Source organism: Leopardus geoffroyi, chromosome B4 (assembly GCF_018350155.1).
Source record: "Leopardus geoffroyi isolate Oge1 chromosome B4, O.geoffroyi_Oge1_pat1.0, whole genome shotgun sequence".
In the NCBI taxonomy this organism is placed as follows: domain Eukaryota; kingdom Metazoa; phylum Chordata; class Mammalia; order Carnivora; family Felidae; genus Leopardus; species Leopardus geoffroyi.
This window is the reverse complement of record NC_059341.1, coordinates 71,232,636-71,520,993: the sequence shown is the minus strand read 5'-3', so window position 1 is coordinate 71,520,993 and position 288,358 is coordinate 71,232,636. Positions and strand designations below refer to the sequence as shown.

Sequence of the window (288,358 nt, the reverse complement as noted above, 5' to 3'; positions counted from 1 at the left end):
TTTTCAGAAAGGTAATAGGTCACAGATGATGACATGAATCCGCATGAACTATTTTCTTATAAAAAGAGTTCATGACCCTTCAAGATAAGTGATTTTATCATGGAAATAAGGAATAGTACAGGAGATCCTATTTCAAAAATAAATTTTCGTCTGTTTTGACATTTAAATGGAACAACATTTTTCTGATAATAGATTTTTTTTAAGATAGAAGCCAATATATAGCATGATTACAGATGTTCAAATTAATGTGAAGAATGTGTTCCAAAGAAGAGAGATGTTTGAAAGAGATAAAGTTATTTTCATCTCTTTTAGAAACATCACAAATAGTTGTAAGAAATCTGTTTCTTAGGTTTTCCTAGGACCGTGTGACCTTGGGCTAACCTGTCACTGTACTTTGTTACTGCCAAAGAAATTCAGATTAATATTCAGTGAGAAAAAGATTCTTGGAAACTTTAGAATAAAATGTATGCTTATACTTTGTCAGCGGGTGTTGCTGTATAGGTCAACTTGTGACCGTCTGTCTTTTCATAACAGCCACGTGTCAAGATCTTAACCATGGACCACTATTTTCACTACTTAGAGATTTGGCTGCTGCTTATGATTTTACCTTTTCACTCATGACTCTCTAACCGTTTCTTTTATGTTAACCTCCTCTTTTGTAATAGCTTTCCTGGAAATTGGTGGATCTGTTCCACTTGTTCCTTGTTTCCCACAGCTATGCTTAGTTATATCACTAAGCTTTAATTGCTTCCTACCTGACACATGGACAATATATTTCTGCTCCTGGGCTGTCTGGAAATTCAACCATCTTCTCTTCCCACAAGCCAAACCCAGCTTTAATGACAGTTTGGCTGCATACCAATGTCTTGCTTTTAGTTATTCTTGCCTGGTTATTTATTATAAAGAATGTACCACATATAGTTCATTAGAAAAATGTTATTAGGGTGCCTGGGTGGTTTAGTCAATTAGGCATCCGGTCTTGATTTCAGCTCAGGTCATGATCTCACGGTTGGTGAGATCAAGTCCCGAGTCAGGCTTAGCACTGATAGTGTGGAGCCTCCTTAAGATTCTCTCTTCCTTTCTCTTTTCCTCTCCCCGACTTGTGCATGCTCTCTCTCTCTCTCTCTCTCTCAAAATAAATAAATAAACTTAAAAAAAGAAATGTTACCAGTTGTAGTGAGCCAAAATAATAAATTTTAAAATGTGACAGTGAAGAATTTGATTGTTTATTGCTTAAAGCTAGATGGGGCGCCTGGGTGGCTCAGTCAGTTAAGCTTCCGACTTCAGCTCAGTTCATGATCTCACAGTTCTTGGGTTCGAGCCCTGTGTCAGGCTCTGTGCTGACGGCTCAGAGCCTGGAGACTGTTTCAGGTTCTGTGTCTCCCTCTTTCTCTGCCCCTCCCCTGCTCACGCTCTGTCTCTCTCTGTCTCTCTGTCTCTCAAAAATAAAATAAAAACATAAAAGAAATTTTTTTTAAAAAGCTAGAAAAAAATAGCATCATAATTAGTAAGTTAGAGTCACACAATGGAATTGGTGGGGTTTGTGACAGGACTATTACATAGCAAAAGCAAAGTTTTCGTTTTCATAGTGCTTTTCAGATTTCTATAGAAGCCAGTCTGATCCACACAATTCTATGAGTTCGATATTTTTATGAACTTAATTTACAATCAATGAGTATAAGTCTTAGGGAGTGTAATGACTTGTTCTAGGAAATGTACCTAGGAAGTTGCACAGAGGGTCTCAAACTCTGGTACTTGATTTTTTCAATGACAGCATGTGTGCCTTTGGAGTTAACAAATAAGATATGTTATAAGAGGAGAAAAAGGGAGGAGAAGATTAGGTCTCACCTAATTCCCAATTTTTTTCTTCCTTTTTGTTTGGCCAGAAAATATCTTACTATTTTAAATATTTGCCAGAATGTATTCATTTGGGGGTAGGGTGGAGGGTGGTTTCAGGCTTTTCTATCTACCTTCATTAGAATGGATTAATTTATTATAGTTCTTACTTCTGTTTAGCCATTTCAGAAGAACTCAAGTTTGTTGGCAGTTGAGAACTGAGAAAGTCCATTTTAATAGGAAACAGAGATTTTCCTTGGAGAGGGTTATGGAGCTGTGACCGGGAAGTTGGGGAGGGAGGAGGCTGTGCGAGTTGAAAGGATATGAAAAAGAACCCCAGACAAATTTAGCCCATTCTCTTCTGTGCTGGGGACCCGAGAACAAATCTGGGTGGAAGTAAGGCAAGACTAGGCTTAGTAAGATGATACTCTGATTCAGTTTTCTTTCCTGCCTCATTCATCTTACCCTGGTCCTACTAGGAAAGCTGTTGTCAAAAGATAGGGTTTCATGGTGGAGTACTTCTGTTCGTGTCAGTTAGAACAATCTGTTGTGGTTGAGATTGACAGGGGTGAACTGAGGTGGGTGGGGAGCAGAGGCAGAAGCTGCCACTTGTGCTTTGTTGTATCATTAATGGGAAACAGACAGTCCAAACACCTCTTGTAAATGCTCACATTTACCTCCATCAGACACTATAGGCACTATTATGGCATCCTTTATTCTGTCTTTATACTATGAATATGCAGGCCCTTTCAAAGAAGGCACCAGAATTTTTACAATATGTTTGATTCTATGTAAAGTTATCTGAATAGAAATTAGTGAGCTCCTCCTTAGGATCGGGTTACATGCCAATGCACATATTTGCCTTTCACAGATCCCTTCAGAGTGACCCAAAGGGCAGCTGGGCATTTTATATGGGAAGAGAGAATTGACAAGAATGGCCACATGTCTGGTGAATGAATTTTACCTAAATTGAAATACAACGAAGGAGCTACAGAGTCTATTTCAATTTAATAATTTCATATTCTTTAAAACACGAACATTTATTTAAAAGCCTGAGCTATACCTTTCCGAGTAGAATAACCTTTCCACACAAGTTCTTCCTCATTTACCAAGTTCTTTTTCCCTACTTAGAAGATTTTCATTCCGTAATGACTCATATTTATTTGATGAGAGGATTACATAAACTGTGGAGATAAACTAAAGAATAAGGAGTATAATCTTTTGTCAAAAAATGTCTTTAAAATATTTTTAGAAATATTTGGACATTTTAAATAAATATCCCAATTTTTCATGGTTGATTTCTCTAATTTTGTGATGAACTAGCTTATTAATCAGTAGGCTATAAATTAGGAGATGAGCCAGTGACTGCTCATGTGAGATCGTAATCTGTAGACAAATAGCTGAAATGATTTGTTTGTGTGAATTAAACATATATTTTACCATTTAAAAAATTTTCCCGTCTTGATTATAAATTCTGCTTTCAGGGAATTGACTAGACTCTATATATTAAGTTTACAGATGGTTATTTTCATATAACATTTGATTCTGAATCTGAGGACATATTTGGACTTTAAAATTCAGTAGCAGTTTACGGCAAGGTGAAGAGCACCTGTTCTGATCCAAGACAAGTGTTTGACAAATGCAAAAACTCAACTTTTTTTTTTTCCCTCAAAAGGCAAGCTGACTTAAATACTTTCCTAGTACTTAGAAATGGCATGATTTTCAATCATCTCAATAAGAACTCTGTGCTTTCTGGGTCACCTGGGTGGCTCAGTGGGTTAGGTGTCCGACTTCAGCCCAGGTCATGATCTCATGGCCTGTGAGTTCAAGCCCCGCATCAGGCTCTGTGCTGACAGCTCCGACCCTGCAGCCTGCTTCAGAGTCTGTGTCTCCCTCTCTCTGCTCTTTTTCTGCTCCCACTTTCTCTCTCTCTCTCTCTCTTTCTCTCAAAAATAAACATAAAAAAATCTTAAAAAAAAGAACTCTACATAATTATAATTACTGACTTGCATATTCATCTGTAGTTTAATTTAGGGCAAAGTGATTATCAGGGAAGGGCCTTAGGCTATTAGGTAGAGATGATAATCACGTTCTTATTTCACTTGTTGAAAGGGCTAACTGTGAAGTGCTTCCATGAAGAACATATCCCAGGTTCTGTGTTGTGTATGATGTTGATGCCCTGGTGATTAGCTCGTTTAACTCTGAAGGGTTTGAGAGAAAATAATAAAAAGCTTATTAACCTTGTCACTTACCTTCTAAACTCTGAAAGTTCCGATTAACCTTGAAAGGAAAAAAGGAGATCCTAAATTTTCAAAAGATAAGCAAATGGAAATTAAACTTGTAGGTATTTCCTCTTTTGAATATTGTTTTTTATTTTAAGGATTGTGATACAACTCATTATGCATTTCAAATAATTTAAAATGTTTCAGAGGCACCGGGCACTCAGTTGGTTAAACTTCTGACTCTTGATTTCGGCTCAGGTCATGATCTCACAGTTTGTGGGATGTGCCCCACATCTGGCCTCTGCACTCACAACTGAGATCCTGCTTGGGATTCTCTATTTCCTTGGCTCTCTGCCCTCCCCCGTTCACAAGCACGTGTATGCTCTCTCTTTCTTTCAAAAATAAATAAATAAACGTTTAAAAAAATCTTTCAGTGGAAGGTGGTGTTGGAAGCAATTAAAAAAAATATTTTTCATGTTTATTTATTTTTGAGAGAGAGAGAGAGGGAGAAGGGGAGGGGCAGAGAGAGAGGGAGACACCGAATCCAAAGCAGGCTTCAGGCTCCAAGCTGTCAGCACAGAGCCTGACGCTGGCTTGAACTCACAAACTGTGAGATCATGACCGGAGTGGAACTCGGACACTCAACCGATTGAGCCACCCAGGCGCCCCTAATTTTAATTAATTCAGATTAAAGCAAATTAATTAAATCAGAATATCTGATAATGTACTAGCGTATATTAAATTTATATTTGGACTGTAAATGTTTGTTAATAAGCAAATTTGCAGTAACATAGTGGATGATATTCAACCAACTTACGACGTAAAATGTTTCTTCAAAGGTTTAACACAGCAATTCTAGATATGCAAATTATTTTGCTAAATAAAAATATTGCCTATGTTAAAAACTTGTATAGTGTCTATTTAGCAATATATTCAAGCAGTTCTACCTCATATACATAAGCAGTAAATTTGCATTCCTTTAAATTTTTCTGAAAGTTTGTTTTGAAACTGTATTTCAGTCTGGACACCCCTTGGGTCCATGAAGGAAAGATGTGAAATGATCAGAGGAAGGATCCAAAGAGGCAGAAACTTAATGATTAGAAAGCCAGAAGAGATTATTGTCCAGGTTGTCAAGGGAGTAACTTAGAGAATCAGTGCGTGTTAACAGTATTAATGCAGCAGAAAGGTCCAGTAAAATAAAGGCTGGAAAGATTATACTGCATTTGGCAATTTGGAATTCATCGGTGACCTTTCTAAAAGCAGTTTGTGTGTAATAGTATGGTTGAAAATCACACTGTTGAGGCTGATAGACAAAATGGGAAGTGAGAAATTAAATAGGTCAGGATTAATTTCTTATCCTGAATGGTTAAAGGATTGGTTTAGTTTGAATGGTTAAGGAAGGCAGTAGAGTAGCAAAGGAAATTACAGTTTTGAGGAAAAGAGGCAATTGAACGTGTTTGTATGTAGTGGGGAAAAGCCCATTGTCAGGAGAGAAGGTAAAAAAGGGAGAAGAGAGGTGAACAATAAATACTTATTGAATACATGAATTCCTTTATCTTATTAGTGCAAATGAAGTTACACAAAGAATAAGCTTCTTCTTTGAACTCTGTTTAAAGTTCAAAATCAGGACAGGATAAAAAGAATTTCTAGGAGTTACAAAGTTATATTTGTGTCTAAAGTTTATTGATGATGTAATCCAACTATTTTAAAAAATCTCCTTCCATTTTTGTTTTTTCTTATCATATCTCATCTAACTGGGAAGTATTTCCTACTTCCCATTCTGGGGAAGAGTTTGGGGAAGATTAATACTGATTCTTTTTTTTTTTTTTTCAACGTTTATTTATTTTTGGGACAGAGAGAGACAGAGCATGAACGGGGGAGGGGCAGAGAGAGAGGGAGACACAGAATCGGAAACAGGCTCCAGGCTCTGAGCCATCAGCCCAGAGCCCGACGCGGCGCTCGAACTCACGGACCGCGAGATCGTGACCTGGCTGAAGTCGGACGCTTAACCGACTGCGCCACCCAGGCGCCCCAAAGATTAATACTGATTCTTAAATGTTTGCTAAAATTCACCAATTGCTACTTTTGACTAGATTTCTCTTCGTGGGAGCATTTTTATTATTCTTCAATTCATTTAATAGATACAGAAATGTATATTTAAAAAAAAGGACTATTCAAATTTCCCTTTTTTTCTGTGTTTCCAAGTTGTTTTTTTCTAGAAATGTGTCACTTTCACTTAAAATTTCAAATTAATAGTCATAAATTTTTTTTCAGTAATTTTTATTATCTTCAAATAGGAGCTATAAATCATTCCTGATATTGATAATTTGTGTGTTTTTTTTTTTTAACTTTTTTCTTGGGTCCGTCTTATCAGAGATTTCTAAATTTTATTAGTCTTTTCAAAGAACACGTTTTTGGCTTCGTTGATTTTTTTCTATTATAAGTTTGTTTGTATTTCATTGATTTCTATTCTTTAGTATTTCCTTTCTTCTACTTTCTTTGAATTTAATTTGTTATTCTTTTCCTAATTTCCTAAAATAACTACTTAAATAATCTATTTCAGTTTTTATTCCTTTTTTTGTATATCAGCATTTAAAGACATACATTTTTCTTTAAGCACGGTTCTACTTGCATCCCACAAATTTTGATATACCATATTTTCATTATTAGCTTAAAATATTTTTAAATTTCTATCTTTTTCTTTAACCCATGAACTATTTAAAAAGTGTTTTCTTAAGTTTCAAAATATTTGTGGCTTTTAAAGATGATAGTTTTGATAATGATTTCTAGCTTAATCCTACTGTAGTATAGAACTTCTATGAACTTAGTATTTGTTGAGATTTGCTTTGTTATTTAGCATATTGTCAGTTTTGGTAAACGATTTATGTATACTTAAAAATAATGTGTATCTTGAAGTTTGGGGTGCAAGGTTTTACATATGTCGATTAGGTCAATGTTGATAATTGTGTTCTGTCCACGCTGTGTGTATGTTCTTGTTCTGTCAGTTGCTGAGAGCAGTGTGTTAAAATCTTCCATCCTAATTACGTATTTGTGTGTTTATCAAATTTTAGTTTTTTCCAAATTTTGCTTTATACATATAACTTTTTTTACATTTATTTATTTTTGAGGGACAGAGAGAGACAATGCGTGAGCAGGGGAGGGGCAGAGAGAGAGAGACACATACAGAATCTGAAGCAGACTCCAGGCTCTGAGCTGTCAGCACAGAGCCTGACGCAGGGCTCGAACTCATGGACCACGAGATCATGACCTGAGCCGAAGTCGGACGCTTAACCAACTGAGCCACCCAGGCACCCCTCGCTTTATACATTTAAGGCTATATAACTCTGTGCCTACAAATTTGAATTTTACATCTTCCTGGTGGATTGACACTTCTAATGAAATGTTTTTCTTTACCTTTAGTAATTCTTCTGCCTTAAAGTTTATTCCATATGAAATAGCCTTAAAAGTATAGATAGATGAGTATATTGTCTTCTCATAGTTAAAGTTTGCCCCTTATGTCTCTGTCTATTTAAAACAAAAAAAAAAAGTTTGGGGCCTTTATGTCTTGATGTGTGTCTTGTGAACATATAGTTGTTATTTATTCTAATAATCTTTGAGTTTTAATTGAGGTATTTAGTTCTTCTACATTAAGGTAGTTATTGTTATATTTAGCTTAAATCTTTAAAAAATTTTCTTTGTGTTTTATTTTCCCTTCTTATTTTCTTTAGGGTTAATTGAGTGATTTCTATCATTCCATTTTTTAAATTTATCTAAGTGGGTAAGAAATAGAAGGACAGGACATTTTACTCATTTAATACTTTATATACTTTTATGGGATCACTTTTGCTTGTCTTTATATTTTTAAATAGATACTGTGAAAATAAAACTGTCTATTTTGCTCACAGTTTCTGAAAAAATATTTGGACAATTTATCACAGAATTTTCTATTGACTTTAGGTGAAATGAGTGGAAGGTTGTTATTTGGATCACAATTCAGAAGGATTGTTTCAAGATAGGTAGAGAGTTATGACAGAAGTAAAATATGCATATTTAACCTTTGATTTAAATTGAAGGGGACAGGAGATTATGATTAAGTTTGATATTGCCAATGAGTCATTAATATCTAGGTTCCTTTTACAGGGAAATGGTAAATCAATAGGGAAAATGATAAAAAAAAATAAGTTAAAATAGCTACTGTGTTATTTCCAAAGTAAATAATTATGGTAATATGCATATAACTACCTCAACAGTTTAAAGGTCAACTCCTCCTTTAAATACTTCAGAGATTAGTAGGTGATTAATTCACTCATTCACTGAGACACTATATCATACTGGTTAAGGATTGGGGTCTACAGTTAGAATAACCAACTCAAATGCTGACCCTAATCTTTACTTGATGGTGACCTCTGGAAATCTATTATCCAACACTTCAGAGAGTTCTCACTCATAAATGGGAATTTTGGTTCCTACCTCCTAGAATTTTTGTGGAGGCTAAATGAGTTAAAGTAAGGAAAGTGTTTAGGATAGTACCTGGCTCTTAGTATGGATACAACAACGTTAAGTATATTTAAAACTATTATAAATATAATCATTATGTAAAGTTAAATATTATATTGATATGTTTCCTTATTTATAAATGGAGATGAGGAAACAGAACATGAGTTGGGTGAGGTAGGGTAGAGTCAAGGGCGTATGAAGGTGAGGATGCAGGAGAATGAACTGAGATCGGTGTTTAACAACCTTTTGAATTTCTCAACCAGTGAAATGTGTGTATACACTTACATACATACACATAGATGTTGTATTGGGGATCTGCAACACCACTCTTAGATGTGATTTACTAGAAGGACTCACAGACCTCAGATTCAATCATCAGCAGAAAAAGGTGCATAGCGTGGAGACTGGAAGAGACAAGACTCAAGCTTTCCATTATGCATCTCCCATTTAAGTTGCACAGACAGTAGGCAGTGCTTAATGCTCCCAGCAATGACATGTGACAACACATGTGGCCAACCAGGAAGCACACTGGATCCTTCATGTCTGGGTTGGTATCGGGGTTAGTCAAATAGCCATGGCATGCTCCTGTGACTGACCTTAGGTAGTCAGTTTCTAGTCAGTTCTAGAAGTCAAACTCATACAGGATGGCTGAGGGTCCCAAGCAAATGAAAATAGGCATTTACCATAAATCACATTTTTAGTAGACAGTATCTGGCATGGCCCAAGGCCCAGCTATACAAAATTGTTTGGTTAGGCAGGATATTCCCAGGGTTTACAGGTTATTTCCCGGGAGCCAAAGGAGAACCTTTGGAATGTGTAGGGTTTGGACAAACTAGGACTAAGTTAATCTTTACTGCACACACAAATATACACATACATATGCAAATACATATGTATATACAAATACACACATGTATTTAAGGTTTTGGTGAGGGTGAGTATAGGAGAAAAATTATTGAATTATCCCCTTGACAATTTTGCAGGTTAAGCCATTAACAACTATATTCTACTACCCTCATCATTTTGTAAAAAAATGACCATTTTAACAGCAAAAAAAGTCAGAAGGACTTAATTGCAAAATAAGAAAGTTCTTATCATGAAAAGACACTTCTACACACATATGTACACACAGAGAATAGAAATATTATTAAAATGTATAAATTTGTAACATAAAACCTTATTTTATAGCATTCCTGTATATAATTATTTCCATGAGCAACTGTCAATTTGGGAATCTAAATTTTATTATATACCATGAAGTAGATCTTTCTGTAGCTTTCCATTCATAGCTTTTCCTATACTTTCTTATTTTTCACAGATTAACGTAAAAATACTATTTCACATAGGAATGTCGAGCCAAATAGAAAAAAATATATTTGAAATGTTCTGGGAAAACTGAGAAAGCCTGAGCAATGATTGGCCCATGGTTGTGGTTCCAGCTGGTGTGACTGGTCAATGAGGGCTGCATGAAGGGGGCTCAAGCGTTCTCACACTGAGAACTGTGGGCTTGGATGGACAGCAGCTGCCTCAAAAGCAACAGTCCAGGATTTATCTGAGAAAAGTGTTTTGAATCAAAACAATACCAGATCACAGAAAAGTATTTTGGAAAACACTGGGCTAAATGACCTTTTAGGGTTCTACTGCAAAATACCTGATTTGGGGGAACACAAATTTAAAAAAAATAGACATTGCTTTTAAGAGATTTGTGATATATCTTCCAAAACAAAACTAGTAGGAATGAAGGAATACAAAGGAATTAAATGCCAAATGAATAACTTACGACGTAGAGGTGAGGAGATTTTAGAATGATGGAAAGTCTGAGGGAAGACGTGGAATTTGATCTGGGCCATAAAGAACTAATAGTAGAAGGAGAGAGAGAGGCTTTCTAGGTGGAAAAGCATAAGCAGAGGCACAGCCTAATCATAGGTCATGCCCATGATGGCTGTACCAGGCTAAGTGGAAAGGATCTTATGAAAGAGTGAAAACAATTTTTTTAGATGCTTATTTAAGGGAGAGGCAGAGAGAGGGAGAGAGAGAATCCCAAGGATGTTTCATGCTATTAGTGCAGAGCCCAACGCAGGGCTCTCTCATGTACCGTGAGATCATGACCTGAACCAAAACCAAGAATTGGACTCTTAGGGGCACCAGGGTGGCTCCATCAGTTGAGCGGTGACTTTGGCTCAGGTCATGATCTCACCGCTCGTGAATTTGAGCCCTGCATCCGGCTCTGTGCTGGCAGCTCGGAGCCTGGAGCCTGCTTCGGCTTCTGTGTCTCCCTTTCGCTCTGCCCCTAACCCACTCGCATTCTGTCTCTGTCTCTCTCAAAAATAAATAAACATTAAAAAATAATTAAAAAAAAAAAGAATCGGACTCTTAACTGACAGCCACCCAGGTGCCCCAGTGAAAACAATTTCACTTCACAGGGAAGGACTAAATTAGGGAGGTCTAGAAAGTTAGGCTGCAGAGTTAGACTATGAGTTGTGGCGAACAACATGTATAGGTTTTTGAGGAGGAGAGTGACTTAATTTCTTTAGCAGATCTATATTGGGCACTACTTTATGCCAGACACCATATATAGTACTTACAAAGGAGTGAATATGTCAGATATAATTTGTGCTGTTAAATCCCAAATAACTGGCTCTCTAGGGGGAAAAGTAAGTCCTGATTCATAGCATTCACTGGTATCTATAATATAAATACACCTATCAGAGCCAGTTTCAAGTTATCAACATGACATCAGGGGATTCAGAGTTGAGAAGAGGCAGGCTCGTAATGTGCTCTTGGTAGCTGGTGGGAGCCAGCTCCTGCACACCACCGGATAATTTCAGCTCTCTTGAATCTTAAAAGTGATATTTCTGTAAGATTCATCTCGCAGTAGTGCTAAGGATGCCTTGGCCAAGGGAGGAGAGACGAGCCCTAGTCTGTTTCCTGGATCCAGACAGAGAGTGCAATGGACGGTATGCAGGAGTGGTAGCAGTGAGAATGGGAAGGAGTGTGGATAATGGAATCATTTTAAAGAAAGTAATGGTGGGGGTCCCTGGGTGGCTCAGTGGGTTAAGTGTCTGACTTCAGCTCAGGTCATGATCCCTTGGTTTGTGGGTTCAAGCCCTGTGGCGGACTCTGCTGTCAGCACGGAGCCTGCTTGGGATTCTCTCTCTTCCTCTCTCTCTGCCTCTCCCCCACTGGCACTCTCTTCCCTATCTTAAAATAAATGAATAAAAACTTAAAAAAAAAAAAGAAAGAAAGTAATGTTGGCATTTGGAAACACAACAGTGGGTGATGAAGGGAAAGCCAAAGATTGATTTCAGAGCACTGAATTCAGTAGACTGGGAGGACTATTATTAGAAAAGGAATGGTTGGCATATTAACTATCCTAACCCTGCACTCCTGTGCCCTTTCACTCTGGCAGCTGGGGCTCCTTCACTTCTTTTTTTGGCTGAATTCTATCCCAGGCTTTGGGACTAACACTGGCCTCTGCTAAGAAAGTTCTTAAAAACTTTATGAGAGGCAGCTGTGTGATAAAATGAACTGAATCCTGGGTTCAGGAGCTGAAGGTGTGATTTCAAATCTTGGGTCAACTATTTGCAGGCAATGTGACCTTGGACAGTTTGCTTCCAGCCTTTAGCTTCCAGTTTCCACATGTGTACACTTAGGATCATTATGATTAACATTTCACTTTCACATATACTATCTCACTTAATCTTCAAAATAAACCTGAACAGAAGACCATTCAGGTTTTATAAATGCCCCATATTACTCATGAGGAAAATGCAAGTCCGAGAACTTTGAAGACTTCCCTAGGACTTATAGCTAACAATAGAAACAGGAATTGAGGTGTTTTGAATGGAAATATTAACAATGGTTGAATTTTTAAAAATCTTAACTATGTACCAGGGATTTTATATGTGCTAAATGTTTCATTTACATTACCTCTATTAATCTCACCATCACACTGTAAGCTACTACCCCTATTTAATGGATCTGAGGTTTAGAATTTAGGCAAATTGCCCACATTAGAGAGCTGTTTGGTAGTGAAACCCATATTTTTTCCATGACGCACTAGTTCTCTTCTCTTTTAAGGGATGGTATATCAGATGTTGTAATAAAAGTATTTGGTAAACTTAACTCCACTTTGGGTTCCTTCTTGTTACTGTTTTGATATTATCTACCTTTTTTTTTTTTTTTTGGAAAGCGAGAGAGAGTTTGCGTGAGAGTGAGAGTGAGCGTGAGCAAGGGAAAGGCATAGAGATGGGGGCAGAGGGAGGGGGGAGAGAATCCCAAGTGGCCTCTGTGCTAACAGCACAGAGCATGAGGTGGGGCTTGATGTCACAACCATGAGATCATGACCTAAGCTGAAATCAAGAGTTGGATGCTTAACTGACTGAGCCACTTAGGTGCCCAGGTATTATCTATCTTTAAATTAAATAATCAATTCTTCAATTTCATTTGAAATTAAACATTTACAAATACTAAAAATATGTAAATAGTGCAAGTAGAGTTCAATCTATTTATCATATTTTAATAAAGCCATGGCTTTACTGCTCTAAACGAATGTATAAGATTATATTTTTTATAAAATATTTTTAATCAAATTATTTTAATTAGAAGAATGAATGCACAGTTAGGTATTAAAATGAATATTGAATTGAGGGGCACCTGATGGCTCAGTCAGTTAAGGGTCCGATTTTAGCTCAGGTCATGATCTCACGGTTCATGAGTTCAAGCTCTTCGTTGGGCTCTGTGCTGACAGCTCAGAGCCTGGAGCCTGCTTCGGATTCTGTGTCTCCCTCTCTCTCTGCCCCTCCCCGCTCACACTCTGTTTCTCTTTCAAAAATAAATAAGCATATTTTTTTAAAAAAATTTAATATTAAATTGATAATGTAGTCATAATTTTAGGGGTATGATTTTTTTGCATTTTAAATATATATTGTAGTTAGAATTTCACATTTCATAAGAGATTATTTTTGTATTTCTAGGAGCTATGAAGGGCACAGTAATTTTAAAAAATTTGGAAAACTGTTTCCAAAAATCAAGAAATAAATTTAAATGACACAATTAGTAGATAGATTCAATTCCTTTCAAACAGAGTATTTCTAGGCAGTGCCTGAGGAAAATGCCATCTGACCAAAGGCCATTCAAACTGCCAGGATGTAAGAATAAACCTAAACTATGTCAGGAAACTCTATTTAAGTTGTTTAATTATCAGCTTTTCCTACGATTCCAATTAAATATAAATCCAAGAAGTACGCACAATTGTGTGTGTACAACTATGTCTATTTGTAAAATTGTAAAAGACTGGAAGTAAACAAATAGGCCAGGTAATTCTTGGGATAGTGGATAAAATTGCTCTATGAAATAATGACAAATTTATAATGTATCCTCGAAAATTTAACCTATATAAGCTGTTATACCAATGCCTTTACTTAGAAATATTTGTTTTCACTGTGCAAGTGAAATAGCAAAGGATCTACCTGTCCAGTTAATAAAAGCTTATGATGGATAAGTAGAAATGTGCTTAAATACAGCCTAGTTTACTTCCTACATATCTCCTGCAAAATATTGTTAGAAGAAGCCATTCCAATGTATTTGCAAATTTTTCTGTGTGTTTGATTAAATTGAAGAGAAAGATAGTGATCTTCCAATGGTTTTTTTGTTATGGATCTTGACTTCAGAATAAAGCTGCAACTGTTTACCAGGTCTGCTCTTACTTCTCAGCCAACATTAGATGTTCTTCTGACTTTTCCATCAATAAATAATCCTCTAATTTACTTGATGGAATAGATCCATATAATGCCTTTCTAAAAATCACACAAATAACATAAAAAAACCCACAACGGATTATATAAATCATACAGAACACTATCATTAAAACTAATCTAATTGTTCCATTTCCCAGAATTCCTTTTGAGATTATTTAAATCTAAGCCAAATATTCTTCAGATCCTAAAGCTAATGTCAAAATTGTTGTCTTAGTTCTAAAATGTTTCCTTAAATAATATTTTATCAAGAATTTAAACAAAAGAACCCATGAAACTTAACAAAATTTTCTCATTCTACCCATATCTCAGTTTGGATTCCCCAGGAACTCAGAAGAGATTACTATGTGGGATATTTATTAGAGAGTACTCTTGGGATCAACACTGAAGAAGGAATGTGACAAAAGCAGGATTAGAACAGAGAAGGAAGTTGAGCTGTGATGTGGTCCAAATGAAGCCCTCAGCCAAGCCTTGGGGAGCATCCAGGGAGGGCTTTTAAATTACCCTGAGTTCAAGGAAGGGGTTTGTGTCCCATACTAATTAATCACTGGATATGGACTGGCCTGTGAAGGAGAAGTGAGCTTAGGGGAGGCAATTTTCTTAAGCCAAGGTATTCCACCTAAAGAGAGCTGTTTCAGACCATATTTCCAGTGACTTTGTTCTTATTTATTTTGATTTGATTTCATTACAGCTTTTTTTCTTCCTTGATGTTCATTAAGAGTGAAGATAACCCAAGCATGTGGCCTATTATTTAAACTCATGGCAGGTGTGAATTGGAGTTCTTCACTGACCATAGCAGATTTAGTATAGCTTTTCCCCAATAACACATATCTATTGTCATAGTTAGGTTGGCATTTAAGAAATGAAGAGAAAATAAAGATGGGAATATAAAATACCAATTTATACAGTTTACTTTACCACCATAAAATTCTAGACTCCCATGCAATGATAAAGAATGGAATATAATAAGACATAGAAGCATTTTTTTTTTCAACGTTTATTTATTTTTGGGACAGAGAGAGACAGAGCATGAACGGGGGAGGGGCAGAGAGAGAGGGAGACACAGAATGGGAAACAGGCTCCAGGCTCCGAGCCATCAGCCCAGAGCCCGACGCGGGGCTCGAACTCACGGACCGTGAGATTGTGACCTGGCTGAAGTCGGACGCCCAACCGACTGCGCCACCCAGGCGACCCATAGAAGCATTTTTCACAAGAAAATGCTTTTCTTTTAATGTTTTATTTTATTTTTGAGAGAGAGAGAGAGACAGCATGAGTGGGGGAAGAGCAGAGAGAGAGGGAGACACGGAATCCGAAGCAGGCTTCAGGTTCCGAGCTGTCAGCACAGAGCCCAATGCGGGGCTCAAACCCACAGACTGTGAGATCATGACCTGAGCCGAAGTCGGACGCTCAACAGACTGAGCCACCCAGGCGCTCCATCTTTTTTTATAATTTATTTTTTATTTTTAAAAAATATTTATTTAGAGAGAGAGACAGAGCATGCGTGGGGGAGGGGCAGAGGGAGAGGAAGACAGAGAATCCCAAGTAGGCTCCTCACTGTCAGCATGGAGCCCAACGTGGGGCTCGAACTCATGAACCATGAGATCATGACCTGAGACGGAATCAAGAGTTGGACACTTAATCAACTGAGCCACCCAGGCACCCCTCACAAGATACACTCTTTTTTTTTTTTTTTTTTAATGTTTCTTTTTAAGAGACAGGGAGGAAGAGAGTGAGCCAGCGAGCACACACAAGCAGAGAAGGGGCAAAGAGTGGGGAGTACAGAGGATCTGAAGCAGGTTTGGTTGGTGCTAACAACAGAGAACCTGATGTGGGGCTCAGACTCTTGAACCGAGAGATCATGACCTGAGCCGAAGTAGGATGCTTAACTGACTGAGCCACCCAGGTGCTCCATAAGATAAACTCTATAACAGGATGTCAAGTGAGATTTTTCCTGTTTTTCTTGAATTTTTCCTATCAAAAGCTAAGAAGAAAAAATCCTAAAACTTCTATAACCTATATTCAAGGAGCTTCCAGAAGTTGGGGTTAGCCACTTTCCTGCAGATCTTACTAAATTAGATAGCTGACCCTATCATCAATAACCACTTTCACCTCCTCTTCCAGCAGATAAAGTAAAAATGGGCCAAAGAGAAAACAAGAGTTAGTCTTTTGGGGAGAGTAGTGTCCATGAAGGGAGGCTGAGAGGAAGGGGCTATTTCCAGTCCTCAGTGTCAAGGAGTGTTCAAGGTTAAGGATTTAGCAAGAAGAGGAGCCTGGAACATTTTCTCCCAGTCGTAAATCGGCTCATTGACAGTTTTGTTGATTTGTCTCTAGAATACCTTAGCGGGGAAAGGGAGAATTAAAAAGAGACGTAGAGCTACTGGGGGCATGAGACTCTCACTCTCAGTTATTGGTCTGGCAACAAATTGCTCACAGAAAAGAGCAGGTCTTGGCCTGTGTTGCTGATCTCTCCCCTGGAGCAAGAGCCTCAGCTACAAGAGGCTGCAGACAGCCTTCCTTTGGTGGGGGTTGGGGAGTGAAGAGAGAGGACTAATGGAGCTGATTTCCTGCTTCAGGGAACTGTTCAATAGTAAGGAGCCTGAGGAGCCAGCATTTGGATGCTTGCCACATGGAGATCATGGACAGTCAGCGTAAGACAGCTAGAGAGCGGTATCTCTAAAGAGAGAACTGTTTATGGGCTATCGTGTAAGGGTTCAAAAAACCAGGCACTTTAAATGTTGTTACACCTTCCTTGATTCTGCAGGTTGAACTAGTGTGGGTTCCCCTCTGGTGATACAAGTACATCCAGGAGAATCTACTGACTCAGGATGGTCTCCTATTTTGTTGGTTCCTGCTTTGCCATACAACGCTGAATTTATAGTTGAAGATTCTGTTTTCAGCTACTGGATTGCAGCTGATTGCCTGACTTTATATAACACTCTTCCTTATTAATTGTATGATCGTGGGCAAGTTAATGAATATTTCTGTGCCCATTAGTTTATCTGCTATTTGGGGATAACAAAATGCTATGGTATCGGGTTATTGTGAGGTTTAAGAGCACATAGTTCATATAAATCATTCAGCACAGAGCCTGGGATATTATATTACATGTCCTCAATAAGTGCATATTATAAATGAATGGGGCCATGGCTTGTCATTTCACTGTTTGATAATGGTACTCTGTTATGAATCTGCAGCCCACATGGTTGGGACTGTGTTGACATCCTGCCCAACCTTTGCAAGGAATTAAGCCTTTTGTCTGGATTCTTAGCTGTTGGTGAAGGTCTGGATATAAATGAGATGCCTGATATGGCCATTTTCTTGGCTTAAATTAACGAGTACCAAAAAACAGCATACTTAACACCATTTGAGGGGGGGAGTGCTTCTAAAAATACATATCTTAATACTTAACCTATAGAAATTCTGATTCAGTAGATCTGGGTTGGAGCTCAGGAGGTCATTTGTAGATCACACTTCCATTCTGGCCTAGAGTACTATTGTAGAAATCTGTTTGAGGGACTCACTCATCATCCAGAATCCACTTGGATATTGATGTTGGCTTAGAACTAACAAATATTTATTTAGCATCTACTATATGCCAGGCACTTTTATAAACATTGGCAATATAATGGTGAATAAGATACTGTCTCTATTCCCAAGTAGTCTCCAGTATAATGGGAGAGACTAGCAAGCAAGATGGCACCCATTAAGAACATAACATATTTGTCCCTCTACTAAGAATCCTATTTCTTCCTTTTTTGTCCAGTTAACTCATACTTGTACTTATCAAATTCTAATCCGTAACTTCCCTGACTAATTCAGATACCCATATTTTATTCTCTCAAAGCACAATGTGCCTCTCTTTTGTAGTGGTTATTCTTACTGTAATTTTTCTTTTTCTTTTTTTTCTTTTTTTTTTTTAATTTTTTTTCCAACGTTTATTTATTTTTGGGACAGAGAGAGACAGAGCATGAACGGGGGAGGGGCAGAGAGAGAGGGAGACACAGAATCGGAAACAGGCTCCAGGCTCTGAGCCATCAGCCCAGAGCCTGACGCGAGGCTCGAACTCCCGGACCGCGAGATCGTGACCTGGCTGAAGTTGGACGCTTAACCGACTGCGCCACCCAGGCGCCCCTTCTTTTTCGTGGTGCTTATTTATCTGTTTTCTACATCAGACTGCTACTTTGCACAGCATTTGTCTGTATCTGCTTACCTTTATATTTCTAAGAAGCTAGCATTTAATAATTATTTATTGATTTAATGAATAAATGACTGGGGGAAATTCTGTGATAGGAATGAATAAAGGAGAAAACAGAAACCACAGGGAAGGTATCACAATTAGTCTTAGAAAGTCAGAGAAGCTTCAACAAAGAAAGTGCTACTAAACTGCATTCTGAAGAATGAACAAAAGTGAACCATGTGAATATGTGTGTGTTAAAGTGATCTAGTAGGTAGGATGGTCTATAGGACAGAGGCTTAAATATTTGGCATGAGCATATATAGTAACTGAAGCCACAGGAGTTTAAGAATATTACTTAGGGAGAGTACATAGTATGATAGGTAAAAACAGCAGCAACAACAACAACAACAAACCAAAGGCCAAGGACAGACTTCCCAGATGATCAAAAATATCATCATACTGCAAGTTAATGGATTTTTTATTTTAATGTAGCCTATTCTAACAGGAAACTCTCAGTGTGCCAAAACTTTTAATGAGGAGTAGTCTTTACTGACATTCTTACTTATTTAATATGAAATACATTTGAAAATTTGATCAATATATTTACATATTAAAAGGTGGAGTCCGTTTCCAGGAAGCCAGAAAACAAAAGATTTATTTTTTTAATGTTTATTTATTTATTTTGAGAGAGAGAGAGAGACAGAGAGCAGGTGAGAAGGAGGCGGCAGGGCAGGGGCGGGGGGGAGACAGAGAATCCCGAGCAGGCTCCACACTGTCAGCGCAGAACCCAATACCGAGCTCGATCTCACAAACTGTGAGAACATGATCTGAGCCAAAGTCAAGAGTTGGACACTTAACTGAGCCACACAGGTGCACCCAAAAGATTTTAATAATTGTTGGTTTAGGCTTTGCCTCCTGTGGAGCCGGGCAAGATGTCCTTTAGGTATTTTCCCTCCTTTCTCTGCTGAGAAAAGGCGAGGTGATCTTAACAGTTGATATCAGACTTATAAGCATGGACTATATAGATTGCTGGAATAGCATGTGGAAAAGAATTTTTATTTAAATTTTAGTCCAGTAAAAGTTAAGGAATGACTCACCCAATGCAGGTGGCTATCTACTCCACACCGTTCCATCCCACTGAGACTCCCTAATTTCCCCCAGAGATGGGGTGAGAACACTTTGGCTGGGGAGCACACTTGAACCTAGGCCTAAGACTCCATGTAAGCAAGTAAAACATAGGCCCTTGTGGGCTCTGGAAATCAGGAGACCAGAGGATTCTTTCTGCCAAACACTCTGTCACAGTTTCCCTAAAAGTGAACTGTTCGGTGGTGTCAACATTATATATCGACATACTTTTGTGTGAATTGAAACTCCATGGTAAGTACCTGCTATGGTACTGGACATTTTTTCGGATATTCAGGGATCACGGTCCAGTTGTGCAGACAGTCCATGTGTAACCAAAATGTGCTTTACACTAGAGAACGCATACAAGACACTCTGAGCTCAATCTACCTCTGTAGAATTGCTTTGGATGGCCTTCCTAGTGTTTAAAAAAAATCTTAAGTTGATTGGCTTCATTTAAAAACAGGGTTTTCACATGAAAATTTCTGGATTTTCTGAAAAAAAAAATCAGAAAACCTGGCAATTCTAGGTGGAAGCACTACCACAAAACAAAAATAACCAGGAGGCTCTGCTTCCTGCTAGATGAGGAAGGCTTCAAATGCCCATCACTCACATAATATACCTGTCTAGCATCTATAGGCTTCTGAGTTTGTAATACTTTCTGTGTCCTTCATTTGCCATAAATGCTAGCCTCCGTGCTGTCCCCAGGTTGCAGCATTTAAGCCCTTTTAAGCAGCAAGTCTAAGGGTCCAATGTATCCCTCTCTAAGGCTCCAGTTCCTCCCTAGCATAGTTCCAGGATCCTGTAGTTGTAAAAGTATCCTGGGATGCCTCCTTGCAGACCAGGTTTTCTCAGGTGACTAATTTGTTACACACTTGAGTAGGATAGCTTTTTAAAAAATCCCTCAAAACCAAAAGGCTTTTAATTATATGCTTCAGACCATGACACTGCTAGGTGAACATTTATATACCTAAGGGACAAAATGTACATGATTAGCCACAGAATAAGGAAGATCTATCTCTTGATTTATCCTTTGACTAGAATAATGGGGCCTGTGGACTGACATTTTCATTACTGTGGGAGACCATTCAAATGAGTCTTCACAAAATAAAGTTACCAGTTTATTGTCTTGTGGGTAATGCCACTAACAGGAATTCCTTGCTACATGTAAGGAATTCCTTGCTACAAGTAAGAAGACTAGTGCAATACAGTAAGGAACATATTACAAAGATAGGAGCCTAGTCGTGGAAATTTAGGCAACAAAGTTTAATATATTCAATGAGTCAATTAACATTACAATAGTGAATGTTTCCCCAATAGTTACAACATTTAAACATTAAAACTTAGGAAATCTTGCCTGAAAATGATATAGCATTGGAAGTTCTTGTATAATTTAAAGTATCTGTACTCCAACCATTTGCCATAACCCAGTTTTTCATGGTTAGGCAGGGCACACTTTTTTTCCACCGTCATAAAGTACCAGCATCAAGGGATACAGGTCCTTTTAGTTCTTGTTTCATAATATAGTATTATACAATAGAGCTGAAAGAATCTTTAAAGATCATCTAGTACAACCACAGTATTTCATTTTTGCACATTAAACCCTTGACAGATGTTTTTAGACTTAGTTGTATTCAGCTAGTTTCCATTATGTTGCTAGGCTTTGATCTAGAAGATTTCTTATCTATGGTCTACATAAAATGAATTAAAAACCACTCCCTTTCATCTCCTGAGAGCAATATGTGTGAATCCTTTGCTTAGCCCTGCTTCTTTTTAGACGGTGTTCCTCTCACTGGTTCCTGGTAAGGATTCTTTTTTTTTCTTGATGAACCAGTTCCTTTATCTGTTTCTACAAAAGGGCCCAGCAGATGTCACTTCACATTTGTCAAGCCTAAACCACATAATCTTTTTAGCATGGGATATTTTACAATATCTTCCTGGGGCTTTCTCTTTACCATCTTTAATTAATCCCCCAAATTGCAAAGAAATTGAACTACATGATCAAGAAACACTGGACAAACTTTGGGAAGAGAACACAAACTCTGTATCTCATTTCCAGAGACTGGGGGCATACAGTGAATGATTTGGGGCAGTTCAATCAGTTTTCTGAATTAATTATATAATTTCAGACAGTAGGGCAGCCATGTTTAAAATTTAACTACAAAATTTTAAGATTGAGATATTTAAGTTGCTATCTTAATGTTACTGTAGGAGAGTATAAATATGATTGTAAGACGGTTAATATTTCTGTAAGGCAGTACTTAATAGTGTACCGTATGTAAGACACTCTCTGTTGTGGTGGCATTAAAGGAGAGGAGCTGAAAATAATTTCTCTTGCCTTTGGACATAGTTCCATTCTTTTATTATTCAGTGTTTAATCGAATCCTTATTAGAGCAGTTTAAAACATGTAGTTAATACTTTAATTGTTCCCTGGGAGAATGTGTAATAATTAAAAAATCGATTTCATAGAAAGCCACAATAGTTTGAAAGAATTCTGTCATTTAAACTTTAAAATTGGTTCTGCTTTAAAAATTATGGTAATCTGTTCCAAATAGCGTATGGACTTCTTCAAATGATTGTGCTGTTGTTTTTCAAACAAAAGCTTCAAAGCTAATGTCTTCGTCAAATAAACAGTGCATTGGTTGTGACTTTGAAATAAGAAATTAATCATCTATTTTCTCTATAATTACTGTATATGTAATACATTTTCACTCTATGGCTAACTTACCATTTCTGTATACAAAATGTTAAAGGAAACTTAGAAAAATCTTATTTCTGAAGTTACTTTAAACTTGACTTTATAGGAATAACACATGAGCACAACCTGTATCAAGTGCTAACAACCTACGGTTATCCAATATAAATCTGAACTGGATACTGTTGAAAGAAGGTATAAAGGCTGAATTCCTAGAAAAATCTGCTTGGCTCTCTGTATTTTAGTTCAGGTGGTTGTTACTGCTTTCATAATAAATTATGGCCATTCCGTATCAAGCCTTAGCTGAAAGTAAAATTTCCTAATCGGGTTATTAATTACTAAATATAAGGAGTTAAAAGGAAATGCTGACAACCCATAATGTAATCATTGCAGAACTATTGGTCCTGGTATAATTAAAGGCTAGTTTAATCCAACAATTCTATAAAATTTACTTAGCTTAATTTCAAGAGTGTGTTTATAGTGTGGTTTGTTTGATTAGAAAGGCTTTCTTTGTTTTGCTGTAGTGCATTTTAAATCCCTCTCCCAGGAATGTATATTATTACCGCTGTGCAAGATGTCAGAATGTACGGCAAAGTTTGTTAAAACCCCCAGATTCAGAAAACTTGAGATATCTGCAAGTGTTTTGACTACTGAGATTTACTGAATGAAGATTTTCATATGATCTCTTCTTTTCTATAGTGGCACAGACATTACCAAATAAGGCTTTTCTGAAATTTATGAATGATATTTTCTATAAACAGATTATCCCGTGTTTTCTTGTGCAACTTAAGTTTAGTCAACTGCTATTAATTAGATCAACTTATTTATTTATTATTTCCATTATGATATTATCCAAATAATTTTGATAAGTTAATAACACTTAACATGTTTGAGAGGATACAAATGTTCGTATACATATGAAACACAAAATTATTCAGAATTCAGTTTGTATGGATTGTTTACCTGATTATTCAACCTCTCGGGACTTTTCTAATTCAGCTAAAATTAGATGAATCCTCTAGATCAGCATAGCCACACACTTCTGCTTAGTTCGGCTCTCACCTTCCTGTCAAACATTCAGCATTAACAAAGAGCATGTAACAGAAATTTTTTGTGAATGCATGGGGTCTAATCTACCAGGAGAATGAGTATTTGGACTAGTATAGTTACGAGTGGAAGTGGTCTGTCTGGTCCTAAAAGGTTCCAAGTCCCTCATGGACTTTCAGGATCATCACAAATGAACTTCTTCTAGAGAGGTGAGGATTTACCTCATTTTTGAGGACGTGTTCTGGTGGTCAGTGTCCAGTAGAATGAAGTCCCTGGACTTGACCTAACCATTGCTCTGAACCTGAAACCTGGAGGCAAGGAGAGTTCTCATGAGTCTTAGGAAGGCTACCGAAATAACTAACCTATCAGACTTTACTTTCTCGGGGCAGTCTCTGATATTCTTTCCAGGTTTTAATAGTTACATTGGCCCATGTTTGATATTAATCATTTTATATTATAAACTGTTTTTTAAATTTTTTAATGTTTATTTATTTTTGAGAAAGAGAGAGAGAGTGTGTGAGCAGGGAAGGGGCAGAGAGAGAGGGAGACACAGAATCCAAAGCAGGCTCCAGGCTCTGAACTGTCAGCACAGAGCCCAACGTGGGGCTTGAACTCACAAACTGTAAGATCATGACCTGAGCTGAAGTCAGATGCTTAACTGCCTGAGCCACCCAAAGGCCCCTATTATAAACTCTTTATAGCCATATCATATGTGTACAATGATACAGACAGGACATATTTTTATGTTAATCAGAAGACAATCTATGTAAGGGGCACTTGTACCCCAATGTTTATAGCAGCACTCTCAACAATAGCCAAATTATGGAAAGAGCCTAAATGTCCATCAACTGATGAATGGATAAAGAAATTGTGGTTTATATACACAATGGAGTACTACGTGGCAATGAGAAAGAATGAAATATGGCCCTTTGTAGCAACGTGGATGTAGCAACTGTTATGCTAAGTGAAATAAGCCATACAGAGAAAGACACATACCATATGGTTTCACTCTTATGTGGATCCTGAGAAACTTAACAGAAACCCATGGGGGAGGGGAAGGAAAAAAAAAAGAGGTTAGAGTGGGAGAGAGCCAAAGCATAAGAGACTCTTAAAAACTGAGAACAAACTGAGGGTTGATGGGGGGTGGGAGGGAGGGGAGGGTGGGTGATGAGTATTGAGGAGGGCACCTTTTGGGATGAGCACTGGGTGTTGTATGGAAACCAATTTGACAATAAATTTCAAAAAAAAAAAAAAAAGACCATCTATGTAAACATACTATAAGAATATTCACTTAGAGGCAAGATGCCTCTGGATAAAAATGTCAGACTACTGGGTAAAAATGTCAGACTAGCCTAAGAATTAAGTAGTTTTTAAAATTATTGTTGTTGGGGCGCCTGGGTGGCGCAGTCGGTTAAGCGTCCGACTTCAGCCAGGTCACGATCTCGCGGTCCGTGAGTTCGAGCCCCGCGTCGGGCTCTGGGCTGATGGCTCAGAGCCTGGAGCCTGTTTCCGATTCTGTGTCTCCCTCTCTCTCTGCCCCTCCCCCGTTCATGCTCTGTTCATGCTCTGTCTCTCTCTGTCCCAAAAATAAATAAACGTTGAAAAAAAAAATTAAAAAAAAAAAATAAAATTATTGTTGTTAAAAATGTATGTGTCATTTTTATTGTGTATGCATGTGAGAGAGAGATCAGAAAGGAGAAAGAATGAGAGGGCAAAAGAATATATGCTGACTAAATTTATACATATAGAATCCATATTATAACTTGAAAGGACGTATGTGACCTTCTCATCCAAACTTTTCATTTTATAAGAGAGTAGGGGCGCCTGGGTGGCTCAGTCGGTTAAACATCCGACTTTGGGTCAGGTCATGGTCTTGCGGTCTGTGGGTTTGAGCCCCGCGTCGGGCTCTGTGCTGACAGCTCAGAGCCTGGAGCCTGTTTCAGATTCTATGTCTCCCTCTTCCTCTGCCCCTCCCCTGTTCATGCTCTCTCTCTCTCTCTCTGTCTCAAAAATAAATAAATGTTACAAAAAAATTTAAAAAAAAAAAGAGAGCAACAAGCTCCAGAGTGTTTTGTGATCTATTTTGTCTTTTATTCTTGTGGATTCATCAATTTGGGGAGATTTCAGCCACTATGAGAGTAGAAATGACAAAAGAAGAATAAACAAAGCAAAGTGGGGAGCTTCAAGTAATTACCTCTGAATGACTCTTGCAGTTCAGTAATAAATGCTTGTACATTTGTATTAACATGGTCTGTATTTAACATACTTGTCTCACCTTTCTCTCCGGATAGTAAGCTTATGTAGCGTGGAGGTAAGGCCCGTGAACCTACTCTGTGCAGTGCCACAACGTTCCCAGCCAAACAATGATTCTAGAGTGAGGGAGAAATGCAGACCTGTTAGGACACCAAAAACCAAGAGTCTGCCTTTTGTGACACGCTTCCTCTTCGAAGCTCCAGTTCTTCCTTCGTTTACTTTCTTTCCACCGTTTTCAAATTTTCTGTCAAAACCCTGCTCGTCTTTCTTTCTTTTTTTTTTTTTTTTTAAATTTTTTTCTCAACGTTTTTATTTATTTTTGGGACAGAGAGAGACAGAGCATGAATGGGGGAGGGGCAGAAAGAGGGAGACACAGAATCGGAAACAGGCTCCAGGCTCTGAGCCCAGAGCCTGACGCGGGGCTCGAACTCACGGACCGCGAGATCGTGACCTGGCTGAAGTCGGACGCTTAACCGACTGCGCCACCCAGGCGCCCCCCTGCTCGTCTTTCAATGTACGGTACTAATGCCACTTCTCCTGTAATGCCTGTCCAAATACGCCTGATAGGTTTTAATCTTTCCTTTGTCTATATTCTCGATTTCTGCCTTGTGTTGATTTTGTTATGTCCATGTCTCTCTCATCTATTAAGTCACAGAGTTGACTCTGGAACTAATGGGCCATTCAAAGACAGGGCTCTGGGGAGGTGGAGTATTAGGTAGAGTGCAGACCCCTTAAGTGTTTTGTTAACTAGAGGGCTCAGCTTTTGTGTTATATATTGAGGAGAACGAGTACAATTTCTTTGATGTTAAGAAACTGTTGAACTGCCAAAAATCAAAGTTTAAAGAGTACTACCAACATATTTAGTTATCAAAGGGATTATTTTGTTAACTTCCATACTGTGGCAAACCTGGAATGAACAGTTTTCCAGTAAACGAATAAATCAGTGTGCACCCAATGAGATAAGTTCAAAGGACGTTATTGCATTTTAGCTTAACACACAGTAAATACACTCAGTATTACTGCTGGAGTATCCGTCCTTCTCAAATGTTAAACTGGGAGAGTGACATGCCCTCAAATGCTGAGGAGTGGCTGCGGAGAAGAGAAGCGGCGCCCTGGAATTGATTTATGAAGAAGGGTGGTGAGATTTTATGGAGTGGAAACTAACAGATGGTTCACAGTTTTTTTTCCTTCCCACAATTACCCCTCCCTGAGCTACTTCTGGAATATACATTCTGTACTGGCACAAAGGCCAAAGCTCCTTGGAAGATCTGCTGGAGTCATATGTAAATAGCACTTGGGATGCCAACACAATGATGGCTCTCAGCGTCGCCGTCTCCAGAGTCATAGTTGTGGGCATTGTGGGCGATGAGGTTTTTTTTTTTAATTCTTCGTACAAAACTGTCTCCCCACACATGATTTCTCAGAGGCTTGGGGAGTCACAGGTGTGACTTAAGCTTCTTGTCTAGACATCAAGTATGAAAACATTAGTCAACCCTCCCTAAATTCACCTAAGTCAATCATGAGTTGGTTTTCCCCAAATCCACTGGCTAAACCTCAGTCACTAATATTTTTGATTCTTTTAGAAACTGGGAATGGTTTTTTAAAAACCATCGTTTTAAAAACCAGGTATCTTTTTAAAAAAACTTATTGATATTTCAATCCTCTTAACCATTTCCCTGAAATAAAACAGAGATTATAAAATATGATTTTTACTCCTTAAAAATACTTGATTTAATTTAATTTTATTAAAATGTGAAGCAAATTTCTGAACACGCATGACTTTTGAGCCTAGAACTTGAATCTGAAAGGACCTTAGCAGTCATCTAATCCAAACATCTTCCAGTGCAGGAATCATAAATGATAATATAATACTCATTTTGGCATTTTTGTTGGAAAATTCTATTTTCAGGGAGCCAGGTACCTCACAAGACAGTTTATTATTGACTGTTATTGTAAAAAAGGTTTTCTTTATATCAAGCCACAATTTGCCTATAGGAGTGAGGCTACCACAACTAATTCTTGTTCTACCTTGTGGGAACCTACAGAATTCTATCTCTCTTCCAGAAAAATTCTTTAAATATGTGGAGATATATTATTATGCCCCTCTTAAGACTTTTCTTTTCTACATTAAGCAGCCATACTTCAAAAACACTTTTCATATTAGATGGATTCCTGGATCTTCTCAACTCTAATTACATTTGCCAGGAACATTTCCCAGTTTGTCAATATCCCTCCTGAATTTATGATAAATTATGATAAATACTCTTTAATTTTTTTTATTTGAGTAGAGTTGACACAAATTGTTACATTAATTTCAGGTACACAACATAGTGATTGAACCTCTCTATAAATTGTACTACATTCACCACAAATGTAGCTACCATCTGTCACTATACACTATTATAATATTATTGACTGTATTTCCTATGCTGTGTTTTTATTCCCATAACTTATTCATTCCATAACTGGAAGCCTGTACCTCCCACTCCACTTCACCCATTTTGCCCAATGTCCCAGCCCCTTCCCTCTGACAACCATCAGTTTGTTTTCTGTATTAATAGGTCTGATTCTACTTTTCATTTGTTCATTCGTTTTGTTCTTTAGATTCCACACATGAGGGGTTCCTGGGTGGCTCAGTCAGTTAAGCATCCGACTTTGGCCCAGGTCATGATCTCACCACTGGTGAATTTGAGCTTTACGTTGGGCTCTGTGCTGACCGTTCAGAGCCTGGAGCCTGCTTTGGATTCTGTCTCCACCTTTCTCTGTTCCTCCTCTACTCATGCATGCTCTCTCTCTCTCTCTCTCTCTCTCTCTCTCTCAAATATAAACATTAAAAAAATTAGATTCCACATATAAGTGAAATCATATGGTATTTGTCTTCCTCAGTCTGACTTATTTCACTTAGTATAATACCCTCTAGGTCAGTCCATGTTGTCACAAATGGCCCAAATCTTATCCTTTTTAACAGTTGTGTAATATTCCAGTGTGTGTGTGTGTGTGTGTGTGTGTGTGTGTGTGTGTACCACATCCACCCTATCCATTCATCTATGGATGGGCATTTGGGTTTGCTTCTGCATCTCAGCTATTGTAAATGATGCTGCAGTAAACATAAGGGTACATACATCTTTTCGAATTAGTGTTTTTGTTTTCTCTGGGTAAATATCCAGTAGTGGATTTTTTGGATCATATGATATTTCTATTTTTAATGATAAATGCTTTTTATAATGGATTTTTGATAAGATCAGATATTTCAAGGGATCCAATACTTCAGCTTTAAAACGTAAAAATTTAAGTAACTTATAAACAAGGATTATTAACCAGTGAATATTTTCACTGATATTCTGCACCATACTTTTATAGGCAAAAACTGTTAACCCGTGATTCTTTTGCTCTGATACAGAATAATGAATTATTTTCAACTTATTCTAAGTAAATCTACCATTGTCCCTCTCACAAACCTGCTAATATTTTACTGTGTGCCTTTGCACATGTTCTTTCCACTGCCTTTTTTCTCACCTCATCAAAGAAGCTTCACTACTTAAGCTTCTTGTCCCCTTGAATGAGAAAGTCCTCAAATTGAATTATGTTCTCTTTCCATCTAATTCAGTAGGCCTGAAAAAGAAAACAGCATTCTCCTTGTCACCATCAATAAAAACACTTTTATTCAACATAGTGACAGCAATCAGACAACAAAAAGAAATAAGAGGCATCTACATCCATAAGGAAGAAGTAAAACTTTCACTGTTTGCAGATGACATGATACTATGTATAGAAAACCTAATGACTCCACCAAAAAACTACTAGAACTGATAAATGAATTCAGTAAAGTCACAGAACACTTCTCCTTTTTTGAGGTTTACACCATTTCCTTATATTATAGACTTGCTATTATTAGTAACACCATCTGTTGATTTCTAGGACCATCTCTCCTTAAATAATGATTTAAGCATTTAGATCACAATGTATTTTTCCAATCTACTCATATTCACAGATTATATCCCATCTTTTCTTATGTTGAAATCTCACCAACTCCAGTGACTTCCATGTCCATTTTCCCCGTCTAGCTGCACAAAGCCTAAAACACTTGTTTGGATTCAGCTGGAATTTGCCTCTTCTATATTTCACACTGATTAGCTTCTGAGGCTTCTCCAAAACTTTACACAGGTCTGTTGCATTCCTACTTTCACCTCTAAATCTTAAATTCTAAAAATAATGTTTCTGACCCCAAGTGCCTTATCTTTTTTGATATTGAGACCTACTGCACCTGCTTTGAATACTCACTGATCCACAAATCCTTGACTTCCCTTAATTCTCTCATTTCATCAGCCCTTTCATTGCTTCTTTCTCTTTTCAGTCTGGCTTCTATCACTAGCTATTTGGTGTGACATTTACAACTTTTCTAATATCCCTTGCCCGTTGGATCAGAAGCCAGTCATTCATAGTCAAAGCCTAATTCTATATATCTGTACTGTTTGACTTTAACTATGTTATTCTTTCATTCAGTTAGTGTGGATTGAGAAGATACGATGTGGGCCAGCAACTGGGCTGAGTGGTAGCTATTGGAAGAGGAATTAGATTCAGTTTTTGCCTCTGGGAAGGTTACAAACTAGTAAGGAAAATAGCCCACAAACCCATAATTTTCTACCCATGAAATGTACTAGAATGTAGATAGGTTCAAAGTTCAATTAGGGTAGAGAGGAAGAAATAAGAAATAATTCGGGAGATTAGAGGAGGTCTTCAGAGAAAAAAAAAGTGTGTGTTTTCCAGCGTATTGAGTGATGAAGTGATGAGATATAGTTTGTTGCATACTGGGAAAGGTTGAGCAGGTGGGGAGAAGAGGAAAGGACATGCCAAGCAGGTTGAACATCATGAACAAGAAATGTGAAGTTGTGGAAATGAAGGGCAGGTTACAACCTAGGTGATGATAATTAAAAGGGGAGATAATAAGAGAGAATAATAGGATAGAATTGAAAAATATTGTTAAGGTTTTGTTCTTAGTAGTTTAAAATTTGTTTTGCTCACAAGAATTCCATAGATGAGCTGTATGAACAATAATATCCCATCAGTTAGTTATCTTCCATGAAAAAGGGTCTTTGTGATCATATAAATTGGGAAAGTCTATAATGCTATGACCCTTGTTAAATATTCACATTTCACGTTCACATATTAAAAGTTCTGAAATTCCTGTAAAAATAAGCTATTTAATGTGTTTAACCGGGTGTCTTCTAATTCAGGTAGATGTGATTTCTCCTTTGTCTGAACTCTTCCTATTAAAATGGTATCCATTTGTGTTGGGTAAACTCTTGGCATCTGAGGATTTTCAAGGAGACTTAAAAATCCGTGACACATAATATTTTGCTGAGATATCATTTTGAATTATGAGTGTTTCAAAGCTAGTGTGTGGATGTGAGTCAGAGACAGGAAGAAAGTCTAGACAAAACGCAGAGTGTATACACCTTTATGCAACAGTGCTGGTTTCTGTGATCCCTTATTTCATTTAATTGTCAAAACAGTCCTGCAGTGCTTGTGTTGTTGTATCATCCATTTTAGCTATGAAATCACTGATGAGATTGTATGCTGGTATTTGGGAATTGCAAACATCTTTGGACAAACGTGTCATGATCTTAAAATCTATACTTATTTTGTCTCTTATGCTGGATTACATGCTTCTTATGGTCAAGGGCTGTATTTGATGGCTCTATACTTTTACTGCCCTCAGCACTTGGGACAAACTTGATGAACTCTATAGGTTCTCAATCAGTGTCTGAAAATGAATGAATTATGAAGTTTGAAAGTCTAGAGAGGAGAAGTTATATAGGATATATCAATTGATTAACTTAACTAGAGAGGAAATATCTAAGAGGAAAGTAATATATAGTGAAAAAAGTAGGAGAGCCAGAGAAAATGCAAAGTGAGCCTCAGGTAACATAATTATGAATTTAAATTTAATGAAGTATATCCAAGATCCACTGGAAGTTTTATAGGAGAACTGTAACAAGAGAACACATATAGTTGTATTTTACTGAATTGGAAAGATATTCAGAGAAAGATATTCAATAATGAATGGCCCAGTGGAAGTTGCCCAGAGTCCATGTAAGGGATTTAAGTAAAGATTTAATGAAAATATCAAATTAAAAAACAAGCAAACAAACTTGTGTAAAAAATGATTGCTGAGGCGCCTGGGTGGCTCAGTGGATTAAGCGTCCGACTTTGGCTCAGGTCATCATCTGTGAGTTTGAGCCCCTGGTTGGACTCTGTGCCAACAGGTCAGAGCCTGGAGCCTGCTTCAGATCCTGTGTCTCCCTCTCTTGGCCCCTCCCCTGCTCATACTCTGTCTCTGTCTCTGTCTCTCTCTCAAAAATAAATAATAAACATTAAAAATATTTAAAACTGATTGCTAAACTGCAATGTGTATTAGTTTCCTAGGACCACCAAAACCAAGTACCACAAACTAAGTGGCTTAAACAACAGAAGTTTATTGTGTCACAGTTCTGGAGCCTGTGAGCTCCAGTTCTAGGTGTGAGCAGGGTTGGTTCCTTTGGAGGACTGTGAGGGGAAGAGCTGTTCCAGGTCTCTCTCCTGGAACAGCTAGCAGATGGCTGTCTTCTCCCTAATCTCTTTAAATCATCTTCCCTCTACCTGCATTTCTATAACCAAATTTCCTCTTTTTATGAGGACACCAGTGGAATTTTGGATTCGGGCCAATCTTAATGACCTCATTTTAACTTGATTACTCCTTAACTCTTAACTCTTTGTAAAGATCAAGTCTCCAATGAGGTCACATCCTGAAGTACTGGGGGTTAGAACTTCAATATATGAATTTTAGGGGGACACAATTCAATCCATAACACAGTATCAATATCAACCTTAGATAAAAATAGTGCAAATTGAAAGATCGATTCATTTAACACTTATTTATTGAATTCCACTTATATACCAGGCATCAAACTAAGTAAAGATAAATCTTCAAGGTACTTTAAGTCTTTTGTATGAGATAAATAAATAGTAACTAATTACAGCACAACATGTTCAGAGTTATAATCATGATTATAATTTATTAAGTGTTAGTTAAGACAAGAAAGGAGAGAGAGGTGAAAAGAATGAGGAAAAGCATCAGTGAGGAGATAACTTTTAGGTTAAGTCTTAGATGATGTATAGAAGATAAAATTGGAAAGCAAATTCTAGCAGAGGGAACAATAAGGGTTGTTTTGAGTAATGTTAAGTTTCTTTGATGTGAGCTGCATGTTGAAAATAAAAAATGAAAGTCATAAGAGTTAGGAAGACAGCCTATCCAGGTCATGCAAATGAGAACCATTGAATCATTTGAAGTAGAAAAGTGACAAATAAGGATTACCCTAAAGGCTGTTTCAAGGATGGGTTAGAAAGGAATAAAACAGGAACCAGGGGGATTCCCAGTTAGAAAACATTGTACTTGTCAGATGAGAGGCCATGAGGGCATTAATGAAGACTGTAGCAGGTGGAGAACAAGGTATGGAAAGGGAGAAGTTAATATGGTATAGTTGACCAGATTTAGCAAGCAAAAGTGTATAATTAAGTGGTCATTTAGGATGACTCCTAGATTTCCAAATTGAGTGACTGAGTAGGTAAGTTGGTGTTAAATAAGATAGGGGATGTGAGAACAAAGATTTGGAAATAAAGATAAGTAATCCACTTTTGGACATGTAGAGTCACAGTGCTTGTGAGACATCCAAATGGAAGTGTTTAGTAGAGAGTAAGAAATATATGTTAAGTAGCTCAGAGGGATATGTGGAGTAGAGGTTAAGATTTGGCAGTCATGAGCTTACATATTCATTCACTAATATGAGAAATGTGAAATATAGATACACCTGTAGGCTTTCAAAATGCTTTGGCTGAGAAGGGAAGGAAAAAAGTCTTGGCTACAGGAAGGTGTGGTGCTGTAAGAGTTAAGATGGAAGAGATTTAATTATACATTTGGGCTGACCAAAAAGGGTGAGTGGGGAAATGTGTATCTGATGAGGCAATGTCTAAGGGGACATGAGGACATTGGGGCCCAGATCAGGAAAAAGGAGTTTTACTTTTGATTTCCTCTTAGCCAAATTCTATATTTATGATACAGATAATTATGAAAATATAGAAAAGGGACAATGAAAAGCTTGGCCAGGATGATGTCCCCATGGGTGGCTGTGGCTATCTCCTTGGAGTACTGGATGTTGAATTCCCAGACTGATACGGTTATTATAGTCCCCAATGGTGACAAATGCCTTGAATCTTATCTGCTGACCAGGACAGGGTGTTTTTAAAACCTCATCCTTGAGAGAAGTTCTCAGAAAAAAAGTCAACAATCTCAGACTCCCTGATGGGCAGAGGGATGCATCTACTCTTTTATTTTAGGTTCTGCTCAATTATCTGCTTTTCTCTATGCTTTGTGTGTTCTCTCTCTCTCCCAAAATTTACCTTTCGTTACCTATCTTACTCATGGTTCAAAATGGTTGTTCTAACCCTTGGGTCCACCTGAACTTTGAGCTGCACAGCTCATCACCACCTGGCATTTTCTTCCATGTCTATTATTTTTAGCTTTCCAAGATGCATTTGATTGGTTTGGCTATCTTCTTTCTATGTAGAGTCTTTAAAAAATTCTTATTTATTTATTTTGAGGAAAGAGTGCATGCATGAGTTGGGGAGGGACAGGCAGAGAGAAAGAGAGAGGGGGAGAGAGAGAGAGAGAGAGAGAGAGAATCCCAAGCTGACTCTGCACTGTCAGCACAGAGCCGAATGGGTTCGATCCCACGAACTGGGAGATCATGACCTGAGCCTAAATCTGATGCTTAACTGACTGAGCCACCCAGGTTCCTTTCTGTGTAGACTCTTTATACCAAGTCATAATATAGACTTCTGATAGACTTCATCCTATATTACCTTAGATTTAATTGTTGACTCCTATCTAGTCATTTATAGGTAGGGAGGTGAAGCATAGAATCTACTGTTCACTCAGCAAAAGCTGTGAGCAGAGTATCCTCCCAGAAGAGAGTCTGAATAGAGTGAGGCATTCCAGAGCACTGTTGTTTTATTTTTTTAAGCATAATATGCTTTAGTTCATCCATTTTACTCCATGAGCAGTGTTATTTTTAATTAAGGACTTTCACTAATACTTATATTAACAAACTTTGATTGCATTTCATATTACATTTTCAGACTTGGTGCTTGTGGTATATAACTTCTAATTCCTCTTATAAAAATATGCTGAACAGACTGAATTAAAATAATCATATTCATAAAATCTCTGTGTAAGTCAAAGCCATAAATGTGTAAGATTTTATTACTGCAAAATAGTCATGTAGCATTGTAGACAGTAACAACAATTCAAGCAGCCTAGTATATATTTATAGTTGGCATTGCATGTTGGGTCTCTTTCTGCCCCACTTAACTTTGGGATTAAGATTTGAACCTGATCTCCTTGTGCTTGAGTTTATCTACCTCACTTCAAGAAAACAAATGATTTCTGTCTAAAGTTAATTAAAATTTACATGCAGTAAATTTACTAAATTGCTTCCAGATCTGTACCTTTTTTTAAAAAAGAAGCAGACTAGAAAGAAATATTAGTTCTTTAAAAAGAATCTTTGTGTTTGTTTAAATGTACATTTTCTCTAGCTACATATGTTTATTTAATTCTTTCTATGGCTGAAAATGGTGCCTAGAGAAACTTGAAAGAATGAGAATGGACATTGCTTTTTCAGTCAGCTTATAGGAATGCAAATTTATTTGTAAAAACTGGTAAAAACACAACTATCTGGGAAAATTTTTGCCATGACCAAAAAGAGAAAGGGCAAATATAATTCATCTCCTGTTTCAATATGGATTTCTTGGTGGTGGCTGCCTTAGGGTTGTGTTGAGAAAAATTCTGAGAGTGGATGAAGTGGGTTAAAAGGAGCTATTCAGTTAATGATCTCTGCTTTGTGCATGGAATGGGAAGCTGTGCTGTGCAGTTTCCATCTGATTGTTAATGCCATATCAGAAATAGGTGAGTAACATTTCTACTAAAAATAAGCATGTTTGCAACAACATTTATAATAGGAAACAAGAATGTATGTGTATATGTTTCTCTGATCCACTTAGATATCGGCTATCCAATAAGTTGCTAGAGGCATTTGATGTGAGAAAAACACCGCTCTCATATCTCCTGCCTTCACTCCTGGGGGATACTTGGACATGAGACCAATAGGGCCTTGCTCTACTCCTTTCCCAAGTGTAGGGGTCAAAATAGGACTTCCAATAGCATATCAAGACTCCAAATTTGATATGACCCTAAATACAAAGGAAAAATACCTTTTCTAGCTAAGGGAAGTAGAATGATAGATGGTATGGAATGGGTCTTAATGTTTATGTACTATCAGCTCTGGGGTAAGAATTTGAAAATAGGAAGTTGAATAAGGAAAATCAACACTGTCCTGTATAAGAAATAAATAGGAGGGTCACCTGAGTGGCTCATTTGGTTAAGCAACTACCCTTGATTTCAGTTCAGGTCATGATCTCACAGTTCGTGGGATTGAGTCCTGTGTTGGGTTCTGTGCTGACAGTACAGAGTCTGCTTGGGATTCTCTCTCTCCCCCACTCCCTCTGCCCCCCCCCCAAAATAAATACATAAACTAAAAAAAAAAAAAAAAGAAAAAGAAAAGAAATAGGCATGTGATGATTGGGATAGTAGAAAAGAGAATATGGGATTGTGGAAAGAGAGAGACCAGGTAGCATGTCAGGGCCCTGCAGCTTAAAACTTTTACATTAGGATACTAAATACTAAAAATTTTATAAAATAAGTTACTTTTATTACATGTGATTCAATCTGATATAATCTAGTCTAGTCCCTAATACACTTAATTTTTAAAATGTGAGGCAACAATCCACTGAATTGATTATATGACCCACAAGTGGTCAAACTCACAGTTTGAGAAACACTGATTTAAATAGTAAGGGCCTAGCATGGTGGTGTAGGCTGACTATAGCCCATATGTCTCACTAATTGCATATTGTGTGTGTGTGTGTGTGTGTGTGTGTGTGTGTGTGTTTATTTTCCTTTTTTTCCTCTTATGTTTTGCCCTAAGGGTGGGCCCAATTCACAGAAAAGCATGTCAACAGTGGATACATGAAAGACTAAAACTTCAATAGAAAGGCCATCTCTACCTGGGCACCTGGGTGGCTCAGTCAGTTGAAGGTCTGACTCTTGATATCAGCTCAGGTCATGATCTCATGGTTCAAGAGACTGAGTCCCGCATTGGGCTCTGTACTGACAGTGCAGAGCCTGCTTGGGATCCCCTCTCTCCCCCTTTCTCTCTGCCCCTCCCCCCACTTGTACTCTTTCCTTCTCCCTCTCTCAAAATAAATAAACATTTAAAAATTAAAAAAAAAAAGCCCATATCTACTAGTAGAGAAAGCAGCAGGGGAGCCTCTTGAGACTGGAGACTGAAGAGAGATTCTCAGAGCAAAGAGAACCAGAAAAGAGGATCACTTAATTTTGTGTATAAACTTGCAAGTGTCTCAGAATCACTTATTACTGTGGATAGCTCAAACAGAGAATGTGTTTTAAAAATTGAACTGACAGAATTTATACTATGAACCTAACTATGTTGATTGCTTGCTAAATAAAAAAGCAAGACAGAATTTATAGTATGAACCTAACTATGTTGATTGCTTGCTAAATAGAATCAGTATGCTCCAGAGGATGATAACAGGAACTAAAGTCTACATAACATTCACAATGTCCAATATACATTTAGAAATTATTCAGCACTTAATAAAGAAAACGTGGACAATTATCAAGGGAAAATAATTAGCAGATGGTAAGATATTGGAATTATTAGGCAAAGACTTTAAGAAGCTATTATATATATGTTTTATAAGGAAAGAAAAATATACTTGAGATGAATAAAAATTTAGAATTTTCCAATAATCACTTTATACATCAATTGTCTAAAGATACCAATTAAGACATCTCTGAAAGAGATCGTCAGAGTGGATCAAATAACACAACCTAGATATATGTTGTCTGTAAGAAACCCTCTCTAAATAAAGATACATAAAGATTAAAAGTAAAGAAGGGAATAAAAAAGTAAAGAATAAAGAAAAATATACCATGTTAACATCAGTCAAAGAAAAGTAGGAATCACTAAATTAATTTCAGACAGAGCCCACTTCAAAGCAAGAAGGTTATCAGGGATAAAAAGGGGAATTACATAAGAATTAAGAGATCAAGTCTCCAAGAAGACATAACAGTCCTTGGTATGTATGTGCTTAACAACATAGCATCAAAATTCATTAGGCAAAAACTGATGGAACTGCAAGGAGAAATAGATGAATCCACTATTATAGTTGGAGACTTTAACACCTCTCTATCAGAAATGGACATGCCCACCAAGCAGAAAATTACCAAGAACATAGTTGATTTCACAATGCAATCAATCAACTGAATATTACTGACATCTGTAGACTACTTAATCCAATAACAGCAGAATATACATTCTTTTTTCTTTTCAAGGTCACACGAAACACTTGCCAAGATAGACCATATTGTGGGCCATGAAAAATACTTCACAAATTTCAAAGAATAAAAATCATGCAATTTCTGCTCAATGAAGTTAACAAAGAAATCAAAAAGAGTTAAATCCCCAAATACATGGAGATTAAACAGCACACTACTAAATAACACATGAATCAAAGAAGAAATCTTAAGAGAAATAAAAAAAATATTTTGGACTACTTTGAAATGAAAGCACAACCTATAAAAATTTGTGGGATACAGTGAAAGCAGTGCCCAGTGGGAAATTTATAGCATTAAATGCATATGTTAGAAAAGAAAAAAAGATCTAATATCAATAATCTAAATTTCCACCTTAGGAAACTAGAAAAAGAAGAGCAAAAAGTAAGTAGAGAAGAAATAAGAATTAGAGAAGAAATTGATGACATTGAAAACAGAAAATCAATAGAAAAAAAAATCAATGAAACCAAAAGTTGGTTCTTTAAGAAAGATTGATAAAATTGATAAACCTCTTGCCAAACTAAGAAAAAGGAGAGAAGACACCAATTACTAATACCAAAGTCAAAGAAAGGACATCACTACAGTGTGCAAGGACATTAAAAGGATAAGAAGGGGTACTTTGAACAGCTCTAAGACCACAAATTCAATAACCTAGATGAAACAGACCAATTTTTTGAAAGACACAATCTTCTGAAATTTACAAAAGAAGAAACATACAATCTGAATAGGCCTATATTCTTAACCACCAGTTAAGATGGTGGAGTAGTATGGGGACCCTGGACTTGCCTTGTCCCTGAATGCAACTAGATGAACATCAAATCATTGTGAGCACCAAGGAAATTGATTTGAAGATTAAGAGAACAATCTGAACAATTAGAGGGAGAGAATGTGGCAGGTACAAAGTGCAGAGATGTTAATTGGGGGAGAGAAAAGCCATGGTGCTGTGGAGGGGAAGGAGCCCTGTTTGTAGAGAGAGGACAGAAAGAGGAGAGAAGGGGAGAGAGAGAGAGCAGTGCATTGGGTTCATACACAAAAAAACACTCAACTGAAACCACTGACTGAGGAATCAAGAGGAACTGACTATTGCAAGTTTTTACAAACAGTAGAACTCAAATTCTGAGGTTTTAGAAGTTGGCACCATTTGCTGGAGTTGAACCAGGTGGGTGGGAATACTTCTGGGGAGGAGGGTGGAAGAGTGGACAGTGGACAGGATGGTGTAGGGATTCCCTGGGTTGCACTTGGAGACAAGGTTCCCCTTCCTGGAGTGAATTTGGAAGAGGGCATATTGCCTCTCCAAGGATAAAAGATCTGGAAGGCACCATTGAGCAGCTATTTAACAGGAAGGGACAGACATGTGTACAGAGGGCAGATAACCTGGTCACAGCTTTTTGTTGTGCTATACCATAAACTCCAAGCACCTATTTGGCCATGCTACTGCTTTTCTGGGACAAAATGGCACCAGATCAGCACAGAAAGTCTCTCCTCCAGAGGAGAGGAGGTGGTCCATGCCTTGCCAGGTCCTTTAAGATACGGAATTTTGAATCCCAGCTGCCCACCAGAGATAAAACACAGAACTGTGGGGCTGGGTGTACCGATGGCTCAGGCACAGACAAGCTGAGGGCAGGGATCTGATGGAAGCCTGGAACACAAGAGGGGAGATTGTTCACTTTTTTGTGAGAGCTTCCTGAATAGTGATGGTCATGAGCTCCCCTCTCCAGGGATTAGAGAGTGGGGTGATGGTATCTTCCCCCAACCCACCAGGACAGTTGGCCTTCAATGTCCCCATTGGAGGCTGGAGCCACTCACACCAAACCCTGTCCCCCTGTGCCCTGCAGGGGCATCTTTACTAGGGCATGTCTGACTGTGAGCCAGCACACTGGGCCAGTGCATTGGGCCTCTCCCCAAGAGGACCAACACAGGCACCCTGCATGCACCAAGTCTACTGATCTTAGAGTTCTCCAAAGTTTCAGCTTCTGTTCTGATGGAAATACACCAGACTTCCTTCCTTCTCTTTCTTTCTTTTTCTTTCTTTCTTTCTTTCTTTCTTTCTTTCTTTCTTTCTTTCTTTCTTCTTTCCTTCTTTTTTCCTTTTTTCTTTTTCCCTTGGAATCAGGCTTATAGTTTTTTTCTGTCTGTTTGGGTGTTGTTGTTGTTCCTTTTTCCTTTTTTCTTTTTTTGGCTCAGGTGTTTAAAAAATTTTTTTTTAACCAGGCTTATTTTAAAAGACAAATCAGAGCACACCTAGTTAAAGCTCCAAACTCTTCCCAATGCAAGCAAGGAGAACTTACCTGTGGGAAAGAGCAGCCAAAACACAACAGCAGAGTGCACACAGCATACACCAGAAACACTTCCTGAAGTAGCAGACCCTGGACAGTGTATGACCCCTTCTTAATATAGCATGACTCTCAAGAGCAGGAAACATAACAAGCTTTCATAACATGCAAAAGACAGAAACTTAGACAAAATGACAAGTTGGAGGAATTCTCCCCAAAAGGAAGATTAAGAAGAAATCACAGCCAAGGATTTACTCAAAACATATATAAGCAATATATCTGAACAAGAATTTAGGACAACAGTCATAATAATACTAGCTGGGCTTGAAAAAAGTATAGGACACACCAGAGAAATCCTTGCTGCAGAGATAAAAGACCTAAAACTAGTGAGGCTGAAATAAAATCTGCTATAACTGAGATGCAAAACTGACTGGATGTAATCACAACAAGGATGGAAGAAGCAGAGGAATGAATAGATGATATAGAAGATAAAATTATGGAAAATAATAATCTCAAAAAAAGGGAAAGAAAATTATTAGGTCGTGACTATAGACTTAAAGAACTCAGTGATTCCATAAAATTCAATGAGTCCCAGAATAAGAAGAAGGGGAAAAAGAAGAAGAAGGTTATTTGCAGAAATTAACCTTGCAAATTAATCAGAATTTGCAAATTCCCTGATTTGGGGAAGGAAAAAGGCATTCAAGTCCAAAAGGCACAGAGCACGCCCCTGAAAATCAATGAAAACAGATCAACACCAATACATATAGTGAAAACTTGCAAAATACAAAGATAAAGAGAGGATTCTGAAAGCAGCAAGGGACAAAAGGTCCTTATCCTAACACATAAGGTTAGCAGCAGACCTGTCCACAGAAACTTGGCAGGCCAGAAGGGAATGATATGATATATTCAATGTGCCAGATGGGAAAAATATGCAGCCAAGAATACTTTCTTCAGCAAGGCTGTCCTTTTGAATAGGCCTATATCCATTAAATAAATCAAATCAATACTTAAGAGCCTTCCAAAAGAGAAAGCACCAGGCCCAGATAGGTACACTAGTGAATTCTACTAAACATTTAAGGATGAAATTATGCTAGTTCTCTATAATCTCTTTCAGAGGAGAGAAGCAGAGAGAGTACTTCCTAACTCATTCTATGAGGCCAGAATTACCCTAATACCAAAACAGACAATGATATTACAAAAGAATAAAACTACAGACCAATATCTCTCACAAACATACGTCCCAAAATCCTCAATAACATATTAGCAAATTAAATGAAACAAAATGTAAAAAGAATTATATGCCACAACCATGTGGGATTTATCCCAGGTATTCAAGGATGTTTCAACATTCAAAAATACATTAATTTAATCCATCATAACAACAGATTAAAAGGTAAAATCACATAATTATTTGAATAGATGTAGAAAAAATATTTAGCAAAAATCCAACAATCGTTCAAGATAAACATTATTAGCAAAATAGAAATAGAATGGAACTTCCTCTACTTGAAGAAGAATATCTATGAAAAACCTAAAGCCAATACTATACTTAATAGTGAGATACTCAAAGCCAAGATCAGGAACAAAGCATGAATTTCCCCTAATACCATATCGTATTTCCATATTATATTGGAACTCCTAGTAAATATAATAAGATACAAAACAGAAATAAAAATATTCAGATTGGAAAGGAATAAATAAAACTGTTTTTGTTTGCAGATGACATGATCATCTATGTAGAAAATCCAAAAGAATTGACAAAAAACAGACAAACAAAAAACTTTTGGAACTAATGAACAATTATAGCAAAGTTGTAGGATACAAGGTTGATGTACAAAAGTCAATTACTTTCCTATATACCAGCAATTAACAAGTGGAATTTGAGCTTAAAAACACATTACGTTTACATTAGTGTCCTCCCAAACGAATTATTTAAGTATAAATCTAGCAAAATGTGTACAATATCTATATGAGAAAATCTACAAAAGTCTAATGAAAGATATCAAACAACCAAATAAATGGAGAGATATTCCATGTTTATGGAAAGGAAGACCAAACATTGTCAAGATGTCAGTTCTGGCCAATTTGATTTAGACATTCAACATATACCCAATAAAAATACCAGCAAGCTATTGTGTGGATATATACAAATTGATTCTAAAATTTATATATAAAGGCAAAAATATCAGAATATCCAATTCAATATTGAAGGATAAGAACAAAGCTGGAGGACTTATTCTGTCCAACTTCAACACTTACTATGATGCTATAATAACCAAGATAGGACAGTAAATGCAAAAGGATAAACAAGTAGATAAATGGAACTGAAGAGAGAACACATAGATCACCATCAATATAGCCAACTGATATTTGGCAAAGGAGAAAAGGCAATCAAATAGAGCAAAGGTCGTCTTTTCAACAATGATGCTGGAACAACTGGACATCCACATAGAAAAAAATGAATCTAGACACAAACTTTGTACCCTCACAAAAATTAATTCAAAATATATCATAAATATAAATGTAAAATACGAAACTATAAATTTTGTAGAACATAACATAGAAGAAAATCTTCTGTGGGTACGGTGATGGCTTCTTAGATACAGCACCAAAGAGATGATTCTTGAAAGAAATAACTGATAAGTTGGACTTCATTAAAATTAAAACTTCAGCTTTTCAGAAGACAATTATCAAGGGAGTTATAAAACAGTCCACAGACTAAGAGAAGATTTGCAAAAGACAAATCTGATAAAGACAGTAACATTATCCAAAATATACAAAGAACTCTTAAAACTCAACAATAAGAAAACAAACAACCCAATTTAAAAATGGGCAAGAGAGCTGAATAGATATTACCAAAGAAGATATATGGATGGCAAGTAAGCATATGAAAGGATCTTCAACATCATATGTCATTTAAGAATTGCAAATGAAAACAAGAATGAGATACTATGCATCTATTAGAATGGTGAACTTCCAACACACAGATGCCAGAAATGCCGACAAGAATGTAGAGCAACAGGATCACTCATTTCTGATGGGAATGCAAAATGGTCCTACTTTGTAAGATGGCATTTTCTTATAGTACTAAACATATTCTTACCATACAATCCAGCAGTTGTACTCTTTGGTATTTACTTAAAGTAGTTGAAACTTATGCACACAAAATATACATGTGGATGTTTATAGCATCTTTACTCATAATTGCAAAAACTTGAAAACAAGATGTTCTTCAGCAGGTGAATGGATAAACTGTACATCAAGACAATAGAATATTATGTAGTGCTAAAAAGAAATCACCTATCAAGCCATGAAAAACATGGAGGAAACATCAACACATATTACTAAGTGAAAGAACTCAATCTGAAAAGATTACATACTGTATGATTCCAACTATATGACATTCTGGAAAAGATAAAACTGTGGAGAAAGTAAGTCTTTCATGAATAGACACCCAAAAATCCTCAACAAAATGTTAGGAAATTAAATCCAGCAATACTTAAAAAATTGAACAAGACATTACAATCAAATAGAACTTATTCCACGAATGCAAGTTTGACTAACATTAAAAAAATCAATCACTAAAATTCACCATATGAAAAAAGGAAAAATATATGATCCTTTTAATATATGCAAAAGAAGCCTTTGAAAATATTCAATATATATTTATGTTAGTCTCAGCAAACTAGGAATGGTAAGGAGCTTTCTCAAATGAATGAAGAGTATCAACAAAAAAAGCCTACAGCTAGATTATATTTAATGGTGAAAGATTGAATTGTTTTTCCTGGCACAAGGAGCAAACCAATATTACTTGCCTTTACCACTTTTATTCAATATTGAACAAAGGTGCTAACCATTGAAAACAAGGAAGAATAAAGAAATAAAAAGCATAAAAAGCATAAAATAAAATGTAAAATTGTATTTGCAGATGCTTTGATTACTTTTGTAGAAAATCCAAGAAAATGTACAAAATGTTTTCTAGAAGTAACAAATGAATTTAGCAATGTCACAGAATACAAGGTTCATCTACAAAAGTCAACTGTACTCTTATATACTTGCAGCAAACAATTGAAAAACAAAATAAAAAAAAATCTATTCTGAGTAGCACCACCTCCTGCAAAAAAAAACAAAAACAAAAACAAAATATCTTGGAATAAATGTAAGAGAAAATATCTAAGACATCTACACTGAAAACTGCAAACATTTTTGAGGAATTAAAGAAATGCTACACAAATGGAGAGATATAGTGAAAACTGAATATTCTTAAGATGGCCAGTATTCTTAAAGATTCCCAAATTGATCAGTAGAATCAATGCAATCCCCATCAAAATTTCAGCATGCTATTTAGTAGAAATTGACAAACTTTTCTTAAAGCTTCCATGGAAATGCAAAGGATCTAATATAAACAGAGCAATAATAATAAATAAAAGCACAAAGTTGGATGATTTACCCTACTAAATTTCAAGACTTACTATTGAGTTATAGTTTGCTATTGGTGCTAAAATGGACATACAGATCAGTAGAACTAAACAAAGTGTCTAGAAATAGAGAGATACAAATACAATTAGTGAATTTCTTTGATTTCTTTTAATTTTAAGTTTATTTATTTATTTTGAGAGAGAGTGCAAGGGGAGGAGGGAGGGAGAGAGAATCCCACCTCACAGACTTTGAGATCATGACCTGAGCTTATATCAAGAGTCAGACACTTAACCAACTGAGCCACCCAGGCACCCCTACAATCAATGGATTTATGACAAAGATACCAAGGTAATCCAAAGGGGAAAGTCCTTTCAACAAATGGTGCTGGATTGTCTGAAGGGGAAAAAATAATAAAAAAGAATCAACCTTACTTTATATCATACATAAGCATTACTTCAAAGACAGTCTAAAAATGAAATCTAAGATGGTAAAATTTCTAGAGGAAAACATAGAAAATATGGGTTAGACAAACCTTTCTTAATTAGAACACAAGAACACGAAAGGAGAACTGTAGATCAATTTGCCTGATGAACATGGATGCAAAAATCCTCAACAAGATATTAGCCAACCGGCTCCAACAATACATTAAAAAAATTATTCACCACGACCAAGTGGGATTTATACCTGGGAGGAAGGGCTGGTTCAATATCTGCAAAACAATTAACGTGTTTCATCATACCAATAAAGAAAGGACAAGAACCATATGATCCTCTCAGTAGATGCAGAGAAAGCATTTGACAAAATACAGCATCCTTTCTTGATAAAAACCCTCAAGAAAGTAAGGATACAAGGATCATACCTCGGGATCAAAAAAGCCATATATGAACGACCCAATGCTAATATCATCCTCAATGGGGAAAAACTGAGAGCTTTCCCCCTCAGGTCAGGAACAAGACAGGGATGTCCACTCTTGCCACTGTTATTCAACATAGTATTGGAAGTCTTAGCCTCTGCAATCAGACAACACAAAGAAATAAAAGGAATCCAAATCGACCAGGAGGAGGTCAAACTTTCACTCTTTACAGGTGACATGATACTCTACATGGAAAACCTAAAAGATTCCACCAAAAAACTGCTAGAACTGGTTCATGAATTCAGCAAAGTTTCAGGATATAGAATCAATGCACAGAAATTGGTTGCATTCCTCTACACCAACAATGAAGCAACAGAAAGAGAAATCAAGGAATTGATCCCATTTACAGTTGCACCAAAAACCATAAAATACCTAGGAATAAATCTAACCAAAGACGTAAACATTCTATACGCTGAAAACTATAGAAAGCTTATGAAAGAAATTGAAGAAGACACACACACAAAAAAAAAAAAAAAAAAATGGAAAAAGATTCCATGCTCCTGGATAGGAAGAACAAATATTGTTAAAATGTCAATACTACCCAAAGCAACCTACGATTCAATGCAATCCCTATCAAAATAACACCAGCATTCTTCACAGAGCTAGAACAAATAATCCTAAAATTTGTATGGAACCAGAAAAGACCCCGAATAGCCAAAGCAATCTGGAAAAAGAAAACCAAAGCAGGAGGCATCACAATCCCAGACTTCAAGCTGTACTACAAAGCTGTAACCATCAAGACGGTATGGTACTGGCACAAGAACAGACACTCAGATCGAGGGAACAGAATAGAGAACCCAGAAATGGACCCACAAACGTATGGCCAACTAATCTTTGACAAAGCAGGAAAGAATATCCAAGGGAATAAAGACAGTCTCTTCAGCAAGTGGTGCAGGGAAAACTGGACAGCGACATGCAGAACAATGAACCTGGACCACTTTCTTACACCATACACACAAAAATAAACTCAAAATGGATGAGAGACCTCAATGTAAGACAGGGAGCCATCAAAATCCTCCAGGAGAAAGCAGGCAAAAACCTCTTTGACCTTGGCTGCAGCAACTTCTTACTCAACACGTCTCTGAAGGCAAGGGAAACAAAAGCAAAAATGAACTCCTGGGACCTCATCAAAATAAAAAGCTTCTGCACAGTGAAGGAAACAATCAGCAAAATTAAAAGGCAACCGACGGAATGGGAGAAGATATTTGCAAATGACCTATCAGATAAAGGGTTAGTATTAAAAGTCTATAGAGAACTAATCAAACTCAACACCCAAAAAACAAATAATCCAGTGAAGAAATGGGCAAAAGGCATGAATAGACACTTCTCCAAAGAAGACATCCAGATGGCCAACCAACACATGAAAAAATGCTCCACATCACTCATCATCAGGGAAATACAAATCAAAACCACAATGAGATACCACCTCACACCTGTCAGAATGGCTAACATTAATAACTCAGGTAACAATGGATGTTGGCAAGGATGTGGAGAAAGAGGATCTCTTTTTGCACTGCTGGTGGGAATGCAAGCTGGTGAAGCCACTCTGGAAAAACAGTATGGAGGTTCTTCAAAAAACCAAAAATAGAACCACCCTACAACCCAGCAATTGAACTACTAGGTATTTATCCAAGGGATACAGGTATTCTGTTTTGAAGGGGCACATGCACTCCCATGTTTATAGCAGCACTATCAACAGTAGCCAAAGTATGGAAAGAGCCCAAATGTCCATCAATGGATGAATGGATAAAGAAGGTGTGGTATATATATATACAATGGAGTATTACTTGGCTATCAAAAAGAATGAAATCTTGCCATTTGCAACTAGATGGCTGGAATGGAGGGTATTATGCTAAGTGAAATTAGTCAGAGAAAGACAAAAGTTATATGACTTCATTCATATGAGGACTTTAAGAGACAAAACAGATGAACATAAGGGAAGGGAAGCAAAAATAATATAAAAACAGGGAGGGGGATGAAACAGAAGAGACTCTTAAATATGGAGAACAAACAGAGAGTTACTGGAGGGGTTGTGGGAGGGGGGATGGGCTAAATGGGTAAGGGGCACTAAGGAATCTACTCCTGAAATCATTGTTGCACTATATGCTAACTAACTTAGGTGTAAATTAAAAAATAAATTAAACAATAAAAAAAGTTGTTAGTCATCACAGAAATGCAAGTTAAAACCACAATGAGATATGACAACCAACATATTGGAGTCTAATATTTTATTTTATTATTATTTTTTTGAGAGAACATGCATGCACAAGTGAGAGGGGAAGGGGCAATAAGAACATACGAAAACATACAACCACATTGATGAATTATGAAATTATTAGGCTGAGTGAAAAAAAGTTGGACAAGTAGAGTACATACCCTCTGAGGCTGTTCGTATAAAGTCCTAAAAACGCAAAGTCATCTGCAGAGACAGAAAAATCAATGCTTGCCTTGGGACAGAATGGAGAGAGGGATGTATCAGAAAGAAGCAAACGGAAACTTCAGGAGGTGATGGAAATGTTTTTCTTCTTGATTGTGGTGCAGGTTCACAGGTGTATACTTACGTCAAAACTGATCAAATTATAAAATTTAAAATAAATTAAGTTTATTTACCTCACTTATACCTTGAAATGGTTATAAAATAAAACAATATGAATGGACATTCCTATTGTTCCACACCAAGCAAAAGCAAAATCTGCTTTCTGTTTGAAATGAAATCGAACTTGATGCTAAAAATATTAATTTGACTTTCCTCTCCTAAAAAATGTTTATTTCCTCCCCAATATAATTATATAATTATATATATAATAATTATCTTGTACATTAATTTAATTGTAGGCCTCCTGGGAGGTAAGAACCATAACATTTGCATTTCTATCTCCCACTGGCCTTGCAAAATGACAGTAATGGGCTCTTAATGCCTTTTTATAAAAACATTTTTATTAGACTATAAAATTGTTGGGCAGATTATCCCATCTTTTCTGTTTAAGTTCTGTTGAAGATTGCTTAAAATACTGAAAATGCCTAAAACACACACTAAGATGAAGAAAGAATGGAGAATTACCCAGAAACATATCAATAAAACAAAAATATATCTCTACTAAGAAGACCAAGAGTAGACTCTCAGGACATGAACTTATAAAAGCCTTTCAACTGAAACACATGCACACACACACACACACATACACAGACACACACACACAGACACACACCACTTTTATCTTTGCAATAAATGAAAAAGAGAATCATAAATTGGAGACCCCTCACACTATATTTAAAAGAAGGCTGCAATTAACTTTAGAACAAGTTACTTTATCCAGACTAACTGAAGGGTAAAAGCTTTGAAAAAACTCAGCTGTTCCAGCCAGTACTTTCCTGCATTTAAGTAATGGGACGTGCTTAGAGATGCTCTATTTCCTGCCCTACATCAAGAAAACCTCTGTTATGCCACTACCTGAAACCCTGACCCTTCCCCCTCCAGCACATTTACTAAGTTTGAATTACAGTTGAGGATCTCTTAGCCACTTGAAAAATTTCCCTAATTCTTTTGTTGTTAGATTTTGGCTGATAATTTGCATTCAGAAATACAAAACACCTATAACAGAATCGTTTCCTTTTAATGCCTACTCTGGAGAAATGTTCCCAGTTTGTTGATTTTTAACTCCTCTGGATGGCAATGGACAGGCTCAATCTACTTGGTTTGTCTCAAAACAGAGGGTATTTGTTTATAGTTTTATGGTACACAGTACATCAGACACTTCAAATTCCAAAGTGTTGTTATAATTTTTAAATAATACATTACTGAAATTTAGCCTTAGTGTAGAACATTCCAGTCCTCCACAAACATTTATGAGGTCCATTTTTTCCTGCTTATTAAACAGCAGTCTTCCTGGCAATACATAGTACTACTGTGAATCCTAGCCAAATAAACTACTGTCATATGAAATTGGTTAAATTTAGTGCATATTTCATGCAAGGTTGCAAACCAATTTAATATGCACTTTCTGTAAATAAGATCACTTAATGTTATCATGTGAAACTTTGGTCATCTTGAATTTTTGAGTAGATTTGTAGATTTGTTAAAGTAGTGTGCATTTTCATTCATTAGCTCTAGTGATAGGATACACAGAGGCTTTTTTGCAGCTGTGGAAAGGATTACCAATGGTTTTCCCTGCCAATAGTTACCACTCTGAAAGAGCATGAAATACTGTAGTTCATTGCTTTGTGTGAACACAGTCATGTTATACTGAGCTGCCTTGTAAAGAACTGTGATCTTTGAACTTTGGGAGTTGCTCAGGCTCTCCTAGAAATGAAAGAGCAGTTAAGTGGGAAAGTTTTAAAATCAGCACTGCAAAATAGTTTTTCTAAAATAATTACACTGAAAGAGTAAAAAGGGAGGAGAGATATCCTTCCCATTCAGTTCTCATTCTTCGGAGACTCAAAGAATGAGATTATAAAATTAAAAACTTAATCTTTCCATCAAACTAAGCAATCTAGTTTGGAGTAACAGAGCTCTTGCTGATACTTTCTACTTTCTTGGCTCCCCTCATTCATGTAGAAGGTATGAGAAAAGACAAATAAATATGCTTGTGGATTTGCTCCCACGCAGCTTCTGTGAAACGGACCAGAGAACTCTTGCCTCTCTAGTGAGGTCTCCTAGGTGTCCACATCATCTCCTGAAGTCATACACTTTATATTCCTGGAGCCTGGAGTTCCAGGGTCACACTGAAATTCAGCCTAGTTACTAGAGAAGGTTCTGATCTGCCAGTGGGAAAATACTGCCTCCTTTAGAATACTCATAGACTTCAAGCCTGGGGCAGAAATTTGTCCCTTAAATCCATCTCATTTGTTCCAAAGAGCAGTTGGACTGTTACTCAATCAAGCAGTTTGAAACTATTTTACCCCATTCCTCACCTCCTTCTCTTTTATGTTCCTCATTTTTGTATTCATTTATTTCATTTAAACGCCACTTTTATTTTTTTTCTTTGAAGTCATTTTCATGACTATTTATAGAACAAAGATTTCTGAGTTGGAAGGGACAGTAACGATCATCTAATCCAATATTCTCATTTTATAGTGGAAGAAATGAGGGTCCAAGACATGAACATGAAGTAACTCACCTATTATTGCTACATAGTTGCAGAGCCCGGGACTAGATCTCTGAATCTCCAACTTGTAGTTTAATGTTCTTTCTGTCATATACTGCTTATTCTCAAGACACATTACCACCCCACCTCTATACACACACACACACACACACACACACACACACACACACAAACACACACACTTTTTGGTTATTTGAACTACTTCTTTACATAGGCAGTCTTATGTGGTGTAATTGAAAGGCATCAGTAATATTGCTTGAAGCAACATTTCCTCACTGCTGGCCAGGATGCAGGGAATTTCCACCATTAGATCATCAAAAGAGAGGTCTACTGTTACTTATGAATGGACACTGGGTCCAACACAAAAATTTGCCCTATTTGAAACTCCTACAATGATTTTGGCTAATGGGTATTTTACCCCTTGAAACTAACCCTTTGGCATTCCTTAATCCCGATTCATCTCATCAGGATACAAGGAAAATTGCAGTCACGCTTTCTTAGGATACTAGTTGCCAGTTTAGAAGAATGCACAAGGGAATTTTTTATATTATACTTCCCAAGTATGTAGATTGCACAATGGTTCCAACAAAGAGGTATTTATGGGATATATATTAATGGTTTAAAAGTAATTGGAAGGAAGGAAGGAAGGAAGGAAGGAAGGAAGGAAGGAAGGAAGGAAGGAAGGAAGGAAGGAAAGATAAAAAAGATGAAAAAGGAAGGAAAAAAGAAAGACAATGTAAGAAGGAAGAACAAGAGAATGAGAAACCAAGCCACTGAAAGCCTGAATATCATAAAATGTTATAGGTTTGAGTTTTTCCTAACTTGTTATATAGCCAAGGCGACAAGTCCTATATGCAGAAAAAGCCATATATGATTTATTCAAACTGATAAAGGAAATCAGAATTGGAATGGAGTTTCATTAGATTATCAAATGAGACTCTCCTTAATCCATAGGGATAAAGGAACTGAAATAGGAATTTTTCTAAAATAAAAATAACCATATAGAGTGAGTAGAGAATTTATGAGCCTTAACCATTGTTACAGGGTGCCTTTATCTGGTACATAAGTGTCTTCTGGTCATAAATGGGCTTATGATTCCTCATTATTCCACCTCTTTTGGACAGGTTGAATGACAAGTACAGATTCCTTTTAGAGAAGTGCTTAGGTAGGATGAAGTCCAGTGAGGGTGGCTTTGTCAATGCAACTACTTTAAGATTGGCTTCCTTTCCCCTAAACTATACTGAGATAGACTGTTCATTTTTTTAAAAATACCTCATGATTGATCAATCTTCAACCTGATAATTTTTTTTTGATTAACAGAATTTAATGTAGTGTTTCTCAAACTTCAAAACATGGTACAATCACTGAGGGATCTTGTTAAAATACAAATTGTATTATAACACAGTGTGTCTGTGTTGGAAACCCTAAATTCTGCATTTATTTTTTTCTTTTTTCTTCTTTCTTCCTTCCTTCCTTCCTTCCTTCCTTCCTTCCTTCCTTCCTTCCTTCCTTCCTTCCTTCCTTCCTTTCCTTCTTTCTTTCTTTCTTTCTTTCTTTCTTTCTTTCTTTCTTTCTTTCTTTCTTTCTTTCTTTCTTTCTTTGTTTCTTTCTTTCTTTCTTGATTCTGCATTTCTAAAAGCTCCCAGTTATGTCAGTATAGCTGTCCATAGATCACTCTTTGAGTAACAATAAATTAATACATGTAATCAGGTTACCCTTACCTCTTGTAGGCCTGGGGGCCAGTTTATCTATTTGAAGGATGTGTAAATATCACTTTCTTTTGGGACTAGATATAAGGAATATGAGGTTGATCTATTATCACTCACATAATTCTTCCCTGGTGCTTCGCAATCACCACCAAAGTTAAAGGTCAAAGACGGTCCAAAGAGAAAGGTCATTGGCTATGACTGGAGATAGGCTCAATAGCTTATGGACAATGAAAGTTTGATGAAAATGTAAAATTAGCAAGTCTAGAATTACATTAATGCTCACATGAGGTGCATACTACCTACATTTTGAGTGTTGAAGAAATAGATAACACATGAAGAGACCACTCTAACAAGGTAAATAAAAGTTTAGTAGCTAAGGAACCAAGTTTGTTGGCATTAACTGCTGTTTTTTTCTGTCTTCTCAAGATTGTAGGCCAACTGGAAGATCTAAAACTCCATTGAACATAGATAATTCTGACTTTACGAAGCTGGAAAAATAAAGTAAGCATGCCCAAACACCCTCTTCTGTCCATCACCATTTTTCCCTTGAAATCTCTAGTAATTTTTGCTCAGCCAGAGAAACCAGAAGAAGCTGAAATCCATGGCCAAAGGAACATTCTGATAAAATACATCTCTGGCTTATAGTAAAGAGTGTAGAAATATTTATTGTAGATTAGATCAATGTCATTTTATGACACAGCAAGTATCAGAAATATGCACTCATGGGTATGAGAGATAAATGAATCATATATGAAATGTTAAAAATTCATATTAGATCTGTAAGTACATTGTATTTGATGGATCAGGTGATGAAGGAGTGAAGAAATTTTTTTAATTTTATTTTTTATTTTTAAAAATTTACATCCAAATTAGTTGGCATATAGTGCAACAATGATTTCAGGAGTAGATTCCTTAGTGCCCCTTACCCATTTAGCCCATCCCTCCTCCCACAACCCCTCCAGTAACCCTCAGTTTGTTCTCCATATTTAAGAGTCTCTTCTGTTTTGTCCCCCTCCCTGTTTTAATATTATTTTCATTTCCCTTCCATTATGTTCATCTGTTTTGTCTCTTATGAGTGAAGTCATATGATTTTTGTCTTTCTCTGACTAATTTCACTTAGCATAATACCCTCCAGTTCCATCCATGTAGTTGCAAATGGCAAGATTTCATTCTTTTTGATTGCCGAGTAATACTCCATTGTATATATATACCACACCTTCTTTATCCATTCATCCATTGATGGACACTTGGGCTCTTTCCATACTATGGCTATTGTTGATAGTGCTGCTATAAACATGGGGGTGCATGTGTCCCTTCGAAACAGCACACCTGTATCCGTGGATAAATGCCTAGTAGTGCAGTTGTGGGGTTGTAGGGTTCTATTTTTAGTTTTTTGAGGAACCTCCCTACTGTTTTCCAGAATGGCTTCACCAGCTTGCATTGCCACCAACAATGCAAAAGAGATCCTCTTTCTCTGCATCCTTGCCAACATCTGTTTTGTCTGAGTTGTTAATTTTAGCCATTCTGACAGGTGTGAGGTGGTATCTCATTGTGGTTTTGATTTGTATTTCCCTGATAATGAGTGATGTGGAGCATTTTTTCATGTGTCGGGTGGCCATCTGGATGTCTTCTTTGGAGAAGTGTCTATTCATGTCGTTTGCCCGTATCCTCACTGGGTTATTTGTTATTTGGGGTGTTAAGTTTGATAAGTTCTTTATAGATTTTGGATACTAACCCTTTATCTGATATGTCATTTGCAAATATCTTCTCCCATTCCGTCGGTTGCCTTTTAATTTTGCTGATTGTTTCCTTCACTGTGCAGAAGCTTTTTATTTTGATGAGGTCCCAGGAGTTCATTTTTGCTTTTGTTTCCCTTGCCTTCAGAGACGTGTTGAGTAAGAAGTTGCTGCGGCCAAGGTCAAAGAGGTTTTTGCCTGCTTTCTCCTAGAGAATTTTGATGGCTCCCTGTCTTACATTGAGGTCTTTCACCCATTTTGAGTTTATTTTTGTGTATGGTGTAAGAAAGTGGTCCAGGTTCATTGTTCTGCATGTCGCTGTCCAGTTTTCCCTGCACCACTTGCTGAAGAGCCTGTCTTTATTCCCTTGGATATCCTTTCCTGCTTTGTCAAAGATTAGTTGGCCATACATTTGTGGGTCCATTTCTGAGTTCTCTCTTCTGTTCCACTGATCTGAATGTCTGTTCTTGTGCCAGTACCATACCGTCTTGATGGTTACAGCTTTGTAGTGTAGCTTGAAGTCTGGGATTGTGATGCCTCCTGCTTTGGTTTTCTTTTTCCAGATTGCTTTGGCTATTCGGGGTCTTTTCTGGTTCCATACAAATTTTAGGATTATTTGTACTAGCTCTGTGAAGAATGCTGGTGTTATTTTGATAGGGATTGCATTGAATCGTAGGTTGCTTTGGGTAGTATTGACATTTTAACAATATTTGTTCTTCCTATCCAGGAGCATGGAATCTTTTTCCATTTTTTTTTTTTTTTTTTGTGTGTGTGTGTCTTCTTCAATTTCTTTCATAAGCTTTCTATAGTTTTCAGCATATAGAATGTTTACGTCTTTGGTTAGATTTATTCCTAGGTATTTTATGGTTTTTGGTGCAACTGTAAATGGGGTCAAATCCTTGATTTCTCTTTCTGTTGCTTCATTGTTGGTATAGAGGAATGCAACCAATTTCTGTGCATTGATTCTATATCCTGAAACTTTGCTGAATTCATGAACCAGTTCTAGCAGTTTTTTGGTGGAATAGCAGTCTTTTGGGTTTTCCATGTAGAGTATCATGTCACCTGTAAAGAGTGAAAGTTTGACCTCCTCCTGGTCGATTTGGATGCCTTTTATTTCTTTGTGTTGTCTGATTGCAGAGGCTAAGACTTCCAATACTATGTTGAATAACAGTGGCAAGAGTGGACATCCCTGTCTTCTTCCCGACCTGAGGGGGAATGCTCTCAATTTTTTCCCATTGAGGATGATATTAGCGTTGGGTCATTCATATATGGCTCTTTTGATCTCGAGGTATGATCCTTGTATCCTTACTTTCTTGAGGGTTTTTATCAAGAAAGGATGCTGTATTTTGTCAAATGCTTTCTCTGCATGTATTGAGAGGATCATATGGGTCTTGTCCTGTCTTTTATTGATATGATGAAACACGTTAATTGTTTTGCAGATATTGAACCAGCCCTTCCTCCCAGGTATAAATCCCACTTGGTCGTGGTGAATAATTTTTTTAATGTATTGTTGGAGCCAGTTGGCTAATATCTTGTTGAGGATTTTTGCATCCATGTTCATCAGGGAAATTGGTCTATAGTTCTTCTTTTTAGTGGGGTCTCTGGTTTTGGAATCAAGTTAATGCTGGCTTCATAAAAAGAGTTTGGAAGTTTTCCTTCTGTTTCTATTTTTTGGAACAGCTTCAAGAGAATAGGTGTTAACTCTTCCTTAAATGTTTGGAAACCCCTGGAAAGCCATCTGGCCCTGGACTCTTGTTTTTTGGGACATTTTTGATTACTAATTCGATTTCCTTACTGGTTATGGGTCTCTTCAAATTTTCTGTTTCCTCCTGTTTCAGTTTTGGTAGTGTATATGTTTCTAGGAATTTGATCACTTCTTCCTGATCGCCCATTTTGTTGGCGTATAATTGTTCATAATATTCTCTTATTATTGTTTTTATTTCTGTTGTGTTGGTTGTGATCTCTTCTCTTTCATGCTTGATTTTATTTATTTGGGTCCTTTCCTGTTTCTTTTTGATCAAACTGGCTAGTGGTTTATCAATAGTGTTAATTCTTTCAAAGAACCAGCTTCTGGTTTCATTGGTCTGTTGAAGAAATATTTTCGAAAGTGTACCATGAGCCTCTACCTCATACTTTCCTGGGATCTAGAGCTACAATAGTGCATGCATTTCAGGAGCTGTCTAGTGAGATAGTCCGTCTCGAGATCAAAATAGGGAAAGAATTAGTTTACCAGAATTGATGATATCTCCTCTTGATTAGTAGGTCATGGTGATGACTTTCACTGAACAGAGTACACTGGGAGAAAATCACATGGAGGAAGGATTCATTCAGATTTGGAGATGTTAAGTAATTCAGACATGGGTGATTTCAAACATTTATAGGTCTGGAGCTCAAGTGAAAAGACTGTGTTAAAACTGTAGATTTGGGGATCACACATCTGTTGATGCAACTGAAATCATAAAAAGAGAAGCTACCCCCCACGTAGAGTATAAGGTTGAGAATTAATGAAGATTGATGGCTGAAACCCAGAATACCTTCATTAATGGGATATTCAGAGACGAATGTGCATTTTATTTGTAGAGTCAAAATTTTTTTTACCTGTTGAATCACAAAACATTGTGATTATATATTGTACATATATATTACATATATGTTATTCTCACACTCCTTGCTCCCCCATACTTTGATTTTTTAAAAACGAATATGCTATTAAATTAGCACCAAACAGCTCCATTTCTGTCAATATATACACCAGCAGAAGGAGCACAAACAACAATATCAAAGTTATAAGGGCTAGACAGGGTGAACCTAGTTGTCTCCCACTCCAGATTAGTGACATGTGTGGGCTGCTCTCCCATTAGCCTTCACAACATTTCCGTAGCAGGTGTCAAAGTAGCAAGCTGACATTCTTTACTCAAGCACAGGGGCTTACTCATTCTTCTTTCATTTTCTATTGGTGCTTTTGTGTCTTCAGAAACTTAACATAAATATTTTAAGGACATAAAGCATTTGTAAGATGTTACCAGCTCTTATTTATTGACCAACAGCAACAAAGTTAAGTGTAATAAGAATGCCTATCAGTTAAGAGCAACAATGCTGTTTGTAAGAAGTGTTAATGACTGAAATAAACTGAGCTAGTATTAGGTTCTTGTGGGCATTTTGTTTACAATAATTCAGAAAAAGATCATGGAGAAGTGGGGGGTAGATTAAAAGAGATAGCAATAAATAAAGGTACACTGTGGTCAACTACCAACTAATATTTGATTATACCCCGAGAGTTAAAATAAATTTTATTTTTCTCATATTTTAGAAATACTTTAAGTGTGTGTTTGCTCTGCAGATTTAGTACAGTGGTAGAGGGCGGGTCTCTGCTATTGTCGTGGAAGCATGCCAAGAAAACAGGATGTTATTTTAAGATTAGAAAGACATCTTATTAACTCATTTCACTTCCAAATTGGGAAGAATACACTGTAGCCTCTCACTCTGACGTATTGAGGATTATTGCCATGCACAGAATTATGACCATTCACATCAGTTTGGCATATCTTAGGACAACTTAGAGCAAAATGCATTCTTTCAAACTGGAAGCAAAAGTGAATAGTGTCCACTGAGTAAGTCCATGTCCCGTATTTAATCTAAAAACTAAAGTACAAATCAATTCTGGATCCAAGGAGGAATGATCATAGTAGATTCACAATATTTCTGTAGCTGCGTGGCACTTCACCATCTTTGGTAGTAGCACAGCCAGTGTGAAAGTTTTCCCCGCCACTGTGACAGCTGAGCCTGTGTACCTGAAGCAAAGAGCAAAAGACTAAAAGGAAAGAGAAATGACTTGCTCACAAATGCACTGTTTAAAAGCTTGAGGGTTAAGACACAATTGTACCCAAGCTGTCATGGGACCATATGGACAATGGCACACAGAACAATGCTCTGCGTTTGCTATGACATAGCCAGGGTGACACTTATGTCATATTTTTAAAAAATTGGCATAAGTTTTCCTTTTATATCTCAGGATACCTAGTATAACCAGAAGATTTTATCTTAAAAGAAATTTTTTTCAGAGGATTTATAATTACCAAATAATTGTTTCAAAAATTACTTAGTCGTTTCTTCCCTGTCAAGTGGGTCATCATTTACTACTTTGAAACAGATCGAAAAATGGGTATTGTTTTGAAATAAAAAAATTTTCTGCACAAATAAATCAATATTATCTAAAATGGTTTCAACATGTATACTTTAATTCTGTATTGTGGAAGATAAATTGTAAATCTAAATAAGTAATGGTAGTATCTTTAGCACTGACCTTGAAGTACTTTCTCAGAGTATTTTGTTACTTTTTAAAATTGGGTGGATTTGGAGGAGTTTGGGTGGCTCAGTGGGTTAAGCGTCTGACTCTTGATCTCGGTACAGGTCATGATCCCACGGTTTGTAAGTTCAAGACCTGCATTGGGCTTGGTGCTGACAGCGCGAAGCCTGCTTGGAATTCTGCACCCCCTGGCCCCCACTTGTGCGCTCTCTAAATAAATAATAAATAAATAAATAAATAAATAAATAAATAAATACTTAAAACTAATGAAATGGGGCAGATTTTTTTCTGCAGTTACATAGTCTGGCTAAGCCCAACTGATTCTGCCCATTTTACTACACTGCCCAGAGCCCCTTGATGAGGCAGCACCTGTTCTGCCATAAGCTGGTGTGAGTAGCATTCTGGGTCCATGCGATCCATGTTTTAAAGAAGATACAATTTGGCCTATTAAAAAGAAAGCTTTTTATATTTGATGTTATGTCTGTGTAAAGGGAAGATCTTTATCCACTCCCTTCTGGAATTCTGGGAGTTTATTTTACAAATGTCCTATGTGAACAAATGAAGTAGACATCCTCCATCACCCATAACTTGACTGTTTGTCTATTCTTTTACAAATCTACTCCATATCGTGTGGTACTTTTTAGGAAGATCATCAGCTTGGTAATTAGTGGCTGCACTGAAAGCTTTTGAGAGGCTACAACACACAAGGGAGCTTATGATGATAACTACAAGCAGGATAATTCCCAAAGTTTTTAATGCACTTTAGAGCCATATTCCCCAAGACCCAAACCAATCAAAGAAAGACCCCATTGAAGGAAGTCACCCTTTCGAGCCAAGTGGCTTCCTTAGTGATTTTACACAGATGATTTTCAGCCTCTCCAGAAGTGTTAATCTGGATACAGCAGGTGGTGTTAGCCACAGCAGACTCCTCATTTTTCAGCTAAAAGATAATCAAAGGCTATTCTAGTAACAAGGGCTTTGGCCAGAGTCTAAGGATTTTTATGGGGCAGCTATTGCTCTAGCAGCAGATTCTGCGGTTTAAGGAATTAAGAAGTTCCTATCTTAGCCTCATTTACAGTTATCCCTAGCCAGGGGAGCAGGGACCTGCCGAAAGGACTGTATCCTGAATCATGAAAGCCTCCTTGGTAGGTTTTTTTCTAACTCAACATTGTCAATTCATGGGAGTCAACTAATGAGATCTCTTATTTTGCATGTGAAAAGTTAGAGGCACTGTTAGATTTTTCTCCTAGCATGAAATAAAAGGTTGTTCTAATTCCAGAGTTTCCCCCCTCCCTGTGCCCACCCTCCCATCCCACCTTAGCAATGGCCTGAGAGATGAAGGTGAGGATGTTATCTTTCCAGGCCAATTTGAGAATAAAAGAAACGTAGGAGAAAGGGTTTCGTGTTTAAAGTATGAAGTCTAGGTTCGTGGTCTTGGAAGGAAGCAGTCTATTGTCCATAGCCTATGTCAGCTATTTCTTCTCTTTCTTGTCAATTTGAATCGGAAGTGTCCAGCATCTACACAGGCAGGCCAGGTGTGAGGTGGAGCCTTCTTTGGCTGTGAGTTGTGTATCCAAGCTTTTGTCATTTAATGAAAGAAAACAGTAGAAACCTACATGTCCATAATCCAGGGGAAATCCTGTAAGGAAAACTGAGATTCACAGTCTTCTTGATTCTGCCTTTGTGTTACCCTTCTGGACATGGCAAATATTACCCACCTTCTGATCTGTCTCGGTCTCCCAAGAAGGGACAACTGAATGACCCTTTTCTCATTTCCCTTTCATTTTGATATCTTTTTACCTTCATGTTGATATTCTGTTTATATGTTCCAGGTTATATTTTAAAAGGGATTTTTGCCTAAATCGGACAACTAATCTGTTAAGAACAATATATGAGGTGTCTATAAGCATCTTATTTTTGCTATTTGTGCCAGTGTGTAATTTAATTACAAGAAATGTCACTCAAATATGAAGGACTATGGGTCAAAGCACATTCTGCATTTTGCATCCATTTGTACATATCTACCAAACCAAATCCTTGTTTCTCATCAAATATTCTCAACCATACTACCAGCATTTATAACTATCTGAAATTATCTCATATACTTTTTGGTATATTATTTATCTCCTATCATGAATATGTAAATTCCAGGAGAGTAGGGACTTCTAATGGTCTTATCCACTGCTGTACCCCAAGGGACTATATCTCCAGCACCTGACACAGACAGGATACCTAGTAAATATCAGTTGAATGGATAAATAAGCAAGTGAATAAATGAATGAATCAATGAATCAAAGAATGAATGATCTACATCTGGAGCCTGGAAAATATCCGTATCTTCCTTAGAAACATTTCATTTTGCAATTGGGAAAATGAAGTCTGAGGGAGGTAAAATAGTTCATAGCAAGCTACTTGGGATACAAATAGTACAGTTGGGCCTAAAATATGGTCTCTTAATTCCTGGTCTAGTGTACTTTTAAATGCAATTCTATTTGATTATGAATGGCAGTAATTTTTGATTTGGAGATGGTAGAAATTCCTTCTTACACTGTTGGTCCAATTTGAGATCCTAAGTAGAACACATTATAGTAATTAGAAATGACTGTGCCTGAATATAAGTATATGGAGAAATAGTGAATAAAAATACAAATATGAGGGGCGCCTGGGTGACTCAGTTGATTAAGCATCTGACTTCAGCTCAGGTCATGACCTCATGGTTTGTGAGTTTGAGCCCACGTCCAGCTCTGTGGTGACAGCTCAGAGCCTAGAGCCTGCTTCAGATTCTGTGTCTCCCTCTCTCTGCCCGTCTCCTGTTCTCTCTCTCTCTCTCTCTCAAAAAATAAACATAAATTTTTTTTAAATAAAATTGGAATGTACAGCTTAATAACAACTATGCGCAACACACCTATGTCAATTAATGTGAACCAATGGATGTAAATGGTTATAAATTGAAATAGATTTGATTTTTACTATAAAACTAAAATTAATAAAAGATTATTCTTATTTTAACTCTTAGAAATTCTGACATTGGAGTTTCAAAAGTTCATGATCTCTTCTGCGTCCCCTTCCTCCCTGACCTGGTGACATTCTGAAAATCAATCTACCTTAGACCTGTATTCCTTCTATCAACATTCTTTCTTCTTTTTTGAGAATGTTAGCTCCTGGGGTGGTTTAAATGTTACTTGGGATTATTTGTTATTTATTCAAAGACGTTGCATCACAATATAAAGCTTCACATACAAATTTTCTTCTACTGTGTTCTAATAAATCAGTCTCTGGCCTCTTTGAAATCACATCTTTATTTCTTCCACCTTTTCTATGCCGATGTCCTCTCAATGCAGAAATCTATTTCTCTTATACATTTAAAAATTTTTATTACTTTTACCTAAAATTTTTTTTAATGTTTATTCATTTTGGGGAGACAGAGAGAGACAGAGCACGAGCAGGGGCAGAGAGAGAAGGAGACACAGAATCCGAAGCAGGCTCCTGGCTCTGAGGTGTCAGCGCAGAGCCCAACATGGGGCTAGAACCCACGAACCATGAGATCATGACCTAGCTGAAGTTGGACGCTTAACCGACTAAGCCACCCAGGCACCCGTGCTCTTATATATTTTTAAAGATTCATTTGTGTTTTTGTAGGACTGAATCATTAAAAACATTATTTTATAGATAGCTTACAATTACTAATGATGGGCAAGCTGGAAGGAAAAGACTCCTGAATCATTTAGGTATAAATCTTTTCACAGGATAGTGGCAGAGTGAGAGAACCTTCCCTGGAAGCAGTGTTCTATTTCTGAGCCTACTTCCAGACTTACATCAGCTAACATTTCTTTACTTTGTATCTTTATTACATAGTTCATTAACAGATCTTTTTAATAGATTCCAAACTGGTTGGACACCTAGTATAATATTGTGGTGCCTAGGTTAATGTTCAAGAAGAAATACACAGGAAAATATCAGTTGTATACATTTTATTTGATTTTCACTTTTTGAATATTTAGCAAAGTCAGTATTTTGAAAATAAATCCTTAAAAGATTTTCTGTTCTGACAGGACAAAGTCCAAATTCTTCCAATGCCTTTCCAAATTTACCTGCTGTATGTGTTTGCTTCTGCTGCTAATGTTTCCACCCTGGGGCATCATTTGCCTTAAATCAGCATGTCTCATGGTCTTTCAGCTCTCCCTGACACTGCCCATGCTATTTTCTCTGCTGAAAATCCTCTTTGACTATGTCTGTCTGAGCCACACTTTTAATACTCAATTAAAATATCACCTCAATAATACCATTATTTTATAATTTCTTTCTTTCTATTCCTTACAGAATATTTATGACTTCCTTTCCTTTACCATATAGTATTTTGTATTTACCTCTGATCACATTGTGTAGTGATTGAAAAAATATATGTCTACCCTAGTAGTAGATTTAATAAACCTGTTAGAATCAGAAACTGAGATTTGTTTCTCTTTTTCCAGAGTCTAGACCAATACTTGACACACAGTGTGATCTCAGTAATTATTCAGTGAGCAATGGGCACATTAGGGAATTCATTAGCAATGAGTTAAATGATTTATTATTTGTATTAATTTGCTAAATTAGAAAAACATGTAAATACAGCAATTTTACCCCATATGACCTAAATAGCCTTATTTAGGAAAACAATAAAAAACATTTGAAGCATATGAAATGCCAGGAAAAAATTGACTTTGTTTCAACTTTGTGCATTTAAGCATAATAAACATATGTTATGATTTAGCAGCTTAGAAGGAGGTGAAAAATTAGATAGTACACAACCATCTGTTCTTACCTGAAACCTTGGAAAATTGTTAGAACTCAACTGTCCTCAAAAGCTTTAGTATTGTTTTTATAGTAAGCATAAAGGTCAAGGGCAGTTGATCTTGGTTTACTTGACATCATACAGACTTTTCAAGCATATCTGTTGGTAGATTCAAAATTGGAAGATGAATGAGATTTTGCAACAGTTAATTTAATGAGAGTGTCTGTTTTGCTTCAGTGAACTTTTCTTCACTCAATACCTCTCTGCCTCTTTCACTCCATTTCCCACTGCCTATATAGATGAATTTTTTTCTTTCACATATGGGCTCAATATGGAAAGAATAATTTTTTTTCCTGATATAAGTAACAGATGAAAGGCAATAATGGTAGCTTCTATTTACTGATCACTTAATATACACTAAGTGTGTGTCAAGAGAATATTATATTAAATGTCATTTACTTTTTTATTTTTTTTTTATTATTATTATTTTAAAAATTTTTTTTTTCAACGTTTATTTATTTTTGGGACAGAGAGAGACAGAGCATGAACGGGGGAGGGGCAGAGAGAGAGGGAGACACAGAATCAGAAACAGGCTCCAGGCTCTGAGCCATCAGCCCAGAGCCCCACACGGGGCTCGAACTCACGGACCGCGAGATCGTGACCTGGCTGAAGTCGGACGCTTAACCGACTGCGCCACCCAGGCGCCCCAAATGTCATTTACTTTTTTAAATACCCTTCTAAGAAAGGTATTATCCCAGCTTCACAAACTGAAACTCAGAGATGCTAATGAATCTGTGGGGAGGTACATTGTATAGGCAATGAAATGACTGGTTGAACTTTTTAATTTTTTTCAACTACAGAAGGATTCTTTAAAAGTTGCTCACAGTTTTCTCTGTTGAGAGGTGGAATTGTCAATTGACTGGTGGAAGAGACTTTGATTTGGTGGTGGAGGTTGTGGGAATCACAGAAGTGGAGATTAAGTTACATAAATGTAGGACAAATACTGACCTAAAGTTCTTGGAGAAAACCATGACACGATCATGAATTTGAAAGCAAATGCTTCAGATGAGATGCTAGAGCTTCTATTTAGTAATAGGTATTTGGAAATTTTTAGCAGGATCATTCAACCCTGAAGACACAGAATCTCTCGTCCCCCCAACCAAGTCTGGTTTCAAGTTGCTGAATGTCTAAAAGCATTGATTATTCTTAGAAGGTGTGTGTGTGTGTGTGTGAGAGAGAGAGAGAGAGAGAGAGAACATTGCTGTGAGATGGTCATGAGACTCGACATAGCAGAAAAAGGTCAGACTTGATTGCTTCATCGTACTATAGGAAAAGCTAACAAAACAACCAGGCTACACATTGCACAACACTAACTTGACTTCATTTTTGGCATCCCACAAAGGGTGTTATTTAAGCCTAATTTAGCTGGTTTTGGAAATGTGCTAGGTTGACCACTGTTATTTATTTGGTTGTCTGGGCCATTGCAGCCAAACCACACTTGACAGGTGCAAGGGGATGTTTTCTCCCTGAGGGAATGTCATTTTCCCTTGGTGGCTTTGAGTGAAGAGGAGGCAAAGGCAGGTATGGAAGCTGGATGTGGAGCTATGTGGAGGTAGAAATTTGAAATCTTCCTCCTTTCTCTAGTACTGTGGGTTTCTATTCTGGGAACTGAAGGTGACATTTGACATCTAGTGTTTCCTTGGTGGCTGGAAGTAAAAGGTCTGTTGGCCTCACCACTCCTAGTGCTGTGGCATACTTCTGCTGCTCCAGGTATCCAAAGTTTCAGCAGGGACTTAGCTGTGACTACCCTCAAGTGGGAACAAGATGGTATGAATACTTTGCCAACAATCTGGTAATAATCTGCGCAGGTTTGCAGCAGGGGAAACTCCCAAGTGAGGGGCAAACGTGAATTTGCAGAGCATGTGTTACTTAGTATGGATGTTTTATATTGTATCAATTTAGCTAATCTAAAACATTTCCCAGAATATCCTTCTCTGTATGGTTCTAGGTTACAATCGACCAAGGAGAAATTTATGTGAGATTTGGGAGGCATAAGGAAAGCAGCAGTAACTATGAGCTGAACCTTGGTGAAGACTTCCAGACATCGGTGAAGCTTGTATGTGCTGTGGCTAATGTGATGGCCTGGTTTGCTGGGGTCTCCAGCTTCCCCCATATCTTCCTTCACCTTCTTTAGAGTCCTGGGCTAGGCAGATGTGCAGCTCTGTGGATAATGGGGATGGGCCCCTTCTTCAGGCCACCTATATCTCAAATTCGGAGAGGTGAGAGACAGATGTGGGGTCTAGTTTTTATTCATGGCTTTCATTTTGTCCTTTCAGGTACCAGTTTGTCCTCAGAAATCCCCTCTTCATGCTCATACCTCCAGAACCTTGACTTCTAGTGACTTCAGGCCCACTACCAATGGTCTTCTATAAACTTTTTCATTGGCTCCCAAAATTTCATAAGGCCTAATCCCTATGATAAATTACTTATTACAATTATTTATAGTGTTTCTATTTCCCTGATCACATTTAACTGATACTGTTGGGGAAACCTGAAGACTAGAAAAGGCAGCTGGGTTGCACATGTATTCAGTAAAAATGTTTGGGGATGGTATGACTGTCTGTAATTAGAAAGAATGACCAATAAATTTATGAATCATGTTTCTATTATTGTTCCCTCTGAAGGGTAATCATTTATCATCTTAAATAGGACTGTATATTCTATGTGTCAGTAATAAACATCCAATGATAAACCAGGGACATGAACCAATGACATTATAGCATAATTCTCAAGTTCACATTCAGATGTTATAATGTAGATAGTCATGAATCACTCTAAAGATTTTAGTGTAAATCCATAGATTTCTTATGGATTCAATGTTTTGAACACATTCTTTGTACTGGACATTGTGTCAAATGCTAGGAACTTAGCTGTAGGTTAAAAAAAGACAAATCCCCTGCCCCTAAGATGTTCACTACCTGGAGTTTGTGACTTCTCACAACCCTTTTAACTTGCCAGCATGGCCAATCCATCACGATGACTGGCAGCTGAAAGTCAGACTCAGAATGTGACACCTGTTGAGGTCATTTTCCCAGGCCTCTCTCTGGTTCTCAACTCCCAGGATTTCAAATCCTTGGCTCTACCCTCTTGGATTCCAAACCTGCTTCTGCTCCTTCCATCTATTTGAGGACCTTTGATTTTCATTGAGTTTTCCTCCTTCCTTGCCTTGGACACCTTCTGAAGCCTTTCCCAGTTCTGGCATAAGAAATCCAAGGGACATGTCAGCCGTAGACTCTCTCCTTGCTGAGGAAGTGGGATTTAGGTAAGTGAGGAGGCAGAGGTGAAATATAGAATTGTAATGTAGTGAAACAAGTGCTATACTGTTCATGTACAAAGTGTTGCACATTCATAGATGGTGATGTAATCAGTACTGTAAAGAGTGCCCTCCATCAACTTCCTGCCCCTATAGCTACATATCTATATCTGCACTCTGTTATTTTTCCATTCATCCTACAAATATTTATTATGCAATCACCCTGAGCCACCCACACTTGTTGTTTTCCCTCCATCTTACAGATGCCTCTTCTGCTGTTTCAGGCTACCACCCACGCTTTGGAGAAGCAATATATAGCAGTGATTAAGCAAGTAGAGTTGATCTGCCTGGGTTCAAATCTTGACTCACCCTGCTCTATGCTTTAGTTTCTTCATCCATAAAATGAGGATAATCACAACACCTAACCACGTAGGAGTGTTGTTAAGGTTAATGCAAATAATGCACCAAAGCCCTACCCCAGTGCCTGGAATAGATAGGTGAATACTCACTCTGTGTACCTTATTATCATTAATGATCTCATCTTTTCATCTGCTCTCAGACCAGTTTTCCATTTTGCCATGTTTTCAATCTTTTTTTTTTTTAACTACTGGTTTCTCCTATGTTGTATGGCCTACAAATATGTGCACGTGTTTTATACATCATTAAACATCCTAATTCTCGAGAGGATGATTCTACCCTGATTATTCTCCTTTTCTTTATAATTAGAATCAGAAATATTGGCATTCACTATTTTTTATTTCTTTTCATCCAATTCACCTTCCAGACCTCCTAATCATGCTGCTGCCCCTGACTACTAACCCTATTAATTTCCAAGTCCAAAGATCATGTTGGTCCTCATTTATTGGACTACAGCATTCCTGAGATTTTTTTTCCTCTTTGGCCTTGGAAACCTACTCTTTCTGGTTCTTCTTCCACATTTTGAACCACCTCTTCTCAGTCACTTTTGCAGATTCCTGCCATTCATATATTGTTGGTTATAGAGTTCTGCCATTTCTAAGTTCTTAACATATCTTGTATCTTTTCCTTCTACTCTTCATAACACAGTTGCCTTAGCTCAGATCTTTATTATATCTTATTCAAATCATTGAAGTAGTCTTTAAGCTGGTCATGCTACTTAGTTTATTGCCCCCACTCCCTATTTCCTCTACAATAGTGATTTTTCCAAAATGCAAATGTAATTAATTTTGCATTTCCCAGGCCAAAGCAATATGGAGATAAAAATGGGCACAATTTCAATATCTAAATAATATTTTTCCTCCCCAAAACTCATAGCCCAGTCTAATCATAAGAAAAACCCCAGAGAATTACAAATGAAAGGGAATCCTACAATCTCCCTTGCCAGTCCTCCTTAAAATTGTCAAGGTCATTGAAAATAAGGGAAGTTTGAGGAAATGTCACAGCCAAGAGGAGCCTAAAAGGAGACACGACAGCTAAATGTAATGTAGTTTCCTGGATGGAATCCTAGAGAAGAAAAGGGGCTCTAGGTAAATACTAAGGATATCTGCATAACCTATAGTTGTTAGTTAATAATCACATATCAATATTGCTTCATTAATTGCAAACAAATGTACCATGCTAATGTAAGATGTTAATAATTGGGGAAACTGCAGGGGGTCAGCATGTGGGACATCTGTTCTATCTGCTCAGTTTGTCTGTAAATCTAAACTGCTCAAAGAATGAAGTTTAATAAAACTTAATTGATTATTTATTTATTTTTTACTGTCCCCTGATCAAGGAACTTCTAGATTTCTCAAATTCTTCTCCAGATATGGGAACCTGGAGGCCAGTGATATTTCATGTGTGTTCTAAAGAAGTTTTGTGGGGTTGGGGCATTTTTTTTGGTCCACTATTTTTCTTCTCTCTTGTTCTTCCTCCTGAAGCAACAAGAGAATAATGCCTTCTGGAAGGTCTGGAGTCTTTACCAGGGCACTGATGCCAATGCTGGTGTCCAATAGTTAAGATGCCAATGTCCTTGCAAAGCAGCCAGTACCTTTCTTCCTGCCAAATCTACTGACTACACTGCTGTTGATTTGATGGTACTGTCTTGGGATCTGAGTCTCATGGGAATCTTGTGAAATAGTCCTTTTAGTTTCTTGCTGGTGACTGCAGTTCTTTCTTCTTGGGGCTCAGGCATCAATCCTTAGGGGCTGGAATGAAGGATAATCAGAGTGACTGATACCGCACTGCTATGTTTCAAACCACCTCTCTTCTATCACTGACTCTGAGTCCTAGGAACTCTTGCTTCTTAGAGATTGACTTATTTCCCAGGATATTTCTTGACTACCCATGAAAACAGATTACTGAGGGCCTGGGCCACCAGCCCTCAAAACCTGTCCAGACATGTCTGAATCTGAGGGTGAAAACAGCACAAGCTCAGGTTACATAAATATGATCATGTTGTTGTGCTGTTTAGAATTCCTTCATGGCTTCTTTTTGTCATTTAACATGGTCTTACAAGGCACTCTCATATCCTGCTTTAGTATATCTTTCCGGGCTCAGCCAGAGACAAAACCATCCTCAAACTTTCTAGTTCAGCCACATTGAGTTATTTTAAGCACCCACATTTCATGAATTCATCAAACTTCTCATGTCTTTCATGTCTCCATGCTTTACTGTGACGTTCAAATTGGGTTAGCCACTCATGCCTCACCACCACCCCAAAGTATCATACTGTCTTTGTATATTATCATCACTTCCATACTCCATTATATTAGTTATTATTGATGTTTAACAAGTTACCCTAAAAGCTAGTGCCTTAACACAATAAACATTTATTATATTACACCTTCTGTAGGTCAGAAATCCATGCATGGCTTAACTAGGTCCTTTATTTCAGGGACTTTTACAAGGTTGCTGATCAAAGCAGTGGTCTCATATGAAGGTTCAATTGCAAGAGGGTCCACTTCAAACCTCACTGACATTGCTGTTGGCAGGTTCCATTTCATAAAGGCTGATATCCTAAGGTCCTCAGTTCCTCATTAGCTATTGACCACAGGCCTCCTTCAGTTCCTTATTATGCGGACTTCATAGGGTACCTCACAACATGGTAGCTGGTTTCCATCAGAGGGAGGAAGACAATACAGCATGAGCAAGAGACAAACCAGGGTCTTTGCAATCTAAATGCACAGGATTACTTTACTCCTATTACTTAAAAGTGATAAGACGCATCATTTTTGGTATACTCTATTTGTCAGGCTCAGCCCACATCCAAACGGAGCAGATTATACAAGAACATAAGCAGGAGGCTGGGATCACTGAGGGCATTTTGTGGTTGCCCCGTGGAGGACTAAATCCCCACTGTTAATCGGTTCACATGTTAAGACAGATGACACCACACATGCACCAAGATGGTGTATAAATATTTATTACTCACATAATAGGTCTTTCTGAAGAAAGTAGGGCAGGCACAAAAGCCAGTCTGGAATGTCTTGAGAGAAGAGAGAAGCCAGTGGCTTTGGTTTTTATTGGGGTGGAAGGTGGGACATCATTGAGGCTTCCCACAGGAACAGATTTAAGGTGGTATGAACTTTTCCATGAATCATGCATGGCTTCTTATATTCTTTCCCTGATATAGAGCAAAAGGGAAAGGGGAAGGTTAAGGCATGAAAGCTGTCAGGAGTCAGATATCAAAAATGAAGTTGGAGTCATTCTTATCACAAGGGTCTACTTTAGAGGCTGCCTACTATATCCTTTATAATATAATTGTTTATTTACTTGGTTGCCTTTTATAAAATAAAGAATATATTTTATCTTTATGTTTTTAGTACCTAGTGCAGTGCCTGACATATCATGGTCACTCAGTAAATGTTGGTTGAATGAGTGATTAAATCAGTGAATAGATTCTCCCCACTTTCTTGATCATTATTTATCCCCTGTTGTAGATCTAGTGATCTACACTTTCAAGTGATCTGAGCTTTCAAGATTCAACTCAAAAATGATCTCCTCTATGGTAACTGTCTTGATCTATTCCCCCTCCTCTCTGATAGAACTGACCATTCTCTTGTTTGTGGTCAACTGCACTGGGTACATATTTTTGTCATAGAACTGACAACAGTAACATTTATTTCTTTACAGTCTGCTTTACAAGTCTGATCACTGAGGGTACAAACTTGTATTGTCATGAACATTTGTACCCCCGGTATCTAGTATGGTGTCACACACAGATGTTCAGTTAATGTCTCACAGAGGATTCAATCAATTCCTCTATGGAAAAAGGAGTAAGAGAAAGCTAAATATAGGAGGAGTGTTTAATCTGGATCTTAAAGAATAAAGAAAAGCTTTACAGGAGAGGATACAGGGATGAGGATGCTTTGGAGACAGATGTATTCTAAATACAATAAGTAACAGAACCAAAGACAATGAATTACAAAAAAATCATGGTGCATTCAAGTAATAGCAAGATTCAGCTGGTTGGAGATGAGGCTAAAAAGTCAGGTTCACATGCAGGTTGTGAAACTTTGTAGGCTATGTTGAGGACGGTAGACTTTCTCTTTAAAATAATGGGAAGTGGGGTACCTGGGTAGCTCAGTTGGTTAAGCATCCGACTTCGACTCAGGTTATGATCTCATGGTTTGTGAGTTCGAACCCCACATCTGGCTCTCTGCTGTCAGTACAGAACCTGCTTCAGATCCTCTGTCCCCATCTCTCCCTCTGCCCCTTTCCCAATCACTCTCTCTCTCTCTCTCTCAAAAAAAAAATTAAGGGGTGCCTGGGTGGCGCAGTCGGTTAAGCGTCCTACTTCAGCCAGGTCACGATCTCGCGGTCCGGGAGTTCGAGCCCCGCGTCAGGCTCTGGGCTGATGGCTCAGAGCCTGGAGCCTGTTTCCGATTCTGTGTCTCCCTCTCTCTCTGCCCCTCCCCCATTCATGCTCTGTCTCTCTCTGTCCCAAAAATAAATAAATGTTGAAAAAAAAATTAAAAAATTAAAATTAAATGAAATAATGGGGAATAATTTAAGATTTTTTTCTTTGAAAACTTGGGTGCTAAGTAAATCTATTCTAGAAAAACAATTCTGATAGCAGAGTAGAATGGACTTGACTAGGGAGTAGACTGGAATCAGTCAAGGATGAGAAAGGGGTGCTTTCATTGGGATAACATAAACTCTACCTGGAAGAAATCACAATGCAGATAGAAGGTAAACATTAGCATTCTGAATGCTGCTGAGAGGGATCCAGAGCTCTGAGATTTGGAAGCTATGGAAACCTGAGAAAACTCCACTGAAGGGATTGTGAAGATATGTAGAAAACAGAGGTAAAGACAATGGATGAATCAACCAAAGAAAGAATTATCAATTATCTTGGTAATTAATCAGTTGATAATCTGATAATAACTGTAGCCCACTTGCAGTTTGGGGTATATATATTTTAATAGAAGACTAATGAAAGAAAAAAAAGAGAAAAGAAAATCTATCATGTCTAAAGCATCACAATGGATACAAAAAATAGCTTTTCCTGTCTTTTTGGGAGTAACTTTATAGAAGTATATTATTTCCCCAATACTACCTTTTTTTTTATTCTAAAGGAATTGGTACAAATTTCTCATGTGAAGTCCCAAGACTATTTTCTAACAGAGAATTTCATAGCCTAAGCTTTGCATTCAAAGAACATTGTAGTTGTTGCATGCTAGACTATCTCCATGGGTAATTCTGAGAAAGAAGAATAGACCTGTTTCAAGGTCTTTGGTGCTCCTAGCTTAGGTTAGAATCTGAAGGCATACTGGTTAGAATCCATACTCTTATGTACAGTAATGCTCACCCTTGGCTACTGAGGCAGAAAATGGGCCACAGGACAAAAAGATGCCCATTAGCTCTATTTTAAAATTTCTATAGCCCTTCTAAAGAGCAGCCTCTGAATTTTGCATGGAATTTGTTCCAAGGATTTTTAGAATTTCAGAGGTGGCAATAATCTCAGATTTCACCAAACATTTTAGGAGGACTGCTCACATAATACCAGTTGTAATTTTACTATTGGATGATTAATAAAAATGCAAAGTAACTAAATGCTTTTCTGAATTTTATAAGCCTTTTCTTTAAGTGTATTTATTTTGAGAGAGAGAGAGAGAGACTGTGTGAGCAGGGGAGGCACAGAGAGAGAAGGAGAGAGAATCCCAAGCAGGCTCCATGCTCAGCTCTGGAGCCCAACACGGGACGCTATCCCATGACTGTGAGATCATGACCATGAGATCATGACCTGAGCGGAGATCAAGAATCGGACGCTTAACCAACTGAGTCACACAGGCATCCCTGAATTTAATAAGCCATTTAAATGAACTTATATTTTACTAACAGCAATAGTATCTGCACACATTTGAAGACATTATATTTATATTTGCAGATTATATCTGCACACATTTGAAGACATATATTACATGTATTTGTGCAATAACAATATTTATTCAATTATACATTTGATTTATCTGATCCTTTTTAGCAACTTCATGGCACTGAAGGATTTTTGACCTATAGGTTAGAAACTGATTTGGTCCAACTTCCTCATTTTACAAGTGAGGGAACAATTGGTTAGCAATAGGTCATTTACATGAATTGCTCAAGGTTACATACACAGAGTTCTGCCAGTACCAGAGAGCCTAGGTCTCCTGACCTTTAGGCCAATTAATACAATCCCAAAATAACCAAAAGCATTAGATCTGTTAACACAAAATTAAATGATAATCCTCATGCTAAATGGTGTGATGTGTCTATCAATGCCATGCTTCAGAAGGTACTCTCAGACTTTGAACTTTCTGGAATTTTGGCATATCATATTAGGCCTTACATTGCTGCTGAAAGTAAAAAATCATTTTCCTGGTGGTCATTATTTGAAGCAAACAATATGGAGAGTTTAAGCTCTATGTGTGCTAGGTTCTCTTTGCTTACCTGCACACCCAAGCACCTGGTACCATGGTTCAGTTTCTTTCACATTAGTGTTTCTCTTTGAGAGCTGGAAAGATGGAAGAAGGAAAATAAAAGCCAGGAAAGTGTGGCATGCAGGAAGAGGAACTCAGGAAGGGTCAGAAGGGTAGACATTTGCGATGCTGAACCTGTGTGTGGATGGCTCTGTTCCACTGATCCAGCTGAAAGAGTATATTTGAAGTGGCATAATAATTAGGCTCAAAAATTTACCCTCGGTGTGCCCTTCAAAGAAAAATTTTGGGTTGAACCTTGGGGCAATATATTTCAATGATTTTTAGACTTCTATAGGATACAGATGCAGTTGAGAAATCTCAAGAGAGCTAGTTTTCTTCCCTTTGAGAGCTAATACCACATATTTTCTGATTAATCAGACTGTTGGTGAAAGCAACCTCCTTTAAATTTCATGTCAGTTACTTATTCTTTATGATTAAGTGATTACTTTCAGAACTACAGAATTAGGCCTTTTTTGTGAACTTACATATTTCTTAAAACTATTATAAGATACAGTATCTGTAGACAGAAATTTTAAGTTATCATACATAAGATTCCAGTTTGGCATGTTGCTTGTTTCAATAATAAAAACCAGCAGAAAGACAATCACATTGTAGAATTAAAATGTTGATAGTTGTCACCTTTTTCATTAAATATAGCAAATATTTTTCTTTCCTTGATTTGTGGATGAGTCTTACAATTAATATGAGTTTGATTCAGATGAAATAAAAGTTTGGATGCTATTCGTTTAGAACAAAGTTAACATACAATCTTATATACAACAGACACTCTGTATTGTCCATCAAAAAGACCTTAAATATTTTTAAGGGAGATGGATTTAAACAAACAGCCATTTGCTGACACTTAAGATAAGCCCTTTAGAAGTATATGAGAGAGTGTAATGTTAGGTTCTGGCACGAAGCCAGAATGTTTTATTTTCTTACCAACATTTTATTTTCCTGAACTCTAAAAGAAGTGACAGGTTATTTTGTCTGTAATGGTGGTTATTTTCAACTTCAAAAACCTTTCTGTGATCTTAAAACCTTATAATTTGTTCACAGTTACAAGTTAATACAGGCACTAAGCAGCATCTGTATGTAATTTTAGCAGAGAGATAGAGTGGGAACTTTTAGTCCTTCCAAACTTATTTTATTAGACATGCATTGTCTAGAATAAGTCTGCCGCAAGTGTGGTATCCACCAAGTTAGCTTAACTACAGTCTGTTGTTGAAAGGGGAGACATTTATGCATCTTTTGGGGTCTTAGTGGCATCTCACATCAGTCTTGTTCTCTGTTGTAAGGAAAACTGGCAAGGAAGAGAGGAAGGAAGGAGATACTTGTACAAAATCTCTGTGTGTCAGGCTCTGTACTGCTTTCTCATGTTATATCATTTGACTTTGAAGAAAACCTCACCTTTAGATTTCTACAAAGAAGATACTCTAATAGTTATTCCTTTGCTGGGTGTTGCCATAATATTCCCCTTCCTTGGCAGTGACTGGCCCACTTCAGCTTTTTTTCCTTTCACGCTCTCTTTCAGGAATTTCCCGGCAGCATGACTGGAGCTTTCGAGAGATGTGGCATTTGATACAAACCAGTCTGAGGAGAGTAAAAATAAGTATGTGGGCAGGGCTTTTCCTCAGAACTCTTCACATCACACAGAGACTAGTACTGCCTTCGTGTAAGAAATAAATCCGATGGATATGTACTTTTGAAATGAGTGGTAGAAAATAAAAAAAGAAGGGGGGGGCATTCCTTGAAAAAAGAGTTAATTCAACTTTTTGCTGATCTCTTAATGATTAAAAACATGTATGGAGTTAGGAGGTATTAGACTTTGTAATGAAGAGGGATGCCTCATTTCACCTACCACTCATTTCAAAAGTTGGAGAGGGGCGCCTGGGTGGCTCAGTCGGTTAAGCGCCTGACTGACTCTTGATCTCTGCTCAGGTCATGATCTCACGGTTCTGGGTTTGAGCCCGCATCCGGGCTCTGCCCTGGTAGTGCAGAGCCTCCTTCGGATTCTCTCTCTCTGCTCCTCCCACCTCTCTCAAAATAAATAAATAAACTTAAAAAAAAAAGTTGGAGAGAGTCTATCATTTATGTGATATTAGCATAACTGTAGGCAATGTCAACATAAAGATTATAAGGTGGAGACAAATAATGGGAATTTTACACATTTCCAAAACTGTCTGGCTTATTATATCCAGTCTTTATATTTGCAATTGTGCCTAACTGTGGAAAAAAGTGATAAAAGCAAGTCTCACCTGGTACATTATTACACAAATGGATTAGGTACAACTTTAGATGCACTATCTTCTTTGTAGAAATCTACAGGTGTGTCTATCACTGAAAAACAAAACCAGGGACTCTGCTTGTTATTTTCCATGCAAGGTTCTTGCCGACTGGCAACAGGGACAGAGACTGGGGTGCTTTGTGGTGGCAGCAGAAGGCTGGCAGTGAAAAATATAATAATGCCTCTGTTATCTGTTTCCAATTCTTGCAGCATAGAGCTGGAATCCAGAAAATTTGCCGCCTTGAATAATTCAACTTTCAAATCTGTTGGTGTTTCATGACAGTTTTGATTTGCTTTTCTTTAACATTCTATACTTTGCTTAGTTTTCAACCATGAGTTTCCCCCCACCCCTGCTTTAAATTCTTTGATTTTAAGAATCAGTGTGGTGATCTCCTTTAGAAATATTAAACAAGACCATCTAGTCAGAAACAGGATACACCAAGAAATGTAGATGAGAAAAATGAAGAACAACTTCTAACACAAGGAGAAGTCAGCCTGAATTTTACAGAGCTTTATAATTTGATAATGACTCTCTTATCCCATTTTAATGTTCTAGGGAGAGTTTTAGAGCTTACTTCTTGCCCAGAACCTCCTTTGTAGATAACAAGCTTGGCATGCTTTAAATATTTATGGGGGACTCCGGAGTGTTGCAGAAAACAATACAGCTCCTAGCATGGGGACGATGAAGCTAGAGTCTTCATTAGGGTCACACATGGTGACAGCGTTGAAATAAACAGCCTAAAAAAGGCACGACTGGTGGATGATAAAGGCAAGCTAAAGGACGATAGACATTGTCATTTGTTTTCCCATTATGTGTTCTATTAGGTGTGTTTGTGTTTTCTTCCAATTTACGAAAATAATTTTTGTTTAAACAGCATGAAAATGTTAATGAAGAAAATTTTTAAATGTAAATTTTTAAATGAAAAATGTAATTACTACCTTCTTTATAAAACTTTTATTTTTTTCTCTGCTCCTCTCTGTCAATCTCTCTCTTTCACACACACCCCCACACGCATGCACACACACGTACACACGCCCCTCAGCTTATCTTTGCTCGCCTTCATTCTGTCCTTCAAACTGGCTTTCTTCATGTGAGAGTGAACATGGCTGGTAGCAGCAGCTATAACATTGTAAACATGATAGCTTCATGACTCTGAGGAAAGACAGGCTCTCTCTCTCTCTCTCTCTCTCTCTCTCTCTCTCTCTCCCTGCTTCTGTATATAACACTTCTATGCAATAATGCTGATTAACCAGTTTTGAGTCTTGTGCCAATCCTTTACACAATCCCTGTTGCTAAAACAATGGGACCTTTGAATGGTGAGCCTGGTTCACGTGCCTGGGACTGGCAGCCTCACTGATGTCAAAAAGTTTAAGCAGGGGAGGCCAGTTTCACAAAAGAAGACGTTGCATTTACTAGAGGAAGGGAGAAGAGGCATGTTTAGCTGAGGAAGACATAGATGTCTATTGTATGAAAAAATTTGAAAAAATAATTAGGAATATAGTGAGAATTGCCAGACATGCCAGATCAGTTCCAAGAACTGATAATGAGATCTACTACAGACGACAGTGTGTTCATTATTTATTCAATAGACATTTATTAAGTGTCTATAGCCCTCGACATGCAATTCCTTCTGGGCTGGGATATAGGGTGGTAAGTAGCCGCAACTAAAATCTGAACCCCTTTCCCTGGTGGAGTGACTTACATGTGCTTCTTGTGACTTTTAGAGTATTCTCCTGCAGCTGCAAGAGCTTGTTTCTATAGTTCCTAATTAACTCTGTGATTCATCCAAGGCCACTGCTCAGCTGACACTTCATAACATCACAGTCACGGCTGCCCTGTTGATTTCACTTCCTCTGTGCCTGAGCACACGCCGACCCCACACACTTCATTGTTTGGCCTCTCACCTCACTTCTGAGCTGCAGGTGGACCCGAAACAGTCTTTTTCTGCTGCGTCTTCTTCTTCCATCAGACAACTTTCTTAGGCAGGACTGAGGTAGACAACTCTGTTAGGCTGGAATCTGGCTTCCTTCAACGGCCTTTGTTTGGTCCACCAGAACTCATGCATCCAAGTCCTGCCAAATTCTGGAAATGCAAGCTGGTCACCTCCATGACTGCCCTCTTTTTTCTATTCACTTAGCAGACAAAGGCAACTGCAGCCTTGCACTGCTTCCGGGCTGCTCCAGGCAAGACTCAGATTGGTAGATTCTGCATTCCAAACTCTAGGAATTCCTTAGCTTCGCCCCGGGACTCTCATCCTTCTTGTATTAGGCTCGGATGTGCCAAGGAGTTTATGCAGCTTATGAAGCATCTAGTTGGGGAATGAGATGCCAGTAGACTTTCTCTATGAAAATGCCTCCCCACCAATCTGTCTAAAGATTTCTCTTTGCCCTCTATCACTAAAGATTCATCCTACAAACGCCCCTAGGAGGAACATCTAAGAAATCTCTATTCTTATCTTCCATAGACTGGTAGGGGTGATGGCTTCTGGAACAGTTGGAAAACCTATCAGTAAGTCCTGTGATGATGTATCCTTTAAACTAGACATGGCACTTTTTTTGAAACATTTTTTTTTAACATTTTAAAAAATATTTACTTTTGAGAGAGAGACAGAGAATGGAAGCAGAGGAGGGGCAGAAAGAGAGAGGAAGACACAGAATCTGAAGCAGGCTCCAGGCTCTGAGCTGTCAGCACAGAGACCAATGTGGGGCTTGAACTCATGGACCCTGAGCCAAAGTCAGATGCTTAATCAACTGAGCCACCTAGGCGCCCCCTTTTTTTTAACATTAAATAATGTTTATTTGTTTTTGAGAGAGCGCAAGTGGGGAAGGGGGCAGAGGGGGCAGAGGATCTGAAGCTGGCTCTACACTGACAGCAGTGAGCCCTATGTGGGACTCAAACTCACAAACTGCAAGATTATGACCTGAGCTGAAGTCAGATGTTCAATCTACTGAGCCACGCAGGTGCCCTGATGCAGCACTTTTTATCCATTGACTTAGGATCTGGGGCCTCAGCTGAAAAACAAAAACAAAGACAAACTGGAGAAGTCTGATTCAACATTCTTTCATATTTGTAAATGTGAATATACATGAAAAGGTTCTCAGTAAGAGTGTGGGCTGTGGAGCCAGAGAGCCAAGATCCGAATACAGAGTCTGTCACTCCTACTGTATCACAGGAACTTTCTGTATTTCAAGTTCCCCAACTGGAAGATGCAGATGATAGCTGAACCCATTTTCTGTGATACAATTCTGTGGGCCTTAAATGAATTAATAAATTTGGAGGGATTAGGCTATTGATTTATCATAATAATATTTTAGCTACTATTCTTTTTTTCTATTTTGAGTACCCTCCCAAAGGCTTCATAGAGTGGCGTTTGCTTCTTGATCCTCTCACATTACAGTGTTGGGGGAATCGTGAGGGGCATTAAGACAAAATTTCTCTCAAATATTTGAATTAGCAATATACTCTCTATGGAAGTAAAGAATTCAGATAGATTCATTTCAGTTTGGCCAGAAGCATTAAGATGGAAAATGGATCCAGTCACTTAACTAAGGGTGAATTTCATTCACTAAGTCAGTGGATTGGAGTTGGGTGAAGTTTCCAATACTAGCAATTTAATGTATTAGGGCTTATGGTTTTCAAGAATGGATAAGAGATTGTTGGACTGGGGATGAAGACATCTGAATTCAATTTATGGTTTGACAATTAGTAAAGTATAGGAATACTCACCTTATTCCCTGGGCCTTGGTTTCTACATTTGACAAATGAAGGAGTTGCACTGGATGGGCAGACAGCATGCAAAAGAGTATGGATCTGGTGACAGAGAGAACTGCATCTATATTGGCTCTGCCATTTACCCAATCTATAATCACAAGCAAGTTATTCCATCTATTTAAGAATCATTCTCTTATGTGCAAAAAGGGGATGTCAGTAGTACCTGCCTCTAAGGGTTGTTATGAGGATTAGAAAATTCATCTAAGTGCTGAATCCAGAACATGGCACATAATAAGCATCCTAGAAGGTTATTTTTGATAATAAATAACTACTATCGTTTCTTGTGTTTTAAAAAATGTTTATTTATTTTGAGAGAGAGGGAGAGAGAGCATGCACGTGTGCAAGCAAGGAAGGGGCAGAGAGAGAGGGAGAGAGAGAATCCCAAGCAGGCTCTGCACCGTCAGAGCAGAGACAGACTTGGGGCTTGATCTCAGGAACTGGGAGATCATGATCTGAGCCGAGATCAAGAGTTGGATGCTTACCCAACTGAGCCACTCAGGCGCCCCTTATCATTTATTTTATGATGAAGACCATCGACCACCAATTAAGACTGTGAAATTTGTATTTGTTACTCACCACATTTCCTGAGTTCAGTCCTCTGTCATCTGGCTACTACCAGAGATCATTGTAGTTAATGTGTCAAGTAAGCAACTACTTACTTTTAGTAGGTGTACTTAGGTCTCTTTTAAATACACATTCCTGTGAAAAAGTAACAAATTCAAAGTACATACATGTCTTTCCACATGCAATTTGCCAGTAAGTAATCTATCTTCCTTTTACATTATACTTAGACTTTACACTGATTTCTTTTGGTCCTGAAGACAAGTGGGCAGTGTTTTATTTTCACAGTGGATGAAGAAATCCATCCATTTAGCATTGATTTCAATACGTATTTGTGAAAATGTATTAAGTTTGATATATGCTTGGCCCTGTTAGGTCCTTGGGACACCATGTAAAAAGACATGATCACTGCCCCCAGTAGGCTTACAGTGTCATTACCTAGAAATATGAGAAATCTTGGGTCCCGTTGGAAGTTTCAGTATTCATGTATTTGAATTGATCCTAAAGGCCGGCAAAAGTTATGAAATCTCCATTAAGTGACACAATCTCAGGAATCCCTAGGCCATTTTATTTTTCTCAATATCTTTTCTATTGGGTGGCAGGGTTCTGCTGAAGAAAATGGCCGAAACAGGAGTTTAGTACCACTTCAGCCTTCTCTGACCTTAGGTGGAGACTCAATACTTCCAGGCCATCCTTTAACATTCCCCTCCACATCTCCCTCTGTGACCTCATCAGGATCAAAGGACGTTTCAAGCCTTCTCAACTTACCCCAAAACTCTTACCCCCTCTCCTGCCCTTCCTTTTTTGAAGATAACTTAGTTACCAGCATCCCAGGGAAAATAGTCTGAAAGTGGGATTCCCTCAACTTCCTGCCAGCACAGTGAAATATTCATTTGATTATAAGCCACCCTTTTATCAGCTGGATATCTCTTTCTTCCCAAGACCGATCCACCCACCACTTCCCAGGATCCCATCCTTGCTCCTTTTTGTCCTCTCAATCTTAACTGCCAGCTCTCTACTGGCTTCATCCCATGAGGTTTTTTGTTTTGTTTTGTTTTAAGTTTATTTTGAGAGAGAGAGTGAGCATGAGTGGGGGAGGGGCAGAGAGAGGGAGAATCCCAAGCAAGGTCTGCACTGTCAGCTCAGAGCTCAACACGAGTTCTAGCCCATGAACCATGAGATCATGACCTGAGCTGAACTAAGAGTCAGACTCTTAACCAACTGAGCCATCCAGGTACCCCCATCTCATCAGGTTTTAAACACACTAAAGACACTTTTGCCCTTAAAACGTTTAGAAAATTACAAGCCCTTCTTCAATCACATCTCTTTCAGAGACCACTCTTCATAATGAAGTGACTTGAAAGCATGTCTGAGCTCACTACCTGCACCTCGTCAGCCTCTGTTCCACTTTTGTTTGACTCCAGTTTCACACCAACAGCTCCATCAAGGACATCAATGATTTCCTCTTTTCTTTTTGTGAAATCCAGTAGATACTTATCACTTCTCATTTTATTTGACCTTCCCCCTTCTTAGTTGACTACACCTGTTCTTCTGGAAACTTTGGCTCTTAAATAATCGAATGTTGACTCATATTTCAACTTTCCATCCTGATTCTTTAAGACAGTATCTTAAAATGAACCACCCTAAAGCTCGTTTCCAATCCCAGTTGTAATAAACTAATCCTATAGAAGTGGGATTTAAATAAGTTCACATGTAGGGCTTTGTAATAATGATTGCAGAATCATGACTACCAATTCTCACTGATTGGTCATAGATGTGGTTTCCATGATGATTTCACACATAGCTCAGGCTCCCCACCCTGCTTCTCCTACCATCCCTGTAGCTTACCTTAAATGAGACAAAGAGCTAATAAGAATTATTAATAAATATTTCAGTGCTGTAAGTTATGATACAGATCCTGGAAAACTATTGTCAACTATAAATAATTAGCCTACGATTTCTTATTTTATATGTATTCAAGGAAATGAGGATCTAGGTATTTTCAAACTTTCAAGTCCATATGGCAAGAGCTCAATGTGCTTGTTAGAATTTGTTTCCTTCATCCCTTGGAATGGAGAAAGGATGATGTTAAGAGATGATAATATATTGTTTGCATTTCAGCAATGTTTCTAATTTGGATACTCAACAACTTTTGGGTATTCTCAGCATTTTCTCATAGGGAAGAGAAACTTAGAATATCACTCATGTGTATTTCTCTAAAACTATGTGAGTGAAGAAAGATTGTGTAAGGCATTCCTTAGGCAGATATATTTTCAAAGTAATTCCTGAAAGTTTGCTTAATTAGCTATGCCAGGCTGATATGAAGTTTTATCTTTTAATCATATGCATTGAATAATTTTGGTCAAGCAAATTATGTGATAGATAGATATGTAGATAATAGATTATGCTTATAGTTCCAAAAGTAAGAATATGTAATATTAATTCAATAAAACTACATTTTGTTTTTATTATGCTTATGTGACAGGGCTCATTGCTTTTTCTTAAAACAGATTGAAATTTTCTTTTAGAATTTCTCTTGTAAGGATTAGCAAAAATTTTTAAGATCCTCAATGGAGGTCTTGAGGTATCTTAAGTTTTGAATATATTCACTATTCAATTGGGAGCAAGTATGCAAATTGGGCAACGAGTTAAGAACTACGTGGCAATAAAATAGGTAAAGTAATTTGTTTATATGGCTTATAATTGGGCTCTGAAATGTACACTTTTCCAACCATTTTTCTATACTTTTAAATAAAATTAGGAAAAAATAAACAATTGAAAAACCACATAGAATTATACTTATTTTATAAAGTGTATGTCTTACTTTAGTTTTCTGTAAAAAGTACACACTTTGACATGAAATATATTTTTGTCTCAGTTTGCTTGTGTGCATATATGAAGTAACGAAGACCTTGTGTTTCTGTTAAGAGTTCATCCAATTTTTATCACCTTAATAATAAAGGAATTCTTTCTATATTTGTGTGCAGGGTAAAAAGATGAAACTAAGGTAGTGAGTGCACATAAATTTTGTTTCTAAGGAACATCTCAAATGCAATGTATAATTTTCTCTCTACCCTGTTTATGGAACTTGGTTGACTATGTGTAATTCATCTGCACTTCACTGACGTCCTTTGGATGCTAAAATATTTATTTCAGCTTTTGACTCCCATCCTATCTTGTTTCATTAAGGAATGAGGAATTTCTCAAGTTCCTATATAATATCCCAAAGTGCAACATCCATTTTTGCTACGTTCCCTCTACAATGAAGTTCCAATATTCATATTGACCTTCTTCAGCCCACTACCTCTTCCATTATCTGGTGAATCTTGGGTATCTTAAACCAAGATTAAAAATTATAAATTACAAAATTTCAAATTATAAATTATAAAATTACAAGAGCACCTGACTGGCTCAGTTGAGCATGTGACTAGATCTCAGGGTTGTGAGTTCAAGCCCCGTGTTGGGCATGAAGCCTACTTAAAAGACAGAACAAACAAAGAAAAAACCTAAATTATAAAATTACAAACAAATAAAATGTTAGGCTTTTAAATGATTACTGAAGTTATCCAGTTCAGTCTTTGCAGTTCATGGGTAAGAAAACACATTGAGACCTCAAGACGAAGAGATTTGACATAGTTGTTCTTTGATGTGGCAATGTCCTTGAGCATCATTCCAACCGGTTTGTAGTCTTAGAAAATAAATGGTTATGTTTTTTGAAAAATGTGGTAATATATATTGAAATGAAAAGTCCTAGATGAATTTTTGCTTGGTGTCATATTCTCCTGAGTGCTCACATTTACTTGGCTCTTTGCAAACACCACTAGTCTTATATTTAAACCATTCAATCATCATGATGTTAGTTTGATGGATTTCCAGGCACCTCCCCAGCTAGAACAAGGATGTATTATTAGCTCCTCCCATTGCTTCTAGAATTTTGTAATTCAAGCTGGACGTTGGAGAGAGCAATTCTTTCTTCTTTTGCCCTTGGAATGGTGCCATTCTTTCCTTCATTGGCTTGCCAAAGGCTCCTTGCCTTATTTTCACCTCATATTGGTAGTATTCCACTTTATTTGGCAGTCAATCATGTCACTGGAGTAAATTCAAGACGGGATCCTCTGATCTGCCATTTTTCTTCCTGGCAAAAAATTCTACTGGTCAAATGCCACAGTGTCTATATTCAATTTAACACCTCCTTAAAAGAAAGTGTTTTTCCCCCTAAATATAGTATATATTTGCTTTAGTGTAGAATTAAAAAAAGTTAGTGGTAATAATTCTTTTGACCTTCTTTTTATCCCTAATAGATTTCTAGAATTTTGTCTCATTAATAAAATGAAATGAAAAATATATTAGTTATTACTTTGTCTAGAAAGAAGCATTTTATTAATATGGATTTTAGACCATAAACTATCAAGAATTTGTTTTCGAGTATTTGACCAAAAGACCAATTTTCATAATCAAGACACATCAGTTTATTCCAATATAAATATCTTTTAAACAGATAGAATTGTGTCAGTGTTTAGAAAAACATATTTTTAAAAAAATTTTTTTTTTTCAACGTTTATTTATTTTTGGGCCAGAGAGAGACAGAGCATGAACGGGGGAGGGGCAGAGAGAGAGGGAGACACAGAATCAGAAACAGGCTCCAGGCTCTGAGCCATCAGCCCAGAGCCCGACGCGGGGCTCGAACTCACGGACCGTGAGATCGTGACCTGGCTGAAGTCGGACACTTAACCGACTGCGCCACCCAGGCGCCCCAAAACATATTTTTTTAAAGCAGTTGACTCCTCCAATTATATTTCATTTTCATGGAATATTAACATTAATCTGAATAGAAAGTTAATTCTATTCAGAAAGAACGTGACAGAAAAATACTTCTATCAGGAAATCCTGTAATATTTATAACAACCAACAGGTTATGGCCTTAACAGGCAGTAGATTATAAGAGGTCAAAAAGTTGCAAATAAGATGTAAAATGATGATTGAATTAATCAGAATTCTACATTCTCCTGGGTAAACTTAGCACTACATAGTTTAAAAGAAGACCAAATAATTATTCATGAATCTCTTAAAATCAAAACAAATATATTAAATTTCTTTCCTTCCTTCCTCCCTCCCTCCCTCTTCTAACTTATGAGCTAAATACCATAGTTAGCAATGTATCTTAATTAACTACAAATATGTTCTTTGGAGGAAAATATATAACGCTTTATTTCCTTTCTTATTTTTATTTATTTTTTTTTAATTTAATGTTTATTTATTTTTGAGAGAGAGAGAGAGACAGAGACAGAGACAGAGCACGAGTGGGGGAGGAGCAGAGAGAGAGGGAGACACAGAATCTGAAGCAGGCTCCAGGCTCAGAGCTGTCAGCACAGAGCCCAACGCGGGGCTTGAACCCACGAACTGTGAGATTATGACCTGAGCTGAAGTCGGATGCCTACCCGACTAAGACAGCCAGGCGCCCCTCCTTTCTTATTTTAAAAAGAAAAATTGAATATGTGGTTAAGTGGCAGAAAATAGCCATGGGAGATATTTATTGTTGTCAGAATTTTCCTGGTATTTTTGGCTCATGAGATTCTAGTTATGGGTTCTGGTTATTGGATTAAATTGTGTCTGGAATTAAATATTTACTCCAAAATATTGTTCTAATATTTAATTATTTAAAGTTATTTCAGAGTTTTTCTACATATTAAATAGGCTTTTTTCATGGTAAATATTTTAATTAAAAATGTTTAATATAGCATTATACATACACATATACACAGAAAAATTATACATAGCATTATGATATGAAAATTCACATTATGAATGCAGATATATGAACTTTCACAAACCAAACCCACCTGTGCAGCTAGAACCCAGATCGAAAAACAGAATTTTACCAGCATCTTAGAAGTCCATTCATCTTTATTCCAGTCTTTGTTTTCTCCCCCCACCAGGGTTAGGCACTATCTTGACTTCTAATGACATTGGATAGTTTTGCCTGCTTTCATATATTGCATATATATTGAATTATGCGCTCTGTACTCTTTTTTGGGGGTAGGAGGGATCTGGGTCTTTCTATAAACAATATTTTTGTGAGATTTATTTGTGTTGTTGAATGTAGGTGTAAGATTGTACATTCGCATTCTGTTTAGAATTCCATTGTGTACATCTGGCACAATTCATTGATCTATTGTACTATTGATTGGCTTTTGGGTAGTTTCTAGTTTTTGACTATTACAAAAATAGTGCTTTTGTGAACATTCTTGTTCATCTCTCTTTACAAACTTATGGATGCATTAATTGTGGGGATATACTAAGGAGTTATACAGTATTTATATATTCTGCAGTTTCCAAAGTGATTGTAGCAATTTGTACCCCCATCAGCAGTGTCTGAGAGGTCCAGTTGTACCAAGTCCTTGTCACCATTTGATATTTTCTTTTAGTTTGTTTCTATCTTTAAATTTACTTATTTTTACCAGTATGTGATAGCATCTCATTGTGTTTTTTTGCATTTCCTTAATGACATGGAATGTTGAACACATTTCCTATGTTGATTATTTTGATATTCTCTTTTATCAAATGTATTTCTAAGTCTTTTCACTATTTTTCTGTTTGGTCATCTGTCTTTTTCTGATTTGATGGAGGTTTTTCCAATGTGTTCTGGATACAATTTTTTTTTCAGATAAATGTATTACAAATAATTTTCCCCATACTTTCCACTCTCTTAATTGTGCCTTGAAAAATTCTTGATTTTACCATAATTCCAAGATGATCCTTACCTATATATTTAGGAGCTAGTCCTTTGTCATGTATATGAATTGCAAATCATTTCTTCCACATTCTTTAGGCTTCTAATGCTACTATCTCTTGATGAACAGAAGTTCTTTAAAAAAATTTTTTTTAATGTTTATTTATTTTTTGAGACAGAGAGAGCATGAACGGGGGAGGGTCAGAGAGAGAGGGAGACACAGAATCTGAAACAGGCTCCAGGCTCTGAGCTGTCAGCACAGAGCCCGATGTGGACTCGAACTCACGGACTTGGACTGCGAGATCATGACCTGAGCCAAAGTCGGATGCTTAACCGACTGAGCCACGCAGGCGCCCCGAGGAGACATTCTTAATCTTATTACAATCCAGTTTATCATTTTTGGCTGACATGTATTCTTCTAATGAAAGTTAGAAGCTCAATTGCTTTATCCTTCACATTTAGATCTGCAATCCATCTGGAAGTGATTTTTAGTATGTTGTAAGATAGGAAATTACATTTTAATTATATTACTTAAGATATATGTGCTTGTTGTAGAGGAACATAGAGAATAGACATTAGTTATGATCTACCATCCAAGGATACCATCACAGCTACTATGGTGTATCTTTCCACATACAGCTTTTATTAGTTATTTTTTTAAAATGTTTTTTTATGTTTATTTATTTTGAGAGAGAGAGAGCACACACATGAGGGGGGTAGGAGCAAAGGAGGGAGACAGGATCTGAAGTAGGCTCCACACTGACAGCAGAGCCCAACACAGGACTTGAACTCATGAACCATGAGATCATGACCAGAGCCAAAGTGGGACGCTTAACCGACTGAGCCACCCAGGCACCCCTTATTATTATTTACTTTCATTACTTTATGGTACTGTTATAAAAGTTACTATTAATGTTTTATTCCTTTCAGTTATATAAACTGAGAATAAGATGTCTAGTTCTTTTTCTCAGAAATTTAGCCATGACAAAAAGCAAATCAAAAAAATTTGTCCCTAGATTAATATGAGTACCTTTTTAATTTTAAGCTTCACATATTACAGGCTAACTTCTCAAATGGGTTTTGAATCTTCCTTCTCTTGTGACAGATTTTCCCGCCAAAGTCAGTTAAACACATTGTCTTTAGTATAATTTGAAGGCCTATCGTGTGTTTTGTAACTCTTTCATTTCTATCAGTATCTTCATTAATTCCTTTATTCCGCTTTCTTTTAATTTTTATCAGTATTTGAGTTATTTGCTGAATTAATTTTTCATTTTTTCAAAGTGATCTTAAATTTTAAGGTTATAAATTTTGAGTCCTGTTCTATGTCTATCCCATATGTTCAGATATATAGTTTTTTATTATTGCTGATTTTCTAAACCAATTTTTCAATATATGTTTGTTTTCTATTTGACCCAAGTCTTCTAAAACTTCCTCTATAATAAACATTGATTTTTCTGCTTTTGTTATTTTTTAGCTTTATTAAACTGTGATTAAAGAATGTTGTCTGAACTACTTTTATCTTTTGGAATTGATGAATGTTACACAATTATACAAAAGGTATATTTTCTTTAAAATTTTTTTTCATGTTTATTTAATTTTGAGAGAGAGACAGAGCATTAGCGGGGGAGGGGCAGAGAGAGAGAGGGAGACACAGAATCCAAGCAGCAGGCTCCAGGCTCTGAGCTGTCAGTACAGGGCCCAATGTGGGGCTTAAACTCACAAACTGCAAGATCATGACCTGAGCTGAAGTCGGATGCTTAACTGACTGAGCCACCCAGGTGCCCCAAAAGGTATATTTTCAAGACAGAACTCTTTTATTAATTACGTTATTTAGGTCTTCTTATATTCTCTTATGTTCTTGCCCTTTTACTCTGTCATGAAATGATAGATGTGAATTAAAAACTCTTACTACTATACTGTTCTTTCCTCTATCTCCTTATAATATTCACAATTTGCTACATGAGGTGATTGCTATGCTGTGTAGTTATATATTTATACTGCGCTTATTTATAGCTTTGTTTTTTCATTTTACTCTAAATATTTGCATTCCAGGGGCGCCTGGGTGGCTCAGTTGGTTAAGCAGCCGACTTCAGCTCAGGTCACGATCTCGCGGTCCGTGAGTTCGAGCCCCGGTAGGGCTCTGTGCTGACCGCTCAGAGCCTGGAGCCTGTTTCAGATTCTGTGTCTCCCTCTCTCTCTGACCCTCCCCCGTTCATGCTTTGTCTCTCTCTGTCTCAAAAATAAATAAACGTTAAAAAATTAAAAAAAATAGATAAATATTTGCATTCTATTCCGTTTTTCAACATTTATGTCAGTCTTAGTTCTAGGTTAAAATTATTCAAAGTTCTATATAATTCATTTTGCCATCATTTACCCATTCTTGGTTGACTGCATTTTGGTCACCAGAAAAATATTCTGAGTTCTTGTGTATTCAAAACTGTTTGTCTATAGTATGTACTTAAAAGACAGCTTGGCTGGATATAACCCTTGCCTCACATTTTCTTTCCTTGAGTATATCTATTAACAATTTCCTTCCACTATCTTCTGATGTTGAATGTTGCAGTGGAGAAATATGAATATAACCTACTTTCCAATACATAGATTCGGGTCTTTTATTTCAACAGAGGCACTCCTGAATTATAACTGTAAAATATGTTCTGTTTATTTTTCTGGTTCTTTTTTCTTCAGAGGCTACTCTAAATATGTGTATGTGGATCTCTAATGCATATCTTTTCTACTTATTTTTTTCTCCTAAATCCTCCCTCCCTTCTTCCTTCCTTCCTTCCTTCCTTCCTTCCTTCCTTCCTTCCTTCCTTCCTTCCTTCCCCCTCTATCCTTCCTTCCTTCCTTCCTTCCTTCCTTCCTTCCTTCCTTCCTTCCTTCTTTTCTCTCTTTACTTTCTTCATTTCCATTTCAGTGTGGTCAGTTTTCCCATTTTTTCCCCCATATTCCCTTCCCCATCACAAACACATTTTCTATTTTCTTTCATGCTTTTCTATTTTCTTTTCAGTTTGGTTAAGATACTTTTCCTCCTCTACTTCTTTTCTGAATTCTGCTAACTCACATTTTATTTCTTCCTGTTGTCTTTCTGTATATTCCCTGAGTCCTAAACCACTGATTTAGATCTGACTTCAAAAGTAATCTCTTCATTGTTTTTATAGTCTGTAACAAAATATTTGGTCATACTTTTTATATGCTCCACAGCAAGATTCTTCTGGTGTGTTTTCTTCATCTGTAGATAAATTCTGATGCTCTTTCCCAATTTCTTTCTTAGAGTGTACTGAATTTCTTGTGCGCAATCCTTTTTAAAAGAAAAAAAAAAAAACACCTTCATCCTTGAATTAACTTTCTTTTCTTGGACCAGGATTTGTTGGGCTGAGAGGTATGGAGTAGCCTACTAGGTGCTTTCTTCTCTGCTATCACAGAGACAGACTGCTTCCTATAACTCTGGCTCCTATTTGTTATTTTTTGCATAGCCCACTTCCTCTGTTTCTCTAGACAAGACATGGACCTGCTCATGCACCCAATCTTCGGTGTTTCACACAAGGACTACAGCTTTTACAAAACAGGGTGGCCACTCGTCTTCTTTTTTCCTATGTTATTGCTGTGTGTTTCCTGCTGAGATTTCTTGCTCATTTCTGAATATTTTCTTTACTTCCTTCACATGGCTGTCATCTTACTTGTTTATGGTAATTGGTATATGATCCAGGAGTTATCATTCTCTTCTTTTAAAAGAAATTTCCAGGAGGAGATCGTTAACCATCCTGATATATGCACCAGGTTTCACTTTTTAGGTTGATTTCCTCACTATACAATATGAAATGAGTTCTGTCTTAAAATTAGTGCACACACAGGTGAAAAAAGTCCAAGAAAGTTAGGAGAGAAGCACCCAACAGAATTAGAAGTACCACTGCCACTGGCTCTTACAGGGATGGGAGTAGTGCCTGTTCTCACTAACTGGACTAGAAAATCTCAGATATGAGCATTAGGTAAGGTACATACATTCTATGTAGAATGCTCTTGCTTTAGTAGTGGCAAACAAGTATGCTTAGACTGAGCATTGTTTCATTCTTGCTTAATAAATTTTAAAAGAAAGATATGGAAAGATCTATTTCCAGGAAACCTAACTGCATCTCAGAACAAAACTTAAGATTTGTAGGAACAGAAATATATCCAGTATCCACAAAAGTAAAATTCATCCAATCTAAAATTATCAGGCTTGGGGCATCTAGGTGGCTCAGTCAGTTAAGGGTCTGACTTCGGCTCAGGTCACGATCTCGTGGTTTGTGGGTTCAAGCCCCACGTTGGGCTCTGTGCTGACAGCTCAGAGCCTGAAGTCTGCTTCAGATTCTCTGTCTCCCTCTCTCTCTCTCTCTCTGTCCCTCCCCTGCTTGTACTGTCTCTCTCTCTCTCTCCAAAATGAAAATAAAAATAAAACATTAAAATAATCAGGCTTTAAAGAAGCAGGAAAGCATGACCAATACTGAGGAGGAAAATCAATTAATCAAAATTGGCCAAGCACTGACCCATATTTTAGAACACACATCAAAAGGTTGATTATAACTGTATTCTCTATGTTCAAAAAGTTAAGTTGAGGCATGCAGGATACAAAAAAAAAGGCCCAAACTAAAGTCTTAGAGGTAAAAATGACAGTGAATATGATTAATTACAAATTAGACATTGCAGAAGAAAATATTAGTGAATTTGAAGACAGCAATAAAAATTATCCATTTGAAACACAGAAGGGAAGAGGAGAATTTAGAACAGACAGAGCTTCAGAGAGCTGTGGGACAACTGTGTGCATTCTCATATATGCATAACTGCAGTCCTTGAAGGAACAGAGAGAGAGGGAACAAAAAATTATATTTGACAAAGTAACAACCACAGATTTTACAAATTTGATGAAAATAATAAACTCATAGTCTCCCAAAACTCAATGGACTCCAAGCATAAGAAACATGAAAGAAAATCACATCAAGGTACACTGTAAATAAATTGAATGAAACTAGCAATACAGAAGAAAATCTTAAAAGCATATACAACAAAAAGATACCTGATGTATGGAGGATAAGGACTTTTTTTTTTTTTTGTTATTAAAAAATGCAAGAAGACAATTGATCAACAGCTTTTGAGAAATAAAAGGGGTGGGGGGCAAATCCTCCCAACCTAGAATTCTATACCCGGGAAAAAACAGGCCTCAAAAATAAACTTGAGAGGCGCCTGGGTGGCTCAGTTGGTTAAGCATCTGAGTTCGGCCGAGGTCATGATCTCGGTTTGTGAGTTTGAGCCCCACGTCGCGCTCTGTGCTGACAGCTCGGAGCCTGGAGCCTGCTTCGGATTCTGTGTGTGTCTCTCTCTCTGCCCCTCCCCAGCTCAGGCTCACACTCTGTCTTTGTAAAAAACAAATAAACTTAAAAAAAAAAACTTAAAAAAAAAAAGAACTCATCACAAGTAGAGTGTGTGCTATCAGAAACGTTAAAGAAAGCCTTTCAGACAGAACAAAAATGATAGGAGATGAAATAGCTGTTTAAATAAAAATAGCATGAATGCAAAGTGGGAATTGCAACATATGCAAAAGTTGAATGTATGATGATAGCAACAGCACAAAGGTTGGGAGGGATGAAATTGAATTTGTGTACTATACTTGAAGCCAGTCAGAGATATATTAAAGATGTAGACTATAAATTCTAGGGTAACTGCCTAAGTAAGGAAAAAGTTATAGCTAACACAGATTGAATGGGATGATAGTTAATCCATTTAGTTAATCCAAAAGAAGGCAGAAAATAAAAAAGAGTAGGACAAATAGAAAACAAGATGATGGACTTGAATACAAATATATTAAGTATTATATTAAATTTAAATGGTGTAAATATCCTCATTAAAAGCAAATGGTAAGATTGGTAATTTGCCTGTTCTTCCAGGTTATATAAATGTTAATATTACTATTTGTTTATATAATGAATATTTACTTTTTTTTCTATTCCAAGAGGACACAACATTTGGTTCTGGGGATACTGCCTCAAAGAGCCTGTTGATAGTCCCCTCCCCACATAACCCTTACAATCTGAACAGAGTGTAATAGTTGCTTGGGTGGAAGAGATCGATTCTCTGCACACCTGGAAATAACAGTGCTTTAAGAAATAACACAATGACCATAGCTTGTACTGTTTTAACTAGAATGATGGATAATCTCCCACACCTGCTACAATATAATGTTTCTACTTACGATTGGCCATTTGTAATTAAGAATGGAGCGGCATCTGTGGGGTCTCCTGCCCAACCCACTTCTTCGCATTTATCATTTTCCAATTTTATCCCCCCGTTAGGCCAGTGGTTCTCAACTAGGGCCAGTTTTGCTCCCAGGGGACATTTGCCAATGTCCGGAAATATTTTTGGTTGTCACAACAGGGGTGGGGTACTACTGGCACCGAGTGAGTGGAGGCCAGGGATGCTGCTAAACATTCTATATCAAGTAGGGCAGCTCCCCTCCCCCTATAACAAAGACTCACCTGGCCCCCAAAGTCAATACTGCCTCAGTTGAGAAATACTGAACTTAATGACCATTTCATCCCAGTTTGCCCAGGACTCCCCAAGTTTTAGCACCAAAAGTCTTGCATCTCAGGAAACTCCCTAGTCTCAGTTACATTGTAAAGATTGATCACCCTACTTCCTACCTACTAATATTAGAAAAGCAGTCTCTATTCAAACAGTTGTTCCTTTCAGTACGAACATCAGTCTCATATTATATTGTAATAAAAATCGTAATCCACATGAACATGCATTGAGCACATTTTGTCTAATACAATTGGCTTATAGAGTTTTGGTAAATTGTTGAACTTTAAACAGCTGGTTATGGTGGAATTAGGACTATAAAAACAAAGTCTATCTTGAGTATAGTGAGCCTATTCTTGTTTGGAAGATTGAAAATATTTTCTCTACATTGTGCCAACCTCATAACATAGCTTATAGTTATAATGATGATTGTCAAAATTATGAATCAAATACAATTACATGTAATATAACTATGGCTTTCATTTTCTGAGTTGTTGCTGGTTACAACTGTACTACATCAGATTGGAGCTGGTATAAAGAGTACAATTTTCTTATAAAAAGTATGGAATTTGAAACCAAAGATATTTGAGTCTAACTTGATATGTGATCTGGGTAAGTTCTGAATTCCATGGGGAGAATACATAAATTAAATGAGGTAATTTTTCTAAAGTCCCTGTATAATGCTTATGTCAGAGCAATTCCCTAAGTGGTAGCTGTAATGATCAATATGAGGAAATTGATTGAAATGGCATAGATTAGTTTACTCATGGCATTTTCATTGGCAGAGACAGAGAAAGGAAGAGAGACAATGTGAATATCGTAACAGTTGAGCCTAATATAATGAGAAGGCATTGAAGCCAGAAAGGATTTAAGGAAACTCAGCTTAGTTACATAGATACTGAATGGAAATGTAACATTTATCTTCTATAAGATGTGGGAAATAATGCTCTTTACTGAATATGGTAAAGATTATCATAGCATAGAATAAACATCCCAAACAACTTCCCATTTCTTTAATAAAAGATAAAATAGGCCTATTCTTAAAATAACATTTCCAAAACATTAGAACAGGCCGAAAATTACATACTCCACTCAGAAAACTACTTTGAGTGGCAAAAATTCAGTGATGGAAATGAAATATTTATTTTGACTTCATTAGCAGATAGCCAATGAAACAGGTGCAGTTCTATTTTCTGTTATTGTATGAGGGAAGGCATGGCTCCTGATGTAAAGATACATTTAGAACTGCAATGTAATTAAAATGACTCTAAATTACAATGTACTGAAGGTAACCTCTAAATAGACAGGTGTGGGTAATAGGACAGGTGGGTTTGTTTTGTTTAGAGTAACAGTGCGCTTAACTTAAGGGGGAAAAATTAGATGTCTGTAACTCTGTGATGAATGAAATGGCATTTGGGAGGAAGAGGCACAAAAGAAAGGGGATTGATTGTGTAAGAATTACCATCACCCAGCGGGGTATTTTCCTTGGTAAAAGTAAAATTAAACTCTCCTTCCTCAAACAAGATTGGCTCACATTAGCGGTGAACAACAGATGGACCAAGTGTATGATATAAAAGTAAGGAGGCATGCCAGGAGAGGTCAATTCAAAGTCAACAGGATTTTTGTTGTTGAGAGCTCAGGGAAGAAGGGCGGCCAGGAATTAAACTGAAAGGGTATTCCTTTGTGTTTGGGAAGATGTACCCATGTATTCCTTCCCTTTTTCTCTCACATTCTTTCTCCCCCTTGCTTGGATTTGAAGACAATCTGACGACTTCCTCCTCTTTCGTTTTCATCCTGGTTACAGCAAGAAGCAATCAAGAATCTGCAGATCAAACAGGTGGATTTGAGAAATGAGGGAGTAGTTCTGAAATGACAATTCTTTCTGCTGCTGCTGAGGTTTATAGAATTTGAGACACGAGGCAACACACCTGGATCCACTGCTACAGTAATGGTTGAGGACAATGAGTAGGGATACATGGGGTCATTTGGGTATCATACAGGGAGGGCCAATTAATATTGTGAAACCACCAGCAGGAAGTCTCATAAAATGACAGGCAGCTACAATGGCAGGGGCAGATACAAGTTTTGTGGGGCTTGACGTTTCTATAATTTGAGGAGCTCTTTATACAAAATTAAGTACAAAAATGAATATTAAAAGGGGAAAAAAAGATAACTACGGGAACTGTGGAGACTGAGCAATTCATTTAGCATTTCCTTGGACAACTCCCAGAAATTCACACCCAGCAGTGCTTGCTGATTGCAACCTCGCCTTCCCCTTTGCACCTACAATGCTCTTAAATTCCCAGAGCACACAGGGGCCCTTGCCAATCAAGGCAGGTCATTAAGCTTCATTGGAAGAATCCCTTGCCTTCAGGAACTTCCCGCTGTAGCTTATTTTGTCTTGCTTGAGAAGCCTAAAATTACCCTGAAACCTAAATAACAGAAATTTTCCAACTGATGCTTTTCATTTCACTGTAAGAACTAAAACCCCTCACACACCTATCACCTTTCTGGACCTCGGCCGCACAGCTTGCATCGGTGTTGGGTGTTACAGGTACCGGGACGTTGTCCAGCTGGCCCTCGGGCTCCACACCACGTTGCTCTCCCGGCGCCGGAGCCCCCTGGGACCGCACTCCGGGCGCGGCTGGGAGTTGGGGGCGGGCTGCACGCGGGAGGGAGAGCACCGGCCGCGCCTCCTGCTGATTGGCCCGGCCCAGCCCGTGGAGGCGGGCTCTCCCCCGCGTTCGCCCGGCCCGGGGTGGCTATATTGGCACCGTTGCTGCTAGGTCGGCTCGCTTCCTCGCGTGGATCTGGACCCAGGGAGAAGGCGTCTGAGGGCAGTGCGGGCTCAGGGAGCGGAGCGAGGCTGCCGAGAGCGAGCCGGGAGCTGTGGGGCTGCAGTGCGATGAAGCAGCGGCTCAGGGAGCGGAGGCTGGCGGTGTGGCGAGACGGTCCGGCCCGGGGCCGGGACTGCTGCTCCGGAGGCTGCTGAAGGCGCCGCGGCGGCCGGCGCAGAGCACGGCGGGCGAGAGGGAGGAGAGGCTGCGGAGCGCGGGGAAGCCGGGCTGGGCGGCCGGCGGCTCGGGTTGGCCTCCCCGGTTGGGATCCCCCGGGTGGAACCATGCGGGTGGCCAAGTGGCTGACGGGGCTGCTCTACCAGCTCTCGCTGTTCATCACCAGATCTTGGGAAATTCACTTGCACCCCAGGCAAGGTAAGGTCACCGCCGGGCGCCTTCAGCAGCGGGGTGGGGGCGAGCGGGGGTGGGTGGCCCAGCCCCGTTGTGAGGATCGTGGTCCTGCAGGGGCTCGCGGGACTCCCGGATCAGCCAGCCCCAAGCATCCTGAGAGGTTGCGGCTGCCCCGGGTTTCGAGGAATTGTGCGCGCCGGGCACCGTGTCCCTCCCGGGTCTACGCGGTGGGGGCGCTTAGGGGCAGAGAGGCGCGTGCGCCCGCAGGGCACCAGTGGGCTGTTGGGAAGCAAAGAGGGATGGGAGAAGGAGTGGGTTGTGCAGGGCCGGGCGTGTCAGGGTCTTTGCTTGGGAAGGTTGGAGCGAGTCGGGGGTGTGGGAAAGCGGAGCACGTGTGTTCGTGTGTGCGCGCGCGCTCGCCAGCGTGTGTGCATTGGTCGTGCCCCTGGTGTATCTGGACCTGGGGCGTTTGGTTCAAGTCTGGGGTTGGGACGTTGGTAACGCGCGGGGGTTCAGGGGCCGTGTTTCTGTGGTTGTAGAAGCCCTGGTAAGGACGCTGGCCTCCTACGAAGTGGTGACCCCCGCGCGGGTCAATGAGTTTGGCGAAGTGTTCCCTCAGAGCCACCACTTCAGCCGGAGGAAGCGCAGCTCCGAGGCCCTGGAGCCCCCGCCATTCAGGACCCACTACCGAATCAGCGCCTACGGGCAGCTCTTCCAGCTGAACCTGAGCGCGGACGCGGCCTTCCTGGCCGCTGGCTACACCGAGGTGCACCTGGGAGCCCCCGCGCGCGGGGCCGAGGAGCGCAGCGTGGTGGCCCCAGATCTACGCCACTGCTTCTATCGAGGCCAGGTCAATGCTCGGGCGGATCACACGGCGGTCTTCAGCCTCTGTGGAGGCCTGGTAAGTGCCCTCTGGCGCCTTGGTATTTCTCTGGGGACCCAGGTAAGAGCTGTGTTCAGAGAGTCAGTCGTCATGGGGTTTTCCCCGAATCGATGGTGACCTGAGAGGTCAGAGTGGGTTAGCAGAGGGATTAACACCTAGATGAACCCTAGCTGAGGCTACCCCTTCCTGCCATGGGGGAGAGGCATTTGGAAGATCTGTAGTCTCTACCTGCTGGGCAAAACCTGACCCTTTCCGCAAAGGTGGGCGACTCCTGAAGTGTCAGATGTTGAGCTAGTGAGTCAGGGAGTGGACCTATGGGGCCTGTGCCACATGTGAAATGTCTCTTCCAACAGGGCAGGTGATACCACTCAGACACACGAACTCCGGACCACTTACTGAAGCTGACTCCCCTGAATTTATTTAAATCTCCTTGAATTTAGAAGGAAAAGAAAATATATGCAAAATGAAAAGAACTCGAAAAGTTGGCTTTTTTTTTTTTTTTTTTTTTGATAGTATGGGGGTGGCCATAGAGGCTGAATCTGCCGGCGTCTAAATTGCACCATATTTGACAGGGTATCTACAGAGACCTGGTGCCAGTAAATGAGAAATGATCAGTAGAGTGACGGGAGTAAGATTTTTGTGTAAAAGAAAAAACCTTATTGTGGAGGGAGGAAATAAAAATAATGGGTTCTTTGTGTTCTTTTCCCTTGAAGGCAGAGGTCCTAACCCCTCCACTCCCAACGATGAACTTCTTCAGCAGGACCTTTTCTGAGCATAACTTTAAATGTGTAAAACGTTAAATAGCTTCCTTTTTAAATACTAACAGTAGTCAAAAGTTACAAATACAATTTATGGTTTCATAATACATCATCAACCCAGCAATCTTATTGGGGCGGGGTCTATTCACTACTGTAGTGGCAAGAGGTATAAACTGGATAGCTACATAACTGATACAAAGGTATCCTTTTATTGGTAACAAAGTCACAATGTCTGTGGTTCTACCTATGATCAAAATGAATTATCAGGGGTTAGTGAAAATAGGTCTAACACTTTCCTGTCCAAGTTTTTGAAACTCTAGGTTTCAATAGTTTTGTTAAAATAAACCGACTTCATTAACTCTGATGAAAGACAAGTTCAAGAGGAAACAACTAGGAATTTAGTTACTGGCTTCTAGCATTCACATGTAATGCTTCCTCTCAGGTTAATTGACCTAAGATGTCTTCCTGGGTGTGAGTATTGGTCTTGACTAAGTAAATTTTGGAAGATATACTTGCTCTTTTTCATGTTACTTTGGCCTGTGTTTACATGGAACGTCTTGAACAATTTCCTTTTCTGCTGTATCTAAATAGAAAGCTTGAAACATCAGAATGGCAGAAACACACTAATATTTACACAGCCACCTATATATCAAAGGAAAGAAAAATATTCCTTCTTAGAACCTCTCAATGTGTAACTGGTCTGGAAAATTCTAGATTTACTACCACAATTTGTCATGGTTAATGTTTTCTTGATGTAGTATTTCATGGCGTGAAAAACATTCCAGATGGGAAACATTATTAGGAGTGATGTTTCTGTTCATGTTGATTCATAATGCTGGTGTAGTTCAAATTATTATTCAATTTCCCCTTTTTGAAATCAAACAGTTGGAAATGTTTTTAGGTCTTGACTAGAGTTATCCTTGCCTGTAACTATGCCAATTCGGATATAGTTGTCTAAGTTCTGACTTCTGTATATTTACTTTGCTTTTGAAAATGTATTGATATTCTCAGACTTTAACTTTTTAAAAACTGTATACCTATGTAAGTGTCTTAATTTTTATAAGGCTGCATTGAGGACATCAGTCTTGGTAGAGCAAGAACTTCGAGTACTGGAGCAAATATCAGCTAAGAATCTTTTAGTAATTGGATCATGACCAATTAAAAGTCCAAGTTACTAATGAGAGAAGTGACATTTGTCGGTTTTTGGTGTTTCCACTGGAGCCTATATTAGCCATATACGTGCGACCCGTCGATCTTTCTACCCCCAACTCCATCATTAACTTCCTTTAGGTTAATGGTGTCAAATAACTGAACTCCTGGTAGGTTCTATAGTCCGTTTGTCACTATAACCAGTTCTTCATAGTCTCAGATGAGTCTTTAGACTTGAATAAAATTGTGGTACCCATAACCTGGACCAGTTGAATTGTTTAAAGATCAACCTTGATACAATGCCTGTGAAATTAATACTAATCTTCTGGCCCTGTTCCTTCTTGCTTTCTGACTGGTCTTTGTATGTGACTGTGATCTAGCTTTGACTTGTCCATTAACCACTGAGGTTGAAATTTACTGAAGGATTGTTGTTAGAGCTAGTCTTAAGTTCTTTTTCTAGTTTGTTTTTGTTGCTTTAAGTTTGCTTTCAATTATAAATGGATGTTGTACTTTCCTCAGATATCTTGAAATGAGTATCTGATTTTCTCACTTTATTGCTAATGTGTATTGTGTTTACATTGCTAGACTCAAACATACATGGGCTGACAAAAATGGACCCCATACAGGGCCTTAAAGTGTTCATTCTGAGATCATTGTTTGGGAGGAAGGTGGAGAGATTGACTTCTAGTTCCTCTGTGCCTTAGTTGTTTTGCCTTTTGTACCATCAGTGTAATTCGAGATCTGAGAACTTGGGGCTGCCTCTGCTCAGTCAAGTCTAATGGACTCTCCTCCTGGGCTCTCACTGCTGCTGTGTATCCCTGTGAGCTGTGGCTTTAGCCCTTGTTCTGTGTCTGACTACTGCATCGTGCAGCCCTTATCACGTTGCATCTGCTGCTGTACCTTCCCTATGTAATGTGGTTTGGTGATGCTGTTGATCTTCCAGACTCCTCTAAGGGTCTGAAGTCCTCCATGGTATTTGAAATTCAAGGCAGACTTAGTTCTTCCCTTTGCTAAATTCTACATCCCTAACTGTGAAGGGCATGTGGAGGAGGGATCCCTTTTGGAGGGTCTGTTCCCTGAATCCCGCTTAACCTGCTGAAACTCTACTTTTGGCAGTCCCCTTAAACTAACATACTTTTGTCTCTAGGATCTTCATCCTCAGTGGAGAAGTTGGCACATGGACATCTTTCCATCTGTTTCTTTGGCCTCCAGTCACCCTCCTGGGTGAAGAAATCTGCGAAGTTCCCTTCCACATCTTGTTTAGTTGACTGGTTCTCCTTCCATCTTCTTACTTGAGGTAGCCTCTACCCTTTGTATGGTGACTATTGAGGAAGGAGATGAAAACCAAAGTGTTTCCAAAATCTCTCTCTATATGGAGCTGCTTACAAAAAATTGACACCTCAGCATGAATCCCATTTAGTGGACTGCTAGTGTTGGATTAACCCCAAACAGGTGAACTTTAATTCGTAGGTGGTTAATTTTTCCCCATTATTCAGAAGTCTTCATATTTATGTCTTTCACTAAATCACTGAGCCTGAGCTAGTACTTAGTGGCTTTTTTTTTTTTTTTATTTTGAGAGGGAGGGTACGAGCAGGGGAGGGGCAGAGACAGGTTCCCAAGCAGGCTCTGTGCTCCCCATGGAGCTCGACTGCAGGCTTGATCCCATGATCTTGGGAAAATGACCTGAGGCAAAATCAAGAGAAGCTCAACTGAGCGAGCCATCCAGGTGCTCTTTAGTTTTAACTGTTCTGGACCCAAGAATCAGGAGCACAGGGTCTGCCAGAAGTCGTTTTCATGTGTGTGTCACTTGTGCTTTTCTGTAACTTCTTTAGTCCATTGATGAACTGTCACAGAATGTACAGTTACCAGGCCTTAATACTCCTATTTTCAACTCTAAGCCTTGCTCTTATGGTCCTATTCTCTATCTTCTCATAATGTTAGCACCCTTGCCAAAGTAGAGATCAGTATTTACTAAGCTGAACTTTTGGTGTATACTGGTCAGGATGGCACATGTAAATTACATCCAGGCTTTTCCTAACAGCCCCTGGGACGACCAGTCCTCTATTACCCAGTGGGTTCCCTTCTTCCCAAGGCCCTCGGGGACTAACCTGACTGCCTAGACTGTTAGCTTCACTATTTCTTGGTGGGATTTGAAGCAATGCAGTCGTCTTGGTTGAAAGAAACTGTTTCCAGATGTCCTAAAACCAGACCCTGCATCTGGCTTCTACGGTGTTCTCCTACAGTAACTTGCAGTGGTGCTGTGTACTTATTTGAAGTTTCTCATAACTATTCTGTGGTGTGTCAAGCACTATATATATATGTAAAATTCATAAGGACCTCTCAGTTATTCAAATACTCCATCAAGTACTCTATCAGGGAGAATTTCTTATATCTCTTACATGAATATTGTTAGTTTTGGTCCTCCAAGAAGTGGGTGACAAGACAGGATTGTGTGACTAAGCATTTTGTGTAGGGGAAGTGCCTATGTTAGAGAAAATAAGGAACTCTGAAATGGAGGATGAGAATGTTGGGTAGAAGCATCCAAGGCTACTGGGGAATCTAAGCAAGGTTCAGTGAAGCTTGCCTCAAGCCAAATTGGGCTGAAAGAGGAGTCCCATGCCCCCTAAGGAGGGGTATACCCTCAGTGTCCTTGCCCCCTTCAGTTACTGAATGGGAGTGTCACTTGAGAGATGGCTGGGGGTGCAAACTAGGAAGGATTTCAAAAGCTAGTGGCTGGGATCCTTGGCCAGTTATGCTTCGCATGTTCAGGGCCATCCTGTACTGCTACCAGGCACACAAACCCAAAGTCTGATGCTGTTGAGAGGAGTGCAGGACGTGCACTGTGTGAACTTGGAGAAAGGAGTAAGAGCATGGAGACCTGTGCTGGAAAAGGCCTCTCCCCTGGACTTTAAGAGGGATAACTCCATGTGGATCTGGAAATTCAAGGGCAGCTCCCGGCCCTGTGCAACTGGAAAATAGGGTGGATTGGGAGATGAGGCTAAGGGAGACATCACATTAAAGCGTGGACTTGTGAAAGTATGAGGCTTGAGCTGTGGTGGTGGGGGGGTTTGATGTGTTGGGAGGGTCTTCTCCTTATGCAACGCTGTGCAGGGTACCAGGGATGGCAGTGAGTCACTGAAAGGACCACTCTTGCAGTCTATGGGAGGGGAAGAAAAGTCACTTAATGTGGTTGCAGCAATGAAGGGAAAGAGTAGCTGCCTGTGTGAGGTATGCTAATGTAGACTAGTGGTTCTCAACTGGGGTCAGGCTTGCTTTTAATTCTTATAAAACTGTCTAGTTAGCTAGCTTACAGTGTATACAGTGTAGTCTCGGCTTCGGGAGTAGATTCCCATGATTCATCACTTAGATACAGCACCCAGTGTTCATCCCTCCACTCTCCATTTGTTTTCTGTATTTAAGAGACTCTTATGGTTTGCTTCCCTCTGTAACATTTTTTTTTTCTTTTCCTTCATGGTCTTCTGTTATGTTTTCACTCCTGTGTGGAAGTTGAGAAACTTCTTTCTCTGACTTCTTTCACTTAGCATAATATTCTCCAGTTCCATCCACGTTGCTGGAAATGGCAAGATTTCATTTTCATTGACAAGTAGTATTTGTGTGTGTCCACATCTTCTTTATCCCTTCATCAGTTGATGGACTCTTGGGCGCTTTCCATAATTTTGCTATTGATAGCACTGTGAAAACATGAATCAGCACTCCTGTATCCTTTGGATAAATTCGAGCAGTGCTATTGCTGGGTTGTAGGGTAATTTTGTTTTTAATTTTTTGAGAACCTCCACACCATTTTCCAGAGTGGCTGCACCAGTTTGCATTCCCACCAACAGTGCAAGAGGGTTCCCGTTTCTCCATATCCTCGCCAACATCTGTTCTTTCCTGAGTTGTTAATTTTAGCTACTCTGAGCGGTGTGAGATGGTATCTCAATGTAGTTTTGATTTGTATTTCCCTGATGAGCATCTTTTCATGAGTCCATTAGCCATTTGGATGTCTTTGGAAAAATGTTTATTCCCATCTGCCCATTTCCAATAATCCAATAACTGCCCAATAATCCAAACAACTGGGTTATTTGTTCGGATGTAAAGTTTGGGGAGTTCTTTATAGATTTTGGATACTAACCCTTCATCTGATATGTCATTTGCAAATCTCTTCTCCCATTCCATTGGTTGCCTTTTAGTTTTCTCGATTGATTCCTTTGCTGTTCAGAAGCTTTATCTTAATGACGTAAGTAGGGGCATTTTTCTCTCATGTGATCTTTGGTGATGTTTGGAGACCATTTTTGCTGTTACGGTTGTGGGGGAGGGTGGTATAGGGAAAGCTATTAGCATTTTGTGGCCAGAGGACAGTGATATGGCAAAACTTCTCCCAATGCATAGAACAACCCCCTTCACGAACCATCAAAATGTTAGTGTTGAAGTTGAACAGCCTTATAAGGGGACACATTTGAATTTTGCACCCTAAAAGACCAAAATGATTTTGATGACTTAAATGACTGCATGATCCTGTAACCATTAACCAAGAAAGTTAATGACAGAATAGGAGGCAAGGAAGAGATAATTATTCTAGAAACAGGTGTTTGGTTCTAGAATAGGTTTATAATCGTTGAACTTGAATTTACTCTTGGTCTAGAATGTTCTTTCTCTTAAACTCCTCATCCTTCAGATCAGTTTTAAGCCTTTTCCCTGATTTTCTCTAGACCAAGCTGACCAGGCCTGCCTTTGTTCCACTACTGGATTCCTCCTTATGTATCATATATCGAATTGTAGCTGCTGACTCTTCTGTAGACTTTAAGTGCAGGGATGATGATTGTAGCACCCAATGGAGAACACAGAAATACTCAAGTGAAAGAGCTAAAGCAGCTTTTAACATGTGCAAAGTAATTACACTAGTTCATTACATCAGTCCTAAATGCAAGGAAATTTTTAGCAATTTGTTGAAGTACTTGAACATACTTTAAAAAGTTGTGCATAGGTTAAAAGATAACTAAGTTGTGTTTTTCATATGGGTTTATACTGCACTTTTGTTACAGGAGGCTTTATTTCTGTTTTGCTTGTACTTCCTGTTTTCCATAAAATATACTTAAGCTATCCAAAAAGGTATTTATTATATACTAACCACTGTTAGTTATTGGTGGTAATGTCAGTACAAGAGTGTTAAACTTCTTCAAATATTCATGAGCTACATAAATGCTGTATCCGCACAGTAATAGCATGAAGACCTACTGGCTCTGGGACTAAGGCAGTCAAAAGTGACACACTACCGTTGACATTGTGCTAATGCCTGACTTTGACGTAGATGAAAAGGGCTGGGAAATGAGGGGCAGTGATAGGACAAGGAGGAGGATAAGAATATATGCTAGTTGTCACCACCAATCTTGGCCACGGGCTGCCCTTCTTTTGGCCAAATATCCACTTGTCCTTTTCTTCCTGCACAGCAAGCCTACCTCTCTCATCTACAAGGAGACCACCTGTTGGGGGCACGGTCTTCATCCCCAACCCAATAAGCAGCATGACTGTGACCCTAATCTTAAACTTCCTACAGGAAAAAAAAATAAATCCTTCCTACAGGATTTATAGCCATTTTGGACAACTTCTGAGGAGGGATTGTGGAGCCTTGCTACCTTGGCAGGAGAGCTCTTTAATCACCTTCTTGGATTCCTCTTTCTGGACAGCCAAGTCACCAAGGCCCCTGGTGGTTCTGTTCTCTGGGTGGGTCTTGCCCGTCGCTTCATGGCCACATCTAAGATTCTGGGAGGATGCTGTCTGGGGGGTGGAGATGGGGGTTGGGGCAGGTTTTAGGAATGCTGAGGTAATTGAGGGGCTATGGTTTATGTTACAACTAAAGCAATCGGGGCTTCTTCAGTCCAGGCTCGTGGTTTCTCTGACAGTTTGGTACATTAAAAAAAAAAAAAAAACAAAAAAAACAAAACTTAGCTGACTTCAGACGGCAGATTGAGTTTTGGTAATTACTTCATGTTAATTATGACCGTTGCCAAAGGCATTCACGTTAAATCTGTGAATGCCAAGAATATCTCCTAAGGAAAAGCAAAATATTGGATTTTTCCCTTACTGATAAAAGTCCAGCTGTACTAAAGTAGAACAAACTATAATAAATTGTAAACGTTAGGGAAAACTATACCAGGAGACATAAATGAAAAAATGATATATTTTCCTAAATAATTGAAAACTACATATGTTATTTGTAAACTAGACTATAAGAAACATGCTATAAATATGACAGATGGTCTGGCAGGTATATGGCATGTGTCCTAGATGTTACATATATCTTCAAGTAGCATGGACTTAAAACATTTCCATAATCAGTCATGAAGATATTTCCATCATACATCTATAAAACAATTCTGAATGACTTCTTAAAGTTTCTAATTGTTATAATGCCTTTAGGTTTTATGTCTTCAGATATTCCAGTTAGAAGTTGAGAGAGGCTATCCTGAAAACTCCCTAGACCTCCCAAAATGTTGACTGTTCGCTACCCTTGTGAGTTCCTAGAATTTCACAAATCCTCAGTGCCCACAAGAAATACTACAGAATTTATTCCTTGTTGTTGTTGCTGGGACACCACTTGCACCAGGGTCATTTGGCTATATAAGGCTTGGGTGGGTGAGTCTGGAGTCCTCCTCTTGATCCTCAAGGGCAAGGATTGGTGAGTAAGGTCTCTTTTCAGAGGAAGTATTGGCAATGCATTTTCTCTTTATTGCCTCCTCCCACTTTTATACTGGAGATCTGGAGTTGCCTTGTGGAATGGGGAGTAATGAATGTTGCCAGAGGAAAAGGACTCCTCTTGAAAGTCTTAGAATTTTCTACTTTAGACAACTGGAGCCAACTAGATTTTCTTCATATTTGAAGTGTGTGTATGTATGATGCTATTTCCTAGGAGTGATCAGTGGTGTTATGAGGAAATGTAATGGAGAAAAACCTGCATCCAATGGAGTAGCTCAAAATAAAAATGAATCTGAGTTAATCTTCATGATCTTTTATTACATAATTATACTCTGCCTAGGGGAAAAAGGGTGGCTGTAATGTGTGCGCGCGTGTGCAGTTTGTTTTTTGAGAGAGTGGGCAGGGACAGAGGGAGGGGGACAGAGGATCCTAAGTGGTCTCTGTGCTGACAGCAGAGAGCCCCATGTGGGGTTGGAACACTTGAACCCTGAGACTATGAGCTGAATCGAGGTCGGACGCTTAATCGACTGAGCCCCAACATCTGTGCCCCAACATCTGTGTTTTTAGTGGAGAATTTTTTATCCTATTTCAAAATCCATCTCAAAATCACTGATGTTTTAACAATACTGCCTTTCTCAGGAAATTAGGTAGAATTATTTCTATTCTACAAGGTGTGGAATGGAGAGTCCAATATGAAGTGACTTAAGTTTCTGTAAGTGCAAACACAGATCATCTCCTCCGGCTCTCTTATAAATAGCATTAACCTGATTCTCCTCCAATTTATGAAAAACTACCACCACAAAGACCAAAATACTACCAGTGATCCACCCCTAAAATTAAAACTCAATTTTCTTAATCATTGAGAGCAATTGGTTCCTAAAATTCTTAGAGGCTCTAATTGCCCTACTCAATTGGAATTTATGTTTGAATGTTCTGTACTTGCTAATGCTAATGTGATAACTATAACTGACTTTGGAAAAGTGTCCAGTTTATATTCTACTGGTTTTTACTATTTAATGAAATCTGAGTACATTATTAGTTGTGGCTACAGTACATGTGTTTGCCATGTATCTGGAAAAAAGTATGTATAAATGGCACAATACGGAGGAACATTTTGGAAAAACAATTACATATATAAAAATACTCTACATAAAAATTTTGACCTATGAGAATAAATTGGAACCAGTTGTATGTATAATTGCTTAATGCCTCTCAATACAGCTTGGTAAAAAGATCGTTGCTCAAGTAACTGGGAAACCCTTGCCCAAGTGAAAACTAGTTTTGCTGCTTTTAATAGTCATAAAAAGAACGTGTTCGGAATTTGATTGGCATTTGTCATGAATCAAATTGCAATGCCCCTCTGCAGACAGGCAGGTTGCTAAAAATATGGCATGATCTAAATAGGATTCCATGAACCACCTGTTTTAAGTCTTCCAATTTCTTACCAGGTTCCTTTCCAAGTTTAAAAGCTTCCTTACAAGCCTTTAGGCAAAGCTCTAATATTTTTACTTGAACAGAAAGTCCCCTGCAGTGGGGTGGGTTATAGAAAACATGATGGGAGTAACATACTTAAGTTCCTCATTGATAAATACAGAGGAGTTACTGTGAGGACAAATGATTCTTTAAGTATTCCTAAAACATAAGGTTTTTGTTGGAGAAAAGCCTTTGAGTTATAAAAGCAATATTCTTACCAGGCTACAGTGTTCTGGTACAACTTAAAAGGAAGTTCTGATGGACTCTGGATAGAGCTATTTTCACTTTTCACGTGGGAATACAAGCTTGACCCCTGTGCAGTGTTATTGGAACATTATGCTAGAAAAACCCCATTGTCAGATTTTGATCCAAAAAAATTAAAAAATTTCCAAGGTAGAGCTTCAGTATAGCTTTCCCCAGTAGTTTGGCATTCAAAGTAGTTTTGTAGATGCATTTAGATATGTAATAAGCCACCTCATGTCTATTTGTATCTTTTACCAAGATGCTATCACATTTCCCTTTTTCAGCATGCTTTTTTAAAAAGACAGAAAGCAATTTTTCCATGGGCCCATTTATTCACGTTTCAAAAATAGTGTCTTTGTTCCTGATAAGCATAGTTGAAGTTTTTCTGGGAATGCGCAGGGAGCTGAAATTTTGGTATATATTGAAAATAAGTGATCTGTAGTTATCGCTGGAAAACAGGAATTAGTAGAATTAAATATGCTAGTGTATAGACCACTAGAATATCCAAGAAATAGATGAATTCTTAATATATGGCTACATTGTTTAGACTGGAACATTAATATACTAGAACTCGATTATCTTTTAAGCCTTTAAAAAAGTGTAATCCTAACCTATTATGTAACTGAGTGCCAAAACATTTTACCAGTTAGCATTGAAAGAAAACCAAAGCATGTAAATTTATGACAAGTCCCCTAACTACCATAACTTAATGTTAGAGGAAAAAATAAGGGGAGAAAACCAGGTACTTCACCATGTTTCTTACAAAAATGTTCATTTCTATGGATATGTATTGAGTATCTGCTACATCTTAAGCAACGTTTTAGATTTTTGGAACTGTAAGCATAGTAATGGCTTTATCTTTAAGGAGATGTTGATCTAGTAATAATTGTGTGTGAAGAGAAACTTATGACTATAATTGCTATAATCATTTAAATGGTTTAAGGGATTATTTAAAATTGTGATTTAAAGGTTATTTACAATGAGATTTAAAGCAATAGCTTCAGTTATTCTCTAAATAACATATTTATAACTAAGAACTGGAAATGAGAACTCATTCATCAAGACTGTGCTTATCCTATCCGTGATTCAGTAACTGATCTTTGACTTTGTTCTTCACAGGATTTGCTTAAGTGGAAAATTGCCAAGTTTTTAGATTGTTTAAAATGTTTATTTTGAGAGTGCAAATGTGTGCTCCTGAGCTAGTGGGGAGGGGCAGAGAGAGGGAGAGAGAATCCAAGCAGGCTCTGGGCTATCAGCATGGAGCTTGATCTCCTGAACTATGACCTTAGCGAAAATCAATAGTCTGATGCTTAACCAACTGAGCCACCCCGGTGTCCTTAAAAATTATGACATTTTAAATGCAGACCAATCCATTTTTTAAATTTTAATTTATATGTGAGACTGTGCATGAGCAGGAGAGGGACACACACACACACACACACACACACGCATGGAGTTGGAGTCTGAAGCAGGCTCCAGGCTCTGAGCTGTGAGCACAGAGCCCAACGTAGGACTTGAACTCATGATCCATGAGATCATGACCTGAGCCAAAGTCAGATGCTCAACTGACTGAGCTATGCAGGCGCCCCTAGACCAATATATTTTTGATATTGAGATGTGATAAGCACAAGTGCAGCCTGTCCAGCTGTCTAGTTTGCCCTTTGTTGGCACGGCTTCAGCCTCCCTGTTCTGTCACTTGGACCTGCCAAGCTTTTCCCCATTTCTGGGCCTTTGAGTCCCTGCTCCTTCTGGAGTGTCCTCCCAGGTTTTCCAAGGCTACCTTGTTTTAGCCTCAGCCTGAAGTGCATCCTTACCCCACTGATTGTCTCCCTGCCTTTGTTTTTTTTCTTTAACTTATTTCTAATTTACATCCAGGTTAGCATATAGTGCAATAATTTCAGGAGTAGATTCCAGGATCCATCCCCTATGTATAATACCCAGTGCTCATCCCAACTCATTAAGGCTCTTCCTTACTGCCCCTTGTCCATTTAGTCCATCCCCCTACCTACAGCCCCTCCAGCAACTCTCAGTTCTCTGTATCTGAGTCCCTTAAGTCCCCCTCCCTGTTTTTATATTTATGCTTCCCTTCACTATGTTCATCTGTTTTGTATCTTAAATTCCATATATGAGTGAAGTCATGATATTTGTCTTTCTCTAATTTCACTTAGCATAATACCCTCTAGTTACATCCATGTAGTTGCAAATGGCAAGAATTCATTCTTTTTGATCACTGAGTAATACTCCATTTTGTGTGTGTACATACACACGTACATACATACATACATATACCACATCTTTATCCATTCATCCATCAATGGACATTTGGGCTCTTTCCATACTTTGGCTATTGTTGATAGTGCTGCTATAAACATGGGGGTGCATGTGTCCCTTCGAAACAGCACACCTGTATCCCGTGGATAAATGCCTAGTAGTGCAATTGCTGGGTCATAGGGTAGTTCTATCTTTAACTTTTTTTTTTTTTAATTTTTTTTTTTTTAATTTTTTTTTTTTTCAATGTTTATTTATTTTTAGGACAGAGAGAGACAGAGCATGAACGGGGATGGGGCAGAGAGAGAGGGAGACACAGAATCGGAAACAGGCTCCAGGCTCTGAGCCATCAGCCCAGAGCCCGACGCGGGGCTCGAACTCACGGACCGCGAGATCGTGACCTGGCTGAAGTCGGACGCTTAACCGACTGCGCCACCCAGGCGCCCCTCTATCTTTAACTTTTTGAGGAACCTCCATACTGCTTTCCAGAGTTCCCAGCTTTATTTTCTTTGTTTTTCCTACCACCAGGCATAGCATTATTGTCTTTTCCATAGAAGTGTAAATTCTTGGAAGGTAGGGATTTGCATGTTCCCCTCCATCTCTGGCCCCTAGCATTGTGCCTGGCACATAGTAGAGGTATTCATTAAGTATTTGTCAACTAATTCGTAGGGTTTATCAAAACTGGTTTATCATATCTAGTACTGTGTAATGGGTTAAGGCATGAACTGTGAAGCCAAACCATCTGGGTTATGTCTTATTAGGTATAAGACTTGGATAAGTTAACCTTTTGTTCCTCATTTGTCCTTACTAGAAAGTGGGGATAATATAACTTGAGAGTTACTGTTAGGTTGAAATAAACCCTATAGGCATATATTGGAATTAGGTATTAATATTACAAATGCCTACTTCCAATTTAACCTCACCAAACTAGAGAAAGGGGTCTATAAAAGCTGACCATTTGAGGCCTGGTTTTCACTCTTTTTTTTTAATTTTTTTTTTTCAACGTTTATTTATTTTTGGGACAGAGAGAGACAGAGCATGAACGGGGGAGGGGCAGAGAGAGAGGGAGACACAGAATCGGAAACAGGCTCCAGGCTCTGAGCCATCAGCCCAGAGCCCGACGCAGGGCTCGAACTCACGGACCACGAGATCGTGACCTGGCTGAAGTCAGACGCTTAACCGACTGCGCCACCCAGGCGCCCCTGGTTTTCACTCTTAACTACCAATTGATATGAGCCCTCATCACACACCTTGCTGACTGCCTACCGCTGACTACCTACCACCAACTCCTCCCTTGCTGATGTAAAGATCTTAGCTGCACAAAGATCTGATCTTTCAGAGTTACTGCGTTGACTCTTGTCCCTCTTCCCACTTCTCTTCAAACCCTTTAATAATTCGCCCATGGAACCCTTCCCAGAATGTTTTAAAGCCCCTGCACAAAACTATATTGAAAGATAGTTATCAAGATATTAAAAAGCTATGTTAGTGTTTACTTCTGCATTAAATATCTAATAACCAAATATTGAGTATCAACCTATTGTGAGATCTCAAACCTCTTCGAACATGATGAAAAATTGGCTTGCCATCGGCAATATCACTGGGATTTGTTGCCTATGTTCCCACTTGAAGAAAATGCTAATTTTAGTTACATGTTCATGATCATAAGGATGTAATTTTTCTCATTTGTTTATGGTAAGGCTTTCCTGATTAAAACCTCCCTGCATGCAATAGTCTCCATGTTCTAGCTCCAGCCTGCATCCTAATTTCTGTTCTACCTCAGCTTAACAAGCTGAGGGAATCATAGTTTTAATGGTTGAACAAATACTCTGCGCTATGCCTACTCTGTCAGATACTGTATTAGACCATGGAGATTCAGAGCTCAGGTCTCTGCCTACATGAAGCCTCTTGTCTAGTGAGGGAGAATAATTATAAAGAATAAACGCACGAAGATAACATATAATGCTCTAAGGAGATCAAACAGTATCCTATAAAGAAGTAATATACCTTCACCTGTACTATTTCTTTTTTTTTTTTTTTTTTTTAATTTTTTTTTTCAACGTTTATTTATTTTTGGGACAGAGAGAGACAGAGCATGAACGGGGGAGGGGCAGAGAGAGAGGGAGACACAGAATCGGAAACAGGCTCCAGGCTCTGAGCCATCAGCCCAGAGCCCGACGCGGGGCTCGAACTCACGGACCGCGAGATCGTGACCTGGCTGAAGTCGGACGCCCAACCGACTGCGCCACCCAGGCGCCCCCTATTTCTAATCCTTAGTTTCTTTACTAGCACCCAGGCAAACAAATGTTCAGTGTTTCTCTTTATTACACAAATGGTTGTGAACTATACATCTTGGTGTAGTATTTTGCTTTAAATAATTGGAGGCCTTTTCATATCACTACATGCAACGTTTACTTTTTGCCTGTAACCACAAAATATCCCATTGTGTGGCTGTACCATAGTTTACGTACATGTCAGTGGTCTTGGAATTAGGTCCTGTATCTTGCTGTTAAGAACAATGCTATGGTTAATAACTTTGTTACTTCATATATTTGGAAATGTAGATCGGTAATAGAAATTCTCAGAAGGGGAATTGCTGCCTCAAAAAGCAAATGCATTTGTAATGGTGTTAGATATCACCAAACTGCTTTGTATTGTGATTGCACTAATCTACCTTCTAACAGTAATGTATGAAGGTATCTGTTTTTTCAGACACATTTGAAGTATGTTATAAAAACTTACATTTTTACCAATTTCCTAGTTGAAAATGGCTTCTTGCTATTTTCTTCCTGAGTGAAGTTTAACATTTTTAAAAATGTTAGTTTGAGAGAAAGTGAGTGCATGCACACAAATTGGAGAGGGACAGAGAATCCTAAGTAGGCTCTCCACCATCAGCACAGAGCCCCAGTATGGGGGGGTTAAACCCATGAACCATGAGATCAGATCATGACCTGAGCTGAAGTCAAGAGCCTGACAATTAACTGACTGAGCCACCTGGGTGGTACCCCTAATATTTTCTTTTTTATAGGTTTTTAGTCAGGATTAAAATGACTTGTCCTATTCCAAAGTGATAAAGGCATTCTCTTGTTACTTTCTAGTGCTGTTACGGTTTTTTTTTTCAAAAGTTTACATCACTGATCTTTTGAATTCTATGTAGGAAGTATCCAAATTATTCTGGATATCTGCCCACATGTTGCAATACTCCTAAATATTCTTACTGGTTTGAGATGTTGTCTATGCACAAGTCTTGAATCCTGTAGGATTAATTAGCCTTCCTTAATTAGCCTTGGGCTTATCATGTGCTAGCATTGAAGAATTTAATGTGGCTGTATCCTATCTTAATATCTAAATAGTCCTAGTCCTACCTCCCTGTTCTTTAGAATTCTCTTGGTTGCTTTATTTTTCCATATGTACTTCAGACGTTTACATATTAAACATAGTTATTAAAATTAGGGTCTTGTTAAATTTATAGATTCATTTGGGGAATCTTATTACTCAGGGACATGGCACTTGGTTCCATTTAATTTGTAGTTCTCTAGTAGTGATTTAACATCTTACAAATTTGAGTTCCTGGGCATTTAATCTGTAAATGGGATAATTTCTTCATAATATCTTCTAATGGGTGTTTGTTCATATATGTGAAAACTTGTTAGACCTGTATTTTATCTCCCTGAAATCACTTATAGTAGCTTTTCAGTTATTAAAGGCACATGCTGGGGCGCCTGGGTGGCGCAGTCGGTTGAGCGTCCGACTTCAGCCAGGTCACGATCTCACGGTCCGTGAGTTCGAGCCCCGCGTCGGGCTCTGGGCTGATGGCTCAGAGCCTGGAGCCTGTTTCCGATTCTGTGCCTCCCTCTCTCTCTGCTCCTCCCCCGTTCATGCTCTGTCTCTCTCTGTCCCAAAAATAAATAAACGTTGAAAAAAAAAAATTAAAAAAAAAAAGGCACATGCTGATTGCATCTATGAATACTTTTAACTCTCCCTTTGCAATCTATTCTTAATCTTTTATGTAATCTATCTTACATGTGACATCGTCTCTGGGCTGGGATAGTTTATTTTAAGCACTTGTTTTATAGTCTACGGGTGTTTTTAAAATGAAGAATGTTAAATTTTTTTTAGAAGTCATGTGATCTCTTTTAAATTCACATAGGGGATTGTAACGAATTAAGATTCCCAGTACTGGGGGTACCTGAGTGGCTCAGTCAGTTAAAGGTCACACTCTTGATCTCAGGGTCTTGAGTTCAAGCTCCATGTTGGGCTTCATGCTGGTCATGGAGCCTACTGCAAAAAACAAGAAAATTCCTAGTATTACACCATCCTTACATTCTTCTAGGAAATTCCATTTTGTCATGTATTCGCAGGTTGCTGAATTAGGTTTGCTAGTAAAATTTAGGACTTTGATCTCGATCTATATGAGCTTGTCCTGTGTTTTTGTTTTGGTGCTGTCTTTATCAGGTTTTGCTCGAAGATCACACTCCCTTCTTAAAAAGAACTTATGTGTTTTATGTTTTGGAAGATTTCGAATAACACTGGAATTATCTGCTTTTTCAAGGTTTGGTGGAATTTCTCTGTAAAATCAAAGACATGAGTTTTTTGTGATGTAATTCACCTCTTTTTCTGTTGGGTAGAAAAAGGGTCTGTTTTGGAATCTTAACATTTCTGGAGTTGTTTTGGTAACCCCTATTTTACCAGTTAATCTCTATATCATAAATTCTCCCTCTGTTTTTTTTTTTTTTTTTTGCTTTTCTCAGGCATTGATGTCTTGTAATCATTATCTCCCAACTGTCATGCCATTGCTGTCACTGCAATTGAGGTTTTGTCTTCATGTTCTAGCCTCTTATAACTGCTAGTATTTTTCCCCCCACCATCTATAACACACAGTTACTAAGCTAAACTTTCTACCTTAGTCTTTTTTAGTATAGTTGACCCTTCTAGTCTTATTCACTAATGTTATATATACCCCAACATCTGGTATGGGGCAAGCATGAGAGGCATGCAGAGAGAAGTGTGGGCAAAAGCTCTGTTCTTACAGAGCTTATGTTTTAGTGGATTGTATCAGACAAATAAAAATAAGAGGTATTGCTACGTACATTGAAGAAAAATGAAACGGGATAAGAGGGATAGATGTAGGAGGTGGGTTGACATATGGGGTGGTGAATGTGGAGCAGAAATCTGAAACAAGTGCTTGAGGAGCCATTATGAAAGTGCTTGAAGGCAGAAGTTTTAGTAAGGGGATAGGTCCTGAGGTGAGCTGAACACATCTTGTCATATTTGAGAAATTGCAGAGACACCAGGAGTGGAGCTCTAGAAGGAGCCAGGGTGGAAGTGGGAGAAGTCAGAATTAGTTACCTGTGTGCCTGGAGGCATAGTAGGGGCAAGATGTGAGCACAGCAGGACATCATAGATTATTGTAAGGACGTTGGATTTTACTGAATGACTTGGTCATGTTTGTTGAAGAACATTGATCTAGACTTAAAGAGAAATTACTGTGACTCCTCCATAGACCCTAAACTAAAGGACTGTTGGTTTATAGAGGAAACAAAACATTAGGTTAGATCATGGATGTGTTAGTAAAACTTGGCAGAAGCAGTTGGATTTCAGTTATACCTTGAAGGCTGAGCTATCAGGATTTGCAGATGACTTAAATGTAGGATGTTACCTTAGGCATAAGAGCTCATCCTTGACTTCTAAGGACTTGTGGCCTGAACATTTGGAATAATACTGTTGCCATTTACTGAAATAGGGACCATTGAAAAGGCAGGTTTGGACTGAAAATCAGGAGTTTTGATTTGGACATGTTTAGGTTGAGAATGCTGCTAGTTATCCAAGTGGGGATATTGAAAAACAAGTTTGTGGCTTCTGGAATTCAGAAGATAGATCTTCGTGAAGACTCTTTAGTCGCTCTCCACGGCTTACAAATTGTAAATTGCTAGCATCACCTTCAAGATCTCTTATCTGACCCCAGAAAACTCATTGCCTTATATAAACCAAGCTAAACAGGCTCTCTTATTATAGAAGGTGATAGATTTTTTTTTTTTTTTTTTTTTTTTTGCCATCCTGAGGACATTGCCTATGCCATTCTTTTTACTGGAATGCAGGTCATCACAACACTGCCTATTAGAAAGCTGTCCACTCTTGGTTCCCTTCATGCTCTTATGTATTGGGTCATCATGGCAAGGAAACGTTATGTTTAGTGGATGACAGTGAATGAATGGACTTCTGGATGTCCTGCATCTGTGTGCTCACTTAAAACTGACGCTGCATGCTTTCCCTTCTTAGTGACAAAGTTAATTATTTTCTTTCTTTTCAGATGGGAACATTTAAAGCGCATGATGGTGAATATTTCTTAGAACCTATAATGAAGGCAGATGGGAGTGAACCTGAAGATGATCATAACAAGCCACATCTTATATACAGACAGGAATTAAAGACCAGCTATTTTCTGCAATCTCCCCAGCCTTGTGAAGTTTCAGGTAAACTATGGAGTAAAACTTTTTTGGTAAAATTACACTATTTAAATATTCTTGTAGGTTAGAATTGACATATGTTCCTCAAATACTGAAGTATATTTCAAACAAATTTTCTTGACCTGTAAGGACCCATTAGAAATTAGTTTGTAGGCAATTTTGTAAAATAAATTTAGATCCAAAAAAGTATTCTGCATGAGATTTAATAATCAAACTTTAATCCATTTACTAGTCACACTACTAGTATGCTTTTTCTTAGCAGAATTTTAGATAATTAAAGAAGAACCAAAGTAATAGCCCGTTGTTCAATTTTCTATGCTTTCAACTTTGTAAAAGAAACATTGTGTGTAGTTTTCTGACTCTTACTCCGTATTTTGAGATTTATGTTGGTGTGTGTAGCAGGGGTTTAGTCTTGCTGTGCAGTATCTTACAGGCCATATATCCATTTTCCTATAGATAAACTTTTGGGTTACTTGCAGTTTGTCACTATAAACAATGCTGCTGTGAATTTTCTTGTCTACATCTGCTGTGTTTGAGGTTTTCCCAAGTATATACACAGATACTAGAAAATTCCGTATATTGTTTTACAAAGTGGTTTTTATGAGTTTATGCTTCCAATAATGAATGATATTTTGTTGTTTCTATAAAATTCAGACCAAAGAATTATAATGGATTAGAATCTAGGAATAGTAGGTATCTGTAAAATATAAATCATACGTATCTATGAAGTATAAATCTGTTGCTAGTAAAATTAGTGCATTGCATAGAAGTCCTTTTAGGAGTTGTGTCCATGTGTGTACGTGAATCTTCATATCCTTGTGTCATTCTCTGAAGAACGGAGAAAGGCACCTGCAGTTATCATCAAAGTACAAAATCTAGACAAAGGACTGGGATTAGAAAGGATTTATTTGAGATTGTAGGTGTCCATAAAGTATAGTCCCAACACTGCAATGCCATCTGTTTTGGGATATAATGATATGTAGGCCTTTGAAGGTTTTCTCTGGGAATGCACTTCTTAACCTTTGCTATTATAAGAGTGCCATTTTGGAGTGGTTCTCACTGTGTCTAAGGCCGTGTTTTAAATCAATTGACATAATAGATGCCTTTCTTATGCTTTTAATATGAGCATAAGGGTTTCATTTTTATGGCTTCAAAGAAAACACAAATGGGTACAGCTTCACAATAGAATTCTACAGAAGGCAGCTTATGCTTGTTCTGATCTACCATTCAGGAGCAGCTTGTTTAATGAATTGTTTAGCTTCTTAAGAAGAAAACCACCAAGTAGACACTCTGAATGCATAAATGTTTCACATAATGATATGCAGGGTTTTGCATTCACAATCAGTGTTCATTATCAGAAAGAGAATGGAACAAGAAAAGCCAGTCTTTTGTTTAAAAATGTTTTATACTACACATTTATTACAAAAACACAAAATTAAATAGAAAGTTATGGAATTTCATTTTTTAATCATAATTTTTCCACGTTTATCTACTAAAACCTCGAAGACTGTATCCTTTACAAGTCTTAAAAATGGAGGTAATTTAAGTACAACTAACCTACGTATCTTTAATCAGAAAGCAATCAATTAATGGCTTAAATAATTAGCTGCTAATCATCATTTTGTTAGGCAAAATGGAGACTTGTGAACATAATTAGTAAAATGTTATCAAAGGCTTTTTCTTCCCCAATTCATGCATTATTGTTCAGACATACTTGTAGGATCTTCTATTCCGCAGGTGAACCTTGATTCAGAAGGACCTCTTCAAATGGGTTGGTCTAAAGATTGAACACATGAACCAAAAAGGTTAAGGGGAAAAGGGAAAGTCATTTTTTTCCCACATTTCTATTGATGGTCTTAATTCATTATGGCCCTAAAGTGTTGCAATTCATAGTGCTTTCAAGCCTTGATGGTTGTTTTCAACATCAGGTTTGACAGTGGCTCCTTGAGGCCATACAAATTACATTTGGTTGCCAAACATAACTATTGTGGATGCCAGGCTCCAGGTAGACCTCCGACATTGTCTAAGTAAGATTGAGTCAAAATGGCAAAACACCCCAAAACCCCACAAAATGAGCAAACAGCCTCTGTACGCTACCATCATCCACCCTAACAAAACTAAAACCTCAGAAGGGGGAGGCTCTGAAAAGGTTGGGAATGAAATATCTTTTGGGTTTTTACGTGCAGTTCTGCTCTTGCTTATCCCCCTTGTCACCCACGGCAGAGCGGAACTGGTCCTGGTAAGCTCTGCAGTCTTTTCCCTTGCTACTCTGCCCCTCTCCTCTCAGTGTCAGGAGTTTAGGAGCTTAAAACATTTCTTCTATTAAACGGGACTTGACATGAGTAAAATGAAAGGTCTTTCAATGGGTTTTAGATGATGTTGGCCAGTTTCAAAGTTTCTGTGTTTTTCCTAGTTTTTTCTAAACTTATCCTTAGTCTTGGAGTGCCTAACATGTGCCAAGGAATGTACTGGGTAAAACTTGAGTGATTCTCTTCATTCAGGTTCTCAAAGCCCTGGGGGTGGTAAAAGAACACAAGAACAGAAATCACAAACTGAATCGAGGCTGCTATGGGCAAGGAGCTGTATTACAAGCAGCTCAAGGGGCTGAGCAGCAACTTCCTGGGTTTTTACCAAGGTAGTGATACTTAAAGCACCTAATCTTCATTGTGAAGGATTTTTGGGTATTTTCGAAGCAAAAGTAAAAGGTTGATGGTAGAGGGGACTTGTATTAAAAAAAAAAAAAAAAAAAAAAAGCACCCAAGATTAGTTTAGATCAAGTATGGTAAGGTGACAGACCTGGAGATAACTACCTTTTGAAAGAATTTTACAATTCGCAAGAGAAGGGGGACATGCCACCCCATGACAAACTATGAAGCATGTGGGTTGGTCAGGAGGCAGGAAGGAGTGTGGGGAAAGCATGGGCAAAAGGGTTTATTACTATAGTAGTGGAGAGGTCTTCCGTTGGGCAGGAAGTAAAACAGATACTGAGGTTTATAGTGAGAGGATTTTTAATAATTTCAGTGTGCCTGGGGCGCCTGGGTGGATCAGTTGGTTGAGTGACTACGGTTCGGGTCATGATCTCACAGTAGGTGAGTTTGGGCCCTGCATCGAGCTCTGTGCTGACTGCTCAGAGCCTGGATACTACTTCGGATTCTGTGTCTCCCCCTCTCTCTGCCCCTCCCCTGCTCATGCTCTGTGTCTCTGTCTCTCTCTCTCAAATAAATGTTAAAAAAAATTAAAAATAATTTCAGTGTGCCTGCGAAAGCTGGACTGTGCTGGCAGACATAAGCAGAGCACATTTCGGTCCTGTGGTTGAGAGCCAAATCAGAAATCATTCAATCTGTAAAAGTTAGAACAGACTAGAGGGGAATAGTATTTGTATGTCCAGAGTCCTGATGTGTGTGGTGAGTGTGGAAAGTAGGGCAAAATGGGACTGTGAAGGCACACAGGTGCAGATCTCAAAGGAGTGTAGGATTGTGTAGGCTATCTTATGGGTACCGAGGAGACCCTACTGTTAAAGCAGAGACCATCTATAGCTTCTAAGGTTGTAGTACTCAGTGGCTTTAGTTTTTTTTTTTTTTTTCAACGTTTATTTATTTTCGGGACAGAGAGAGACAGAGCATGAACGGGGGAGGGGCAGAGAGAGAGGGAGACACAGAATCGGAAACAGGCTCCAGGCTCTGAGCCATCAGCCCAGAGCCTGACGCGGGGCTCGAACTCCCGGACCGCGAGATCGTGACCTGGCTGAAGTCGGACGCTTAACCGACTGCGCCACCCAGGCGCCCCCTCAGTGGCTTTAGTTTTAAAGATAATTTGGGGGGCACCTGAGTGGCTCAGTTGGTTGAGCATCCAGCTTTTGGTTTTGGCTCAGGTCGTGATCTCCCCTTTTGTGGGATTGAGTCCCATGTCAACTGCACTGACCGCATGGGAGCCTGCTTGGGATTCTTCTTCTACTAGCTTGCATTTCTCTCTCTCTCTCTCTCTCTCTCTATCTCTCTCTCTAATATTTAAAAGAAATAATTTTGGATTTGAATGAGGGGAGACTCAAGCCGAGGGGACTGAAAGCAGCTATGTTGTCAACAGAGGATTTAGACGTCAAGTGAATTGCACATAAAAGAGTAAATTGAAGATAATTTCCTTTAAAGCTTTTTCCTCAGCTTTGAGATGGTAAAGATTGTTCTGTGTATAACCCAGGCGGATAATCCTATGAATGCATGAGAATTCTTTTAAGTAAAATTTTACTTCTATACAGGCTATTTCCCTTTTAAAGACTTAATCAGCTTTGGTTTGAAGAAATATGGATGTCTTTAGTGTCAGCAGGGGCCACAGTTGACTTAGGAAGCCAGGAGTCTGGTAACAGAGTGGTACTTCTGGCTCTGCTACTGACTTGGAGAATTTACTTCTCTGGATCTTAATCTACAGTAGGTAATAAATGGCTAATGAATTTGTTTCAGTACAGGTCAAGTTTCCAGTTTTTTATTAACTTGAGTACCTCCTACTTATAGGGACCAGGCAGTTATAGGAAATGAGTAAAGTGAGGTGTCAGTAGGACACTGAGGTGTCCATTGGGCAGTGGAATGGACGTGCTTCTGGCAAAAGGTGCACAGGGAACTTGAGACCAGTATTACCACATCTTTTGTATTATAACGTAAAGCTAGGATTTTTCAATTGGGGGTGAGGGAGAAACTGTCATGTTTGGTTAGCCACCTGTTTACAGAATCTTAAAGATTTCCAAGGTCCCTGACTGCGGCCAATATTTTGAACTAATAAACTTCGATAAACTTGAAAAGAAACCACCAGTCTCCTCCACCTTCCTCTCCATTTGTACCCCTCCCCACCAAAGAAGCCTTTTTTTTGTTTAAACTCTAAATCAAACACATACTATAATGGAAACTTAGCAAGTGCTACTTTTTGAAAGTCCTATTATCTAGAAAATACTGGTATTTGAATAACATCATCTGCCCAAACCATTCAAATCGCCCTTTTTGCTTTGTTAATTAACATTTGTGCCCTTTAGAATAGTTTCTTCAGTGGTCATTCTTCAGTTGTCCCAGTAATGTTAAATTTTATCCCTAAAACAAAGATCCTAAATTGTGAAATTTTAAGATGTTTGAGATTATGAATCCTCAGCACTACATTTGCCTAATATGGATTATGAAAAACTCTCAGAATGCTCTTCATGGTCCTCTTCCCGACCCTTGGAAGAACGATGAGCTGTGATCATTGTGAACTTTTACAGATGGTTTCTGTGAGGGGGAAAGCCTGGCAGTGCTGTGACAGTTCGACTCGGACAGCATTCTTAAAAGACCTGTTTTGCCAGTTGGGTGCTCTGCTTCACAGAATGAAATTTATGGGTAATAATGTATCCCAAGAACCAGGATCAATCTGCTGCATATGATGCTTTGTGTTAAGTCTGTGGCAGTGTCCCAGAGCTTTGAAATCCTGTTTTCTCTAAAATCTTATCCAGTACTACTTTTCTTTTTTTCCTCTTCTGACAGAGCAGGAGCTCGGGGAGAGAGTCTTAAGCAGGCTCCATGCTCGTCATGGAGCCCCACGTGGGGCTGGATGTTAGGACTGTGAGATCATGACCTGAGCCAAAATCATGAGGCTGATGCTTAACCAACTAAGCCATCCAGGTGCCTCTTATCTTGTATTTCTAACGAGGTGGCTAATTCCCACATCCGGTGAATGATGTGAAAAGGGAACCAGAGTGTGTGTTTAATCTGATCAAGGGCATTTTGAAAACAGAACATGGAAAGTAACTTTAATCTTACATTTCATGTGTGGTAATAATAGTTCTTTCTAGGAAGAATTACCCGTCCACTCCTAAGAATTAAGTTTTTCTAGGGGAACCTGGGTAGCAGTGGAGCATCTGACTTCAGCTCAGGTGATCTCATGGTTTATAAGTTTGAGCCCTGCATCATTCATAAGCTCATAAGTTTGAGTGCTGACAGCACAGAGCCAGCTTCCCATCTTCTGTATCCCTCTCTCTACCCCTTCCCCAAGTGTTTTTTCTCAAAAATAAACCCTAAAAGGTTTCTAAAAATCTTCTCTTTATGCAAGGATTATATATTTATGCTATACTGGAAAAATTGTGGGTAGAAATGATGTAATCTTTCTCAATTTTGAAGGTAAGGTTTCTTTCCCTTGATGACTTCTCTGTGCTGCCTTGGAAATGAATAGGAGAGATTATGAATCTTAAGGTATAAGAGAACCTATCCTAATCATAACCTTTAACTGAAGAGTAAAACCTGCCAGTGTCTTGAACATAATGGTGTCAAACTAAATCAGGTACAATCTGATTACCTTTCAGTTTGTAAAATTAGTTTCTCATTTGTTGCTAGGATTTCAAATTTATTTTGACTCCTGTCTGCTTATGCTGGTTCATGGGTTTGTTAAATCTGCTGAGGAGGGTCTGAGACTATTAACCCTTCTTTGAAATAGATTGCACATCTGTTTTTTCTGTTCTGCCATTAAGACCTTTGCCATCTTTGTTTTAAGTTGGTGCGCTTCTTTGAAATTCCTAGGTAAGGTTTTTAGTCACTTCGCAACTTGGTAAAGTCCTTATGAGTTTTTACTAGACAGCAATGTATGCCTCTGCTGCAGGAGTGGAATACATTTCCATTGACCCTTCTCACAGTGCTTGCTCCTCTGTGATCTACCACCTTGGATTCCCTTTGGCTTGTTTCCTATTTGGTCACTTAGTCTTTAGGCAACCTCTCCTTAATCTTCTACTTCCATAACATTTCAGATTTATTTTTAAAAATACCTTTAAATAGGAGTTGACTTAAATACTTAAGATACTCTTCATTTATACAGATGAAAATGTGATTGAAAAAATGATTAGAGTCCTTAGTTTCTAGGTCTCTAACTAATTGTACATTCTTAGACCCTTGCTTTACTGAAAATTGCTATTTTATAATTAGCACCTTATTTTCATGTGGCTAATGTACCTACCTGCTTATAATTCTGTAAGATTAAGAATGTGGTCTTTAGAATATCAAGCTATAAAATATCTCACAATGTAGGGGCTGTATTGTTCTGAATGTAATTAACACTGTCTTGGATTTATATATCTCTGCTATCTCACTTATTAACTTGAAGATTTTATGTTCCTTAAAGTAAAAAAAAATAGCATTTTATTCCATCTTTTACGTTCTTCACAGCAAGTAGTACTATATTACATAATACAGTAACTGTTGTGCAAACAAGTGAGGAATTAGTACCAAAATAACCTTTCTGTTCAGGTCTGTAAGACAAGGTTCATTCAGAAGGTGATTGGGGGCCTCCTGGCAAGACCATAGCTCAGATGGGGTTGTCTGAGAAGGCTTCTTTGAGGAAAAAATAACTCCTTATCTGAGACCCAAAAGATGAGCAGGAATTGGTCAGGAGAAAGGGAGAGGATAAAAAGTATTCCAGATGGAAGCAACAGTATGTACAAATGCCCGGTGATGAGACAGTGCTTGAACCACTTAGGTAACTAAAAGTAATTAAGGTGTAGGATATCAGGGGGCAAGATGATGTGATGCTGGAGAGGTAAGGAGGAGCAAACTAGTGAAGGTATCAGTAAACTTCAAGGGATTTGGGCTTTAACTTAAAAGCAATCCAGTGGGTGTTGGGAGTCCTCTCCCCTGATAGTTCAAACTGAGGTCCTGGTATATAGGGTCTGATTTTGTTTGACCTGACTTGGCCTCAACCAGTTGCTGTTACTGGTAGCAGAGCTATAATCAGCCACCCTGCTTGTGGAGTCAGGACAATGCAACTGTATCATAGATGGAGTTTGGGGATAGACACCCAATTTGAAGCTGGGTGTTGCTGGATAAATAGATGCTGGGTAGGGAAAACCAGAAAGTGCACCAACAGGTGGACAGTTGTGATTGGTGTTGGAAAAATTCAGGTAACTTTGAGCACTACAAAATGAGGTGCCCAAAACTGATGAGAAGTATAGAATATAGGATATTTTTGGCATCCACAGATTCACAGCTAAACTTGTGCTGAGAGGTGGAATGGATAGAGGACTGAGATATTAGTAACTAACATACAGGCTATGTACAAGGACCAGTAATATTCTTAGTGTGACACTGTTCAGAGTTTTAGGTTAACTCCTTTCTCTTCTATATCCAGTAATTATGTATAGATGATAGCAGATTGGGATTATTCACTTGGCTTTTTGGGACACACATTCCTCAGCATTTTATTTGGGGGATGGGAAAAGTACAAATGAAAGGCCAAAGGTAAAGTTTATGTTGTGATCTTCAAAATACCTTGCAATGGCGAATAGACATTTCTGACTTCTTTTTAGTATATCCGCTACTAGCCCTAGAGGGCTCCGTTCCTAGTGCTCATCTGGAAAAGAGAAAATATATGGTGTAGGGTCAATACATAGCCCTTCGTTTCCTACCTCATGGTGGGCTGGAGGAAGGAGAGCAAGATGAGTGCATTGGTAAGACCTGTACTGGTTTTCCATGTTCCAAATGAGTGAGTAAATGAAGAAAAGAGCCGACTGCTAAGGGGAGGTTCTTGTTCTTGTTCCACATTAATAGCTCCGGAGGCTGAGGCCTCACTCAACCTTGTCCCAACATGGATTTGTTTATTCGTTTGTTCCTTCATTTGTGAAATATTTGAGTACCTCCTTCATGGAAACTACAAAGGTGCTGAGGCCTGTTTAATATGTCCCATAACCAGCCTGTACAAGCATAGGGAAGGAGGAAGGGTAGTAGGAGATGAAGTCACAGTGTTTGTGGGAGGCTAAGTCGAGTAGTTGTGGGTGGATCCAGGTTGTGGGGCTTGAACGCTAAACAAATTAGGGGGCTTTATGAAAAAATAGAAAAATTATGAATGCAAAATCTCTAGGATTCTTCTCAAGGCCTTAAAAGGGATTTTTGCAAGAGACCAGAAGTTTTAAGCGGCTTGAGGTTCATGGTGAATCCACCCCAGCACATAGGATATTATAAATCACATTAGGTATTTTGGCTACGACTAACCTTGGAAGCCACTGTAGGATTTTGAACAGAAGAGGGACATGATCAGCCTGCATTTTAAAGGGATCACTCAGATAGTTACATGGAGAAAAGCTAGCAGAACAAGTGACAAAGCAAGAAAGATAATGCAATCATTATGTTGAGCAATGCTGACCTCTTGAATTTAGGGTGTAGCCATGAAGTTAGAAGTAGCCACGTTCAATATGCACTTTGGACAGGTGTGAGGGGCTGACTGTTGACAGGAGTGGTCAGATTATCCTAAAATGTGTGTGTGCGTGCATGTGTGTGTGTGTGTGTGTGTGTTTAATTTTGCCTGAGCAGATGAAGGATGGAGTTTTCATTTACCAAGAATGGGTAAGGCTGTGGGAACCACAGGTTAGGAAGGAACATCCAATTTATTTATGTGTAAATCCGAGTTGGTTTCATATAGTGTAATAATGACTTTGGGAAAAGAATTTAGTGATACATCACTTATAACACCCAGTGCTCATTCCAACAAGCGCCCTTCTTAAGGTCCATCATCCACTTAACCCATCCCTCCCACACAACACCCCACCAGCAACTCTGTTCTCTGTATTTAAGAGTCTCTTAAGGTTTGTCTCCCTCTATTTTTATCTTATTTTTGCTTCCCTTCTCCTATGTTCATAATTTGACTTTGAGATCCCAGTCAGACATCTGGGGGGAGACTAGTAAAGTAGGCAATAGAAGATGAATGGGAAGGTTGGTATGGAGGTCTGGACTTGGAGTAACTTAGGAGTATCCTATGTTTTAAGGCTGCCCGCAATTGCATAGGGAATAGATAAGAGTATGGAAGAGAAATTCCAAGAACTGAATGGTGACGCATGCCAATGTTTAGCACTTGGAGAGGTGAGGATTAAACTAGGAAAAATGAAGAGGTCAGGACAGGAATGTGTGCCCCAAAGCCATGTGAACTTTTCAAAAAGATACTACAGATTAATTTGCTAAATGATGTTAGGAATTAAAAGAATATGAAGATTTGGAACTGATTATTGAATTTGCAGAGTAGCGATGATTGCTGACCTCAACTGTGTTAACTGAAAGCATTCAAAAGTCTTGGCATGAACAAAACTTAAGTATTGTGAAGAGACTTAAATGAATTATTTTTAGGTGGCCTTGTTGGGTTCTAATTCTGTTGTGAAAACCGTCATTACAGAAGTCACATGTTAAACTTTAGGTAGAACATTAAATAAAAAAACCGATTTGAATGAAAGCTCAATCTGTCCGTTTTAAACATTGTTTTGTCAAAATCCCAAAATAGGGGATTTAAAACTATCAAAAGCAATGGTAAATAAAACTTTATTTTGTTGATGGAAATGTTTCATAGAAATTAAAAAAAATATTTTTTTAATGTTTGAGAGACAGAGACAGAGTGTGAGCAGGAGAGGTCACAGAGAGAGAGAGGGAGAGGGAGAGAGACACAGAATCTGAAGAGGGCTCCAGGCTCTGAGCTAGCAGCACAGAGCCCGATGCGGGACTCGAACTCATGAACAGTGAGATCAGACCTGAGCCAAAGTCGGACGTTTAACCGACTGAGCCACCCAGGTGCCCCTGAAAATATTTCATAGGAATTTTAAAAATGCATCATTTATTCAGAAAAGTGTTTCTATATGTGGATCTGTTTTGGACTTCGATTAGTCCATTCATTGTGCTACTGCCATACTATATTTAAAAAAATATTATAGCTCTTGAAGTTCTGAAATGTGGAGGAGCAGCGCTTGACTTTGTCAAGATTATCTTTGTTGTTTATCCTTTGCATTTACATATAAATCTTAGAATCAGAGTTGGTTTCCGCAAAGGGAAAAATTTTGATTTTCGTGTTCAAGAGATCAATTTGATGAAATGACATCTCTATAATGTGTCTTCTAACCCATCAATATGGTATTTTCTCCATTAATTCGTTGTTCACATAATAGCTTCTCCATCTCTTCGTAGAGGTATTGTGATTTTTTTTTTATCGCAAATGGTATAACTTAAATTTTTTTCTCTGCATGAAAATGCAGGTAATTTTTAATATTCAGCAACTTTGCTCATATATTGTAATAGTTTATCTGTTGATGCTTTTGGATTTGTATATGAACTATCATATGGATGGCTATTTATTTTCCAATCTTTCAGCCTTCCCCCCCCCCCCCCCCTTATTGCAGTGGCTAGGAGTTCTAGAACAAAATGGACTAGAAATGGCAATAATGAAAATCCTTGCCTCATCAATTTTACAAGGAAAGCTTTCAACCTTTTCTAATGTGTGCAATGTCTGTAGTCTTCCCTTACTACCTACCCACTTAGGGAAGTTCCCTTACATTCCTAGCCTGAGAATTTTTATTGTGAATGGATGTTGAATTTTAGCAAAACTGTTTGCCTCTGCATATCCCAGGGTGATCCCTGTATCTTTCTCCTTTGTTCAGATAATTGATTTTCAAATAGAAAGTCCACCTTAGGTTTTTACCAGACTAGGTTTGGTAATTTCTTTAGAGTTTCTATGAATGTTTTCATGAGTCTGTTTGGTTTGTAAATTTTCCCTTGCCACATTGAAAGAGCAAGAAGATAAGGTCCTGAAGGGAATGATTAAAGTGATGGACCATGGTATGTGAGCTGTAGAAGGATCTCCTCGTTTTTGTTTAGTTAATCTTACATGTGTACTCACTAGGTAAAGGAAAGAAGTGAAAATAACTCCATAGACTTGTGGAGAGCAATAAATGTAAATCTATCGTTTTAGATCGCTAATCAGCCATATAGCTCATTTTACAGTCTTCCTTTGGTCTACCAAACACAATTTAATTGCAAATGCTTAGTGAGGTAAATTTTAATCTTTGGCTCTCCACTGCTTACCCATGTGATAATTCCTCATGAAAAGGAAGTAAAGACTTTAATTATTTGCAATTAGAATCTGATTCACTATTGCTGCCCTACTTAAAGACCTGGAGACATGAGCTTGGGCTGCTCTCAAAATGAGTACAAATGCAGGGGAAACTGCACAAGCATGGTCCATGTTCTTGGCTGGTCCCAGCCTGTGTTCCACTCTTTGTGAAGATCATTACTGCTAGAGTATGAGTTGGGCCCATTGCCAGGTCAGGCGACAGATACACTGTTTCACGTGGAGAATATCCAGACCTTTGGACCTACCCCAAGAAGGCTGCTTTCTTGGGCTTTTCTTTCTTGGAAGAGAGCCAGTAATCTGAAGGGATAAAACTCCCTCATTGTGTTAGTCTGCAGTATACAGATTTCTTTGCATATACATAAACGTACCTGATGTTAGATTAACATCCTGATGTTAAGATCGACAAAAACATTCTTTAAAAAGTGATACAGTAAATCCTGAGATGTACTGTAGAATAACAGGATACCTATTTGAAAAGAAGAATTCAGTTTATCAGTGATTTCAAAGCTAGGTTTTTCCCACATATTCACACCAAAATTAGACTTAATAAAAACTGACAAAAGCAATATGAATAAAAACTAATGCCATGATAAAGATATTAAGTACCATTAAAATTTCAGAGTTTTAAATTTTAACATTTTATATTCAGTGACTGCCTTTAATTAGACCTAAGTGTTTTTTTTAAACATTAAAAGTACTTTGAAAAATACCTTTAGTATTTCTTTTAAAAACTCTTTAAAGCAAATATTAAAAGTTAGAATTTCTCACATGAGAATAGTATTTTCATTTGAGGCCTGTTTCAGGAACGACAGATCTAGGAGGAATAACTTAAGCAGTAGACAAAAATGAGTTAAAGCACAAGGTTAGATGACCTTTTAGATTTTTGAGCTATAATATAATTTTTCCAAAAAACATTCAAGACAAACTAGTTAATAGGAAATGTTAAAAATATTAATATGAACAAGTTAATAGTGTGGAAAAAAAGTATTATATCAGTACTTGATAGAGCAAGTAGAGAGGCTTAAATTCCCACTCTTATGTAACTGCATTTTGAGAGGTATTAGAATACTTAATACTTAAAATGACCTCAAAGTATTTTTGGAATGATTGCACAGGCATGAGGCAGACTGTCCAATAATGTGGGAAATCTTGTAGTTTGGGAGCACTCCTCTAAAGTTTGGAAAACAGTTTTAGGTTATGTGTTAAATGATAAAATGGATATAGGTTAGAAATGGATGGCCATGGGAGCACCTGGGTGGCTCAGTTGGTTGAGCATCTGATTCTTGATTTCAACTCAGGTCATGATCTCACAGTTCTGGAGTTCGAGTTCCACATAGGGCTCCATGTTGATAGTGGGCAGCCTACTTGGAATTCTTCTATTCCTCCCTGTCTTTCTGCCCCATCCCTTGTGCATGCTCTCAAAAATTAAAAAAAAAAAAAAAATGGATTGTCACGAAGGCTGATCTGAAGGTAGGAAGGTTAATAAAGTAGAATTGTAAAATAAACTCTCTAGAGATCAGTGTTCATATGAGTTCTGAATAAATGATTTTTCTCTAAAGAATGAAATGTTCTATTTCATCTGCATTTTCAGATACTAGGGTATAAATTTAACTTGTAAGATTTTCAAACATCTCTCCAAGAAGCCTTACAGTAGGAGTTTGGAGTATCACATTAGCCTATGTAGAGTTGTCTCTCTAAATTTTTATACTGTCAGTTGGCTAATTTATCTGTCTTTGCTTAGAATTTCTGATAAGACAGGATTTGAAGTTGTGGAAAAAAAGACTTTGTAACATGCAAAGATTACATAGTTCATCTTTTATCCCCTTCAAGTGTAGAGGTTGGGATGCCAGAAGCTTGAAAGGGACAGCCAGTTTGTATTTCTTTATACCCAAAACAGTCCTAAAGGTTTTGAAGTTAGGAGTGAATGTGTGCCTGTTTTCAACTCCTAATCTATTTAAGAATTCTTGATTCAGCTTTTTAGGGAGCCCTGTCCTATACATCTTGAGAGTGAACTCATGGGATGGCTTCTGGAGAATGTAGGAGAAGAAAGGGTAGTTCATGCTTGACCTGCTGGACCTGTGTTCCCTTTGACCTGTCAGCCTTCGTAGCAGAAGGAACTAAAATTGCTTGCTGGATGTAGGATTAATGGGAATGATTTGGGGATTTGCAGTGTTCTTTTTCTCTTTCAGGGCCTCCCTAGTGAAAGGACAGTACTGGGTCTGTCCCAGGTCTGTGCACGACAGAAATCAATGACAGTATACCAAATCTTGGCTCAGCTCTGATTCTGTAATTCAAGAAGGACTAGACCCTATATTTTCATGAACATGACTAGCTAGTTCCTTTTAGTTTTGTAGGAGACAGCATTTTCCATTGTGGACCCCAGTTACTAAATTCTTAACATTCTACATGTATTACCACATGTGACCTTTTGAAGAGTCATGTGATCTGGAATTCAAATGTAATAATGAATATTGAGGAAATCTGAATTCATTTCTTTGTTATGCCACTTACTCAGTTGGTGGCTGTTGAAATTGTGTGTAACCTATGTCACATGTCTGTTTTAAAATGTGCACTATAATAGAAACTGATTCAGGGATACAACAAGGACTTAGTGATGTAATAATTCGTTTATGTTTCAAGTTTCAGCCAGTCACGGGCAAGTCCATAATTGCACATTTATTGCTAGTAGTAGGTGGGGTTCTAATTAACTGGGGAATCTCTTTGAAATAAAGCTTTATAAATTTTATAAGCTATAGGTCAAAATTCTGTAAGGGTGGTAGAGACTTCTAAAATTGACATCTTGGGGGACTGAAGATTTTTCTAAATCTGTTAACTGAATACTAAAATCCTATTTTATTACCTAGGTTACCTGGGTAGTTTAATCTTCCCATTCACCACTTTCTTCACCTATAAGATGAGGATACTAATAGTATTTACTTTACAGAACTATTAATAATAAGGGAGATAACATATATGAAGTGTACCATTACATGGTGATTACTCATTAAGTGCTTTTTTCATAATTCATACTAGTATTAATAACATCAATAGTGTGGCCTAATAGGACAGATAACCCAGAAAAGTTGAAATCCTGAGGAAGTATGCTAGATTTTATAATATCACTGTTTCAAGGCACACACAGTTCTTTGAATTGGGAGCCCTTTTGCCTGTTTTACCAGTGGTTTGAAATGTTGATGATCCAGAATACGCTTGTTTTGATTTTATGCTCATTTTCAAAAACAATTTCCTGCTATTGTAGAAGTATAAAATTTGTTCATTTGGTCAAATACAGAGCCTTTGTGTCCATTCTAACTTATGTAGAGACCAGAGTGAATATTTCACTTGCTATCAGGAAAACCAAAGGTAATCTCTCCATCTTTGAATTGCTATTGTACATCAGTTAGGATTACTCATACCCTGAATTTCTAGTTTCCTAAACCTTGTGTCCCGAAGTGTGTTCCTTTCTTCTCTTTCCCAATTTTCTATTCTTTGTCCTACTTTGTCCTTCTTCCCATGAACATTTGTTGAGCGCTTACAAGGGCCATAACACATCACCCACAAGTGTTCTTAGTCTTTGAAGAGTATATAGCTTGCTGGTGGTGGTATGACGATTGTGTTAGTGGTGGGCTATAGGGAAAGGCTTGGACTTATGGGCAGTGCGGATCAGTGGTAACTTGTTGAGCTAACAGGGATGTTCCTGAAAATGACTTTGTTTGGGCATGAATGAAGGACGAGTGAGAGGGACCAGGATGGAAGATGATGGGGCCATTTTGGAGACTTTGTCTAATTTTGCATTCATGATGCTGATATTCTAAGAAGGACTTGAATGAGTTTAGAGACACAGACACTGACAATAGGAGCAATACGAAAAAAGTTGTGAAAGAGAAATGACACAACTTGGTGACCAGATAAAAAGGGTAAAAGGACAAGAAGAGCTCAATGGTAGTGTACTGTTTAGTGTGAGTTACATGTAATAGGTTATTACTCATCATGAAAGTAAAGCTGGGAATAGGGATAGAAAACTGAATTTAGTATATTTTGAATATAAAGTGCCGGGAGGATGTTCAAGTAGAATCATGGATTCCTAATTACATTGTTGAAAATAATCCATGATATAAACTACTAAAAACTTGTGAAACAATCTCCATGCATTCTATAAAACACTATATGGTTAAGTGTTGTATTTACAGATGTAATTAAACATCTTAAGTTCTAGTGGGCAGATTATCCATTGCATGATGTTCCTGATTTGATGGATTTGGTTTGCTCTAAATTAGTTTTGGGCCATAATACGCTTGTTACTAATAAAGGATGGCACATCACTTTAGCATTTGACTTGGAACATAAATAAAGACAAACATTTCATAAAGATGATGTAATTGACACATGAGCTTTGAATGCCCATTTAAGATATTTGGAAAGGTCACTTTATCATTTGTTGCACTGCTTAATTAGAAAGTTGAAAAGTAATGATATTAGACATTAAGCCTGTGAAAGTTACAGATGCTGTTTTTAGAAATGTAACTAAAAATTACAATTAAAAAACAAGTTTATTGTAATGACTTAATGGACACTGAGATGTTAATTACGTAATTCTATTCACTTTGAATCACACCCATCCCATGTAGCCGATGTTAAAATTTGAGCTATATACTTAAGTACCTTTTGGCTCATTATATACATTTTTATGGCTAAGTACTTGTGTATTCTATGAAAGTTTTTACAAAAATAAGATCGTACACATTTTTTACTTAACACATGGCCATCCTTCCATATCAAACACAGAGACCTAATTCAGTAACAGTTGTATAACATTTCATTCAGTTATTTCTGTGTTGAGGATGTTAGTTTGAAAATTCTTAAATTGAGCCTCTTGGATTTTTTTTAGCTATAAAAGCCATTTATCTGCAAAATCAAAACAATGAAAACTTTCTTCCTAATACTCCTATTGTAGATTTCATTTTGTCCTGCTTTAGGTAGCATTACCAGAACGATAGTATATGATAGTGAGAGCTGTCCTATTGCTTGAATAGCTGTTAGTTTAGTATATTATTTAAGAACTTAATATAATAGGGGCACGTGGGTGGCTCAGTTGGTTAAACATCCAACTTAGGCTCAGGTCATGATCTCAGAGTTTGAGTTCGAGTCCTACGTTGGGCTCTGTGCTGACAGCTTGGAGGCTGGAGCCTTCTTCACATTCTGTGTCTCCCTCTCTCCTTCTTCCCATCCCCCACTTGTGTTTGATCACTATTTCTCAAAAAGAAACATAAAAAAAACCTTAATATGTATCATGAATATATGAATCAACATGAAATGCAGGACTGTGAGCAACCCATGTAAAACCATGTACTTCCGCTCATACCCTCCCATTGTGTCCACCTGCCTTCCCTCACCTGGGGCAGCCATCACTTTTAAATCCCAAAACTTAGTGAAAAGATTCATTCATAATGCTGTGTTTTGAGGAAGTATGAAATCCTATTTCTTTTCAATTATTTTGGCAAAGTTGTATACAACATTATCATTTCATTTGCTATAGAAATTAAACTTTTGGGATCTCTAATACTGTTTGTTAAATTATGGTTATTTTTTCCCCCTTTAACCTTCATTGTCAAACAGTATCTTTTAGTGGTTAAAACCACTGATGCTGGAGCCAGATTCCCAGAATTTGTATCCCAGATGTGCTATTTAATATATGGCTGGATTTTATTAACCTGATTCTATGAAACTTTTGTTTGTGATAGGCAAATCTAAACTGTTCACTGTTATGATAAGTAGTCTATTTAGTTTTGTTCCTTTTATTTGCAGCTCCATTGATGATCAGCTGTGGTTATAAATTTTTCAATTTCCATGTTGCAGATTTTCATCTGTAATACGGGATTAACAACAATACTTATGTCCTTTGGGACTGTTAAATGAGTTAATATAATGAAATTTACCAGAAATGCACTTGACTCATTGTAAGCAGTCTGTTAGGTATTGTATTTTATATCGATGGTTGAATTCTTTTTTCCCTAATTCCTTACGTAAGAGGATTTTCTTCTTAGAAATTACCTCCTCCCTTTAAAACTGGAAGTTCTGGATATGTGTTTCTCCCTTCTAATGTGCTTATATTTAGTAACTATGTATTCACACTTACGTTTTGTATTTAAAAGTAAATTCTATCCCTTTTGCATTAAGCTTTATGAATTATTTCCTTCTGCCCTACTGAAATTTTCTTAAGCTGAATATGCCAATTTTCAGTGTTGTTAGCAATATGAGACATTCAGGTGCTCCACATTATATTTCTGTGATTTGTCAGTATTTTTCATTTTAGCCTTTTGGGTAGGTATATAGTCATGTCTCATTGTGAATTGGCTTTTTCATGATAATCAATATTTTGGCAGCATTTCATATGTTCATATATTTTTGGATTTTGTCTATTGTGAAGTATTCAAGTCTCCCTTAATTTTACTGGTTTTTATCAATTATGGTTTAACTATATAACCCATATATAGGCCATTTGTTTATATTGCAACTATCTTCTCCCATAATGGTGTTTTTAGTGAACACAAGTTCAGTCTTAATTTATTCAAATGAATAGTTTATAGTTTGTGTCCTAAGGAATCCTTTCCTTTTTTGAAATTTTAACTAAGATCATGAAAATCCTCTTTCCTGTCATCTTCTAAGAACCTTATGAAACAAATTTGGAGTTGTTTTCTTTTTTGCAAATCTTACAGTATTTGAAAAAGTACTGTTCTTTTTTTAAATACTTAATAGTGTTTAGTGGTGAAGCTCTTGGAACTTGGATTATTTGGGGGAAAATTGATGAGGACTCAATTTTTAGACTTTTTTATTTGGACAAACTTTTAAAAAGTTAGGTGGTTATTTAGGCTTTTTAATTCTTCATAGGCCATATTTGAGAAGTTGTGTTTTTCCAAGAATGTTCTAGAAAACAACTCTAAATTCGTTTCCATCAAATTGCTTGTATTACTTGTTAATGTCCATAGGAGCTTGATACTGGCTAGTTTTTCCTTTTTAACTTAGCCAGAATTAAATCTTTAGACATGCAATTTTGTAGTATTGTTCCAGAAGCTTCTTTCCCCTTTTATTCTATTTTTTCTATTAATTGCTATGTTGTTGACTCTAATCATTCCAGTTTGGAGTTCTCATTTCTTTCATTATTTTAGCCTATATAGAGCCATCTACTCTAAATTACTCTCGTCAGTCTAACTTCTTCAAACCACAGTGCTTCCTTAATTGGATTATATTCCCATTTTACCTACTATTGCTAGCAAGAGAAATAGTTGATTTCTTAGCACCCAAGCTGGACACTCTTGGGGAGATTTCTCAGTGAGATACTGACTGTGTAACTACTGTGTAACTACCCATTCAGCTTTGTATGAATTTGATTGTTTTAGACACCTCATGTAAGTGAAATTATACAGCCTTTTCTTTTGTGACGGCTTCTTAGCATAATGTCAAGGTTCTTTAGCATGTAAAAATTTCCTTTTTAAGGCTGAATAATCCATAGTATGTATATACCACATTTCATTTATCCATTGATGGACATTAGGGTTGCTTCCGTCTTTTGGCTATTGTGAACAATGCTGCATGGAATGTGGGTGTAGAAATACCTCTTGAAGACCCTGCTTTTGATTTTTTTCTTTGAACATCTCAGAAGTAGACTTGCTGGATCTTACAGTAGTTCTATTTGTAATATTTTCAGACACCTGTATTTTCTGTAGCGGTTGCACCATTTTTATAATCCCACCAATAGTTTTCAGGGATTGCAATGTCTGCTCATTCTCACCAACACTTAGGTTTTTTATAGTAGCCATCCTAGTGGGTGTGAAGTGATACCTCACTGCAGCTTTCATTTGAATTTTTCTAATTAGTAATGAGCATCTTGTCACATGGTTGTTTGGCCATTTATATATTGCCTTTGGTGAAATGTCTATTCACTTCCTTTGCCCATATTTGAATAGGGCTATTTTTTGTGGAGTTGTAGGAGTCTTTTAAAAAGACATCGTATGGGGCGCCTGGGTGGCTCAGTTGGTTGAGCGTCCGACTTCAGCTCAGGTCACGATCTCCTGGTCTGTGAGTTCGAGCCCCGCGTCGGGCTCCGGGCTGATGGCTCGGAGCCTGGAGCCTGCTTCCGATTCTGTGTCTCCCTCTCTCTCTGCCCCTCCCCCATTCATGCTCTGTCTCTCTCTGTCTCAAAAATAAATAAATGTTAAAAAAAAAATTAAAAAAAAAAAGACATCGTATGTGTATATATCTGTATATACACACAATGTATACACACACACACATCTCCCCATTTGTTCAGGGAGTTGTATTTGTGATCCCTACCATTCCTGTATTTCCATTAGAATGTAATTATCTGGGGGAGAAAATAAAGGTCAGTGGATTAATGGAGCTTGCCTTTTTTAGTCCATAAATAATAATCAAATATATAATAAGAAAGTTACATTCTGCATTTCATCATAGTTCTGATGCTTTTTTTAAACAGGAAGTTTGAGTGAATGGTACTTACTATGGTCCTAACCATTGCAGTCTATCAAGTTCCTATAACACTGGTTCACAGCATGCATCTATTAAATTGATACTCATTAATACTACAATGTTGAAAAAATTTCCCATGATAATTTCAAATCAGATTACAGTACATTTAATGGAGTTCAAGGAGCATATCCCAGAATGACTTATTCTAGCAAATAAACAGAAAATCTCATGAGCTTTATCTAATAAGTATTGATAAAGAGATCCATTAAAAAAAATTAAACACAGATCCAAGCATGTTCTTTTACTTCCATAATGGCTTACCAACAACAATTGCAAGTAGATGGTGCACCGTGCTTATGACCATCCGGTATCACTAGGCAAGATTCTGCTGCCAGTAGTGAACCTAGTGGAAAAAAAAGGAAGACTTTGCTGCCAGCCAAATAGGTGAATATGTCACCAGTATATGACTGTCAGCCAGAGAGAGCCTAATCAATACTTTCCCTTCAGGTTTCCCGAAAGCATCTAAGCAAAAGCTCCAGAACCTGGCACATCAAGACTTAAAGAAGAGTGGAAACAAAGCTCAATAGCTTTGGAGAGCCATTTGTCTTAAGTAATTAAAGATAAAATCCAACCCCCCCCCCCAAAAAAAAAAAATAAAGCACCTGCTGTTATATATCACCATCACCCTAAAACTAAGGCTACATTTCTCATGAGACTTAGAAATATTTTTAAAACAAGGGGATTATGGTACACCGGAGTCTGTTATAAGAGCTGTTAAACACTTGTGAATCACTTTCCTAAAGTAATGAACAACTTTGTTTTCCACTTGACGCATGCTTGTGTAACAATGCCCTGAGATTGCCAAACAGAATCACCCACTGCTCCTGCCTCAAGAATTTGAGCATCACAGCACAACTCTGTGGATGAGCATTTTAACTCTAATTTTATAAACCTAGCAACAAAATAGCCGACCATTTTTCCTAAATGACATGGCAGTTAGACATTTTTTTTTAAAGTTAATTTGAAGGGCATGTGTCTGTCAACACATTATTTCTTCATAACTAGTAATGACAAAAATAATAACGACTGTTTACTAAGTCCTGATCTAATAGCTCTGTGTGAATGGTCTAATCTTTTGAAAACCTGGTCTGGGATGGGTGGTAGAATATACTAACCCAAGATAGGCCACTTTAGCATACAGATTATTTTGAACTAAAGGCCTTAAAAAGATGCAAAATGGGCTTTCTAATTCTCCTCTTCAGGAAAACAGATTTGTAGATATTTTCTCCCATTCACTAGTCTTCCTTTTCAGTCTGTTTTGTCTGTCCTTTGGTGCAATTTAAAAATTTGATGTAGTCCCATTTGTCTATTTAGTCATCTGTGCTATGGTGTCCTACCCATCCAAGCAGTCCTTGTGAAATCCAATATCGTGAAGCTTTTCTTCCATGTTCTTTCTCAGGACTTGGAGAGTTTGGGGTCTTTTAGGTCTTTAAGATGTTGAGTTTTACAAGCTAAGGCTCTAATTTCATTCTTCTGCATGTGGATACTCCGTTTACTCATCACCTCTTGTCAAGGATATCATTCTTTAACCCATAGAGTGGTCTTGGCACCCTTGAAGATCATTTGACCAAATACATCAGCGTTTATTTCTGGCCTCTGTGTTCTGTTCCATTGGTCTATATGTGCTAGTCTTGCTATGCATGGTCTTACATAAGTCTTTTTGTTGACATACTTTCCATAGGTATAAAATGAGTAGAATTACGGGGGTAGGTGTACCTATGTGTCAAACTTGAAAATTGCCAAGCAGTTTTTCCAAAGTGGTTGCTCTAACACTTGGTGCTGTTTTTTAAATTTAAGCCGTTTGGGTAGGCAGAATCAGTTTCTTTTGGTCTCGAAGTTGAATTGTTACTGAAGCACTTAGTTATTCTGAAATTTATTCTTAAATATGTATTACTCTTGTCTCTTCCTACTAGAGTATAAACTTTATAAGGTTCTGTTTGCTCTGCAATTTCTAAATGTTCCTTGATGTAGAGTAGGTATAATGTTTATTTTAAACTGATGAACAAGTCAGAGTATATTTACTTCCTATTGACTCTGAGATTGGTATATTAAGTTACATCTGGGTCTATGAAGTGGATATTTTAGTGGTGGAGTCACCCCCGGATAAAGATGGTAGGACAAAGTTTTAGGGCTATACACGGTTTGCCAAGTTCAGAATTTCCCAATGAGATAAATTTCAAAACATAAGCGCACAGTAATATCAAAGGGTAGGATGGTTTTAAGAATTAGAAAAAGTTGACATGTGGAAACCATGCTTAAGGACTTTGATTACTTACAACCATAAGATTACTGCTTGTTTAAAATGAAATTATTGTTGTCATACTCTTATATTTCTGTCTAATCCTTATAGTACAACTGAGTCTGAATAGTTTTGGTATTTGGTTTATCAAGTATCCTGGACCTTGGATTTCTTCTTACCTGATTCCTTTGGTCCACTTTTCTGTTAAATACTTGCAAACAGTTGTCAGAAAAAAATACAGAAGAATAAAGGACTTACACATGGCATCTGTGATTAACATTGAATAATTTGCTGTATTTTTTCATTCCTAAAAAGTTTTATTTTTGAGAGAAGGTAAGCCCGGAATGAGTAGAGAGAGGGGCACAGGGGATTGAACGGGGCTCTGCAGTAACACCAGCGAACCCACTGTAGGGTCCAAACTCAGGAACTGTGAGATCTTGACTTGGGCCGAAGTCAGACACAACTGACTGAGCTACCCAGGTGCCCCTGAATTCTGTATTTAAACATAACCAAACAAAGTAATCAGATCTCTTATAAATCAAATATTATAAAATACAGATCTACAGTTTTTCTGGATTCAAAGAGTTACCAATGTTTCATGGTTTTTCTGTCTGGTGATCTTTACATGATGTCTAACAAAAGGTTTTGTTCTGTATCATACAAAACGTGATTGATCTATAATGAGTTGAAATGCCATTGGCTTGAGCACCCAGTTTACCTGAGGAAAAAAAGGGGGACTCCTCAGTTTTAAATTTTTCTACCATTAATAAATGCTCTTGAACAGTCCTAGCTGTTTAAAAAAAAAAAAAAAAATACTCGGAGTTTGATTTCTGTTGGGCCAATCTATGAAAAATAACATTTTATTACTGGGAATAGTAATAAACTGCTGCATCACGGAGTTAAATTTCTTTTTATCTTTTATTTCATGTTGGAAGGTGATGTGTGTGTATTTTTGCCTATTTTGTGCAGTATTTTTAGTCCCACCTAATTTAATGGCTCTGCATTATATTCTTTTCCCCCCCCAGAAAGCCAAATAAAGAAAACCACTTTACCCTTTCAAAACTACAGCAACACAAATGAAGATCTTAATGTAAAGAAGGAAATGGTTTTAGGGTACCCTTCAAAAAATAAATCATTGGAAGATGAAAGAAGTCAATTACATTCCAGGAAAAAACGTTTTTTATCCTACCCGAGATATGTGGAAGTTATGGTTACAGCTGACGCTAAAATGGTTCATCATCATGGACAGAATTTGCAGCACTATGTACTAACACTAATGTCAATTGTAAGTAAACTTGTCTTTTAAACTTTCTAAGATGTGTAATGTTTCCTTCACATTTATTTGAAAAGTTACTCGAACTTGTTAAAAGATTTGAAAGTCTCTGAAAACACTTAAAGAATAATTCGAGTATTTTCAGTATCCTATATTTTTTACCCTTTGGTGACGGAAGATTCTAGTAGCCCTGATATTTCACCCTTTGAATCTGATTGTTTTTTTAAAGCTTATTTATTTTGGGGGGAGGGGAGGAGATCGCGAGCACATGTGTGCAGGGGAAGGGTACAGAGAGAGGGAGAGAGAATCCCAAGCAGGCACCGTGCTATCAGTGCAGAGCCTAATGTGGGATTCGAACTCCTAAACTGTGAGATCATGACCTGAACCAAAATCCAGAGTTGGAGGCTTAACCAATTGACCCACTGAGCTTCCCGTGATTCTGATTTATATATATATTTTTAACATTCATTCGTTTTTTGAGAGATAGAGCCATGAGTGGGGGAGGGACAGAGAGCAAGAGGGAGACACAAAATCTGAAGTAGGCTCCAGGCTCTGAGCAGTCAGCACAGAGCTCGATGTGGGGCTTGAACTCAAGAACCATGATTGAGCCACCCAGGTGTGCCTCCCCACCCCCCAATCTGATTTTTAAATCTTATTTCTGCACAGAAGGAATGGAAACTATTTTGCTATTGCTATACTTGTCAAGTCAGAAATTGGAATAAATGATATTTTTAAGGTTTTTAATTTTAATTCCAGCTTAATATATTGTTAACATAGTGTTATATTAGTTTCAGGTGAACATTCAACAGTTCTATACTTAGTGCTCATCATCATAAGTGTACTCTTTAATCTCCATCACCGATTTCACCCACCTCCCTTTCTGGTGGTAATCCTTAGTTCTCTACGGTTAAGAGTCTGTCTTCTTTTTTATTTATTTATTTATTTATTTATTTATTTATTTATTTATTTATTTATTTATTTTTTTACCTTTGCTCATTGTTAAATTCCACACATGAATAAAATCATATTTGTTTTTCTGACTTAATTTGCTTAGCATTATACTCCAGCTCCATCCATGTTGTTTCAAATGGCAAGGCTTCGTTTTTTATGGCTAAGTAATATTCCATTACGTGTGTATGTCAGACACATGCACACCACCTCTTTATCCATTCATTTATCAGTGGACACTTGGGCTGCTTCCATAACTCGGCTTTTGTAAATAATGCTGCAATAAACATAGGAGTGAATGTGTCACTTTGAATTGGTGTTTAGGTGTTTTGGGGGGTAAGTACCCAGTAGGGCAATTACTGGATCATAGGGCAGTTCTATTTTTACTTTTTGAGGAAGTTCCACACTTTTTTCTATAGTGGCTGTACCAGTTTGCTTTCCCACCAATGGTGCAAGAGAGTTCCTTTTTCTCCACATCCTCACCAACACTTGTTGTTTCTTGTGTTATTTTAGCCATTCTGATGGGTGTGAGTTGATAACCCCTTGTAGTTTTGATTTGCATTTCCCCTGATGAGAAATTTTGAGCGTGTCTGTTGGCCATCTGTATGTCTTTGGAGAAATTCCTGTTCATGTTTTCTGCCCATTTTTAAAATTGGATTATGTGTTTTTTCTGGCTGTTGAATCAATTCTGTATGTATTTTGGATATATATCCATCCATACTTGTACATGGATATGCCATTTGCAAATAGCTTTTTTCCCTTTCTGTAGGTTGCTTTTTAGTTTTGTTGTTGGTTTCCCTTGCTCTGCAGAGTTTTCTATTTTGATGTCCCAATGGTTTACTTTTGCTTTTATTTCCCTTGCTGCAGGAGGCCTATGTGAAAAAAAACTGTTAGACTGATGTCAGAGAAATTGCTTCCTGTGCTCTCTTCTAGGATTTTTATGGTTTCGTGTCTTATGTGTAGGTCTTTGATCCATTTTGAGTTTATTTTTGTACATGGTGTGAGAAAGGATCCAGTTTTATTCTTTTGCATGTCGCTGTCCAGTTTTCCCAACACCATTGGTTGAAGAGACCGTCTTTTTCCCATTGGATGTTCTTTCCTGTTTTGTTAAAGATTAATTGACCATATAACTATGGGTGTATTTCAGAGTTCTGTATTTGGATCTATTGGTCTATAGGTCTATTTTTATACCAGTACAGTACTGTTTTAATTACTACAGCTTTTTAATATAACTTGAAGTCTGGAATTAGTATACCTCCAGTTTTATTTGTCTGCTTCAAGATGGCTTTGGCTACCAGGGTCTTTATCTGTCTCATAGAAATTTTAGGATTGTTCTCTCTCTGTGAAAAATCCTTGGTGGTATTTTGATATGGATTGTATTAAATCTGTGGATTGCTTTGGGTACTATAGACATTCTAGAAAGATTTGTTCTTGCAACCTGTATAAAATGTCTTTCCATTTCTTTAGACTTTCTTGAACTTATTTAATCTGTTTTATAGTTTACAGAATAAAGGTCTTTCACCTCTTGGATTAAGTTTATTCCTAGATACTTCATTATTTTTAGTGCTGATATAAATGGGATTGTGTTCTTCTATTTATCCTGCTTTATTCATGTATAAAAATGCAACAGATTTCTGTACATGGATTGTACAAATTTACAAATCCTGCAAATTTATTGAATTCACTTATTCTAGTTTTTTGGAATCATTAGGGTTTTATACATATGGTATCACTAGATTTGCAACTAGTGTAAGTTTTATTTAACAATTTAGATGCCTATTATTTTGTTTCTTGCCTAATTACCATGGCTAGGACTTACTTCTATGTTGAATAGAAGTCATGAGAGTAGACATCCTTGTTTTGTTCCTGATCTTTGGTTGAAAAGCTCAGTTTTTCCCTGTTGAATGTTGTTAGCTGTGGTTATTTATATAGGGCCTTTACTATGTTGAGGTATGTTCTCTCCAAGCCTGCTTTGTTGAGGGTTTTTATGAATGGATGTTGTACTTTGTCAAATGCTTTATCTGGATCTGTTGAAAAGATGATAGGGTTTTTATCCTTATTGTGATGTATCATGTTGATTTATTTACAAATATTGAACCACCTTGTATCCTAGGAATAAATCATACTTGATCATGGTGAATGGTTTTTCAATGTATCATGGGATTCAGTTTGCTAGTATTTTGTTGAGGATTTTTACATGTGTTTTCATCAGAGATACTGACCTCTAGTTTGTGTGTGTGTGTGTGTGTGTGTGTGTGTGTGTGTGTGTGTGGTGTCTTTATCTGGTTTTGATGTCTGGATGATACTGACCTTACAGAATGAATTTCCTTTATTTTTTTCCCCCTTTTTTTGGAATAGTTTGAGGAGAATGGGTATTAACTATAAATGTTCAGAATCTTCCTATGAAACCAACTGTTCTAGACTTTTAATGGGAGTTTTTGATTACTGATTCAATTTCATTGCTGGTAATCCATCTGTTCAAATTTCTACTCTTCCTACTTCAGTTTTGGTGGGTTATGTTTCTAGGAATTCATTTTTTCTTGGTTCAATTTGTTGGCATGAGTTTTCATAATCTCCTCTTACAGTTGTCTGTATTTCTTTGGTTTTGTTCCTCTTTGATTTGTGATATTTGTGACTTTTTCTGCACTTTTTTTTTTTTTTTTTTTTTTTTTTTAATGAGTCTGGCTGGACGTTTATCAACCAGCTCCTGGTTTCATTTATCTGTTGTATTTTTTTAGTTTTATATATTACTTATTTATACTCTAATCTTTATCATTTCCTTTCTGCTGGTTTTGGGTTGTTTCTTTTTCTAGCTCCTTTAGGTGGTATACAGGTAGGTGGTTCAAGATTTTTCTTCTGGTAGAAAGGTAGAACTGTATGGCTGTAAACTTCCCTCTTAGGACCACTTTTACTGCATCCCAAAGATTTGGGACTATTGTTTTCATTTTCATTGGGACAAAATGATACTTTACATTATAAATGTATTTATGAAGATTAAAGGACAGGCTATTAGCTGCTTTAGCAAATTTGGAATGTAAGATCACAGTAGCTATCAGAGTTCTTGACCTGATATTAACATCTATTTTGAGTAGGGGTGGTGGCAGTATCCTGGAACAGAATTCTAGACCTAGTGAAGGACCTTAACTAGTTCTACAGTGGTAGAACTCTATATCTTATATATACCAAATACATACACATACTTAAATCTGTTGTCTGGACTCTTCTGGATTTAGGCCTGTTCTTTTGGAGTAATTACTAAAAGCATCTTTCATGCTCAAGAGTCCCTGGTTTAATTAATGAGTTATATAGTCACCTATTTATACAGATTCAGGTTATCAGAACATATCTCATGGCTGGAAGTACCTTTATTCACATGTAAGGAATTTAGATCTACTTGATGGAACAGACATGGCCAGGATACATCTATTGGTTATTGTAAATTTTTATTGGCTAGAAATGTCCAGTTCAGTACATTGTTATTTGAAGATAAGACCCTGTTTTTTTCCTTATATATAACATTTTACCTTAAATTCTTATATGTGCTAAGAATAAATGGCCCATGTTGCCTAAGTATAGTATCTGGTACCAAGTAGGCATTCAATAGTTCATGAAAGATAAAACAAATAAGTGATTAAAGTAACACTTTTTGGGGGGTGCCTGGGTGGCTCAGTTGGTTAAGTGTCTGGCTTTGGCTCAGGTCATGATCTCCCAGTCTGTGAGCTCAAGCCCTACGTTGGGCTCTGTGCTGACAGCTCGGAGCCTGGAACCTGCTTTGAATTCTGGGTCTCCTCCTCTCTGCCCCTCCCATGCTCATGCTCAGTCTCTCAATAATAAATTGATGTTAAAAAAAAAAAAAGTAGTATTCTTTTTCAGAATGCATGACATTGTAATAGATGACTCAAAGTGACTTCTGAATTGTGTATAATAGGACATTTGTTGACCTGAGTTTTTAAAATGAAAACAGAGCAATACATGGAAATTTATCCTGATAACATGTTTTTACTTCTGAATCTGGAGTAACGAAAAGTGTAATTATCTAGATGTATAACTATCTACATCTGAGTTTGGCAAGCTCATTATGAGGGGATTCTAATGAGAGTACAGGCATGGAAGATGTCAGTTGATAATGTAGGAAATTGTATCAAGTATATGGAACAGTGTAAGATAAACTTAGTAAATTTATGCGGGTAAAGGAGATAGTCATTAAAATTGTGGGAAGGAGGATAGAGATTCCCAAGGAAAACACTAGATTTTGTAAAGGTGACAGATTTTGAAGCCTGTTTAATTATGGGTAACTCTGATATCCATGCTGTAGAAATAATGCTAGAAGAAGGAAATAGCCACACAGTTTTGGCAATACTGGCATACTCAGAAATGTTTTGGTACCTGTATTTCACATAAAAATCATAATCATTGTTTGGAGAAGATACTGTGACATAAAGTCACAGTTGATAAAGGGCAAAACAGACCTTCTTCTGACTTCATAGAAAGTAAATCAGCTTCTCAGATTGCTTGAAACGGTAGCCCAATATATGCACATGTTACTTCCTATACCCTTAGTCCCACTAGGAGAGCCAATTGCAGTTGAAGATGAGATGTTTGTAGATGTAGTCAGCTGGTTGTGTTGAGCTTTCATTCACAAGGAGATAGACTGAAGCAGGGTTAGGGAAGAGGGGAGCATTCCAAATGTAGATAGGTAGGAGGAAAAATTTAGGGCAGTTTCTCTTTTGAGGTAGTTTGGGTTTTGTATATGCTTGCTTTGTCAAAGGTCAAAGTTCAGATGACATAAATTACCTGCGTTTAGTGCTTCTCCATTCTTTTTCATTAAAAGAATAGGTGGAATTTAAGAAACAAAGGAAGAGAGGGGGGGGAAAAGAGGCAAACCAAGACAGGTTAACTGTAGACAACAAACGCATGGTTACTGGATAGGGGAGGGGGGAGGTAAGGACGGGAAAAAACAGGTCAGGATTAAAGAGTGGACTTGTGATGAGCACCAGGTGTAATATGGAAGTGTTGAACCACTATACTGTACACCTGAAACTAGTTTTATACTGTACGTTAACTAACTGGAATTTAAAAAACCTAAAGAATGTTCAGGTAAGAATACAGGAAAGTCAGACTTCATGGTTCTGTATATATGTTATTAGTGAAAAGCTGTGGTCATAGCTGTAGTTGCAGATGTAAACCATGTGAATGGAATCTTGGAGCAAGAGTGACAGACTCTTCTTATTTTGCCTGGGACTTTTCTAGTTCTAGGGTTGAGAATCCTGGCCCTGGAAACCCCTTAGTCCTAGCAAACTGGAACAGTTGGGCACACCTTGTAGAAATAGTCAAGTGTAGTTCAACTTGTTTCATCTCCACTCGTGAAGTCCATTTCCAAAATTGTTCTGAAGTGATAAGAGGAATGCAGTCTCCATGTAAGTGTCTGCAGATGTGTTTCCGATTGAGGAAGGAAACTGAGATTTTGCACATTTTGTCCTCATTTTTAAGGAGGCATTAACTACATTTATTCAAACACACAGGATATTGGTAATGTTCTTGGTGACAGTAATTTAGGAAAAAGACAAGAAAATGTGATTTATACTTGAAGTTTGTGAACCATTTAAAGAAAAGTTCAAAATGATAAAGTGTTTGTATGTTGGCTCTATATAAAATGGAGAAATAGCTTAATGCTTCAACACTGAGCACATGGATTATGAACACCATTTAGAGGATTATCTGCCCTTGACCTTACAGACAATTGTGCTGTCTTTTTCTTTACTTTCAACAATTCAACAAAATGAGTACAGTGATGGAGAAATTTGTGTGATTTAATTCACTACAGTGCTGTACGGATACCTTAGTGATCTGTTATTCAAAGTGATTCTGGCATTAATATGAAAATTGGGAAGAATGGAATTATGTATAGTGTACCCAATAAAATAAGAGTTTGTGTTAAATGACCAAAGCTTTTATCTGTAGAGAATTTGGGTGACAGTATTAGGCTAAAATGGCATTCACATATAACTAAACAACCAAAGAATCTGTAACGAGAGCAATTATTTTCTTAACAAACTTACTTTGATATTCGGTCATTTATTTAATAAACCTTGAAAATACTATAGGTCAGAGACTTTTATACTCTGTTGTGTTTATAAAGGTTTGACTTGATAACATTCACTTTCTTACACAATCATGTAAATGTAAGGCACATCACGTGATCATCAGGAATGAGTCCTGTTTATTAAAATAGTAACTATTGGAGACACTTATCAACCAAAAGCCTCACTTGGATTACCCTGACTTAATACCTTTGATTTCACTGATGTTCAGGGTAGAGGAAATTTTTAGCCACACTAAAATAAAAACAATGATATACTTTCATACTTCAGGTAGGACCATTATGTTCACTTTTCCTTCAACTCCGTGTTCTTATTTTTAACTTTTAGATTATTTATTTTTAGCTGAAGTATAGTTGACTTACATTATTGGTTCTGGTAGTACTCCATGTAGTAAATAAGGATAAATTTGTTCCTTGCGCATATTTACTTTGTTGTGGAATATCATTTTGTAATTTTGAGCAAAAAGATCAGACAAGATTTGTGATCTTTGTAAACAGTCTCTTCACTGTGTTAAAATCAGTTTTGTGTAGAAGACTTTGAAGGTGAAAGCGATCAAAAGGTAAACAGTTACAAGTCCTCAGGATGTAACGCACAGGATGGTGAATAGTTGATATGGTGACTGTTGTATGTTTGAAATTGCTTGGAGTAGATCTGAGTTCTCCTCACGAGAGAAAATAGAACTATGTGATGATTTATCGTGGTGATTTCATTATATATATGTGATTATATATATATAATGTCAATTATCTCCATTAAAAATGGCTAAATCATTTTTTAAAAAGGCAGCCTCTAAACATGCCATATATACATTTGCTGAAGCTGTGTATACAAATTATTTCAAAATAGTTAATGGTGACAATAACCTCATTATTTGCACAAAGTGTATTTTGCTTAGAATTTTCTTAAAGAAAATATTTAAACAGAATTTATATCATTTCTTTACTTTTTTTTTTTATAAATATCCATGAAGTACTGTTTTGTGAGACTTGTAGAGAAACATAAACATGATATGCTAGGGGAACAAACACTTAAAGAGTAAAATATTCAATATATTCTAATTAGATCAATCAAATTCTAAAATACAGCACTCTAATATGTAGTGATTATAGTTATATATCAATATTACATGGTGCTGTAGAACAAAAGGTTATCTAAGAAAGCTGATGTAGCATTTTTCTACTGTGTAGTCTATGGAATGGGATACTAGTCATGTGACATGCTCTATGGGAAGAAGGAAAAAAAAAAAACTGTTGAAGCATTTGTGTGAAATACCTCTCCTAGATAATGTGGATTTGTTAGGTATCTTCACAAAAGTATCAAATAGGCTGTTTCACTTTTTTACTCCACATTTCTCAAACCGTGGGATGATTTTTGTGCTTTAAAACACAAATGGCCTCTACTCTCCTCCCCTCAACAGCATCTGGTAAATACTAATTGAATACACTATGGCATGGTGACCAGGGATGCTTGGTGCCTCAACATGGTTGCAAGAACGGAGACAAAAAGAGGTCCATTTCCAGAACTGACCAACTTCCTTGTAACTAGCAATAGAGCTAGAACTAAAACCAAGGGCTCCTGGCTGCATAGGACTTCTCTGAGGCCATGGTCAAGTGTCTGCAGTGGTAGTGTCAGGGCTAGGGCATGAAACACATCAGGGTTCTGAAAGAAAGTTTTATACCAAGAGCTAATTAGAAGGACTTAGGGGATAGAATTCTGATCTTCTAGAAAATACAGTGGTCAGAGCTAAAGCCAATCTATGAATGTAGTCATGAAAAAGTAGCAAACATGGTACCTTACCATCTCGGCAATGTAATAGGAGGGTGGTAGTTTGGGGATAAGAGAAGCACATTGTACGTGTCAATTACAAAAGCCTCTGACTAATTAAATGGTCCTTGTCATCTGCCTGCTTCATAATTCAGTTTAACTGAATACTTATACAGTAACACCTTTAAATATACACATAAAGTAAAAGGAACATACGTTGAATGTAAGCACATTATGAAGGTGTATACATAAAACAGGAAATGCATACAACTAAATAGGATGACCTTAATTACTCAATGATACCATTTTAGCATAAAAGCAAAGTATCAACCTGAGGGCTTTTTGGGGAGATTGTGTAAAGAATTAAGTTGAACTGTTTTTTTGCATGTTTTACCTGAGGACGAATGAGGTTATATTTTTGTTTTCATTTAAATTTCAGTTAACCTGCATTATAATATGTTAGTTTCACTTGTATAACATAGTGATTCAACATTTCTATACATTGCTCTGTGTTCATCACAAGTGTACTCCTTAATCCCCATCATCAATTTCACCACCACCCCCCACCTCCCCTCAGGTAACCATCAGTTCTCTGTAATTAAGAGTTTCTTGGTTTGCCTCTTTTCCCACCTTTGCTCATTTGTTTGCTTAAAATCCACACACCTAAAATCATAGGGTATTGGTATTTGGTTGACTTATTCTGATTAGCATAATACTCTGTAGCTCCATCCATTCATTACAAATGGCAAGATTTCATATTTTTGTATGGCTTAGTAATCTTCCATTGTGTGTGTGTATGTACATATAGGTATATGTATACATCTATATATATGTATATACCATATTTTGCTTACAGATTGGTTACTTTTCAATAAAGGTGCAACATCTGTTTCTTAAACTCAATATTATATAGTATCACCTACAAAATAAATTCATAACATCCAGATTGTCACTTGTAGTCCACCTATTTCGAGTAATGAGTGAAGAAATTAGTCCTGTAGATAATTCATAGTACTTAAGCTCTTTCCTATGTGAAGTATGGAGAATGCATGGTCTCTTGTGACCTAGAAGTCTTCACAACTGTTCATTTTTAAGTGGAAGAGAGCCTTTGAGCATAAATCTGAGGTGTATTGTTGTCTTTTGTAATTGGACTTAGAAAAGCATCCACTGTTAAACTCACTGAATCAAAGGATAAGTCTGAAGTGTGGGTATACTTTGTTTTCCATGGGAAGTATGTACTTTAAGTTGCATGGAAAATACCAATTCAGCTACCAGTTTCCACAGCTCCCATTTTCAAGTGAGCAGTGCTGTGGGGCTAACAGACCTGCTTGAAATGGCCAACGGTTTGTCCCCATACTTAATCTCAATGCCAGAAGACAACAACTTCTGCTAAAGGCACCACTGTAGGTAGAAATAACCAACCTGTAAATGCCTATGGCTGCACAGCTAAAACAAAGTTCTGGAAAGTGTATTGAAGTCCATGGTGACCCTGCAGTGTCAGCATTTCCAGAGATGTTTTTGGCTTTTGCTCTGGTCATTATTCCATGTAGCAAAAAAAAAAAAAAAAAAAAAAAAAAAAAACTAGAACAGTCGTGTAGGTGATTTCATTACGTTGAAACAGCTCTTTGGCTGATGGAATGAGGACTCCACCACTAGTACTTCCAGCAAACTCTAAGGTCCACAAGATCAGGGTCCATGTCTTCCCTGTCTCTGGATTAAAGCAAGGTGTAGATGTTGAATGTTAATCAAAAGGATGGGGCAAGTAGTATCTCCTGAAGCAATTGCTATCTTGGTCTGGGTCGTGGTCCAGGGGATGGTGATCCAGGTTTCAGAAATTTTTAAGTATAGTTGACAAAGAATGCTGTATCAGTTTCAAGTATACGACAGTGATTTGACAACTCTACATGTTAGGCTGTGTTCACGTGTAGCTACCATAGTTCACCATGCAATGTCATTGACCATATTCCCTATGCAGTACCTTTCATCCTCCTGACTTATTCCATAATTGGAAGCCTGTACCTCCCACCCTTTCACTCATTTTGCCCATTTCTTCCCTTCTGTCAACCACCTGTTTGTCCTCTGTATTTATGGGTTTATTAATGCTTGGTTTTGCTTTTTAGATTCCACTTATAAGTGTCTTTTGCCTGATTTCTTTCACTTAGCAATATAGTCGCTAAGTTCCTCCCATGTTGTTGCAAATGGCACGATCTCCTCCTTATGCCTGAGTAATACTATTATACACACACACGTGTGTGTGTGTGTGTGTGTATATATATATATATACATATATATATATATATATATAATGATGTCTTTATTCATCTATCAGTGGACACAGATTGCTTCCATATCTTGGCTCTTGTAAATAATGCTGTAATAAACACAAGTGCACATACCCTTTTGAACTAGGGTTTTCTTTGGGTAAATAGCCAGTAGTGGAATAACTGCATCGCAGAGTATTTCTATTTTTGTTTGACAAACCTCTATACTGATTTCCACAGTGGTTGCAACGAGTTTACATTTACACCAACTGTGTCCACAAAGGTTCCTTTTTCTCCATATCGTCACCAACACTTGATATTTCTTGTCTTTTTGATATTAGCTATTCCTGATAGATGTAAAGTGATGTGGTTTGGGTTTCCATTTCCCTGATTAGTGATGTTGAGCATCTTTTCATGTGTCTGTTGGCCATGTATATGTCATCTTTGGAAAGATGTCTCTTGAGGTCCTCTGCCCTACTTTAATCAGATGGTTTTTTAAGGTCTTTATATAAATTTGATACTTAATCCCCAATGGATATATTATTTGTAAATATTAGGTTTCTGTCTAATTTTGATGATGATGCCCTTTGCTGTGCAAAAGCTTTTTATTTTAGCGTAGTCTTAGTCCTTTAGTCTTGCTTTTTTCTCCCTTGCCTAGGGAGACCTATCAAGAAAAATGTTACTAAGGCCATTGTCAAAGAGATTGCTACCTATGTTTGGAAATGACTTTCATTGCACAGGTGGCCCAGGTCCTGAGGGGATTGTCTTGAAAGGAGTGAAAGAGGCATTGAACATGGAAGACACTACTGCAGCAGAAACGGCTATGATGGCTACAAGAAGAGATAAATTAGTGAATTAGCACCTTAACCAACAATCATAAACTGAGCCCATGTAGAGGGCCTCATAGAATTGCATTTTTCGGGCGCCTGGGTGGCACAGTCGGTTAAGCGTCCGACTTCAGCCAGGTCACGATCTCGCGGTCCGTGAGTTCGAGCCCCGCGTCAGGCTCTGGGCTGATGGCTCGGAGCCTGGAGCCTGTTTCTGATTCTGTGTCTCCCTCTCTCTCTGCCCCTCCCCCGTTCATGCTCTGTCTCTCTCTGTCCCAAAAATAAATAAATGTTGAAAAAAAAATTTTTAAAAAAAAGAATTGCATTTTTCAGTTTTGGAAAATTAAAGACCAGGTGGTAACCTGCCTATCGACCTGTGACCTCTTGTCGGGTTTCTTATGTGATTTTAGATGAATCAGTCCCTGTGGATTCCAGGAATGCTAACCATTAAAAATTCTAAGCATATTCAGAATTGGAACTATACAGCCATTTTGGAAAATATTAGTTAAAACTTCTCTATGGAGTATAATGGTCATGTAAATTAGGGAGTGTGGCACAGAATGAAGTGAAATTCCTGCTGAATCCTCAAGGGTATTTTCCAAGTTCCGAGTGCTCAAATTACTTGATTTTGTTAAAATGCAGATTTTGATTCACTAGTTCATGGTGGGGTCTGTGATTCTGCATTTCTGATCAGCTCCAGGTGATACAGATGGCTGCTGATACATGGACCAATCTCAGTAATAGGGTTAAGGTTGCTGTTTCTCAAACTTGGTTTCACATGGGAATCATTAAAAAAAAAATACTGGGAAAATTTTGAAGGTATACTGATGCCTGGGTCTCAACCCTAGAGATTCTGATTTAATTGGTAAGAGATGTGGCCTGGGCATCAGGATTTGTGAAAAGGTCCCTGAGAGATGACGCTGTGCAGGTAGGTCAGACAATTGATGTTCTAGGACTGGATTCAGTTTACTTTTGAGAAGAAATAACTCATTTAGGTATCTGATCTTACACTTTCTAAAGTAAATACTATAATTTTTTAGCAGTTAATACGTCAAAATTTACATGTACGACATATGAAGGTCTGTCTTATAAAATCTGAAAGCATATGTAATAAGATCTTAACACTAAGAACATATTTTCATACCACAGCTCTTAAAAGGTCAATAGTAAAGTGCAGTTCTATCAAGAGCTAGAAATGAACTCTCATGTAGGATTAACCTTGTAGAATGTGAAACATTTTGTTTTCCCTTGTAGGTTGCAGCAATCTACAAGGACTCAAGTATTGGAAATCTTATCAACATAGTAATCGTGAAATTAGTTGTAATTCATAATGAACAGGTAAGAAACTGGTTGAAGTTAGTATCCTTAATAGTAGTAGACTTTACATACAAATCACAAAACTGTTACTAGAAATGAGATATTTCTAAAAATTTACATTCAAAAATTTGAATGGGAGTGATTAACTTACTTTGTGATGGAAATAAAAGGAAATAATAATTTAAAAACAACTAAGTATTCCCTTTTGTAATCCTACCCTTGAAGGATTTATAACAGTTTTTACAAATTTTTTGATTCTAAATATTAGATGGTTTCATGGAAAAGGTCTCACTAGATTCCGTTTTGATCCTGATGTTTTAAATATTGCTAAGATATTTTTTTAAAAATATGAAGGACAGATGTCACTTTATCTGCTTCTGAAAATGCTATTTGATAAACTACGAGGATGCTGACAAGCTTGGAGAAAAGAGGATATGGATGTTTTAATGTATTATTAAATTCCTTTTTTTATTTTTTTGTGTGCAGGAAGGACCAGTCATCAGTTACAATGCAGCTACCACATTGCGTAACTTTTGTTTATGGCAGCAAACTCAGAATGTTCTTGATGATGCTCACCCTTCTCACCATGACACTGCTGTTCTTATCACTAGGTACAGTTTTAGAAATAACCTTCCCACCACAGTGGTTTACCTTTCTGTCCTGCGTGATCACTGCTATTTCTTGTTACCTTCTTTATCGATACATGGAAGCGTTCTCTAAGAACTTGTCTTGCAAAAGATACTGTTGAATGAAAACATTGTTCTTGCAGAACAAAATGCAAATGGATTCCTTAGGAAATTAGCAATGTTAGGTTGCTGAGGAGTGAACTGACCCAAACAAAATAATTTCCTTATTAGTGACAGAACTAGGAAAAGTATTTGGAAACAAACATAGTTATGGAACTGAAAACAGGTTATGTTCCTTCCCCACTTGATACTTCAATCACTTGGAAGAGCTTTTGAATTTTAACTGGTTGCCTACTTTTTTGGCTACTTGTACTTTAAAAAGAAAAAAACAAAAAACCTATTGTTTTGATGCTCAATACATATCTTAATTGCTAGACTGTATTTGCAAGGGTCTTAATGTGCTTACTTACTAAAAACAACTTATGCTATTAAAAAATATCCATTTTACAAGCACCACTCTACATTGTTAATTCATGCCTTTGCTTCAGCAACACTGGTTACTAGAATAATTAGATTTTAGGATTGGCTGGTTGGTTGACAGAAGGAAATAATTCTTCCATTTAGGGGTCAGACTCATAATCTGCTTTCTAGAACCCTGAAATGAAACCCTCAGTCCATGTAAAATAGCTGACATGTAGGAAAGACCAGAGAATTGTCAGATGGGTTAGGGACTAAGTAATGCAGAAGGAAAAACAAAACAAAACAAAAACCAAGTTGGTGATACCTGAAAACATCCTTATTTGTCGTGGAGAATAATCACTGCAGCTCATAGTGATGCGGAAGCATCAAGGAAAGGGTAAACTCTATGACATGTACTGCATAAGTAAAGGCAGAGGTGAAAAATGTAATTAGAAAGCTTGTTACTGAACTTGATTAAAGCTTCAACTATTCACAGCAGACACTCTTCTATAGCTTCTATTGCTTATTGATATACACAAGAGGTGTATACCTTGGGTTTAAATTATTGAGAGTTTAAGACCCAGATTTGGAAGGCAGTTGATGGTAATGGTCATATTACAGTTTAAACTTCTTTATCTGTGTTTTGAATTGTTGCAAAAAACTTTGCTGAAAATGTTTCAAAATTTTTTGTTTTAAGGGAAGACATTTGTGGAGCTAGGGAGAAATGTGACACATTAGGTAAGTTATTTTGCAAATTAAATACAACTTACATAATTATTTCCTGAATTGTTTAAAATGTTTCTTTTCCTTTTATTTTACATTGTAATCCTTTTGATTGTCCTAATGATGGTCGTTATTAGCTTCTGCTTCAATACATTTTAAAGAAGAACAGCAAATGTGGTGCCCATTGCTAAATATCAAGTGTCGTGCAAAGCTGGACATGAAGTGTTTAGTTATGTAATATTTGATCCACACAAAATAACATATAAACTATATGTGGATTTAAAGCAAAAAAACCAAAACGAATAGCCATAAATCTACCACCAGATTTAAGAGCCAAAACTTAATACTATCATATGGCCTGTGCTAAGTCCTTACTCTATCCTTTTTGCGTGCCTCCAGTCAGTAGCCAATACCATGAATTCTGTATGTCCCAGTTACTTTCATCTTTTGAAAAACAGTTCTCTATGTGTGTGTGCTCATAAAAGAAATTGTTCGATTTTGCTTTTTGAGCATAGTGGTTGTAGTTCATGAATTCTCACTGCTGTGTAATATTTTCTCCTCAGTTTACATATTTCATGCTATCGGTGGATATTTTGGCCAATTCCAGTTTTTCATTACGAATTTCACTTTAAAATCTAGTGTATATTCTACAAATGAACTGTTATGTCATTAAATGTGCTAATGTTCAACTTTGGTATATCTTAACATGGTTGTACCAATTTGCACCTTTATCAATAGTTTATTTGAAACCTTGCTTTTGATTATGTCCTTATCAACACAAGGTATCTAGAGAATTATCATTTTTGCCATTTTAATGTAATTTCATTATAGTAGTAATTTTCAGCTCCACGATTATTGAATTTGAACATCTTTTCATAGCTACTGGCCATTCGTACTTCTTTTGAGAAATGAAATAAGACCCATTTTTCCTATTTTTTGGTGTTAGTCATTTTCTTACTGCTTATTTTAAGTTTTAAAAATTATTTTCTAAGTTCTCATTTAAATTCCAGTTAATACACAGTGTAGTATTAGTTGCAGGTGTAGAATCTAACGATTCAACACTCCATACAACACCCAACGCTCCTCATAGCAAGTGCCCTCCCTAATCCCCATCACCTATTTAACCCCTCCCTGCCCACTTCCCTTCCAGTAACCATCCATTCTCTACAGTTAAGAGTGTATTTCTTGGTTTTCTTCCCTCCACTGCCATGTTCATTTGTTTCATTTAAATTCCACATGTGAGTGAGATCATACGGTATTTGTCTTTCTCTGACTGACTTTGCCTAGTCTATAGCACTCTACTTCCATCCACATCATTGCCAATGGCAAGATTTCATTCTTTGTGATGGCTGAGTAATACTCCATTGTATGTGTACATATGTATATATGCACACAAACACCAATCACAACTTTATCCATTCATTGGTCAATAGATATTTAGGCTCTCTCCATAATTTGGCTATGGTAGATGATGCCACTACAAACATCTGGATACACGTACTCCTTGGAATCTGTGTTATTGTATCTTTGGGGTAAATATATAGTAGTGCAATTGCTGGGTCATAGTTCTATTTTTAACTTTTTGAGGAACCTCCATACTGTTCTCCATAGTGGCTGCACCAGTTTGCATTCCCACCAACAGTGCAAAGGGTTCCCCTTTATCTGCATCTTTGCTAACACCTGTTTGCTGTGTTAATTTTAGCCATTCTAACAGACATGAGGTGATACCTCATCGTAGTTTGGGTTAGAAAAATCTTAAATAACCTAACCTTAGTCCTAAAGGAGCTAGAAAAAGAATAACAAACGAAGCATAGAGCCAGTGGTAGAGGGGAAATAATTAAGGTTAGGGCAGAAATAGGTTCTACTATTTGAGTTTATATATCACTTATCAATGAAACCAGGAGCTGGTTCTTTGAAAAAATTATGATATTTGTCTTTCTCTGAATGACTTATTTTGCTTAGCATAATACCTCCTAGGCCCATCCATATTGTTGCAAATTTTTAACATTTTCTTCTTTTTATGGCTAACATTCCATCGTATACGTACACTACAGCTTCTTTATCCATTTGTCCAGTAATAGGCACTTGAGTTGCTTCCATACCTTGGCTATTGTACATAATGTTGCACTAAGCATAGGAGTGCATGTATCTTTCTGGATTAGTGTTTTTGTTTAGGTAAATACCTAGTAATGGAATTACTAGATCGTGTGATATTACTATTAATTTTGGGAGGAACCTCCATATTTTCCACAGTTGCACCATTTTACCTTTCTACTAACAGTGCATGAGTGTTACCTTTTCTCCACATTCTTCTCAATGCTTGTTACTTCTTGTCTTTTTGATACTAGCCATTTTGACTGGTATGAGGTGATACCGCATATGGTTTTGATTTGCATTTCCCTAATAGTAATGCTGAACATAATTTCATGTGTTGGCCATCTGTCTGTCGTCTTAGGAAAAATATCTGTTCAGGTCCTCTGCCCATTTTTTACCTGGATTGTTTTTTGAGTTCTTTATATATCTTTGATATTAATCCCTATTGGATATATTATTTGCCAATATCTTATTCAGTAGGTTGCCTTTTCATTTTGCTGATGGAGTTCTTTGCTGTGCAAAACCTTTTTATTTTGGTGTAGTCTCAATAGTTTATTTTTGCTTTTGTCTCTGAGGAGACATGTCTATAAATATGTTAAGGCTAATGTCCAAGAGATTACTGCCTGTATTTTCATTTAGGAATTTTATGGTTTCAAGTCTCACATTTACGTCTTTGATCCGTTTTGAATTTATTTTTGTGTATGGTGTATGAAACTGGACCACTTTGACTTTTTGAATGTAGCTTTTCAGTTTAGTACCATTTATTGAAGAGACTCTTTTCCCCATTTTGTGTTCTTGCCTCCTTTGTTATAGATTGCCCATAAGAGTGTGGGTTTATTTCTGGCTATCCTCTTCTATTCATGTGTATGTGTGTGTGTGTGTGCGTGTGCACACGCATGTGCATGCACACTAGTACCATGCTGTTTTGATTACTGTAGCTTTGTAGTATAGTTTGAAATCAGGGATGGTGTTATCTCCAGCTTTGTTCTTAATTCTCTGAAAGTATTCTTATTATCCTTTAAATCAAGGGTCATGATAATGATAGCTGATATTTGAGTGTTTACCATGTATTATACACTCTTGTGAGGTTTTGAGTGATTTAACTCATTCAATCTTCACAACAAATCTTTAAGAATAGCTTTCAGTTTCATAGATGAGGGCAAGTAATTTGCCTGCGGGTACACAACTTATATTAACACAAGTATTAGTATTTAATTTTCTCATATAAAATATGTGGAAAAATTGTGAGATTTTTCTGCTGTATTTTGTAGATGTCATTGCCCCAGTCTCTGAGTGCTTTTTGCAAAGTATGTTGTAAAATAATTTCTACTTATAGGGCACCTGGGATTTAAGCTTCTGACTTCAGCTCAGGTCATGATCTCACAATCCATTAGTTCAAGCCCAACATTGGGCTCTGTGCTGACAGCTCAGAGCCTGGGGACTGCTTCAGGTTCTGTGTCTCCCTCTCTCTCTCAAAAATAAACAGACATTAAAAAATTAAAAAGGAGTTTTATTCTTTAAGGTGGTTAGATTGGAGGACTCTGTGCAGCTTCTTGAACTTCCAAACACAGGGAATGGGTATGAGGTTAGGGCCCATACCACTTTATCCTACCTCTGACCACTTTCATAGAACCGAATATCCGCTTGAGTGAATGTAGGCACAACCATCAGCTGCTTCGAACCATAATGTTATATATTCACTTTGATTTTGTTTGTTCTTGCCTGTTTATGGGCATACTTGAGTATGGACTTCAATCATACACAATACATGTTTCCACAGATCTGTTATGTGATTAAAATGTTTAGCTTAGAATATATCCATCTCTGAGCATGAAACCAAGTTTGGATGATAAGAGTCCATATTTTGTTTGAAATGCCTACACAGCCTTAAAAATGAATATATGGAAATGGAGTGATTTAACAGATTGAAAATACTAATGGAGGCATGGGAATGGCAAGATACTCAATTAAAATGGTTAGTTTTAACTTCTAGTAAAGGAGAAATGTAAAATTGGCCAAAATTGACTAAAAAAATGACACATACAAGCATCAAGTCCTAGTTAAGGAAAACAATTCTTTCATACTTTGGACAGCAGACTTTAAATCTTATTTTTTCCCTTACTCATTTTTGGCCTTGATTCTGACCAAGAAAAAGCTTTTGGTGGGGAGCTTTGCCCAAGCAATGACTTTGGGTGTGGGTTCAGAAAGAGCAAATACTCTTTTTTATTAAAGAGAAAAGCATTGGCAAATGAACTTGTTAGTCTGAATTTTTCCAGCATTTTTAGATTCCTCAGGTTAATATCTTTTAAAGTGAGCAAGCGCACACACATGCACACTTGGTACGAAATTTAAGTGCTAGGAAAATGTCCATGTTCTTAAGTTTTATGAATGAAATAGTATATAGGCGCATGGGGTTAAAACACAGTGGTTAATAGAGGTCTGTATTAAGAAATTTATGAATGTACAAACTTTCCAGTAAGAAACGGGTTATATATGAAAAATTCTGCTTTCTTATGAAAGGAATTTACCTAGCAGAGCAGATAGTTTACAAGAAAATAATAGAGGATGGTCGTAGTGAAAACTATGCTATTAAGGAAAATGCCAACTTGGTTGATGTAATACGTATTGTTGTAAGGAACATTTAATGTCAATTTCTTCTAGACTATTTTTCATGGATTCTATCAGCTCTAATTCTTTTTGTTCAGTCAGTTCATACTGCACATTGGCATGACATGATATCCTTTATCTTAAAGAGTAAATATATCTTAATAAATCTTCTTTAGCTAAAATACAAAATTATTGGGTGCCCTTAATATATGAATCCTATTTTATTTAATATATATTAGATACCAGATGCTATTCTTTGCACTTAACATACATTCACTCATTATAATTAATTGTATGCTGCCTCAAAAGTTTTTAAAATGAAAATTTATTATAGTGGTGTATTTTCTGTATTAGTTCTATTACCAATTTAAACATTCATTGCCTTTTCTAGTATCCACACTAATGGGGCTTAAAACTTCATCCTTTGTATAACAAATACTTTTTCCTCTTCCTTTTTTTTTTTTTTAAACACTTGTTTGCCCCATATTTTGAATTATTTTCTTCAGTAAAATCCAGGAATTGGTTAAAAAAAATATTTCAACTGCAGATAAATCATTCTGTTCTTTTTTTCCTTCACCTTAAAAAACACTTATGTGGTATTAACAGCCAACTTTACATCCTTTTTTTTCCTTGCATCCATTTCTAAGTAGTAATGCCCATAGTAAATGCTTTATTTATGATTTGATGTTTCCCATTTTCAAATACAACTATGAAATTTTTCAGGTTTAGCAGAATTAGGTACCCTGTGTGATCCTTTACGGAGCTGCTCTATTAGTGAAGAAAATGGACTTAGTGCTGCCTTTACCATAGCCCACGAACTTGGTCATGTGTAAGTACCTTCTGCTACCTCAGTAATAGGTTTTCTAGTAATCACTGCACAGAAGACTTAAAATTCCATCTTCAGTTGAGTAATTAGCAGCTCTATGTCTTAAAAAAAATATTGTTAGTATAATTTTCATCCCTGAAATGCTAACTCTGGCTCTTTTGTGATCTGTTAGGTCAGACAGGCTGCACTGATCAACAGACTAAGCAGAGAACTAGCACTTGGGAATTCTTTTATTTCATTTACTGTATTGGATTACTATGACCAGCACTTCTGGCCTCTATCCCTTGTTACCCCATACATGACCAGGTACTGTCCTCTACCATCTATGGGAGGGTCTGCAGGGGCTTCTGGTTCTGGGGAACTCCTGATAATGATGACAATACCAACTCACTTTTGCTCTTAAAGCTCAGAGCCCCAGCAGAGAATGTGGTATGTGGGAATTACTTAATCATTAAAAGATTTTTAAGTCATTCTTCCAGCTCCATAGTTGTGTGTGTGTGTGTGTGTGTGTGTGTGTGTGTGTGTGTGTGTGTGTGTGTGTGTGTTTCTTTTTCTAAAAATTAGGGAGGGGTTCTATCCGTTCCTGCATTATTATAAGTTCTGCTGGGGTTCTGTGCTCTAAGAATGGAGGCCATGATTCCATGAGATAGCCTCAGAGCTCCCATGGAAAGTCAGAAACCCCTACAAACTCATCCTCTGAAAGGGATTCCGAATGTGCACCCCAGCACTCCTGGGATTTCTTGTTCATCTGCTAATAGGGATTTGAGGCTAGAATGCCCTCTTTAATATACTGTCTTTTCCTGGTCATACCTTACATCATTAGCATATTCAACAGGGATAATTTCAAGTGGAAACCATTTTTAGTAAACTAGTGCCTCTTTAGTTCCCCTGCAGTGTGGTTATGTTTCATGATTATTAGCAGGGTGCACACTCAAATTGTTAAAGTGGAGGATAGGACCAGGAGCTTACCTGAGGGGTGTAGATGCATTGCAGCAATATCTGGAAAGCACTATTAGCTGATCGCCAAGGCTACTAACTAATGAAAAACTGCTCTTGCAGAGAATACCACCTTAGACCTTTATTTTCTTCCTGAGAAACTCTTTAGGTGTCTTTAGAATATGGGTAAGTAGTTTAATTAAAAGACTGGTATTTAAGTACAAATCTCTGCAGGCAAAGAGGTGAATTAGGTGGTTTCAATGTTCCTTGTAAATGCAAGTTTATACTTGGGTCCTCAAATGAAGGCATAGGATCTGTTGCTGACCAGCTAATTATTTAATATATTTGCTCTTAGGAAGATTTGGCTGCATTCTTAGGAATGTTTTTGTTATTCGAATTCGGTCAACAATCACTTAGTGAATACAGACCAGAAACAGTCCTTAGTCTGTTTCATACGAAACATGTAGACACTATAAAATGATAAGGAATGAGAGATTAAAGAAGTTTTGATACTGTAGTCATAGTCTGTAGTCTAGAAACTGGTAACACCTTTATGTAATTGATCTTCACACATCCCTTACAACTATGCATGTTGAAACCTGCAAGTACTTATGTGAGTGCTCTGTCAGTTTTGTGATGAGGTAAGCTAGAGTCCACATTTTTATTGTTTAGACTCCAATTTGGTGTCAAAATCAACAAATAGTGCTACTGATAAAAGCTATAATGTAGTGTTTGAGATCCTGTGCTTCTAAACATGAAGATAACCCTGATTTTATAATGTTTTATGGGAGAGATCAAGAGTATAATTTTGTATTTTATCTTCTAAGATGTGTTACATATTTTCATATTCTTTGCTTTTATTTTTAGATTCAACGTTCCACATGATGATAGTTTTAAATGTAAGGAACCTGGGATTAAACACCAATATCATGTAATGGCTCCGACTTTAAATTACCACACAAGTCCTTGGACCTGGTCAAAATGTAGTCAGAAATATATCACTGAATTCCTAGAGTAAGTCTAAAGTTATATTACTTTAGTTAAATAATGAAACATTTATTAGACTATAGACTTTGAACTTTGTTATTTTAAAGTGATTTAATTTCTGTCCAGTTTTGGTTTAAATGTGTTTACTTTGTACAACTGGGTTTTTAAAAACAAGGAAAGAGTTGTATGTACACATTTCACTCCTAAAATATTTTGGTGGGGGCAGGTCAGACCTAGATTTGGGAGCTCTATTAGGATAACTTGTTTTTAAGGGGAGACTTAGATTCACAGCTTTCTTACGTGTTTGAATTTTTTCAGTAGGTACTGCGTAATATAAGAGGAGCTTAAGTGGTTCAAGTTTTGAGGTGCCTTAGAAGGACAGACAATAGCTGAGGTCCAACTCTGAGTATTCCAAATAGCTCTCTGTGGCCAGAGGGATGTGGAGTAGTTTATATGCTTACATATTCTTCTGGAGGATTTTCTTAGGTCTGAAGAGGGGGCAGATCGATTTTTCTTGACTCATCTCCATCTCCCATGTTTCTCTGCTTCCCCACTTTTATCCAAATGGTGTTTCTATCTTACTGAAAATTGCCAAAAGGCAAGGCCAAGCTCTAAGTAATTTTTTTTGTTTAAAAGCAATATTCATTTCCTTATATATTCTAATCCCCAGTATATGTGGTTGCTAGTTACCTCTTTTGTGAGAACTATGGAAATAAATGAAACTATGCTTTGTAATATGTTCATAAACCCCAAGATGATCAGGTTTTTTTTTTTTTATCCTTGTATGGGGAGTTGATTTAAAAGCATAATACACAATTGCTGTTGTATACATAATTGCATATAGTTTTGTTCAATGGCTAGCTGAGGTATCGGTTAAAAATACCAGGGGATGTGTTTATTTTTGAATGGTGCTAATGGGATTCTCTCCAATGGAAATGTTAAAACACACACACACACACACACACACACACACGCACACACAAGCTGACTTAAGTTACATGTTCATTTTTGGATGAAACTTAACATCTTTCTAGCCAGTAAAAATTGCTAAATTTCTTAAAATTATGGTAATGGAATGAATTGTTTTTAATCCAGTTGGGATGGTTGAATATTTTCAGTTTCCTATATGCTAAATACTGCATTACAAACCAGAAGTGAACAACAAATATTCCTCCTATTTGCCACTTTCTAAGTCCTTTACATGTATCCTTGAATAGCCGTTTGCAAGGTGGATAGTGTCACTATTACTGCAGAGGAGGAGTCCCAGCCTCTGGCATGTTAACTTGTCTACAACCAGGCAGGCATCCTGGAAGCAGCAATACCAAAACACAAACTCTGCCTCTTTGAAGTGGACACAACGTAACACTTCCTGAAACTGCTTTGTTTTGTTGTTGAGAACTATAAATGTACTTTCTCAAATGATATAAAAACTTTTTTCTACAACATACTGACAATTTTGGGGGGGGGAGGTGCTTGGGGTGGCAAAGCTGGTTAAGCATCGAGCTCTTGGTTTCAGCTCAGGTCATGATTTCCTGGTTTTCTGGGTTTGAGCCCTGCGTCTGGTTCTGGGCTGGCAGCATGGAACCTGCTTGGGATTTTCTCTCCTCTCTGTGCCCCTCCCCAGCTCCTGCTGTGTGTTTCTCTTGCTCTCTCAAAGTAAACTAAAAAAATTAAAAAATAAAAATTTTGAGAATTTAGGCATTTAATAGAAGGGATTATTATTGGACAATAAAATAGATCAAAAATATAGTGTGATTACATAAATGGGTTTCATAAATTATTTTCTGATGAATTTACAACTTTTTTTTTTTAATTACACCTTCAAAACAGTTATGGGGCTCAAATGAGAAACAGATTTTTTTTGTGACTTTCATATGTATTCACTTTTAAATTATGAAAAAACATACTGTTTCTGAAACTGTAGAGCACAGTGACTGTGATGAAGAATATTATGTATCCACCTGTATTCACAATATTTTTGGTCTTTGGTACAGTACTGGCCATGGGGAGTGCCTCCTTGACAAACCAAATGGAAGAATATATGATCTGTCTTCACAACTTCCTGGGTTAATGTACGATGTGAACAAGCAGTGTGAACTGATGTTTGGCCCTGGATCACAAGTATGTCCCTACTTGGTAAGAAAATTAGGTCCTTCTTTTGTGTTTTAAACTACCATAAAGTTAAAGTTGGAACATATTTCAAAATGTACTTTTATTCTCTTGAACAGAAGGTGAACTAAATGTATCTTCGAAGTTTTAACTTTTAGAGACATAGATTGTTTGCCCGAAAAGGGTTAAAAACAGGGAAACTCAGGGGCTCCTGGGTGATTCATTCGCTTAAGTGTCCGACTTCAGCTCAGGTCATGATCTTGCGGTTCATGAGTTTGAGCCCTGTGTCAGGCTCTGTGCTGACAGCTCGGACATTAACTCTCACAAAATCCTATGTCAGGTATTCCCATTTAGAAAACAGGTTTTAAAAACATTCAAATATTTATTTTCAAATACTATTTTGGGGTGGGGGTGGGGGTGTTAAAGACAGAAGTGTCTTGATAACTAGTTGTATTAAAGGACCCAGGAATTTAATAGACTACATTTTAATTTACACAGATTTGAATCCAAAAAAATCTAGGGCCTGTTGTTATCATTAAATAATTACTTTAGAACTTTGAGGATTTTTCATAGGTTAGATCCACTACTACATTGTGAGGATCATTGGACCAGGAATGCAAATTCATTCACTCATGGAAATATGCATCTCCAGTGGTCAGTTTAGGATCTGACACATACTAGGTGCCACAAACTAAGTGTTTGTTGAATTAAATGAGTGAAAGTTATATAGCCATGGGTGCAGAGATGGGCAAAACATATTCCATATAGTAATATTGTTTAAAAAAACATAATTTAAAAAAGTTAATATGCTTTTATTTATCTTAATTTTTATTGATTTTATTTTTTATTTTTTAAAATTTACATCCACATTAGTTAGCATATAGTGCAACAATGATTTCAGGAGTAGATTCCTTAGTGCCCCTTACCATTTAGCCCATCCCCCCTCCCACAACACCTCCAGTAACCCTCAGTTCTCCATATTTATGGGTCTCTTCTGTTTTGTCCCCCTCCCTGGTTTTATGTTATTTTTGTTTCCCTTCCCTTATGTTCATTTGGTTTGTCTCTTAAAGTCCTCATATGAGTGAAGTCATAGGATTTTTGTCTTTCTCTGACTAATTTCGCTTAGCATGATACCCTCCATTTCCATCCACGTAGTTGCAGATGGCAAGATTTCATTATTTTTGATTGCCAAGTACTACTCCATTGTGTGTGCGTGTGTGTGTGTGTGTGTGTGTGTGTATACACACACACACACACACACACACACACCACACCTTTATCCATTCATCCATTGATGGAAATTTGGGCTCTTTCCATACTTTGGCTATTTTGGCTATTGTTAATAGTGCTGCTGTAAACATGGGGGGCATGTGTCCCTTCGAAACAGCACACCTGTATCCCGTGGATAAATGCCAAGTAGTGCAATTGCTGGGTCGTAGGGTAGTTCTATTTTTAGTTTTTTGAGGAACCTCCATACTGTTTTCCAGAGTGGCTGCACCAGCTTGCATTTCCCATTCCCCCCCCCCCCAAAAAAAAGTTAAGCTTTTAAATATCCATATTGAGGAGGGGAGATTTAACATAATTTTTGGAGATCCATTTCTTTTCTACCTGACCTACCCACTAAATAAACATTGAATTTAAATTCAGAAAAAGGGAATTATCTTGGGTATAGCTCCTGTGAACCTCTGGATTTTTGTTTCTTAGGAAAACTTGAGAGCCCTTTGTTCAACTTGAAAGTATGCATTCTATTCACAAAGTAGGAAACCAGTATACATTATACAGTATTTCTATGCACATTATTCATACATTCTATCGTATCAAAAGAGGCTTTTGGAAACTCTTTGTGAATAACATTTAACAACAAAAAGTCCTTTAGAAAAATGTCTTGCAAAGAGAAAAATGTCCCCCATAATTTTGAATATTTCCACTCTAATTTCTCTCTCCCATTGTTCAGTGTATGATGAAAATCCAAAAGTTCTTACAAACTGAATGTTGCCATTTTATGTGTTCAGAGGCAAATCAATGATTAGAACTTAGTGAATTTTTTTTTTTGGCTTGATTATTTCCAGCTCTGACCTTGAAACCATGAAATCTGTAAGATCAATGTATAAACTGATGGTTTACACTGAATTGATCTGGTGGTTGTAGTGTTATTTTACTCTTGTCTGCTTTTTGTTATCTTGCAGAAGCAATGCAGACGTCTCTGGTGTACGAGTGCAGAAGGAGTTCACAAGGGTTGTCGCACTCAGCACATGCCCCTTGCAGATGGAACAAACTGTGGTCCTGGGATGGTAGGTTTCCTGGAAGGGTGAGTCTTGTATCAAGAGACTATCCAAGGAAGTGATTGCTCTGCGTTTCAGCGCTCTTCATGATTGGTCAACTCTTGGTCTGCTAGTGAATCAATGTTGCCATGTGAACAGATAGTTACCTAAGTATATTAATCTTATTAACAATGAGTATAGACATAAAGATCCTAATAGATCAGCAATTTCCCCAAATTGAGGGATGTTACCATTGTTTGCATTTTCTCCTATAAAATTCAACCAGGTATAATGGAAAGTTTTAAGTGTCTTCTTCGGATATTTATTGGTTGTAAATGTCTTCAAATACATCATATCCCTAAAGTAAACTGCCTGAACATATAACATCAGGCATGAACTAATTTAAATCTGCAAACATAATGCTGAGAGACAGGGTTTAGCCTGATAACCAAACATCAATGTGAGGATGAAGTCAGGTGGTACTTGGTGCTTCAGGATGAAGGCAAGTTCCATTGGCCTTGGTAGCCAGTGCCACCTCCGCTGAATAAGCTTGAGTCTGTTGACGCCTCCTCTGAGCTACCTCAGCACAAAATGAACGCTTTCTTGGCAATGGGGTTGGCTAGTGCTGCCGCTTTTGTTAACTTCACATTGGGCACAAGTAGAAACTGAAGGACCGGGTCACTAGCTGATCTTTTGCTTTACCAGCTCTTTGCTTCATGGAAATGTTTGCACCAGCCATTGCCCTTCTCCTTGCCATCTGTCAAAAGGCATGTATTTTCTGTGAATGTTGCCTGCATTACAGAGTTTTATTGAGACTTGAGCAATTTTTGCAGTAGTTGAAGTCCTCTGAAATTGTTTAGCACTCAGATTACCTTGGGACCAAAATTCTAGTGGACTTCTTCAGTTTGTCGATTGGAGCTAGAACTGAACTTTAAAATTTTATCTTTATTTAAAATTGTTATTTTGAAGACCAAAAATATGAAAGACGTTATTTTACTCACTTTTTGTGACCAGTACTGGTAATTGGCTTTTGGGGGAGACGAGAGTGGCATTTTGGAGAGTTACTGATTATCTAAGGATGAGCAGAGAAAAAAACCTTGTTGTAGTCTGAATTAGAAACAGCTGTTAGCTCATTAGAAGACTTGCTCCAAGGTAGTCCCCAGATTCAAATCTGGTTGGGCCTTAAGTGCCTTAGCAAACTTTAAAGTTTACTCTATGCCATGAAACTTCAGGCTTGATGGCATGTGGCTAACATAGCGATGGATATATTTACATGCATCACATATACCATTTATAACTGAGTAGTCTAAATCTGGTCAATGCATTAGCATGATAAAAAATTGAGATATAGGAGTAAAATGCACAGATATCAAATGTTCAATTTGGTAAGTCTTAACAAATATAGATGGACACTTAGCCAATATCCCAATCCGGATGAGAACATTTCCATCACTCTAAAGTTGTCTAGCCTCTGTAGAGTTTCCCTCTTTCCAGAGAGAGAACATACTTCCTGATTTTAATGTAAATCGAACTATATAGCATATGTACATGCACACGCATACACACACCCTTTCTGTGGGCAGAGGGAAAAGGGGTCAAGCTTTTTTTATTCAAGATGTTGGAGTTTCATCCATGTTGTGTGTGTTGATACTTCATTTCTTTATGTTGCAGTGTAAATCAGCTGTATAAATGCACCATAATTTTTTTTATACATTCTTCTGATAGACAATTGGGTCACTTCCAGGTTTTGGTCATTATGAATAAAGCTGCTATGAGCATCCTCATACCAGTCTTGTGGGCATGTGCTTGCATCTCTCTGAAGTAAACAAATATCTAGAAATTGCTGGGTCATAGGGGAGGTGCATGTATGTAACTTCATAGGGAACTGCCAAACCATCTTCCAAAATGCGTACTTGAGACTCTCGCAAGTGATGTATGAAAGTTCCAGTTGTGCTGCATGTCTTGCCAATTGATGATCTTGTTAATCTTGTAACAAAATTTTAGACACTTTAGGTGCAAAATGGAATACTATTATGTTTTTAATTTGTATTATCCTGATTATTCTCCATCTTGAGCATGTTTTCATGTACTACTTAGCCATTCACATATGAGGTGTAGTGTAAAGGGCCTGGATTTGTTGGAATTCAAGGTAAATGTGTTGAGACACTGGGACCTACTTCAAAACTTGTATAGATTAAAAGCAGAAATGCATTTGGGGTAACATGTGTATCATGTAGATATAAAATCCCTTTTATCATTTATTGAAGAGAGTGAGCCTCTTTGCATTAGCCACATTCAATAATAAATGGGCCTTTTTTTCAAGGAAATTCTAAATAAATGTCCTATATTTTGCCTCAATATTCTTTTAGTCCCTTTATCTTGTGACTATCTTTCATATAAGACTATCTTTTAAATACTTGTGGTAGTAAAACTATTAGCATAAACATATAGTGGAACTCACTTGACTTTTTTTTTTTTACATGGTGAACAGTACAACATTCTTTTTCTTGGATTTTTCAGAAATAGTGCTCAAGGATTATTTGAAACGCTTCTGGAAGATGTTCCCCATATTTACAAGAACATAGTACATTCTATTCAGAGATTTTTTTTTTCACTTTTAATGGCTTTATCATTTTGAATGATCTTAATGGAGGGCACAAAGCTTTTTTCCTGCTAATTAATAAGCTTGGTTATAGGATTCATTCATTCAACAAAGATTTATCAAGGACCCACCATGTGTCAGGCACTATTCTAGGTGCTCAGGATACATCAGCAAACAAAAAAGAAAAGATCGCTGCCTTCATGAAGCTTACATTCGTAGTGGGAGAGGGCTGACTGCAATTTAAAATGTAGTGGTCAAATCAAATTTTATGGAAAGTTGACTAATGAGCTATCTTAAAATGAGGGAGTTAGCTATGGAGAATATTGTGGGGAACTGAGCTCCAGGCAAAGAACAGCTAAACTCCTAAATCTGCAGTCTTGGGGTGGTTCAAGGAAGAGTAAGGAAGGACATTGTGGCTGGGGTGAAAGGTGGTGTATAAGAAGTAACTGGAGGAGTATTTTGTAGGTCCCTGTCGGCCATTGGGAAAACTTTGCATTTATTCAGAATGAAAAAGATGGATTTGAGCAGAGGAGTCACCTGATTTGAGCTAATTTTTAAAGTAAGTTGAAAAGGATCATTATGATTGCTGTTGAGACTAAACTCTAGAGAGCAAGAGTTGGAAACAGAGGAGATCTACTTGGAGAGATGAGAGATGACAGTGGCTCACACCAGAGCTGGGAGCGCTAGGTTGATACTTAAAAGTCAATTTGCTTTTGAAGGAACTAGAACATTTGCTAACACATTAAATGTGAACTGTAAAGAAGAGGTTGACTGTTTTTGGCTGATCAACTTAGATCGTATCAGCAGATTTTAAGGAGTTGGCAGTTGAATTTTGGTGTGATGTGTGAAATGTAAGACGTTAAAGTTAAGATGTGTAAACAGCTATATACACAAGCCTGAAGTTTAGGATAAGGATCTGGGCTGGGAGTGATCGTTGTTGATAGGGAAGCATAAAGGTGATGTGAGCCCAAAAAGTTCAGGATTAAGTGGAGACCTAGAAACCAAGAAGGGGGAAAAATGATACTGCTAAATCAAGTACGACAGAGACTGAGAACTGGCCATTGGGTGATGTCCACATGAGCTGCTTCATGGAGGGTGGGGCTGTGAGAGCAGAGGCAGTGAGAGACCATGGTCATGGACGGCTTTTTCAAGGAGAAACAAGACAGTAGCTGGTGGGGAAAGTGAGATCTAAGGAAAATTCTGTTAAAGAGGGTAATTATGTGTGTTGTATATTAATGAGAATGAACTAATGGAGTACTTCTCCAATTAGCTCTAGTAAAGGACCAGTCTTTTTTTAAATTTCTGATAATTTAAATCGATACTTGTACAAAATGATGAAAATGATTAGAAAAAAAAACATTCAAAATGACAAAAACCTTCAAAATGTAAGCCAATTCTATGGAAAAGAGTGTGGCAGATCTTCAAATTAAAAATACAGAGCTGCCTGGGTGGCTCAGTCAGTTAAGTGTCCGACTTTAGCTCAGGTCATGATCTCACGGTTTGTGGGTTCGAGCCCCTCATTGGGCTCTGTGCTGATGGCTCAGAACCTGGAACCTGCTTCAGATTCTGTGTCTCCCTTGCTCTCTGCCCCTCCCTTGCTTGCTTGCACGTGCGCGCACACACACACTCTCTCTCTCTCTCTCTCTCAAAAATAGACATTAAAAAATTAAAAAAAAAGAAGAAAAATAGAACCATCTGATCCAGCAATACCACTCTGGGTATATATGCCAAAGAACTGCAAACAGCCTTGAGATCTCTGTACAGGCCTGTGGCCATCAGCATTTATTCTGTATAGCCAAGACGTGGAAGTGTAACCCAAGTGGCCGTCAATGGATGAATGAAAAAACAATGTTATATACACATACAATGGAATATTATTCAGCCTTAAAAGGAAGTTATGACACATGCTACAATGTGGGTGAACTTTGAGGACCTTATGCTAAGTGAAATAAGCTAGTCACAGAAAGACAAGTGATGCATTAGATATATAGAGTAGCCGAATTCATGGAAACAGAAAGTAGAATGGTGGTTGCCCGGGGCTGGGCGAGGGAGGGGAGAGTGAATGGGGAGTTAGTGTTTCAAGAGTATAGAGTTTCAGTTTGGGAAGATGAAGAGCTCTGTGGATGGATGGCAGTGGTGGTTGCACAACAATATGAATGCATTTTAATGCTACTGAATTACACACTTAAAATGGTTAAGATGGTGATTTTGTGTTGGGTATTGTACCACAACGAAAACAAATATAAGCCATTTTAATGTTTACTTTTGAGAAAATGCTAGCATGAGCAGGGAAGGGGCAGAGAGGAAGATGGGGAATCCCAAGCAGGATCCATGCTGTCAGTACAGAGCCCCATGTGGGTCTTGATCTTACCAACCGTGAGAGAGATCATGACCTAAGCTGAAATCAGGAGTCCTTTGCTTAACCGACTGAGCCACCCAGGTGCCCCAACATAAGCCCACTTTTAACATTGATAAACATGAAATTACTATAACGTATTTCAAATCCTATAAACGTTTCTAAATTCAGTACTTATTTTCAATTTCTCTACTCCTTGCAGGGACTAGTTCACAGACTGGCATCAGTGCATGGACCACTTTTTGGTTAGCTTTTTTTTGTTTTTGTTTTTGAGAGAGAGCACAAGTGGGAGAGGGGCAGAGGAAGGGGGACAGAAACTTGCTCCGGGCGGACAGCCACAATCCTGCGGTGGGGCTCGAACTCACGAACCATGAAATTATGATCTGAGTTTAAGTGGGTCGCTCAACTGACTGAGCCACCCAGGCACCCTTGGTTAGTTTTTATATATTAGAGACTGGAACAGTGATGCTGTAGGAGAGAGGGGAGAATTGTTGCAGTGATGTTTGGAGCCATGAGAGTAATTGAGATCAAGTGCACGGAGGGATTGACTTTGGCTAGGATCATGGATTTTTCATGTACCCTAACCGGTGGGAAGGTTGAGGACTGAGCACAGGTGCCCTTAGGTGGATGAAAGGAGTAGTAGATATTGAGCAGCTTCTCATGTACATTTCCATTTCCTTGTTGAAAGTAAGAAAGTGATCATTGAGGCTTTGGATGAGATGAAGTAAACCGCTAAAAAAAGTGGGAGAGTGATACACATCTTTGCATAAAAAACCAGAAGCATAGATCTATATTGTATTAATAGTCACTTCTTTAAAATTTTCATCTTACTGTGTTTTCCCCATACAAGTATTCCCTCCCCCAGTGAAACTCAACATTTTAAAGGCAAGGGAAATTTCCTTCTTTTTGCATTCTACAGATCTTACTCAGCAGATATTCAGAAAATATTTGAGTGTCAAATGTAATCCCATTTCTGAATCAATATCTTTAAGTTGTATGCATTTTCTCCACTGATATTTATGGTATTTAAATTACTGTGATACTGCAATTGGGTATGTACAAATCATTTCTTTGTGTATTTTTTTGTTTGTTTAAGCATTGCCACCACGGGCTATGTGTAAACAAAGAAATGGAAACACGTCCTGTAGATGGTGAATGGGGACCATGGGGACCTTACAGCTCTTGTTCAAGAACATGTGGAGGTGGAATCAAAAGCACAAGCAGGCTCTGTAATCGCCCCGAGTATGTCTTTTTTATGTCACTGTAAATTAAGATTATCTCAAGGCACCAGAAAGTAAACATCAGTTTCATTCACTTCTATACTGGAGGAGGTCAGTCTGTAAGTTTCTGAGATTTAGAAAACTTCTGAAATACTTTGAGCCCTATTACCTTATATCTTGGTAGACTCAAACCTTTAAAAAATATATATATATTATTTATTTTAATAATAATATACATGTTATTTAATAACTATTTAAAATTAATGATATATATAACATATATATATATAATATATATATTATATATATTAACCAGCTTAATCTTTTAGAACATGAATTTAAGAGCTTTTTTCTGATTTAGATTACATTTGAGGAATAGTTGTAAAAATGAAATGACAGTAATATAAGGGCATTTTAATACTGTGTTTCCATTGAAATCCTGGCTCCTTTAAACTGTGTGTTGACTCTTCTGGATAAAATCTGTACCTTCATGACCAGTTGTTACTCTTTTGTGTAATTTGACCTGTCATATTTTGTTTCTCTGCTTCTCATAGATGCATCAGTGTCTTTAGCTCAAATAAGTACTGAAGCATATGTTCCCCCTCCTCAAAATCTTTAAAAGAACATAGAGATTCCATAAAGATTAAGTACTGTGTCTGTTGTTATGATAAATTGGTAAGCAATAAAGAATTTTTGATGCAGAGATGACAATACTCTGAAATGACTTCGATCGTTGGAATTCCAGAATAGCTAAATTATGCTGGAGGTTTTCATATTTAAGAAATGCTGACAAAACAAATTTTTATTTTCCAGTGTAAGTTGAAATAGAGATGGATGGATATAGATAGCATGAAACTCGTGGAAGTGAGCGATAAGTAGTATATACAAAACAATGATGCCTGGATATTTCTTTAACATGGTATAATCCTGATTATCTTTGGTTCATTATGTTTGTTTTTTTACCCCCCAAATGAACAAACCCTATTCTGAAATTTTAAACCAAATTCCCATCAATTAGTTCCTTGTGAGTTAAGTCATGAATAAGCTATCATTGCTGCCCTCCAGACCACAGTGTCCATCTTAAGATGAATGTCTTTACAGTTCATTAGCCATACAATTGCTTAAAAACCATGTAATATACTTCTGTTAAACAGGAAGTGTTAGTGGGACATAATTAGTTTTCCAGATCCCGGAACAGAATGGAACAGTTTGAGAAGTAAATGGCAGAAAGAATATTGTACTGATGTGCTTTAAAATGTAATGAATTTGACTAGGCCAAGAAACGGAGGAAAGTACTGTGTGGGCCGCAGGATGAAATTTCGATCATGTAATACTGATTCATGTCCAAAAGGCAAGCAAGACTTTCGAGAGAAGCAGTGCTCTGATTTTGATGGTAAACATTTCAACATCAATGGTCTTTCCCCTAATGTGAGGTGGCTTCCAAAATACAGTGGGAGTAAGTAGTTAGAATATTTTTTTGATGTAAAAATTTCTTGAGACCTAGGAACACACAGCTGTATTATTGTACACCAAAAATTTGACTTTTTCTTACAGTTGCCATAAAAGATCGCTGTAAACTCTATTGTCGGGTTGCTGGAACCACAAACTTCTACCAGTTGAGGGATAGGGTTGCCGATGGTACTCCTTGTGGAACTGAAACTAATGACATCTGTGTTCAAGGCCTGTGTCGGGTAGGTAACTTATATTGAAAATGACTTTGAAAATATTTTTCTTTTTCTGTAACCAAATATTACTTCTATAGCGTCAGAGTACAATTCTGGAATTCTCATGAATTCCAGTGCAGTGCCCTTTAGTGATATCACCCTATCTTTAGGAATATGGTCAAGAGACTATGACTAAGGAATTCTCTGTCATCCAGAGTGACTCACAAAACATTAAGATAAGCTTGCTAAGGGGTGCCTGGGTGGCTTAGTAGGTTAAGTGTCTGACTTCAGTTCAGGTCATGATCTTGTGGTTGGTAAGTTCAAGCCCTGTGTCAGGCTCTGTGCTGACAGCTCAGAGCCTGGAGCCTGCTTTGGATTCTGTCTCTCCTCCTCCTTCTGCCTTTCCTCGGGTCGTACTCTCTCTCTCTGTGTCTCTCAAAAATGAATAAATGTTAAAAAAATTTTTTTTTGAAAAGTTTGCTGATTTTGTTTTGCTTGAGGTATGCGAAATCAAGATGAGACATGAGATCGGCTTCTTCAAAAGATAGAAAATATTAGGACACAGGGTTGTAAAGTCCTTTTTGCTACTTGAAATGAGACCCTCTCTGGTGACCCCTCCCCGGTTGGTTAGTTGATGATACTCCCCCCTCCCTCTTTTCATCCTTGTCCTTCACTTCCCACGTGCATCCAACAGGCATTCACTGAGTATCTACTAAATACTGGATACTGTTCTAGTTACTACTCAAAGATAGTCCCAGGTTAGTAGGGGAGAGACATGTAAATAATTCAAATGCAGGACTTTGGGATCATGTACAGGGTGCTGTAGGGATCTTGAGGAAGGGATGTTGTGTGAGAAAAGGGTGTAAGTGATTCAGAGAACCCTTGTGGAGGGTGTGAGGCTTGAGCTAACTGAGAATGAGTAGGTTGTAGTAAAGGTGAGGAAGTAAGGGTTGGACATAGGGATTGGCTATTACATGCACTTCTTGTCTGAAGTCCTGAAGGTCCCTGGAAAGAATTTGGAGTTGAGTGAGAGATGTGATTTTGATCTATCTGCATGTTAGAATCTTCATAATCCAATGGTTTAGGAGAGGACTGGAGATAGGTCAGCTGGTTAGGATTCTGGGTGAGAAGCACATGAGACCCTGAATTAAAGCACATACATTACAGATGGTGATCTTAAAAAACAGTGGGTTTGAGAATTAGGATAATGAATTTGGTCTAAAGACTACAAATGTAATATGAACTCATTCCTTGGGTTAAGGCAGAACTTGAGAGGACCAATTTTCTGTTAGCCAAACATCTATTACCTACCAGTTACCTGGATGATAAAATGCTTTGCACCCAAAGGTCTGATGAGATGTTCAAAGAAAAGGAAAAAATAACCTGGAGGCTAGAAAAGGGGTACTCTGTGGCCTGAGAAATAGGTTTTATCTAAATTAGCAGGAAGTCCTATACAATGGAAAAACAATGATTATCTGAACTTATAGATGCAGATTACTTTCAGAAAATATCTGGTCAAAATTTGGGAAATACTCTGTGTATAAATTTGAGTAACCTCATGAAATTTTTTTTGATCGTTAAATTTTAGGAGTATTCTAAAGAACAAAGAGTTGTTGCAGTGTCTGCAGAAGACAGTATCTGCATAGAGAACTGTGCTTGTTCTTAAACCCTGGATCAAACCATTCACTCTCACCTTTATCAAATCACTCATTCTTTACATAAACACATTCTTTACATAAACTTATTTTTCTGGTTATTAATTTTGGAGAAGTAAATTTTCAAATGTACTCTATTCCCAGAGTTCTAAGATTTTGAGTTAAAAAAAAATCACAAAAAACATCCTGTTGAAGTTATTTTAAATGTGCTCCTTAAATCAGATTTTTTTTGTTTCTTTGAATTAATTTCTTTAAAAAGTGGCTTAAATGGATGGTGGACATAAGAATTATTGTCCATGTTTGTTACAACACAGATTCCTAGTTTTTACCTCCAAGGATTTTTAATTCAGAAAATCTGGGATCTGCCTTTTTAAATGCCATCCCGTGTGATTTTGATGCAGGAGGTATGTGGATGACCCTTTGAACCTTTTTTTTCAACCATGTGAAAAGGTGTGTGAAAATATTGATGTATAACAAAATCAATAGATCCTCTGAAAAATCCTATTGTATCGAATCATCTATTAATTGAAAGAGTACTTGTGAAAAGTTTGTAAGGCATCATGCTTATAATGAGTCATTTTTATAATCTTGGTTGTAATGGTTATTTTGAAGCAAGCTGGCTGTGATCATGTGTTAAACTCCAAGGCCAGGAGAGACAAATGTGGAGTGTGTGGTGGGGATAATTCTTCATGCCGGACAATGGCAGGTGTCTTCAACAGTGCTCATTATGGTAAGCTATGTATTTTTCTGATTTTCCCTCATATGTGGTGTAAAAATGGAATATAATCAATTTCACTTCTCTTTAAAATTAGTAGGAGAATATATCATATTTTCTATTCTGAGACTTTGCTAGGACAATCTTTTCCTTTTTATGGTAGCAAATGTAGTTCTGTAGAATTTTCTTTGCAAAATGAAAAATGTATTTTTTACAGTTTATCAGCCTTAAATTGTGTTCAAACAGTTAAGTTAGTATGAATTGCTTCAATTAAAGCAGTATAATTTAAAACCAACACTTTGTATTTATCCGTATGAAGAGTATAGTACATTTTACACTCGGGTGATGCTTATGAATCTCAATCACTAGATTTGACGTTATTTTTGTGGTTAAGGTCCATTATTTTATAGGAGCCACACACATTTGATCCAGTTAAAAATGGCACATTTATCAGTTTGGTCTGTATCCACTGAAAAACAATTTTTTTTTGTAGAAAACCACATGTACCACATTAGGATCAAATATATAGCCTTGCCAAAATTGTATTATGAATTAATCAGTTTGCAAATGGAAAAAGATGTTAAATTCATTTGTACAGTTGTAGCCTTTGTCACATTTCTGCCCCCTGGTGGTAGCCTTTGTCTTTCACATTTGCAATACCTAGAAATTGCTTTGTTGAAAAACGATAACTGCAAAGACCTGAGTAGTGGTGGTAGTAGGAATATTTTATAGTGAAAAAATTAATTAAAAACGTTTCTGGTAGGCTGTTGGCTTAAAACCAATATGCATGTAGTGTATGTAGTTTCAGACCATTTGTCACTTTAGTTTTAAAATCTGATCCCCTAAAGGGAAATAGATAAAGGTGCTCTAAAAACATGCATGGTAATCTATCAGGGCTACAAACTTAATCTTTGATTTTTATCTTTTATTCATTTTGAGAGAGAGCATGTGCAAGCACATGTGGGGCAGGGGCACAGAGAAGGGAGAGAGAATCCCATGCAGGCTTTGCACTGCCAGTGGGAGCCTGATGCTGGGCTCGAACTCCTGAACTGTGAAATCATGACCTGAGCCAAAACCAAGAGTCAAACACTAAACGAACTGAGCCACTCAGATAGATGCCCCAAATTTAATCTCTTAAGACTTCCTAATTTTGTTCCATATTTAACAAAGTTAGTATATGAGAAAAATCACAAGTTTTTATCCATGTATTAAATAGAAAGAAAAACTAATAAGGAAAAGGAACCACTTATAATAATCACTAGAGCAAAATTAATGGCTCACTCTAAACCCGAGAGTATTTGGAAAACTATGTAGTAGCAATGTTTATGGTGTAGGGAAAACACTTCTTAATATACACTATTTCCTCATCTTTTGAGCAGTGCCAGTATTGTTAAATTTGGTCTCATAAAGTGGAAATATTTTAATTTCCTTAAAATAAACGTTTTACTTCTGCCATGATAATGTATTAGTGGACTTTTAAGAATAATGTAACATTTTGGAGGTAGCTACAGAAATTCCTGCTTACAGTAGAAGCTAAATGCTTAAAAAATGTTATTAACTTTATTTTGCTGTTCACTGAATCTCTTTGTAAACATAGAGCAATGAGCAACTATTTTCATCTCTTCCAGATTTTTGAATAGCATTTGAAACCCCGATTTTTTTTCCTATTAGAAAATAGAAAATCCAAAAGTATTCGTCAAATTTAAAAATGAATGTGTTCTAAATATCTCAGGAACTAGAATCCTAATTTCCATTCTCATTCTACATTCAGAATTTTAGAAGAAAAATTAGGAAGTGTACTTTAAGATTCCAAATTCAGGATATTTCTACACAACAGTGTTTTCTCAATCCTTAGTAATTTGTGGTTTTCTACAAAAAAAAAAAAAGATTCAAAAAGAATAAACACTGTATCATTTTTTGAAGATGAAATTAAGTCTGACTATTCAGATTTTTCAGTCATTCAGTAATAGCCTCTGGGCCATCAGCTTGTGAAAATTAACACGCATAAAATTATATTGCAGGTTATAATGTTGTTGTCAAGATTCCCGCAGGAGCAACAAACATTGATATTCTTCAGCACAGCTATTCTGGAAAACCAGAAGATGACAATTACCTTGGTAAACATTTCTAGTAAACAGCAGCCAATATGTGATTTGTGTGCAATTTCATGGAGGTCTGCGGTTGATGTGAATTCTTGTAAGGCAAGAAGAGCCCCTTGAGCAAACAGGCATTTCAGTTCATACTCGGCTCAAGTCATCTGACTCCCTGAATGTTTTCCTCTTGAGTTATATGCTAGATCTTCTTTTTTAGAGTGCGCACACAAATGGGGGAGAGAGGCAAAGGGAAAGAGACCATCATAAGCGGGTGCCATGCTCGGCACAAAACCCAAAGTGGCGCTCCATCCTACAACATGAGGATCGTGACCTGCGCTGAAATCAAGAGTCAAACACTAACTTGACTGAGCCACCATAAGGCCCCTTAGATCTTACCGTTACAGACACTGAACAAAATTCTGAAAAATTTGCTTTATCCCCATAAGAGCGTTTTATATAACCAAAGGTTATATTCAGTTAAAGTTGCATGTATATTTAGAATATAAAGATTCCAAATTCAGGATATTTCTACACAACAGTGTTTTCTGTTAGATTTAGAATATAAAATCTTTTTATCTAAAATTATAGACTTCTTTGGGGTTAAATGTTCTTTAAAGAGTTTCATTGAATGTTTTAACCACGTATCAAAAGTACTTAGAGACTTGAAAAAAAAACTTCTGTTAAAGCAAGACTGAGAATTGATTTCAGACTTTTATTTTTTTTTTTTAATTTTTTTTTCAACGTTTATTTATTTTTGGGACAGAGAGAGAGCATGAACGGGGGAGGGGCAGAGAGAGAGGGAGACACAGAATCGGAAACAGGCTCCAGGCTCCGAGCCATCAGTCCAGAGCCCGACGCGGGGCTCGAACTCACGGACCGCGAGATCGTGACCTGGCTGAAGTCGGACGCTTAACCGACTGCGCCACCCAGGCGCCCCTCAGACTTTTAAATGTTAATAAATATAGTCACAGTATGTTGTCCTTCAACTACTTCCAGGGTATAAACTTTGTTGTTTATTTTTGGAAATTAGCTTTTGGCTTTAAAGAATTTCACTTAGGCCCAAAGAAAAGAATGCTTTACAAATCCTTTACCTTCTGTCTGGGAGATACCTTAATATTGACTTACCTCAATTCACCACGCTGGAATTAAGGGATGGTATAGAGCTGATACCGAAAGTATCTGTTTCACAATAATGTGAAATACTGGCCCAAGTTATCACTGCTTGTAAGTAGGAATCTGAATCTATAATGAAGAGCTTATCTCAGGACTTAAATTGACATTATAAAGTAAATGCAAAGGGAACAAGTGCTTCACGGATGCAGATTTTCCTTTTGCGTTAATGAAAAAATTTTACAATTAGAGGTGGTAGTTGTATAACATTGTGAATATAATGCCATTGAATTGCTTAATTTAAAATGGTTAATTTTAGAGACGCTTGGGTGGCTCAGTTGGTTAAGTGTCCGACTTCGGCTCGGGTCATGATCTCACGGTTCATGGGTTCAAGCCCCGCATCGGGCTCTGTGCTGAGCTCTTGCTCAGAGCCTGGAGCCTGCTTCAGATTCTGTGTCTCCTTCTCTCTCTGCCCCTCCTCCACTTGCACTCTGTCTCACTCTGTCTTTGAAAAAAAATAAATGTAAAAAAATATATAATGGTTAATTTTATGTTCAATCGATTTCCCCTTTGTAAAAAATGCAAACAAAATTTTTCAAAGAAAATCAAACCTAAGTATTTTGATATTTTCCTTTTTCATTTTGTTGCATTTCTTTTCCTTTGCCAACAATAGTACCTAGGTGCATGTACATAGATATATATGCAACCATATTGTAGATATTTAATATGCTGCTCTTAGGTTCCAAATGTAGATATTTGTATCTTCCTAGGAATGGACAACAGTTTCTGCCCAAGTTTAAAAACTAGAAATGTTTACCAATAAGGTATTGATATACTTTATAAGAGAGGTACTAATGGGACTGTCAAAGTCTAACTTGAGCAAATAGGTGAAATTATTAGAAGGGATTTGGAAGCATATTTATAAAATCAGCTTTGGTAACCAAAAGTAGTAAAATGCATATGTTTTTTTTTTTCTCAGTAAATTTTATTTCCCTTAATTATAATATGACTGAAAGTTCTGTAAATGGACCTATCCACTTTGGATAAAGTACAAACTCATTAGAGGAATTTGCATTTTAGAGGATATGTCTAGAGCTTTACTGGTTTTTCATTGGACTCAGGAAAATATGAAGACAGTCATTGTAGTCCATACTATGGACTATAGTCCAAATTTATTTGGCAATAATCCCTTCAAGATTGCTTTGTCCAGGGGTGTTGTATTCATTAAGAAGTCTAGCCCTCGGTAACTTGTGTGCTTTGGGTGAGGTTCTCTGGAGGGCCACACAGATGTTTTCTGGAAAGCTTATTGTTCTACTGAAAAGTATATAAGTAAAGGAAGCAAAATAGTGCTTGATTAGTACGGAGTTTTTATTAGCATAATACTTGAAATATTAGACATCCTCTTGAAGATGAAACACAGTGCTTTACAACTTACACGTTTCTACAAACATTTTCTATATTTGATCCTGATTCAAAAGACTGTGAAGTAGGAATTAATATTCCTGGTGCAGTTAGGAAACTAAGCAACTGGTTTGTCCAAGATCACATAGAACCATATGAATATAAACCCATTGTTCTCAGGCCAAATTTGGTTCATCTTACTACCCTACTACTGTGGACACCAGGCCAGTTTAGATTTTAAAAGTAACTTTGAGTATATACTATACTACTTTATGTATATACAAATATATAGTGGATAAATATACACATACACGTATTTGATATGCTTATATTAACACCTCAATGGGAATGAGAACACGGGGCATGAACCGAAGGGGAGATAGGAGTATTCTGGAAAGCAGTCATGTACGTGTGTCAGTAGCCATAGTGCCTCTCCATGAAAAAGATCCAGACATTTATATAGAGAATAGTATGGCCATTGGATGGCCTTTTAGAATATAGACTCCTAGAATTTTATAGCTTTGTACATTTTTTCCAAGACAAGTATAAATGGAACACTGCAGCAGTCTAGATGTTCTTTCTTGCCTCACCATCCATGACCAAAACTGATTGAGCTGATGTGTCTTCTGGGTCTATGATTTCTGTTTTCCCTCTTCCTCTATGTCCCCTCTAAAACTGCAGGCCTCATGAAAGATGATCTTCTCAGGGTGAATTTAATATCCTAAACTGATAGGCTATAGTTTTTCCCTAAGTATGGATTAGATAACATATTACAGTAAAATAAAATTTGTTTTACAAATTAATTTACATTAATTTCAGAAAAGAACTTGAATTTTAAAGTTTAAATATTGTGCTGTTGACTGTACTGTTTTTCTATTTCATGGGTGCTATTCTTTTACAGCATTATCTGACACTCAGGGGAATTTTCTTTTAAACGGGAATTTTGTTGTAAGTATGTCAAAAAAAGAAATCAACATACAAGGAGCTATTTTTGAATACAGTGGTTCAAACAGCTCAATTGAAAGAATTAATAGTACTGATCGGCTGGAGGAAGAAATTGTTCTGCAGGTAAATTCTCAGGGGTCCTTAATAAGACTTAGTTTTAATCCCGTTAGTAAGTTGATGGTTAAGGGCTTTGCGTTTATTAACTATAATAATGATGTCTTTCAAGAATATATTTTAATGAATTAATTATATGCTCCTGTGTATTTTTGAGGTTTTGTGTGTGGGTAATTTATACAACCCTGATGTACGATATTCCTTCAATATCCCTGTGGAAGAGAAGAGCGACCTATTCGCTTGGGATCCGCATGGACCATGGCAAGACTGTACCAAGATGTGTCAAGGTACCCTGGAATTAAGTAAAGGAGGCAGAAGTGTGTGTATGCTCGTATAACTTGGGATACTTTGGGGGCCGTCTGCCTCTGGAATTCCCCAACTGTCTACACACACACACACACACACACACACCATCACAAAGACACACAAAGGTTTCTTTTATCTCTGACTTTTCTCCCCACTCATACTTAACAGCCTTTTCTATCTCTACCTTTTCGGGCATTTTCTCTTACTGCATTGTTTCATTCTTTCTCTGTCACAAGAAATTTCTCTAACTTGTACATTCATCCCCCCCTTATGATGGAGGATACATTCCAAAAGACCTCCACTAGATGCTTGAAACTGCGGATGGTGTCTAACGTCTTATGTGCTATGTTTTTTTTTCCTATACATACATACCTATGATAAAGGTTCATCTTTATCATAGTAAGAGATTAACACTAACTGGTAATAAAATTGAACAAATACAACAATATACATTCGACCCTTGAACAACACACGAATTAGGAGTACCAACACCCACGCGGTTAAAAATTGATATATAACCCTTGACTACTAATTTTAACTAATAGGTTACCCTTCACTGGAATCTTTACTGATAACAAGCAGTTGATTAACATGTATTTTGTATGTTGCATGTATTATATGCTGTGGTTTCACAGTAAAGTAAGCTGAAGGAAAGAATGTTAAAATCATAAGAGAAAATACATTTATGGTATGGTAGTGTATTTATCAAAAAAAAAAAAAAAAAAGTGAACGGAGCCATACAGTTCAAGCCTATATTGATCAAAGGTTACCTGTACTTAAAAGTTCTGTGAATGTTGTTGCAAACTTTATTGTACTGTACTCCCCCTCCTTGTGGTGATGTGAGGTGATAAAATGCTTTTGTGATGAGATGGAAGTGAGGTGAATGCTGTAGGCTTTGCGACAGCATTAGGCTATACTGACCCTTGCCAAGGTACATTAGAAGGTGGATCATCTTCTGGACCACAGTTGACTTCAGGTGACTGAAAGTACAGAGAGCAAAACCACAGATGAGGGGTAGTATTGTGTATGGTTTCCCTCTCCTCCACTCCCCTCCATACACTCTCCTAATAACCTGTCTCCTTCCAGTGTTAGGGGTCTGACATTCTTCCATTCCTCTGTCTTCCTTCCATGAACACAGGGAAATATATTTTGTACTGATGGCATGAATCCCTGAAAGAGGAATAGTTTGAAATGGAACAGCCAGGGGCATTTACAGTAGGGAAAGAAAATGAAGAGTGGGGTCTTTGGGAAATCTGTAATCGTGGATACTTAATGGTGTAATACTTTAAAAATCAGTTAAATTTGAGGGACTACTCTGTTTCAAAGTAAGACCCCAGTCCTGCATTCAAGTTTTACCTTCTGGTGGATGAAACCAGCATGAGTAGATTTTCTTGGCTTACAGTAGTGAATGTAATGTGACAGGTATGCACAGAGAGCCACAGGAAAGGTGGAACAGGCTGTGAGGAGATTCAGCCTGAAGGTGCAGGGAAATTTGATGCACTGGAAAGTAGTTCTCACAGGGCCTAGAGAAAAGGTTTGAGAATTTAGGGGAGCAGTGATTCAGAGGAGGGGGGTTCTTAGAACCATATGGAAATGAGCTGAAATAAGGTGGGTTGCCAGAGGCAGTAGCCATAGAGGTGATGGGAATGTGAGGGACACACTAACAAACTGACCTCAAGGTACCAAGGAATGGTGGTGTCCTCTTCAGAAAAAAATCACAGACTTGGTCCTGTGATGCTGGGATAGTGGTACTCAGAATGCTTGCATGGGAACAGATGTTTTTGTCAGGACAGCGTCTCTGGAGGGAGGCTGCTGTAGATGGTGCAAGACTGACTAGGATAAACACTGGAAGGAAGAACAATAGTAACACAGGAGGAGACATTGATTTTGACAGAGGGACCCTAGATTTGCCTTACAGAAGGGAATGGAGATTTGGGAAGCAGGGAACGTCATTGCAGCACCCACTAGGCATGCTGGGCTGTGGCAGTAGATATGGGGAGCTAGGAACAAGCACAAACATCAGGTAAGTGAAGGAACCTTCTAAAATGGTGGGGGGCGGGGCGAGGGACATACCAAGTAAAGAACAGCAAGCTCCAAATGGAAGGTTCGACAAGACCTGATGAAATGGTTTGGGAGTCTGAACGGCACAGAGGTCTCTTAAATAATTTTGTGCTAGAGGGGAAAAGCTATTAGTTGATTTGCCACATAGTGTACTATGATGATATTCCCTCTTTATGTGTAACTTGTTAGTTTGTCTAAAATGAAATTCCTTCAGTCTTTTCTGTGTATGGAATGTCCTCTGTTCCCAGACTTTGTGAGAGCTATAAATTTCATCTTCATATTTTCAAGTACATTACTTAATCTGTCAGTTTGAATTTTCCTGTACTTTTTCATCTGTTATTGTGGCCCTCTTTTCTCTTGCTCTAATTCGGTTGTGTTGCTTTTAGTCCTGATACATGGCTACCCTCTTGAACTTCTGCTTCATTATTTTTCTGGGATTCTCTTTTACTTTGTGTTGGATTCCTGGTTTTCTCAATCCCATGAATTCTTTTACTTCCCCACTGGTGGAACATATTCCTCAGGATATTCTTGAGAAACAGAGGTAGTTGTTTTTTGTTGTGGTGGTGGTGTGGTGTTATGGTGTTTTTTTGTTTTTGTTTTTGTTTTGAGACCTTTCTTATCTGAAAGTAGCATTATTCTACTTTCACATTTGATCAGTTTGGGATAAATTGTAAGTTAGATGATTGTCCTTTAGAATTTTGACAGTCATCTTTTCTGATTGCCTGTGTTTCTATGTGACCCTTTCCACTGTGGTAGTTTTGTGGCTCCTCTCTAATTCTAGTGGTATGAAATTTCGGGACAATTGGCCTTGATGTTGGTGTTTTTTTTCATCTATTTTCCTAGGTCATTAGGATGGCATTCACATTTGGAAATGGATTCTTTGACTTGAGAAATTTTACTGCATAATTTTTGTTTTTTCAATGTTTATTTATTTTTGGGACAGAGAGACACAGAGCATGAACGGGGGGGTAGGGGGCAGAGAGAGAGGGAGACACAGAATCGGAAACAGGCTCCAGGCTCTGAGCCATCAGCCCAGAGCCCGACGCGGGGCTCGAACTCACGGACCGTGAGATCGTGACCTGGCTGAAGTCGGACGCTTAACCGACTGCGCCACCCAGGCGCCCCACTGCATAATTTCTTTGATAATTTCCTCACATTAAATTTTCTCCTCCACTTTTCTGAAATGTGTATATTTTGGACATTCAACCTCCTCGACTGATCTGAATTTACGTGGTTAATGTTTTTGCTCATAACCTCTTGATTTTGTTTCATAAATGTGTAATATCTGTGTCTCTGACCATATTAATCATAGTCTTTAAATTTTCTCTCTGACCTATTTCATTTTAGTCTTTGTTTTTATTTTGGTCTCTTCTGTGTTAGTGGATTTCCTGAAATGTCTGCTGATACTTTGCTGTTGATATTTAAGGCTAAAATGCTACAAGTTCTGTGTTGGTCAGACAAGTCAAGTAAGACCTCATTATAGAGTAATGGATCACAAAATGACCCTTTCATGTGTCATTGGGGAGAAGCCCCACATGTCATTGTCAGTTGATTTTTGGGGGGCTAAAGGGCCTCTCAAGAGAGGAATCTTTTCATCTTCAAATGGTCAGCAGGGAGACTGTGGAACCATAAATTTGGCTCAATGCTGGAGGGAAATGGAAAGAAAGATTCCAGTAGGCCTGGTTCTCCTCATTCACTATGGAGACTTTTACTTAATTCCCCCTTTGTGGGCACAGTGCTTCACCAACTTCCCTAAGCTATGTCTGTGTCCTTAAGTTCACCTCTCTAGAGTTTTGCTACCCAATAGGGTAGCCACCAGCCAAATGTAGCTCACCCATTGAAATGTGGTATAAGTGTGAAATGCCAATGGATTTTGAGAACTCAGTATGAAAAAGCTGTAAAATATATTGTAGTTTTCATATTCATAAAATGATATTTTAGATACTTGAGGCTAAACATAAATTTTCATTTCGCCTATGTCTTTTTACTTTATTTAACGTGACTACTAGAAAATGTGAAATCACACACATGGCTCACATTCTGTTTTTATTGGACAGTGCCACTCTTAACTAGAAGGGTAGGGGGTCTAACTGTTCTTTGTAAATACTTTTCAATCAGTTCTCCATTTTTTTCAGGCCTACCCCTCACACATTCACCTCTTCAGAGGAACTTAGTGTTTTCAATTCCTGGGATTTTCTCTTATTCTTTGGCATGAATGGTTAGTTTCTTTATTCATTTGTCCCCTCCATAGGCTTAAGTTTCAGCTTTCTTGGCTCTGTTAGTTGTATCCATCTACTTTTCATATTTAAAATTTGCTTTTCTTGCCTACTGTTCCTTTTTTTTAATATTTTTGTTCTTTTAGGTTAGTGCCTTTTCAAAATTCCTTATGGTTATTTCAGATGGTATTTAGGAAGGAATAAAGATAAACATGCGTGTTCATGTTTAGTTAACGGGAAGCATACAGTTGAACTTTGATGAAACAGAAACTTGATCATGTCACTGACTGCTGAAAGTCTTCCTGTCTCCACATTGCAGAAAGTGTAAAGTTCTGTCTACTCGGACCCATTATATCTCTTCTTAGTTTGCTTTTTCTGTGGTTATACTGCATACAACGAACCAGCAAATCCAATGGCTTTGAAAACCAAAAGTTTATTTCTTGCTCATGCTGTGTTTTAGCTGCTAATTGGCTATGACTCTTCTTAGCTTGGTATCTACATCGCTGTCATTTTTAACTTAAGACCACCTTTTTAGGGCAGTTTTGGGTTTATAGAAAAATTGAGCAGAAAGTATAGAAAATTCACAAATTTTCACCTCCTCCCTCGCTGCAGTTCATCTCTAAACATTGAATTAATGTGGCACATTTGTTACAATTGATGCATACTTAAAGTCCATAGTTTACGTTAGGGTTCACTCTGTGTTGTGCATATTATGGGTTCTGACAAATTTTTAATGGTGTGTAGCCACTATTACAGTATCATGAAGAATACTTTGCCCTAAAAGTCCCTCCATGCCCCCTCAAACTTGGCAACCAGTGGTCTTTTTATTGTCCGTGTCTTTTCATTCATGATTCCAGGCTGAAAGATCACCCCACCTGGGGAAGGCTGTTTTAGAGACAGAAAAGGGAAAGTGAGCTGGGCAGAAACATATTATGGCTTTTAGCGCTTCTGCTTACAAGTGGAAAGGTCACGGACTTTTGCAGTTGGTTGGCATAAGCCAGTGTCCATGAACAAGGAAGTATATTCCTCCCAAAGGCAGTTATAACATTGTAGCAAGTGGAGATGTACAATTTTCTTCTAGGGAAAAGGAAAGCAAATAATGGGGGACAGCAATGTACTACGTAGCATCATTGCCAACCCTGACCACTCATCTCTCCACTAACAACCACTCCAGCCATCTCTAATGCATTTCTTTCTCCTCCACACGTGGCCTGTCCTCCTTAAGTCTCTTTACTAAGCAAACTTTCAGTCTTCCAGGATTCAGCTTGCTTACTCTAGAAAGTCATTCCTGACTAAAATGCTAGTCTATCCTGTTGGAATTTTTTTTTTTCTTTCTTAGCTAAATCCTTTAGGCTATTAGCAGAAGTAAATAATCCTACAACATCTGCTTAAGAGAATTTTTCCTTTGATTTCTAATTTTCCTTTGACAATGGCCAAGGTCTTCATAGAAGAAAAATTGCCTGCGTTCGGAAGAGTGATCATGTGGTGGTTTCTGATCAGAGATGTGACCACTTACCACTTCCATTGTTTGTGACTGAAAGGTGCAATACAGACTGTGAACTAAGGTAAAAAAAAAAAAAATGTGTAATATAATCAGTGTATGAGTAAAGTAACCAAGTTAAAATCCTTAAGTGAACTAAGACATAAAGCATCTAAAGCATCTAGTGCAGTACCTGCTTGAATGGCCATGTATGTTAATGTCTATCCTTTGTCCCAGCTAATACAAAATTACAGGCTCGATAACTTACTGTGAAACTTGGCAAGTGAACTTGGCAGTTTATTCATAGTATTTGATGAATACCTCAAACTTCTATCTAGGAAATGGAAACAAATTTATAAAATATATAAGTAAACTCTAATCTTAAAATCCGTGCTTTGAAGATCTAAAACAATAAATTTTGTAGAATGGTGGTGAACTCATGAGCCAATAAACTTTTAAAGTTTGAGGATTAAAGAATTAGTAGATTGTTCCTCAATCTTCCCAATATTTTGTCCATTAAACATTAAGAAATGTGATCCTAGATTATGGGGCAGGGGAGTTTCCACTTCTAAATTTCCTGTATTTTGCGGGAGAGGGGCGTATTGGTCTTACTGTAAAGCTAAGAACAACCCCATTTAGCGAGTGACCATTGAGATTCAGCGGTGGCCAAAACCTCTTGTTCAGCAAGAATGGTAATTTTTGTATATGTTGTTTAAAGACATAGTGGAAAGAACTGCTTGAAGAAAGCTCATCCACTCGTGGAGTGAAACACCAGGTAATCCTTGAGATGCTACTGGGAATTGAAATGAACTCTGTGAACTCTATGCTTCATTATACTGGTGCACCCATATTGCTGCATAGATGGCTAGACTATATATAATTGGGATAGTTTGGCTAAAACCAGCAGATTCTTACTTGCAGAAAAAAAGTTTTCTCTGCAGACCTGTCTAAAAACAGAGTACAAGAATGAGAAATGCGATATGCTTTACAAAAACCTAGTTTTCCAACTTCTAAAGGCTTTGTCTTACTGATAGAGTCAGATTCCCAGATATTCCCTGATCATTTTGAGTGATTGCATAGTGAGATTCTACCTGATGAGTTAAATATATTCAGTCTTAAACCTGCCACTAAGTAATTGGGTAATCTTGATCTAGACCAGTTGTGTGCAAAGGTTTTTTTGGGAAATCTTGGGGTTTCTTGGACCTGCCTCCCAAACCACCACCAAAAGTCAGAATGAAGTCACCAGGTATAGTGCTGGTTCCCTATCTCCAGCTTTAACCAGACAACCTCCATTTTTATGTATTTAGAGAGTTAGATTTTATTTGTGGGGAAAATGATTTTTATCAAAAGTTCAGCATTTCTACCATGTGAACACATATCCCTAGGCCTCATTTTCTCATCTATAAAAATGGAAGTTTGGGTTTATCTCAGAATTTTTCATCTAAATTAATGGTATATCAAGTATCTTCAGGTGGGTTCATCAGTTTTAACAATTTTAAAAAATGTATGCAAGAGTTTCTCTGAATCCATTTTTTAAAAAATTTTTTTCTAATGTTTATTTTTGAGACAGAGACAGAGCATGAACGGGGGAGGGTCAGAAAGAGGGAGACACGGAATCCGAAACAGGCTCCAGTCTCTGAGCTGTCAGCACAGAGCCCGATGCGGGGCTCAAACTCACAGACTGTGAGATCATGACCTGAGTTGAAATCAGACGCCTAACTGACTGAGCCACCCAGGCGCCCCTGAATCCATTTTTTTAAACTGCATTAATTAGCATCCCTAAGTAAAATAACCTCCTTTTTTCTAGGTGGCACATCATTGGCAAAAGTGAATGCTCATCCCATTGTGGTCAAGGATATAGGTCCTTAGATGTTCACTGCATGAAGTATTCCATTCATAAAGGACAGACTGTTCCAGTAGATGACCACTATTGTGGTGACCAACTTAAACCTCCCACACGAGAACCCTGCCATGGTGACTGTGTCTTAACAAGATGGCATTATTCAGAATGGTCCCAGGTACAAATAACCAGTATTACTTAAGAAAAGTTGCCTCTCTTTTCTTATTAAAAATTTGTTATTTAATTATTATTTAATTATTTAATTATTAAAGTATATTTTTGTTAAAGTCTTCATTCTTCCCATAGGTCACACTGTTTTCGTTTTGTTTTGTCAGTGTTCTAGGAGTTGTGGAGGAGGGGAAAGGTCTCGAGAATCTTACTGTATAAATAACTTTGGCCACCGTCTTGCTAACAGAGAATGCCAAGAGCTTCCCCGCATGACGACAGAGAATTGCAATGAATTTTCCTGCCCCAGTTGGGCTACTAGTGAGTGGAGTGAGGTAACATTAAAAAGATGAGGCTAAGAACTGTTACAATTTTCTACAGGAAAGCTTTGTGCTCGAAGGCTTTAAAGAACTCAAAAGTAATTTGTTCTTGCTCTATAAATGTATTATCAAGGCAATAACAAATTAATGGTTCTTAAATTATTTAAATCATAAACTATCTGGCAACGGTAACATTAGTGTTGAATATCTAACCATTTTCATAAGAAAGTCCCAGTGTTGACCGTACCCTGAGATATTTACATAACCTAAGGTTTAGTACCTTTTTCTAGAACAAATGGACAGCTACAGTGGGATTGAGGTGGCTGATGTTACTTGCTGAATATCTCTGGAGCAGTGAAGGGAAACTGTCCTTAGAATGGTCTTTCAAGTACATATCAATGTGTGAATTGATCTTTTTTTTTTTTTAGGTATTTGTGTTAACTAATATTGAAAATAATCACCTGTATTTCAGTGTCATGTTACATGTGGAAAAGGAACAAAACAGCGGCAGGTGTGGTGTCAGCTGAATGAAGACCACTTGAGTGATGGTCTCTGCAATCCAAGAACCAAACCTGAGTCTCTAAGACCGTGTGAGCTTCACGCGTGTGCTTCCTGGCAAGTCGGACCGTGGGGTTCTGTGAGTATATGAGAAGGATTTTCCTGGTTAAATTCATCTTTATAGAATAGCAGAACAATTATGGTGTCTTTACTCTTTCAATGGATGCAGCTAAATTTGGGTTGGCTTCTTGGAAAAATATCCTTAAAATGTGAACTGTTATCTACACAATTTTTTTTTAGTGCCAATTTCGCTGTGATAAATAGTTCAGCTTTGCTTTTGATTTCACTTGTTCACTAAAATGCTGCAAATTTATTCTTCAGCTTTGTTTAAATTCTAAATATTTTCATTGTCTGTGTCTTAAATTATCTTTACTGCATTTAGATAGAGTTAAGTTTTGTTGTTCAGAAGTTTTGCCAAACAGACAGGAATTTGCAGGATGAGCAGTGGTCAGGCTGGATGAAGATGGGCAGCCCGTTAACCCATGCAGGTTGTCACCGTGGATAGGAAACCTTGTCTCTTCTTCATTCAACTTGATGATCATCTTTCATTATCTCTTTGAAGATAATTTAGTGTATTAAAAGCCATATATACATACACCAGGTAGATTTTGAAAAGTATTTGGTTCTCCTAAATTGTATGAACTCTGCCTCCAACATATCAAGACTCTATTGAAATTTTTACAAAGCTTTTTTTTTTATTTTTTTTTTTGGTTTGTTTATTTTGAGAGAGAACATCCCACCTCACGACCACAAGATTATGATCTGAGCCAAAATCAGGAGTTGGATGCTTAACCAACTAAGCCACCCAGGCACTACTTTACGTAACTTAAGAATTTTTTTTTTTAAGTTTATTTTGAGAGAGAGCACAAGTCGGGGAGGAAGAGGGAGAGAAGGAGGGGGAGGGAATCCCAAGCAGGCTCTGCACTGGCAGCTCAGAGTCTGATGCAGGGCTCGAACTCATTAACCAGGAGGTTATGACCTGAGCCGAAATCAGGAGTCATACGTTTAACCAACTAAGCCCTCCCTACATAACTTTTTAAAGATAGAACAGTTGTCCATTTTAACTTCAATATTTTATTATCTGTATTAAATGGAATGATATGTATGGATTACATTTGCTGATTTTGTGTGGAATCTGGTGTAAAGCACTAATAAGATCTGGAAGTATATTAAGAAAACGTATACAACTTTTGAACAATGGCGTTTGATAAGTGCTTCTATCCTTTCAGTGCACAGCCACATGTGGACGAGGGTATCAGATGCGTGCTGTTAAATGTGTCAATGAGCTACTCAGCGCAGTCTTAGATGACAGAGCGTGCCACGGAGCTAGTCGCCCAAGTGATAGGCAGGTAAAGGACACCTCTTCGCGGATAGTAAACAAAAAGTCTTGTTACAGGAGGATTCATGTATTTAACTTATTTCATACATTTTTTTCCTACTTCTATCCCTTGAAAACATGTTTGTGTACCTGTGTGTTGGAGAGTTTATCTTTTTTGGTGTTGCCAGTTTTGTAGCTTTTTTTACACTTGATCTGCCACTGAATCACTCATTTGTTAGGTATTTTCCTTTGAAATGCACACGGATAGTGTCTGTTGTGCATATGAAGTTCTAAAGTGTTTTGTACTACTTGAAAATAGTGTCCTACGTTCATTCAGGATATTTCAGCTTAGTGCTAGTTTTGCTTCTTTCCTTTCAACCATCAGAGAGGATGATCCAAACTTTATAATTCAGATTTATACTACCCACTGGGAGCCCTTGACAGTACTTTGTACTTCTGAAAAATAAAAACTTTTGCATCACTAACTTGTAATTCAGCTCTTTTTAAATTAGACGTGCAGAAGAAGAAATGAAGTATAGAATTTGACATAAATTAGAGTGATGAACTTACTGATATTTTGAGATGCATTTTTCTTTTGAACAGGATTGTTCGGTTATGCCTTGCCCAGTTATTCCTAAAATTGGGGCCACTTCATTGCCAGCTATTCCCACGGGAAAGATAGCTCAGTGGCGACATGGTTCTTGGACCCCAGTAAGTGAAATCTTTTAAGAACTACAGTGTTTGTCTAAAAGCCTCCATAATACATCAAAATGGTTCCTTTAGGTTAGCCAAATGAATGTTATGCGTTCATTCTCAGGTAGTTTGATGAGTGGCGTGGGGTTCTGAAATGATGTAGTGGCTGAATCCTGCTGTATCTTTTGGGAGTGCTGTGTCTCTGGGCAAGAAATGGAAGTTTTCTGGGTCTGTTTTCTAATCCACAAAAGGGGAATGATAATATTTATATGAAGCAGGTGTGAAATTAGGCTTTTTATCAGCCTTCATTTAAGCTATCCACATTGTCATGTTTTTCTAGACTGAAAACGTTAACGTCTTTGGAGTATATGGTTTGCTTTAATCTTACTTAGAAGCTATATTTGTAAGCTTCACGTATTCTCTGAATAATTTATGGGATCATTTAAACTCTGTTAGGTGTTTAAAGTTAAAGTAAGCTGACTTTTAAATTTTTGTTTATTTTTGAGAGAGAGACAGAATGTGAGTGGGGGAGGGGCAGAGAGAGAGGGCAACACAGAATCTGAATCTGGCTCCAGGCGCCGAGCTGTCAGCAAGAGCCCCATGTAGGGCTCGAACTCACAGACTGAGATCATGACCTGAGCCAAAGTTGGATGCTTGACTGACTGAGCCACCCAGGCACCCCTAAAATAAGCTGTCTTATGAAATGTTTTCTGTATCTTTTTTAGCAAAAAATAATCAGTATCTCAAGAAGTAGTATCTTGTTCTCACTGCAGATATCTTGTTGGTGAAATTTATGATCTGAACTGATAAGGGAGATTCATTGCTCTGACTCTACTTGACTCGGTTTACAATTTTTTTCAAGAAACATGTTTTAGACATTGGAGCAAAAGCTACTTGGGAGGGCTACCATGTAACCTGTTGGTATAATCCTTTTATTTTTTTAAGTGCTCTGTGTCTTGTGGACAAGGTAATCAAGCCCGCTATGTAAGCTGTCGCGATGCTTATGATGGAATAGCAGATGAATCCTATTGTGCCCATTTACCCCGACCTGCTGAGATATCGGTCTGTTTTAACCCTTGTGGAGAGTGGCAAACTGGGAATTGGTCACCTGTAAGTATTTTTAGGAGAAAAAAAATTAATCTTTAGTATAATAATATAATTTACTACGTTACAAATGTTGGCTAAATTTGTGATCAGTGTTCAGCTTCCTGTGGCCATGGAAAAACAACTCGACAAGTTTTATGCATCAACTACCATCAGCCAATTAATGAGAATTACTGTGACCCTGCAATTCGCCCTCTGATCGAACAAGAATGTAACCTGGCAGCCTGCCCACCCATGTACAGTCACTTTCCAAGTTCCTCTGAGCAGCCAAGCCATTTTCCAGGCAGGAATTTTCCATTAACTCACAAACCAGAAGATAATCAAAATCAGAGGGTCCATCTGTCAATCAGCGGAAATCAATGGAGAACAGGACCGTGGGGATCAGTAAGCCGTCTCTATTGAGTTATATTAATTCTGTAATTTTGTTATAGCCTTTTAACAGATAGGTATGTAATGACATCAAATACTTTTAATGCTAAATTTATCTGAAGATCAATAGTTTAAATTGTAAAAGGATTAAGCGATTTTTGATGCAAATTACAAATCCCCAGAGTTCTTATTGAATTATACACTAATGTGATATTATGATTACAGAAGAATGCACTTAAAAACAATCTGGTTGGAGTGCATTATAATAAAAAGAAGCTTCCAATAGGTAAGACTGCAAATGTCTGTGAAGAAAAATCAAACCTAGAAATTACGTGAAGAGTGCAGTAAGCTGGTATAAAATCATGAAACTACAAAAGGCAATTATAGCTCCTATTTTACATAAAAGTTAGGAGACAAAAAAATAGCAATATCAAAGCTGAGAGACTTAATCTTTTTCTTTTTTTGTTTAATTCCTTCCTAGTGAGATCTTAAAACTTTAATTCCTTTTTACTTCACACCCAGGAACGGGGTGAATTTGCTCTTGCCAGCTTTACTGTTGCACCTTTTCATCGACAAATTCAAGTACGCTCATGTTTCTGGCAGAGTTTCTTGATTGAGATTGTCCCAGTGATGGGGATTTTAGAATGGAGAGTCAGAATGCCGATGCCTTTTCACCGTGTAATTTGACGCTGCGGTGTCTCCGGTGTGTGTGTGTGTCCTCCTTGTCAGTGCTCCAGTAGCTGTGCGGGAGGCGTGCAGCACAGAGTCGTGGTCTGCCAGGATGAAAACGGACGGAGTGCCAGTTATTGCGATGCGGCCGCGAGGCCCCCAGAGTCCAAGCGCTGCGATTCAGGACCTTGTCCGCGGTGGAACTTTGGAAGCTGGGGAGAAGTAAGTCCTATTTTCTAAACTTGCAGAGATGATAACATCTCTGAAGACTGAAAGTTGAGTACTTCACCCCGTTCCTGTTGGATGATATAACTTCACTATACTATACAGAAAGATTTATTTTTAGTAAAATCAAGTTCTTCTAATAGACTAAATCACTCATTTGCAATAGGAAACTAGTCCAGATTTTTTAACAGAATCTCCTATGCATGCCAATATGTCTGAAACTAATACCTTTCTAAAACTAGTATATTATTGTTTTCTTAGAAAATATGGTTGATCTAAAGATAGAAAATTAGATTGCTATATTGGCCATGCTTGTGTCTTATTACTGAGCCATTCATTTAGTGAATTTTCCGAGCAGAAGGTGGTCAATTATCAAGCACTTCATGAGCTGGCATTCTTGTAGACACTGGAGATAGGAAGAATAATTTTTAAAGCCATTGTAATACTAATTCCACCTATATTCATGAAAAAGAATAAGACTTATATTGGCTTTAGATGAACAAAATAAACCACCTAGTCAAATATTTTTAATGGGTTTTAGTATATATTTTCCCAGAGTATTTGGAAATCAATGATTAAAGATACATTTCTGAACAGGTGCCAATATCAAGTACATTTTAAAAAGTTCTTTTACCATTTCCAAAATGAAAATGATATTTTTACTCCTGACTTTAGGCATGCTTATTGTAAAAACTCAAACGATATGAGAAATTACGAAGAGATGAGAACTTTTAACTTTTGATACATTTCCTTCCAGACTTTTCTTCTTGCGTGGGTTCCACAAATAGAATCATATTACATGGGCTTCTTAGCCCCTTGCTGTTGTCATGTAACACATACTGAACATGTTTCCCTGTTTACAAATTTAGATCTTATTAGCTTTCATGGCTAGCCAGGTATCTATTGATAGGCTATCATAAATTATGTAGTTAATTATTAAATCAGTTTTATTTGACTTGTCTACCTTATAGACCCTTGATATCTTAATGCAACATCTTATGGTATAATTCTCAAAATTTTGTCTAGTTTTTTAATTATAGAACTAACACTTTTTTACTCAGGAAGAAAACTCTAGCATTTCGACTTAGGTATGAAACAGTGAATTAAGCAATATAATACTGTCTTTCAAACCACATAGTTTTGAATTTTCTTATTTTTAGTGTACACAAACATGTGGAGGAGGAATAAAATCAAGATTCGTAATATGTCAGTTTCCCAATGGCCAAATGTCACAAGAGCAAAACTGTGAGATCTTAAGCAAGCCACCTAGTGTGGTGCAGTGTCATGTGCATGCTTGCCCTGGTGACGTATCATGGCATCGGGGACCATGGAAGTCGGTACGATAGTGTTCTTATTTTTGTCCATTTTGTTGTGTTTTACTGTGACCCTTTTACCTTAATTTCTTTATACATTGTGGTGCACACTCTATATTATTTTTTAAGCAGATCACTGGCCATCTTGGCTTATGTTACTAAATTTGATAGTTTGAAGAAGAATCCATTCAGTTTCAAGTAATGTAATATATATAATCTTAGATGTATTTATTTTTTTACAAGTGAATTTTGAACCATAGCACTATTCTAATGGACATATTTTCCTCCAGTACATCTTTGGCTTGTCCTCTAATTATAATTGTTTCACTGTATACATTTGTAAATAATGTTAACATTGTGCCTGTTACAGTGGCAAATTAAGGCTGAGTCTTGTTTAAGTGTATAACTGTACGTGGCTTTTGTCTGTCAATGTCTAGTAACTGATCCAAAAGCAAATAACATTCTTTAAAACTGTCTTTTTTTTATCATTGTTAAACTTAGTATTTTGTTTGGAAATGTGAAAATATTAAAAGAGAAATTTAAAGTGAATTGTTAAAGTTTGTTACATACATCACAGAAAAATATTTGTATAGTAATTTATATGAATCTTCCACTGTGTGGAGTTACGTTTTGGGGATGTTTTAATTTATTTTTTTTTTTTGAAGCCATAGGCAAAATTCATAAGTATTGTTCATGACTGGTTTATTTAAGTATATTTCAAATATCCAGGCTTTGAAGAATAATTAATATATAAATATGTTGAAATGAACATTTTGGTCACCTTTCATATTTTAAATCATGAACAATCAAGTATACTTTTTCCAACTGAAGAACTGCTGTGAGTCTGTCTCTATAAAGCTCTACAGTTCTTTACTTGGAAAATAATTATAACTCTGGCTTTATGATCCAACCCTGATGTCTGCACTTGGTTTGCTTTCCCCAAGTCAAAGCTTTACAATGTGATATGAACAAAAGTTCCAATTCCTATTAGAAGAGTAGGTCAAGTTCTAGTTCAGGCTGAAATGCCTCTCTGATGGAAAACGACAGGAAAGTTTAACATTATAGGAGGATCTTAAACTGCCGCATCACTTTGTTGGAACTAACGTCAACCTATTTTGCCATAGAAGGCATTCACATATTTACTTAGTAAAACATTGACCATCTATATCCAGGTAGTGTAACAGAAATCAAGACCGATTTCTTACTCCTATGGAGTTTTATAGTCTAGTTGGAGAGATTTGAAATAATATAGGAACTCACTATAAAAAGATACCTTTTTAGGTCAACTATCTTAGTGGAAATTCACCTTCTCTTTACTAGATCTGTTACGGTGTCCTTTATTTTTTTGACATTACAAGCCTAGTTCTTAATGAGGCTATGGATTGTTTCTTGGGGTTTTGTCCCAATTCGGAAAGCAGACTCCTAACCACTTAGAGGGTTAAATTGTAATGGCATTTATTTCCGAAGTACCTAAAATTGTTTCAGTGATATTTTTTGTTTGAGGGGTCAGCAGACTATGGCCCATAGATCAAATCTGGCCTATTGCCTATTTTTGTAAAAAAGTTTTATAGGAACAGTCATCCACACTTTTTTGTTTTCAAAGTATTACCCATGGCTGCTTTTGGTACTACAGTTATTGTAATAGAGACTGGCTCTTAAAGCCTGAAATATTTACTGTTTGGACCCTTTTGGGAAAAGTTTGCTGATGCCTGCTCTATGTAATAAACATAATGCTTTTTAAATTTGGCATAAAATACTGAAAGTTATAGACTATTAGAATTATAAATATTCATTTGGGGTCAGTTTTCAGTGTTTTTCATTCTTCAGTATTTTAAAACCTCCTACGAGGTTTGTCAGCCTTCTCTACATACTCGGTATCGTATTTACACAATTTCTTTCCAGCTTTGAGATACAATTGGCATAGAACGTTGTGTAAGTCTAAGGCATACAGTATCACACAATGTTTATATATTGTGTTGGAAGTCATCTAATACTGTATTCCGATATCTTTGTGTCCTGCTCTTTTTGTATGTAAATTGTAAGTGAGAAACCTGAATGTTCAGTAAGGTTGTGTGCATGGATAACTTTTTCAGCCTCACAAAAACCAATAACCAAGAAAATACCCAGTTACAAAAAAGTAACACAGAAGTACACAGTTCTTCATTACTGCGTGTCTATTCCAAAAGGATCTCACTGAATAATTCAGACTCTGCACTAGTGAGGAATCGTAGTGTCTTTTTCTCAGAAATTGAAGATGAAAACTTTAAAATCACAATGTTTATATCAGAGTTTTTACAAACTTATTTATTCACTTTTTATGGGTATAAAGTACACACATATTAAAGTGCCTGGATTTCTTTTATTATATGAAGAATTTTATTCCTTAAATTAGCCTTTTATATTAAAAGAGTTTAAGGGATCTGAAATGGTTTTTGTTGTTGTTGTTGTTGTTAGAACTAGATATAACCTTTTACCTCTTTGTGTTGCTACATATTAGCCAAACTTCAGAATACCTCTTATTAACATATCAGGTTAATGTTCTTTCAAGGGTAACTTTAATTTCAGCAGATCATATACACTAGGTTAGAAAATTACAAATGTGTGTGTATATGTATACATATACATACAGGAATGACATGAAATCTCAAACGTTTCATTTTAAAGTAAAATTGTAAAGTGTTAAATCATTTAAATGTGACTAGGAAGAAAGTTGTAAATACACATTTAGATTTGCTCCATCTTGTGGAAAATCTTGTAATTTATGAGCATGATTAAAGAAATAAATCTTAACATATGTCTGTTAATTTAATGACTATTTTTGTGATTAGTCCATGTGAAATGATTCTGTTTTAACCCTTGTTTATTAATGACACGTGTTGTGGCTTTGTGCTTTGCATAATTCGTATGTATGTTGTATTTTTACTACTTGGATCAATACCTGAAATGTTTTAAGTCTCTGAATAGATCCTGTATTGTAATGAAAGCCTCTTTTCTCTTGGTGCTGTTTTTCTTAAATTAACAAATCATTAATTTCTTATTAAACATTTAATTGTTGAATAGTACATGGTGTTAATAATTTGAGTTTTAAGCTATTAATATTTTAAATCTGTTAGAAACTAACATTGGCATTTTAAAAACAAGATCTATTGTTAAGCTATCAATTTTAAATACTAGAAGTTTTTATATTTCTATATATTATAAACAATAAAAATTTATGGTGTCACATTATTTAGTAAAAAATAGATGTGCTCATGACCAAGATGGTCCTTAAAAGGTGAGTAAAAGTTTTGTTTTTCTCTTCTGTTGCATGTCTATTAATGTTACATATGTAGTCAAACTGTTCTAGCAAATGCCCTTTAAGTAAATTCATAATAACTTATTTTCCCATTGTCTCTTTTAACGGGTTCATTTTCCTAGAATGCTTTTATTCTCTACATAAAATGAAGTCATGTTTGGTAAGAAAATAGGCATCCCATTGTGTTCTGGGTTAATGATCCAACAGAACTAAAGAACTTATTTTTTGTCTTTTTGTTAAGAATTGTTTTTTCCTCCAAAAACAAGACAAGTCATTAAAAAAATTTTTTTTTAATGTTTATTTTTGAGAGAGACAGAGGCAGAATGTGAGTGGGTTAGGGGCAGAGAGAGAGGGAGACAAAGAATGGGAAGCAGGCTCCAGGCTCCGAACTGTCAGCACAGAGCCTAATGCGGGGCTTGAACTCACAGAGCTGTGAGATCACGACCTGCGCTGAAGTCAGACGCTCAACCGACTGAGCCACCCAGGCACTCCCACGAGACAACTCATTAAAAAAAGACAGCTTGATATTTGAATCTTCTAGATTCTAGGACTTTCTCCCAAAGTGTTTCTTTTTTTAAATGTATACAGAGGCTTGTATCTGTAATCTCTAACGTGACAGAGAATGCAACCAAGAGAAGCACTTTTAGCAATGAGCATGTGGTACCAGCATAAACCTAGTAAATCTATACTGTCAAGTTCACAGTCTCCTGTAACAAAAGAACGTTGAGGGTCTCAGGGCAGGGATTGGGAGGCTTCTTCCACTGGGGCTCTCACTCTGGATGAAAGAAACTTGTTACTGCCTCTCCCTAAGGCCAGCAGCAGCCAGGGGAAAGGTAATGTGTCGGGAAATGGTTCAAGAAACTGTCAATTCTTTGTGGAGTGGAGAATTCAGTAAAACTATAGTAATTTATTTTCTTATATTTGGAAAAGATCTACATAACCGTAGTAAAAAGCTGGAAACCTATTTTATTCCACGTTATAGTTGAACATACTTTATCAGGAAGTATTAAACTGTTTCCATTTGTTACTATATCTTTCTACTATACATCATGGGCTGTCACCAAGGTAATGTGCATCCCCTACAGGTTAGACACTGGGCACTAGATAAATCAGGTACAATCCCTGCATACAAGAAGTTTTCAGTTTAGTGATGAATGTACTACATAAACAAATGGTCAGAATGCAGAATTGGATTCCTCTTTCATTTCAGTAACTATGTGATTTATAATATTGCAGACTCGTAATACTGGGACCTTAATACACTGTAATTATCCAATAATTAGTGATGAGGATTGTACTTGAGAACATAATTTTGACAGGTTTTTCTAGAAAGCCTAACTAGTAGGATATATTTCGTTATAACCTGGCAAGAAATGCGTGGTGTCCTAAGTCCCTATGTGAGAATTGTTTTTGCATAATTTGGGCATCTGCCTCCTTGATGTAGGTGGATTTCATGCCTCACCAAAAGGGAGAGCATGCACCAAGATAGAGGATGGTATAAAAATAATCTTGGAGACACAAATGGGCCTTGTAAGTTTAAAATGGAAAACCTAGAAAAAATTCAAGTGGATATATACTGATGAGATCATAAGAGACTTGTGTTTTATACTGAATGAAGTTAGAATGTTAACTCTAAAACAAAACATGAAATGGTGATAATTCTGTTTTTCTTTACACATCTGTATTAAAATGGACATGTGTTGATAATTCTGTATTCCCGGACATAATGGTTGGAATGTTTAAGAATCTCTGGAAATAGATTTTTAGATGTTTTATAAGACCATACTCTCAGTAGTCTACAATATCTCTGTACTCTGATTCTGTTTATGTAGGATATATAGGCATTGTTAATATTAGTGCATTTACATACCCTAATTGTATTTGTCAACTTTCAGTAGTTTGAGAAAACCATTTTAGTTCCTATATAATCACAGGAACAACAAAGGTTTTGACACTAATGTTGTAAAGAGTCTCTTTGACATTTTCTAGACTGTTCTCTATTTTGATCATAGGTAACATTTCTCAAATACATTACAAATCTATAAAACTGTTAATCTCATTTTTATTTCTTTAAATGCATATTTTCTTAATGTTTATTTTTTTTGAGAGTGGGAATGGGGAAGGGGCAAAGAGAGAGGGAGACACAGAATCTGAAGGAGGCTCCAGTCTCTGAGCTGTCAGCACAGAGCCCAACTTGGGGCTTGAACTCACGGACTTGGGAGATCATGACCTGAGCCAAAGTTGGATGCTTAACTGACTGAGCCACCCAGGCGCCTCAGGAGTAATTTCATTTTTAAAAAGGGGTAGGATAGGGGCGCCTGGGTGGCGCAGTCGGTTAAGCGTCCGACTTCAGCCAGGTCACGATCTCGCGGTCCGTGAGTTCGAGCCCCGCGTCGGGCTCTGGGCTTGATGGCTCAGAGCCTGGAGCCTGTTTCCGATTCTGTGTCTCCCTCTCTCTCTGCCCCTCCCCCGTTCATGCTCTGTCTCTCTCTGTCCCAAAAATAAATAAACGTTGAAAAAAAAAATTAAAAAAAAAAAAAAGGGGTAGGATAATGGGGATTAAGGAGTGCACTTGTGATGAGTACTGCATGAAGTATGGAATTGTTGAATCACTCTATTGTATCCCTGAAATGAATGTAACACTTTGTTAATGAGACTGGAATTAAAAAAAATTTTTTTAAGGGAATACTGGCTGTCTCAGTTAAGCATCTGACTTGGTTTCAGCTCAGGTCATGATCTTGTGGCTTTGTGGGTTCCAGCCCCACACTGGGCTCTGCTTTGGCAGCATGGAGCCTTCTTGAGATTCTCTGTCTCCCTCTCTCTCTGCCTCTTCCCTGCTTGTGCTGGCTCAAAATAAAAAAGTAGGATGGTGTTTCATTAGTTTTGAAAATCTTGGTTCAACACTGTTACAGAAGTTCAAAATTCTGGTTTATCCCAATATGTGACTTCCGTAGCTTCCATAGCTGAAAAAATTATTTCACGGAAATACATACCTTCTTACAGAAAAAAGTTTATCACTGGGTGTTTCTGTTGTATATTAGTAACTGACTTTAAGTATAATTACCGATTATACAAAAAAAATTGTAACAAATTTTCACTTTCTATAATGTCTTTCAGCTCTTGAAAAGTACTAGAATGAATTCTATATTTTTCAAGTTTGTAATTTTGCTTTATTTCAGTAGAGTGGACACAGGGTATTGGTTCAGGAGTACACTACCATGATTCTACAGCTCTATACTGTGCTGTGCTCACCACAAGTGTGGCTATGACCTGTCACATACAGTGCTATTATAACACTATTGACTGTATTCCTTATCTGAGGGACTTCTTCATTCCATAATTGGAAGCCAATACCCACTACTTCCTTTCACCCATTTTGCCTCTTCCCCCTCAGGCAGTCACGGTTTGCCCTCTGTATTTATGGGTTTGTTTCTGCTTAGTAGTTTTGCTTTTAAGATTCCACATATAAGTATCATAACATTTGCCCTTGACTTCTTTGGCTTAGCATGATACCTTCTAGATCCTTCCATGTTGTCACAAATGGCAAGATCTTACCCTTTTTATGGCAGAGTGATATTCCATTGTGTGTATGTACCACATCTTTATCCATCAGTGGACACTTAGGTAGCTTCTATGTATTGGTTGTTGTAGATGCTTCAATGGACATAAGGATGCATATAGCTTTTTGAATTAATATTTTCATTTTGGAGGGAACAAATATCAATAATGGAATAACCAGATCTTATGGTGGTTCTATTTTAATCTCTCAAGGACCCTCCATACTATTTTCTATGGTGGCTGCATCAGTTTACAAGGGTTCCTTTTTCTCCATGCCTGAGCCAACACTTACCAAAAGACTTGTATCAAAAAGATAAGTGTAAGGTGACATCTCCTTGTGGTTTTGATTTGATTTCCCTGATAAGCGATATTGAACATTGTTTCATGTGCCTGTTGGTCATCTTGGGAAGAATGTCTCTTCAGGTGCTCTGCCCATTTTTAATTGGATGATTCTTGTGGTGTTTTGTAACTTTGTATTTTTGCTTTACCAAATAGTGTTAAAACTCAAACTTCAAAAGATTTGGATATGCCATTTAAACAGATCAGAAAATTTTGCTTGAAAACTTTAAAAATATACATTTGAAAAATTTGATAGTTGATATATTTATGGTAACAAATCACATAATACTAGAAACACTTCAAATGTTTTAAAAATGTTCTAAGAAGAAGAAACTTCCAAAAACCATTGCTCTTTCTTCCATTCTTAGGTGTCTAAAGGAAAAATTATGGGTCTGTTTTTTAAAGTAGTAGATATTATACTCATTATAGAAAAATTTGGAACAAGCCTTTTTGTAATGGATTATCAAAGGGGCTCATAAAGATGAATTACTAATTTGAACACAGCCAACAAAACTCTGTGGGCCTAAAACAAAGGTTTGTCACGACTGAGTGTTGGGTCTATACATATAATCCACTTATCATCTTAAGTGGGCAGGTATGAACTGCAGGTGGTACCCAAAGCAGAATGGCAGAGAGATCCATCAGGATACCTAAAGTAGGTTACGTGTCAGGTTGGCAAACAAATATAAACAAATTGTAAGAAATTTTGTTGGTGCTCTGTTGAATCACCTTGCCACCTCAGACTTGTAAAAGACTTCATGCCTCATAGAAATTTATGATTATCTAAAGTTTAGTAACCTCCCTAAAACTTCCTAATTACAGCAGATTGGAGTTACCTTTATTTCCATAGAAACCATCTGCTTCCTGGTTGTACTCCCTCTCCCATCCCCAAGATTATTCTTAAGCTCCTGCACCAATTTGCCTCAACCCTAAATCTAGTAGGATGTGTTTAAGAAGGTACTTTATCACATCATATTGTAATGGGACCTTTGTACTAAGTCTCCTACATCATGATATATATTTGTGAGAGATGAAATACTGCAAAGTTCTGGTAGCCCATATGAGTTCTACCAGTTGTTAACGAAGTTCTAAAGTGATCTTCTAAGACTGTCCTGAATTTTTATTTTCCTGGGTTTTTATTTTGCAGTTGTGACCCGGGGAAACTCAGATTGTGGAAGTAACTATGAAGGGAATGGGTGCCACTGAACTGACAAAAAAAAAAAAAAAAAAATCCTCTATCCATTCAAGATCATTAAAAGGCTGTCTGTATCAGGCACTAGGTTAGGAATTGTAGAAAACTAAAGATAATATCTTCTCAAGGGACTCTCACAGTTCATGCAAAAAAAAAAACAAAACAAAAAAAAAAAAATAAGGCAAGACACATGTTAGGGGAAGTCAGGAAGTAAACTTTCAGTTGCAGGTATTGGCCTTGACAGGTAGAACTTGGGTAGGAGACCATTCCTTAGCAATGCCAGACACCAGAAACAGTGGCTCATTTCAGAGAGGAGGTTTGGAAATATGACTTGGGCAATCAAAGACCAATACCATGTGATTTCACTTCTATGTGGAATTTAAGAAACATTAACGTGGGGTAGGGGGGAAAGAGGCAAACCAAGAAATGGACTCACAGAACAAACTGATGGTTACCTGAGGGGAGGTGGGTGGGGAGATGGCTTAAATAGGTGATGGGGATTAAGGGAGGGCACTTGGGATGAGCACTGGGTGTTGTATGCAAGTGTTGAATCACTAAATTGTGCACATGAAACTAATACCACACTGTGAACTAAATGGCGTTTAAACCTTGAAAAATATACGACTTGAGATTCTATCATGGGGGATCAATAGGGATCATGTTTGAGATTTTTAAAAATTTAAAAATTCTGTAAATGTATTAAATCATTGAATTTTTCGGAGTGGGTGTGAAAGCTATGTTCTAGGAAGATTATCAGACAATCCTCATCATAAAATATAAGCACATTGAAAATAAGACAGGTTGGAGATGGGAAGTCCAAGAGGGGGATCTTTTTAAGGGTGATGATTTAGGGACCATTCAGTTATTTACATATGTATAGTTACAACTTTCAAGTTGTAGGGAAGGAGCCAGTAGAGGTATTGATGGGACTATTTTTGGTCAAAAGGTGAGATGGCATTTGGAGGATGGAAGGAAAAGATACACAAGAGAACATCCTGTGAAGAAATTTATTGTCCAGACAATAAAGAGAAAAGTCCATCAAGTCTTCTCAGTCGAGAAGTTACTTTGAGAGCCCTAGGGTTACAAACTGCAGATTGATGGTGCATTTGATGGTGCATAAGCTGGTTTTGTATTAGTCTTACATAAGGGAATATATTCTTGACTTCACCAAGAGAAATGTAAACTTTCTTTTACCAGAAGAGTTTGGAGAGAGGTCATTAATCTCAAGCCTTCTGCAATTTACATATTAAGTTTATCCTAGATCTTGTGGTATGGAGTACCATTGTGGTGGTAGAATGTCTAGGTTTGGATCAAGACTCCTATGAATTCACTGAGTGTGCTATGGCAAGTTAACATGTCAAGAAACAAGATTTAATTTTCTTGGCATAAAAACAGTGACTACCAAAAAACGGTTTTTAGAGTTAAATGGAACAATAGGTAAGGTGGTTGTCATTCAGGCCCATTACCTAAATACTTGATATATTTTGCTTAATATCACTTACTAATAATTCTTTTACTTCAAGAGCTAAAAACCCTAATACTGTATAAGGCTAATAACACATTGAACAATCTGAAATAAGATCTAAAGCAAGTTATACTCTAGTATAAGAGAAATCAATTTGGACTAGGGTTTTAAGTAAACTTTTATGGAAATGTGACATCCAGCAAAATTTTAATTTTTTTTAATATTTATTTTTGAGAGAGTGCGAGCAGGGAAGGGGCAGAAAGGGAGACACAGAATCCAAAGCAGTTCCAGGCCTTGAGCTGTCAGCACAGAACCTGACACGGGGCTCCAACTCAGGGACTGCATGATCATGACCTGAGCCAAAGTCAGATGCTTAACCGACTGAGCCACCCAGGCACCCCTATCCAGCAAAATTTTAAAGATCCAGTTTGATGAATTTTCCAAAGTGAACACACCTGTGTAGTCAGCACCTAAATCAATATCCACTCCCTAGAAATTCCCCATATACCCTATTGTAGTCACTGCCCCCCCCCCCAACGAGGGTAACCTGTATTCAGACATGAAATATTATAGATAAGTTTGTCTGCCTTTGAACCTTACATGAATAGAACTTGGATAAATTGAGAGTCACAAAATTGAGATTCATGTTGTAATTGTGATTTGTCATTGCAATCTAGTATGAATATACAATTGTACGACATACGGATATGATTTATATGGTTATCCAGCTGGTAAGCATTTAGAGTTGTTTTAAATTTGAGACTTACAAATAATGCTGTTAACATTTCTCGCCTGTGATTTTGGCCAACATGTATGCAGACCTGTTCGATATGTAGACAGGAGTTGAATCTTAGTGTATGCACATGCTTGGGTTTAGTAAATATTTTCTGAGGATGGTTGAATGAGAATTCTAGTTATCCGCATCCTTGTCAACACTTGATATTATCAGCCTTTTCCTTTTGAATCTTTGGGAATTTCTATTTAATTCATTCAATAGATATTTACGTGGTGGTTACTGTGTGTTAGGGATATTTACAGAGCACTTGCTACAGTGGAGAACAATAGGAATGGATCAGGAGATTAGATATTACATCTTACAACTAGTAAAGACTAAAAAAGCATACTTTGTTTACAGTAGCTTTATTTACAATTGCCAAAAATTGGAAGCAACAAAAATTTCCTTTAGTTGGTGAGTGGATAAATTGTGGTATATTCAGGCAATGGAATATTATTCAGCACTAAAAGGAAGTGAGTTACCAGACTATAGAATATATGGAGGAAATTTACATGCATATTACACATGAAGCAATAGCCCCAAGAGCCAATAACCTTCCTTGGAATTTTCCACCAAGCCTCTTTGTACTTCTAGTAGCTGGAAGTGCCTAGCATCCTGCCAGCCTCTGACATCTTAATAATACCAAATATTTTTGGTTAGTTTTTCTGATCCTTTTTGGACTTCTCCTTCCTCATCCCGTTCCACAATTGTATAAGGACTAATTTGTATAATATAATTCATATTTCATAATACAGTGGTTTTCCTTTCCAGTTTGAAACTTTACAGGTACAACAGACATAATTTTAAAACTATGTAGAAAAGGAAGGGTATAATTAATAAACACTAGGGGTTGCAGTTGTCCCTAAAAAAGGAGGGAAGGGTGCTGTTGTGAGACACACTTGGAAGGCTTTGGAAGTCTTAATATCCTGTGTCTTGACTTGGAAGGTAGACATTTTGTAGCATTTTTATTTTATTAAAGCACACAAGTATTTAATATATCAATATACTGATAAACATACTGCTGTTGCTTACTATCTGGAAATGATTTTAATGACGGAGTATGAAAAAACCAAGTATAAGAAAAAGCAATGAAAACAAACTAGATATTATTGAAGCAAATTGAAATTCTTTTATGACAAATATTGGTTTTTCTTGGCTCTTTTCAATATGACTTGAAATCTATATTAATAATTATGTAAACTAAATATGAAATAAGCCTTTATGCAAATTATAAAGTAAACATTTTATGAGCTGATAAAAATGAGTCATGTAAGAATTTTAGAGAAGGCTAAAAAGTTGGGCAGATATAAATGCCTTTTTTTTTTGAGCTATATTTTTTTTTTTAATTTTTTTTTTTTTTCAATGTTTATTTATTTTTGGGACAGAGAGAGACAGAGCATGAACAGGGGAGGGTCAGAGAGAGAGGGAGACACAGAATCGGAAACAGGCTCCAGGCTCTGAGCCATCAACCCAGAGCCTGACGCGGGGCTCGAACTCACAGACCGCGAGATCGTGACCTGGCTGAAGTCAGACGCTTAACCGACTGCGCCACCCAGGCGCCCCTGAGCTATATTTTTTTTGTTTTTTCCTCAAGTTTTCATTTAAATTCCAGTTAGCATACAATATGAGTTTCAAGTACAAAATTTAGTGATTCATCACTTACATACAATACCCAATGCTCATTACAACAGGTAGAGATGATTATCATTTATTTTTGGGACAAATGTTCCTTTTAATGGGATTTTATTTAACAACAAATACTATAGTTCCAACACTAGTTCCAAAATATACATAAATGAAAATATTGTATCAAACATTTAGATTTCCGTGTAACGTAACTTTGGTGCAATTATTAAAATTGTCAGAACAAGACTCACAGTAGTATCATTTCTATTACTAGCTTGTAATTTTTTTCAGGGTATAAACATCTATTTATGAAAGTTTTCTTCTGTTACAGTAGATTTTATCCTAAACCCAAATATAATTGATAGGTAGAACCAGAAACCATTTTGTATGATTAATTAGACCATTAAGTATAGGGTAAGAATTAAAGATAGTGTAAATTAAGATGCAAATTATATTGTGTAAATGATATATTTTTAGGAGAATGAAAGAATAAAAGGAAATTTATACTCCCACATTAATAAAAAATGACTCCCTATTCTGCCACCAGAGAGAGTTCCCATTTTTCCATCTGATGGAAAGTTCTTTACTGTTGATTTCTGGGCTTTGGCAAGATTTTCACGTCTAGTAATATGGAAATTAATCAGGCATGGCTCCGTCCTCACTCCCGGCATTTCTTAAGTGTCAGGGAACAGGCTCAAACCCAGTAGCTCATATGGGCTCCCACCTCCATACCAGCCCCTCTGCTGAAATTGGTAAGTTCTCAATTTCAGGTGAAACCAGGAAGAGGCCCTTATCTCTGTTGATCCACAGGGCACCCCACAGCAGCAAAACAACAAAAATCTTGAAGAAAGAGCTCTGTTACATGAAGCTTTCCTCTGTTATTTTTGTAGAACAAAATTCAACTCTATCTCATTCAGATAAAACAGATTGCATATTTAAAAGATCTTCATATACAGTTGCTCACAAGTTTTTCTCGACATAGTATTTATTCACTCGTTCAGTACATAAATGTGCTTCCGTTCTTAGGTTTAGTATTATAATTCAACATCTTTAATGTGTGGGCATATTTTGGTAGGAATTCTAGCTATTTTTGCTAGAAAATAATTTATGCATAAATTTATGCATGAAAATCATCCCAATATCCAATTTTATTAAGGTATTCTCTTTATTTAGATACAGTAATGTAGGTCATTTATGCATAATTTATGCATGAATATCATCCCAATATCCAATCTTATTAAGATATTCCCTTTATTTAGATACAGTAATGTAGGTCAGTTAAGATTATGGTTTATATTGACAGCTTTGGAGATTTTTTTGCATTTTCTGAAATATTTAGATTTTTGTCACTTTCCAACTATGAGAATATTTTATAGTTTTTAAGTCAAAACATGGGGAAAACTTGTAAGTCTCATACACTGGGAAAATATTTTTTCATATATTTTTTAATGCTCAGGAAAACTCTAGAGAACTTAAAAGAGAAATTAGATCTTAGCTTGTGGTTATAATAAAAAGCAGATTCTTTTTGGAAGCCTATTTTCTCAGAAACTGATATTTTGAAGTCTGGGAATAACTTCAGGATTTCATTCAGGTAATTGATGTCATAGTAAAAGGCAATATAAACCAGATTTATTTGATAATTCTTGAGAACTAAAGAATGGCATATTCTTCTTATCAAAGATGCTCAGTAATAAGATGCCCAATAATTCAGGTATGAAGTTTGCATCTTCTCATTTGAGCAAATAATAGACTTTATCAATCCTTTACATACATATATAAAGAGTTAAATTGTGGTTCTTAAAATATTTGAAAACCACTGGTTTTTTTTTTTTTTGGTATCACATCTTTAAAATTAGGAGAGAATTCCAATTTTTTTATCCTTCTACACAAAACATAAATTCAACAATTTTCTCAACTGAAGTATACGTAGTTTTCATGTCTAGCAAATCTTTAAATTGGAGACCATACTGCACAGCACAGGAAAAGTATGATTGGTTTTCATTTTGAGCTGAGACTGATATATATGAAATATTCACCTGTAATTCTTTCTGCACACTGAAGTAAGAATGTATTAAATTCCTCCTCCACAGGACAAATATTTGAAGACAACCATTCATCTGTTCTCCTGGTTAAATGTATCTATTTAACCATCCCGGTCTCCTTTGTTATTACTCTCAAAATCTGGCATTTAGAATTTGTTAGCAAAATGGTCAACTGTAAGGAATAGCTGTAAAGAATAATGCCCCCCTTGGTGTGAATGCTGCACCCAATATATTCAGTATTGCATCCGATTTGTTTTATTTTAGCACGAGTGAGGGGAGAGGCAGAGGGAGGGAGGGAAGGAGAGAGAGAAGAGAGCGAGGAGAACATTAAGCAGGCTCCATGCTTAGTGAGGAGCCTGCTGTGGGGCTTGATTCCATGACCCTGGAATCATAACCCGAGCTGAAATCGAGTTTGACATTTAACTGACTGAGCCACCCAGGTATCCCTCAAATTTGTTTTTAGCAGTCCCCCAGTTTTCTTATACCAATCTTACATCAGTATAAGCCTATATGTATCACATGTGATGATTCTTAATCATTTTATCCTTAGCAGTAAATATTTTTAAGCCAAGATGTACTTTTATTTCTTCCCTAATAACCTCAATTCATTTACTCTTTAATTCTCATATCTGAGGGTTTTTTTTTTAGTTTTTTAATTTAAATCTCATATCTGACTTTTAAATAAGTTCTCTCAACTTCATATCACAAGTAAATCAAGAAGTATGCCTTCCATGTATTTATAAAGTACCTACTAGTGTCCCCAACAGGGTGGATCTAGAGCTCTAGAACATACCTTTAGAAACAACTCTCCAGTTTGCCCTTAATCTCCATTAATGAGCCAAATATCACTGATTATAGTTTTGAATAGTCTTATTGATGTGACATGTGTACATAGTTAAGATATGGTGCTAAAATGTTGATTAAAAAAAGCTATCTCCTGGTACAGTGTTTCCTGCCCCAGAAATAATCTTTAAATCCTTTGATTTGTTTTCTTCCATATTTCCAATTCATAGGCTTTTTCTGCTATTTCTTGATGCATCAAAAAACATCACCTATTGGCTTCATTTAATAGAGGTTGAGACTTTAACTCTCAAACTTTTTTTTTTAATGTTTATTTTTGAGACATGGGGTGGGGGGGGTGCGCGGAAGGGCAGAGAGAGAGGGAGATACAGAATCCAAAGCAGGCTCCAGGCACTGAGCTGTCAGCACAGAGCCCGATGCGGGGCTTGAAATAGTCAACCGTGAGATCATGACCTGTCAGACGTTCAACTGACTGAGCCACCCAGGCTCCCCAAGACTTTAACTCTCTTAAATGACCAATAATTCTATAATCCTATAAGCCTATCTTCCAAATAAATTTCAGTTAATACTACACCTTCTGCCAGTGTCTACACTGTAGTGTATTTTGAAGTACTCCTTTCTTACAGAACTCTTTAATTTCCCTGGAGTTAATATAGCTTTGCTTAAAAATTTGCTTAGATTTTTGACGTTCAATCACTATTCTTTCTTTCAAGTGCCTGAACAGGTAGGTATGTAAAATCTCCATGAACATTTTTTTTTCTAAAATGCCCAGATATTTCCTTTTACCTAGACTTGTTGCAGAGATCTCCCTCCAAAATAAAATCTTCCTCCTATCATCTGGACTTAACCCTGTCGTACCAGTCTCTGATCCTGTGAAAGTCGTTTCACTCATCTTCAATTTTGACGACTTTTTCGTGCATCACATATTTCTTTTTAACATTTACTCTCTAGGGACGCCTGGGTGGCCCAGTCAGTTAAGAGTCTGACTTCGGCTCAGGTCATGATCTGGCAGTTTGTGAGTTCCAGCCCCAGGTTGGGCTCTGCTGACAGCTCAGGACCTGGAGCTACTTTGGATTCCTGTCTCTCTGCCCCTCCCCCGCTCACGCTCTGTCTCTCTCTCTCTCTCTCTCTCTCTCAAAAATAAACATTTAAAAATTTTTTAGAAAGTTACTCTCTGAAACACTTTTATCCATGTCTTCTTAAGAAAAATGAGGGGGCGCCTGGGTGGCTCAGTCAGTTGAGCATCCGACTTCAGCTCAGGTCATGATCTCATGGTCTGTGAGTTCGAGCCCTGCATCGGGCTCTGTGCTGACAGCTCAGAGCCTGGAATCTGCTTTGGATTCTGTGTCTCCTTCGCCCTCTGCCCCTCCCCCACTCATGCTCTGTCTCTGTCTCTCTCTCTCTCTCTCTCTCTCTCTCTGTCAAAAATAAGCATTAAAAAAAAAATTAAAAAGAAAAATGAGACAGAACACTTTTCCATCTTGTAAACCTGAAGCGTTAATCTTCATATTTGATTAATAATTTGAATGGCTATAGAATTCTAGTTTGAGAATAATTTCCCTCAATTTTTTTCCATAATTTTTAAGTATAATTAACATTCAGTGTTATATTTTCAGGTGTGCAACACAATTCAATAATTTCATACATTAGTGCTCATGACAATAAATGTACTCTTAATCCTTTTTATCTATTTCACCCATCCCCCCACCCACCTCCCTTCTGGCAGCCACCAATGCTCTGTATTTGAGTGGGGGTTTTCTTGTCTCCTTTTTTTGTTGTTGTTGTTTCCTAAATTCCACATATGAGTGAAATCATATGGTATTTGTCTGTCTGACTTATTGCACTTAGTGTTACACCCTCTAGGTTCATCCATGTTGCTGCAAAAGCAATATCTCATTCATTTTTATAGCTGAGTAACATTCTAGTGTGTATACACACAACGTCTTGATCCATTCATCTATGGATGGACACTTAGGCTGCTTTCATATCTTGGCTATTGTCAGTAATGCTGCAGTAAACATACGGGTGCATATATCTTTTCAAATTAGTGTGCTGTACTTTTTGTAGCTTCCGTATTTTGCAATTGGAAGTTTGTACCTCTTAATCCCCTTTCTCTTTCACCCATTCTCCCACCCACTCCCTCTGGCAACCACCATTTTGTTCTGTATATTTAAGAGTCTGGTGTACAGGTTTGTTTGTCTTAGATCTTACACATGAGTGAAATAAAATTTACCTTAGAATTTGTAAGGCATCTTCTAGCATTCTGACCTATTTATTGAGATCTAGTGATTCTGAATTCTAATCTGTTTTTTGTGCCCTTATCTTTATACTTTTGCTGCTGAGGCTTTTGGTATCTTTATCCCTGTCATTCTAATATTTCATGATGAGGTGACTTTATATGTTTAAAATTCAGTTTTCTAGCCATTTTGTGGGCCCTAACATTAAGGATACTTGTAATCAGAAAATTGGTTGTATTTTTTTAAATAATTTCTATGCAGTGGTTTTCTTTATTGAACTCATTCTAGTGGAAGGTTGGTATTCTTGGATTTATCCTCTAATTCTCTTTTTATTCTCCTATCTTTGTCATTTGGTTTCACACACTGGGAAACTGTCAATGTCTATACCTTCTCTTGAGTTATTTTAGTTATGTTTTTAATTATCAGAAGGTTTTTCTTTGCATTCTAATTGCTTCCGGGTCATAGTATTCTACTCTTATTTCTTCCATACAACATCTATTTTCTTATATTAATTACAGTTTTTTTGAGGCGCAATTCCTGATTATCTCTTTAACCTTCATACACTTTCTTTAGGGTGAGGGTGGGAGTGGTTTTCTGATTTTCCTATTGACGATTTCCTCCAAAAGTTGATGATTTTCTGCAGCTCCTTATTATTTAAAAATAAGGCACTAGAGAATTGATTGGAAACTCTGCATTTGCATAGAGTTTAATGACTGAGTTTCCCTGTCAGTCAGTTCTTGAAGGTCTGTTCTCTTGGAGACCCAGTTTCTCAGAGAAGGACCCTCTAATGCCCTACCTGCGAGCAAGAGAAATATGGGCAGAGAGGCTGAGTAAGGCTCAAGAGTTCAACGTGTGGAATTCCATTATTTTTTCATCAATCATCTCCAATTCAAGAGCCTCCCTCCCCACCCCCCACCCCATTTAATTTCTTCAGAGAAGCCTCTGATCTGGCCAATGAGGAATGTATCCAGTGCTGAGCCTCTTGGCCCTGAAGGTACGAGTTTGTCTTCCTTCCTATTGGTCTTCTTCATTCCCTTTATCCTCTTTAGATCTTCCAAAGTTACTGAAATCTATTTGATTCACTCTGACTTTGTGGGATTGAGGGAGGGGAAATGAATACATATGGTCACACCACCATTTTTAACTGAATCTGGTTATTTTTTTAACCAGATGTCTATTTGCCTTCCCTTCCTGTTTCTCTGCCTCATGCCCACTGTGACAATAACTTAAGGTATGTCTGGTGTGTTTTTCAGTGTCTAGGTAAGCAGAGTTTGTTTTTCAGGGAGAAAAAGATAGAATCTTACTGGAATTCCATTGGGGTGATTATCCTTCTATCTCATCGCTGAATGAATTCTAAATGTATGTGCCTTGAACAACCTCCATGTTCTATTCAAGTGTTTCATAGAGAAATCCATGCCATAGATTGTATTTTCACCAGTTTGTATTTCCTAAGGATTAGGAAAGGAAGGAAAAGGGGAATGGAAGTTTAATATGCATTTTGAGTCTTGTGTCAAGCAGTGTTTTAGGTTATTCATATGTTATCCTTTAATCTCACAACTACCCTGAGGTGGGTATCATTGCCACCTTATTGTGAGAAAACAAGATCAGCAAGGTTAAGCACCTAGCCCAAAGTTGCTCAGCTGACAATGGACACTCAAATGTAGGTGTCCGATTCCAAATCCCATGCCCTTTTATTCTACCCTCTACTTCCCAATAGTAAAAACTATTAAACCCCACCTTAAATTTTAACACAAAGAATTCATTTTAATCTAATTAAGATAATTTTGAAATTAGCTTAAATTCACTAAAATTAATCCCTAAAACATTCTTGCTTCACAACTTTTATTACATATGATAAATAGACGTAAATATGTTCACCGGGTATTGTTCTTTTAATTTCAACTCTGACTTTTCCTTATCAAAGCATTCATAGATCTTTTTTTATTTCTCATCTGAGAGTTCTCTGTCCTTTTCAGACCATTAAAACCCTACTTAAAAGCAAACTTCTTGGCTTTATTTCTGTTAACTCCCACAACTAGCACAAAACATTTGTAGAAACTTGAAATGGTAAATCCTGTTATTCTGCTGACACTTGATTTTAAGAATTTTATAAATGTTACCATAGCAATGCCTTAAAAGTCAATATTTTTGAAAGGTATGCTTTCGTCATTTTTCTGACCTTTTAAACTTTTTATGGTCTACCCACACTAAATAGTTTTCTAGTTTGTTCCATCCGGGGAGGCAGGTGCTCATGACTCTGGAGGTAGGCTCCCAGGGGACAAGAGTGGGGTTTTCATCTTGGAATGTGCCATACAATCTTACAAAAGTAATGTCCTAGTTGTTGTGATTTGTATAAAGACATTAAGAAAAAGTAAACTTACAATGATGGCCCCAAGGAACTGTTTAGATGAGTTCTACTTGCTAAACAGATTTTATAGAAGAATCAGAAATGTTCATTACCCCTTCATAGTACACACAACTATACTATTAGAAAGCTAAGAAAATAAATTACAAAATTTAAACTTGAGAGTTTTTCCTGTTTTGTTTTGTTTTTAACTATAGATAGTGCTTACATTTTGAATAAAAATTACATTTATTGGGTGATGGGTACTAAGGAGGGCACTTGCTGGGATGAGCACTGGGTGTTACATGTAAGTGATGGAATCACTAAATTCTCCTGAAACCATTATTACACTATATGTTAACTCGTTTGGATTTAAATAAAAATTTAAAAATTTACATTTACTCTTACAGCAAAATAAACCTGAGTTCAATAACTAATGTTGGCACGTTTGTAATGATTGTTCATCAAATCTTATTATTGAAGAAAACTAATCAGATGATTGGGTACTATAGTTTTCTGTCACTGGGATGATTTTTCCTTCTGATTTTCTGATATTTTATACGTATAAAATAATATTGTATAAGTGAAAATTTCTGTAAAGTATTTGCATTAGTTATTGATTGCAACTTTGTTTCAGGTTTTATATTTGAAGGTGAAAATAATCACAAAACTTGTCCAAAGTCATAATTTAGACAATATTAATTATATTGAAATATAATTGAGATATTAGCTTAGAACTATAAATTCATTGTGTATGTACATAAATATAAACAATATGTATATTTAAAATAACAATTTAGAACATGAAATAGAAATTAAAATTATAATTATTGGGGTGCCTGTGTGGCTTAGTTGGTTAAACCACTGACTTCAGCTCAGGTCATGATCTCACAGTCAGTGAGTTCGAGCCCCCAGTCAGGCTCTGTGCTGTCAGCTCAGAGCCTGGAGCCTGCTTTGGATTCTGTAGCTCTCTCTCTTGATATCTCTTGAAATGAATAAATATTTAAAAAAGTGTTATAATTATTACAATGACATGAATGCAATGTAAGTTTGCTGGATATGTTTGTTAATAATGTGTTTCTTTGTCCCTTAAGTTGGGACTCAAAACATTTTTGCAAATGAATCTGACTTAAAAAAAAATTTAAATGTCTGGAGTTGCAAACTTTAAATTAATCAGAAGCAATGCAATAGAATATGAAATATTTCATATTCAGTAGTGATTATTTTTAAGACCAAATGCTGGCTTGGCTTATTAAAGCTGTATAATCAAAGAATGTCTGTAACAGGTTAAAAAGAATTTTCAAACTCCATTTAATTTTGAAACTCTACCTATAATCTTTCAGGAAATACTGTGAATAGGGTCACTGTTGATAGATTTAGTATCTTACTCTTTAGTGCACATATGCATTGAATTAAAGGAACAGTAGCAGTACTATTTTACAGAGCTAACACCCCACTCTTACTATGCATATTTTGTCGTTTTTTGTTTGTTTAAGCATATTCTATAGTCTGGCTATTTATTCTAACTACGTTAATGTGTTACTTCTGTAATGAGGAGTTCTATTTAAAATAGTGTCCTACCAATGTAGAGCATGCCCCTAATTACAGAGTGGTTGCATAAAACTCATCTGAAATTTTACTGAAATGGGGCTTTACCCTTAGATATGTAGATGTTACTGGCTTCCTGAAGATTTCAAAAACCGTGCTGTTCCTGGGTTCAGATGCAGCCTTCTCATTTTACTTAAAGAATGCTACAGGCTTCTTAAAAATCAAAAAGAATAGATAAAACATATATGCATGTACACGTACACACAAGTGTTTTATTCCACAAAATATCTAATTTATGGTCTGTCTTGATCTGAAACTCATTTCCCTATTATGTCATTTCATAGATCAATCTTGTTTTGTGATAGTGTTGTGAGGACATTTATCATATAATTACCAAAAAATTTAAAAAGTCTCCTGCCAAGTAGTTATCGTCAAAATTTCCCATTAAAAATTTTTATCTTTGCTACAGAAGCATAACACAGTTCAGTTTTGCAAAAGATCAAAGATAAATAATACATGTTCCTATATTGAGAAATTAGTTGATATTTTTAGAACTGGCACTTTAAGGCTAAGGAATACACAACCAAATTCTCTCAAATTATTTCAAGAGACACTCTAATACCTGATTATATTTTTTGCTATCATTGTGTTTAAATCCCATAGTATTTTTTTGCTATCATTGTGTTTAATCCGTTTTATACATAGTAGTTTGATGCTTCTTCAGTCACATGTAATGGAAGTGATTTCTGGTTTGTAATAAAGTGCATTCAGATTTAGATCTGTAATGTGCAACGATTGTGTTCCTGGGAGTTTGGCTCTTCTAAAACAAAATGATTGTGTGAATGCTTTTGTTACCTGGTTGTAGGTTTTCCTGGGTTGTCTGAGGAAATGGGCTAATGCCTGCCATACAATGAGTAAGTGGATAGATATGACACCCAGACATATGGCTATGAGCTTTCACATTTTCGGCAGATAACTACGGACCTTGCTGTCAGGAGACAGATGATGTGCTAGCCAGAAATAAAGCAAAAATTCACTTCATCCAATTTTTCCAGTTTTATTGAGGTATAATTGACATGCACCAATACAGAAGTTTTAGGTGTACAGCATGATGATTTGACTTCTCTTGTGAAATGTTCACTGTTGTGAGTTTAGTTAGTATTCATCATCTCATATAGACACAGTAACAAAAGCAAAAATAACTCCTTGTGGTCTTTTAGAATTTATTCTCAACAGTTTCCTGTGTATATTATCACAGTGTTAACTATAGTCATCAGGATGTTGTGTTACATCTCTAATACTTATGAAGTCTCTACCTTTGATCACTTTGCTCCAATTCCTCCTTCTCATCGTCCCCCACTTCTGGTAACCACAAATCTTATCTCTGAGTTTTTTGGTTCTTGTTTTTTCAAGACTCCACATATAAGTAAGATCACACAGTATCTTTCTCTGAGTTATTTCACTTATAATGCCCCCAAGGTCCACCTATGTTGTTGCAAATAACAGGATTTTCTCACTTTCTATGGCAGAATAATATTCCATTGTATATATGTGTACCACAGCTTCTTTTTTTTTTTTATTTAAGTTTATTCATTTATTTTGCGAAAGAGCATGCAAGTCAGGGAGGCTCAGAGAGAGAGAATCCCAAACAGGCTCCACATTATCAGTGCAGAGCCCAATGTGGTACTCAATTCCACTAACCATGAGATTATGACCTGAGCCAAAATTGCTTAATCGACTGAACCACTCAGGTGCCCCTGCCATAACTTCTTTATCCATTTATCCATTGATGGACTTGGGTTGTTTCCATGTCTTGGCTTTTGTAAATAATGCTATGAATGTAGGGGTGAAGATATCTTTTGAAGTTAGTATTTTCATTTCCTTTGGATAAATTCTCAAAAGCAATGGATCTTATGGTAATTATATTTCTAATTTTTTGAGGATTCTCTATACTATTTTTCCATAGTGGCTGTACCAGTTTACAATCTCACCAGCAGTGCACAAGTTTTTCCTTTCTCCACATCATCACCAGAATTAATTATTCATTTTTTTTTGGTTATGGTCATCCCAATAAGAGTGATGTGATATTTCATTGTACTTTTAATTTGTATTCCCCTGATTATTAGTTATGTTGAGCACCATTTCATGTATCTGATCGTGATGTTTTCCATTTCCGAGAACTGGAGTTAAGTAAACTTCATTTCCTTATTTTGTTTAGCAATTTAAGTGTCTAGAATCAACATCTGTCACAAACTGTCAATTCCCTCCTTTATGATATCTTTACAAACAAAATAATAACCCACACCTCAAATATTAAAAATAATCTTATTCTGGAATTATGTACAACTTTAAAAACAAGAATAGACTTGTTACAAAGTGAGTCATATTAAAATGATTAATTCCAACTTTCCACCTTGGAATTGAAAGTGCCATCCAACCTGCACAACTCTGGAGATTGTATTTCATTTTTAGAGCTTGAAAATCCTATATTTGTTTCAAATTTTCTTTTTGCCTTAAGTAGACATTTGGCTTCACCTAGTTTATGGGAATAGGCAGTTCAGGTTACTTGTATTTAATGTCAGCACTTCTGAAGTAGATTGTATCCTATTTCTACTATCCCACCGCATTTATGAAAATATCTCAGAACTTAACACTATGTTAACTAAGAACAATAGGGATGATTTTTAAGAATTCTTTTGATGAGAATGCAGGAAAATACACAGTGTTAGTAAAATCTCAAGGGAGTAGGATGGTATCAGGAATATAAAAGAGAAAAACAAAAAAATTTGCTGAGTACCAAAGAAAATAATTGTCATGTTTGAGTATTCCTATCAAGTGGGCCAATTTGTGGTATCTTTGCAACTCAGAATGTATTGTGGTTTGCAAGAAAGAGGGTAGCATTTAACTAGTTATTCACTTTATGGAAACCTCATTCCAGCTAAAACATGATTCTTTGCATAACATGATCTCTTCTACTTAAATCATCATATAGAATTCATCAGACTTGATAAATAATATACTTACTCCCCTTCGAATCTTGAGGAAAAAGAGCTCTACTTTAAAAGTGCAACCAAGCATAATTTATTTTGAAATTCTTTGTGCTTTATGTCTGTCTTTCCTAGAGAACTTTGTGTTTACAAACCAATAAATACATTCCAAGGAATTTAAAATGTGTTAATAAATTACCTTAGAGTTTCAGAAAAACAAAAGGAATTGCTTACACCAAAGATCAACATCAATTAATCAGCCGATATTTACTCTACCTGCCTTTTTGTGGGTGATGTGGGTAATCTTTAAAAGGTCCTTGACCTCCAGAAGTCTGGGTAGATAAAGAATGTGACAAAAGTAGAAAATGATGAAGTGCTAAAACCAGAGTGAGACTCAGAAGAATTTAGAGAAGTGAAAGATTGACATGTATTTACCTTAGACATAGGATTGACTTAGACCTTTAAGGATAAATCACATTTAGCAAGCATCAAAGGAAGTGATTAATTGAGGTAAAAGGAAATAATGTGAATTAGGCACTCTTGTTGAGTGAATATGTCACATTAAAGAGAAAGTTACTGTATTATGCCTAAGTAGAGCAAAGGTGTGTGTTGAAAAGTAACAATATAAGGTCAGAAAGGTATGTTGACTGAAATTTAATGGATGAAGAAAGCAAAAAAGAATATAAGTTTTGATGTACTATTGAAGGCAATAGGAAACCATTGTCAGTTTTTTAGCCAAAAAAATGTTTAAAATTATATTTAATAATAGTCTTGGTTAAAGATTAGAATAATGATGAAGAGAAAGACAATCTTGAGTTAGAGTAGGAGACACTATTCAGTTTTGTGAAGAATAATCTTGGCTTCGATAGTGCACTACAATATCTGAGTTTACATTCCATTCATAGATATTGCTCGTAGAGGAAATACATCGCTGAATTCTAAAGTAGAATCTTTAGTATCCCCTCTTATGGTACATAGTTTAATAAATGAATGGTCATTTTTATCAGAAATATCAATAATCAGCTGCATATTTACTGTGTGATTCTTGGATTTCTTGGCATTGTTAAAACTCAGAATTTTACAAAACAGACACATGGGCAATGCCCAGAGAAGACTTACTAAACAAATATATGACCACCATCTTTGTCCATCGACAAGCTTACTTCTTCAAAACTGACTTTAAATATCACCTTCTCCTTGCTTGAGTACTTATCAAACATCCCAAAATGAATGGTTACTTTTCAGAATTTCTTAAATCCATAATTTTTATTGTATTATTTTAATGGTCTTTATGACTTGTGTTTTTTTCTGATTTTTATTGGGTTTAATATTCTGTCGATCTACTTTGGTATAATTGATTTAATAGGTGGTATGTGTCATTTAGATTATAAATATTTTGAGAGTAAAGGGCAAAAGCAAAAGGTGTTTAATGAATCTGTGTCTTCAACTCTTGGTATATAGTAGAAACTCAATAATAGAACAAATAAGTTACCAAATATTTTTACATCTTCCTTAAGAACAATTGTGTTGATCTTAATTATCCACAGTAATGCTTGCTGACAGGAAGAGTAATGAATGCTCTTCTGTTCTAAAGATCTAAAGCTTAGAAATAATAATATGTACCTCAGGAGAAAAACATTTTTCCATGTGTGAACATGTATATATACTTCCTGATGATATATGCTTCATGCTCAATAATATGTAATGTTTCTGGTATAAAAGATAACATACTCTTTGAAAAACAGATAGTGAAGTCAAGAAACAGGGAAGTACCCAAGTCAGAAAGAACAGAGCATATAGCTAGATCCAAGAGAGAAGGTCAATAGGAAAGAATGCATACTCACTGTAAGTTACGAAGTTCCCTTAGGGATTTTCACAGAATTCAGTGTGTTCTAAGTGACCTGTAAGTGACATTTCAGATATGATAATAAGTCTTAATAATCAAGGCACTGAATTAAATCAATTGCCTACACAAATGAGATATAGTATTGCAGATCATATAAAATGATAAATTATCCCCCAGCTGTTTTTTTAATTTAAAATATTTTAAGCATCTAATAGTCTGTATTAGATAGTCTCACAGTCTTTGAACTATAGATAAAATATATAATATATTATCTAATATTCTCAGAACTCAGTGTATGTTTCTAAATGAAACCATATGTGAACAGCTGTCTCAGAGGTATGATAGGAGTTGTCTGGAATCCGTGTCTTAAGTTTTCTCTGGTACATATATTATGCTGAAAATTGCCAACATCCTGAAATCATGTAAAGGAAAACAGTAGAAAAGGAAGCTAATATTTATTGAGAACGTACTGTATGTAACAGGACTGGATTAGACTTTTCATATTCTTTATCTCATCTTTATAATGAACCTGTAATATTGGTGTTATTATTCCCATTTTATAAATGAAGAAACTGAGTCTTGGACAGGTTATGAAATGCACCCAGAGTCACCCTGGTAGTAAGAAGCAGAGCTCTTTCAAAGAGCCCAAGCTCTTTCCACAACATGGCTCTGGCCTCACTCATTAAATGGAAACTGGCTGAAAAATGAAGTCATTGTTTCACTTATATCTTTACAGAGATTTTAGTTATCTTTTTACTGAATATATTGGAGGGTTGATTGTACAGAGATATTTTTCCAGATTGATGCAGAAAACAAACCTGAACTGGAGTGCACTTAAAAAATAAGTTTTCTCCTTTCTCAATCACAGTTCCCTGCATTGAGAAATCATTGCATTTTCTTTATACATCCTAAGCATACTTTGCAGTGTGGGAAACATATAGGGTTAAAAATAGAATAGTGATGACTATACAAAATTTAAATGATCATGCGTGGTAACCGGAGTTAGCTTCAGATACTCTTTAACCTTAGGGGATCTAAACCATTTATGTACCAGAAGAATGCTTGGTATACTGTAGACACTACTTCTTATGGAATTAATGGATAGCTCATGTCCGTCAATGTACTTCAACGTCCATTCATGGTCCAGGGCAGATGGACAAATTTTAAATTCTCTCCAGTTAGAAATATCCAAGAAAGCAATGATGTTTTGATTGCTTCGTTTTATATATTTTGAAGATAAATTAGTCAAATAAAATGAATCAAGTATATTCGTGTTTATTTTCTAGTGCTCAGCTTCTTGTGGTAAAGGTTTAAAGTACCGTGAGGTGCTTTGCATTGACCAGTTCCAAGGGAAATTAGAAGAAACATATTGCAGTCATCTACGGAAACCTCGAACTCACAAAGCTTGTAGATCTGTCAGATGCCCTTCATGGAAAGCCAATAGGTGGAAGGAGGTAAGTGATGTATTTTATAATTATAAATGTATTCTTGCATTTATAAAGAAAATCTCAAATCCCTATGTTGATATAACCTTGAAAATTTTACTCCACTAAAATGTGTTTTACTCTGTTAAACATGATTTTATACTATGCTCTGAATTAATGTACAGTGTTAACGCACTTGCTAAGTCTATATCTAAATAACAAATTAGTCCGTTGATTTTTTGTGACTATTGATGATCATATTATTCCAGGTAGTTTAAAAGTCAAGTATAGGGGCGCCTGGGTGGCTCAGTTGGTTAAGCGGCCGACTTCGGCTCAGGTCATGATCTCGCAGTCTGTGAGTTCGAGCCCCGCGTTGGGCTCTGTGCGGACAACTCAGAGCCTGGAGCCTGTTTCAGATTCTGTGTCTCCCTCTCTCTCTGACCCTCCCCTGTTCATGCTCTGTCTCTCTCTGTCTCAAAAATAAATAAACGTTAAAAAAAATTTTTTTTAAGTCAAGGATAGATGATGATATATATAACAACGTCCTTGTTTCCACACCAAAATCTTGGATTTTGAGCTAAGGTTACGTTTTGGAGAAGGGACTGCTAAGTTCTAAACAGGAGCATCATTGGAGTCTTTTAAGATTTAGGAACATGTCAGAACTAGGTAGCCTGAGCTGGTTGAAGGCTAGAGTGAACACACCTGGAAAGACTCAGCAAAATCCATGCCTACTTTTCAGCATTGTCTCAGGCCACTGAATCTTAGGGACAATGGATAACTTGTTCACTAAGAGCCTTAGTATTGGGCTAAATATCTTATCTTGAATAGTGTGATTTAGTTGCAAAAAAGACTTTCCAACTCTGAATTTATATAGTTGTTATGTTTTGCTTAAAATCAGGGTTTGCCTGGGCCACCTGGGTGGCTCAGTTGGTTAAACGTCTGACTTTGGCTTACGTCATGATCTCATGGTTCGTGGGTTCAAGCCCCACATTGAGCTCCATGCCCACAGCTCAGAGCCTGGAGCCTGCTTTGGATTCTGTCTCCTTCTCTCTCTGCCCCTCCCCCCCCCCCCCCCGCGCGCACGCTCTCAAATATAAATAAACATTTAAAAAAATCAGGGTTTGCCTTACTTTATCTGCACCAAGATATAATGCACCAGAATAATGGCAAAGTGGTTTTCCCCAAAGGGTGAAACACTGTAAAGTCACTGAACGCAGCACTGAATGCTGCATGTGGCAGAGACTTTCTAATGCTGACACCAGCCAGGAACCACTGGGGGATGGGTGTGGAAGTGGGACAGACTTTGGCTTCTTGGCCACCAGCATTCCTGTTGATCCTCAGGATTCTTCTGCTGTGCAGCTGCTGTGGTTGGTATTCATGAGGGACACTTTCTGACCCTTGACCTCCAGCCCCACAACAGCAAATCAATCATCAGTGCTAACAAATTGGCCTTGGCTTACCACCAAGTATGAAATTATATAAGACTCACTAAATGGACGTGTTTAAGGGGTTTCTAAGATACAGATATGAATATTCAAAGACTATAAAAAAACACAGATGCTTTTGTACAGAGTCTGCTTTCTTCTCTTTGAATTGGTTTTCCTTGTCATAGAAATTAGCTTCATACACCCACACAGTCCCCAAATCTCTGCCAGAAACAAATGACCATTTGTGAAGTCGTTGGCTTTTGATTTATTCTATAAAAAGTACCCACATGAAGTTAACAATTGCAGGCTGTCACTGTGCTACATGTAATAATATATTCAACAGAAGTGTAATTTCAGAAGTAGTTACGAGCTAATCACCGGTTGCTACTCTGTTCCGACTGTATAAATTGTAACATTGCTTTAGTATAATCACTCACTATAAAATAATTTCATTTTATTACTATTTTACATTATACCTCAAGTGGAAAGACTCATTTAGCAAATTGTGACCACAAAGGTGCTCCAGTGAGTTTTGAGGTAACTCTCTTCATTTGGTATTTGATATCATTTTTCAAGGAAAGGATTTAGTAATTCATTTTAGCAACTGCTGCCAAACAGAAACAAGCATTGGTGTGCAGAGCCATTTGTCCTCTCACTCCAGATGTATACCTTTAGAGGCAAAGTAAATACTAGAATCATTTAGAAGGAAAAAAAAAATCTCCCTCCACTTTCTGAAGAGTTCTTTTGAGTTCATAAGAGTTCTTTTGTTTGTTCTGTTCTGTTTTGTTTTAAACTTAATTTTACCTGTTTGAGAATACTAACTTTGCTTGTATATTCAAGTTTTTAAGGCATGGTGCTGGAGACCTCATTGTTTCATGCTGCATCTACTTAGGTCAGTACCATCCAAATGTAGCTTTTATGCTCAGAAAAAAAAAAAAAAAAAGTCCAGAATTCTTGCCTCCTCTTGATCATGGCTAATCTGCTGGACAACTTGGAAAGAGGATCTCACTCAACCCTACTGAATCTAGAGCCACGTGATATCAACCACTTGCCTGGTTCCCCTTCTCTGAGACGCATCATTTTCTTTCTAGTATTTTAAGATCAGAGCTGGAACCAAAGGTGATAGAAGTTCTGAAATCTCACACATCTGTTGACTGGTGCCCCCTTTCCCAAAGCCCCTGGAAACACTTTTTTTTTTTTTTTGAAACTATATGCTAAATGCTAATTAAGTGATTTTGTATTTCTCTAATTCCATATTTCCCAAATACATAAATCCATATTTATATATTTTCAAAAATTTCTGATGTATACATATATATCTCTTATAGCCTAAAAGATAGTAGATCTTAATTAAGTCCCGATAGCCTCTGATCAAGAGCCCAGAACCTCTTCATCTCTCTTCCCCGGCCAAGCGATGTTCCTACCAGTGAAGATAGGCTGGAGCCCCAGGACAGGGAAGATGTGTTTTTGCTCTGGGGCTGAGTGAACTATGCTTCTCAATCTCTTCTGGTTGGTTCCAGCAATCCTGTTTTTGCATTTCTATGCTGCCTGTTCATTCTCTTCCTTTCTCCTCTTTCTTGATACTTAAGATGGCCTTTCTTTGAGTGGCCTCAGATGACTAACTCTCCGGTTTAAGGCATGTATCAAGAAAGTTTTCGAGGCAGAAATAATTTTATCTCTGCAAGAAAAGTGAAAAAATTGGGAATAGGAAGGGAGCAACAAGGGACAGCCACTTCCTGACCCTGTGAAGAGTCAACTACAGCTATAGAAGTTAAGTTGCTTATATCTGCAGCAGGCAAGGAAGTTGGGGGTGGGGGAGAAGCATGTGAACACAGGTCTATTTGAGCTTTCCCTACTATAGTTGCAGTCATAATTATTTCATTATCATCATTACATACCAGGTCATCGTTATATTTCCTTAGCAATATATTGCCACTCTTACAAGGGCACCTACAGTCAACAATTGTAGATTGTTACCGTGTCACATAGTGCACATTCAATAGAAATCTAATTCCTATGTGTACTGAATTCATTGCAAGCTTATTTTTGTTAAAAAAAAGGTATGTTGTCTAAGTACAAGATACATGGATTTTACAGTTTATGGGGAAAAACAGTTTAGTTGATCACATATTAAATATGATGTAGTTGTCTAAATTACTAGCAACATAATAGGCCACAGTAGTGATGGATAGTGTTCAAATCTTTGGCACAGATCCTGGTCAGATTTTTGGAGCAGTGCCTATTCCAGGACCCACACTGTAAGAAAAGTCTTGACAAATTCCCACATCCCCAGAGAAGTACAGTCAAATGGTTACAACCATTCTATGTCAGTTCCATTGTATTCTACTGCAAGTAAGAAAAGTCCTAATGATGAGTGGCTTCAACTCAAAGACATTCCTTGTTTACATAACAAAACCAGAAGGTCACTGACTTTAAGTTTGACTCAGCAGCTTTACAAGGTCAAGGTGCTGGATTGGCATTTCTGTGATTTTATTGGTCAGCTCCTACTGGTCATAAAATAGCTGCCACAGTTTTAGGACTTACCCCTTTATACTTTCTCACATGAAAGTGAATATGCATTTGTTCTGTGTTGGAAAGGAGGACAGATTCCAGATGGTCGGTAAATGTTTAAAGACGACTATTTCAGCTCAGTCTGGGCGAGTATTTGTTAACTTTAGAGTCACCCAAAAATGGAATGACTGCTTTCAGGATATGGCGAATATACCCAGACTGAGGGTATGAAAGTATAGGTAGGTTTGATGGTCATTCATTTACTATAGCTGTAAAAGGAATTTCAAAATCGAAGAGAAATGGAAGTTACACATTCCTAGAATCTTTCCTAACTCCAAACATTCTACTATTGAGAATACTGCTGCTACATTATTGACTCACTGAAATAGACCACAATTAAGAATAACTATGGTAAAATCAAAACCTAAATCTGTTATTAAGAAATTATAGGGGCACCTGGGTGGCTCAGTTGGTTAAGCGTCCTACTCAATCTCAGTTCAGGTCTTGATCTCAGGGTCATGAGTTCAAGCTCTGCACTGGGCTCCACAGTGGGTGTGGAGTCTACTGGGAAAAAAAAAAAAAAGATAAATAATGCATCAAGAGACAAGACATCGCTATTTGAATTTTAAATAATTTATGAAATAGCAGCTTGGTGAACCTACTTTTGCAATGCACGTTCTGGCATTTCTAGCAGTTGCTGAAATGACTACAGTACCTGTGGATTGGTGAAAGTTCACCTTCCCCAGTTCCACTGTCAAGTCTTTCAAGTGCCAGCCTGTGCAGTTACAGTACATTACGTATAAATCGGATGTTCGTCTGATTGTTCCTGTCTGAATTAAATAATGCTGTGTTGGTGAGTTAGTGCATTCAGTATCTGTATTATACTTGTAATTATAGTCTCCCATGGACTTCACATTAGTTATCTGGATTTTAAAAAAAGATAATATGTAACGTGCTTATAAATCTGGAGTTCTGTGAAGCTGTTAAGTAAGCTTAACATATTTTAGAGTTAGAGGTGTGCCGTGAGAGGTCATTCTAGTAAGTCACTTGACTAAAGAGTGAATAATCATATCTTCATAGCATCCACCCCTGTGGGGGAGACTGACCAGGCAAAGGTTCTGCTTTGGAAATGTTGAATTTGGGGTGCCTTTGACATATCTAGGTAGAAAACACAGGAAAGTTCTTGTAAATACGTAAAACATTCTTGTAAATACATGGAAATGCAAATGTTGAGGTCAGAATTAGGATCAAGGCTGGAGAGAACAGATTTTAAAAATTGGTGCATATGGGGCGCCTGGGTGGCGCAGTCGGTTAAGCGTCCGACTTCAGCCAGGTCACGATCTCGCGGTCCGGGAGTTCGAGCCCCACGTCAGGCTCTGGGCTGATGGCTCAGAGCCTGGAGCCTGTTTCCGATTCTGTGTCTCCCTCTCTCTCTGCCCCTCCCCCGTTCATGCTCTGTCTCTCTCTGTCCCCAAAATAAATAAACGTTGAAAAAAAAAATTAAAAAAAAAAATTGGTGCATAGAAGAAATTGCTCAGAGCGTTCAGAGGGTGTATGCGCTCAGAGCGTTCAGAGGTTATAAACAGAATCCCGGAATCTGCTAATATTTACGGCTGAACTGAGAAAATAGAGTCAGGTAAGGACTCTGAGAAGGAGCATTCTAAAAAGAATAGAGTACCTGGAGCCCAAGGGGATTTCAATTACAGAAGGCAGGATGGCTCCATAGAAAGTGGTCAGTGCTGCTAAATGCGTCCATGAGATTAAGACCAGATTTGAAAAGTTTTTGTTGGATCTCTCAGTTAGGGTTATTGATGATATTGGGTTAAGAAATATTTCATGTAAGCCATAAATTCTCTTTTCTGTTCAAATCTAAAATTGCATCAAATTGCTTTTTTCTATTCTTATCTTAAAAAAAGTGAAAAACAAAAAGTTACTTGTTTTCTTTCAAGCAGTAGACCATTTTTTTTTTCCTTTTAGGGAAGAGGTCCACAGTAGTAGTTACCCATGGTCACAGTGGATTTTTCAGTGGATTTTTTTCTATGACCAAGGGACCAATAAACCACTGTGGCTTATTGAATTTCAGAAAATTATAATTGTCTGATAGAACAACTTGCTAAGCTGTGTTTTGTGAATTCCTTTTTTCCAGGATTTTTTTTTTCAGGTTTAGAGGCAGGAAGTTTTCCAAATGTAGTTTATATTTCTGAAATTATCCCTGGAAAATGTTTGCAGGAGCCTTATTTTATAGGCTAAACATTTTCAAAAGAGGTTCAGATAAGCTAAACTACATCTAGACATTTTAGTCTGCTCAATATTGTGCCCTGCACTGAACACACATTAAATTATTGTTTTCTCCATACAAAGGAGCTGGGTTTTGTGAAAGCACTCAATGAGGGCAAAATTCAACTGGTTAAGCATAGAATGAAGGGAAATGTAAGCTATGTAGATATGTATACTGTTCTTCATAAGTTAAAACATATATATAAATTCTCTTTCAAGTCAGTGGTTATTACTTGTACACACAAGAAAGAAAACTAAATTTTCAAGTGCATTTAGAATGAAATGCTGCAACAGTCTGTAAGAGAAATTCAAGTCTACAAGTTCTTAGCTTTTGTGGGATATAAATATTTTTTCATTCATGGTAAATCCATATTCTGCAGGTATATACATTTATTGTTGCAGAAAAAGAAATTTGTTACTCTGAGACTCCTACAGAAACATAAAGTTTGGTGAAGGACCTTATTTTTTTTTTAAGTTTTACTTATTCATTTGAGAGAGACAGAGACAGCATGACTTGAGGATGGGGAGAGAGAGAGAAGGAGAGCGAAATCCCAAGCAGGCTCCACGCTATCAGCGTAGAGTCAGATGCAGGGCTGGAACTCACAAACGGTGGGATCATGACCTAAGCTGAAACCAAGTTGGACGCTTAACTGACTGAGCCACCCAGGTGCCCTTGCAAGACCTGAGTTTTTACCCTAACAATATCACTGGTGGGAACAGTGGGGCAACCTCAGATATTCCTCAGTAGGACTTCCAATCCTTTCTGGAATAACCCAGAGTATGTGTGTGTGTGTGTGTGTGTGTGTGTGTATGTGTATGTATATATATATATATATATATATATATTTCATACATATATATTTCATATATATATTTCATACATATATATTTTATATATATTTCATACATATATATTTCACATATATATTTCATACATATATATTTCATACATATATATTTCATACATATATATTTCATACATATATATTTCATATATATTTCATACATATATATTTCATACATATATATTTCATACATATATATTTCATATATATATTTCATACATATATATTTCATACATATATATTTCATACATATATATTTTTATATATATATTTCATATATATATTTCATATATATATATTTCATATATATATATGAAATATATATATATGAAATATATATATATGAAATATATATATATATATGAAACAAACTCACAAATTTTATCAGTATCACTGGGCGTTCTCCATACTTTATTAATGTTGGCACCACAGCTCTTGGTTGTGGTCAAGCTGTGTTGTAAATATGAGCTGGCATTCTAGAACTGCAAGGGCCCAGAGAGGTTACCAGCTCCTTCCCCAACCCCCAAAGGCAAGGACAGCTTAGGGTAAGGCGTCAGAAAGAACTGAACTTCATCTTGCCTTCTAAATTGTTTTTTTAATGTTTATTTATTTTTGAGAGAGAGAGAGAGAGCGTGAGCAGGGGAGGGGCAGGGAGAGGGAGACACAGAATCCAAAGCAGGCTGCAGGCTCTGAGCTGTTAGCACAGAGCCCAATGTGGGGCTAAACCCACGAACCGTAAGATCATGACCTGAGCTTGAAGTCTGACGCTTAACTGACAGAGCCACCAAGGCGCCCCTCATCTTGCCTTATAGAGGCAGAAGCACAGGCAAGTGACTTACCATCTCTGAGCCTCAGGTCCTCAACGCTGCTGGTCACAGGTAGAACTGTTGTTAGCAATAAATCTAGGGACACATCCTATGAAATTTTACAAATAACACAAAATCTTTGAACAGATGAGAAAAAGGAAACCTGAGAGACTATGGCAAGATTGTCTAAGTTTACAGTTTGTACAATCAGCTTCCCCAAACACTTGTCCATTGAAACACAATCATGAATCAACAGATTAGCAAATATTTGGATCCCCAAACTGTAATGGTGCAAGTATAAAGGTGAGCTTCACACAATCTTGGAAATTATTGTTCCTTTAAGGGAGATTATGTATACAGTCTCAGGATTTAAGTGATGTTTAAAAGCAATGTAGTAGAATAGTTTGATTGTGCAGTGAGTTTTATAGATATTAGGAATGTTGAAGTCAGAATAGTTTTCAACTGGGATGGAGTGTCTGGTATAAATTCTCTTATAGTTTGTCATGGTTTCCATAAGGCTTGAGTAGGTACCGCAATATAAAAATCTATTTGCGTACTTGTATAGATGCTTCACCCCAGACAGCCTTAAAAATACTGATTGCATATATATTCTACCCAATACCTGATGTAATGTCAGGCTATGTTTCAAAGAAACAAGAAAATAGGCCATGGCACTCTTTTGCCATCTTTACCTAATTCGATATTTGCTCGCTAATTGTTCAACTCACTCGGGCGTCTTTGTAGTGCTCTGTGACCTGTGGTCCTGGAGTTCAGCAAAGGGATGTGTACTGTCGGCTGAGAGGCGTTGGTCGGGTGGCTGAAGAAATGTGTGCTGGATCCACCAGGCCTGATTTTCAGCGGCAATGTTGGCGTCAGGACTGCATACAGTACCAGTGGGTGGCAGGAGAGTGGCTGAACGTGAGTATTGAGAAGTAAACTTTGAGAGACACTGCATAAAAGACTGACAGAAAAAAACCCCATTTTGTCATTGCACCTCTAGTGTTCAACGTCATGTCATAAAACAGAGACACATCGGCAAGTGAAGTGCATTGATGCACAAAACATTCAAGTGAATGACAGTTTCTGTGAACCTTCCACCAGACCTCTTTCAATCAAGAAATGCAGGAACCCTTCCTGCAAGTATATTGTGGTAACAGGAGACTCATCACAGGTAAGGCAAAGAAAAAAGTTAAGAAGTTTTGCTCCTGAGTCTAAAAACAACTGAGTCTAACATTTGATGTGGTTGAAACTGGGTCTAAATTTGTGGGGCCAGATAGTGGTATTCAGAGCAATCTAAACAATGGAACCACGCATGGATGGTGCAGAGAGAATAATAGCAGCATGTATGTTCAACTCTAGCTCAGTTCTCAAGTGTCAATTGCGGCCGACTGTGAAAGCAACCACCAGGAACAGTTTGGCAAACTGGCCCTGAGGAATTGCCTGCTGTTTAAAAACAGCTTTCTTGAGGTATAATTGACAAACAATAGACCACACATATTTGAAGTGTATACACCCATAGAACCATTACCATATTCAAAATGAAGAGCATCTCCATCACCCCCCAAATTTTTCTTGTGTGACTTTATAATTCCTTCCCCTCTCCCTTCCAACTACAGATAACCTAATGTGGTTTTCATGTTAGTGATCCCTCACTATATTATTTTGCATTTTCTAGAGTTTTGTGTAAATGGAATCGTACCATACAAACTACTTTTTGTCTCATGATTTTGATGACTTTAAGTATTTTGAGATTCAGTCAGGTTGTACTATGTATCAATAGTTTATCCCTTTTTATTATTGAACATTAATCCAGTTGGATATCTGGATATGGATATCTCCAAGTCCACTAAAATCTTCTGTGATGTCTGATCTGCCATTAATCCCCATGTAGTTTTTTTTTTAATCTCAGGGACTATAATTTTTATCTTTAGAAGTTTGATTTCAGCTTTTTTAGATTTTCCATGTCTCTACTTTTTGAGTATGCTACAGTTATTGATAACTTTTTAATGTCCTTCTCTGCTAATTCTAATGTCTATGTGTGTGCACTTACAACTGAGGGAATTTTATTATGCTCTCAAGTTTGTGCAACCATCACCATGATGTACTGCTAGAACATTTTAGCACCCCAAGAAGAAACTCCATATATAATAGTAGTCATTTCTCATTGCCTTCTTCCCCCTGGTTCCAGACAACCACTTACTTGGATTCTACATTGATGGATATTCCTGTTCTGGGCATTTCATATAAATTGAATCAAACAATATGTGGTCTTTTTTATATGGCTTCTTTCACTTAACATGGTATTTTAAGGATCATCCATGATGTAGTATATATCAGCCATCATTCCTTTTTATGGATGAATAATATTCCATTTTCGGCATATGCTACATTTGGTTTATTCATAAGTTGATGGACATTTGGGTTGAGCCACTTTTGGACTATTCTGAATAATGCTGCTGAGAGCATTTGTTTTCAATTCTCTTGGGCAAATACCTAGGAGTAAAATTGCTGAGTATTATGATAACGCTGTTTAACTTTTGAGGAAATTCAAAACTGTTTTCCAAAGTTGCTGCACCATTTTGCAATCCCATCTATTTTACATGCCTGGAATAAATCTCACTTGGTCATGGTGTATAATCCTTTTTATCTGTTTTTGGAACTGTTTCGCTTATGTTTTGTTGAGGACTTTTGTGTCTACATTCATTAGAGATATTGCTCTCTAGTTTTCTTTCTTTCTTCCTTTTTTTCTTCTTTTTTTTTTTTTTTTTTTCGTCATATCTTTGTCTGTCTAGTTTGGTATGAGGGCTATTCTGGCCTCATAGGATGAATTAGGAAGTGTCCCTTACTCTTCTTTCTTTTGGAAGAGTTTTGGAAAGTTTGATGCTAATTTTTCTTTAAACATTTGGTGGAGTTTACCAGTGAAGCCTCTGGTCCTAGGCTTTCCTTTGTGTGAAGTTGATTATTATTATCATTATCATTATTATTATTATTAATTCAATCTCTTTTCTTGTTATAGTTCTATTCTTTCTCCCTCCACCCCAGCACATATGGTTGTTGCTGCCTTCTTATTTAATGACTTTTTTAAAAAAAACTCACTGTAAAGTCTGTACTCTTTGTCACATGTAATCACTGAAGTTTTGCTTGATTAGTTTAATTATGAGCTAATGATTGGGTTGCGATTTCCTTAGACACCTGGAACCAATCTCCAGCCTTTGCCAAGAATCTCTGTTTGTGTAGGAACCTTTAACACTCAGCCAGATAATTGACAACTCGTCCTTAAGCTTACTGTCCTGCTTTTGTGCATGGCCTGGATGTCAACCAGAGGTGAAAATGTAGGCCTGTCCCAGGTGCTTCCTGAGCATGTGTGCAGTCCGGGACATGAACTCACCCCTATGCCTGTGCACAGCTTTCTAGATTTCTATGAATATATTGGAGCTTTTCACTGCCATTACAGACATCTCATTTCCCAGATTTTCCTCTTAACCTTTTTTTTTTTCTTTTATCTGGCTTATTTTTTGCTCCAACTGTTATCCCTGTTCTGGGAGCTGCAAAGTTAAACAGTGGCTTTTAGTTGGGTTCAATAAATGTCCCTAAGGGGAAAAAGGCTTTTAGCACTGAGTCAGGTCAAGTCAAAGAAAGAAAGAAAGAAGTTAAAGGAAAAGAAAAGAAAAGGAAAGAAAAGAAAAGAAAGGAGGGAAGAAAGAAAGAAAAAAAGAAAAAGGAAGGAAAGAAGGAAGGAAGAAAGAAGAAAGAATGAAAGAAAGCCTTGCAGGTGGGATCTTCTAGAAAGCCATCAAGCAATTCAAATTATGACAATTATGTGGAAAGGGGGATTTGAAAAATGTCCAACCCAGTTGTGCCTCTCTTGTGGCTACCAGGCTGCTCTTTTCACCATGTTTGCAGGGCTGTGGACTTTCAAGGCTACTGTGGAGCTAGAGAGGGGAAAATAGGTGTAGGGTAAGTCAAAACACTACAAAGCTCCCTCTTCATCCTGAAATTTAGGCTTGTTTATTAAATAAATTCTTCCTGGATTGTTGTAAGCCTTTGGTTAATTTCCAGAGTTCTGAGAAAGTTAATTCTGACAAATTTTGCTAGTTTTCTCATTGCTGTTATGGAGGAGAGAATTTTTAGAGGTCCTACTTTTCACTGCCCCCTCTTGACCTCTTTTGATAGATGGATTTTCTCCTCATTATGGGTTATATTTTCCTACTTATTTGCATGCCAGTTAATTTTTTAAATTGCATATTAGACATTATGAATTTTACCTTTTTGGCCGTTGGCTATTTTTTTATTCATATGCATATATTTTGAGCTTCATTCTGGAATGAAGTTACTCTGTCTGGAAACCATTTGATCCTTTCTTGCCTTGCTGTTAAGATTTATTAGGTCAGGCTAGTACATTGCTTTATCTAAGGTTAATTATTCCCCTCTACTGTGGCGAGACCCTTTTGAGTACTCTACCTATTGTCCCATGTATATAAGATTTTCCAGTCTAGCTGGAGGGAACAAGCACTATATTTGGTCTCATGTGAGTACCAGATATAGTAATTTCTGGTAAGACTTCTGGTTTGTTCATTCTTTGGCCTCGGTTAGTGTCCTCACATGTATGTGTGTACTGGTCAGAACCATGCTGTCCCCTTGTGTTTCCTTTTCTTGTTCCAAGATCTGGAAACTCTCAAAATAGTAGGCTAGAGCAATTATGGGATCACTTGTTTTATTTCCATCTCCCGGGTATCACTATACTTTATTGCCTAATGTCCAATGTCTTAAAAGCCATTGTTTGATACATTTTGTCCAGATGTTTCTGCTGCTTCAGGTTAGAAGGCAACTTATTTCTTGTCACTCCATTATTGCTGGAAACAAATATATTTGCCTATTTTTCATCTTTAATAATATCACTTACTTGTTTTAGTCAAATGGTATTATATATCACAGCATATATATTAAGATAAATGTATGCTAACTTATATATAATTACTAGTAAGTTAAGGATAATAAATGTTCTTTATTTTAGATAAGAACCCCTAATATGTTCCATTTCTCTGAAGCTGTGACTTTCAGGAGATAAAGCTTCATCCAATTAAACTGTTAGCAATGTAATGGAAAACAAAAGCAAAAAAGCACAGGCACTACAAATAGACAGTCTAGCTGGAATCTGCATCCTTTCCATTTATTGGTACAACTCTGGAAATGTTATCCAATGTCTCTGAACATTTGTTTACTCATCTGTAAATGAAGCTAATAAATTAGATTATAGTCCAGTATATATTAAGCACCTGGCAAACATAGGCCCTAATTAAGATTAAGGGCATCTTTTTCTCTCCTTATAATTGTATATTTTTCAGTGTGCAGGTAACTGCGGATTTAGTTACCGACAAAGGATTACATACTGCATTGCAGTCTGGTCTACTGAGAAATATAAGCTTCATCAACTTTGGCCTATAGACTATCGAGAATGCCCTGTTCTGCCTTCCCCTCAGGTTTACAAATGCAATTTTAGGAGCTGTTTGCATGTGGCCACTTGGAAAGTTGGAAAATGGAGCAAGGTCAGTATATAATTATGAATTTAATACCTTTTGAATGAGACTTTCTAGGTTTAGTATGCCTGGTAATCTGCACCACTAACTAGATTGTCTCACACCGCTTTTGTCTAAAAACCACTATCAGTTACTTGTATAAATCTCTCTTTTTCTATGCTTGCCTGCTTTCTATGCTTGCCTGCCATGGTCTAAGCAAGGACCATGACTAATAATTTATTGCTATTCCTCAGAGAACTTGGCACAGTGGTTTGCATTTTGAGTAGATGCTTAAGAAATATTTATTGGTTAAGTGAAGAAGTAAATAGATCGGATGTATGAGTAATGAAAGTCATTGGCACTATATTCCATTCTCTATTTGATAGAAAGCAAGTGAATGAATATTGCCTTGTAATCTTAGCATCTAACCATGAGAAAAAACTTTATAGTCTTAATAACCATCATCAATAATGCTTATCAAGTATTTACGATATACTGTTGATATAACAATACAAAATAAATGAAAAGAAGACAGTAACTGAGAAATAATAGATTCTGGCTCATGCCTAAGGATTACTTTCACCTGTGATTGTCCAGCCTCCAGGATATTTTTGTATCTGCAATAGTTCTAGCCACTATGGATCACCAGTTTGTTCCAAAGGGGCCTAGTCTGAAAGGAGAAAATATGGGTTTACTGGACTTATTATCTAACATTATCGATCACTGTATCCTGTTCACAGTGCTCAGTGACTTGTGGAGCTGGGAAAATGGAGAGAAGAGTGGAATGCGTGTCTATAAATGGTCGGTCCAGTAACTTATGTTTAAAGCGTTTAAAACCAGATGCTCAAAAGAAGTGTTATGTCAATGATTGTAAGTAATAGACTTTAAAAATCTACCTAGTACCTGGGTGTTCCTGGGAAATTTTAATTAAAATTTGAAAATAGGGGTGGCTGGGTGGCTGGGTGGCTCAGTTGGTTAAGTGTCCAACTTCAGCTCATGTCATGATCTCATGGTTTGTGGGTTTGAGCCCCACGTCAGGTTCTGTGCTGACAGCTCGGAGCCTGGAGCCTGCTTTAGATTCTGTCCCTCCCTCTCTCTCTGTCCCTCCCTGCCCTCTCTCAAAAATAAATAAACAGAAAAAATTTAAATTTTTTTTAATGTTTATTTATTTTTGAGAGAGAGAGAGTGTGTGTGAGTGGAGGAAGGGCAGAGAGAGAGGGAGACACAGAATCTAAAGCAGGCTCCAGGCTCTGAGCTGTCAGCACACAGCCTGACGTGGGGCTTGAACCCACGCACTGTGAGATCATGATCTGAGCTGAAGTCGATCGCTTAACCGACTGAGCCACCCAGGCGTCCCATAAACAGAAAAAATTTAAAAACAATTTTGAAAATAAATATTTGTAGTAGTCATGGGTTCCACAAAACAAAATGTCTATTTTTTTTCAGAGTATAACAATTTTAGTATGATTGAGCTAAATTCATGCTAAGCTTGTTCTTTGTTCATTATTGATATGTATTCATTTGTCCTTGAAGGTAAAACATTTACCAGCTGCAAAGAAATCCAAGTGAAAAGCAACATTACCATGGATGGTGACTATTACCTTAACATTAAGGGAAGAATAATAAAGGTATTTTGAAAGCAGTTTGTATTTGATTTTAACATTGGCTGTTGACTGGAGAAACCTTTTCTAGATGTTTGCATTTTCCCTCTAGATCTATTGCGCAGGCATGCACTTGGAGAACCCCAAGGAATATATATCATTGGTTAAAGGTGAAGAAGACAACTTTTCTGAAGTGTATGGTGTTAGGTATGAGATTTTGGCTTATCTGTGCATTTTTATGGTCCACCAAGAGAATTAGAAGTTCCAGCTTTCAGAGTGATACTAGAATAGCTCACAAGTGGGGCAAGTAATTTAGGAGCAGGTGAACATGTTAGGACCTAAACCAGATGTTGTCCAGGCCTGTTTAATAAAGACTTGAATATTAACATGGGCTCACAGAAGGTGAGCCGTGGGACAACAAAGAAGAGTTTAAGAGCTATGTTTATTTTAATAGAAATAAAATTAATAAGGGGTGCCTGGGTGGCTCAGTCAGTTAAGTGACCAAGTCTTGATTTTGGCTCAGGTTGTGATCTCATGGTTTGTAAGTTTGATCCCACATCACGCTCCATGCTGACAGTGCAGAACCTACTTGGGATTCTCCTTCCTCTCTCTCTGCCCTTCCTCAGCTTGTGCGCTCGCTCTCTCTCTCTCTCTCTCTCTCTCTCAAAAGAAATAAATAAACTTAGAAAAGGAAAGAAAATTAATAACAATAATAAAAGCTAGGAGAACTATAGCTGAAATATTTTTCCATAAACCATGCTTGAACTTCCCATTGAGAATCAGATGTTAATCTTTGGTGATTTTTACATCTTTCTCATTTAGCTTACTGACACTATAATATTGAAGAAGTGTATCTTTTACTCTCCTACTTCCAAAGTTTACCTTTATCTACATGATGGGATAATTACTGCATACTAAAATTATTCTAATGTTGTTTCAGACTACAAAATCCATATGAATGTCCTTTTAATGGAAGTAGGAGGCAAGACTGTGAGTGTAAAAATGACTACCTGGCTGCTGGACACACTGTTTTCAGCAAAATAAGAATTGATCTCAGTTCCATGCAAATTAAAAGTAAGTGCTGCAACTCTAAAATGAAAAGCCTCTAGTTGCGAATGAAATTCAAACAATATGCTGGTGTATATGATAGCTAAAGTATAGAGAACGGCCTCACATTGTGCAACAATTACCTAACTTTTTAAAAGAAGTTATTAGCTACATAATTTCTTAGCAGTGACATGGACCATGGGGATCCTAAATAAAAACGTTGTGGTAATGACGGTGATAAGGTGTTGCCTTTCCAAGATACAACCCTTTGTCTTAAAATCCTCAATTACATTAAGGGCAAGGAAGTTAATATCCTCAACATAGTCGCATAAGCTTTTTGCAGGGCTTAGAGTGATTATTAACATCAGTTTCAGTTCACAATTTGTCAAGTATTTTCTCATAAATTGTCTCATTTGATCTTTTTTATAACTCTGTACTAGTCAGTGCAGAATTGCATCACATCGTTGCAAGTGATGAAATTAAGATGCACTTATAAAGTTAAGTCACTTGTCTCAGTTTATACAGTTAGTAACTGGCATTTAGAGATAAAGTCCCACCCACAGATCCCAGATTCTGGACCTGCTGCCTTTCTAGGAAGTAATTCAGAGTATAGCCAAATCAAAACATATTTATAAAACCTGATACACACTGTGTATGAAGCAGCCTGCCATCCTGGAAGTTGCATTCCTACCAGAAAAGGCAAAGAAGTTCATTTCAGAAACAGAAACTGTAAATTGCAATTGAATCACCAGTTTCATAGTTGTATAAACTATGTTTATAAAACCAGTTTATAGCTTTATAAACTATAAAAAGAAACAAAAAATCATTGAGACAGAGGATGCATGAGTACATCATCTGTAAATCACAGTCATATGATGAACTATTGTTAGTAATAATAGCTACCATTTACTGAACACCCACTGTTACTGCAGTGGGGAAGCATTACACTGTTATGTTTACAATTCTGGAGTTAGAACGCCTGGGAGTAAATTCTTTGCATCCATTTACCAGTTACCTAACTTTGGGCATATCTCTTTAAACCTAAATTCCTTCATCTGTATAGTGAGAAACTGACTCTCAGATTTTTTTCTTCTTCTTTCTATCCTTCTTTTTTCCTTTCTGGTGATGATTAAAAGATAATACTTGTAACATACCCATTAAGTGCCTTACATATAGTAAATGCTCTGTAAATACTAGTTGTTATTAATAATGTATGTTGTAGGATTGCTAAGTACATAAGGGGAACTTGGTAACTTATTTGCTGTTTATTAAGTTGTTATAATTCATGATTTTATTGAACAATCCTGCCATTTGCCAGGCATTAGACTGGGTCCTAAGGACAAAATGTTGAATGCATACATTTTCAACTCCCTAGTCTCTCTTTTCTTTCCTCACATTTGGGTGTCAAAAACCAGTCTCAGTTAAATATTTTCTCTCTGATGCACTTGCAACATGAAACATGAGTGTAGTACCTCATCCACTGCTCTTCTCACTGCTCTCACCTAAAATGCATGGCTACTAAGCTCATGAGAATCCTTCATGCTGCTGAGTAATCTTGTTGTCCTCCCCTAGTTTATTCCCACCCCCAACCCCCTAAATGCTGAACATCTTCTCCTCTTGCTGCAAATTTCTAAAATTTCTAACACTTCCACTTTATCTACTCATTGCTAATGATCTTGCTTCCTATCTCACTGAGAAAGTAAGAACAACTTGAACAGGACTTCCACAACCACGCCATCTGCAACCTACCCAAACCTTTACTTACAGACTTCCTTCTCTCCTGCTTACTGTGAATGAACTATTCCTGCTATCACCTAAGGCAGCTCTCTCTTGTGCTCTAGGCTCATCACATTGTACCTACTCAAGAACATTTCTCAGCACACTTTCCCTTCTCTCTTACATCACCAGTTCTATCTCCATTTCTCTAAATCCAGTGACAAATTTAGTTTTCATCTCACTTGATCTATCAGCAGCATTTTATCCAGGTCCCCATGCTCTCGTCACTTTGTGCCTGACCTGGCCACTCTCTGCTGTCTTTCTGTTTCTCGCCTTGACTGGCTACTCTTCATCTTCTACAGCATGTTGAAAAGCTTTAGGACACAGTCACCCCTTGGGAATCTCTTTCTATTTATAGGTTTCAAATGATGGTCCCAAATATATATCTCCAATTTGGACTGTTACCCTAAACTCTAATATTCATCTCTTTTTTTTTTTTTAACGTTTTTATTCATTTTTGGGACAGAGAGAGACAGAGCATGAATGGGGGAGGTGCAGAGAGAGAGGGAGACACAGAATCGGAAACAGGCTCCAGGCTCCGAGCCATCAGCCCAGAGCCCGACGCGGGGCTCGAACTCACGGACCGTGAGATCGTGACCTGGCTGAAGTCGGACGCTTAACCGACTGCGCCACCCAGGCGCCCCTCTAATATTCATCTCTTGACTCAGCAAATCCACATGAATGCCTAATAGGCATCTCAAACTCAAAGTATGCAAAACTTTGCCTTCAGTATTTCTTCCCACATCCACTCCTTCCATCTCAAATTTTTATCATTTCAGTAAATGGCACATATAGTCTCCTAGTTACTCCAGCTAAAATCTGGCAACATCTTAGCTTCTCCCTTTCTCTCACACCTGCATACAATCCATTATCAAATTCTGTCAGATGAATCTCTAACATACATGCTACTATGGACTGAATCATGTCTCCCAACATCCATGTGATGAAGCCCTAATCCCCAATGTGATGATATTTGGTAATGGAGAGATAATCAGGTTTAGATAAGGGTAGGACCCTTATGATAGGATTAATGCCCTTTTAAAAAAAAGAGAAGACACCAGAGCTCTCTCTCTGCCATATGAGGACACAGTGAGAAGGGTGACCATATACAAGCTAGAAAGAGGGCCCTCACTGGAACCTGACCCTACGGGCTCACTGACCTACACCTCCCAGCCTCCAGATCTTAGAGAAGTGCATTTCTGTTGTTTAAGCCACCCAGTTCATGGTGGTTTGTTAGGGCATCCTGAGCTAAGACACCTATCAAAAATTACTCTCTCCCTACCTCATTGCTGCCATCTTGGTTTGAGTCCACACCATTCTTTCACCCGGGTTATCATGCCTACTAAAATTATAGTATTGCTATTTCAGTATTGCATGACTCTCCCACCTCCTGACCTAGATTCTCAGCAGAGAAGCCAGAGTGATCCTATGAAACATAAGCCATGTCATATCTTATACATTACCCCATTTCATCTTTTTGACAACCTTGAACTCTGATCAAAACTCTCCAAACATTTCCCATCTGACTCAGGAAAATAAAAAATACTTTCATTGGTCAACAAAACTCAACATGATATCTCCACCTCCACGCCTCTCTGCTCTCTCTTTCCACACTCTTTCCTTGTACACTCTGTTGCAGACACACTTGTTTCTTTGCTGTTTCTTGAACACTTCAAGCATACTCTCGTCTCAAGGCCTTTGCACTTTGTTCTATTTGCCTGGAACAGTTGTGGCACAGTTACCTGTATGGTTTACTCCTTCTTTTGGATTTCTGTTTAGTTTTGTCTTTTTCAATCAGGCCATCCTGGACCAGTCTGCACTCCTAAACTCCCTTTCTCCTCTTCTTTTAATTGATTTAATTTTTCTATAGCAATTATCACCCCTAACATAATGTGGTATTTACTTGATTACCTGTCTCACTCTGGTAGGACTCCGGTTCCATCAGCCTCTATGTCCTCTAATGATGTGTGCTTAGAGTAATTAAAATAATATTCAATATACCATAGGTTCTGAATAAATATTGTTTGAATGAAAAGTCTTCAACTTTCCTCAAGAAACTATCTTGAGTTAATTTGAATTAACCAAAGCAGAGAAAAGGAGTTTCAAGAAGAGGGAACAGCCTGGAACAAAAGCCTGGAAAATGTGAATCATCTTGGTTTCATTAAAGAACAAAAAGTCCAGAGGCACCTGGGTGGCTCAGTCAGTTAAGTATCTGACCTTGGCTCGGGTCATGATCTCACGGTTCATAGCATCGGGCTCTGTGCTGACAGCTCTGAGCCTGGAGCCTGCTTTGGATTCTGTGTCTCCCTCTCTCTCTGCCTCCCCCTGCTTGTGCTCTGTCTCTCAAAAAAATAAATAAATAAACATTAAAAAATTTTTAAAAAGAATAAAAATCCATTTTTCTCCAAGCATAAAATGAATGGATGTTGGGGGATGGTAGCATGTTAGAGAAGTTCCCAGAGAGCAGATCATGAAGAACAGCGTATACTAACTACACAGTCGAGTTTTATAAGTTATGAGAACCATTGGGTGTAAGTTTCAGCAGGAGGAAAGACACTTGAAGGAGAACAAATTTTATTCATGAAAATAGTTAAGAAGCTAATATAATAATCCAGATAGAAAGTGATGAGGGCTTAGAGTAGAGACTAAGTTCAGAAGAGAGGGCCTTCAAGTAATTTTAAAGAAGTACACTTTTTAGGATTTTCTAACGGAAGGAATATGGGGATTAGCAGCCTACAATATTTAGAAAGATTTCCAGAATAACAGAATGGATGGTAACACAGTTCATTGAGATGAGAAATATAGCAAAAGAAGTAAGTTTGGAGAAAAAGGTAGTGCATTTAGTTTGGGTATGTTGAGATGGAGCTATCTGTGGGTTACGAGGGTAATGATGGAGAAGATAGTAGCAAAGCATGCTTGATTTGAAAGTTGTATTTGCTCTGCCTCCGCCCAACCCGTAAGTGCTAGCATAAGCAGTGGTGTGAGGATAAATGTTTAACAACCAGCATTTAACAACCAGGATATAACATCTGATTTGTAGAATTTGCCAGTGTCTGTAGTTATATATATTTCCACCATGCCAACTTTAAGCTACCAACATGAGCTCATTGTACATGGAGTTAGGAAGAGACACACCCAACTGGTGCTCATGATTTGGCACAAGCTGACTCTGGCACATAACTGAAAGCCTCCTAGTCTTGGAAACTGCCATTGGTGATGTATTTCCAGCAATGCCCCCTTTGGGGATTGCCTTTAGGGGATTGGTGTCATCATAGGGGGCATGCAGTAGTCATGAAAAGTAATGCAGTAGTCATGAAAAGTAAAGTGATATAAGTCACACAGAGAAAGATACCATATGTTTTTATGTGGATATTATATGGATGTCGATCCATATATGTGGATCCTGAGAAACTTAACAGAAGACCATGGGGGAGGGGAAGGAAAAGAAAAAGGTTAGAGAGTGAGCCAAAACATAAGAGCCAAAACATAAGAGACTCTTAAAACCTGAGAACAAACTGAGGGTTGATGGGGGGTGGGAGGGAGGGGAGGGTGGGTGATGGGTATTGAGGAGGGCACCTGTTGGGATGAGCACTGGGTGTTGTAAGGAATCCAATTTGACAATAAATTTCATATTAAATTTTTTTTTTAATTAAAAAAAAAGTAAAATGATTTAAAACAACATTAGTGGAGGTGACATCCACTAACTGGAAGACTGTTGATTGAAATATTATTTAAGTGATTCAAGAATGATTTTAGGGTTCCTTCCAACCTGTTTTTGATCCAATGACTCTATTTTTGATACTTCATACAGAATCCCCAGCATTATTGCCAAACAAGTTTTGCTAACAATTTTAGCAAATGTAAGATTCAAAAGAAAATAATAATACAATGCAGTAATATATACATTATTTACATATACACATATATATGCATAGATACATATATGTATAAATATATGTGATCTATAAGCACTTATGTGTTGCTTTGTCATAATTTGTTAAACTTTAACGTTTTTTCTTCTGTAATTTGCTCCTGACCCCACTTTATTTTAGATATTCACTATTATGTAAAATATAATAAGGCATTTTGGTTTTTAAAACTTTTTGATTAATTACTCATGTACCTGCCATTTTTAGGGTAATTTTTGAGATAAACATTTTTTATTTAAAAACTATTTATTGATGGACTTCAAGCTGTATTGCAAAGCTATAATCATCAAGACAGTATGGTACTGGCACAACAGACACTCAGATCATGGAATAGAATAGAGAACCCAGAAATGGACCCACAAATGTATGGCCAACTAATCTTTGACAAAGCAGGAAAGAATATCCAAGGGAATAGCGACAGTCTCTCCAGCAAATGGTGCTGGGAACCTGGAAAGCAACATGCAGAAAAATGAACCTGGACCACTTTCTTATACCATACACAATAAACTCAAAATGGATGAAAGACCGAAATACAAGACAGGAGGCCATCAAAATCCTTGAGGAGAAAGCAGACAAAAGCCTCTTTGATCTTGGCCGCAGCAACTTCTTACTCAACACGTCTCCAGAGGCAAGGGAAACAAAAGCAAAAATGAACTACTGGGACCTCATCAAAATAAAAAGCTTCTGCACAGCGAAGGAAACAATCAGCAAAACTAAAAGGCAACTGACAGAATGGGAGAAGATATTTGCAAACAACATATCAGATAAAGGGTTAGGATCCAAAGTCTATAAAGACCTTATCAAACTCAACAGCCAAAAAACAATCCGGTGAAGAAATGGGCAAAAGACATGAATAGACACTTCTCCAAAGAAGACATCCAGATAGCCAACTGATACATGAAAAAATGCTCCACATCACTCATCATCAGGGAAATACAAATCAAAACCATAATGAGATACCAGGTTACACCTGTCAGAATGGCTAACATTAACAAGTCTGGCAACAACAGGCAACAAAATGTATATTTATACATGGCAAGGATGTGGAGAAAGAGGATCTCTTTTGCACTTCTTGTGGGAATGCAAACTGGTGCAGCCACTCTGGAAAACAGTATGGAGATTCCTCAAAAAATTAAAAATAGAACTACCCTATGACCCAGCAATTGTACTACTAGGTATTTACCCAAGGGATACAGGTGTGCTGTTTTGAAGGGACACATGCACCCCCATGTTTATAGCAGCACTATCACCAATAGCCAAAGTATGGCAAGAGCCCAAATGTCCATCGATGGAGGAATGGATAAAGAAGATGTGGTGTGTGTGTGTGTGTGTGTGTGTGTGTGTGTGTGTGTGTGTATATGTGTGTGTGTGTGTGTATGTGTGTGTGTGTGTGTGTGTGTATGGTTTCAAATATGAAATCTTGCCATTTGCAACTACATGGATGGAACCAGAGCGTATTATGCTATGTGAAATTAGTCAGAGAAAGATAAATATCATATGACTTCACTCATATGAGGATCTTAAGACAGAGAACAGATGAACACAAGGAAAGGGAAGCAAAAACAACATAAAAACAGGGAGGGGGACAATACATAAGAGACTCATAAATATGGAGAACAGAGGGTTAGTGGAGGGGTTGTGGGAGGGGGGATGGGCTAAATGGGTAAGGAGCATTAAGGAATCTACTCCTGAAATCATTGTTGCACTATATGCCAACTAACTTGGATGTAAATAAAAAAATTAAATTAAATTAAAAAATAAATTACTAAAATAAAATAAAAATTATTTATTGAAAACCTGATATATGTTATGTAGTATAATTTGTAGCATATTTGCTTAAAACTTTGAATTAATTATATAAATATATTTAAGAATGTAATATAAAGACTGTATGCTTTGCAGTGAAGACTGGAAAGTATACAATGCCTCAATACTAAAAAGGTTCATTTATTTTTTAGCCACAGACCTTCTTTTTGCCCAGACAATATTTGGAAAAGCAGTGCCATTTGCCACAGCTGGAGATTGCTATAGTGCTGCCAGATGTCCACAGGTATGTCATGTTTGTTTATTTTTCCCTCACTGTAAAAAAAAAAAAAAAAAGGATACTCTTTCTCTTAATTTTCTTGACCATAATATTGCAAGAAACGTAAGTAAGTAGAAAATATGAATTTCCTATATGAATTTTATTTCAAAGGTTATAGATAAATTTTGGAGGAAAAATACCTTTGCCAATTTTAAGTTTGCTTAAGAGGTGTAATAGCGAGGATTTTCAAATTATTCAGAGCCTTTTTCTCCTTCCATGATGCATTTTCATTTTTAATCTTTCTACCCAGTCTGTGGAAATGAACGTATGTATATAACAAAGTAAAAAACTGGATCACAAGCTTGTGACTTTCTTATACTGCTGCTAACATTGGCTATATTAGCTGTCTGGGTGTGTACCAGTCCCAGAGTAACTTTCTATTATTTGTGAAATGGTATATTTCCATGACTTTATTCTTATTTTATTTTTTATATGCAGAGTTCTCTTCACATACCCTTTATGCCATCTCTGTGATTTCCAGTGTAGAGTATGCTTTCTAGAAGAAATTTACTATCCCATTTTTAGAATTTTTTTTTATTTTAGAGAAAAAACGGGGAAGAAAGGAATAGAGAGGGGAGAAGGAGAGAGAGAGAGAGAAAGAGAGATAGAGGGAGAGAATCTTAAGCAGGCTCCACACTAAGCACAGGGCCTGTTGCGGCAATCCCAAGACCCTGGAATCATGACCTGAGCTGAAATCAAGAGTCAGGCACTCAACTGACTAAGCCACCCAGGCACCCCTTAACAAGAGATTTTATAGAGTCTATGTGAACAACAGTGTTATGATAAGATGGAGAAATGTAAGCTAGATTAATGTAGCATTGTTAGGCGGATTCATAACTAATTCAAAAATCATGCACGAGAGGTAATAATTATAATATTGATATTTTCAAGAGAAGTGGCTAATGGTTTGCCATAGCCCTCTCGTCTTGGAATTTCCCATTCACTATTTTAACCATCTGACAGAGAAGGTATACTTATGTTAAAAAGAGAAGGCATTTTCTATATTATAAAAGGACACTTAAAGGAGATCAAAAGACACTAGAACTATGGACTCAAATGAATAAGAAAAAATAAATTTCTAAATTTTAGGTACAGAAATGCAAATAGAACATAGTGATGTCATATGAAAAAGACCGAGGTGTTTTATTCAACCACCACAAGTTCAATATGACTCACATAGATTATGGAGTAATTTCTAAACCACCCAGTATAATCATAAAGTACCCAAACACAATATCAACACCAAAAGATTTTAAATCTCTGTCTGGAAAAGGTAAGTTTTTAATCTGTCTAGGAGTGTAGGAGGCAACAACCAGGGGAAAAAAGGAGAGTTTACATTATGTCACATAAGGAAAATAAAGGAAGCTAGGAAAAGAATGGGAAGCTATGGTAACTATCTTTAAATATTTAAAGAGCTCCATGAAAGAGGTGTGAGGTCAGTACGTGTTATAGGGCAGAAGATTCCAGCTCAAGCTAAAGAAGGCTTTTGACAAGGGAGAGCTGTCCAGTAAAAAGACCCCCAAGATCTGGGGCCCAAATAAATCACGAATTTTTGCCTATGGTTTTTATGAATTAGTCTTGTATCCTGCAACCCTGCTGAATTCACTTTTTAGTTATAATAATTATTTCTTGGATTCTTTGGAATTTTCTATATACACAGCAATGCCATCTAGAAATAAAGATAGTTTTACTTCTTCCTTGGCAATCTGGATGCCATTTATTTCTTATTTTGCCTCATCACCCTGCCTAAAACTTCCAGAGCAGTATTAAATGAAAGTGATGAGAGTGGACATAGTTGTCTTGTTCCTGATTTTAGGAGAAAAGCATTGAGTCCATCATGAAGTGTGTTAGCTGTGGATGTGTTACAGATCCCTTGGATCAAGTTGAGGAAGTGCCCTTCTATTCCTAATTTAAGTGGTTTTATAATGAAAGAGTGTTTGTTTTTGAAATACTTCTGCATGTATTGAGGCAATCCTGTATCTCTTGTCCATTATTGTGGTGGTATGGTATATCACACTGGTTGACTATTGTATGTTGAAACAACATTCCTGGGAGAAATCCCATTTGGCCTTGGTATATATTTTTTTTATATGTTGCTAGATTTGATTTGCTTTGTTGGGAATTTTTCATCTATTTTCATAAGGCATATTGGCCTAATCATTTTCTTTTCTTGTGAGGTCCTTATCCAGTTTTGATATCAGGGAAATATTGGCCTTGTAAAATGAATTGGGAAGTATTCCCTCCACTTCTACTTTTTGGGGAAAGATTGTAAATAATTAATTCTTATTTTTACTTTTCTAACAATTTTAATTCCAGTTAACATTTAATAGTTAACATACAGTATTATGTTTCAGGTGTACAGTATAGTGATTCAGCAATTCTATGCGTTAGTTAGTGCTCATCATGATAAATGTACTCTTAATCCCCATCACCTATTTCATCTGATCATTCCCCTACCCACCTCTCCTCTGGTAACCATCAGTTTGTTCTCTAAAGTTAAGAGTCTGTTTCTTCGTTTGTCTCTCTCTCTCTCTTTTTTTCTTTGCTCATTTGTTTTGTTAAATTCCACATATGAGTGAAATCATATGGCATTTGTCATTCTGACCTATTTCAATGAGCATTATACTCTCTGGATCCACCCATGTTGTTGCAAATAAAAAGATTTCATTCTTTTTATGGCTGTGTAATATTCCACTATATATTTCACCTCTTGGGCTGCTTCCATAATTTGGCTATTACAAATAGCCAATGTAAATACTGCTGCAAGAAACATAGAGAAGCATGGAATCTTTTGAATTAGTGTTTTTGTATTTAGGGATAAATACCCAGTAGTGTGATTACTATATCATAGGGTAGTTCTATTTTTAATTTTTTTGAGGCACCTCTATACTGTTTTCCACAGTGGCTGCACCAGTTTGCCTTTTTACCAACTGTACTCTCTTTTTCTCCACAACCTTGCCAATGCCTGTTGTTTCTTGTGTTGTTGATTTTAGCCATTCTATTAAGTATGAGGTGATATGTCATTGTGGTTTTTATTTGCATTTTCTTGATTATGAGGGATGATGAGCATCTTTTCATGTGTCTGTTGGTCATCTGTATGTCTTCTTTGGAGAAATGTTTTTTCATGTCTTTTGCTATTTGCTATTGGGTTTTTTTTGTTTGTTTGGTGTTGAGTTGTATAAGTTTTTTGGATACCAACCCGTTGTTAGATACGTCATTTACAAATACCTTCTCCCCTTCAGTAGCCTTTTAGTTTTGTTGCTTGTTTCCTTTGCTATGCAGAAACTTTGTATTTTGATGTCATACCAATAGTTTATTTTTGCTTTTGTTTTCTTGCCTCAGGAGACATATCTAGAAAAATGTTGCTACAGTCAATGTGAGAGAAACTACTGCCTATGCACTCTTAATGGGTTTTTATGGTTTCAGGCCTCACATTTAGGTCCTTAATCCATTTTGAATTTATTTTTGGTATAGTACAAGAAAATGGTCCAATTTCTTTCTTTTGCATGTAGCTGTCCAGTTTTCCCTGAACCATTTGTTGAAGACGCATTCTTTTTCCCATTGCTTATTCATTCCTCCTCTGTCAAAGATTAATTGAACATATAATCTTGGGTTTATTTCTGGGTTTTCTCTTCTATTCCATTGATCTATGGACCTATTTTTGTGTCAGTACCAGTAATATAACTTGAAATCTGGAATTGTAATACCTCTAGTTTTGTTTCTCCTTTTTAAGATTGCTTTGGCTATTCAACAAATTTTAGAATTATTTGTTCTATGTTTATGAAAAATGCTGGTGGCGTTTCGATAGGGATTTCATTAAATCTGTAGATTGCTTTGGGTAGTGTAGACATTTTAACAATATCTGTTCTCCAAACCCATGAGCATGGAATCTTTCCATTTTTTGGTGTTGTCTTCAACTTCTTCCAGTGTTTTCTTCTTCTTCCAGTGTTTTCTGGTTTTCAGAGTAGAGGTCTTTTACTTCTTTGTTCCTAGATATTTTATTGTTTTTGGTGCAAATGCAATTGGGATTATTTTCTTAATTTCACTTTTTGCTACTTCATTATTGGTATATAAGAATGTAACAGGTTTCTATACATTGATTTTGTATCCTGTGACTTTACTGAACTCATTTATCGGTTCTAGTGGTATTTTGGTGGAGTCTTTAGGGTTTTCTGAACATAGTCTCATGTCATCTGCAAATAGTGAGAGTTTTACTTCTTCCTTACCAATTTGGATGCATGTTATTTCTTTTTGTTGTCTGATTGCTATGACTAGGACATCCAGTACTATGTTGAATAAAAGTAGCGAGAGTGGACATCCTTGTCATGTTCCTGGTGAAAAGCTCTCAGTTTTTCACTATTGAATATAATGTTGGCTATGTATTTTTCACATGGGGCCTTTATTATGTTGCAGTATGTTCCCTTTAGACTTACTTTGCAGATTTTTTTTTATTATTATGAATGGATATTGTACTTCGTCAAATGCTTTTTCTGCATCTATTGAAATAATCATATGGTTTTTATCCTTTCTTTGTTGATATGATGTATCATGTTGATTGTTTTTTTGAATATTGAACCACAATTGCATCCCAGGAATAAATCCCACGTGATCCCGGTGAATGATTTTTTAAATGTATTGTTGGATTCTGTTTGCTAGTATTTTGTTGAATATTTTTGCATGTATGTTCATGAGAGATATTGGCCTATAGTTCTCCTTTTTTGTGGTGTCTTTTTGGTATCAGGCTGATACTAGCATTATAAAATGAACTTGGAAGTTTTCCTTCCTCTTGTATTTTTAGGAATAGTTTGAGAAGTTTAATTCTTTGAATATTTGGTAGAATTCACCTGTGAAGCAGCTGATCCTGAATTTTTGGTTTTGGGAGTTTTTGATTATTGGTTCCATTTTATTTCTGGTAGTTGGTTTGTTCAAATATTCTATTTCTTCTTGCTTAAGTGTTGGTAGGTTCTATGTTTCTAGGAACAAAGAGACCAACACCTGATATTGTTGATTTTCTCTTTTTTATTTATTTCAGCAAATTTTAGTCTGTTCTTTACTATTTCTTTATTTCTGTTTGCTTTATTTAATTTGTTCTTTTTCCAGTGTCTTAAGGTGGAAGGTTAGGTTATTGATATATCTTTTTTCTCTTTTGATATAGGCATTTACAACTTTAAATTTCCCTTTATGCACTTATTTTGCTGCATCCTCTGAGTTTTGGTGTGTGGTGTATTTATTTCCATTCATCTTAAAGTATTTTCCATTATCACCTGTGAGGTCTTGTTTGACTTCTTGGTTCTTTAAGAGTGTAGTTTGAGGGACTCCTGGGTGGCTCAGTCGGTTAAGTGTCTGACTCTTGATTTCGTGGTCAGATTGTCATCTCAGGGTCATGAAATTGAGCCCCACATTGGGCTCCATGCTGGTCATGGAGACTGCTTAAGATTCTGTCTCTCCCTCTACTGTTTGTGCTCTCTCTCTCTCTAAAAAAATGTAGTGTTTGAGTCCCACATATTTGTGAGTTTTCCAAATTTACCTCTGTTACTGAGTTCTTTCCATTGTGATTGGAAAATACTCTTTGTATTCTTCATTCTCTTAAATGCACTAAGTCTTGTTTTATGGTATAACATATGGCTATTCTGGAAAATGTTCAATATGTGGTTGGAAAGAATGTGTATTCTGTTGTTGGTGAAATATTCTATACATGTTTGTCAGGCTTTGTTGGTTTGAAGTATTGTTCAACTTTTCCATTCCCTTGTTTATCTTCTGCCTAGCTGTTCTAGTCACTGAAATTTTGCAACTATTATTGTTGAATTGTCTATTTCTCACTTTAGTTTTATTTCATTTACTTGGTATTTTATTCATTTACCATGGGGTTTTTATATATGATCATGATTATAATTGTCATAATTTCCTGATATATTGACACTTTTGTCATTATAAAATGTTCTTTATCTGAAACAGCATTTTTTTGTTTGTTTGTTTTAAAGGTCTAATTTATCTGACATTAGAATGGCTGCTCAGCTCATAGATAGTACATGATATATAATTTTATCCCATTTACTTTTAACCTATTTATATCTTTGGATCTTAAGAGTGTCTTCTATAGAGAGCACTTTATTGGATCTCTGCCTTTGAATTGAGTTGTTTTATGATATTGATGTACCATTTTACTTTTTGTTTTCTGTATGTCTGAAGTTGTTTTTGTTCCTCTATTCCTTCTTTACCACTTTCTTTTTTTAATTGAATGTTTTTGAGTGTAACGTTTAATTTCCTTAATAACTTTTTCACTATATTTTTTGAATTGTTTTCTTACTTGCTGCTTAAGGGGTTACAATATACATCTTAACTTATCAGAATCGACTTCAGATTTACACTACCTAATTTTGAGTGAAATATAGGAAATTACTCCTTTATATGCTCTATTTCCTCTTCCCACTTTTGGTGTTATACTTGTTACATGACCTACATATGTAAAAATCCACATTACGTTTTTATAATAACTTTCTATAATTTTATGATTTTTAGAGAATATGAGAGAAGTAATGAGAGGAATTACATATTCATAGAGCTTTTTATGTGAACCTTTTTATTTAGCATTTCTAGTTTTCTTCTTTTCTTCCTGTGGATTTGATTTATTGGCTGGTGTTATTTCCTTACTCTCAAAGAGCTTTGCTTCCACCTGCCTCATTTTTGCTATTATTATCAAATATATTACATTTCTATATATTATAGGTCAATAATATAATCATATACTTATTGGTTTATAAAATTGTTTAAAAATAAGTTAAGGGAAGAAAGGAAAAGAAAGATGCAATCATAATGTCTTTTATAATTACCTAGACAATTACCTTTACCAGTACTCTTTGGTTGTTTTGTATTAATGTCTGGTGTTACTTGATTTCAGCTTGACGAACTTCCTTTAGCATGTCTTATAAAACAGGTCTACTAGTGACAAATCCTCTCTGTTTTGTTTATCTTGAAAGTTTTCATTTGGCCTTCTTTCTTGAAAGATTGATTTGCTTGTTATAAAATTCTCAACTTACACTTTTTATTTTTCAGCACTTTAAATATGTCACCCGACTGTCTTCTAGCTTGTAGATAAAAACATGGAGGTCAGCTATGTATCTTATTGAGGTTCTGATGTATGTGGTTATTTATCTCTTGATGCTTCCAGATTTTCTCTTTGTCTTTGACTTTCATCTTTACTGTCACATATTTGGATGTGGATCTCTGTGTATCTACCAAACTTGAAATCTATTGAGTTTCTTGGATGTATAGATTAATGTGTTTCACCAAATATGGAAATTTCAGACATTATTTATTCAAATATATTCTCTGCTCCTGTATCTCTCCCTTCCTTCTGGTACTTGCATTATGCATATGTTGGTGTACTTAATGGTGTATCCCTTTGTTTCTGTGAGGCTCTGTTCATTTTTCTTAATGCTTTTTTTCTCTCTGTTCTTCAGATTATGTAATCCCTATTGATACCTGCTCAAGTTTGCTAATTCTTTTTTCTACCTGCTTCAATCTACTGTTTGAGCCCCTATAGTGATTTCTTTTGTTATTGTACATTTTAACTCTAGAATTGTCCTTTTGCTCTTTATCTAAATGTAACTTCTGTCTCTGTATTGATATTCTCTATATGATGAGACATTATTATCATACCTTTCTTTAAAACATGGTTTTCTTTAGTTCTTTGAACATATTTATAATAGCGGCTTTGAAGTCTTTTATCTGCTCAGCCAGACATGTGAAACCTGTCAAAGGCAGTTTCTATTGCCTTTTCCCCCTGAATGAGTCATCCTTTCCAATTTCTTTGCATATCTCAGTTTTTTCTTGAAAACGAAGCATTTTAGGGAATGTATTTTAGTAACTATGGACACTAAATCTCCTCTCCCCTCTCCTCTAGGACTTGTTTGCTTGCTTGTTTGTTTGCTTAGCTCCTTGGCTGGACTATTTTGGTGACATCTATTTTCTCTGTAGTGTGCAGTCTTTGATGTCACTCCTTGGATGGCACAGACTTGGACATGTACAGTCACTCTAATCCTCCTGGAATGATAGTGTTTTTAGCTGAGATCTCTTTGTCTCTTTCCCAACTCTCCATGAAGTTTTTTTTTTTAATTTTTTTTTTTAACATTTATTTATTTTTGAGAGAGACAGAGGGCGAGCAGGGGAGGGGCAGAGAGACTGAAACACAGAATCTGAAGCAGGCTCCAGGCTCCGAGCTGTCAACACAGAACCCAACGCAGGGCTCGAACTCATGGACAGTGAGATCATGACCTGAGCTGAAGTCAGATGCTTAACCGACTGAGCCACCCAGGTGCCCCAAGTTTTTATTTTTATTCCTAGTTTGCGCATTAACTTTTTTAAAATTTAGATTCGAGTTAGTTAACATACAGTGTAGCCTTGGCTTCAAGAGTAGAACCCAGTGACTCACCACAGAAGTGCCCTCCTTAATGCCTATCACCCATTTAACCCATTCTCCTCCTACTTACTCCCTCCCAAAACCCCCACTTTGTTCTCTGTATTTAAGAGTCTCTTCACACCTGTCAGAATGGCTAAATTAACAGCTCCAGAAACAACAGATGTTAGAACAGATGCGGAGAAAGGGGAACACTTTTGCACTATTGGTGGGAATGCAAACTGGTGCAGCCACTCTGGAAAACAGTATGGAGGTTCCTCAAAAAATTAAAAATAGAACTAACCTATGACCCAGCAATTGCACTACTAGGAATTTATCCAAAGGATACAAATATCCATTACGTTTTTAAACTGGTCTGAATCTATTGATATCACACTCAGCTCTTAGACTCCATTAATTGCTAGATGATTGCTATATTCTTTCAATAACATCTTGGAGGAGTAAATTACTCCATGGACTAATCCAACTAAATTCAAGCCCTCTGGCCAAGGTAGTATTATAGGTCAAGTCAGACCTCAAGAGGAGCCCTTCTTAACTGTCTCTATCCTTGGTTCTCTCTGTTAAACTTCAATTTGATCTACCATTTTCCTTGTTGCTCTCACTGAGCTATCACCACTCCCTTTTTAGCTGCGTGTCATTAAAATCTTGTTTTCAGTTGCATCTTTAGTCTTGAAATTCTCCTATTTCTTTCTCAAATAAGCTCATACTCCTTAGAAAAAGCTATGGAACACTCCGGCCTTAACATCATGACTCTATCCTAAGGAAAAAACTTTTCACTAGTTCTGTGGATCTAAGGATAGGCCCAACTTCTCAGAGTAACAATCCTACTTTTTAATAAGCAGGATCCTGAGTCATAGCAGTAACCCCTGCTCTTCTTGGCTTGCCCTTCTCAGCATAGAACCTCTGCCCTACCAGTGATTTTGAATGGGGATGATTGGAGCCTTGTGTTCTTGGCCAACCATGCCTGGGGTAGATCTTCTGTTTTATGAGTAGGGACTGAGTGGCAGATGGTAGCTTAGCTATTCTTATCTGTAATAGAGCTTCTGTGGCACAGAACTGCATGAAATGAGAATTGCTGGCAGTTTTCCCCTCCCAGGGAGAAAACTTAACCTTAATGGAATGCTGGAGAAATGGAGCCTTGTGTTCCTATCAAGACTAAAACTGTCATCTTGCTGAGGTAAGAGTAAAGGGCAGGTCATGGTTCAAATGTCATAGACATTCCCTCTTCTTACCCAGATATAGTAGATTTTTTGTGAATAAATATTTTTCCATTTGTTGTATAACCTTAGGATAATTTCTAGAGACCTTAAATGGTTGTTGTATTTCATAATTTTTATGAGTTATGGTTGTTTTGTTGAAGAGTGAGGCCACAGGGCTCCTCAAGTTGCCATTCCAGAAGCACTTCCTCTCTTGGTCATATTTTAAAGGTAGATAACTTGGCAGAGAGGGCTCATATTCTCATTCAGTCTTTGAAGCTGGCTAGCTCCATGCATGTCCATTCTTCTCCTTTTCTCCTTCATTCATATCGGTCCATCACATAATTGGTCTACTTCCCAGAATGTGACTCTCTGACCCACATCTTCTATTCAGTTCTTTTCCCAGGACAGTCCTTACCTTGATGAATTCCCCCTTATGAAGCCTGACACTGTGTTCTAAAGTCTTCAGACACCTGTTCTAAAGTCAAGGATGTATAATCTAAACCTTTTAGCATTCTCAGCAATTTTTTTTAATCCATATGGATTTTTTTTAATTTATTTTTTATTTATTTTTTTGAAGTTTTCTTTTTTAATGTTTGTTTATTTTTAAGAGAGAGAGAGAGAGCAGAGGATGGGCAGAGAGGGAGGGGAACAGAGGATCTAAAGCCTGATGTGGGGCTTGAAACCACAAACCATGAGATCATGACTTGAGCTGAAGTCAGAGGCTCAACCGACTGAGCCACCGAGTGCCCAAACTCCTACGGATTTTTTAGTAACACTTCCCTTTAACTAGAGATTATTAAATAACGATTAAATAGAGATTATTCATTCTCAAATGATCAACCCATGTCAAGACTGTTGAACTTTGTCCAACAACCCATCGTCCTTATAAGCTATATCATCTTGTCAAATACTTAATGTTATTAGAAAGAAGCAAATTGAGAATGCCACGTAGAGATGTGGAGAGTCTGATACAAGGTCTCACAGATGCCATTACTTTGCAAAGGTTGCCAAGTTCTGGGAATCCAGTCTTTTTTATTACATGTTAAATTGGGCAAGGTCAGGGTTGATGAAATAAAAACTAAATTCACAAGAGAGCTGATAGGCAATTAAATCATGTAACTGTCAAGTGGAATCAAAATTTTTATCTCAGAGTGCCTAGGTGGCTTATTCAGTTAAGTGTCCAACTCTTGAGTTAGGCCTAGGTCATGATCTTATGGTTTGTGAGATCTTACATGCTTGGGATTCTATCTCTCCCTCTCTCTCTGCCCCTCCCCCTCTCATGACCACACATACACACTCTCTCTCTGTCTCTCAAAATAAATCAATAATCATTAAACACACTTTCATCTAACTTAACTTTCCTAATGGGAAATATCTAACAGAAAGCTAATTATTATAAAGAGTATTTCTTTTTTTTTTTAATGTTTATTTTTGTGAGAGAGAGAGAGAGAGAGAGAGAGAGAGAGAGAAACAGCATGAGTGGGGGAGGGGCGGAGAGAGGGAGACACAGAATCCAAAGCAGGCTCCAGGCTCTGAGCGGTCAGCACAGAGCTTGATGTGGGGCTAGAACCCATGAGCCATGACACCCCAATAAACAGAATATTTCTTGTTGAGCTTGATATATGAATAAGAGGCGTAAGCACAGTTAGGTTTTTAAATGATACTATAGTTATTTCCATTAATTTCTAACCCTTTATTTAATTTCTCTGTGACCCCATTTCTCCCCTATAATATCTCGAGAAAGTTATGTAGTTGTAAACTGGGCAATCCCATTTCATAGTTAGGAGAAGCAGACATTCCATGTTAATAACCTGTCCAAGGTCCTTGAGAAAGTCAGAGGCAGAACCAGTACAGTAATAAAATATTCCTCTCTACTCATCAAGGTGAGATGCCTCCCTCGTGTAGTTCTCCAGGCATTTCTGGAATGCCAGGTTTTATTTCCCAAATTAGATGTTAGTGAGCGTAGATAGGTATGTGCTGTGAATAGGAACTTTACCTATCTATATTCATTCTCTACAATTCAACCGGCTGAGGTTTATGTTACCAAAAATACAAACTGTCCAGTATTCTTAGAGGTGTTCTGTCAAATATATAAACCAGATTCTGTGTTAAGTTATACAACATTTGCATGAATACTCTCCAGATGTTTGATGTCACAGAAAGAACTTATTTTGTTTGGGATTCATCAAAACCACATCCTCTGTGTTTGCATATGACAGGGCACTCTGGGACATGAATTCTAAAAAGAGAATGGATACATATGGCACTCTTTAGGGAAAATAAACTTTGCCACATTGCAATATAAGATGAAGTTAAGGAGTGTGATGTGACTTTAGAATACATATATCAAAAGTGAAGTAAAGGAAAACCTTTGATACTTTTCAAAGAGCCACAAAAATTGGACGATAAAACCTAATGTGTATCTCTTTAGCTGTTTTATAATTAATATTGATGACACAAGAGCAAGAGAAATAACTACATTCAGCTAATGCAAGTAGATCATGGCCAGCATCTATTTTGAGAATTCAGAACCAGTCATTAAATATTTCAAACATGTATTTTTTACCATAAGGATACAGAGTTTGATACGCATCCAAAGATCTACCTTTTTGATTATATTGTTTAGATTATCCCTCTCCTTATTTTTGCCTGCTTGATCTGTCTTGTTACTAAAAGTGGTATATTAAAATCTCCTATTGGGGGTATCTATCTATCTATCTATCTATCTATCTATCTATCTATGTCTACTTGTATCTCCTATAGTTTTATTTTATAAAAGTTACTGTGTTATTCAATTCATAATATTCATGGGTTATTTCTTCATTGTAGATTATGTTTTTTAGTATTTATTTGTCATGTTTTCCTGATTTAAGACTTGAATTCTACTTTGTCCCTTAGTATTATTACCCTTCTTCTTTTCTTATGTTCAGTTTCCTGGTATTTTTTTGCCCATCCTTTTAATTTTAGCTTTTATGGATCACTTTATTTTAAGTACGTCTGTTACATACAACAGATTGTTGGGTTTATTTTGCAAGCCTTTTGGAAAATTTATTCTTTAAATAAATTTTATACCCATTCACATTTAAAAAAGTTATAGAGAAAAATTACCTTTTTTTTTTTTTTTTTTAGTATACAGTTTTAACATATGTACAGATTCACATTACCATCAGTATAATCAGCATATAGGGCAATTCCAAATCTTTGGACCTAACTTCTGGTAAACACTGAACTGTTCTCTGTTGCCATTGTTTTGCCTTTGCTGGAATGTCATACAAATGTCATATAAATGGAAAATACAGTATATAACATTTTAAGATTGGCTCTCTTCACTCAACATAATGCCTTTGTGATTCATCTGTGTTGTTGCATGTGTCAGTAATTTGTTCCTTTTGTATTGCTGTGAATTATTCTATCATATACAAGTTGTACAGTGGTCCTATAGTTTGTCCACTCATCCATTGGGAGAATGGGTTGCTTATAGTTTGGGGAGATTATGAATAGAGCTGATATGCACATTTGTGTGCAGGTGTATGTGTGAACATACATTTTAATTTTTCTGGGATAATTACCTGATTAATGGGATTGTAAAGTCATAGGGAATGTGTATGTTTACCTTATAAAAAACTACCAAACTGTTTTAAAGAGTAGCTGTACTATTTTGTATTCCCACTAGCCAAGATTAAAGTTCTAGTCGCTTTGCTTCCCTGTCAGCACTTAGTATTGTCAAGTTTTGTTTTCTGCCCCATCATGTTCTGTGGAATCTCATTGTGGTTTTAATTTGCATTTGATTCACAGTTAAATATGTTAAATACCTTTCATGTCCTTATTGGTCATCTGCATATCCACTTTGGTGAAGTGTTTTTTCAAGTCTTTTACCCATTTTAAAAATTGGATTGTTCATTTCCTACTGTTTAATTTTGAGAGTTCTTTACATATTCTGGATACAAGTCTCTTGTTACATAAGATATTTGCAAATATTTTTTCCTGATCTGAGCCATAGCTTTTCTTTCAAGTGTCTTTCACACAGCAAAATTTTTAAATTTTAATGAAATCAAATTTATTACTTTTATCCTATATGGGTTGTGCATTTAGTTTCATATTGAAGAACTCCTTGACTAACTCCAAGTGACAAAGATTTTCTCCCATGTTTCCTTCAAAAATTTGTATAGTTCTATAGTTTTACCCTTAGACCTGTGGTTGATTTTGAATTAATATTGTGTAAAATCTAATGGATTTTGCATGTAGACATCCACTTGTCCAAACACCATTTGTTGAAAAGACAATATTTTCTCTACTTAATTACCTTAACACCTTTGTTAAAAATCAAGGGGACCTATTTTTGGTCCACTTGTGGGTCTATTTCTGAACTCTATTCTGTTCCATTGATCTACCTATCTCTCCAACACAGCAATGTCTTGGTTATGATAGCTTTATAATAAGTGTCAAAATAAGGTAGTGTGGGTTCTTCAAGTTTACTCTTTTTAAAAATTAATTTAACTATTTTAATTTGTCTTTTCATATAAATTTTAGAATCAGTTCTCTAGAGCTACAAAAATTCTCCATGGAATTTTTATTGCAGTTGCCTCAGATTATAGATCCCTTCATGATAAAATATGTACAACACATTTTAGAATTATCAAGCTATAATGATGTAATAAGACCACATGAACCAACCAGTCAATAAAAGAAGTAGAACATTAAAACTTATGTCTACCTCTATAGTTCTTCTCTTATATCCACAACTACTTTTTCCTTTGATGCAGTCAATTAATTACTCAAGACATTCCAATTTGTTGAATTATTGGATATTTGAATCACCTTCCACTTGTGACTTTGCTATTAGAATTTTACGTCTTATGGCCGCCTCTTCTAAAAAAGGTTGAGAGTAGAAGAGGAGGTAAACCTCATACTACTTTTAAAACACAAATTTTTAGCAGCTACTTTGAACTAATCTTTTAAGTTAAAGGTTAGGTTTAAGGAGGTATACATTTTACTCTTAAATAAAAATATGAAACTAATATAATTAATTTATCCAATCATTTATTCCTTCTGAAGTCCCATAAGAACATACCAGTACCTTTTTTATACACCTGTAATTCTCTACAATGCATTACATTTATTTATACACATATGCTATTTTATTTTTCCCCCTGTTTAGTAAAATATAATTATCATAGAATATTGCATTAGTGTAAGGTGTGCAAGATAATGATTTGGTTATGTATATATTGCAAAATGATCACCATGGTAAGGTTAATTAACATCTATCACCTCACATAGTTACCAAATTTTTTTCTTTGAATGAGAACTTTTAAGATCTACTCTCTTAGCAACTTTCAAATACACAGTACACTGTTGTTAACTGGAATCACCATGCTGCCCATTATATTCCCAAAATTTATCTTAAAACTGGAAGTTTTTATCTACTAAGGACGTAAATAAAGCTCATGAAAATTAGTCTGGAGAAATGGAGCAATAGATATTTCTAGACCTACTGATTGTATCAATGACCACCTAAGTCTGTCAGTAGTCAGTCATTTTTTTCCTTTCATTTACAGTGTATATACATTTGAATGCTTCCAATCAACCTTGAGCAGGAGGGTAAAGAATTAAGGAAAGTGTAGAATGTTAGGCTGTGAAAACACCGAATGGCCTGCTGGGGCACTCAGTAAGTGGCTTGTCACAGGAAACCTACATCACAGAATATACGTCTATTTTTAAGGAGTTTTGTTTGGTGAGAAGCCTACTTATGAGTTAATGTGAGATGGAGATATTCAATGCAAAACTTGTAGCAGGTTGACTAAGAATTAGTTATTTACTAATATAAAATACCAAATGTGTCTAGTATTTGCCAATATAAAATACCAATGTGTCTAGTATTAATGTCATTCATTATCATGGCATATGAAAAGTTTATATGTGTATTTGTGTATTCATGTGTATGTAATGCTAAAATTTAATATTTGTAATGTTGCAGTTAATTCATCCATTCAAAAACACTAAGCCATATTCTGGGCTCTGAGAATACAGGAATGAAACATATAGGTCATATTCTAAATGTATAACCAAATGATATATGTGATATATTTTCTTTGGAATTTATCTAAACATTAGTTCTCTTTCAGGAAAATTCTGTATATATCAAAATTATATCATAAATGTATTTGAATTTCTATTTTGATTTTAATTAAGAAATAGCTTAGACTTCTTAGCAATAAACTAAATTGATATATAATTGTTTTAGCAATAGTAATAATTCACATTATAATTATATTTGAAATCTATTTCTTCTTTGCCTTCATGACAAGATAATATTTTCAATCACATAATGTAACTCCTAATATTTTATCACAGTCTTGCTCAAGATTCATGCATCTTAGGCTATGGGATATAGTGATGTGATCTAAGAAGATCACTCTGAATCTATGTGTACATGGAACATTGGCAATAAGCTTAATTAGCATTAATTAATTCTACTCTTCAATGTGTAATTGTGTACTGCAAGACGTAAATGTGCCCAAATTTTATCCAGTTTTGTCACACATTTTCTCAATTAACAGATATTTAAGGTTTAATATTTAGCAAAGATAGTCTGAAATATTGTGACATGAAAATGGTTCTTGTGTCTTGAAAAGAATTAGATCATAATGCCACTAGGGGGCTCACAGACCATGTGTGTAAATCCTGTGGCATCATACACTTCAGGGCACTTTAAAAAGGGATGTAATAGCTGGGACAATAATATTACACTGACTAGTTTTGTGTAGGGGGTTAAGAAGTAACATTTTTATGGCAACAGAGAAAGTCACATTAACAGGAGAGTCCAGAAAATACATTAAACAGGTGTAATTCATCAGAGAAGTTAGTAAGAAGAGGTCAAGAATAGAAATTGAAGAGGTGTACCTGGGTGACTCAGTTGGATAAGCGTCTGACTTCGGCTCAGGTCATGATCTCGTGGATTGTGGTTTGAGCCCTGTGTAGGGCTCTATGCTGACAGCTAGGAGCCTGGATCCTACTTCGGATTCTGTGTCTCTCTCTCTCTCTCTCTCTCTCTCTCTCAAAAATAAATAAACATTAAAAAAATTAAAAAAAAAAAGAAATTGGAGAAATGTGAAAGTCTGGCATTAGTCCCTGTGAACACCCCATCTCTTAGGACTTGCCTATTGCTACAGGGACATGAGCTCTAGCTGTCAAGCCGTGGAGTCCTAGGGTTGGACAGAATTACTTTTGCACAAATAACATTATATGGTATTGATTCAGATGTCTCATATTGAGATTTGTTTGTAATCAATGTTTAAAAAGCTTTAGCTGGTTCACTTCCTTTAGAGTAAGATTATATCAATATTATTTCATTTTTTAAAGAAAGACCCTTGAAAAATAATTTGAGGTGTTTCTTATGTAATTCAAATTGAGGTGCTTTTATCCAAGAGCATTCTGTTTTTTTAAGTTTTTTTTTTAATGTTTATTTATTTTTAAGAGAGAGAGACAGAATGCAAGCGGAGGAGGGGCAGAGAGAGAGGGAGACACAGAATCTGAAGCAGGCTCCAGTCTCCAAGTGAGCTGTCAGCCCAGAGCCCAACAAGGGGCTCGAACTCACGGACTTGGACTGCGAGATCATTACCCGAGCCAAAGTCAGATGCTTAACCGACTGAGCCACCCAGGTGTCCCGAGCATTCTTTTTTTCTTTTAATAATATTATTAAATGTCTATTTATTGATTTTGAGGCAGAGATAGAGAAAGAGAGGGAGAGAGAAAGAATCCTAAGCAGGCTCCACTGTCAGCACGGAGCCTGTCTCCAGGCTCGAACTCAGAACTGTGAGATTATGACCTGAGCTGAAACCAAGAGTCCAATGCCTAACCAACTGAGACACCGAGGTGACTCCAGGAGCATTCTTAAATATTTTATTAATTCCACCTATTTTGTTTTGTTTACAATCTAGGGACAGTTCAGCATTAACTTGGCAGGAACTGGGATGAGGATATCCAGCACAGCAAAGTGGCTTGCTCAGGGGAGTTATGCCTCTGTCATCATCCACAGATCACAAGTAAGTCCTGCTGGACCAAAATGCCTGTCTGAAATACTGTGCTGTGAACTGGAATTAAAGGACCTCTACTTTAGAGTTATAAAGTTAATGGCTAATGAGTTATTGCATATATGAGGCATGTTACATATAATGGGGCATAATATTAATCTATGAAATAATGAAACTGGGCTCATTGTTATTAATGTACATGTGTTTTTACGTGCATATAAATCCATGTGTAGGCTACAGATCCTTGAACCTGAAATATCAAATGCCAGGGCATAGAGATTTTATCTGGCTTGTTTGGGGCTGCTGACTTGATATGCCAGTACTTCAAAAAGAGGTAGTGCTGTTAGCTATACTTTAATTATTAAAGATGTGGTAGTTTTAATATTTCAAAGTGAGGAGTATATTTTTGGTTTATTTACCTCAGTGCTTTGATTCAGTGATGGGGGTGGTGTTAAAGCCATTTGTCGTTTAACATCTGTTCTTTATAGTTTCTCTAAGAATTAGGACTATTTTTATGGGTGTATGCATATTTTCCTCTGCCTTTATCTAGATAACATCGTACTTGGCTTTTACTGTAGCACACGTATTACATGTGGAACACAATTTGCTCATACACTGCCCTGGCACATACCCTTTATGAGATGGTTCCTGTTACTTACAGTTACCATGTCTCAGATAGCAGGACTCTATCTACAGTAAATCAGGATCTGTAAGTGTTTTCACCTGTGTTACTCATAAGTCAGCACCATCGACAGCCCCTGCCCATTCGATTTTAGGGTTTTTCTTTCTTTTGATAGAAGTTACTTTTGTTATACTCCTACTTGTATCAATATTATTTGTAAGTGAAACTCAATTTTCTAATATTCATAGACACTAAGACATTCTATTTCTGAAGACTATGCAACTGAGTTTTAACGAACACCTAAAGAATTTAAATTTTTATCATTTCTGCCATTTGGGTCAGAAGTAGGCTTTTAGAACAAATGGCTATTTTTAAATTTTGATTTGGCATATTTAGGTCTAATCCCGTTTGATAGAAAGTATGGGAATAAATGAATTACTTGAAGTATATTCTGAGCAGGTCTCAGTGCAAAGAGCTCAATGAAATATTTCACCTTATTTATCCAGCTTTTAGATATCTTTTTGGTATTGTAAACAGACCACCAGTAGGTGTGACTATTTAGTACAGTCATTCCTTTTGCTTCTTTTGAAGTTCCATTGTAAAGTTTAATTATTTAATCGACTGAGAATTTCGATCTTGATCAAAAATGTTGCATATGAAAGCATTTCCTGAAACCTGAGGCCTGGTGTGAAGCTGAGATGGGTGGAACCCACACTTACACATGAAATGCAAACCTCTTTTTACTTGCCAGGACATTTTATCCAGGTTAGTTTTTTACTTAAACAATCTGGGGGTAAGAATGTATGTATATGAATGGGAATTTTTACTGCCATTCCCTTCTTCTCTGCTTACTTACATTCTTGCCAGTTAAAAAGCTTCTGAAAGAAAAGACAACTTAAAAACCCCTGATCTCAAAACATTCTTTACCCCAAAATGTTCTAGGAACTCAAAGTTTCCTTCTCTGCCCTCCCTTTTAACATGAAAAACAAAACAAAACAAACAAAAAACCTTGTTTTCTCCAGATACTCATATAGGAGCGCAAACTATTTTTTGCCTCATCCTATTAAAATGTCTTCGGTCTTTTGGCTTTTGGTCAAAGATGGAAAGCAGTCTAGAGAGAACATGCATCACACCCCTCTCACCAGCCTCTGTCTACCTGTTTGTCAGTGAATGGATCTGCTTTTCTTAAAACAGGCGGAAAAAAAAAGAAAAAAAGAGAAGAATCTCCCTTCTTAGTCCTTTTCTAATTATAATTACTGCTTTTAGTCCAGTTTTATCCATTTTATCACCTTCTCCCCTTCTATACTTTTCTTCAAACTGCGTTTGTAATACTTCTGTGATATGTTTAAGGTTAATGGGGGAGAACAGGACTTGTCAGTTAAGGTCAAATTCGTATAATATATTTTTTATTTAGCCTATGAGAAGCTTATGTAAAATCATGTAAATATCAGACAGCAAATTGGGAGAGTTTTTAACAAGCTCGCTGAAGCAAATAGACACCTCGATAAAAAATATGTAGTTTGAGATGAATTGTCTAAATTTTAGTGTGGATTATAATCAAGTAGCTAATATGAATCTCAGATTATCCAGTTCCCATGACCACAAATTTCAACTAAGCCTGAAACGGTATGATCTTTGACCTCAAATGTAATTGTTATAGGAAACTTTGGCTAGATGATTTCAGCCCCATGATTCAAAGCATTTGCTCTTTCTGCCTGTGTGCACAGATACCAGCTCATGTATGGTTATCCTATATTTCTGCCTCTTCCTATTTTCAGGATGGAACCAAAGTCTACGGGAGATGTGGAGGGTTCTGTGGAAAGTGTATTCCTCACATGACTACTGGTCTCCCAATTCAAGTAATATGAACATTCAGAAATGGGAAGTATGAGGAGATATTCTATGGAATATCTGCGAATAACCGGTGCTCGTTTCTTTACTCTTCCCTTCCTGAAATTTCCACATCCAAAATGTCTGTGCCTTTTCTTTTCCTTTTCTTTCTTTCCTTTTTTTTTTTTTTTTTTTTTTTCCCCAGGGTGCTCATCAGGGAATCAAATCACTGCTTAATTTTTCCAAAGCCTTCAAAATAAGCTTAACATATATATGATTCTAATCGGGATCTTTTTAAAAGGACACAATAATTTATGGTAGAATATACAGATATTTGAATGAATTATACCAAGGTAATGTTGCTGTTAACAAACAGCTTGGAATGGATTACAGTTATATTATACCTATAATCGTACATATAAATCTACTCAGTACTGAATTGTACAATGAAATGTTTATTCTACTTGTTAAAATGGGGCAAGTAAAAATTAGGAAAATGAATTTATTTAAAAAAACTATAAACATTATTAAATCTGTCAGGTGAATAGCAAATCCATAGTCACATCAAAAAGTACATAGCCATTATACTTTCTACTGATACAGCTTAGATACCTTGTTTTATATTTCCTTTAATTTTTAATTGTGGGTTATGGTGCTTCAAATAAAAAAAATTATCCTGGAAATGCAGTATACTTTTATATTAAAAATGTATGCTTGGGTTAAATACAAATATGAAAATTTGTGGGTATAACACAGAAGATATGATATAGTAGAATTTTACTTAAAACACCTACCTCTAATTTGATTGTACATACAAAAGCAATATGTTGTTTTTATAATGTTTATATTCTGTCTCAATAACTCTTATATATGTATATATTTACTCTGAAAGATCTAGTTTCTCAAAAACTATATACTGTATTTTATTAATCAAATAGAGAAATGAGAATAATTGAAATTTTGGAAATCCCATTTTGGTAAACAAAATTATGTTTACATATGCAAAATTTTTATTAGAGATGTTCAAGTTATTTTATATCTGAGGTTTTCAAAGCCAAAACATAAAAGATAGTATACAAAAATTAACTATTCATGGGTAAATTCTCAGGTATTTAGAGATTTTTTTCAGGTGAATAATTTGTGTACTATATAATAATGTGATTTTAAAAGAATCATAGACAAATAGTATTTTCCTATGGCAACTTCTCTGTAAACCAAAAAATGAATCTACTAATAGATTTTTGCCAGGAAATAGTATACTAGTTTTACCCACAAAGTTTTTTTTCCCCCAAACATTTATTATTTATTTTTTCCCCAAACACTTTTTTCCCAAACATATATTGTACCATGTAAGGTACTAAGGCTATTTGTGCCAGTTGGTTAGACAAACGTTTAGGGATCTCTGTATCAGAAATGAAGTATTTTGCACTATGTGCCTTAAACCAGTTACAATCATTAATACAAAATGTGTAACATTTTCTAGAAATGTTTTCATTCATAATTAAAATTTTACAAACATTTAAATAATAAACATATCTGTGTGATACATTAGCATTTTGTTTTCCTTTTCCTTACATGCAAAAAAATGAGTCCTCCACCAAAAGTCTATAACCCTAAAACCACTCCAGAAATTCTAAGAATTTTTATTTTAATTATTGCAGTTGGGATGGAAAGGGCTCCTATCCTGTGTATACCCTTCTCGTGGCAGAGGGAATATGGGCAGGAAGTGACAAAAACTTACAATGCCTTTAAAAGCTTCTGTTTATACAAGGGATATCCATGTCTATTCACATTCAATTGGCCAAATTAAATCATATGACCCAAATCCTAGTCTCTGGGACAGGGAAATATATTCTCCCCATGGGGCAAGATTGCCAGGCACAGGCAAATGGGTGAGGGCCTAGAATTCTCTCCCAGGGGGAGGGAGCAGGTCCTTGTAAACAAGAATACATTTTACCCATCCATCTTCAGCCTTCCTGGAAATTGTCAAAGTACTATCCAAAGCAGTTAAATCAATTTAAATTACCACTGGCCAGATGTAAAAATTTTAGAGTATCCATTGAGTTTGTATTTTGAGTATCCATTTAGAGTATCTATTGAGTATCCATTTAGAGTATCACTGAGGAATGACAAATGAATTTTTTTTTTTAATTTTCTTTAACGTTTATTCATGTTTTGAGAGACAGGGACACAACGTGAGTGGGGGAGGGGCAGAGACATAGGGAGACAGAATCTGAAGCAGGTCCAGGTTCTGAACTGACAGCACAGAGCCCTTCGCGGGGCTCGAACTCACAAACTGTGAGATCATGACCTGAGCCGAAGTCCGACACTTAACCAAGGGAGCCACCCAGGTGCCCCCAATGAATTTTTTTTAATCTAATCTGCTGGGATATAGCATAGTATTTCACTGTTTGAATATTTATATTTATCTCATTACTAGATTGGATGAGGATTCTTTTACATACACTTTGCCATTAGGTTTCTTTTTCTGAGAATTGCTTATTTTTATTCTCTTTGCCTCTCTTCTGCCCCATCTTTCCCATCTTCTCATATCCCCCAACCCACTCCCCAATTCATTAAGAAAGAGAGAGAAAAGAAAGAAAGAAAGAAAAGAAAAAGAAAGAAAGAAAGAAAGAAACATACATGAGGGAAAAAAGGAGTTGTATGTGAATGTGATTTAAAACATTTGAGAATCTCTTATCACAAAGCTTGCTTTTGATTCTACCTTAAATTACTTGCCAATATTAATATGCACTGTATAATAATTTCCTGTTCTTGCTTATCATTTAAGATGAAGCATTCTCTACATGTATTTTATTCATTTCCCCCCACTCCTTAAAGAGCAATGGTTTCCCTGCTCATGATGAAGGCCAGTCCCCCAACCTCTGCTCTTGATTTCTTCTCACTGTGAATTCTCCAGAACCTCTTCCCACAGATTTTTCTGTCTCCTCCTTTTTCCTTTCTCTCTCCACTGGCTCCTTCTCATCATCCAAATAAAAAAAAAAGTGCTCAATTCTCTCCACTTTATTTTGTATCATTTTTTTTGAAGTATAGTTGACTTACAATGTTTTATTTCACAAGTATAGTTGACTTACACAATTCCAAACGTGACACAGTGCTCACCATGATATGTGCAATCACCACCAGTTACCATGCAAGGTTATTATAGTATTATTGATTATATTTCCTGCATTATACTTTTCACCCCCTGTGGCTTATTTGTTTTATAACTGAAACTTTTTACCTCTTAATCCTTTTCATCTATTTGGCCCACCCCTCCCCCTCCCCCCCAATCTGCCTCATCTCTGGGGACCACTAGTTTGTTCTTTGCATTTATGAGTCTGTTCTTTTTGTTTTGTTTCTTAGATTCCACATATGCGTGAAATCATGTGGTATTTGTCTTTCTCTGTCTGACTTATTTCACTTAGCAACATACCCTCTATTTTAAAACAAAAATACGTCTGTGTCTCCCCCTTCACCCACTACTACTCACTGTTCTTCCTCTTATATCCTGAGAGAAACTTCCAGAGAGAAACTGTTATCCCCATGGTCTCTTCATCTCCACCTTTCACTCCAGCATTGGCCCGTTATAACATGGCTTCCAACCCTCAATATTTTATTGATACTGCTTTAACTAAAATCACAAATGAATTCCTAATTGCCAAGCACAATTACATATTCTGAGGGGTGTTTTTTTTTTTCCTTTTAACTTCTGAATAGCATTTGACAAGGGAGAGGGAGAGTTCCATGAAATCCTGTGATCTGTTTAACAATCTAGTGTATGATCTATCTTGGTACATGTTCCATGTGCACTTGAAAATAATGTGTATTATGCAGTAATTTTATGTAGATTTATGTAAGTAAATAATGTTATTAGTTTATTGTAGTGTTCAAATATTTCCTATATTTTTATTATTCTTTTTCTAATTGCAGTATCAATTATTGAGAGATACAATTAAAAAAAATTTTTTAATGTTTATTTATTGTTGAGAGAAAGAGAGACAGAGTGCAAGCAGGGGAGGAGCAGAGGGAGAAGGAGACTCAGAATCAGAAGCAGGCTCCAGGCTCTGAGCTGTCAGCACCGAGCCCGACGTGAGGCTCAAACCCACAAACCGTGATATCATGACCTGAGCTGAAGTTGGAAGCTTAACCGACTGAGCCACCTAGGTGCCCTGAGAGATACAGTTTTTAAAGCTGTAGTGTCAATATGGTATTAATTGAGATTTTTTCTAATCGTACTATTATTTTTCTAACTTAAAATTATTAATTATTCTATTAATATATGCTCACATTGATATTCCATTATTAATGTTAAACCCTTCAACTATTATTGTAGATTTGTCTATTTCTCCCTTTAGTTCTGCCATATTTTGTCATGAATTTAGAAGCTCTGCTATTAGGTACTTATATGCTTATGGGTGTGATGTCTTTTTTGACGAATTGACACTCTCATCGTCATGAAATGTTCCTATAATCTCTAGTAATACTCCTTCTCTTAAAGTTTGCATTGGTAGTAAAATTACTACATCAGCTTTCTTTTAAATAGCATTTGCATGATACATCTTGCCATCCTTTATTTTTAAACAATATATCTTTATATTTCAAATGTCTTTTGCAAATAGCTTGTAATTGTTCTGTGCTTCTATTTTTAAATCCAGCTTGACTATTTTTTCCTTGAAGAATATAAAACCATTTATATTTCATGCAACTATTAATATAGTTGGGTTTAAGTCTACCGTCTTATTTGTATTCTATTGTTTTGTACATTCTTTCTTCTATTATTACTCCTTCTCTACCTTCTTTTGAATTAATTATTTTTGTATCCAATTTCACTTCTCTTTTTATGTTACCCACCCCCTTTTTTTAATGTTTGCTTTAGGGATTCCAGGATATATCCTTAACCTATCACAATCTACCTCATATGTTATAAACCCAAAATACGTTTTATATAAATTTTTGTTTTAGCCAAATGTCTTTCAAAATAAATAAGATAATATAAAATTATTCCTTATACATATCCACATATTTATTATTTCCTGCTCTTTATTCTTTCCTATAGAGCTTTTCTTATAGATGTTTCTATTATAATTTCTCCTCAGCTTGAAGAACATTCTCCATAATTTTTTACAGTTTGAGTCTGCTGGCACAAATTCAGCTTTCATTTATCTGAATGTCTTTAATTCACCTTCCTAGTTTTAAACTTCATCTATAAATGTTGACACAATTTAAAACTTACAACATACACGAATAGCACAAATAGTTACCATATGTCCTTTAGCTGGATTCACTAATTTTTAACATTTTGCCGCATTTCCTCCATCAGTCTGCCTTTCTCTTTTTATGTATGCATATAGATATGCACACATTTTTTGTGCATAATAATGCACACATTATTTACATGCATGTACATGTATTATTTATCTTAATAAGTTGAGAGTAGGTTGATTTTTAGTCCATAATATTTAAGTATGTATTTGTTAAGAAAACAGATTGTCTATAACATAACCACAGTACAGTTAGGAAATTCAAAAATTTCATCACCTAATTTCTAAGCAGACTTTAAAGCACACAACTTATTTTGGATCTGCTAGTGGTAGGAATGATGATTGGAGTGAATGTCACGCTTAACTGGTTCTTCTCTCGTATCCCACTCTGTATCTTAAATTATCTCACATTATTCTATACCTCAAATGCTTGATTTTCTCTCAAGTATTAGCTCAGTGTGACCTCCTCCATAAAAATTTCCTGGACTGTTCTCTCTGGATTATTTTGTTTAAAATTTTGCATTTATTCTCTACCTTATCTCTGTTATTATTTGCTACTTTGTCTATGATTAGGGCTTTGACCACTCCTCCTATCTGCTCTCCAAGACTTATTTGCGTAAAAATTAGTACTTATTTAACTACTATTTTGTGCCAGATATTGAGAGACATTTTACATCCTTATCTAAATTAGTCTTTTTAAAAAATTTTTTAATGTTTATTTTTGAGACGCGCGCGCACACACACACACACACACACACACACACACAGACACACACACACACACACACCATGAGCATGGGAGGGGCAGAGAAGGTGGAGACACAGAATCCGAAGCAGGCTCCAGGCTCTGAGCTGTAAGCACAGAGCCCGACGTGGGGCTCGAATTCACAAACTGTGAGATCATGACCTGAGCTGAAGTTGGATGCTCAACAAACGGAGCCACCCAGGCACCCCTAATTTAGTCTTTTTTTTTTGTTTAAGTTTATTTATTTATTTGAGAGAGACAGAGACAACACGAGTGTGGGAGGAGCAGAGAGAGAGAGGGAGAGAGAGAATCCTAAACAACCTCTGTACTGCAAGGGCAGAGCCCAATGTGTGGCTTAACCTCATGAAACCGTGAGATCGTGACCTGAGCCAAAACCAAGATGAGATGCTTAACTGACTCAGCCACTGAGGCATCCCTCTAATTTGGTTTTTACAACAACCTGGTGAAACATTGCTGTTTTACAGATCATGTCATGTGGTGGCAGAAACTTTTTAGCAAGTGTAGATCTGTCCAAACACAAAGCCTTTCTTTTCGCTCCACCTTATTTTTTGCCTAAGGACAGAAGCTATGCTCTCTTCTGAATCCCTCCCAGCAACTCTCAGAGTGTTGAAGATACAGCATAGATTTGATATTTCGTTGTGAATAAATTAAAATATGCAGAAATTCACTTCCATATGAAAATATATGAAAAAATCTGTATGAGCTATAATTTATAGGTATTTGGTGAGATTAATGTTTTAAAAAAAATGATGAAGAGGCATCCCAAGAATATGTTCAGGAAGGTATTCGGTATTCTTACAGAGTTTAATCATGCTCCACTGTGGAATTTATGAGGTCATCCTAAAAGTAAACATAGGGGCGCCTGGGTGGCTCAGTCAGTTGAACATCTGACTTTGACTCAGGCCATGATCTCATGGTTCACAAGTTCGAGCCGTATGTCAGGCTCTGTGCTGACAGCTCAGAGCCTGGAGCCTGCTTTGGACTCTGTGTCTCCCTCTCTCTCTGCCCCTTCCCTGCTCACTCTCTGTCTTTCTGTCTCAAAAATAAACATTAAAAAAATTTTTTTAAGTAAACAAAAGCCACCATGAATTTTTTTCTCAAGGAATGTTTTAAATTATTTTAAAAAGACTTAATACCTAGAAACCTTGATGAAAATAGAAGATAGTAACATAATAATAAGTTTTACAGTAAGAACTCACTTACAACTGAGTATAGGTTTGAGAAATACAAAACTCTTTTATGATGCCACAATAGCAAAGAAGTTTTGTGCTTTTTTTTTTTTTTTTTAATTTTACTCTGTCACTCATCAGGATATATCTTTACTATTAGATACAGCCATCAGCCAACATTGGTCGTCCATCACATCAACCTCTAATTTTTAACACGAGCATTATTTTCAAACATAGAAGACTTAGTGTTTTCCTTAATGTTTTTCTAAGTCATTCTTATCTTTTAGTTGCCAAGTGTCTAATTAAAGGTAAGCCAAAAGATCCAATTATGTATTACCTTTATCACTTAGTTTTTTAAGATAACATGATTATTTTGTGACTTAACCCATTTCTTTCTGTAGCTACTCATCCCCTTTATTTGAAATGTAAAAAATTATTTACAACTGACAACAGTGGCATCTGCTGGTCACTTTTAACTATTCCCCAGTGGAATAAAGAAAATGCGTCGAACGGATTTTCCTCTGCAATTTTCTGAAGAGCTTGCGGAGCAACGGCTTGCCAGGCTCCAGGCAAACTGTCTTTGATTTTAACTTAACAGTGACACCTCTAACCATATCATAGCCATATCTATATTTTTGTCATACAGATGTGCATATATTCTTTTCACTACGTCGATCTGAGAGCATTCTTAACAATATAAAAATGTTCTTTGGCCTCCAGGAACAAATAAAGAAGTTGTTTTTTAATGCAATAATTATTTGTGGAGACTCTTTATGCCATAAACAGAGGAAACTTGGAATGGAAGTAAGAGCTTGGGGACACCCCAGCTTTCTAGAACATACTCTAATATTAATAAATAGTGTAACATTAAACATTAGGTCTGTTTCCTCAGCTGTAAAATAAGGGGTTTGAAATAAATAACTTTTAAGGTGTTTTCAGCTCTAAAAACTTACATGTATAATTTGTGTCTGGTACCTTAGTTGGCAGTTACTATTTGCTGTATAAATAAAGCTATTCAGTATTTAATGTGAGTAAAAAGCACAATTCAGTGAGAGAGTAGATCACCTCTTTACTCTTCCACGTGTGCTATGCAAAAAGTGTTCAAATTAGCAAACAAAGCAAAGATACACTCCTTTCATAGTTTAATACTCAGTGTTTCATAATTAAAAAGATGTGACTTCTTGGGGTGCCTGGGTGGCGCAGTCAGTTAAGCGTCTGACTTCAGCCAGGTCACCATCTCGCGGTCCGTGAGTTCGAGCCCCGCGTCAGGCTCTGGGCTGATGGCTCAGACCCTGGAGCCTGTTTCCGATTCTGTGTCTCCCTCTCTCTCTGCCCCTCCCCCGTTCATGCTCTGTCTCTCTCTGTCCCAAAAATAAATAAACGTTGAAAAAAAAAAAAAAAAAAGATGTGACTTCTTGACATGCTCTGCCATTTTCTAGCTCTGGAGTCTCATCGCAAAGCACACAATCTGAACCTCAGTACTGGGAATTGTAAAAGGGATAGAAGAAAAATTGCCCTGTTTACCCTCTTAACATAGATTATGAGATCAAATGAGCTATTGTTTGTGAATATGTTTTGAATAGTAGAAAGTACTAAATTAGCTCCACCCCCTCATTTAAAATAGATGAGATAACTTGGAAAGTAATGTAGTGAAGAGAAGGCAGGCTCTGGGGGACCTAAACTCCAGCTTTGGTTTTGTATGCTCTGTGACATTGAGAAAAATCACTCAATCTTTCCAAATGTCATGGTTGCAGCTATAAATCTGAGATAGTAATAGTACCTTTCTCATTTTGTTGCTGAAACTATTAATCTGTAAAATATTGGCACTAGGTCATGCACTTAAGTTGGTTTTTTTTCTTTACATTTTTTTGTGTGGTAAAATACTCAATAATTACCACCTTAACCATTTGTTTAAAAATACAGTTTAGTGGTGTTTGGTACATTAATTTTTTGTGCAACTATTGTTGCCATCCATCTTCAGAATGCTCTTTATTTGGTAAAACAGGAATGCTACTCAGGGGGTGCATGGGTGGCCTGGGTGGTTGAACATTGGACTCTTTTTTTTTTTTATTTTTTTAATGTTTATTTTTGAGAGACAGAGAATGTGTGTGAGCAAGGGGGGGCAGAGAGAGAGGGAGACACAGAATCTGAAGCAGGCTCCAGGTTCTGAGCTGTTAGCACAGAGCCTGATGCGGGGCTCAAACTCAAGAACCATGAGATCATGACCTGAGCTGAAGTTGGAAGCTTAACCAAATGAGCCACCCAGGTGCCCCCATCGGACTCTTGATTTCAGTTCAAGTCATAATCTCACAGTTTGTGAGATTGAGCCCTACGTAGAATTCTGTGCTGACGGCCCGGAGCCTGCTTGGGTTTCTCTCTCTCCCTTTCTCTCTGCCCCTCCCCCACTCGTACATGTGCAAGCTTGCTCTCTCAAAATAAAGAAGTAAAAATTTTTAAATGCTACCCATTAAATAATAACTCCCTATACAAGTTTCATCCATGTTGTAACATATGTCCAGAATATCCTTCCCTTTTTAAGGCTAATAATATTTCATTTTATGAATATACCACATTGTGCTTATCCGTTCATCTGTCAACGGACACTTAGGTTACTTACATATTTTAGCTATTGTGAATAATTCTGGTAAGGACAGGGTGTACAAATATTTCTTTGAGCCCCTGCTTTCATTTTTTTTGAGTGTATACCCAGAAGTGAAACTGATGGATCATATAATAGTTCTGTGTTTAATTTTTTTTGAAAGGACAAGCAAACTGTTTTCCATAGCAGTTGCACCATTTTATAATCCCATCAATAGAATAAAAGGGATCCAGTTTCTCCACAAGTTCATCATCATTTATTTATTTTTGATAGTAGCCATAGTAATGAATAGAAGGTGGTATCTCACTGTGGTTTTGATTTGCATTTCCCTAATGATGAGTAATTTTGAATATTTTTTCATGCAATTACTGGTCATTGGTATACCTTCTTTGAAGAAATGTCTATTCAAGTACTTTGTTCATATTTTAATTAGGATGTTTGCTTTTTGTTGAATTGTGGGAATTATACACACACACACGCACACACATATTCTGGATATTAGTCCTTTATCAAATACATGGTTTGCAAATATTTTCTCCCCGTGCATAGACTGCATCAATGTTCATAAGGCTATTGGTCTGCAGTTTTCTTGTAGTGTTGTTGTCTAGCTTTAGTATCAGAGCAGTGTTGTCTTCAGAGGAGGAATTAGCAGTCAAGAATTGTTTTCCCTTCTTCAATTTTTTGGGAAAAGTTTGAGAAGAATTGGCGTTAATTTTTCTCTGAATGTATGGGGAATTCACAAGAGAAGTCTTCAGATCCAGGACTTTTCTTTGTGGAGTTGTTTTTGATTACTGATTCAATCTACTTACTAGTTATAAGTCTAATCATGTTTTCTATATCTTTGTGACTCTGTCTTGATCAGGTTTTGTGTTTCTGAGAATTTGTTCACTTCATCGAGGCTATCCAATTTGTTGGCACAGAGTTCTTCATATTTATCTCTTATAATTCTTTTTATTTCTATAGAATTTGTAGTAATGTCTCCAGTTTCATTTCTGATTTTAGTAATTTGAGTCTTTTTTCTTCTTTTTTTTTCTTAATTTAGATAAAGGTTTTCAATTTCACTGATATTTTTGAAGAACCAACTTTCAGTTTTACTGATTTTTCCCCCATTTTTCTACTATCTGTTTCGTGTATTGCTGCTCTAATCTTTATTAACTCTTTCCTCTTGCTAGCTTTAATTTTAGTTTGTTCTTTTTATAGTTTTATAAGTTGTAAAGTTAGGTCGTTGGTTTGAGGTCTTTTTTTAATGTAAATATTTACAGCTATAAATTTCTCTCTTAGCACTACTTTTGCTATGTCCCATAAATTTTGCTATGTTGTATTTTCACTTTCATTTGTCTCAAACTGTTTTCTAATTTCCCTTGTGATTTCTTCTGTGCTTCATCAGTTAGGAGTATATCGTTTAATTTCCACAAATTTATGTATTTTCCAGTTTTACTTCTGTTACTGATTTTTAACCCCATCTCATTGTAGTCAGAGAAGAAGCTCTGTATATATCTACCTTCTAACACCTATTATGTCCTTGCTGGAAAATGTCCCATGGGCATTTGAGAAGAACGTGTATTCTGTTGTTGGATGGCATGTTCCATGTGTCTGTTAGGTCTAGTTGGTTTATTGTGTTAAATCCTCTGTTTATTTAATTACCTTCTGTCTGGTTGTTCTATCCATTATTGAGAGTGGATTATTAAAATATGCAGTTATTAATATAGAAATGTTTGTTTCTCCTTTCAATTTTGTCATTTTATGCTTAATGTATATTGATGGTCTATTGTTACGTGCATAAATGTTTTTAAAAATTTTTTTTAATGTTTATTTACTTTTGAGAGAGAGAGAGCAAGACAGTATGAGTGGAGGAGGGGAAGAAAGAGAAGGAGATGCAGTATCTGAATCAGGCTTCAGGGTCTGAGCTGTCAGCACAGAGCCCACCCCAGGGCTCGAACCCACAAACCGTGAAGTCATGACCTGAACTGAAGTTGAACGCTTAACCAGCTGAGCCACCCAGGCACACTTGATGTTTCTAATTATTATATCTCACTGTGTTGAAGCTCTTATTAATATATTATGTCATTCTTTGTCTCATACACTTTTTTGATTGAAAATTTAATTTGTCTTATATTAGTGTAGCCTCTCCTATTCTTTTCTGATTACTATTTGCATGAATATCTTTTTCCATCATTTCACTTTCACCCTATTGGTGTCTTTGGAGCTAAAGTGAGTCTCTTGTAGATAGTGGTTGAGATGACAACATGACAACATGTTTTTTTGTTTTGTTTTGTTTTTGTTTTTGTTTTTGTTTTTGTTTTTGTTTTAGAGAGAAAGGGAAAACACAAGAAGGGGAGAGGGCAGAAGAGAGACAGAGAGAGAGACAGAGAGAGAGAGAGAATCCCAAGCAGGGTCCACACTCGGCACAGAGCCCAATGTGGGGCTTGTTCCCATGACCCTAGAATCGTGACCTGAGCGGAAATCAAGAGTCAGACACTCAACGGACTGAGGCAAGGAAGAGCCCTGATAACATGTTTTTGTTTTTGTTTTTTATTTATTCTTCCAATCTCAGTCTTTTGAGTAGACAGCTTAATCCCATTGCTTTTATACTAATTACTGATAAGGACCTCTTTTATTTGCTATTTTTTATATATACCTCTTCCCTTTTTTTGTCCCTCATTTCCTGTATTATTACTGTCTTTTGTGTTTGGTTGATTTCTTTAATCATTTTAATTCTTTTCTCATTTTCTTTCATGGTATTCTATAACTATTTTCTTTGTAGTTATCATGAGAATTTCATTTAACATCCTAAAGTTATCACTCTAATTTGAATTTATACTAGCTTCAAATAACATACAAAAACCTGTTCTTTTATAGCTCTTTCCCACTACTTTCAGTTATTGATGTCAGAAAAGTGCATCTTTATACATTGTGTGTCCTGAAACATAGACTGATAATTAATTTTTATAATGTGTTAGTCTCTTAAATCATGTAGAAAATAAGTGGAGTTACAAACCATTGTTATAATAATACTAGTTTTTATAATATATCATTTATTTACCTTTACTGAAATCTTCATCTCTTCTTATGGCTTTGAGTTACTAGCAAGTGTTCTTCATTTCATCCTTCAGGAGTCTTTTTAGCATTTTTCTGTTTAAAAATTTTTTTTTGTTTAACATTTATTTATTATTGAGAGACAGAGAGACACAGAGCGTGAGCAGGGGAGTGGCAGAGAGAGAGGGAGACACAGAATCTGAAGCAGGCTCCAGGCTCTGAGCTGTTAGACAGAGCCCGACATGGGGCTCGAACCCACAAACTGGGAGATCATGACCTGAGCTGAAGTTGGTCACCCAACCAACTGAGCCACCCAGGCGCCCCTAGCATTTTTCTTTTTGTTGTTTTTTGTTTGTTTGTTCTGTTTTGGTTTTTGCAGGGCAGGTCTAATGGTAACACACACCCTCAGCTTTCATTTATCTGGGAATATCTTAATCTCCCTTGCTTTAGGAGGACAGTTTTGCCATATAATAAGTTTCTTGGCTGACAAGTTTTTTTTTTTTTCTTTTGACACTTTGAATATATCAGCCCATTGCCTCTAGCTTCCAAAGTTTTGGATGAGGAATCTGCTCATAATCTTATTGAGGAACTCTTGTACATTATGAATTGCTTATCTCTTGCTACTTTTGATATTATCTCTTTGATTTTGGCTTTGAACAGTTTGATTATAATGTGGGTCAGTGTGGATCTCTTTTAATATGTCTTGGAGTTTATTGACCTTGGATGTTTTTATTCATGTCTTTCATCAAATTGGGAATTTTTCTGGCCATTATTTCTCTGGCTCTTTGTCTTTTCTCCTTCTGGGATTCCTACAATCTATCTGTTGGTCCACTTGATGGAGTCCCACAGGCCCCTTAGGCTCTGTTCACATTTTTTCAGTCTTTTTTTCTTTGTTGTTTGGACTTAATAATTTTAATTGTCCTATTTTCAAGTTCATAGGTTCTTCTGCCTAGTCAAATCTGCCATTGAATTTTCTGTTTCATAAATTATATATTTCAGTTCTAGCATTTTTTAAAATTTCTTTTCAGATTTCATCTTTATTGATATTTTTATTTTTTAATATATTGTTTTCTTGACTATATGCTCATCCTTTAGTTATCTGAGCATTTTTAAGACAACTGTTCTTAAGTCCTTATCTAGTAGGTCTGCCATCTGGTCTTTTTCAGGGACAGTTTCATTGGTTCATTTTTTCCCCCTTTGAATGGTCCCTACCATCCTGTGTTTTTTGTATGTCTTATGATTTTTTTTTGTTGAAAACTGGACATTGGGATTTTGTGGCAATTCTGGTAATCATATTCTCTGCTTTACCGGGGGTTTATTATTTATTTTTTCTGTTTTGATCTTGGTTGATATAGGCTGTTTCTTTAACAAGGATCAACCTGGGTATAAATTTAAAGTCTTCTCAGGTCTTTTCTGAGTCTGTGCCTCTCCCTGAATGTGCACGCTAGCTTTGTAAATTCAAAAGCAGTTTTTCGTTTTTGTTTCTGTTTTTATGTCTTGTTCTTTATTATCTGGTTCCCAAAAGGGGAAAAAGAAAAATAAAGGTGGGAAAGGAACTGGCTTTTTAAGTCTCCTGGGTGTTACTTTGATCTGAGGATAAAGGGCTTGCAACAATGGGTGTGTTTGTAGGGGTTTGTGCAACAGTGGTTGGCTGCCTCTCTGTACCTTTGTCTTCAGAAACAGCTCACATATAAACGTGTGTAGGGAGGTGGGTGGGGGTGTGCTTCTTTGGAGACCTAGGGCCTCAGGGATAGTGGAAAGGCTTTTTGCTTTTTCATATGTTGTTTCCAGTTAGATCTCCTTGGGCAATCTGACTTAATCTGATGCTTTCATCTACTCAACACCACTGCTTATATACCTGACCTCTTCTAAATTAGGCACCACCCCTCACTTTGGAAGTAATTAGCCACAGTCCAGTTTGTACATTAGATCTCTCAATACTGGTCTCATTTAGCACTTGCCATTTCTGTCCCTTCAGACTCTATGCTTTCTCCTATACATCTGCTCTTTTCCCTTGACTGATTTCTATTCCCTTTCAACATACCACATAATGAATGCAACAATATGACCTATCATAACACCATCTTAGAAAGTAATGTTGAGTGATTTCTCAGCAGCTTTCTTACCTGGATGGCAAAAAAAGATGATGTCAGTATGATGTCTGTTAAAGTGCCAGCCAAGCCAGAAAGTAGTCAACTTCTTTTACATTAGCATGAACACATTGTTAGAGACTCTTATCCATCCCATAACTTAGTATTCATTCTTCCTTTTGGTTCTGTCTTTCCATCATTTTATAAAAGGGGTGTTTTGAAGAAGCCATATTTTGCTTTGAACTAATAAAATATATAATAATGATAATCTCTCTATATCTATGCCAGAGATAGCAAATACCAGGAAATGTACCAGACTTTTCCATTTGGTACCCAGAATGAGCATTAATCATTCAAGACGTTTCTACTGATCGGTCCAGATATATCCTCAAAATTCTCCTTGGTATAGTTCTGTGGGTAACTACTACCAATTTATCATATTTGCCACATAATGGGATACCTCTCTGCTCTCTCCAAATAAGGTGTAGCTAGCCAGGAAGAACTGAGTCTTCCAGAGCCTAGCTTAGTGGTCTAATTAGGGAGAGAAAAACTTCCCAAAGCCATTATGCATATATTTATAGAAACTAACTCTGGCCTGAACACTCAGCTAAGAATGGTTGAGCAAGTAGATACAGTCCCTGCCATCACACAGTGCATAGTTCAATAAACAGCTTTTCCAAACCTTCTAATAAAGTAAGTAGTCAAGATATTTTTTTGTTTCTTTTCTTCTGTTTCACTTTTGTGTTCATTAGACGGGCCATTAAAAACAAAAACAGACCCAAAAACAAAAGCTATGAAGCATTGTGTCTTTGGAGTGAAGGCAGGGCAAATCCTAGACTTGGGATTGGGGGTGAGATATGAGAGAAAGTAACTGAAAAGGAAAGTTGCACAGAATCTAGAACAAAGATAGACTCTGGCGGATAGTCATCGTTAATTTTGGTGCGTAGCCTCTAAGCCAATCTTTCCAGGCTCCGTGAATGCCCCATCTTATCATGTTGACCATGTTTCCCCGTGTAGAGACTGAAAGTATCAGATATTTGCTTTCCTTATTTTTCTTGCAGTTAAAACACAGTCGTTATGACCTTTACTCTATCGGTCAGAAGCACTATCTCTGAATTTAGTCAGAAGTCAGTGACTCTAAGAAGCAGAGGCAGTGCAGAATCCGGATTGATAACATGGTGATGTTGGTGACAGCTCCCTGAAGGCCCAGAGACAGCAGTGGGAACTCTTGTGGCAGCATCCTGTATCAGTAGAGTGAGCTGAGGAGTCTAGTGCCTTGCTATCACATCAGTGAATCTTCAACACACCAACTAGTGGAATGATTTTGGCCCTTTCTCCTGGCTTCAACCAGATACACTTTATTTGGTCTTGGATAAACCCAAATCAGTTTCTGAAGCAAGGAGGAACAAAACAAAGAATGATTATCATACAGGCATACTTACTATCAGTCTTTGTTTGGGGTTGCTAAAGGTAGTTTTTCCGAATAATGTAGAGAGAGCTCTGTTTCTGATTCTAATCTTATGCCAAATCATAATCCACAAAAATAGTGAAATTTCTTTTCTTAGCATGGTTTTCTTGAGTCTTTTGAATTTTTTCGTAAATAAAATTTGAGGCTAGAGATAAGAGTTTCACAACTAGGCAGAATAAAAGGCCTGTGTCTCTAAAAAGTTTTACCAAAGTTAAAATGTATGGAGGCTTGGGGGCGCCTGGGTGGCTCAGTTGGTTAAGGGTTGGTTAAGCGTCTGACTTCAGCTCAGGTCGTGATTTCGTGGTTCGTGACTTCAAGCCCCACGTCAGGCTCCATGCTGACAGCTCAGAACCTGGAGCCTGCTTCTGATTCTGTGTCTCCCTCTCTCTCAGTCCCTCCCCCACTCACCCCTGTCTGTCTCTCTCTCTCAAAAAATAATAAACATTAAAAAATTTTTTTAATGTATGGAGGTTTATTTAAAAATAAATACATAATATCTGAATGAGGATTTTTAGTGGGACATACCTTTTGCCAATCTTGTCAGTTCCAAGAAGAGCTATTCTACAGCTACATCTGAGGATGCATATCATATGTAAACAGAATATAAATGTTCTTCATAAAGTGCTCCAATATTATTCTGTTACTACTGTTATAAAGAAGTTTATATAAGTACTTTCTCTTATTGAATTAAACATATATTTGACAATGGCAGAGATCTATTTTATTGAGATTCTATTCTACCCACCTTAAAAGAAAGTCTGGGAAATGTCTAAACTATAGTTACATTTCAGAAATATGCTTAAGATTTCCCAACCCGAAAACATGTCCTTTATTCAACTATTCTCTCTTTCAAGAAACATTGTTTACATATTTATTATGCTCTAGGTTCTATGTGATTTTGCTTTGGTCCCTATACTGCGTTCTGTGATAGTCTGAGATCTCTGAATGGATCCCAGAGCATAGGTAGGTGCGAAAGCAACTTCGCCACGGGCCATGTGATCTGACAGATGCGATAGTGTTGGAGGTAACAATCGTGGGGGGAAATACGTGAATTTTGTGACAAGACTTAGTGGAAGAGTCATAATGCAAGGCTCGGAGGTTCTGGAGCAAGGCTGGAACAAGGTTCTGGAGAGAAGAATTGTATGCTTGTCAAAACAACTGATATGCTAGTCTGCTGAAGTACATTATATTTCACTGTTCAAAAGCAGTTTATTCATTTCCTTTTCAGATATTTGGTTGTTGGTGCATAACAACACTGCTGATTTTTCTATGTTGACTTTTGTATCCTACAAGTTTCCTGAATTCATTTATTCTAGCAGTTTCTTGGTGGCATCTTTAAGGGTTTTCTATATAAAAAAATGTCATTTTCAAATGGAGATAATTTTACTTCTTCCTTTCCAATTTGGATACCTTTTATTTTCTTGACAATTGCTAAGACATCCAGTACTATGCTGGAAGGAAGTGATGAGAGTGGGCATTCTTGCCTTGTTCCATATATCAGTGTTTTACCATTGAGTATGATGTTAGTTGGGGGTTTGTCCTATGTGGATTTTATTGTGTTGAGATAAGTTCCTTCTGTACCTAATTTTTAAGAGTTTACATCATGAAAGTGTGTTGAATTTTTCCAGATGCTTTTTCTGGGTCTATTGAGATGATCAAGTGACTTTTATCCTTTCTGTTAATATGATGTATCACACTTATTTGTGTACATTGAACTGTTCTTGCATCCCGGGAATAAATCCCACTTGATCATGGTGTTTGATTCTTTTAATGTACTACTGAATTTGGTTTGCTAATATTTTCTTAAGGAAGTCTGCATCCATGTTCATCACGGATTTTTTTTTTTGTGGTGTCCTTTTCTGGCTTTGATGTCAGGGTGATAATGACTTCCTAAAATGAGTTTGGAAGTGTTTCTTCTTGTTGTTTGGAAGAGTGTAAGAAGGATTGGTATTAATTCTTCTTTAAATGTTTGGTGGAATTCACCAGTGAATTGGTTCATTGCAACATTATTCACGATAGCTAAGATGTAGAAGCAACCTAAGTGTGCAGTGACAGATAAATGGATAAAGAAAATGTGGTATAGAATACAATGGATATTATTCAATCTTGAAAAAGAAGGAAATCCTTCTTTTACATGGATAAACCTGAAGGGCATTATGTTAAGTGATGTAAGTCAGACACAGAACAAATACAACATGATGTCACTTATATGAGGAATCTAAAATAGATACAGGGCACCTGGGTGGCTCAGTCGGTTAAGCGTCAGGCTCTTGATTTCAGCTTGGGTGATGATCTCACAGTTCACTGGATTGAGCCCAACATCGGGCTTTGTACTGTTAGTGCAAAGCTTGCTTGGGATTCTCCCTCTCCGTCTCTCTCTGTGCCTCCCCCCACCCCTCACCGCCACTTGCTTGTGCTCTGTCTCTCTCTCTCAAAATAAATTTTAAAACATAAAAATAGACATAGAAGCAGAGAGTAAACTGGTATTTGCCAAGGGCTGGTGGAGGGGGAGAAAGGGAGGTAGTAGTCAAAGGGTACAGAGATTTAGGTATGAAAGATGAATGAGTCCTAGAGATTACTGTGCAGCATAGAGCCTATAGTTACCAATAGTATATTGTGCACTTAAAAATTTACTAAGAGGGCAGATATTATGTTAAGTATCAATAATAATA

The 288,358-nt window shown here is 37.0% G+C and overlaps 1 protein-coding gene across 3 annotated transcripts; it reads left to right on the top strand.

Moving 5' to 3' along the window:
* The first annotated feature begins 96,596 nt into the window (after positions 1-96,596).
* On the top strand, positions 96,597-270,845 carry ADAMTS20 (ADAM metallopeptidase with thrombospondin type 1 motif 20). Of its 3 annotated transcripts, none has more exons than XM_045463295.1 (39): positions 96,597-96,699; positions 97,215-97,576; positions 116,450-116,612; positions 140,292-140,551; positions 153,695-153,778; positions 154,244-154,368; positions 155,540-155,580; positions 160,990-161,095; positions 162,896-163,042; positions 165,010-165,151; positions 167,311-167,415; positions 173,440-173,585; positions 174,838-175,019; positions 175,118-175,254; positions 177,495-177,612; positions 179,619-179,714; positions 183,103-183,269; positions 183,418-183,547; positions 189,282-189,408; positions 191,131-191,341; positions 191,499-191,663; positions 192,121-192,285; positions 193,436-193,555; positions 194,128-194,235; positions 195,163-195,327; positions 195,415-195,705; positions 196,420-196,581; positions 197,745-197,921; positions 225,239-225,406; positions 233,987-234,160; positions 234,243-234,413; positions 238,723-238,788; positions 239,499-239,628; positions 240,292-240,386; positions 240,472-240,566; positions 241,300-241,433; positions 249,070-249,161; positions 266,750-266,854; positions 269,243-270,845. In XM_045463295.1, the coding sequence occupies exons 1-39, from the start codon at positions 96,609-96,611 to the stop codon at positions 269,330-269,332; spliced, it is 5,613 nt and encodes a 1,870-aa protein (XP_045319251.1). In that variant the 5' UTR covers positions 96,597-96,608; the 3' UTR covers positions 269,333-270,845. The 3 variants fall into 3 exon arrangements, with proteins under 3 accessions (XP_045319251.1, XP_045319250.1, XP_045319252.1); XM_045463294.1 differs by having other exon boundaries at positions 238,588-238,788; XM_045463296.1 differs by lacking the exon at positions 197,745-197,921 and having other exon boundaries at positions 238,588-238,788.
* Positions 270,846-288,358: the final 17,513 nt, after the last annotated feature.

Bases quoted from the DNA above. Each gene is read 5' to 3' on its own strand.
- ADAMTS20 (XM_045463294.1), top strand. From the start codon at position 96,609: ATGCGGGTGGCCAAGTGGCTGACGGGGCTGCTCTACCAGCTCTCGCTG. The intron at 191,664-192,120 runs GTAACATTAAAA...CCTGTATTTCAG, and splicing joins CTACTAGTGAGTGGAGTGAG to TGTCATGTTACATGTGGAAA. The intron at 195,328-195,414 runs GTAAGTATTTTT...ATTTGTGATCAG, and splicing joins AAACTGGGAATTGGTCACCT to TGTTCAGCTTCCTGTGGCCA.